The 208,188-nt window shown below is 37.2% G+C and overlaps 27 protein-coding genes across 41 annotated transcripts; 13 read left to right on the top strand and 14 right to left on the bottom strand.

The window, feature by feature from the left end:
- Window positions 1-6,867: 6,867 nt before the first annotated feature.
- On the top strand, window positions 6,868-11,865 carry LOC119992008 (myb family transcription factor PHL6-like). Of its 3 annotated transcripts, none has more exons than XM_038838585.1 (9): window positions 6,881-6,950; window positions 7,065-7,119; window positions 8,046-9,087; window positions 9,464-9,674; window positions 9,881-9,957; window positions 10,061-10,100; window positions 10,713-10,785; window positions 10,889-10,958; window positions 11,394-11,738. In XM_038838585.1, exons 3-9 carry the CDS (start codon window positions 8,497-8,499, stop codon window positions 11,736-11,738), a joined length of 1,407 nt encoding a protein of 468 aa, XP_038694513.1. In that variant the 5' UTR covers window positions 6,881-6,950; window positions 7,065-7,119; window positions 8,046-8,496. The 3 variants fall into 3 exon arrangements, with proteins under 3 accessions (XP_038694512.1, XP_038694513.1, XP_038694511.1); XM_038838583.1 differs by having other exon boundaries at window positions 6,889-6,920; window positions 7,008-7,119; XM_038838584.1 differs by having other exon boundaries at window positions 6,868-7,119; window positions 11,394-11,865.
- A 741-nt stretch (window positions 11,866-12,606) lies between these two features.
- On the top strand, window positions 12,607-31,213 carry LOC119992311 (probable phosphoinositide phosphatase SAC9). The gene is made up of 13 exons (XM_038839024.1): window positions 12,607-12,844; window positions 13,580-14,178; window positions 15,009-15,141; window positions 16,267-17,483; window positions 18,245-18,352; window positions 18,453-18,623; window positions 19,344-19,583; window positions 21,270-21,710; window positions 24,810-25,622; window positions 26,588-26,785; window positions 29,324-29,782; window positions 29,890-30,123; window positions 30,617-31,213. The coding sequence occupies exons 1-13, from the start codon at window positions 12,832-12,834 to the stop codon at window positions 30,896-30,898; spliced, it is 4,908 nt and encodes a 1,635-aa protein (XP_038694952.1). The 5' UTR covers window positions 12,607-12,831; the 3' UTR covers window positions 30,899-31,213.
- A 3,918-nt stretch (window positions 31,214-35,131) lies between these two features.
- LOC119992127 (coniferyl alcohol acyltransferase-like) lies at window positions 35,132-38,064 on the bottom strand. Its single transcript, XM_038838771.1, has 2 exons — window positions 37,533-38,064; window positions 35,132-36,223 (listed from the first exon to the last, which is right to left on the bottom strand). The coding sequence occupies exons 1-2, from the start codon at window positions 37,956-37,958 to the stop codon at window positions 35,246-35,248; spliced, it is 1,404 nt and encodes a 467-aa protein (XP_038694699.1). The 5' UTR covers window positions 37,959-38,064; the 3' UTR covers window positions 35,132-35,245.
- A 1,282-nt stretch (window positions 38,065-39,346) lies between these two features.
- On the bottom strand, window positions 39,347-47,866 carry LOC119991998 (protein HIGH CHLOROPHYLL FLUORESCENCE PHENOTYPE 173, chloroplastic-like). Of its 2 annotated transcripts, none has more exons than XM_038838569.1 (12): window positions 47,186-47,866; window positions 46,691-47,108; window positions 46,500-46,575; window positions 46,240-46,375; window positions 46,040-46,144; window positions 44,768-44,848; window positions 44,127-44,216; window positions 43,967-44,032; window positions 43,712-43,768; window positions 43,557-43,634; window positions 43,402-43,478; window positions 39,347-39,668 (listed from the first exon to the last, which is right to left on the bottom strand). In XM_038838569.1, exons 1-12 carry the CDS (start codon window positions 47,642-47,644, stop codon window positions 39,617-39,619), a joined length of 1,695 nt encoding a protein of 564 aa, XP_038694497.1. In that variant the 5' UTR covers window positions 47,645-47,866; the 3' UTR covers window positions 39,347-39,616. The 2 variants fall into 2 exon arrangements, with proteins under 2 accessions (XP_038694497.1, XP_038694499.1); XM_038838571.1 differs by lacking the exon at window positions 39,347-39,668 and adding an exon at window positions 42,884-43,341 and having other exon boundaries at window positions 43,431-43,478; window positions 47,186-47,863.
- A 329-nt stretch (window positions 47,867-48,195) lies between these two features.
- On the bottom strand, window positions 48,196-59,567 carry LOC119991999 (histone acetyltransferase HAC1-like). Of its 2 annotated transcripts, XM_038838572.1 has the most exons (17): window positions 59,200-59,567; window positions 58,664-58,950; window positions 57,438-57,552; window positions 56,887-57,190; window positions 56,307-56,792; window positions 54,350-56,157; window positions 53,285-53,581; window positions 52,908-53,186; window positions 52,202-52,330; window positions 51,850-52,050; window positions 51,598-51,740; window positions 51,173-51,485; window positions 50,781-50,920; window positions 50,342-50,420; window positions 49,841-50,233; window positions 49,010-49,227; window positions 48,196-48,879 (listed from the first exon to the last, which is right to left on the bottom strand). In XM_038838572.1, the coding sequence occupies exons 2-17, from the start codon at window positions 58,864-58,866 to the stop codon at window positions 48,768-48,770; spliced, it is 5,220 nt and encodes a 1,739-aa protein (XP_038694500.1). In that variant the 5' UTR covers window positions 58,867-58,950; window positions 59,200-59,567; the 3' UTR covers window positions 48,196-48,767. The 2 variants fall into 2 exon arrangements, with proteins under 2 accessions (XP_038694500.1, XP_038694501.1); XM_038838573.1 differs by lacking the exon at window positions 59,200-59,567 and having other exon boundaries at window positions 57,438-57,569; window positions 58,664-58,800.
- A 2,240-nt stretch (window positions 59,568-61,807) lies between these two features.
- Window positions 61,808-71,472, bottom strand: LOC119991952. Its single transcript, XM_038838514.1, has 12 exons — window positions 71,026-71,472; window positions 70,800-70,929; window positions 70,618-70,720; window positions 70,372-70,495; window positions 69,738-69,803; window positions 68,279-68,317; window positions 66,810-66,890; window positions 66,623-66,670; window positions 64,863-64,913; window positions 64,685-64,753; window positions 63,465-63,710; window positions 61,808-62,612 (listed from the first exon to the last, which is right to left on the bottom strand). Exons 1-12 carry the CDS (start codon window positions 71,179-71,181, stop codon window positions 62,361-62,363), a joined length of 1,365 nt encoding a protein of 454 aa, XP_038694442.1. The 5' UTR covers window positions 71,182-71,472; the 3' UTR covers window positions 61,808-62,360.
- A 505-nt stretch (window positions 71,473-71,977) lies between these two features.
- LOC119991385 (transcription elongation factor TFIIS-like) lies at window positions 71,978-73,123 on the bottom strand. Its single transcript, XM_038837747.1, has 2 exons — window positions 72,932-73,123; window positions 71,978-72,841 (listed from the first exon to the last, which is right to left on the bottom strand). Exons 1-2 carry the CDS (start codon window positions 73,121-73,123, stop codon window positions 71,978-71,980), a joined length of 1,056 nt encoding a protein of 351 aa, XP_038693675.1.
- A 681-nt stretch (window positions 73,124-73,804) lies between these two features.
- LOC119992137 (inositol oxygenase 1-like) lies at window positions 73,805-77,875 on the bottom strand. The gene is made up of 9 exons (XM_038838786.1): window positions 77,744-77,875; window positions 76,338-76,443; window positions 75,438-75,519; window positions 75,116-75,320; window positions 74,797-74,909; window positions 74,481-74,673; window positions 74,291-74,369; window positions 74,115-74,196; window positions 73,805-74,007 (listed from the first exon to the last, which is right to left on the bottom strand). Exons 1-9 carry the CDS (start codon window positions 77,766-77,768, stop codon window positions 73,981-73,983), a joined length of 912 nt encoding a protein of 303 aa, XP_038694714.1. The 5' UTR covers window positions 77,769-77,875; the 3' UTR covers window positions 73,805-73,980.
- Window positions 77,876-79,816: 1,941 nt separating this feature from the next.
- LOC119991071 (mitochondrial-processing peptidase subunit alpha-like) lies at window positions 79,817-85,615 on the top strand. The gene is made up of 13 exons (XM_038837261.1): window positions 79,817-79,967; window positions 80,792-81,031; window positions 81,142-81,438; window positions 81,517-81,684; window positions 81,855-82,022; window positions 82,128-82,208; window positions 82,427-82,493; window positions 82,690-82,787; window positions 83,624-83,696; window positions 83,796-83,866; window positions 84,089-84,138; window positions 84,997-85,109; window positions 85,190-85,615. The coding sequence occupies exons 1-13, from the start codon at window positions 79,929-79,931 to the stop codon at window positions 85,234-85,236; spliced, it is 1,512 nt and encodes a 503-aa protein (XP_038693189.1). The 5' UTR covers window positions 79,817-79,928; the 3' UTR covers window positions 85,237-85,615.
- A 650-nt stretch (window positions 85,616-86,265) lies between these two features.
- Window positions 86,266-91,712, top strand: LOC119991070 (pentatricopeptide repeat-containing protein At1g51965, mitochondrial). Of its 2 annotated transcripts, XR_005466128.1 has the most exons (3): window positions 86,266-87,076; window positions 88,529-90,689; window positions 91,363-91,712. XR_005466128.1 is itself a non-coding variant. In XM_038837259.1 (2 exons), exons 1-2 carry the CDS (start codon window positions 86,297-86,299, stop codon window positions 89,732-89,734), a joined length of 1,986 nt encoding a protein of 661 aa, XP_038693187.1. In that variant the 5' UTR covers window positions 86,266-86,296; the 3' UTR covers window positions 89,735-90,906. The 2 variants fall into 2 exon arrangements, 1 of the variants encoding a protein (XP_038693187.1); XM_038837259.1 differs by lacking the exon at window positions 91,363-91,712 and having other exon boundaries at window positions 88,529-90,906.
- A 3,645-nt stretch (window positions 91,713-95,357) lies between these two features.
- LOC119991072 (acid phosphatase 1-like) lies at window positions 95,358-97,329 on the top strand. The gene is made up of 3 exons (XM_038837262.1): window positions 95,358-96,109; window positions 96,454-96,663; window positions 97,038-97,329. The coding sequence occupies exons 1-3, from the start codon at window positions 95,709-95,711 to the stop codon at window positions 97,213-97,215; spliced, it is 789 nt and encodes a 262-aa protein (XP_038693190.1). The 5' UTR covers window positions 95,358-95,708; the 3' UTR covers window positions 97,216-97,329.
- A 762-nt stretch (window positions 97,330-98,091) lies between these two features.
- LOC119990621 (DNA-directed RNA polymerase III subunit RPC7-like) lies at window positions 98,092-103,188 on the top strand. 2 transcript variants are annotated; one of them, XM_038836624.1, is made up of 9 exons: window positions 98,092-98,310; window positions 98,571-98,710; window positions 98,946-99,084; window positions 99,820-99,942; window positions 100,067-100,117; window positions 101,572-101,618; window positions 101,841-102,053; window positions 102,672-102,726; window positions 102,864-103,188. In XM_038836624.1, the coding sequence occupies exons 2-9, from the start codon at window positions 98,618-98,620 to the stop codon at window positions 102,878-102,880; spliced, it is 738 nt and encodes a 245-aa protein (XP_038692552.1). In that variant the 5' UTR covers window positions 98,092-98,310; window positions 98,571-98,617; the 3' UTR covers window positions 102,881-103,188. The 2 variants fall into 2 exon arrangements, with proteins under 2 accessions (XP_038692552.1, XP_038692554.1); XM_038836626.1 differs by having other exon boundaries at window positions 98,095-98,310; window positions 101,841-101,951.
- Window positions 103,189-103,324: 136 nt separating this feature from the next.
- On the top strand, window positions 103,325-110,865 carry LOC119990620 (nuclear poly(A) polymerase 4-like). The gene is made up of 12 exons (XM_038836623.1): window positions 103,325-104,125; window positions 104,237-104,314; window positions 106,589-106,696; window positions 106,890-106,952; window positions 107,037-107,198; window positions 107,447-107,560; window positions 107,657-107,719; window positions 107,792-108,121; window positions 108,225-108,389; window positions 108,543-109,475; window positions 110,092-110,171; window positions 110,267-110,865. The coding sequence occupies exons 1-12, from the start codon at window positions 103,994-103,996 to the stop codon at window positions 110,289-110,291; spliced, it is 2,253 nt and encodes a 750-aa protein (XP_038692551.1). The 5' UTR covers window positions 103,325-103,993; the 3' UTR covers window positions 110,292-110,865.
- Window positions 110,866-111,214: 349 nt separating this feature from the next.
- Window positions 111,215-114,536, bottom strand: LOC119990533 (auxin-responsive protein IAA2-like). Its single transcript, XM_038836501.1, has 6 exons — window positions 113,917-114,536; window positions 113,258-113,804; window positions 112,485-112,762; window positions 112,099-112,246; window positions 111,666-111,730; window positions 111,215-111,548 (listed from the first exon to the last, which is right to left on the bottom strand). Exons 2-6 carry the CDS (start codon window positions 113,755-113,757, stop codon window positions 111,493-111,495), a joined length of 1,047 nt encoding a protein of 348 aa, XP_038692429.1. The 5' UTR covers window positions 113,758-113,804; window positions 113,917-114,536; the 3' UTR covers window positions 111,215-111,492.
- Window positions 114,537-118,283: 3,747 nt separating this feature from the next.
- On the bottom strand, window positions 118,284-125,877 carry LOC119990400 (ATP phosphoribosyltransferase 2, chloroplastic-like). The gene is made up of 11 exons (XM_038836290.1): window positions 125,517-125,877; window positions 125,022-125,081; window positions 123,442-123,555; window positions 122,758-122,823; window positions 122,562-122,669; window positions 122,368-122,451; window positions 121,283-121,384; window positions 121,005-121,115; window positions 120,844-120,924; window positions 119,920-120,039; window positions 118,284-118,674 (listed from the first exon to the last, which is right to left on the bottom strand). The coding sequence occupies exons 1-11, from the start codon at window positions 125,805-125,807 to the stop codon at window positions 118,579-118,581; spliced, it is 1,233 nt and encodes a 410-aa protein (XP_038692218.1). The 5' UTR covers window positions 125,808-125,877; the 3' UTR covers window positions 118,284-118,578.
- A 1,873-nt stretch (window positions 125,878-127,750) lies between these two features.
- Window positions 127,751-133,576, top strand: LOC119991687 (lysM domain receptor-like kinase 3). 2 transcript variants are annotated; one of them, XM_038838086.1, is made up of 11 exons: window positions 127,751-128,697; window positions 129,781-129,864; window positions 130,033-130,478; window positions 130,584-130,673; window positions 130,787-130,892; window positions 131,317-131,468; window positions 131,552-131,649; window positions 131,740-131,887; window positions 132,512-132,619; window positions 133,117-133,282; window positions 133,361-133,576. In XM_038838086.1, the coding sequence occupies exons 1-10, from the start codon at window positions 128,106-128,108 to the stop codon at window positions 133,279-133,281; spliced, it is 1,989 nt and encodes a 662-aa protein (XP_038694014.1). In that variant the 5' UTR covers window positions 127,751-128,105; the 3' UTR covers window position 133,282; window positions 133,361-133,576. The 2 variants fall into 2 exon arrangements, with proteins under 2 accessions (XP_038694014.1, XP_038694015.1); XM_038838087.1 differs by lacking the exon at window positions 133,361-133,576 and having other exon boundaries at window positions 130,036-130,478; window positions 133,117-133,354.
- Window positions 133,577-133,798: 222 nt separating this feature from the next.
- LOC119991688 lies at window positions 133,799-137,405 on the top strand. Of its 2 annotated transcripts, none has more exons than XM_038838088.1 (4): window positions 133,799-134,147; window positions 135,423-135,533; window positions 135,873-136,803; window positions 136,912-137,405. In XM_038838088.1, the coding sequence occupies exons 1-4, from the start codon at window positions 133,923-133,925 to the stop codon at window positions 137,169-137,171; spliced, it is 1,527 nt and encodes a 508-aa protein (XP_038694016.1). In that variant the 5' UTR covers window positions 133,799-133,922; the 3' UTR covers window positions 137,172-137,405. The 2 variants fall into 2 exon arrangements, with proteins under 2 accessions (XP_038694016.1, XP_038694017.1); XM_038838089.1 differs by having other exon boundaries at window positions 136,915-137,405.
- A 671-nt stretch (window positions 137,406-138,076) lies between these two features.
- On the top strand, window positions 138,077-151,016 carry LOC119991649 (MMS19 nucleotide excision repair protein homolog). 3 transcript variants are annotated; one of them, XM_038838029.1, is made up of 19 exons: window positions 138,077-138,225; window positions 138,637-138,699; window positions 138,817-138,871; window positions 139,205-139,302; window positions 140,873-141,031; window positions 141,174-141,233; window positions 142,073-142,261; window positions 143,000-143,053; window positions 143,308-143,394; window positions 143,505-144,222; window positions 145,571-145,950; window positions 146,437-146,510; window positions 147,046-147,151; window positions 147,326-148,221; window positions 148,876-148,951; window positions 149,107-149,218; window positions 149,752-149,828; window positions 150,364-150,444; window positions 150,653-151,016. In XM_038838029.1, exons 1-19 carry the CDS (start codon window positions 138,154-138,156, stop codon window positions 150,743-150,745), a joined length of 3,450 nt encoding a protein of 1,149 aa, XP_038693957.1. In that variant the 5' UTR covers window positions 138,077-138,153; the 3' UTR covers window positions 150,746-151,016. The 3 variants fall into 3 exon arrangements, with proteins under 3 accessions (XP_038693957.1, XP_038693958.1, XP_038693959.1); XM_038838030.1 differs by lacking the exon at window positions 142,073-142,261; XM_038838031.1 differs by lacking the exons at window positions 138,077-138,225; window positions 138,637-138,699 and having other exon boundaries at window positions 138,831-138,871; window positions 140,877-141,031.
- A 2,170-nt stretch (window positions 151,017-153,186) lies between these two features.
- LOC119991678 (protein PAF1 homolog) lies at window positions 153,187-157,941 on the bottom strand. The gene is made up of 12 exons (XM_038838073.1): window positions 156,663-157,941; window positions 156,057-156,125; window positions 155,605-155,712; window positions 155,332-155,512; window positions 155,168-155,244; window positions 154,970-155,089; window positions 154,437-154,542; window positions 154,062-154,148; window positions 153,864-153,932; window positions 153,709-153,777; window positions 153,435-153,578; window positions 153,187-153,346 (listed from the first exon to the last, which is right to left on the bottom strand). Exons 1-12 carry the CDS (start codon window positions 157,541-157,543, stop codon window positions 153,206-153,208), a joined length of 2,052 nt encoding a protein of 683 aa, XP_038694001.1. The 5' UTR covers window positions 157,544-157,941; the 3' UTR covers window positions 153,187-153,205.
- A 1,433-nt stretch (window positions 157,942-159,374) lies between these two features.
- On the bottom strand, window positions 159,375-165,257 carry LOC119992106 (NADP-dependent malic enzyme-like). 3 transcript variants are annotated; one of them, XM_038838732.1, is made up of 20 exons: window positions 165,014-165,255; window positions 164,216-164,487; window positions 163,783-163,903; window positions 163,595-163,669; window positions 163,176-163,327; window positions 162,924-163,029; window positions 162,704-162,769; window positions 162,213-162,308; window positions 162,044-162,115; window positions 161,840-161,923; window positions 161,655-161,753; window positions 161,254-161,301; window positions 161,089-161,142; window positions 160,891-160,989; window positions 160,662-160,751; window positions 160,487-160,564; window positions 160,261-160,335; window positions 160,076-160,166; window positions 159,838-159,966; window positions 159,375-159,730 (listed from the first exon to the last, which is right to left on the bottom strand). In XM_038838732.1, exons 1-20 carry the CDS (start codon window positions 165,041-165,043, stop codon window positions 159,642-159,644), a joined length of 1,926 nt encoding a protein of 641 aa, XP_038694660.1. In that variant the 5' UTR covers window positions 165,044-165,255; the 3' UTR covers window positions 159,375-159,641. The 3 variants fall into 3 exon arrangements, with proteins under 3 accessions (XP_038694660.1, XP_038694659.1, XP_038694661.1); XM_038838731.1 differs by having other exon boundaries at window positions 160,891-161,142; window positions 165,014-165,257; XM_038838733.1 differs by lacking the exon at window positions 165,014-165,255 and adding an exon at window positions 164,584-164,962 and having other exon boundaries at window positions 160,891-161,142.
- Window positions 165,258-170,634: 5,377 nt separating this feature from the next.
- LOC119992006 (agamous-like MADS-box protein AGL80) lies at window positions 170,635-171,733 on the top strand. Its single transcript, XM_038838581.1, has one exon. It carries the CDS (start codon window positions 170,813-170,815, stop codon window positions 171,581-171,583), a length of 771 nt encoding a protein of 256 aa, XP_038694509.1. The 5' UTR covers window positions 170,635-170,812; the 3' UTR covers window positions 171,584-171,733.
- Window positions 171,734-174,466: 2,733 nt separating this feature from the next.
- On the bottom strand, window positions 174,467-176,026 carry LOC119992005 (mitogen-activated protein kinase kinase 4-like). The gene has a single exon (XM_038838580.1). The coding sequence runs from the start codon at window positions 175,812-175,814 to the stop codon at window positions 174,801-174,803; it is 1,014 nt and encodes a 337-aa protein (XP_038694508.1). The 5' UTR covers window positions 175,815-176,026; the 3' UTR covers window positions 174,467-174,800.
- A 3,946-nt stretch (window positions 176,027-179,972) lies between these two features.
- Window positions 179,973-183,011, bottom strand: LOC119991930 (mitogen-activated protein kinase kinase 4-like). 2 transcript variants are annotated; one of them, XM_038838475.1, is made up of 2 exons: window positions 181,780-183,011; window positions 179,973-180,114 (listed from the first exon to the last, which is right to left on the bottom strand). In XM_038838475.1, the coding sequence occupies exon 1, from the start codon at window positions 182,791-182,793 to the stop codon at window positions 181,780-181,782; it is 1,014 nt and encodes a 337-aa protein (XP_038694403.1). In that variant the 5' UTR covers window positions 182,794-183,011; the 3' UTR covers window positions 179,973-180,114. The 2 variants fall into 2 exon arrangements, with proteins under 2 accessions (XP_038694403.1, XP_038694404.1); XM_038838476.1 differs by lacking the exon at window positions 179,973-180,114 and adding an exon at window positions 181,375-181,392.
- A 933-nt stretch (window positions 183,012-183,944) lies between these two features.
- On the top strand, window positions 183,945-187,803 carry LOC119991792 (protein SAWADEE HOMEODOMAIN HOMOLOG 1-like). Its single transcript, XM_038838255.1, has 9 exons — window positions 183,945-184,103; window positions 184,962-185,047; window positions 185,155-185,200; window positions 185,294-185,432; window positions 186,143-186,206; window positions 186,539-186,590; window positions 186,796-186,939; window positions 187,403-187,522; window positions 187,600-187,803. The coding sequence occupies exons 1-9, from the start codon at window positions 184,050-184,052 to the stop codon at window positions 187,642-187,644; spliced, it is 750 nt and encodes a 249-aa protein (XP_038694183.1). The 5' UTR covers window positions 183,945-184,049; the 3' UTR covers window positions 187,645-187,803.
- A 924-nt stretch (window positions 187,804-188,727) lies between these two features.
- Window positions 188,728-195,363, bottom strand: LOC119991791 (casein kinase 1-like protein HD16). Its single transcript, XM_038838254.1, has 17 exons — window positions 195,205-195,363; window positions 194,636-195,107; window positions 192,797-192,931; window positions 192,639-192,712; window positions 192,476-192,545; window positions 192,288-192,343; window positions 192,110-192,181; window positions 191,602-191,696; window positions 191,462-191,528; window positions 191,218-191,347; window positions 190,918-191,136; window positions 190,300-190,442; window positions 189,933-190,107; window positions 189,731-189,821; window positions 189,497-189,654; window positions 189,211-189,399; window positions 188,728-189,135 (listed from the first exon to the last, which is right to left on the bottom strand). Exons 2-17 carry the CDS (start codon window positions 194,984-194,986, stop codon window positions 189,076-189,078), a joined length of 2,085 nt encoding a protein of 694 aa, XP_038694182.1. The 5' UTR covers window positions 194,987-195,107; window positions 195,205-195,363; the 3' UTR covers window positions 188,728-189,075.
- Window positions 195,364-196,896: 1,533 nt separating this feature from the next.
- LOC119992318 lies at window positions 196,897-197,809 on the top strand. The gene has a single exon (XM_038839034.1). It carries the CDS (start codon window positions 196,960-196,962, stop codon window positions 197,506-197,508), a length of 549 nt encoding a protein of 182 aa, XP_038694962.1. The 5' UTR covers window positions 196,897-196,959; the 3' UTR covers window positions 197,509-197,809.
- Window positions 197,810-198,259: 450 nt separating this feature from the next.
- LOC119991331 (homeobox-leucine zipper protein ATHB-15-like) lies at window positions 198,260-207,619 on the bottom strand. Of its 2 annotated transcripts, none has more exons than XM_038837682.1 (18): window positions 206,582-207,619; window positions 205,995-206,115; window positions 205,669-205,769; window positions 205,475-205,565; window positions 204,897-204,992; window positions 204,700-204,813; window positions 204,523-204,606; window positions 204,201-204,356; window positions 204,019-204,093; window positions 203,752-203,858; window positions 203,474-203,666; window positions 202,370-202,555; window positions 202,165-202,245; window positions 201,099-201,233; window positions 200,677-201,002; window positions 199,748-199,853; window positions 199,156-199,305; window positions 198,260-198,706 (listed from the first exon to the last, which is right to left on the bottom strand). In XM_038837682.1, exons 1-18 carry the CDS (start codon window positions 206,794-206,796, stop codon window positions 198,560-198,562), a joined length of 2,484 nt encoding a protein of 827 aa, XP_038693610.1. In that variant the 5' UTR covers window positions 206,797-207,619; the 3' UTR covers window positions 198,260-198,559. The 2 variants fall into 2 exon arrangements, with proteins under 2 accessions (XP_038693610.1, XP_038693609.1); XM_038837681.1 differs by having other exon boundaries at window positions 205,956-206,115.
- Window positions 207,620-208,188: the final 569 nt, after the last annotated feature.

Here is a 208,188-nt window from a genome sequence, read left to right on the forward strand (position 1 = left end):
TGGGCCAGTCTTGTGGGCTACACAAATATAAAGGGCCACTCAATGCTCCATTCTTTCATTAATTATGGGGTAGCTTTAGTCACACCTCGGTTTTTTCTAAGAACACCCCAATCTAAGTTATCCATCCTTTGTAAAAATTAGGTGATGGGGTGTCTTCAGAAAAAACCGGGGTGTGACTAAAGCTACCCTTAATCATGTCATGAAAATGGATCCCGCCCGAGAAGCGTGCCCAAAGGGATATTTTGTCCGGCAAAGTTTTTGGCAAGGAAGCATTAAAGTATGCTTCATTCCACTCCATTCGACAGTCACTCTCCGGCAAAAAGACTTTGGAGAGAGAGAAAAGAGGAGAGTGGACCACTTCAACTTGCTAGCTCTTGCGGGGTGCGGGCAATGGCCGTTACAATCTCTACTAAGACACTCGACGATTCTCCGCATCCCTCTTTGCCTCCTTTTGCTTTAATAAAATCAAACCAACTTCCTCATTCCAAAAAGCCAGATGATTACGGATCCCACTACTAGTAAAATTCACTCTCAAACTAGTATTGAATATCAATGTTTAAATATAATTGTAAATCAACTCTTAATGTAACGACTAAAAGGGAGCCTGCTCTATCTAGAGATCGTGAGTTCAATTTCTTCCTCGAACTCGTATATAAAATTTTCATCCGCTTGCCTCACATGCGTGGTTGCAAGCAATTGGGCGGATTAATGAGTTTATTAGGTCGACACCTTGAAGAGTAGTACGTGTGAGTTTTCATGTAAGTTCTATTTTTTAGAATTTAGTGGACCGCAATAAACACTTTATAGTTTATACTAAAGAAACTTGAACTATTTAGGCACTAGTAAAGACCAGATCAAGCCCACAACTCTACTGGACCTTAACAAAGCCTATAAATGATGTATAGTACAAAGCCCAACCTTAGTTCTAATGTATCCGTTAGACAACGGATAGTTGTCTCAATCATAGCAGTTCTCTGTCAGTCTAAAGTCTGTCTCATTACAAGTCCTAATGGAGTTCTCTGTATATAATCCTGAGGCTGTTTCAATTGAAGCAGGTTAATGAAAATACTTTCTACACGATTCTTTATGGTATCGGAGCCAATGAGCTCCACCGAGCCAAGCTCCCTCTCCACCATGATTCCTTCATCCTCATCAACTCTTGCTACAACTGTTTCTCTACCTATCTCAGGCACCGCTCAAACTCTTACTGTTCACGCCATTTCTCCTATCCCAGTGAAACTCACTACTACAAATTTTGGTTCCTGGAGATTGCAATTTATTTCTTTACTGCGTGCATATGGACTGGTAGGATATGTGGATGGTTCCACCAAATGCCCACCCACTCCAGATCTTGAATCCACCGATCCATCCGCTGCCCATCTTCACTCCCTCTGGGTCAGTCAAGATCGATTTATCTTGCTTGCAATAGTTGCATCTATTGATGGTGCTGTTCTTCCACTAGTTGGTGATGTTGGAACCAGCGCTCGTGCGTGGAATAAGGTACACAATCTCTTTGCAAATACATCGAGATCTCGTGTTCTTCAACTTAAATCCCAACTCTCACGATGTCAAAAAGGCCAGAAAGCAATGGCAGACTACCTGCAAGAAGTTAAAGTCTTGGCAGATGAATTAGCTCTGGTATCACATCCAGTTGCTGATGATGACCTCACACTGTATGTACTTGATGGTCTTACTGAAGAATATGCTGGAATTGTTGGATCTGTACGTACTCGTGAAAACCCATTCACTTTTGAGGAACCAAAGGATGTCCTGCAAGCTCAAGAGAGTTTTCTTGCAAGACTTAACTCCACCCAGTCTGCCCACATGGCTACTGCTCATTTTCACCAACGTCAATCTACCAATTCCTCTCAAGGACGCGGTAACAGATCTCCGTGGCAAAATCATCGCCACAATACCAACTGGACTGGCAACCAACCTTCATTTAATCAGGCTGGGCGTGGTCGCGGACCACCACGGGTGGTTTGTCAACTCTGTGATAAACCTGGGCACCCTGCAAACAAATGTCGCAAACTAAAATATTATGCTAACACTGCAACTCCCTCTGCAAATTATGCATCTTCAAATGCTCCCTCAAGCAACCCCAGTGCTCCTAGTACCACAACTCAACAATGGTTGCTGGATTCTGGGGCCAGCCACAACATGACCGCTGATTTGGGCAATCTATCTTCTCATTCAGAGTATGCTGGCACGGATGAAGTCATCCTTGGTGATGGCATAGGTTTGCCTATCACCCATACTGGCACTACACAAATTTCCACTAGAACACACACTTTGTCTGTTGATAATGTCTTATATGTGCCATTGATTCACAAAAATTTACTTTCTATACATGAACTAACCAAACAAAATAATGTATATGTTGAATTTTTTCCTTTTCATTGTGTTATCAAGGATCAGGTTACAGGTCGTACCATAGCTTTGGGCAAATGCACTAATGGTCTGTACCATCTTGACTCCAACACCACTCACTGTTTTGCTACCTCTCTTCACTCTGCTGCTCCTAAACTCACCTTTGATGACTGGCATCAAAGACTCGGGCATCCCTCATCTTCCTTGTTACACACTCTTATTACATCTGCCAATCTTCCATGTAAAACTAAGCTTTCATCTTATTGTACTGAGTGTGCTATGAATAAAAGTCACAAACTCCCTTTTGGCTCATCTACTGTTTCTAGCTCTTCTCCTCTTCAAATTATTTTTAGTGATGTGTGGGGTCCAGCCCCTGTGCAATCTCTTGATGGTTTTACCTACTATGTTATCTTTGTAGATCATTTCACCCGATACACTTGGTTATATCCCATTAAACAAAAATCAGATGTTCATTCAGTCTTCATCCAATTCAAGACCATTGTGGAAAAACAATTTCAAACTTCTATTCGCACCTTATATACTGATAATGGCGGTGAATTTGTAAAGCTCAAATCTTTCCTTCTGGAAACCGGTATCAGCTGGTTCACCTCTCCCCCACATACTCCCCAACATGTCGCTATTGCTGAGCGCAAACACCGCCATCTCACTGAAATGGCCCGCACTCTATTACATTCTGCTAAACTTCCTTTTACATTCTGGACTTTTGCTTTTCAAACCTCAGCATATCTAATTAACAGGTTGCCTCTCTCCACCTCTGCCCCAGACACACCTTATCAACTTCTTTTTAATCAAGCACCAAATTACTTGAAGCTGCGTATTTTTGGTTGTGCTTGTTTCCCGTGGTTGCGGCCATACACGACTCATAAACTCCAACCCAGATCTCAGCAATGTGTCTTTGTGGGGTACTCTACTAATCAGAGTGCCTATAAATGCTATGACCCCATGACTCAAAAAAGTGTATCTCTCTCGTCATGTAACTTTCAATGAATCCTTCTTTCCATTCTCAACAATTCAGTCATCAATTTCTCCACCTTCTATTCCTTCTGATCCTACTCCCCCTGCCTCTCTCGTAGTTCTCTCTAATTCAGTACCGCCTCCATCACATCATTCTCCTCCACCAATTGCTAATCCTACCTCACCCATAGCTCCCTCCTCTACACCATCTGTACCAGTCCCTACTACTTCTTCCTCAGATAATACTCGTGTTCACTCTATGACTACACGGTCAATGAACCGAATATATAAACCCAAGAAACTGCATCTCACTTCTACTCATTCTCTCCCTTCTTCTCCTGAGCCAAGATCAGTTATTACTGCCCTTAAAGACTCAAATTGGAAATTGGCTATGGAGGAGGAATTCAATGCTCTTAAAAATCATTCCACTTGGACATTAGTTCCTCCTGAACCTCACCTCAAGCCTATTGGATCCAAATGGATCTTCCGTCTTAAAAGACATCCTGATGGTACCATTGCTCGCTACAAGGCTCGCCTCGTCGCTCAAGGATTTGCCCAACGTCCAGGGCTTGATTACCACAATACTTTCAGTCCTGTTATTAAACCTGCAACAATACGTATTGTACTTACCATTGCTGTTTCACAGGGCTGGCCACTTCATCATTTAGATGTTAACAATGCTTTTCTCAATAGTGTACTTCAGGAGACTGTCTATATGAAGCAACCGAAGGGGTTCGAAGATCCTTCTTACCCCAACTACATTTGTAAACTTCAAAAGTCTATCTACGGTCTCAAACAAGCTCCTAGGGCTTGGTATACAGCCTTGAGTAACTGTCTTCTTCGTCTGGGTTTTCAGAACTCACATGCAGACTCTTCCCTCTTTATACTTACTGAACCTAAAGCTATTATGTATGTGCTGATATATGTTGATGATTTAATAGTTACTAGTTCTAACTCATACACTCTTAACAGAGTTACCAAAGCCCTGTCTGAAGCTTTTTCTCTTAAGGAGCTCGGGGAGTTATCATATTTCCTTGGTGTGGAAGTTACTCCCACCTCCACTGGCCTACTACTGACTCAACAAAAATACATTCGCGATATCCTGGAACGCACTGACATGACTGATGCCAAATCCGTCAATACCCCTCTCCCATCTAAGTTCCACACCACAGCTACTGATGGCACACCTCTGGCTGATCCCAAACCTTTTCGTCATGTTGTAGGTAGTCTTCAATACTTAAGTATCACTCGTCCTGATATTAGTTTTGCTGTTAACAGGTTAGCTAAATTTATGAATGCTCCGACTGATGCTCACTGGACTCTCCTCAAAAGAGTCTTAAGGTATCTCAAAGGCACGGTCGACTTGGGTATTAACATTGTTAAACACTCTCCCCTTCATCTACAAGCTTATTCCGACTTGGATTGGGCAGGCCATCCCGATGACAGTTCTTCAACTACTGCTTATATTGTCTTTCTTGGTTCCACTCCTATCTCTTGGCGCTCTCAAAAGCAGCGATCCATTGCCCGCTCCTCCACGAAAGCAGAGTATCGAGCACTGGCATCAACGGCATCTGAGGTGATATGGTTGAAACATTTGCTTCAAGACCTTCGCTGGCATACTCCTGCAACTCCGATTATTTTTTGCGACAATCAAGGTGCTACAAATCTCAGCTTAAATCCTGTACTTCACTCCCGTATGAAGCACATTCGAGTGGATATACATTTTGTTCGCTCGCTGGTCAATCAAGGTTTAATTCATGTTCACAAAATCTCTACCGAAGCGCAACTTGCAGATCTATTGACAAAATCACTTCTTCGACCTCGTTTCACTTGGCTTCGCTCCAAGATAGGTGTCTCAGGAGTTCCACCTATCTTGCGGGGAGATAAAGACCAGATCAAGCCCACAACTCTACTGGACCTTAACAAAGCCTATAAATGATGTATAGTACAAAGCCCAACCTTAGTTCTAATGTATCCGTTAGACAACGGATAGTTGTCTCAATCATAGCAGTTCTCTGTCAGTCTAAAGTCTGTCTCATTACAAGTCCTAATGGAGTTCTCTGTATATAATCCTGAGGCTCTTTCAATTGAAGCAGGTTAATGAAAATACTTTCTACACGATTCTTTAACTAGTGTGAATGATGATTTCTTTTTGTTACTCTTAATGGGAAACATAGACAAAATCAAGTTGAACATATATTAGTTTAATTATAAGATGATACGTCACACAATTGCAAATAAAATCAACTTGTTTGATGATATTATGACAATCTAGACCACCATCACCACCACAAAAGTACGAGTGGGGTTATGCTAAAAATGTCAATGTCCCAAGCAAATGTTGATTGGACAACCAGTTAAATCATCACCAAGTGGAAATTTGCTTTAGACAATCATCAATCATGAAATCCAAATGACCAATGTTTAATTTAAATCCCAATGAAGCCAATAATTTCTTATTTGGCACACCTAAACAATGATTAGTGCTTACGTTTACATGTGGGGGTTAAATCTAGTTCTTCCATTCGTTTGGGCAAATAGATTCTTGTGTCTACTCATGCAACAATTCTTTGAACTATGAAAGAATCTTTGATATATGGTTTTCATCCATGCTCACAAAATATTAGAAAACATAATAGTTGCCTTAGATTTGCAATTTAAGATTTTGGAAATTCATATTAAGAACCACTTGACGGTAACCTAAATTCGATTCTAAGCTAGCACAACTATTTCTAAGTGGTTTGTGCCGAGTCTCGGTTCAACTAACCTATAAAGCGGGTTTGCGCGTGTCTAGTCCTACCCAAGTTTGAGCTCAGTAGAATGACGGACACAAAAAATCTCGCTTGAGATCAAAGTTCGAATCTAAACTGATGCAACTATTTATAAATGGTTTACGCCGGACCTATGCCCAATTAACATGTCGGATGAGTTTATGCGTGCCTAGCTCTACTCACAAAGTTACCACCACATAGGAAAGGATCTCAGGGTGAGTTTTTGTTATGTTTGTTTGTTTTTTTTTTTTTTAATCCAACCCGTTCTACTTATACGGATTTAGGTATAGTTCTATATTTGTTCAAGTGCAAATCGATTTGATAATAACCTCGCATACCTTTGTTATCCGTATTGAAGTGTTGCATACAGACAAAATATGTGGGTCTATACTTATATATTCGCATAGATATATTTAAAATTTAGTAAGAACTAACAAGAAATTTGAGACCCAAACAAACAAACCCATCCAACTTTCTATTAATATATCTTGCTATTCATACAATTCACGCAAACTAATAATTAATAATTTGTCTAAATCAAGTAATAAAAGTTCAGTCTCTTCATGTCTAAACAAGGGAAAAAAAAAAGTCAATCCAAGAAGGAATGTAGAGTTCGAGAAATAATGACGTGGAAACATAAAGCAGACCAGAATCACCTGCAATTGGTACGTGAACGACACTCGCCTTAGTAGCACGTACACAAAGTCCCTTTGGTCATCTTTAGCATAAAACAATGATCGACTCCCCACTCCCCCCCCCCGCAGCCAAGCGTCCGGATCCAGAGAAACCCAACAAATGCAAATGGTTCTTCGTTTTCTCCCTCTATCTATATATGTATGTCCTCTGTTTAAGATTTTGGTTATAATCCTATCTGTTTCTTTTTGTTACTAGTACTACTACTATGATTCCAACGTAGTAAAACATTCACTATAAACGAATTGTATATAGCCTCCTTGTTGACACAGAAGCTAAACAAGATTGATGTCTCTTTAGTCCCACCCAGGTCAGTCTTTTCCTTCTTTGTTGTTTCATTTTTATGATTTGTGCGTGCGTCTGTGCATTTATTTATTTATGTATCTGATTTTTTTCCCAACTTTAGCTTGGTGGGTTGTCTTTGCTGTATCTCTTTTTGTTTTTTGATGGGTTAATTTCTCAATTTTGCATTTTGATTTTTTTGGGTTGCATCTGGTTCGAATTGGTTATTTTCTATCTGGGTTTTCCTTTCATGTAATTTTCCCCCATTTTTGAAAGGGCTGATTTTGTATATATTGGCGTGATGGAGGTGCTTGGTGATAGTGAGGATGAATCTTATCTCTCAAAAACGTTGCTAATTGTTGAAAATTGAAATTTGGAGTCAGATTGAGGCCATCAAACAAACGTCTCTATGTGACCATTTTAGGGGGAAAAAGGAAGCTCCAGTGAAGAGTGAAAAAGTAGAATCTTCGTGGAATTATGTTAAAAATTCAAATGAAAATCTTGGGTTTGTTTTAGTTGACGTTGAAGGTGGAACATAGCAGAATATACCATCTTGAAATATGACCCAAATGGTAAAATTTTAAGTTTCTTACTTAACTTGTTAATGTTTATGAGCTGGCACGAGAGCACAGTAAGGTATTGGGCTGGACTATCACTTTCATTCCATCCTTCATGATTCAGAACGGCTTGTTGTAGAATTCTGATGAGAACCCATGGTTAGTCCTTGGCTCATGGTGAACTTAATCCTGTGAACTTTTAGCTTAGGCAAGCAAATTCTTCTCCGCTCTTTTTTTTTTCAAAAAATTTCTTGCCTTGTTGTCAAAAAGAATACCTAACTGATGATTATTAAGATGTATGTTTAGCTGGGACTAGATGGCGATGTCTTGTGCTTTTTTCATTAGATGACTAGATAGATATTTGTTGTAACTGATTTTGTTTTCTTCTTCTTGCCAGGTGAAACAAAATCGATCACTAAACGAATGGTTTGACTTAAGGGTATTGTGGAAGAGAAGATCATTCGCTGTGATGCATTGAGTTCTGTGTTGGCTCGTTGCCTCGAATTAGTTGCTAGTTTGTTAATCTATCTCTTCTATAAAACGAAGCAGTTACTCATTGATGAAACCCTCTTGGGAACTGAGGATTGCTGAAGCAGAAGTTTTATTATAAAAATGTAATCTTCGGCACTGAGCAAGAATTAAGGAGACCTTAGATGATTTTTTTGGGTGGATTTTACGCTTGACGAAAACATAGAACTTTGGTGCTGATGCTTTCTCTTTTTACACTAGTATATCTAAGGTCTACCCAATTCAAGTTTCCCATTTTCTATCGCTAAAGGTCTTCTGCAAGACTGTATCTTGCATATGCCAATTTGATTGGTGGATAAAGTATTTTTGTCATTGAAGACATGAATCACCAGAATATTGTATCTCCTCAGGGAGTTACGGAACCATACGATCCTTCACCGTCCCAAGTTCATAATTTCTTTAGAGTAGAATCTGAAGGTCTTTCTGGTGAATGTTCACCTTTGCTTCCATCTCCTTTCATAAGAAAAGAGCCTTTTTCTTCTCCTGATTATGTTCAACCGTCTATGTTCCAAACTCAATATTGTTTGAAACCTGAAAGGAGTGGTGACTTATCTCCTGCTTTGGTTCAACATCCTCGAAGCGTATTTTCGTGCTCTGAAACTCATCGAGGGTTTAGAAATATGCCATTTCTTCCACATCCTAGTACCAGCAACCAGTCCATTTCTTCTGCTGATTCAACGAAATCCCCTTCGCTTTTTAGTGGGGATTTTAGCAATCCATCTGATGAGACGAACTCTAAAGGTCCTGTGAAAGACTTTCTTAATATGCCTGGAGAGGATTCAGATGGTAGCTTTCATGGTTTAAATTCTCCAATCGATAATTTGACATTAGCAGAGCAATTGGAGCTACAGTTTTTGTCCGATGAACTTGACATTGCTTTCACCGACGATGGAGAAAATCCCAGGCTTGATGTAAGTATATTTCAGCAATTGATAAGTGCCTTTTGATTAGAATTAATCTTCTGAAAAAGCAGACACTGTTATTTTATTTTAAATTCGATTTACAGCATAAGCCTGAGAATGTGATTCTAAATGTGCTAGGAGCTGAAGATTACTTGATCACTCAAACTATTTTCTTCGGTTCTGGACTTTTGCCCCTTTGTGACAATCTTGAAGAATGGGACGTCTAAGATAATCTTATTTAATTCTAGTAATTGTTGTTGTTGAGTTTTTGCTGTATCTTGGGGCAACAATATCTAGGGGCGGTTTACATTTTATGCCTTATATCAATGCCATCTGAGACGGCTTTTTCATTTTCTACTTGTATTGATTACTGATTTTTATTCAGGAAATATATGAATTGCCTCATCAAGCATCGTCAAAACAAGCCGTTCGAAGAAAATGCTATCAAAATTATGTATCTGTCGCTCCACCTGTTGATGCTCTTTCAAGTCTCCCTTCTCCTGGGCCTGCTGCTCTGCCCAAACCAAGAATGAGATGGACACCTGAGCTTCATGTGCGCTTTGTGGAGGCTGTCAACAAGCTTGATGGGGCAGAAAGTAAGTTGCCGTACCTATTATATTACATAAGTGTTGTTACTTTCTTTTAGATGGCAGACCAGTTTTTATAAACGAGTTTGCAAGAGCACTGCATAAATTATGTTGACTAACTAATACGATTGTGAAATTTTTGAATAAGTACTTCTGAAAGATCTTAGCTTCTATTTTTTTTGTTATGAACCTTATTTATTTCCTTTGAAATGTAGAGGCTACTCCAAAGGGTGTATTGAAGCTTATGAATGTTGAAGGTTTGACAATCTATCATGTGAAAAGTCACTTACAGGTACTTCTTTTTCATTCATTAGATAAAATAAGTGCTCAATTAGCTGCTACTCCTTCTGAGCCTACAGCTTTGTGTTTACTTGTTCTTTGTTTTTTTTTTGAAGAAATACCGACTCGCCAAGTATATGCCAGAGAAGAAAGAAGGTAACACTAAATTAAAATTGATGGTTCGAATTCGCGAACCTCCTATATTTTCCTGAAATCACAATATGCTTGTTAATTTGCTGAAGATTTCCCCAACTATTAAAAGTTTGCTTTGCATTCGAATCCCAATAATAAGATTAAAAGGAAAACAGAAAGGAAAAAAATCATCTTCTGTGATTTTACACAGCATGAGTATTTTTCCAGAAGTCCAAAGCATGCAAAAAAAAATCTGATTTTATGGCACATGAAGTGGCCTTATAGTATCACTTTATTTTATTATTGTTTTCTCATTCCAGCCCCAAAATTTATTTGTATTTGATTTCTTTATCTTCATATCTGTCTCACCTATCAATCATGGATTCTCATATTGGCAGTAATGTTTTTGCCAGATTGCATATATAACATTTTTTTATTACCATTTAGATTCTATTTTTGGTTTGTAATTCACATATTTATTTTGATAATTCTCTGAAAAGTTTCAAGGACCATTAAGGCATGGAGCCTGATTGCAAAGACAATCATTTCGGGTGCAATGCCTGTGCAATGCTTTATTATAAAATTTGGTTCTGCTCTTACACAACTGTTGACATGCCGTGTCCATTTTTCCTACAGAGAAGAAGGCTTCTGGCTCTGAAGAAAATAAAGCAACTTCAAGAAACACTGAAACTGATGGATGGAGAAAAGGGTCAATCTTGCTTATGATTTTCTTTTCTGATTTCCATAAATGAAAATTTCCATTTATAAAAGTTCGAGCAGTAAATGATGCGTTCAGGTCTTTCTTGATTTAGGGGCGTTCAAATTGCTGAGGCTCTGCGCATGCAAATGGAAGTCCAGAAGCAGCTGCATGAACAGCTTGAGGTATTGACTTGTTTACTTGAGCTCATAAATGCAGGACCTTTGAGTTGCACTGCAACGTCTAACGTCACTCTTTCTGGATTAGATTTATATTCTTGAACAATAGTTGTTATTAGCTGGAGATGTAAATGTAGGTTATGTCCTTGATCCCACATTTGCTCAATCTCACCATTTTTTTTCCTATCCCAATATATGGTGTTGATTTTTCCTTATTTGTTGTGATTTACTGGTTGGTGGAGGAGGAAAATGATTAACTTTGTCATTTGTGCCTAAAATGATTTGCAGTTACGTATCACATACATATTGAATATCACTCTTTTTTCTTGTTCTATTTTTTTTTTTATCGATTATCATCTTGTCATTGTTGACTGCAAGGGGTTTCGGCTAATTAATGCTTTCATTTGTTTCTAATTTGTTGTTTCTATACATTCTGTGCAGTTGCAACGAGCTCTTCAGTTGCGCATTGAGGAACATGCCAGGTACTTGCAGAAGATCTTGGAAGAGCAGCATAAAGCTGGCAGTGCCTTAGTTCCGCCACAAAGCTCGCCTTCACTGACTAACACAAGTGAGGATTCTGGCCTTAGGCCGACTCTGCCATCGGCAAATCCTTCTCCCCAACAACCAGCTGACTCTAAAACCGACTCATATTCACCTTCGCCATTGAAGAATAAAGCTTTTGACAGCAGCAATTCTGAGTCACAAGCATGCCAGAAAAAGATTCGTCTTGAAGACAAGCCGGAATCTGATGAAGATGAGGCTGTAGTTGAAAATCCTGTGCAATAGTTATGGTTGTTGCTTTATCATCAATGGAAAATCCATGTAAATTGTAGTTCGTTGATTTGTATGTCTGACATTTTTGAAAGTTTTATGAAAACAGATTCAGCCTTTTCAATTTGACAATTAATTGTCCTGAACTCTGTGGATTCTGCAGCAACTTTGAAGCTGAACTGCGGTATCCTTTAGTTGGATTTCGCCATTGTATTGGTTTTCTGTAAGTAAGATGCTCCAGAGTTGTCAAATCTTTACATGTTTGATTAGTGCTTTTAAGTTTCAAGAACCCAAAAGAATGTAACACATAGAGGATGGAACCCATTAGAGAATCTCTCTCCAGAAGGAAAGCTCCCTGAAGAAAAGAACTTGGGCAAAGAGTATATGAGCAAGAGCAACGAGGTATTTCCCTCATAAAAAGGATACACTATAGAAGGTCCTTCACACTCCCGTATTTGAGGTGCCTATAGCAATCACCTATGACAACTAATCTGACCACTTGATATGTCAACAAAACCGAGCTAGTTTTGGACCTCATCAACAATTAAGAAATTTGAACTCCGAAAATAATAGTAATTATTTATAAATGCAATGTATAGGCTATACTATACAAAGAACACATCCTATATATATGACAAAAAACATGATCCTATTTCCTATATGAAGCTCCAAATAGAGCCTAAAACAGTTAACTATAATGTTTGAGACCCCAAAAATGTGACCTCATCTAATCCTCAAAATTTTTTTATAAGCTCATCTAACCCTCAATTAATATGGAGGGTTAGATGTTAAGTGGACGGTGTGTTTTACAATCAACGATTCAGGTTATTTTTGGAGATCTAATGGTTGATAATATGACGGCATACAAACGAGTGAACGACATTGTCACATTGACTTCGAACGGCACTGGTCCAGAGCCTCCTCGTCCGCGCTGCTGCGCAAAGAATAGCAGAAACAGCGTATCTCTATCTCTCATATATAAATACCTGATTTGTAATTGCTTCCAATCGCGAATCTGTGGAAGCTCAAATTCATCGATTGCCAATTTCCTTGTCGAGGACATTCGTCTAGCGTGTGGAGTTCTGGATCTCACACCTTGAGAGAGCGCATGGAATCACCCGGTTAGAGAACTTTTTGTATTTGTTTTAACGTTTTATTGTTTTGTTTTTGTTTTTGTTTTTGTTGAATATTCTCTCTTTTTTTATTAGTTTATCAATGTCGTAGTTGATCGATCCTCTTTTGAGATTCTAGATTTCGAGTTCCGAATTATCAATCTGATTGTTGCCACTCACAGCTGTACTGTATAGTCTGAATTATCATATGATCGGGGTAGTTTGATATTGGTGTTATGGTACCAAATTTCGGTTAGCCAAATTTTGGTAAGGTAGATAGGATCTTGGTTGATTTTGTCGAATTTTAGAATGAAAGAGCAAATTGAGCTCCGAAATGCTGTTTTTAAACCAGGCGGAATTCTTTTTTGTCAAATGAATTTTTCCTTCATATATGCCAGGAAATCTTAGCTACTTACACTTACAGGAATTTATAGTGCATTTCCGGACTGGGTTTTAGTTTTTTTTGATCGTGATAGAGTGAGGAACTCCCCTCTAGCTTAATGATCATATCACTCCTTCCCTCTTCTCTCCGTCTTTTATCAAATGATGATGCAACGAGAGAGTAGAAAAATGTACTCCTCTTAACCAACACTTACCCGTGTTAACGGGGAGGCATCATTTTACTTGATTTATCAGATGCAGTGATTGAAAAACATAATAAGAAAGAGATTATTAATCTAGTGATTCTGGTTTCCTTGTCCTATGCGTCCTGTTCATGTATTCATTTCTTGGTGTCTCTTACAGTTGGTGGTTCAAGAAAGACATCTGTTGTTGTTATAACATTAGATACTGGGGAAGGATATATTCTTGTTAGCTTGTCTTCCAGGAGTGACACTCAAGTAATATACATTGACCCAACAACTGGTGCACTTTGCTACACCGGGAAGCAGGGTTTTGATGTTTTCAAATCTGAAAAAGAGGCTTTCGATTATATTACAAATGGATCACGATGGTTGTGCAAGAGTACAACTGTTGCCAAAGCAATACTGGGTTATGCGGCTCTTGGAAGTTTTGGGTTACTTCTTGTTGCAACAAGGTTGAATCCTACCATTCCAGATTTGCCTGGTGGGGGTTGTGTGTATACAGTGAGTGAGTCTCAATGGATCAAATTATCACTTCAGAATCCTCAACCACAAGGAAAAGGGGAAGTAAAGAATATCCAAGAGTTGACTGAACTTGACATCGATGGAAAGCACTACTTTTGCGAGACGAGAGACATCACTCGCCCTTTTCCTAGCCGCATGCCCTTGGAAAATCCTGATGAAGAATTTGTCTGGAATGGATGGTTTTCGCAGCCTTTTAAGGATATTGGCCTTCCACAACATTGTGCCACTCTATTACAGGTTTTGCTTAATTATTGGCATCTTCATATTGGTGTTTGCAACTCTATTATCTGTGTATTTGGTTGTAAAAATCTGTAATGTATTCTTCCATGCCCATCAGGCAGGTGTATGCTTATTTGTAAATACACTCTAAACATTAAGGAAAACTTGCAAGGTTAGGTTTTGCCAATTTCAATCACTCATTTGAGAGTAGTAGTCCTAATGCAAATTTTGCACAAGATGTTATGATTCCACTACTCAAGTGGTAAAGATGGTGATGTGTCACAGTTTTTCTCTTTTAGCTTCCCATTTGATTTTTTTAACTGTCACCACTCCTCTGAAGGACTGTAATTCTATCTGATTGCTCTTTTGGCAGGGAATGTACCTTAATAAATGCTTGAATTAGATTGTAATTGCTTGTCTTCTTGATTTTATGAAGCATAATGACGAATAACACAAAAAGTATGGAATCATTGTGTGCTGGTCTTCTCCTCCTATATATGTTTTGTTGGTGTTTCTGAGAGAAGGAGCCATATATGTGTAATTGTACATATTTTTCCTCTTCATTTTTCGTGCTTATTATATGGACATTATTGAACAATGTTTGACATTGCCTTAAGTTCTTGTAGGGATAACAAACTACATCTCTGTGATACCCTTCTAGGCTTCACTTGCTTTAAATTTGTTATTTCATGAGCATGTAGTTCCTCAAAACTTATGAAGATGTTTGACGTAAATTTATTTTCAGTTGTGATTAGATCATCCATACTGCGCCTTCCACTTTTTTTTTTCCTTCATATGTTTAATAGAAAAGAAAAAAATTAACACATTGATATGATTTCTATGTTTAGGGGTTTGCAGAATGTCGAAGCTTTGGAAGTTCAGGTCAAGAAGAAGGGATTGTTGCTCTGACAGCTCGCCGTAGTAGGCTGCACCCGGGCACTCGATACTTGGCAAGAGGGTTAAATTCATGTTTCAGCACAGGTAATATAGCCTGTGACTCTCCATTAGAAATCATATTGCACTTTTCTTCCTGGAAATGTCATACCAATCACTTGCTCATGAGGAAAAAGATGAAACTTTTATGTTTTATGTTTTATGTTTTATAACTGAAGGATAAATTTTGAATTTTTGGTTCACTAGTAATGTTCCGTTTTCCTTATCTTTGCATGTTAATAAAAATGTCATTGTATATCAACAGCTGAAAATATTACGATGCAACCTTTGCACAAGTTCCTGCTTAGGTTAGCGGTTAGCCAATGAACGACTAAACTGCATCGCTCCAATAGATGAATAGAAATGCTTTATATAGAGCTATTTAGCAAATTGTAATGGGTGATGAAGAAAAAATATATAGAACCATAACAATGATTCCTCCTAGCTTCATTATTTTGATTCACACTATGCAAATTAATTTTTTTGCATACCTAGATCACTCTTTGATAAAAAAATCATGACATATACAGTACTAACTGGAGGTGTTTGGGTTGATAACTATTCTGTTCTTTTCCCATTCAAGCCATTTGGAAAAAAGTTTATTAATTGCATTAAGGTTCCTGTTAACCAAGTTATAGCTTTCTATATAATGGGACTTATAGTACTCTATTTGGTTTCCACATTTATCTTCCTGGTGCATGTTTGTCTAGAGAAAATATCTTGCAGGGGTAGTTGCCTTACTACTTTAAGTAGATGTCTGTGCTCGAAAATTCTGTCTGTCACTGTAGTTTTGGATAGTGAGTACCCCTTGGAAATTTATGCTTACTTTTGACATGTTCACATTAGCTGGATTTCAAATGCTTTTGGGTTATATAGTGGATGCGTCACATAGGTTTTTGATTTTGTTGAAATGCAGTAATGTCATTACTTAGTGACCTTAAATTGGTGTCTGTTGTTTTACTAATTTTTTGAAGATATGATAATCCTTTTGCACCCCTTGTCATCTGCATATAAAGATGTACTTCCTGAACTGTGCATTTCTTTTACTAACTATTTTATTCTTTATTTTTTTTGTGCTTTTAATTGTTTATATAAATATTCTTTGCCTTTCCAAAGATGTTCAATGTGTTTTATGGGATTTATGTCTAATTATATAAAATGTACATTTAACAGGCAATGAAGTAGAGTGTGAACAACTTGTATGGGTTCCCAAAAGAACAGGTAAAAGTGTTCCTTTTAATACATACATTTGGCGACGGGGCACGATACCAATTTGGTGGGGTGCAGAATTGAAAATCACTGCAGCAGAAGCAGAGATATATGTTTCGGATCGTGATCCTTATAAAGGAAGTGTGCAATACTATCAGAGGTTGAGTAACCGATATGATTCTCGAAGTTCAGATGTTGCTGCTGGAGAACATCAAAAGAAAAAGGCTTTTGTTCCAATACTGTGCATCAACTTACTTAGAAGTGGAGAAGGCAAGTCAGAATCCCTCTTGGTCCAGCATTTTGAGGAATCTTTGAACTATATCAGATCAACTGGACAACTTCCTTATACTCGGGTTCATTTAATAAATTATGACTGGCACGCTAGTATAAAATTAAAAGGTGAACAGCAAACAATTGAAGGACTATGGAAACTTCTAAAAACACCCACTATGGCTATTGGAATTTCTGAAGGTGATTATTTGCCTTCAAGGCAACAACTAGAGGATTGCAGGGGGGAAATAATCAGTAATAGCGGCATTGAAGGTGCCTTTTGCTTAAGATCACATCAAAATGGAGTGATACGTTTTAACTGTGCAGATTCTTTAGACAGGACCAATGCTGCTAGTTATTTTGGTTCCCTTCAAGTTTTTATGGAACAATGTAGGCGGTTGGCCATATCCCTTGATAGTGATATGGCATATAGTTACTCGTCAACAAGTAACTACAGTGCCTATATTGCACCATTGCCTCCTGGTTGGGAGAAAAAAATGGATGCTGTAACGGGAAAAACTTTCTACATTGACCATAATACCAGGAACACAACATGGATGCATCCTCAGCCAGATAAACCATGGAAGAGGTTTGACATGACTTTTGATGAGTTTAAGGGATCAACAATTTTATCGCCTGTTGCTCAGCTAGCTGATCTCTTTCTGCGTGCTGGTGATATTCATGCAACCCTTTATACTGGTTCTAAGGCTATGCATAGCCAAATTCTTAGTATATTCACCGAGGAGGCAGGGAAATTTAAACAATTCTCAGCAGCACAAAATATGAAAATCACTTTGCAGAGAAGGTATAAGAACGCTCTTGTGGATAGTTCTCGTCAGAAGCAGTTGGAGATGTTTCTAGGGATGAGGCTTTTTAAGCATCTCCCTTCAGTTCCCGTAAAACCTCTAAATGTATGCTACTCTCAGATCTTTCTATGTTAACGATAATAGCTCTCTTCTTTTTTTCCCGTGTCTTAAGCCTCTTTTTTGGCTCAGCGCATACCGTATTAATTGTTTAGCATTCCCTGGTTCATTTCTTAGAATATTAATTTTTTAAATTTTCATTGATTGTGTTTTCACTCATTGGTTTGAGTAATTTCTGTTTCAAAATCAATAAGTAGTTGGGTTAGTTCTGGATCAAAGGCTTAATTGTGAGTGGAGAGAGAGAGAGCTATGAACTTGTCTGTATCAGGCTTCTGAAAGTCGGAGCAGCTTTGGCTGTTCCTTTATGATGATGTGCATTGCAAGATGCTCATTTAGTGCACGATTGAAGATGCTTTTTAAAAGCCTCTTCTGAATGTTGAGCCATCCATCCAACAAAAGATCTGCATAATGTTCCAAAAGTTTTGGGTTTTGGCTATGGGTTTGAGGCTGCGTGTTGGCTTTCCTCTTTCGACAACATTTGCCTCTCTAACAAGCTCTTTGCAGTTACATATAGAGGGGCCTATTAATTTTACTGTAGATTGAGTGAGCTTCATTTTGGATTTTGTAAATTTTAGCTCAGATTACTAAACATAGAGTTGTTCTATGATGAGTTGTTCTTAACTTCTTACAAGAAGCATCTTAGGCTAGCGGTCAATTGTTTCTTAAAATGTTTGCTTTCAGTTGAGGAGTTTTGATTTTTGCTTCTAGAGTTGTCTATCTGCCATCTGAAAATATGTTGATTGTTTCAGGTATCTTCTCGACCGTCTGGTTTTCTTCTTAAGCCTGTTGCCAACATGTTTCCAAGTTCTAATGATGGATCCGGTCTTCTGAGTTTTAAAAGAAAAGACATTGTTTGGGTACTTACAATCTTTCTATAGTCTTTTAGATATAGGAGTATCATTTTGCAGCTGATAATTTATCGCAATGTAATAGTTTTCTTGTATTTTTCTTCTGCAGGTATTTCCACAAGCTGCAGATGTAATTGAACTGTTTATATATCTTAGCGAACCTTGTCATGCCTGTCAGCTTCTTCTCACAATATCACATGGGGCAGATGATTTAACTTATCCATCAACAGTTGACATAAGGACAGGACGCCACATAGACGGGCTTAAACTTGTTGTCGAGGTCTATTTCATCTACTGCATTGACATTTCCTAACATCTCTCTATTCCATTTTCTTAAACCCTTTTACATGCTACCACATGGTTCTCAAATAAGACAGTAGTATTCGACTTTTTTGTACCTCCAAAAATTCAGTGTTTAAAGGAATTAGTTTTGAAATGTTCATTGTGAAGTAGTTTGTAGTCCATAGAATTTCCACCAGTTGGCTGAAATTAAAAGACCCAGTGATTCATGACTGTTCAAACAATCCTACTGCGTCCAGTATGTAAGGCGCTGAAAATCAATTAATTTAAACTGGAAGATAAAAGCAGAACAATTTTTGTATTGCTGCCAAGATGGTATTATAATCTTTTATTCTGTCATGGGTACAGCTAAATCTGCAAATTAACGAAATTGAATTTGAGCATAGATTCAAGCTTGTCATTCTGCATTATTCAAGTGAGAGTGGTTGAGAACATTTGTGTTTCTGTCAACTTTTGTGTCAGAAGGGAGGGAAAGATGTCAAAATTTTAGATGAAAAGATTACTCTAGTTTTTCTTCACAGCCTCTTAACCAAGGAGGATATATAAAGTCTAATTAAAAGGGAGTAACTGCTTACGTCCTCCAATTAATGGAGTGGTTAGATAACTATGTATATGCCCTTGTGTGTATGTCGTGTCTTTGTTTGTACGCCGTCCCTGTGCTCATGCACATTTTCTGAATCTCCTTTTGTTTTTTTGACAGGCTGCTTCTATACCTCGATGTGCGAATGGGACAAACCTTTTGATCCCTTTACCCGGACCAGCTAGTTCTGAGGATATGGCAATCACTGGAGCTGGTGCAAGCCTTCATGCTCAAGATACATCAATGTTTTCATTGTTGTATGATTTTGAAGAGCTAGAGGGAGACATAGATTTTCTCACCCGTGTTGTGGCACTTACGTTTTATCCTTCAATAACTGGAAGTCCTATGACAATTGGTGAGGTAAAAGCAATTTTCTGAACTATGTTTTGTGACGAGCTAGTAATTTTGATTTCTATATCCATGATGATTGCGCAATGTATTATGCTATTACATACTATAATACCGTTCTTTGTTAGTGAATGCTTGTAAGACAACAATTGGATCAATTGTGTATTCCCATGTCCTAGACAGTCAAAGTCATTACAGGTATTAATCTTTAGGTGCCGCCAGAACACTTGGGTAAAACATTAAGGAGACTGTCAATTACTTGCCAAAACACTGTGGTTACTTGGGAATTGCAATTAGGGCATTTCTAGACTTGTAGCATCAAGTCTGATGTAAATCAACTCATAAATTCATAATTTTAAAAAGTATACGAATTCTTGTCATATAAGTTTTGAAGTATGAGGTTTATTATTGATTCCCCAAAAAAGGGGTTTTGAAGTTTCAAATAATTTTTGTAAAGGTATCAGTCTGCCAATCATAATGAAATAAAAACAAAATATACAAAATCCTGTCCATTTAATGTATGCCTTAATTGTTCTTATTGGCATGAGTTAGGGCACTCCACTGCAATCCCAAAAAACTGTGGTTGCATGGGAATTGTAATCAGAGCATTTCTAGACTTGTAGCATCAAGTATGGTGTATATCAACTCATAAATTCAGAATTTAAAAAGTACACAAATTCTTGCCATATATGTTTTGAAGTATGAAGTTTATTATTGATTCCCCAAAAATGGGGTTCTGAAGTTTCAAACAATTTTTGCATTGCCATATATGTTTTGAAGTATGAAGTTTATTATTGATTCCCCAAAAATGGGGTTCTGAAGTTTCGAACAATTTTTGCCGAGGTATCAGTATACCAATCATAATGAAAAAAAACCAAAATATACAAAACCCGGTCCTTTAAATGTTTGCCTCAACTTTTCCTATTGGAATTGAGGTAGGGCACTCCACTGCAATCCCTTAGGTTGCAGGTTAAAACTTTTGAAGGGGAAGCATTGATGCTACATTTAGCGAAAGTACTAAGAATAACAAAATAACAGGTATAAGTGAACTTGTTTAGGTGTGAGACTTGGTCAATGCAATCATGATTTCAACTGTGTAGGACCATATTTGCATGGTGGCTGTACCTTGATATGGAAGTGAGAGCAATGGATATAAATATCTTTTATGGAAGAAACAATTGTTACCATAAATACTTTGTTAACCCCGAACGCTGTTAATAGCACAGTGAAATGTGAACATAAAGTCGATGGTAAGTGGGCCTATGGAATTTGGTGTGTTGTCAATGTCATTATGGATTTATGGCCTAGTGACATCTTTCCTTGCTAATATGGTCAAATTTGCATGCATGTTTGTGAGTTTAAAATTTTGAAAAGTCTAATTCCAAGCTTTTTTGGGAAAGAATCAGATATATATCCTTCTTCGTTTGGAAAAAGGAAGAAGAAAGAAACTCACCACGACATTGGAGAACTAGTAAGGATTTGACTGGCGGTTGTCATGACATTTTATTTGTTGTCATGTCATTTTATTTTTATTCTTTGATTGTTATTTCTTTTTTGGAAGTTGGAGGGACGGATGTTCATAATCTTTCTCACCCTTTGTGAAGTTTACTCTCCATTATTTTGTCTCCTTATAGAACTTAAAAATGAGTCTCTCTCCTTAGCTTCTGCTGGATAATTTTATGTGTGAAATTGTGACAGATAGAGATCCTCGGTGTTTCTCTACCTTGGAGGGATATATTTGCAAACAAAGGCCCTGGTGCCAGATTGAATGACATCTTGAAAACAATTCAGGAAGATGTTAACCCTTTTTTGTCTAATTTAGACACAAATCCATTTTCTGGAACTGATAATACTGGGAACGAACCTCAATCACTGCAAAAAAGTGCTTCTGATAATCTCTGGACCGACCTTTTGTCGGGAGATGACATGTTGTTCCTACCTGCTTCTCAACCTGCGACTGAAAATGTAGCTTACAAAGGAAGTGACTTACTTGACTTCTTGGACCACGATGTTGCTGAGTATCATGTTGCGAACACTGATCATAAAATCTCTTGTTTGCAAGACAAGAACCAAAGGTCTTCAGGCGGCAGTGCTGAAAAGTACATAAATTGTCTAAAATCCCTTACAGGGCCCCAAATGGTATGTTACTGCTACTTTTATTTTTCTTTGAGCTGCTATATTACTGGTTGCTTCATCCTTGAGAAACCTTCTGCAAGTAGTTGGATATATTATTTTTGTAATAATTTTTTAATGTGTTGCCAACTTGATGCCTTGAGATGAGTGCTACATATGGGGAGGTGGTAGTTGATAATTCTGCTGCTTAGATTATATTCTGCAATTTTGCGCTCAAAATAAAATCTGTAATCTGCTTCCTTCTGATATCTATCTACCACTTTCTCTTCATCCTACGTTCAATGGCACACGACTCTTCATGATTTAGAATTTGGAGGTGAGTGAGAAGAGAATAAGCAGCAAATGGGTTTTGAAAGTAGAAAGTCCTTGTTATCCTTGGAGGGATCACTGATTTTTTTTCCCTACCTCCTTTTTCTCCTTCTTTTGACTTTACCCTTACAATATGGAAGTAATATGACCTCATCAAGCTTGAACGCAAATATTAATCACAGTCAGCTTGATACAAATGTCTGAAAGAAGTCCCGATTCTACGGCCTTTAAAAATATTTTCCTTACTGATTGGCATGTGTAACGTTACTGGACCAATATGCCTTTTCTCAATGATTGAAAATTTCCCTCTATGTGCTTGGTCTTCTCATGAAAGGTAGGATTTGAAGAAATATTCATAGAAAATTGGTTATTGAAGAACACCTAGTAGGTTTATTTTGAGAGAACCTCCTTTTCTTAATAAAGATTTACTACTCTGGTGGTTGGTCTCGTTTCAGCATTTTGCTGCATTTCTTCCATTTCACTGAATTAACTTCTTCAAAGATGCAATAACAAGAAATAGACATACTATCCATATGATGACCTGCCCAATAAGAGAACTGATGTAAATCCAGGCCCAAGCCCAGCAACAAGCGACCCTAACTAGCCACTAAAAAACCGGTTGTCCAATGTTAGGTTTGGCCCACTTATATACTGAAACTTGGAACCATAGACCACCGATGTGGTATTCCCACACTCGGTCCCACACTTGGTGTTCTACATCATTCTCACCCACTAAGGGAAGCACGACCTCGTGCTCCCAACCCTGGGCCAGGCACGCTGGGGCCCACACAGGACCGACCCAACGCCACACGCCCACACAGGACTCACGAAACTACAGGGCTGGGTTTTCGAAACCTGCTCTGATGTAAATCCAGGCCCAAGCCCAGCAACAAGCGACCCTAACTAGCCACTAGAAAACTGGTTGTCCAATGTTAGGTTTGACCCACTTATATACTGAAACTTGGAACCATAGACCACCGATGTGATATTCCCACACTCGGTGTTCTACATCAAGAACCCAGCCACATGCAATGAGTCAGATCTCAGATATTCTAAACATCGATTATTTTTTTCTTTTTAATATACTCATAACCCAGCAAGTAGTCTCCCAGCATTCTTGACCCTCTGAGTAAGAACCATTGTATCATCACTTATTCAATGAATAGGAATAGATATAATAAAAAAAAAAAAAAACACACTTGCCCTGTGATCAAAATAAGCATGAAGAGGAGTTTGAAAGATTTTTTGGAGTCCGGCCGCGAGGTCTGAATATTAAGTATGAATCATAGTTCTAATACTTCGTATTCTCCATTGCTTGTGTGAATAAGTCTTATGTTATAGAGTATATAACTTTGATCATGGGGATCAATTTCTAGTCGCATGCTTCATAATAATTATGTAAAGGTTCCGCATAATTTCCTTCAGATTGAGCTGACATCCATTATGCCATCATTTGAGTCAAAGAATCTCTGTTCCAGAACCAGTACGTGAAATTTTCATCTCTTACGGCTCCTCCCTTATGTGCAAATGAGAATAATATATAGACTCAAAAAAGTGTGAACCCTGTTGTTGCCGATACCTTCTTCTCCTTCTTCCATAACCCGAGCTCAGAGAAGGAAGAGATAAGAGGGTCCTATGGAAAATGTGGTCAGAAATCCATAATAGAGTCCGACACAACGACCTAATTGATTATCTTCAGTGAGAAGGATACTAGACTACCTAGTATAAAATATTTGAAAATGAAGTGTTCGTAATTTGATCACTTCGATGGTGAATTCTATGTCTGGTCCAGTTATCATTCAATTAGATGAATTTCCCAACTACCTCCTAGGACACTCTAATGGTTGGCCACAATCTTTTCTTAAATTCAGATGGTCTCACATGACTCTTGTTTCTTTAACAGGTCAGTGACATTTTTCTTTTGTGATAAAGGCAATCCTTTCTTTGACATAGCTATTTCAATGCCCAAAAAGTAGCAAAGTTTCCCAAGATGCTTGGTGTGGAAGTGCTTGATTAAGAAAGATATCATCTCGCAATACCTAAACTGTCACCAACACCAACAATGGCTGCAATGTTATCGATTTATACAGAAAGAATAAGAAGAATGACATTGGTCATGCCACACAAACAGAGATTGATAAATCACTGTCTGGCTCAATTTGCATGTAGATATTGATGTAACTTTGTTTTTTGAATGCAATGTAGGGATATCTTTGTTTGATTTAAAGAACCATGCTCTTGGAGACTTTCATTGCAAATAGACTTGATCAATTTGTAAAAATTATGAGACCCTCCCATAAGCAGCATATTTTTGAGTTGCTCCTTGTACCCATCTTCTTGTAGGTTGCTAGGGCACTGGGTTGCCTTAAATGTTCGATACATATCTTGTGTAAAAAAAGTTTCCGACACAGCACTGCAGTCTAATAGTTACTTTTGTTCTTTAGATACTCATGTGCCCAAGTGGGATCATCAACCAAAAAAACAGAGTTATGGAGATACAATTGCAGTTTATTATCTAGCTGATTTGCAGTCGTCCAGATTAATTGGTGCCACTTCTGCATTATGCCAAAAAAAAAAATACTACTTTGTGATGGATCTCTGTTGACCAAATTATTTAACTTATTATAATTGGGTACATGTCTACTTGTTTGTGAATAGATATGCATCCATGAATGGATCATTGTACTGTGTCATGTATATTCGAGACAGAGCAATAGAGAAATGCTTTCACATGTTGAATGGTGATCTCCTGAAATACGAAATTTTTCCCGATTGATTTAACTGCTACTTTTGCAGGGAAGAAAACTGCACCATGTGGAGGCTATGAAACTTGAAATTGAACGTTTAGAGTTGAACCTTTCTGCAGCTGAAAGAGATAGAGTGCTACTGTCAATTGGAATTGATCCTGCTAGTATAAATCCGAATGCTCTGCTTGCTGAATCACATGTGGGAAGATTAAGCAGAGTTGCAAACACCCTTGCATTATTAGGGCAAGCCTCCCTTGAAGACAAAATTGCAGCTGCTATTGGTATTGGAAGCATGGACGATAATGTGATAGATTTCTGGAATATTACTAGAATTGGGGTGAGCTGCTTAGGTGGCTTGTGTGAGGTGCAAGCAGAAACTAAATCATCTCAACTCGCCTCTGACTCTCTGTCTATGTTCTTGTGTACACAATGTAAAAGGAAGGTTTGTAAGGTTTGTTGTGCTGGGAGAGGAGCTCTTCTGCTCCCAAACTACAACTCAAGGGAGATGACATATTACAATGGTCTGCCGACTATGGGTGGATCAAGCCATGGCAGTCAAGCTGGCTATGCAAATCGCTCAGTAATACTTGATACTGTTATCTGTAAGAGATGCTGCAATGAGGTTGTCCTTGATGCATTGCTTTTGGACTATGTTAGAGTCTTGATTAGCTTGAGAAGAAGGAATAGGGCAGATGGTGCTGCACAAAAAGCTCTGGAACAGGTTATGGGATCTTACTTGAGAGAGAGTCTTTCTGGAAGAACTCCATTCTGTCATAGTCAGGAGGCAGTTAAAGTCCTTCAAAAATTACTTGGTGGAAAGGAATCGCTTGCTGAATTTCCATTTGCCAGCTTTCTAAACTCGGTATTGTCTTGACACAAATGTTTTTTGAGCATTAGGCATGTGTTATCCCATATCTGTTCTGTCATATTTTAGTTTTCTTTCTTTGCACATTTTTCACGGATGAGTTGGATTGACAAAAAATGATTTTTATATATATTTTTTGTGCACATTATTTTAGTTGACATTTCATCCTTGAATGTATCTTATAAACTCTTTTGTACTTGGTAAAGTAAGTTTGCTTCTAGTTTGCTCATTTTTCTCCACAATGAACAAGAGTAACATTTTAGGTTGCATCTAGACTCTTCAAACCGCTCTTTGTTGTTGTCCCTAATATTAGTGGAAGGTCTCAGACTGGCAGAAGTGACCAAGGAAGAGGAGTAGCTTAGTATTGTGACTCTATACTATTTCAATAAAGTTAGTAGCTAGTTCATCCAGCATATTGGAATGGATTCCAGCAATGCTGTGAATAAATAGAACAAGTTGTCAAAGATGAGACTTCATTTGAGTATTTTATTATACTTATATGTGTGTGTGTAATCGTGTGAAAAAAGTGGCACAAATGCACAATGCAATTTTCAATTGCTGTAGCACATATTGCTTACCTGGCTGAATTTTTTCCTCTAGAACGGTCAGGAGATTTCAGGTAGCTCTTCCCTGCATGGTTTCGATTTGGTTGGATATGTCTCTGGAATATCATGCCCTTCTTTCTGATTGTGACTTTTGGATATATTCTCTTTCATTTTTCTCCCCTATCACTGCTTTCCATGTTACAGCTACAGACAATTAGGAAGGCCAAATGGTGTCATGCATTTAGAATGTACTCTGTTATTATTTGCATTAGAGATAATGCCTTGGGATTTGAGGTCTGTAGCTTGTAGGGCTGTACTACCAGGGATGTGTAATTTGCGTTTTCATCTTTTTGCGTATAACTTACCAAATAAATTATTCTTTTCACCTTATACGTAACAATATGTATAAAATTGTAGGTTGAAACTGCTGTGGACTCAGCACCATTTTTGTCGTTGCTTGCTCCGTTGGATGCGGAATTGCGGTACTCTTACTGGAAAGCTCCTACAAACACCACATTTATTGAATTTGCTATTGTACTTGGTACTCTTTCTGATGTCAGTGGAGTTATCTTGCTTGTTAGTCCATGCGGCTATTCTGTTGCTGATGCTCCCAATGTGAGTAGATCTGTCTATATATGCAGTCTTTTGTGTTTGTGACTTTCATTAATGATCAGCTGTTACCCGTAATTGATCCCCATACTTCTGTAAACTATAAGTTTGCTTTGGTGTTACAATTCACCTTGTTCTTTTAACTATCGTTCACTGTTTTTACTATTAAAAGAATGAAAAGAAAACCTGTTTTTACACTTTTGCTAGCCATGGATATGGAACTTGAGGATAATGGATAACTTGGTCCTGTTACACAATTGATAAAATATAATGGTGGAGGGCATCATTTTGTTTTAATTATGTCGAGGCGCGACATTTATGACACTTTAGTAAATATGGACCCTCAGTTTGGCCAAGAAGAAAAAAGACACACTTGGCATGATTATAGATGCAGTTTGTTGTAAACCGTTATTACTTTAATGGGATGGAAGCTTTTTTAGATTTTTGATATACTTAAGCTTTGTTACTTTCCTGGTGTGTATCCATCCCATGATGTTATTCAAACTTCTTGTCCTGATTTTTAAGGTTTTTGTTCTACTTAAGCAATATTGATGTCATGGTATATCCATCCCGTATCAGATGTGAAGTTGTTTGTCCTTGTGTTTAGTGTTTACTACCACTGTAATATAGTGCTAAAAACTTCCCTTACGCTTTCTTTGTAGCTCCAACTTAACATTTTTATGTGGAAATATATATACTATTTATGGCAACAAAATGTCAAAATCCTTATCCTTTGTAAAAGGAGCACATCTAAGTTCGTTCCCAACATCTGGAGATTTTTTTACTTCCTGAGCAACCCTATTCAGTTTGCCTGCAATTCCTCATGGTTTTTCTTTGGCATGGACTTTTAAGCTGATGCAGCTTACATTTTTTTCTTTTTGATTGCAAAAAAGTAATATATTAGAGATGGGGGTCGAAGGTGGTGCCTCCCAAGTACATCGAGATGAGGTATTTTTAACGTCTTCTTGGAAGTTACAACTTACAAATATTATAATTACAAACTTAGAAAACCAAACTTTTTACGAAACCAAATATCTATGTTTTTCCTAATAGATGATTCGTCATTGTTCAAAGTCCTATTGCTTCTTTCCTTCCAAATCAGCTACCATGTAGCAAGAGGAATGAGAGTTCCAGCTTATCTTTTCTTTTCATCAGCTATTAAAAAGTCTCCATCCTAAATTCTTTTTCTGAACTGCACATCACCCACTGAACTTGTGGGCTCTGTATCGGCATGTGTGTATGGCTCTTGAGGGGGGTACAATGTCCACTATCCCACATTGGACAATGCTTGAGGGGAAGTATAGAATATAATAGGCCAAACTCTCAAACTGGTAACAACCGGTTTTTTTTGGAGTGGTGACACCAAATCCCATAAAAACTCCATAGTCAAAACGTGCTTCTACGAGAGCAATATTGGGATGGGTGACCTATTGGGAAGACAAAGCCGTGAGGGCCAGTTGGGCCCAAAGCGGACAAGGTATTACTAGACTTGAGTGGGCGGGCTGTTACAGAACTTGCATAATTTTGAAGGCAATCTCCCAGAGACTCCAAGACCAGCTACAATGGAGAAGAAGATGATTCACTGTTTTTTCCTTGTGTTTTGCAAAGATAATATGTATTGACAATGGTGCAGCTCTTGCAGAGGTTATCAATTGTTAAGATCTTACCCTAAGTGGCCATGCAAGCATAAAAAGCTACTTTACTGGGAGTTTTTGTTTTCCAAATACTTTTCCAAGGAAACTCATACTTTCCCTGTTTCCCAATCCATTATGTCTCTCCTTAGGACTTCATGGTAAGATTTGACGGTTAAAGATTTACCCTTGGAAGGATTCCACATGATTTTGTCAGGCAAGTCTAATTTTGTAGGGGACCCAAGAATTAAGCCCAATTTGGAAGTATCAAGTATGTATTTTCATACACTTTCCTGCCTCTTAAAAATTATATCTGATGTGGTTTTTCTCAGTGTATAATGGATATGGGCTTCTATATACTTTGTAATGGACATTAGTTCTGAACAAGTCTGCTTACGTTTTCTGCCTCACTAGCCACGTTATCACTATTAGATGAGAACAAGAAAGAGGAAAATTAATGCCCGAGACTACTAAGAATATGAGAGAATGTGCAGTATGCACTGCATTCTTGGTTCTGGAATGAGAGGTTAATACTTTTTTTTTTCTCTTCAGTTGGTGGTAGATCTAACTCTCCCCCTCCATGAATATGACAATCTTGCAGGATCACGTACATTCTTTTTTTCTTCTTTGTTAATTTTTTGTTGTGCGGCTGTGCTATTTCCTTCTCTCTGTCAGAACACTCATAACATAGGCCAAGTGCTACAATTTTTGTTTTTTTATTGTATGTTGAACTTTCAATTAGTCGCCATGGTACTCAGATTTTATTATTATATTCATTAGATTCTCCAGTATTTCACATATAGTTAAATTGTTGGTACATCTATATTTGTGTCTTAAAACATTCTGCTATGCGTTCTCATCAGTTCTGCAGTTTATGCTTTTATTCAACCTGTTCACTCCATTGACTGTACAGGTTCAAATCTGGGCTGGCAATAAAATAGACAAGGAAGAAAGATCGTGCGTGGGAAAATGGGATGTCAGCTCACTGCCCACATTCTCTTCAGAACTTTGTGGTCCAGAAAAGGTTAATGGCAAGGATAAAGTTCCTAGGCATGTTAAATTTTCCTTAAGAAATCCTGTTAGATGTCGCATCATTTGGATAACTCTACGTCTTCAACGTCCTGGTTCGAGTTCTGTCAATTTTGGGAAAGACTTTGATCTCTTGTCTCTAGATGAAAACCCTTTTGCAGAAGTTAATCGACGTGCCTCTTTCAGTGGATTATCTGAAAATGAACAATGTCTTCATGCCAGAAGAATTCTCGTAGTTGGAAGCTCCGTGAAAAAGGAAATAGGGCTTACACCAACACAAAGCTCTGACCAGATTGATTTGAACGGCTGGTTGGACAGTGCTCCCCAACTTAATAGATTCAAGGTATAACTTATGCTTTTATGTACTCTTAATTACATTGTCGTTGTCATTAGCATTTTGAATTTATGTGTTTGCTTTTCAAAGGATAATCCTGTTTTTCTTTCTTTTAGGTCCCAATTGAGGTTGAGAGGTTGTTAATGGACAATGAGCTTGCCGTGGAACAGTATTTGCTTCCTACTTCACCTTTGCTTGCTGGATTTCGTCTGGATGCTTTCGGTGCAATAAAGCCTCGAGTGACACATTCACCCTCTTCAGATGTGGATATTTGGGATACATCAGTTACGTATTTAGAGGACAGACAAATCTACCCGGCTGTGTTGTATATACAAGTGTCTGCACTACAGGTACTTATCAAACCTGCCTTAATTTTCTCCTGTTATAGTGAATTACCTAGCCAATGATGTAGTCAAGATCAGACAATGCTGTTTTATATTATGTATAAAAGATTGAAAAGTAGAAGAGAATGGAGCTTTGGGATGGTGGGTAGCATTGAGGGTTATCTCGGGTGCAAAAAATTGCGTGAAAAGTAAAACTCTGGGGGCTTTTAGTCACCCTGTTCAGCAGAAGAGTTTTGAATAATAAGTCAAATCCAGGACTAAACTCATCGTATATTCATAATGTTTCGCAATCTTTTATGTTCACCATTTATGTGTGGAGCAAAGGCCATATTCTACTGTATTAGTTAATCAAAAGCATCCTCTTATCCCTTAATTATTTATCACTCTTTTCACCATTGCAACAACTGTTAGATGAGACTTGCTGGGTTCTGTCATTCTACTTTCCAAATAAAAGTAATCTGTTCATATTGATCTTCTAAAGTTGTATTATTATATATAGGAATCGCACAAAATGGTAACTGTTGCGGAATATCGACTTCCCGAGGCTAAGGCGGGGACAATACTGTACTTTGATTTTCCTAGACCGATACAGACCCGGAGGGTAACATTCAAACTTCTTGGAGACGTTGCAGCATTCATAGATGACCCGGCTGAATCAGATGATTCTGGTGCTAGAGCTTCTGTCTTGGCATCAGGACTTTCCTTGTCAAATAGAATCAAATTGTACTATTATGCAGATCCTTATGAAATTGGAAAATGGGCTAGTTTGTCTGCTGTTTGAATGCCTCATTCTGGAGAGGAATGTGACTTGGCTTTATGCTTTACATATATTGTCTATGGTGGTCATTTATTTCATTATTCTGTTGTATTATAGAAAAACTGTAACAGGATAGTATTACTGTATCATCGATTTTGGGAAAGAAAAACAAAAATGCTCCCTCCCCTGCCACGGACTTCTTTGATCCATACTCTGAAACTCGGATCTTGAAAAGTGTATTTTGCTAGATTATGATTTTTGAGGGAGAATTGGAGTCCTTTCCATCCATTTTTTGGTAGCTTATCTTTTACGGAGGCAATAATACTCAGTTGTGGCTGCTTTTTTGTGTTGTTGAATTTCATATGTGAAAATGATTATTTTTGTGTTGTTGAATATGAAGTTTTGCATATGTTAATGTTACTTATTCCATGTAACTAAATCTAAACCACCAAATTGAATAGTGACTATAATTCTAATGAACAAACAATTCAGTGAGTGTACAATATACAATATATATATGAAAAATTATCTTATGCGCACTTAATTTGCTTTAAAATATGGATCACTTTTTTCACCCTTGATTTGAAACAAGGGAACCCAAAAGCATGAGTTCAACTTGTCATTTCACTCATCAACATCCTTAAAAAGTAATGTTTTTTTAAGTGCGTAAATTTGTGTGCATAAGAGAATTCCCTTATATTATGAATTCTCACATAAGGGTTTAATGTAAATGTATAAAATAAGGGTCTATGTTTACACCATTGATTTGAAACATATGGGACCCAAAGTAATGTACCCCAATTGTCATCTCATTTATCCACACCATTAAAAAGCAACCATTATTTTACACTCTTACATTAGACTCTTATGTGAGAATTCTCTTATATATATATATATAGAGAGAGATTCTCACATAATTATTTAATGTAAAGGTATAAAATAAGGGTCTATGTTTACACCATTGATTTGAAACATATGAGACCCAAAATAGTGGATCTCACTTGTTATCTCATTTATCCACACCATTAAAACCTAACTTTTATTTTACACTCTTACATTAAATCCTCAAGTGAGTATTCCTATATATATACATAGACTTATTTGCAAACAAACATGAGCATGAAACACAGCGTTTTATGTTCATACACGTGTGAGAATTTAAATGAAACACGTGACGAAAATTATACATGTCAAACTTTACACGTCATCTTGTAAAGCCCTAGCTGATCTACCTTCCTAGGATTGAAATGGTCCCAGCTTCCTTAGATAACTTTGAGCCATAATGGGTTAAAAGTAGGTTTAACACTTAGACAATAAATAACGAAATGTTCCTAAATAACCACCCTGTCCCGAAATAAATTCGAACAGACTAACAAACAACTTATGATTAAGGAGTGGATAAGCTAGGATTATAATATAAAATTAGAATAATATGCATTATGAATACATTATTATTGTATATAGCTAGCAGTTATTTTGGAAAGTTAATGAAGATGAGATGAGGGCATCAATGATGTCAAAGTCTAGGTTGATTTATTTTCTGGTATGATTGTGAACATTCAACAACAATAAAACAAAAAACAAAACAAAAACGAAGAAAAGAGAGCCCGCCTGCAGTCAAAAATAATATATATGTTTATATATATGTGTGAGTGTGTGTGTTTATAGAGTTCAAAAATAATTACCCTATCACATAGATTTTTATTTTTTAGTAAAAATTTTTCTTATTGACTGCAGTCACTTGCCGCATTTGTGGTCTCGTCCGGCCAAAGATTCCCGAGATCGATTTCGGGTGGGGGAAACCCTACTTTGGATCGTACCATTTCCCGTGGGGCCGGTAGCGCCAGCTGGATATGTGATGCAGATGCCGATTCCGACGGGGAACAGGGACTGGGTAGTGTACATGCACCTTAGTGAAGAGCAGCTGGAGTTGGTTGAGGCATCTCATTCTCATCTGTTCAAGCCATTGACTTATGATTATCTTAACAAGGTTGATGTTGCAAATTAGGTTGTGAAGATATTACAATATCATTGTGTGTCTTGTTCACTACGCCACGAATATATATATATATATATAGGAGAAGCTCCTATACGGGCGCCCGTAGTTTTTAAGCTCACGGGCGTCCTTTATTTGTCTCTTAGATGTGGGGTCCAAGTCAGTGGACCCCACACACAAGTCAAGAGTCAGACTCTTGACTTGTGCAAAAAAGTGGACTCCTGTAATACGGGCGTCCGCACTAGAACTTACTCTTAGAGACAATTTAAAATACCATGTGTTGGGGTATGCACATCAATTAGAGTATCCTATCAGTTAAGTATGAGAAAGTTAAAGTGGTTGATATACATAACTTAGTTTATATGTATTACCTTAATTAAGGTTTTACGTTTAGATGGATTCCAAAAATATATGTTAGCCCATAAGTACACTCGGGGATGCGTAAGCAAGCACGAGCTTTAAAACAAGAGTTTTGAGTTTCGAGTAATCGAAGCTCGGTGGTTCACACTCGAGGAGATTATGCGCTCGCGCGATGCTAGGGAATCACATGCGAGGGGGAGATTGCTACGTTTGCACAGCTAGGTATGCATGCATGCACACGGACAACCCAGGTAATTAAAAGAGTAAGTTATCACTAAACCACAAAAGCTACTCAATAAACTTATTTATCTTAGAGTTAATATTACATATATAGTCATTAGAAGCAACATCGTAGTTAAGGGTGTGGAGGAGTGAAAATCAACTTTTTATACTGGTATTGACTGACATTTCCACTAATTACACTCAACTAACACTAACTAAATCTCTCTTGCATGTAATTTGCACCTGACAATTTATTTTCCATATAAGTTATGTGTTCAATGGTCAACTTGCCAAATAGACGGGTTGATTGTCTAAAATCTATTCAAGTTATCTATTTGGCACAATTTTGAGCTTTTAGGTTATTAAATTGGAACGTTTTCACTGTCAGTGTGTAAATTGGAATATAGGCTATCTTTTGGTAACTAAATGTAATATTAAACCCGAAGAAAACTCTAAAAGTTAATTTGATTGAACTTTATTACTTTCAATATACTTGGCACCTAAGAATTTGAATTTGAACTAAATTTTATATTTTGTTGGCACATCCCTCACATCATGCGGACTCCCGACTAGTTTTTTTTAAATCCCTCAAGAGTTATATTTGCATTCAAATAAATATAATATTCCTCTGCTATAATCGAAAATATTAAATAAGATTATTGAGTGTGTGAGGAATAATTTTCTTTGGAGAATTTTTTTTAATTTTTTTTTAAGAAATTGAAATTACGCCAAAAACTCATTATTTTTTCCTAGGACTAACATAAACTTTACCAAACAATTAAAACACACTGCTCACAATTAAGGGAGTTATTTGAAATGAAAATTAAGTCATAAATCAACATAAATTTGAAGAACCCTATAACACATCAAGCTAAATTGAATACCAAATTATAAACATACGATAATGACAATAAATTATGGGATTATACAGGGGATAATATTTTCTGAATTAATTACTAAAAATAACTTTAATTTCTCACGTCATGCTTTGTGTGCTTGACCACAATGGGCTCTATTATCCAAAATTTGATCATAAGAAAAGAAAAATTAAAATTGGTTACTGATTTGGATTCGATGTCAGTACATGACAAATATGGTGTCATGTCAATACATATTATATATATATATATATTAGGTAGAACTTAAAAAAGATTTTATTGTCGTTTCATCAAAGAAAAATAATTAAAAGATTAGGTTGATCAAAGAAACAGTACTAATTGATATATGGCCTTATCGAACATTTTTTTATGGAGAGTTGTTGGTAGACTAACTTGCAATTGAAGTATTCAATATATATAGTAGAAAGATTAAATTTACTTGTATGTGACAATGATATTTTAATATTTCAGGATCTTTCCATTAAATTAAAAGTTCAAATAATCGTTGTCACGCGTTGATCTTTATTCAATTTACTCTGTTGTCAGGTGAAAATTGTGCGCGCGAATTTAATGATCCGAGTTTATATTCATATTCGATATCCAAAAGAACAAACTTATATGATATTGCCTTTCAGATTGTGTTGATCAAGATTATAAGTAATTGTAAAGCCAATATATAAAATAATTTTTTAAGTATTTTAAATAGTTAATATTATATTAGAGTATTGTAATGTTTTTGTAACTAGATAGAGGGCCCTTTGATTGGATGCCAACCTTCAAGGTGACACTACAATGAGAGAATAGAGTAAACAAGGTTATAATAATTGCAAATTAAGACAAAGTTAAAGGGCACACCATTATTTTATTACAAACCAAATTAATGAAAGTGATCACACTGATTAATTACGTACATACCTAACTTGAAGTAGAAACCACGTTAAGATACTCAGGAGTCAATGGCTTGAACACATTAGAAGCCTCAGTCTCAATCAACTCCAACTGCCCTTTGGAAAGATGCATATACACAATCCAATCACCATTCCTCCTCGGACCGGGCATGGGCATCACATATCCACACCTCCCGCCCCAAGGAAAGTGATATGATCCAAATATCGGTTCACCCCACCCGAAATCCATCTTCTCTACCGGGAATCGTTGACCCGATGAGACTACGAATGCGGGCCCATCATCATTTCGACTATTATATATCTTACACATGGCGGGTTCGGGTCGGTGGGCCTCCACCCAATCAATTAGATCCAAGAAATGATCTTTTGTCACTAAGGTTTCCAAGAATCCGTGGATCTCATCAGCTACCCAATTCAGTGGCTTGGAAATCAAGTCATTGACTCTTATGCTGCCATAGGGAATTGATAGTACATTCCCAAAATAGGTTTCCATTTTTGTTGCCTTATGGACACCATCATGCCCTAATCTTGTTCTTCCATCCACAACAACACCCATATTGGATACCTTATTAGAGGCAATTGTGTCCTTAGTGGCCGATTTGGCAACAATTTTCCACAATAGTGCACTAAATGACTCAAGCTTAGTCCTCTTGCACTCGTTGGAGCTAGCAAGCGATTGTAGGTCAATAAGGTCATTAGCTTTGATGTAGTATATGCGGCTCAAGAGATGGTCCGACGGACTAGGTTCCTCGGGAGGTGGCAATGTGGAGATGGGAATGTACATTTCGTCGAGCGATCGGTCGTATTCTCCGACAGGATATCTAGGGTTTAGTATTGATCTCCTGAAAGATGGTAATGTAGATATCGGTTTAGACTGAGCGATTTCCGCCCACGACACCAAGAACATATTAGCCGAGTGTGCATCCGATATGCGATGATCAAATGTGCACCCCACGACTAGGCCGCCACATTTCAGTTCCGTTACCTGCAACTCGCATCGAAGTTGAAGACCATTAATTTGGAATATAAAAGAAAATTGTTATAAATTAGATATTCTCGTGCGAGCACCGCGTAAATACAACTCAAACAATTCGAAGAAGTATTGTCTGTTCTGAGTATAATGCTCGCACGGATCTGGATACAAGTCTCAACAAAAATTGGAGGGATAATACTAATCGTGACTTGATAAAATCAGAAACATAAACTAATTGGTTTATGAAAGGTTTGGTAATATTACTGCATTATCATGTGTTGACTTGACATATATATATAAGACAATATAAGAAATATGGATACATCTATAACTCATTATCAGGGTTGACACCTGGCTTTTCTTGTTAATTCTACCACCTAACCCAATTTTCTTAGCAAAAACAGGTGGTGTTAGATCCCTTAATTGATTAAGCCTTCACCTTGTTAGGTTAATGATATGGACATATATATATAATAATGTTTATTTGCATTTCTACATAGATAGTTATTTTAACAATATATTTCCTTTTGTTTCTCTGTTGGCTTCCATGTTCATTAATAATTTAATATAATAAATGATGCAATAAGTTGTAAAATAAAAAGCTATATATACAAAAAAAACATAATTACCTAAGAAATAGACAGCTTTCTTAGGTTAGACTTTCACCAAACCAACTTATAAGACATGCCAGATAAGACAAACTATAATAATTTGAGCACAACATGTTTAGCACTTCAACTGGGGTATGTCATATGTGTTGTATTTGGTGGGATATAGAATATCTACAATGATTTTGCATTAAATGTCCTACAATGACTTTTTTTTTATAATTGGATTTTGAAATATTCTCCCCATCTTAATAACACATGGATGCTTATACTGGTGGTATAAATCGGATGCTCATGAGAGTATCTTATAAATCCAACGTCCCAAACAATTCGAAGATCAAGGTATTGTGTGCTAGTCTAGGCCCATACGATTTGTCTTTAAAAAGGCCCTCTTGATTGATCGGTGACTTACTCCTAATCAAGATGAAATATAAGTCTTTAACGACAACTAGAAAGATTTTCTTTTTAGCGAATTTGACTATTCTCGATGGTTATATTATAATGTATGGTTAAAATGAATTAATTCTCCCTAGCTAACCTTAATTTATGTTAAAAATTTGAACAAGGGCAAGTTGGAAAATTACAAAGAGGAGGAGATAATCAGAAAGGTCCAAGTTCTTTCAACAAGAGATGTTGACAAAACAACCGCAAAAAAGTTTAAACAATCAAAGAACAAGAGAGAAAGAGAGAGGAGGAGAGAGAGAGAAAATAACCTGGACAGCAAGCACCCCAAGTTTCTTCTTAGGAACAAGTTTACCTTCAACACTCTCATCAGGATTATAGAAATCAAGATTTTGAAGCTTCACATCAGCAAAGGCTTCAATAAACTCAACACCATTGTTGTTGCAAAGCAACTCAGGTTCACCCACAGAGTTCTCCACAACTTCACCACCAAAAGCATAGTAAGAAACAAGAGCTTGAGCCAAGGCTTTCTTTAGAATACCAACCATGGTGGTGGTGGTGGTGGAAATAGTTATTGGTTTCTTGTAGCACAAGAAGAGGCTCACGTCTAGTGGAGGGAGGAGCAAGTCAAGGTTGGAGAGTGGAAGCCAATGTTCTTGCATTGGAAGCATGGCTGCCACCATCTCTTTCTTCTTCACACTCACCATGAAGCCCTCATCTCCTCCGACAACCACCATGATGACTACTTAATTTCTTGATCGATGTGAAGATGTGTATGTATAGGTTTGATTTTATAAGGAGGACAAGTAAGCTAGTAGAGGTGGTTGATGGGTCTTGATGAAGGATATGATGAGTACATAAACTTATAGGCAAGTGGTGATAATGATAATCTGTCGTTGACTTTGTCATTTGTTTAATTTATGAATATTTATGATTTAACATAATTTTTCCTGTTAAGCTCAATAATCTATATATATATTGAACAAGTTTGGGGATATATATATATGAGAAATTCTCCTATGACGTTTTAAAATGAGGTCCTAACTTTTAGGGTTCAAAACTTTTTTAAAAATTTTGGGACAAAATATATTTGTATTTTGATCTGTCTTATGAACCCAACGACATATTTTTTGTTAGAAACAAAAAATAAATTCAACATGAAAAGTGCTTGATAATTCCGAATCGTTAGATATAAAACAAACAAATTTTTTTTTACACTTTTCTGGTTGCATTTGATTTTTGTTTCGAACAAAAAATATATCTTTGGGTTCATAAATATAGACATAAAGTCACGTAAACCAAAAATTTATGAATTGTGAATATTATCTACAATAATATAAAAAAATGTTTTCATTTTACCAAGACTTTGTGCTACAATTCTCTTGATCAGGTCCAGTATTTCATCCTACATGTACTATATATATATATATATATATATATATAAATATATATACACACACACATAAAGTCAGGTAGACCAAAAATTTATGAATTGTGAATATTATCTAGAATAATATAAAAAATGTTTTCATTTTACCAAGCCTTTGTGGGACTATTCTCTTGATCAGGTCCACTATTTCATCCTACATGTACTAGATGATCACTACGTGCGTGATCGTGAGGGTCACACCCATAATAATTAACTCCTTCAAATTAATAAATGCATTGTTAATTAAATTAGTTAGACATCATAATTAAACATAGGATTAACATAAAAGTGCCTGCAGGAGACTAATTAACTTGGTGGGTGAAATATCTGGAGAATTGTAAATGCAGGTTATATATAAATTATGATATACTGGATAGAATGGATAGAAATATAAACGGTGTAAGTATATTAATAGATAACGAATTAAAAGAAAATGTTGCAGAGATAAAAATAAAAGTCGATATATTGGCTCGTAAGTGGATAAATTGGTGCTATAGAAGGAGATAATTAATGGGACAAGTACTTACACTCCGTAAATAATAGGATTAGATGAAAATACCAAAAAATAATTTTGAGAGGAACTCGATGAAATTATTTAAGGGGAAATTCTAAAGTTGACATAACTCTACTCTATCAAAACATATGTCCCCTTGATCACTTTACATACTTTGTAAAGACATAACTCTACTCTATTTCGTCCACCACTACCTTATTAAAACATGTAGGATGTATGATGATTGGAGGAGAAACACTACAATACCTATGTACAAAAATAAATTAGAAGAGTGTATTCTAATGTTCATGTGCCCTTTTTCTATCTTAGGGTTTGAGAAACTATGATTTCTAATCCAAAAATACTACATCTTCAGCGTCGGGGGATCACTGGAGCGGCCAACATTCTATCTTTGGCTCTAGAATTGATGTTAACGTGCGTGGAAGCGCCCTAGGGGCGCTCGAGCGGCTTCATTAAGTCCATTGAATAGGCCTCGTTCGCACCACAATTCTTGCATGAGCTCTCCTACATTGGAACACAAGGAAATCACATAGAATCAACTCAATTCCATCAAAGAAATAGGAGAGAACTTAAAGAGAATTATTCACAATGGTGTGGTAAAAAATATGCATATCACAAAACCAACGTATTATATATAACGTACCCTCGGAATTAGTAAGATTAATATATAATTAAAAATGGCTAAATACAGTCATAAAGACGCGTTTGGTTGCTGGGGGATAAGGGATCAGGAATAATTGAGGTAATATCTTAGAAAATGGGTTGTGCTTGTTTGGGTCCAACACAAGTAATATATTTAATTTGATAAAAAAAAGTAATATATTTAATTTAATGGGTTTGGTTTGGTTTGAACAAGCCAAACCATGCTTATCTAAATACTCTGATTGTCCCCCAAAGTCCAAGTTTGTGCTGTGACTACATGGTTTTTATAAAAACCACTGGCGCAATACGACGACGCTTGCAAAAAGTTTATATTTTTTTTTGTTGAATTTATTGGCGAATAAATCAACATTTCTAGAGATTAATTGGTTTCCCTCTCCCCCCTCTCCTCCCCTCCCCTCTCTATCTAATATTTAATATTTGTATTTATAATAATAAATGTTTGGTGTAATGTTAAAATGAAAATATGGTTGGAATAATATTATAATAGAAATTCGTTAACAAAGATTCTTTTTCGTTAAAATAGGATAAAACCATGTACCCAAAATAAGATATACAGTTGGACTTGCTCTACGCCTTGATTTGGGCAGGCCGTGACATGGGCCATACAGAATCTTATATGGAAAGCTTTAGTCACATCCCGGTTTTTACTAAGTGTACCTCAATTTTGTTGATTTTGCTTTAACTATGTCTTTTTTGAAAGACATATGCTCTTTTTACACCTCACCCTCTCACCATCTCTTTCTTCTTCCTCATGAGAATCCACGGCCAATCATGGTGTCGTCGTCGTCCAAACACCAATTTGGTAACCACTACCACCAAATTGAAGCCCAAGCCACAACGAACTAAACCTGACCAACCCTGATAAATTTCATCCACCGTAATCGCCGAAATCACGTTCAAAGTCTATGGTCATCGCGAGAAAAGTCATCCGATTTGGAGAATCTGGCCACAGACACCACCTTTGGACTCCTCGTGGCAAGGCGCTTCCATCCACTCATTTTCCAGTCAAGGCATTGTCGGAAATTGACGACCCGAGTTTGATCCCAAACAAGACATTTTTGGACGATTTTGGTCTCGAATATCGACTCTGGGATAACTATGAGTCGAAATTTCACGTTTCCAACAAACTTCAACTCGAGAATGACCCCAATAGACGATAATATGACCGGCAATGGTAGATCTGATTACGGGTTGTGTTTGTAAAATGTCTCATATTTATGTAGTTTAAGTGTATTTATAAAAGTTTAAAGTTTTCATGGATTACTATTAATAAAGGGTGTATTTAGTAAAAATCAGAGTGTGACTAAAGCTCTCCATTTTATACATTATATGGTCATTTATTACATAAATTAATTATAGAGGTTTTTATCCATAAGGACCAAACTTAAAAGTTGTATTCCAACAAAGACAATCTGAAAAAACCTTTAGAAAAAAGGACAAAGTCTAACAATTTACCAAAATACCCTTCCTCTTTCCTCCTCCCTCCTCCCTCCTCCCTCTCCTCTCTTCTTATTCCTCTTTCTTCTTCCTTGCGCCACCATATTGGAAGTTGGTCGTCCGACCATCATTTTCAATGAACGAACTATCGAAATGAAGCTTTTGGTCAGCCCGATCAAAGCCCAGTCATCATCAATAGTAGAAAATCACTTGAGCCGCCGAAGAAGCTTTGTGAAATCACGGTCACCATTTGAAAAAGAACTAGATCCGACCAATAAGGCCAACACTGACGACCATCAACACCTCCAATCAACTCCACAGACTAAAGCGCATCATCTTTGAGGTTTTATTGCTTTTTCAAACTCTTTTTTTTTCCATCTGAAATCGGATCTAAATCTGTAGATATTATATATGTTTCGTATATGATATTATATCTGTTTCGTATCTGTCAATATTATATATGTTTTGTATCAATCAATATTCTTCTAAATCTAATATGAATATGCAGATCTTATATCTGTTTTGGATCTGTTATGATATGTTATAGATTTTGGTCATTTTGAAACAGATAACATTTTATTAAGGACAGATAATATTTTAACAAAACAGATAACATTATGACAGATATCAAATTAATCGAAACAGATAACATATCATCTGCAGTTTGTAGATCTCACATCAGAACAAAAAACTATGAAAATCACCATAGAAACTGTTTAAAATAATGATGTGATGACTGATCGAAGGAAAACAACAAGATCTATAAGTCTCGTGGTGAGTATGAGTAGATCTAGTTCGAAAACAACAAAAATCCGATTGAAAAATCATTAAAAAATGTCATAGAACTCTCAAATAAGCAACGAGGGGCGGAAACAAAGCTTCTGGCAGCGTAGACAAAGCTTCCGACGGAGATCCAAAATGAATAATGTGTAGAAGGCATGTGTCATGTTTGAAGATGAAGATAAGGGTATTTTAGACAATAAAACCATATATTTTGACTTTTTATCTTTCTTGTAATATTAGTTCAAACTATATGGACTTTATGGAATAAGACTTTTAAGAGTGTCCTTATTGGAACAAAACTTTCCAATGAGGGACTTATCCTTAATTTTCCCTTAATTATATAATGACAAATATAAAAATAAAGAAATTCTATCAGGACTGCAGGAGTCTTCCCTCCCTAGTCTACAAAAAAAAAAAGAATTAAAATAAGACTACAGGATTTGTGAAAGGATAACAAATCAAGAACTTACTCCTCAAAAGATATAATTTCTGACACAACTTTTCTGTTTAGCTGGAAGTTCTGCTTCATTAGCCAATGAATGAAGTTGCCATAATTATAACCTGAGAGATGAAAGTTACCCTAGAAGAAACAACTCCTCTTATGTGACCTCACCATGAACAATGAACTGTTCTGGTCAAATTCCACAATTATATTTTGATCGACATGGGATTCAAACTTCCATTCCACACACAAAGACAAATGATCATAAAAATTAATAAAATAAGTGTTTAGAAAACTTCCAAACCAACAAAGACATTCCAGTCAATAAAGACAAGTCTACACAGCCAGTTCTGGCAGAAACCTCTAATGATAAAAACACAATTAGTACTCAGCATTAGCCAAATTATGATTTCTCATGTGATGGATAAAATACCAGGAAAACTAATGATTTGCACACCGAGAAAAGGATGATAGTACATCTCAAAACACAAAGAATTGGGGTCGCTTTACATACATGTAAACTTATGAACAAGTGTCGGATACAGTCTTCTTTTTCTCGGGCAGGCAGTGGTCAGTTCCGTTCGTTGGACACCAAGAAAAGGATGATAGTACATCTCAAAACACAAAAAATTATGCAATTTATGGGTTGCTTTACAAAACATACATGTAAATTGATGAACAAGTATCGGACAGTCTTTTCTTTCTCAGGAGGGAGGGGGGTCAGTTCTGTTGGTTGGATATTCCCTCAAGAAGCATACGGTAAATTGCTAAAGAGGATGATCAGGTATTTTTCTCCAGAACAGAGAGTGCCGGTGTCAAGTAGTTATTTGCTTTATCAGGAAGATGTGCAACCTATGAGGAGAAAAAAATTCCTTTAAATCAACAAGTCATTGCAAGCCTAGAGAAGCATACCTGATTAGAAAAGTATCGATCCTCCTTACAAGTTCATAAAGCTCCTTCCCTTGGTCAGCAACGTACTCGTAGCAAACCTGGAAAAGATTATCATAATTACCTTACTTCTACATTACCCATATCCAACTTCAAAAACCAAACATAAGCTTACTCACATCAAAACTCTTGTTTCTTGCTGTTGAATCATGCAATGTTTTCACACAGATATCAGCCACATCTGCACAGCTGATGCCCTATAAAAAAAGAATAACGTTAAGACTTGATATGGTTCAATTAACAATTTGCTTTTGCATGTCAGCAGAACAATCACCTGAGTAATCCTATTTCCTTGATCAAATATGAGAGCACGCTGGCCACCAGGCTCTTCCTGCAAAAACGAAACAGGAGACTAATTTATTTTTGCCATGTTCAGCAACTCAAATGTGGTTAGCAGCTCAGAAAAGAGAGCTCTGCCTGATAAAATATCAGAAAAGGTTGATTTTTATGATGATATATCGGCATAATTAACGATAAAGTTCTTCATGTGCAGGCCGTATCATATGTACAGACCAGGACACAATATTACCTTCAAAGGACCAGGGCGAATGATCGTGTACCCAAGGCCTGACCTCCTAAGTGAATCTTCCCCAGCCTGGAAATGTTGAGCATATGGATGTCACGTAAAAGAAAGTATAAAGAATAAGCAAATATTCACTACATAAAATAAGACTGGAAGAAGTTCTAACCCTTTTGGCTTTCAGAACCTGCTCTCTTCTGGTAGGTTCTACTCCTAATCCTGTGCATGAGACTAAAACAAAGTCTGTTTCTTGACCAGTCTGTAAAACATTAATCATCATTCATTTAGAAGATTGCACAAAATATGGCGTATTTCCCATTTCCTACCAAAGTTGAAAGTCCATAGCTGAATCAGTTTTAGAAACTCATATGCATTAAGCATCACTAAATGGATCAACTAAGTCCTAATGAAGAGTAAAAAAGCTCTTGCCCCTCAGTCTCACTTATATATGTCAAATTGTCAACGACACGTAGAGGTTCAGATGCCGTGCCACACAAAGTAGGAGACTCCCATAAATATCACCAAAAATAAGACAAGCTCAACTATAGAGATCATTGTCTGACGTAAACATAATAAGACTTTAAGGGTGAGCCAAAATTACAGGTTCAACTCCTGAGAGGAGCCACTTTGTACAAAAAATCTGAAGGTTAGAGCTGTCAAAAAATGTACTCCTATGACCTAATCATAATTAAGCAATAGCCTTATTTTAAGTTTACAATATTATGCTTCTGTAATTAGTTCGATGAATTCTAGATGAAAATAAGCATACAGAATGTCGACAGCCAGGGCGCATTCAAAAAATGAACTTACCGGCAGGGCTTTAATATATTCGAAGATAAGCTTGAAGTTTCTAAGGTCTTGCTTCGCTCCTGCAGGTCCATCGAGAGTTCTCTGCAGCCAGAATAGGAATAGAATAAGCAGAGTTGGTCAAGAAAGGTACCATATTAAGAGGAAAACAAACTACAGAAATAGGTTGAAATTAACAAGGAGCTCTAGGCCAAGTGGTAGCCTACTTCGTAGGACTTGAACTAGGACCCCTCCCACGCTTATAATACTCTACAGTCACATTCAAGAAATTTCAACCTATATATATTTAAATAGTATTAAATACCGAAAAAGGCATATATATACTAACAAGAAAAAGAGAGAGCCCTCACCAATAGTAAAGCTAAAAGCTCTAAAAATGTTATGAAGGAAACTTGTTAAATGATCAACTTAACTGAAGAAATACAGTGACTCAAGAAGTTTTGAAAAATGAATCTCATTCCAAATGCACATATATAAAGCGGCGACAACAACAACAACAGCTATATCATCCCGAGATGAAGTAAGCTCAGTTAAGAGACTGACTGATGAACTACTCTTCCTAGAAAACAAAACATAGCCTGTATGGAGATGGACCATCAGCTAGATGGAACTGCAATGTGTTCAATTGATTCTTAATCCTGCGCAGCTTTGTAACAATAAAGGCTTACAGAAACTAAGGATTTGATTATCCATGCATAAGCCCAAAACTCCAATCTTGCGCACTGAGAATGATATCTGGGCCTTAAGAAATGTCCTCACACAAGAGTGCACTCACTTGTACACAAAAAAAAAAGGTTTAGACATGAGCAATAAGGCTAGGAAGTAGCGATGAAGCTAGTACATGATTTACTTAGTGCAAATAATAAGGAAAATATCTAAACTAAATGCACTGACCAAATCGATTATGGATGAAATAAACCAGAGGGAAGCATTACATAGATGCAACTTCTAAAGAGTACCCAAAGGGTTTAGTACAAACAGAATTCAAGAGATTAAAGACAACAAAAACGATAGAAAGTTTCTTGGAATTCCAGATTTTCATTGAAGTATAAAAAGGTAGTGTATATGTCAAAATAGACCATAATTGAAAACATGCACTCAAAACCAATATTTGGAGAAGGTGTTCACGGAACAGACTCAGCTATAGTCTGAAAGTCATCACAAAAATGAAATTAAATGCGGGTAAAGTTCCCTTAAGCTTTTAACAAGGTTAGACATTTGTCAAAATAATATAACTAATTTCATTGCAGGTTAGCAGTATAATCATGGACAAACCTGCCTTCGCGGCTCAAAGCGTATGGTCAGTGTATGTACAAGGAATGGATCTAATGGTGGATCTTCTGGTTTCACTGGACGAAAAGATGAAAATGGCACTCTGACCTGCCAATGATATATTGGAGGGGCACACCATTTCAATACTCCACAAAAGCTACCAAAATGAACCACCAACAGTTTTCCGTGGTAAAATCCCTTACCCTACAAAATCCAACTTTTGTGCTAATTCTCGCAAAATACAATTTGCTTTGTGTTGTATCTGCAGAAGGACCAGCTTCAAGAATCACAGCGTATGATCTTCCATTCCCACCAACGGAAAATACCAAACCTTCATATCTAACGATGCAAAGTTTCATTATTGAGAAAATTAATCTCACATCTTTCGGTAACATTTTCAACCAGAAGCAGTTTACTGTGGAAATAGGAGAGACCACGTACAACGTAATTTAGTATGGTGTACCTGTCAAGGGTGGAACCCAGAGAAAGCTGAAGCTTTTTCGACAGTTCAACATACCCTCCTCTGGTGAAGACATAGCCTATAAAAACATATAAATATATAATCAAAGTTTTAGTAAGCATAGATGATGAATATACAAAAACGTTTGAAATGTTAAACCTCTCAAAATCGGTTAAACAAAAGGTTCATCCTACCTGAGAAAACAGCTTCTCCATTGTCCGTGTACTCGAACTTGGCATCCATCCCTGCTTCGTACTTAGTAGCAAGCACATCTTGGAAGTAAGTACCCTGACGAACTTCCCACCCTTCCAGTGAATCAGCATTCTTAAACTTAGCCAGCAACAGCTTGCTCTTGCTGCTTTTACCCGCTCGTAGTTGAGCCAACCGATTGTTGTAGTCCTGAAACGCTTTAGACAGATTGTAAACCCCTTGATAATCGACCCTGTTAAGATCGGCAGTGACGGTAGAACGAGCAGTGGCGCAGTAAATAATCTTGTTGCAACCTTCCACGGCAGTCCTAAGCGTGGACTGATCACCCACATCCCCAACCACAATCTCCACCGACCTCGGCAACATGCCCACCACCTCCTGATCAGCCTTTCTAACCAGAGCCTAATCACCAGACCCAATTTGTTTTTAAAAATTATCGTGACATGAACAAAATCAAATTGATTGAGATTGAAATTAACCTTGACAGTGTAACCCCTGAGCATGAGCTTGCGAATGAGGATTCGACCAATGCGACTGGTGGCGCCAACGACGAGGACGGTTGTATTGGCAGCACCAGGAATCGCAAACTCACACATAGGTCCCTCTCTTATAAGCAATGCATCCAAGGACTCACTTTCATCGGTGCGACTCGTCCTGGAGATCTGACCTAGCCCAGAGAACTTCCTCCACACCTCGTCGAATATCTGCCGCGATTTCCGCCCGAGCCCTACCGGATTCACGTCATCCAGGCTAATCGAAGGCGGCTGCGTTTTGCTACTGCTATCGCTACCTCCATTGTCTCCGTCTCCGCTATTCCCCTTGGCAGCGACTAATCGGCGACGACGGTTAATGTGGCAATTGAAGAGGTGGTTTTGAGGCGTGAAAACTGTGCTGCGGAAACTGGCAGTGTTGGTTGCAGGGGTTATGGTTGTAGCCATATTGATGATTTTATACAAGTGCTTGACGAGATCATGGAAGTATAGAAAAGCTGATTGTGTAGAGAATTTGAATAAAGAGTGGATAATGAGGTATTCAGAGAAAGAGATGTGTGTCGTGAACCACAGAAAGCCCGAGAGAGGAAGACAGTGACTGCCAGTGGGACTTTCAAACCGCAAGATGAAGATGGAGAGCCAGGAGATTTGTCACGCTCCCTCGCTGTTTCCCTCCAGTTTCGTTGACACGTGTCATCTCTCTTACCAGAAAAATAAGAAATATTTATCATGAACTATATTTTTTATTTATTCTCTCTTTATTCCAGTTTACACAAAAAAAAAAAATATCGTTATAACTAGTTAATAAATCTAGAGTCACGTGCAATTTCATGAACCAATTGAGACTTGCACCAAGATCTAATACGTAAATGACATTCGCACACGCTAGAATGAGCAAAAATCCGTTGATAAACAACTTGGCTCAGGAAGGATCAGTTGGTCACATAAAAGACCCCCGCAACCCGAATCAGTTGGTAAATCTTTTGATGCAACTTGGCTCAAGTGGAAGGAAAAAAAGATAGAAATTACTGGAGTTCTTTAAAAACTACTTATTTCACATTTTCTTATACCAACACAACCTACAAAAAGGTGGGGGGAGTAAGGGAAAGAAAAAAAAATGGGGATTCGAAGCTAACCTCCTTCCCACATTTCTTTTGTGAGAAATACTTTCCGAGAAATTAGACCCAATTATAGTACAGTTTAACAAGATACATGAGGATATGAAATCAAAGAATCACCAAATCAGGCGATGGACTAACACACACCAGTTTGTACTCAAAATTCGCCACCCAAGAAACTGCTGTTGACGAAGTGAGCACGGTCCCGCGAATAAACTCCTTCGAGCTTTTCATCACAGGGATAGAGATGAATGAAAGAATCAACTCCTTCGAGCTTTTCATCACAGGGATAGAGATGAATGAAAGAATCGTTCCACCCTTTCTGAGCGGCAACTTGTCCTATCACTGCCTCCTTCGAGGCAGTGTCCCAGTGGAGCAGCGCAAAACTAATTTCTAATCTCCGTATCTTGAAGCTTTTCTTCAAAAGAAACATATTGTATTTACAATCAGTCTTAATCAGCATTGGCAACCTCTGCGGCTCTCTGTCTCATCATCTCCATCACAGCAGCCCTTCGGCGAGAATCCGACTGCTGCTGCAACCTCCTTAAATGTTCTTTTAGATCTCTGTTTAAATTCACAAACATTTAATAAAACTACTCATCATACTAGACAGCCAGCAGAAAAGATTAAAAAAAAGAAAAAAAGATAAGCAAGTGAACCCCTTGAAGATGAGAATGACAGCAGTGCATATTACCTGCAACGTGGCACATGGCATTCAGATTCTTTGCATGCCCTTGCATGAAGTTGCAATAGATACCACATTTTCTTACAAAGAACACATCCTCCAGATGCACGTATCCTGCATTGTATCCCATGCCGGAAGAGCCCCTTCACCTTACGACAATTTGGATATTGGCAATGTGGAGAACGACACACAGACGCATGCACCAGAAGATCAAGCATTTTCCTAAGCTGCAAATTTCACATAACCATTTCTGTTAGGAAAAATCATGCAGAGTATAAACTTTAAAACACAAATATCCATGAAATCTTTCCTCCAATACCACTTCTATGCATCAGCCAAGTAGTACAACTCTCCATATTCTTATTAAGTTGTATAACATCGCAAAGAACTTTTCATTTTCAATGACAACTTTTCGTTGAGAAATAGGAGAAGATGGTAAACCATCGAGAAAACATAACTTTAAAGAATAATAATAATGACCTTCAATTGAAACAGCAGAAGTCAGCAATCAGCATGAGATAAACACGATTATAAATTCAGGTGCACATGGAAAACATGGAAAATAGAAGAAATAAAATAAACACAGCAATCACATCTACAACGTGTACAACATTTTGTTTTGTTTCATCCATTCTTGCAACACACTGAAAAATAGGCAGTTATCAGAAGAGAGATAATCATCTATCCAATAATGTTTACTAGTATGTCCCCAAAGAATAGAAAAAGAAGTAATCAATTCCAGGGCATTGAAATGTTAAAAGAACTACTAATGACATGCAGTAACTTGGACAACAAACAAGCTAGAATAGACAAATAACAAAAATACACGATATATAGTACCTGTACAACACGCATCTGCCTAGCTTCTTTATTTTGAGCATCACGCTCAGCCATGGATGGATGATTTGTCAACTTATGAGGATGATCGATGCCTCCATCCTTTTGGTAACAAGCATTGCAGACGTCATAATCAGGGCAAACTTCACAGCGCCAACCTTGGCCAGTCTCAATGTCAAGATAGCATGCATTGCATGTCGTCACGAAAGCTGGAGCAGTTGGATTGTGAAGATGGTACAGGACCATCATTGATGAATGTTTAGCTCGCCGTAAGGTATCATACTGATAGTGGTTTCCTTGACAGAGACTTAGAAATGCCTGTCTGGTGTCAAAGAATTCACTTTCAAGAATCTCATCTTTATCTTTCGTATCAGCTAGTACATCAGCTATCTCCACCTGCATAATTCAATGGTGGAATATTTTCCAGTAAGAGACATAAAACAACCTTTAATACAGCAATGATCATATAGACTGGGTAACTAAATATATGGACTACCAACTTACTGGATAAAATGCATGTTTCTCCCTCTGATTGACAGGATGTCTCTCTCTTTCTTCACGCCTTTGTTCTATGTCATAACACCTGAGCCACAAGCAAATCAGACGCACCCAGGGGTCATTCAAGTTGAAAATAACTAGTTTAGTGGAAAGAGAACAGGATAACATAAACTCCTAATGAGATAATGGCACCAAGGAAGTAGGAAGTTGCAACCAAAGAAAACTACTGATTTTTTTAAGTATCTCATACCAACAATTTCACACAAACTTAAAGAGTATCTTTGCCTATTTCCGTATCCTAATTTAGCTTTCAGTTAATGGTTGGATATGACCAAGGTATGATTAGAATTACTCCAATTGAGCTCTCATAGCGAGCATTAGCACAAACAAACATCTGCAGTATGCGCACTTATAAAGATGCAGGTAAAGAATGAAGAATTCTTACTTCTCACATATCTGAAAGTTTTTGCACTGGTTGCAAACCCAACGAGTTCCAGATACCATAAGAAGACAACAATGATTACAGCAATGCTGCAAATGAACCATGATAAAATCTTCCTTCATGGGAGAAATAGTCTCGCCAAGCTAAGCAGAAAAGGAAACAAGACACAGAATTTGTAAGAGGTGAAATTCAAAAGAAAGAACATTAAATTCTTCAGTTCATGCAAACACAAAGGGAAATTAATAATAATAATAAACTCAAATCAGCAAATCAAAACATAACAGTAGTCCGAAGATCTGATAACAAGGATTGTACTTCACAAAACAATAATGTGACTAAAATTGATCAATAGAGAGGGGGGAACCCGTAATTCAAGAGGAATGGAAAGAATTTACCTTATGCATCAGTAGCAGATCCTTTGACGCATTTCCAGAAAGATCAGACTGACCTGATGCTTTTAGAGCCCTTTTTGTTATAGTTTTCTTGGTTGTCCCTTTTTTATTCTGTTTTCGGCCATCTTCTTCTTGATGCATCTGATAAATTAAATCCTCCGCAGCACCAGGCCAATAGTCACCGTCAAAATATGGTAGTCTAGCTGCTGTTACCTTAGCCTTACAGTCACCAGTAGATACAAAGAAATGGTCATATAGATTAGTGAGATCAACGACAATGTTTTCCTTTCCAGCTTTTCTTAACATTGCCAAGTACCTGAAATATAAAAATGGTGGTGCATCCCAAAGAGAAGAGTTAGAGAAGGTTCAGAAACTATTTGTAACAGAAAAGTAATTAAAATCTATTAGTTGACTGCTCTTTGGTTTACCATTCTCGGAGCTTATCAGATTTTGGTGTCTTCTGAATTTCAGGATGGCAATATAATATGTAATCTTCACCCTTTAAAGGGGGGCAAGCCCATATATAGCAACTAGTAAATCCCCGTTTCTTGCAGTACTCAAGGTATCCAATCTGGAAAGAGAGATAGACTTAGAGGTCAACAGCTCATTCTCATACTTTAAACTACATGTATCAGAAAAAGCGCATGCATAGTAAATAATATCTGAGAATCAGAACATACCAAAATTTCATGATATACAAAAGTACGGAGAGCCTCCCCAGTCACTGCTTTGATCTCAGGTCTAAAGTACTTGACAGAATCCAGATATGAAAGATAAACACGACGTTGATTTGGAAAAGCACATTCGGATCCAAATTCTTGAACATACATGCCAAACAGGCATACTTCCACACCTTCAATTTTCTGAAACAACAAAATTACCTGGAAGAAAACCCATCAGCTATTAGTCCAAAATGATCAGTTAGGCAAGGCTTAGCTGACTTATGCTATAGAATCCAAGAAGTTCAATATTACATATATACTACTACAGTGACTTATGTAACAAAAAGCTTCAACGATAATTTCTGTGCACCTTGGATTTATATGGGAACTCTGTTGGGTAATTCTCTTCTCGAAAAATTTCAAGGAATCGCTGCTTTACTTCCAGTTTTTTGTCAACCGATGAAACAACCCGAACCACAAGTGATTCTGCTCCAATAACCTGAAAACAATGAAAGTGTAACTTAGGTAAAAATCAGTGTGAAAATGTCCAAATTAATTGCACTACTCATTAAATTTCACAAGAAAGCACAAAATTAGAATTCCACCATAATGCCCAAGCATGCTAATTGGCATTTACTATAGAATTATAGATAAGAGAAACTAGCAGTGATGTCATAGTTAAATGTAATGTCTAAAGAAAATACTTTATAAGAACAGAAATTTCAAGCACTATGATAAAGAAATGGAATTGCTGAAGTAAACATATAGATGGCAAGGACTAAATTTCAAAAAACCAAGCTCGAGTTAAACCGTGAATTTACTTTGGCAAAATATTAAGAACAATTAGGCTACACCTAACACAAGACCAAAGCAGGGATTTCAGAAATTGAAATTATTTCAGTTATTAAATGACAATGGTCTGCTTCGGTCTCTAGAAATGTCTTTGAGATATGCTGAGTAGTACTGGTAGCTATCAGAGCATCCCTACTATAATAAGCTTCTATTAGTACAATCATAAATAGCACATATTCAATTATCACCCAAAATAGCAGAATATAAAAATGATGGCAAATCACCTCATCAAAACTTTTTCCTTCACGCCTTGCCCTCTCTTGTCGTTCTTGCTTCAGCCTTCTGAATAACCTCTGTTCTATTTGGTCACTAAGGATTGTTCTTGGTAAATCTTTTGCCCCAAGAACAGCACTCTGTGGTAAGGGCTTCCGCTCTCCTCTTTCAACCTCTGCTATATAGCAATTAGGACAGGTATATTCAGCTTGGTCACCATCATTCCTTCGGCCATTAAACAAAGCACATATTTGGTGCTGCCAAGCTTCACACTTATCACATTGAACCCACTACAAGAGCATTGAAAGTCAAAAAAATACTAGCAATTGTTTACAGAATAATCATAAAAAATAAATGTCAAATAGAAAAATGCTAGAATAAAGCCTACCCATTCTTCTGTCTCCTCATCATTTTTCTTCTTCTCGAGCTTTGCCTTTGGAATGGCAGTGCCATCCACAACAATAGCATCTCCACGAGCCTCATTATAGCATGGGATACAGAAATAATGCCGTGCATCACCAGCTCCCATTGTGTAGTACATTGCATTTCGTTTAATGCGTGCACCACACGGTGTGCAATAGGTAGGTGGTGGTTCAAAAGCAAGTTTCTCAACAGCACACAACTGACAAGAGTTCTCGCTCATAGAATGCTCCATGGCTTGATTCTTTTCAGCCTTCGCTTTACTCTGTCGAAAAAGAAAACAAGAAAAAAATTATTTAACATAACACTAGTGGTTACATAAACAAAACATGTTATTGTTCCTACAAGTTAGAAAGATTTTCTTCATACTTCCAAAAGCGTCGCTGCTTGTTTTGCTTGTACTTAATCTTTACCGATTCTACTACAAATCATATCATATACTAACTTATTAGAATTGAATTGGATTTAGACAGAGATCCTGAGAAGGGAAAGGTAGGTTTTACTCTGCAGGATAAAAGATCCAGGAACTAATAAGAAAACGTAAACATATACACAGAAGTAAATGAAGCATAAAAAGTAAACCACACCCTCGGCAAGAAGGGCCTCTTGAAAGCTAGAAAAAACTCCAGAATTGAATGATTTATAAAATCAAGAGCAGATACTGTTGAAAGGACATAATATAAATAAGGGGGGAAAGAGTTAAAGAATGACTCTATGGACTCAGGTGAGAACTAAATAATAAGTAGCCAAAGAAGTTCATCGAAGCAATAGTGATAAAGCAAAGTAAGTCATAATTAAAATACGAAACAAAATGAAGCAATAGCCATGACGAATCATAATAGAGAGAGAATGTTGAATTAAGGTAAATGCACACACGCTGACATAATATGGCATATGATGGGAACACGAATATGCGAACGAAGTAGTTTCACTTTCACGGAACATTAACTGCATGCATTACTGTCTTCAACCATCTACATCAAATTACGGAAACTAATAACCTCTAGAAAACACACATGTACATTAAACTCACCTGGCCAACCCACTGCCGAAGGCCTGTGATATGCTCCCTAACTTGCTCTGGAGTGAACAGTTCCATCAACGAAACTCCTTTTATTTTGGGCTTCCCAGATTTTGTTCCAGCAGCATTTTCAGCCGGCTGTGTGACATTTTCTTCAGTAGGTTGTTCAGTCTCTTTCTCCACTTTGATACCGTCTTGCTTATTAGCAATACCAGCAGGCTTATCACAAACAATAGGCTGAGTGTCAAGCCTCTTATTTCCAATATCAGGTGCATTTTCCTTCTTGATCTCACTGAAATGAGTATTCCCTTGACCAGAACCCACAGGAACTTCCATCTTCGCTTCCATTAACTCGGATTTGTCAGGTATATCACCATTCTGGTGATCTTGGCACTGAAGATCCTGTGATGGATGGGCTTCACTGATTGCTGGAGCTAATACCACAGGTTTTTCATTCTCAGATATAAGAGACTGGGAGGACTGCTCTATCTTCATGCGTTTGAAGGATGGAAGATGATCTTCTGATTTTTCAATAGTTGAAGGTGTTTGTGAAATTGGACTAGCTGTATTGTCTCCAGGATCATATGTTCTAGCACATCCATTAGAACTGGGGATGTTAGAATCAGTGCTCAAACGGGCACGTGCCATGAAACGTGTCTGGATATAATTCTTGACAGGAACACAAACCGGGCAAACAGGGTCCCTACAATGCTTATGATGATTAACCAATGTCTTGGTATGTTGGCAACGAGGATATTGACATTGAGATGAATTGCATCTGTCCAAGTGTCTCCACAATTTTTGCACAATAATGCAATGAAGTTCCATACATTTTCCTTCAGGCGCCGCACATCGACGAGCATGCCGCAAGAACAGAAGCCACCTCTGCATATTCCTAAACTGACGATCTCCACTGGAAAGTTTGAATGTGGCTCCACTGGAATTTGGGGGCATAGCTGGGATCCCAGAAGAACCCGTTTGACCAATAGCAGAATCTTCCGAAGATAAGTTATTACACTGAGCTTCGTCTTTCCCAGATATTCTCCGACGGAAATCCTCTTCGACAAGCTGATCATGTAACATGTTTCCTGGCATGTGACTCCTGTCAAGTGGAGTATGCCGTTGACCCTGCAGTAGGGGGTCTGATTGTGACACAACAGGAAGAGAGCTAAATTCAATTTGAGACTCTGAAACCAACTGATGTGGGTGCAACATTTGTTGCATTTGATGGGAGTCTTGCGATAGTGATGAGTGGATATCATGCTGGCCAGATGGAACAGAGAATTGTTGAGGATCCCTTAAGCGATCTTCAGCAGAATTTTGCTGGAATTGGTTCTGTAATGCAGAGAGTTGGAAATGCTCAGAGGATTGAGATTGCAGAACTCCATTCTGGTGCTCAAATCCAGGCTCATGCTTCACCTGACTGCTAAGATTCGATGGCAGCTGAGACTGGCCATAGGTATCATTATTTAATAAATGCTGCAGCTGCTGATTTCGCTGCTTTTGTTGTTGTTGTTGGACAAATTGCTGCTGTTGTTGAAATTGATGAGACTGCTGCTGAAACTGGTGGTGTTGATTAGATTGTAAGAGACCTGAAGACTGGAAACTCCTCTTTTCAGATGGATCAATGGGTTCATGTTTCACAGGTAAAGCCTGTTGTGCACCATGTAAATTTGACTGAGTACTCATCATGGAAGAGTTGGTTATGGACATAGACATTGAACCCAATTTCTGACTATTCATGGATCCAACAGATGTTACAGCACCATAGAAGTTTCCAGACCCAAAAGAATCAGTATTGCTCATTCCATATGCATCACCTGGCAAATTAAATGATTGTTGTGAGAAGATATCCATGTAAAGTTTCAGATTCAGGGAAAAAAAGAAGAAAAAAAAAAGAAAAAAAAAGAAAGAAGAAAGAAAGAAAATAAATGAAGGCAAAGCACTGATTAGATAGAAGAGAGAGGACCCTGCATTACTGCTCGCTGATGGTGATCAAATTGATGTTGCAAGGTTTTAGGTGAATTAGCATATTGCGTAGCGGCCGGATATCCCTCAGACATTCCAGATTCATTCACAAGTTGCATATTACCCCCAATCATCCCCAGCCCACTATTTAAAGCACCATTCGAAAACCCATAAGGTTTCTGCTGCAAGCCTGACCTAATACCACTACCCATTTGGCTTCCAATGTTCTGCAATATACGGCTATTTTGACTACCAACATACTGCTTTTGCTGCTGTGGCTGCGTGACCATTGTAGATTCAACAGTCGAAAACCCACCACCATTGTTAGAAGACTCCATATTCACATAAGACTGATTATTGTTGCTATTAAATCCAGGGGTGGGAATCATTTGGCTTGCCATTCTTTGCAAACCCACTGATGACATGTTTCCTCCAGAGCCGATGGAGAAATTGGCCGGCAATTGCTGACATCCATTCGCTAAAAATCCTGGAAAAAAATAGATTGTCTACCATGTGTCACAACTACAGGGTCACATTCAAAGAACAGCAAAAAATAAAAAATTTATTGCTCAAGTATTTACCATCAGATCTACTAAACGAGCCACCATGCATTCCACTAGTTTGCAACATGCTTCCAGAATTGACAGCCGTAGGTGGCATGCTATCGCTAACACTGGCAGCAATCATTGAAGTATCGCCAGCAGAGCTTACCATCAAATTCGAGTTTCCCGCATTTGACATTCCAGGGGTTGGTATCATAGTGCCAATTGAGGAGGAAGAGGAATTAACAAGCTGTGGATATCGCTGGTTATGGCTACTTGCATGTGGCCGTTTGATCAAAGTAGCCATACGGCTCTCTAACGTTTGAAGATTCAAATACTCTTCCTACAATGAAAATTTTATTGTTGAATATTAACATTAAAGAACATCGCACGAAAACAGGAGATTTTCTGGGATTAAAAAGAGATATCAAAAAACAACTTCAAAAATTGATGCAAAAGGGAATATTATAAACCAATTAACTTTCAAGTTAGTTCAATAAAAAATGTTAAGAAAATCGAAGAATTAAACTGAGAAGAAAATAAGAACCATGAAGAAGCATGTAAACTTAAGAAGAAAACAGAAAGTGAACCTTTGTAATAGCAGTTTTAAATAAGCCCTCCTCTATGTGTTTTGCAACATCTATAAACCTCTGCTTTTGTGTTTCATTAAAGGGCTGTGGCTGCCGACGTTCAAACATTTCAAATCTGCAAGCAAGTAGAAGCTAGAGGTCCAGTCATTGAAAGAGGAAAGTTGCACAAACTATAAACCGCAACTTATACATGATAGCATCGTTTTCTTTATGAGAAATAGCAACACATTTTCAACATAAGAATTGCTCTTCGTTGAATAACAAAGACAGGAACAACAGTTAGAAGATACAAATTTTACTATGGGAAGTAGGAAAGAGTGCAAAAATTTAGTGGAGAAAAATTAAAAAATATACAACGGAGAAGGAGAAGCATCATAATGGAATTAACGAAGACAAAAAAAAATACAGGGTTCTACTAGTGAAAACATCTAAACAGACTAAAATTCATCCAATTAACCTAAAGCACATGCTGTCAACCATTTGCAGTTGCCATCCACATGTGAACAAACAATTCACCATTAAACTTATAGCATATTCCTATCAAATAAATGATTGAATTGACATCCAGCTTCTACACACAAACACGACATCATCAGCCACAAAATTTTCATGTATTATTCAGCTTAAATAGGGTAACTTGGTTTCCATTAACAGCAGTTGACAAATAAACATATACATTTGAAATTAACAAGTAAATGCCTTAAAGAACAAAATACAGCAAACTAGGCACAATAAATCTTTTGGGAGAAGAGGGAGGAGAGAATACATTGTTAAAATAATGTGCATTCTGACTGTTAATTACTATCCCCTCTTAAAAAGTGAATGGCTATAAGTGTCTGGTATGCATGACTTGCAACTGCATGCAACAGAAACACACTCACAAAGATCGCACACGCAAACAACAAGGTCAAAATCCATTAGAAAGACAATAAGAAGAACAACAAATTGGTACCAGCTTACACTTTAGACAACAATGAAGTCATGACATAAATATCATCACAGTGTACATACTATTCAAGTTAAAACTTTCTAGAACTTTTTATTTCTAAAGTAGTTCAAAATTGCAAGAACTTATAAATATCATCACAGTGTACATAGTTCAAGTTCAAACTTTCTAGAACTTTTTCTTTTTAAAGTAGTTCAAACTTGCAAGAACTTACAAAATACAATCATGCTGCAAACAGAAACCTTTTCAGTGCAATCAACAAAAAGAGAAAATGTCTTACATCCTCTCTCTCATGCCTTCGCGGCCTCGGATGATCTCTGGGCTCATATTGTACAAATTATTTTGAGGACCTCCAACAGGAACACCCCCACGGCCACCACCAGCAAAATTCGGCATCTGGCCATTGACATTCTGCTGGGGAAGGCCAGGCTGATTGGTCACCTGGCCAGAGATCGGCCCCGACATATGCGCCTGCACATTCATGTTACCTTACTCTAAACTACTATCCCACTCATGCTTCTCCTACAACCTCAACAAGGATTCCCCACCACTTCACTTCTGGGTCCCCTGCACACATTTAAATTCAAACAAACATCAAATCAACTAACCCAAATTGCTACAAAATTAACCATCATCCATAACCAAATTGAACAAAACTAGCGTCGAATAACCAGAATGAAGCGCCCCAAATCCAAACCAATCAAAAAAGCAAACTAATTTCTGAGGGGGAATCACACAATAGCCACAAAATTAATCAATCACTCAATCAATTGCAAGAACCCTAACTCACGTTCCACAATCTAATCGAAATCGTACCTGAAAACCCTAGTGGAACTGTGAGAGAGAGAAAGCGAACAAGATTGAACAACCGCGATCGACGACGACGACAAGGACAAGGTCGGTGATTATCGACGAAGGTCCAAATCGGCACGTGCGTATTTAACACCAAAAAGAGGGCAAGAGATCCTCTCAATCGGAAGGGGACGATGGGGTATTTAACAAATTAGGAATTACTACAATTTAGAGAAAAATTAACAATTGTTGTTTCGAGCAAACAGAGGGAATACCGGAAAAGAATTGCCGGAGGGAGGCGTGTGTGCGTTGAATTTATTTTCTTGATTATCTTTATTTTTTAGGGATTTTTGGATTCCAGGATTCAATCGAGGGATTAATTTTCGTCAGAGTAAGAAGAAAAAACAGTGTACGTATGTTTGTAAGTATAATTGTTTGCTGCGTGTAAACGTCGTCGGATAAAGACGGTATGAATTATGAAAGAGAGAGAAGAGAAGAGATAACGGAGTTGCGTCTGTTTATATGATTTGACATTTTTGCCCCTCTATTTTGTTATTTATCTATATTATAGAAAATATTTTCCTTCACCTTATATGTCTATGACTTTATACCACAGCTCTCCCAGTTTCTTGTGATGTATAACGGTTAGCAGTCTTCTCTCTCGAAGTTATGAGTTGAATTCTTACTATCTCCCGAAGTTAATGAATTCAGTTCTTACTAAATTTGTATATAGGGATTCCTATGTCTTGAGCGTCAAACTCAAAAAATATGAATTTCCGAATAAGATAAAAAGAATATTATTTGTATCCCATTTTTTATTAAATATACCCCATTAATCCTTTAAAAATACATTAGAGTGGGGTGTACTTAATAAAAAATGAGGTGAAAATGATGTTCATCAAAATATAGAGGAAATGCAACTTTTGGCCACTGAAATATCTTACTAGGTTCAACTCAGTCATCAATTTTACAAACGTTTTAATTTGGATATTCAAATTTATAAACTGTTTCAAACTAGTCAGACGAGCAATTTTCGGGCAATCAACAATCCCAAGTGGCACAGTATAGTCAAAATCAATTAATTTATGCTGATGTGGCCTGACACCTATAATGACAATTGTAATCAAACCAAAACTGATGACTTTGTTCCATGTAACCCACGTGGGCTGGTTGACCACCCGTGCGACTAGTTTAAAACAGTTTAGAAATTTGAATATCCAAATTAAAACGTTTATAAAATAGATGACTGAGTTGAATCTGATCAAATATTTCAATGACCAAAAGTTGCATTTCCCCAAAAAAGAAAGCTCTTGGCCCTTCAACACCGGAGGGCCAAACCACGCCCGCTGCTCATTCACTAAGCCACATGTTCACATGTATTATGTATACGATGCGAGCACTATTGAGGTTAAATTGCATCATTATCATTCTAGAAGAGTTACGACTGAAGATTAATGCCCAAGTCGGGACACATTCTAACTATTCTGATGCATCAAGTCTTGCTGTATGTTGCAATTCCTCTGTTATAATGATAAATGACTAAAGCACAGTAAGTTTAATTCCTAATTCTTCCGATCAATCTGAACACATGCCGTTCGTTCGAAAGAGAGGCTGGCGGCCAGCAAAACCTCAGGGATCCAGCAACTAAATACACAAGTCCTTTATGAGCACCAATCTTCCAAACCAAAATACTTAAAGAAGGGAAAAAGAAGTCAAATGACCATGGATTGTGCAACTCAAAAGATGGTACAATGAAGGATAGGATAAACATCTGATATAAACCTGCGAATTGATGGATACACCACACCTTTGTAACACTAACAAATCATCCCAAAGAACAAATTCCTCAACAAATGCAGAATTTCATAGTGTGAGATATTAAATGAACTTGAGCAAGAAAATCATGCACAAGAACACAGGAAAAATTGACATAGCACAAAACAAAGTAACTGATTTTTTTCAATAAATTTGCTCCGAAGGTAAGTTACATAAAAATTTATAAACAATGGTGCAGAAATGCATATCAAGTCTGCATCTTCGTGTATTTTGTATAAGTAGCGTATGCAGTCTATTGCATATTTTCTCATCTTAACCATTATACAGCCTCATTATACGTCACAGCATTCGTAATTCATAGAAGCCCACATCTCAAAATTTTAAACCGTTTTCATCACAACACTCCATAACATAGGTCATTCTTCCTTCCTCAAGCTACACGTGTGCCAAGAAACTACGTTAAAGACTAGATCAAGGCAGTAACAAGTGCCACTCACGATCCTAAACCCTGAATAAACATCAAATTGCAGACTGACAATCTTTGAGAAGTTCCAATGACTCAATGAGTAATAGCGGTGAAAAAAAAGGTAATTTATACGTGATAAAAGTAGTTCTGCCATGCAACTAAAGAGGATAAGTCGCTGCTCCTCGTAGAATATTAGCAAATGGCCGGCATAAAAGCTGAAAATATCTATTTAACATGACTCAAACTTGCTAAACAATATAATATAACTCACCTTGAAAGAGAGAATGGCTATGTGGTTATCCTTTCTGCTTTCCACAAAAAGGGTACCAATGACCTGCTTCTTCAGTGACTCCGGAAGGAGTGCCTACACCTCATTAGTAGCTCAAATGCTTTTTTTTACCGGGAAGCCAATATCAGAGCAAATGTTATAGCATAGAGTGGAGCAAAGGATATCAACACTAACATATATCTAAATACATTCAAAATTTCAAGAATGATTTTTTTTTCTCGTAGTCGGATCAGGGACAAGCAAGATATACGTAGACCTTACCCACACATAATATGTGGAGAGATTATTCCCAGAAATTGAACATTGAACATATGACCTCATGGCTGCACCTCTGTAATTCTACTACTGCCCACATGTTCGCCTGTATACAATGATCCTTCCATAAAAGTAAATGCATGCAGGAGTGAAGGAGAGGGGGGCAAAAGAGGGGCCAGAGAACTTGCTTCTCAACAAACATTAACGTTCAGACGTAATAGGATACGTGAGGGTGCAGCTTCCAGCCATGGCCTAAAAATCCATGACTAGGCCAACAAAAATATTCACTACCCACCCAAAGTTTTGAATTGTCCCATGGTATTGCGAATCAATGCCAAGGTGAATCTTCCCCAAAGGGTTCATGTCAAACCTGGAGGCAGGAGAATACAATTAACCAATTCAACTGTAGGTGTAAGGACGGGCTCGTGGTGCTATGTAAACAGAGTTACCAGAATCAATAGGACTTTGCAAAAATGGATTCTGTCTATCAAATATTATACGCCCTCCTCGGCCAATTCGCCCATGAAATCTATAAGGTGGGGTAGAAGCACCATTCTTTGTTGAACAATCTAATGGCGGTACAATGCCTGCTGCTGCCATTTTTTCTGGAACCAGGGGTTTCGTGAACAACAAAACTGGTTCAAGAGGATCCTGCAACAACCAAAAGTAATATTTAGAAATACAAGTGGTATTCCACTGTAAGGAAAATGCAGCCATAAAAGTATAATGGTTTGATGCCTAGAGAATGTAGGGCCCATAATGGGTGCATGAATGAAATAAAAAATTACAAGAATACGAAAATCGGAAAAGATTGGGGTGATGTTTTCTTCCACTTGTAAAGGGAAAGGACAATGGAGTATTTAGTCTTGGCATGATGAATGATGTGAAACACTTTCTTCCGAAACACTGTTCTAAGATCTTTATTTGTTGGCTACGAGAAGTTTGCCTAGGCACTTTCTCGTTAAATCCTTACATATGGAGGTATGATGTGGAATGTTAACTTCACTAAAATTACCCCACGCATGTAATTAGAGAGGCACGCCCGGTTCTTTTAACTGTTGTTAGAGTGCATTTCAGATATTAAAGGCAAGATGGAAACCTGATAAATGTGATGGAATGAAGGAGCAAGTTTGCATGGGACTGAAAAACTAATGCATCTTCATAGTAGTTAGTGAGTACAAAAGGGCTTCATATGATTAGTTTTCTGCAGTTCTTGTTGGGTGAGCACCATATGATTAGTAATTCTTCACATTGGATGGCACACCTATGGTGCTCTTTAGTTTTCTTTTTATTTTTTTCAGAGGAAAAGGCAGAGTAGTTAGCTTTCTGAGACATTTCATCTGTGACCAAGTTGATAGGGAACCAATAAGGCTTCTACAAGTTATAGAAATCACTCGAAAAAATAGCTAATAGTAATCATATGTTTTGGATGGTTAATGGTTATAGGTTGGGGGAGAGAGCGAGGGAAGGAGTTTTCAATTTGGCACAATGAAACACTTTTACCAATTTATGGAGCCATCCATGAGGTGTATGCCGCCGCCTAAATTCTTGTTTCATGCCTCCTGCAGGAACCATGAGCAAGTTGGAATCCGTTAAAGGGGGATTGGAAGGTACAGCATGTCGCATGCGTGGACGACTGTTGGCCAGGTCATCTGAGTCCACATATTCATCCTCACTTGAGCCAAACTTGCAAGAAGCTGGAGGATATCCAGGAAAAGCCAAGCTATCCTCGAGGAGCTCAGTTTCATGCTAAACACATAAACAAAAGTCACACATCAATTAATAATAGATTTTCAATCAAAATAAACTTTAAACACATTCTTCACACCCAGACTGCCCACCCACACCATTGGTTGGGGGAGAAAAAGAAGTAACAATTAAAAGGGAGACAAAGAAAAGAAAAAGGATCAACCTGAAAAATATTGCTTGCCTTTCGATTTACCAAGTACATATTTTGCTACTTGTTTGATACAAGCCACCATCTCTCCTCAAATAGAGTTTGTTTCCCAACTAAACATCAATTTTCGTTCTTAAGTAATGTCTCCCTAAAAGCTATATACTTACCCCTTCTTGATTCCACCACCTAATTTATACTCCCATGCTACTCTACTTCTTCTAGGTCATTTCTTAAAGCATATTTCCACCACTACCATTCTATATTGTGCAGTTAGACTCTCCTCCAGAATCAATTTACAGTCCTTTCAAAGTCTTTTATAAATCTTTCACATAAGAATAAAATCTATCTAACTAGAGTCATGTCCACTCCTAAAAGTAATTAAACATGATTCTTCTTAAAACAAGTATAAGCTATACACAGGTCATAATACCACAAACTCTAAAATAGTTTCTCCAACCCCATTTATATCCCCAAACCCATACCTTCCATGTACAGTTGTACACTATCAAAGTTTACATTCTCTCCCTACAAGTGTATCTAGGTCTCCTCCTAAAAATATTTTCTTCCGACTTGGAATGCCTGAACAATCTCATCGGGGTCACTCCAAAATTGTATCTTGGTATTTTCATCTAATCCTATTTGCAAGGTGTAAGCACTTACAACATTAATAATCTCCTTCCCTGGCACGAATTTGGCCATTAAGATCCTATCGCCTTTTCTTTTTATCTCTACAACATCAACTTTTATTTCGCTATCTATTACTATACCTACAACATTTTTATTTCTATCCATTCCAGTGAACATCATACAGAACATAAAAAGTTACCTTGTACTTGATTTGGATCCTCTGGAGGCTAACTTCACTATCCATCACTTCTCTCTTTTTCTCTTCTCTCTGCATATAAGGCATAATTGGGCAGTGACAACACAAATAATCTATATTACGAAATACAGTTCTTATATGCCTATATAAATTTGACCCAATATGAAAGAAAAAAGAAAACCTTAATTAGAGCTTCAAGAATAGTCTTGGCTTGGTCAAGGTTGCGCCTGACCTGAAAATAGTCAACCACAAATGGAAGTGTCAACATTTTTAGTAACTATACAAAAAGTGATATGATGACTGCATATCTCTAAGACAACTGTAGAAAGTAAAAATAGACATGTTCGATGGAGATGTCACATGCATCCTGAGAAGAACACATCTAATATAGTTGAACAGGAACTGAAAGTGTTTGATTTGATATATCGAATATTGATGCAAGACCATAGTTATGCTAAGGAACAAGAAAAGTATGGAAACGAGACAAATAGTACCTAGGATTGAATAACAACTGAAATACCATATCAGATGAAAAAAGCTGCATCCAAAGAGTCTTAAAAGACATAAGGGCTACCATGCCTCTTCCAATCTCAAACCATTAATCCTAAGAAAAATCTATGTACTCATTAAAAGTCACAAACTACTCACATGACTTCTTTAAAAACACAATTACTAACCATGGACTGAAATAAAGGAATAAAGCTAATAGAAAATTTTAAAATAACTAAAAAAGGACATTCTGCTGCTACTTATGCTCCTGCATCAATTATCCATTTTGTGAACTGGTAATTATCCGTTTTATTATTATATTTATTAATGATTTGTTGATATAGCGTCAATGTATAATTTCAAGGAAATGAAATGAACATCATGGAAGTTTTGATCCCACTTTACTACGTAACATAACTAATAACCATGACCAATATAACCCTTGTCGCACACTGTAGGAAAACAAGAAGAAACGAGAGAGACTCAATTTTATACCCTTCAGCTTGAGGCATTAGTGGTCAAGTCAAAGAAATTGTTTTACAATGGTAAGTGGTAACAAACACTATTCGTTGTAAACTTAACATAATACCGCTACCTCCAGCTCTGATATTGTATTTACATCCATATAGTTGGTCAGAAATTTCCATTCTACAATAGGCAAATCTATCATTCACCACTCCAGTTGTCCATTGACAACTTTTCGTGCCTTATGACTCACGAGCCTTCTTTGAATTATCAGTCATTAAATATTCAAACACTTCACTGATGAATATTTACAGTCAAAAACATATGGGATGTTAAAAAGATCATGCATATTTTCTCCCACGGACTACTTTCATATTGAGACAGAGATGAGGTGCCCATGACCCCCAGAAACCACAATCCTTCGTATGTACAAATAAAGCATGATTTAACAATTGGGCTATACACACTGGAAATCACCACCTATCAATATGTGAAAAAACAGGACATTTTTTTGGGTTATCTTATTTCCGATCCCCCTGATATTTTTTATGTCTTATCATTTTTTTACATATGACATCAGCAGGATGAAAACAGCCAGACCAGTTGACCGAAAAGAAGTCGGCTCTTCCATTTGCTGGCCAATAGATCTCTAAAAGATGCTGCATGCCAAAACTTCAAATAAGAAAGACCTAGATGTATTTTCCTTAGGGAAATGAATAGTCAATATGGATAAAAAAAAATGGAAATTAAAACAATTATGACTTATAGGCACAGACAGTACAATACAAAAATGAATGGTACCAAAGTACCAAACGATAAACTATTACAGAGAAACAAGAAATGTTGTCTCATGGGCTCTTATGAATATGCAATAAAAACCAATATTAGCCAAAGTTCAGCTTGAGGATCCTCCATGGACATTAAATGCGCAAACAATCAGGTTTAGACTTTAGAGTAAGCACGTAATGGGTGTACAGAGGTCCTCACCTGGCGAAGCTTTTCAAATGACTGTACATTGTTTTCCCTCCTTTGCATCTGTACATAAGAACAAGAAGAGCTTAACATACCAATCAACAAGATATGTTAGGCTGAAAATTCTTGCAAATTTACCATCTTGGCAGCATCATTAGCCAGAACATGTAGTGGACTGTAAATGGAAAAGTCCACCACTTACCCGTCTTGTGTGTAGTCTATGGGCTTTCTCTCTTGGCCTAAACACGTTGTATGGGTTGGTATCATTAACCGGCGGAGGAGGCTGCACAAGGGGGGAAAAAGAAGGAATTTGAAGTCAGGCTTCCTAAAACCAGGTCCATAATATGCAGTTGAAGCAACTGTCTCATGCATGCGTGAATGCAAGAAAATATGGCATAGTTAAGGTCATGCAATAGGGTATTTCCACCAAGAATATTGTTTGTATACATTAAGAAAGACATTTTTGTGATGGCATTGACAACAGGTTCATTATGAAGCATCCCAAACTATGAAAACTTGTAAGGGACAATTCTAACATGAGGATTTTTGGCAACATTATTCGTTTTCCCTTATTAGACTGTTTTTTGAATTCCCTTTTAAGTAATATTGATTAGTCCACTTATTATATTTTTTGCCTCATTGATTTGTGTGTGATCAAAAGTCAAAACTGTCCCCCGCTCACCAGAATTTATTACTCTGCAACTGGTGACATACTGACATTCATCTATCATGATGAGGTCAAGAAAGCTCAGTGCTAATCATCAACGGTAATAGGTTCCATGCTACAACATGCAACTAGTGCTAAATCTTACTCTAAGAACAACATACAAAATCTCACTTTAATTGTATAAAAAAAGTAGACATGGAAGTTAAATAATGATATGACATGCATGCTTCAGTGACCCAAGTTTTAATGAAAAAGTGAGCCCTCCATCAAAACAATCCAAGTAGATGGAGCCGGAGACCACCTCCCTTTTGGCCTATGCCCTGAAAGCCACATTTGTGCAGTTACAAGACCTCAGCATGTAAGGCACGTGATTTAAATGGACAGCATAAGCTGTCACATCTACACTAAGGGTGTGTATTATATGCGTGTAAAGGGGGCGACAAATAGCAATAGCTGCTTTAAGGTTGTTTGTCACACGGGTGTAACTATTAAACCAAAGTAACAATTACCCCCAGATTGGTTTAAGGAAGATAAAGGTAAAATGGTGAAAGATTGTCACCTAGGATCAAGTAACCCTTAAAATGGGGGTAAATGAAGGGCTTAAACTTATTCTATGCATTACCACCTTTTTTACTCCACCAATTATCCTAGCAAAAGGTCAATTTTATGCATATCAACCGTAGCTTAGTCGTATAGATTAACATTTAATTTCATACTGAACACTGCTTATTCATTATAGATTGACAGTTACCTTTCATCCAAACAAAGTAAGCACCTGTTAAACCCAAAACCCCAACCTTCCAATAACAAACCGTCACTCCTGTAAGACTTAAATCTGTAAAATTTCATCATTTATAGCGTAACTCTCTCCAAAATGCCCTACGGTTGCCTCCACTTGAAAATAAGTGCTTGGCGGGAACATTAAAAAAAAAAGTGATTGGCGAGCAATGTATATATACATAATTCTATACAGCAGCAACTTCCCAGTATGACCAAATACTAACCTGCAAACGCCGCAAAATAGGCTTTTGCCACCTTTCACGCTGATCAAAAGAAAAAATGTATATATATGTGATATATCAAATAACATGCATAAAAAGTCATCCTATGACATGAAAAATTATACAAACTATTGGAACACAAAATCCTTGAGCAAACTAACAAGAGAAACTGTTACAACACTTATCAAAAACTATTTTCATTGTGAGGTGGAATAGTTTTTCATGTAAATCATTAACTCCTGTAAATAATACCTTTCGGGCATTAAGAAACATACTGTTCCAGCATTAAAAAAATACACATTCAATTGCAACATTATGCAATAAAGCCACACAAAAGAGTTGACTTACAGGACTTCCAATGAACACAAGTTTGAAAATATATTATCCAGACATGCATATAGACATATAAGAGCCTTGAATCTAAGTACACAAGGAACCAAAAGTCTGGAATGGTAATCATGTGTCTTCTGAGGAACTTCAACAACTACCTAACCTAAGTTTCTTTCCCATGTTCCCTAAAGATATCTAATTATTTAAGAAAGATTCAATTCTCGAACCCTTTCAAATAGACACATACTTTGCTACCAAAAATAAGCTCTTACTAAGATTTTTAGTAAGCGATACAGTCAGACTCAATTGTACAATCAATTAAAAGAAGTATCCAACTAGAAAAGGAGCTCAATACTAAACTCCTACTGCTGGACTTATTTTCTAAGTAAAACCAAGGTGTTTTATTTGTTCTTTTTTTTTTAATTGGAGCAAAGTAAATCTAACCTTTTAACTAAACATTTAGAGCAACATAACACAATCAACATGATTAAATTTATACTAACTTAACAGAGGTCACACCAAATTTATTCAGAAAATGATCTCACCAGCAACACAAATATGCCTACGCTTTAAATTTAAAAAGTGCATGTGTAACTAAGTGGGTGGCAAGATTAGTCCACAAGGCTATTAATTTTTTATTCTCAAGGTTTATTTTCTTTTTCCATCACATGCCCTGAAAAATAACTGGAGTGTTGTTTTACATCCTCGGTTGTATATAAGTATGTATCAACTCCATACCAAAAAAAAAAAGCATGCATCGACTCAAGCATGGCTATACTCCATATTTTGCATTCTACATTGCCAGTGTTTAAAAAATCTTATGCAATATCATAGGTGTATGGTACACATAACTCCACTAAACCAAGCTACACACTATACATTCAAGAGATTCATACTGTAATGGAATTAGGGAAGCATGTCTAATTTTTCTTGTTCGCTGAACATAATTCTTTTAAGCATCAGGAGAAAACAAGAAATAAATTACAAATATCTTCACATTACTTTTAAAAATATCAAAGTATGTACTATATAGTTTCAAACACAAATTCACATCATTCTTACAACCAAGGAAGTCAATGTTCTCATACTTTCATAAAACTTTCTTCAATATGCCATGTAATATAATCCATACCTTTTCTTTCCAATAGTTAAAAACAGACTGGAAAACTGCATATCGAATGGACTGAGCCTGGAGGGCCTAGCATTAAAAGGAAAAGAAGAAAATTAAGATTAATGCCGGACAGTGCATCTATACATCAAATGCTTAAGAGATAACATCTTCCAGGGAAAGCAACAAAATACACAGATAATGAAAAATAGAGTGTATTTCTACGATCTAAATGGAAAAGAATCAAAAAGATAATGTATTTGCATTTTTTAAATTCAAGAATCAAAACATATAACTTCAGAAAAGGCATCTAATAAAACAAAAACTAAAAAAACAGACGGCAAAAAATCCCTTCCAGGTATCATGAGCAGTGTCTATATGTTTCAACAACAAAGCAAGAGCACATTTCATCCTGCTTTCCAATTCGGCATTAAAGTTTACACTTTCTTAAATGCACTTTGTTCTAGCCAGGGGACACCGCCTCAAGCACAAAACACATCTATAAAGGCACAACAGTGACACCAAATATTTACCACTATTGCCACATCAAATTGTGGTAAAACATAAATGGGAGAACCAAGTGTAGGAGTAAAGGGTAAGAGTAAGAACTGGTACCAAAAAAATACACAAAGGTCAAACGGTCAAACCTAATACTCACCTCGACTGCCGCATCAAATTGCAGTAGAACGGGAATAGGTGAACCAATTGTAGGTGTTATAATTCCTGCTCTCTCGCGAGCCTTATGATCCAAGACCTCCAACTTGAAAATAAGATTCTCAAGCCTACATTACAAATATGGCAAAAAAATAAATATTAAGATACAGGGTCATTAACACATTATGACCGGAAAAGGAGAACACCTTAGTACTCAGTAGAGTCAAAATGAAAGGAAGAAAGCAATTACTTCTCAGGGTTAAGAATCTTCTTATCTTGGTTGAATTCATAAAGCCAATCGTCATCCTCATTGTCAAGGTCATACTCAACAAACTCTCCAATCTCAGCACGAGCTGCATGCAAGCAAGTATCTCAATTAAAAACAAGAGATAACAACAATGTGCAAGGAAAAAAAGTAGGAAAGGTTGGTACCTCCCCGTGCACGTAGATAAGAAGTAGGCTGAGAGAATGTGCGTGAATAGTCTCTCTCATAGGTATCCACCACCACATACTGAGGTGTTGGTATCTCGTTAGCCATTTTCTTGCTCGGAACATGATGTACCTATTACACCAAACAAACAGTTCCATTATTTCTAACCTAAAACAAGTTACAGAACAAAAAAAATATCACATAGCATTCAATTCAATGTTCAAATACCTCATTATCGGTCTCAGCAGCGGCAATACGGAGGAGGAAGTGTGAATTTCGGGTAGAAGTAGGAGTCTCATCGTCTTCAATGTCCTTCAATGACTTCACAATTGGCAGCTTCTTGTGTATGTCCAGAGGCCGTGGCCTGAACGACAGCCTACTCATTCTCTCTATCTCTCAAGTGACTGCTTCTAGTCTCATTCAATTTCGATGTATCTACCACTCCCCTGTTCGAATTCTAGGGTTTCGGTTGGTTGGAGAATTTGAATTAGGTTTCGTTCTCTCGAGTTCCCTCTTCTACCTCCCATACAAAAGGAGGTTATACGAAGCTGGGAAGCGAGATGAGAGAAATTCTGGGTTTGTTTTTCAGCTCAGTCGCTTGTTATGTCAGCGTGAGAGAGGTGGAAAAATCGAAGAGGGAAAGAGATGCTGATGTTCGATAACATGCTTCGAATGGCTCTCTGCTACTGCGCCTGCAAGAGCTGTTACTTGGGCCGGGCTCCTTGCATTACTCTTTGGGCCCAAATTCCTTATTGGCCCAAATCCACAAACCCCAAAATACACCAATAAACTTTGAAAATTTCAAATAGAACTCACAAATTATTGTATATTAACCAAGCACCCCCTCAGTTATCCCATTCCCATCAGCTGGTATGCCAATTATCCTAGTTACGGAGTTATACGGACGGGATCCAAATAATTTTGTGGGCTTCACATAATACATATAAAATTATGTACGTACAAGTCAATAGCCGATATTATCCCAGAATGTGATTTGCATGCATGGATACTGATAAAATAATGCCCCAAAATTGGTTTACAATGCATATACACAAATTTCTGAATGTTGTCATTCATTCACAATTTCAGTGAACAATTTACAGTGTCTAGTAATTCATAGTTAGTTAAGTTTGATCATATTGTATATAAGTCCCAACCATAAAACAGAACAGAACTTACTTCAGGGATCCATCTCTTGTGGTTCTTGATATTCAACTTCAATGTGTTTCTTTGAGAGAGCTTTCTTCCTAATCTGTTTGCTCTCTTTCTGCCTCTGATGACTTGCCATCTCCTCCGCGGTCATGCTCACCAGAGCCTCTGGTGAGACCTTTCCACGAAGAACCTTGCTCCTGAAATCAGGGTTCTTGGGATCCTTCAAATTGAACAATATGGATCTGTACTTGAGTTTGTTTGGGCCATTGAAGGAACCCATAGCCTTGAACATCACGGACTCGATCGTTGTTGCCAAGACACTTGGGTCGATTACAGTCGCTCCACTAGCCTCGGCAACAGCTTTATTATCGAGAGAATCCAGAACAAGTTTTCTCACTTTGTCCCGCGAGATATCGGTGTTGCGGGGACTGGTGAGCGATACCTTCTTATGAGCCGGAAACATCGTTGCAGCATCGCTCTTCTCCGCAATTGGCTTTCGAGGAAGCTTGAGACGGATGACAAGGCTTCCTCTGACGACGGTCTTGGTCTCTTTGGTGTCTTGATGATGATCAGAGAGACTTTTCTTCGATTCCTTATTGGCAGAGATTCTGTTATTCCACATCTGAACCACGGCCGAGGCTGCAGTGCGAATCTTGATGTTGGGATGCTTGGTAAGAGGGAAGAGCTTCCTGGTAAGCTGAATGGACTCAACAACAGTGGGTGTAGCCGGGAAGTCTTTGAGCTGTTTCAGAGCATCGATACATCGGAAAACCTCAGGACCACACGAGGAGACGTTGTTGATTGCAGAAGCAGCGGCAGCGGCGCTCCTCGCGACGTCAAACAAACGCAGCAACTCCCTTTCTGATGCAGGCGGACCCCACACCCTCAGAGGCTGGCGCACCAGCATGGGCCTGTGGGCTGTCAGTCTCAGAGACTAGCGCACTAGCATGGACCTAGCCCAACCTACACCAGGCCTGCAGACCATACACCCCAACCCATCTGGAATGCATTCCTGCAAACCTAAGTTGTTCATGTCAGGATTCGAACCCCTGACATGCTTTAGCGGCGAGAAGCCACCAACCATTAAGCATGCTAGTGCGCTAGCCTCTGAGACTGACAGCCCACAAGCCCATGCTGGTGGGCCAGCCTCTGAGGGTGTGGGGTCCGCCTGCATCACTTTCCATGGCGATAATCAGAGAATCGGATAATGCCAAACACAAAGAAAGAGGAAGAGAGCGTAATTGAAAGAAACAGAATAATGTGAGAAGTGAGTATGAGCATCATGTGTGTCAGTGTGTGTGTATATATATATATATATTGATCAGGAAATTAGGAATGCATATACATATCATATCAGCGTTGGAAATTAGGAATCCTCACTCAGTTTGGATTGCTAAGGCGGTGGGTATTGATCGTCGATTATTACCGTTACGAATTCAATTTGATTGGGAGATGAACCTTTTTTCTCTACTTGCTGCTTCCGGTCTCTGTTCCGATATCTGCCAAGCTTTCATTGGTTTGTTTTAAGTCCGACCCGGATAGGAAAGGATAACCCGGCCCGGTATGATTTACTTTAGGCAATTTTTCGGGTCAATTTTCCCAACTCAACCCAGATATCAATGATGTGTTAATCTTCAAAGGTACTATTCCCAATGGGGGGTTCTTGTTTCTCTTAAAATTCCAACCAGAAAATTAATATAACCCAATGATGGCCAAAGAAGAACTCCAACCCTTTGAATCAAAACTATCAGAAGATATTGCTTTTATAGTTTTTGTGGTTTTGATTGTGTTTTACTTTGAGTATTAGAAGATTCATGGGGAGAGATTAGATTTGCAGCAACAGTGTATTTGCTCATTGGCTCAGAAAATGCTAGAATACCTTTATTTAGAAGCCAATATATACAGAACTATATGATATATATCCACCACAAAGACATTACATTTATGTTATTTATGGTACAAGATTTAGAATATCTCCAAAAACCCTGTTCCATGCTTTATTAATGGATCAAACTGCAGAGCTCTCAAGGTTTACCACTTCAGTTTGTCTGGGAAGTACTGTGACAATACAATTTATGCAAAGTCAGGGATAAATATGCAAGAGATAGGTAAGGGAAGGAACAATATACTAAACCAGTGAAAAAAAATGAGTGATTAGAACTCACCTTGTCAATGAGGGAGAGATAGTATGGCTTAACCTTTTCAACATCAATTCTAACTTTACTTTTGCTATACAGATCATACTTACTGCAGAGCGAGAGAACGAGGAGAAATTAATCGAGCATGGATGAGAAGAAAAACGATGCTTTGAGTACGTAATTAGAGAAAGATTTAAGCATACTTGAAGATCTGGAGCCAGTTGAGGTTATGAAAATCATCATCGCTCATCAGATGCTTATATACCCCTGCCCTGTGTAATGCTGCAGTCCAGAGATGTTTCAATCAAAACCGATTAGTCACCGATAAATGCAGATATCTTCGCTTACTTACAAGTGTTAACATAAACAGAATTTATTGATGTTTTGACTGACCATAGAATGAATGGTATCTAATGATGAACATAGCCGCTGAAGGTAGTGTTGTGTGATTCTCCTTTGCTACCAGATACATGTAGTCGTCGTGCCCCCACGACAGCATGACATTGTTGAGTCCACATCCCGCTGAGTAAACTCCATATTTGGTGTTGTAAGAAGGATTGTTGAAGTCTGGATTCTCCTTAAAATACTGCAACATATTTCAGACAGTAATCAAGATCTCATGATGTTCATACACTCTGCTAACTAAGCATTGGATTGTATGGGATTAATTAAGTGTTATATATATATATACATATACATACATACATACCTTGTGATGAACAATAGATTCATCAAAAGCACACCCAACTGGATATGTGTCACCCACGACAGCCCATTGAGGTAGCCCTCCAAAGCTTGGAAGAAGCAGCACTTTTCCCAGGTCTTAACAAAAAAATAGCCATGTCAATAGTGAAAATGTTATTCAGTGTCATAATGACAGCAGAATGCACAGTTTGTTATAAATCGGATACTCGCGAGAGTATACAACTAGAAGAAGTATTGTCCGTTCTGAGCTTAAAGCCCGCACGATTTTCTCCTTAAAAGGTATGTATCTATGTATGTATATAAGTTGTGTATGTAGTATGTACCATGGATTAGGGCAGTCAAGTGAAGCCAATCTTCATTTGGGTAGTCTTTTCTAATGGCTTCAGCTGTCTGCAACAAGTGCTCAATCTGAGGTTCATCCAAGTCCGGATCACTTTCATCAACAACATTATTTAGTAGTTCACAACATTCCCATATACTCATTTCGATTCGGTCTAGCTTTCCATACTGTTCCCTCATCTTCTTCACCTGCAAATTATATATATACATATTAGTTCATCACATATTGTTTTTAATGAAGTGTAATTCAATTAGGTAAAATAAAAGGTTTAAGACATTATTGTTATGGAAACAGAGAAAACTCACAAACTGAAAAGTTTGGTTGATGTGATTGGTTCTGTAAAAGTTCTCCACTCCTGCTTGTCTTTGGCTCTCTGCATCATAATCCCTGTTTTGAATTTGCAGGTTAGATATCCCTTTTTTGGGAAATAAATAATTATTCATCAAAAATCAAAATTTATGTAAAATAATCTTCAAAGCTTCAACTTTTTGTTGTTCAAATAAATACAACCCTGATAAATAATTTGAGTTTGAACGGGGTAACATGGGCCCAAGATTCGGCTTAAAGTCAGCATGGGCCTCTACTAACGAATCAAAAGCCCAATCCAAATATGATGGGCCAAATTAACAAACTAATTTTTTTTTTTTTTATTGAAGTAATCACGTGTTCTTGGTTCCAAGTAAACCCTTAGGTGTTTGGAATCACCTCTCAACCTAACATATATGAGAGTAGGCTGTGGTTTCGATTCCTACCAAGCCCATATATGGCATTGTCATCCACTTTTCCGGTACATGTGGTTTGCAAACTATTTTTTTTTCACGTTAAGCCATGCCCGAGGGACATAAAGGCCACCACAGCGGATGAAAAACTATCCAAATCCCAAACCCCCTAGTGAGAATAGAACCCTGAAAAAAAAAACTTTAGGTATTTGGAGCACTCCAATCTTCCCATATACTAGAATATTAATGAGGAAATTAAAGTGGATTCATTCACCTGGGTAAATCAATTAACAAAGTAATAGGTCTATATTGCAAATTATTTTTTTTTTGAAAAACCATGGAGAATTACGTTTACGGTTGAAATCGAATCTTTGACACACATATGTGTAACCCATCCGATTGTCAACCAAGTCAACTCTTGTTGGTTGGTCTATATTGCATTTGATGAAACACAAATGTCATATATAATTTTATGGAAAACTCTACCTGAAAGTGTGGCCGAATGAATTGGCATGTGGCACCACAAAACCTAATTCAATTTCCTTCTCACTCCACTCCACATCATGGACCTTCTTTTCTTCTGCTTCCACTCCTGAAATTCAGGAGATAAAGTCAGTGGTAACTACCATATACAATGGGATTCGGGGACCACCACGGCTCCTCTCTTCTCGAGAATTCATACATCTTTTATCATCGGTGTATGAGCAATTATCCCTCGAGCATAAGTTTAAGGTCGGCCTCCATGGAAAAAATAAAATGGAGCACCTAACAATACGTCTTCACATACTAATAACTATGAGATCCCCTTTCAATATAGGGTTATGAAGGCCGAAGGGATCGTACCATACCATGTAAATATATAATCAAAATAATTAGTAGAAAAAAGTTGAATCCAAGAGATATATATAGAGAGAGAAAGAGTAAGGGGCGGAGTCAATAATTCATATAAGGGGGCCTAAAGGTTGATGGGGTTCGTTACCCCAAATTTATTTTTTAAAAACTATTTAATGAAAAATTACTCAATTTCTAATTGAGTATAGCAAAATCAAAGTCAAAAACAAAAGTATCACTGAATACGATCCACACTCTACACATATATTTGGTGATCCATATATGAATTCGACCTTCTAATCAAATTTTTGTCCATATATGTTAAAATTGAAAATTTGCAACAATATACTCAAATTATATATCAAATTATGAAGTGTGGACTTAACATATGGTATACTTTGTATTGATAAAATATATATTTAATAGTCTATTTTTTATAAATATATTAAATAGTCTTAAGTATAATATATAAGAAATGAAATTAAAATGTTCTCTCAAAAAATAAATGATAAACGAAAAACAAAACAACAAATTTTGAATACCTTATTATTTATGAATAAGAATAAGAGAGCCTTTTTTTTTAAAAAAAAAGACAAAATAATTATAAAATTAAAAAAAAATCAATTTTGAATACCTTATTCTTTATTGATAAGAGATATTTTTTTTTAAAAGACAGAATAATTATATAAAAAAAAAAAACATGATCAGCTTTCCAGGCGAAGCCATAAAAACACCTACCATCCTCAGACCATCAGGAAATTTTCTAAAATTAGTGTAGACTAGTTTATATATATAGTAAAAAATTGGCAAAATCCAGGGGGCACAGGTCCCCCCTATGGTCCCTCTGTAGCTCCGCCCTTCACAAATCAAAAACTACGAGAGATCGCCTCCTTTATTATGGGTCGCGGAGGGATCATACCATACCAATTACCATATAATCAAAATAAGTAGTAGTATTATGCAGTATATAGTACAAAAAAAGGTGAATCAAAGTAATTTATATAGTAATGAAAAAAAATGATAGAATTAATAAAAGAGTAAAAAATAATAATAAATTATACCACAATGATCGACGAGGATACTCATGCTGGCTAGTCCAAGATCTCAAGAAGATATATATATAGAGTAGTGAATATTGTAGTTTGCCATTGCCGATAGCATTTATATATATAGTCGGCCGGAGAGTCCTTCCCTGAGAATTCATAACTCCCAAGTCCTTCCTTGAAATTATTTATTTCTTTCTTTCAATCAATGGCGGAGACAAGGGGCCAAACTACGCTGTAGCTTCCTAATTTTTTTTTTTTAAAATTTTTTTTATATATACTTAAGCTTTTATATGTTTATACTTAGCTTTTTTTTATGGTACAATAAATATACTTAACCTAATATTAAGAAACAATACACTTTGTTAATATACTAACCTTAGTTATATATTTATATATTATTTTATTTTGTACGTGGTCTTTAATTAGTTTTCACTAATTTTAATATATATTTATTGTAAAAAAATTTTTGGGAATTAATTTTTTCCCAAACAAATCAATACACAATAGCACACTCCAAGATCAATTCATGGCTCCGCAATTGCTTTCAATCAGCCGGAGAGTCCTTCCCTGAGAATTCTCAACTCCCGAGTCCTTCCTTGAAATATAATCTTAGTCTTCGTGATTACATAGTAATAATTTTATTAAAGACAATTTTTGAACGACAAGAAAGAAAGAAAGAAGGGGAATCTCATCAAATCCCATGGAATTCTTTTAGGCATGCAACGTCTCTAATATCTTTTTGTCTCTTATATTTGTGGGTCCCATAATGATATAATATGTCTTCTTTTTTGTCATTGCTGAGTCAGCTAATCGCTGGACACTACCAATTGACAAAAAGTTTCCTTCTTCACGTGACCAAATGTGGGTCCAACTGACGTGGCTGCCAATCAATTCTCGTAGACTTTCTCCAACGAATAGTAATAATAATATTTGTTTCTATCAGGCAGGCAGTCTGTCGCTAATCCTACCGCCACACATCATCAAAAGAACCGACGGTCAGGATCATCACTAGTTGTTGCGTGTTTACGTGACGACCTCGTCTCTGACACGTGTTGGGTCTTTTGCACACGTGTTTCAATCTGTACACGGTCGACCGGCAGCTTTTGAATCTGGTACTTGTAATCCAATAGTTCACGTACAAGCTACAAGAGCATGCACAGTTGTATAAAATTGACCAAGCAAGATAAGCATTCCCCTGAAACTGATCGTTCGCTTCGCTGAGATCAAACTGTTCACGATCGGTTTTTTGACATAAATTTAATCGATTATTCCATCAGTTATTGGCTGTTTGATATCAGTTTTTCGATTAAAACAAATGGTTGGTTTGGTGATTGGTTTAATTTGACAATTTTTTTGATAGCCATAGGTGAGATGGTGAACTTATTTGCGCTAAGCGAAGTGTTTCTATTATTATAATTTACGAGATAAATCATTGCTCAACATATCTTGTACGAATGACATCCAACGTCATCTCTTCTCGCACCCATGCCATAAGTGTTTCTGTTATTACAATTTATGAGATAAACTCTTGCTCAGCTCAACCTATACGAATAACATTCTACGTTATCTTTCTGTATCATGCCTCGACTTAGGTCTCAAATGATTAATGGGGTTGTGAGATCTTACATTTGCCCGTTGGTGGATTTCACGTAACAAAAAAAAAAACAGTGACCTTAGTTAGTTTTGATCAAATGGGATTAAAAAAAATTCCAATTCATATACGATGTTTTTTCTAATAATTGTTTTAAGTTACGTTGATGCACAAAATTGGTGCAAATATGGGCCACCCATGCTGAAAGCACCGTGGGCCTATAATGACTGGGTATAAGGCCAGATTTAGACCCCGAGACCGCTTAATTGGTCAATTTATCGGCCCAGCTCGAAAGGTATGCAGACTTTTTATAGGTCGCATAAAATACCCATTTTTAGAGAGAACAGAACCGATTTTGAAGGGTTCTGATTAAGTATTTACTCTTTTGACGCGACATCATTAGATGACATTGTAGATCCTGGCTTCCTTAACATGAGTTTTGCCACAGACAATCATAAAAGTATAAACGACGCCGTTTATTAGCTTCTCTGTAGGCTACCTTCGCGCTGTCTTCTGTTTGACAAAATCAAACCTAGAAATATAAGAACAAGCAGCGAAGAACTCGAAAGGATCTCTAGGGTTTCACAGTGAATAGTACAGCCAATAACTATGTACAGGACTGCTGCTTCCCGCCTCAGGTCTCTCAAGGTCAGTGTACCCACTAATCAAAAACCCTAACTTTACATTTGCCTCTCGAAAAAAAAAAACCTGGTTAAAGGAATTGCAGTTTGAATGATTGGTAAAGGGAGCGTGATTTGTTACTGATTTACCTTTTATTCTAATCTAAGAACTCGAGCAATAGGCATGAAAAGTTCACTGTTTTCTCCCATGTCTGAAGTTTTCTTTGGGAAGTAAATGAGATTTTGATGAATGTTGTGAATGTAATTAGAGTACATATTGATGTTGTATACTAGTTTCTTTTTTTTTTCCCTGAAGATTTTTTATTTAGAGCAGAACTCAACATTGAAGCCAATCCGAAGCTACATAAATGGAGTATTTTTTTTTATTTTCTGAAATGAGTTTTTGATTCTCGGATCATGAACATGGTGAAATAAATTTAGGTTCTACAAATTGAGTCCTGTGTTGTTATATTTTGCAACTGGAATATTAGATCAAGGGATTCTATTTATTTTTCCTTTTAAATGTGGAAAGGTTCCTTGTTCTACTGGATGAATATGTGCTCTTTCTTTTGATTTGATTGATTGTTTGTGTAATTGTGTTTCCTCATCAGGCCGTTGGTTAATTTATCACAGCTCGAGTGATTATTTTGATGTTTGTAGATTCCTTATTTTCTTCGCATCCAAATATCCAATACATACCATCTACGTATATATGCAGGATGGTCGGGTTTTCTTTCCCCAACACCAAAAAAATCTTTGTATGTTATTAGTCTGAGAAAAGTGATTGCTTGTGTGATGAATTTCATGAGTAATCTGAATAAATGGATTTTACTTGATAAATTTTATGACTAGGGCCGTGTGAGTAATTTGGGGGCAGCTCGGTATGCAACATCAACTGCAGTTGCTTCAAGGCCAACTTCGTCAGGGTTCTTTAGTTGGCTGACTGGCGAACGTTCTAGTCCTCTTCCTCCTTTAGACAGGCCACTTGAAGGTGTTTCTTACCCGCCTCCACTACCTGACTATGTAGAACCAAGCAAGGTTCAGGTTGCAATGCTCCCAAATGGTGTTAGGATAGCCTCAGAGTCATCACCAGTACGTGTAGAATGCCATGAGCTCTTTTGCTTTCTTATATTAATTCCCATTGTGAAGTGATTTACTCTTATCACTCTGCTTATGAAGTTCTATTGTGTTTGGTTTATCAGAATCCCGTGGCTTCTATAGGGTTATATATTGATTGTGGTTCCATTTATGAGACACCAGTATCATGTGGTGCCACACACTTGCTGGAGAGAATGGCATTCAAGAGCACAAGAAATCGCAGCCACTTCCGGATAGTGAGGGAAGTAGAGGCAATTGGAGGTCATGTTGCAGCCTCAGCCTCGCGGGAGCAGATGGGTTACACTTTTGATGCACTTAAAACGTATGTTCCTGAAATGATAGAGTTGCTTGTTGACAGTGTGAGAAATCCTTTATTCTTGGACTGGGAGGTTAACGAGGAGGTAAATATTCCATCTTCCCTTTTATTTTTAGCATTCAATTATTAAATCCTAATTTGAGTTACTTATATGTTTGCACAGTTGCAAAAGGTGAAAGCTGAGATTGGAGAGCTTTTTAAAAATCCTCAAGGCTTGCTATTGGAGGCAGTTCACTCTGCTGCTTATACCGGTGCTTTGGCGAATCCTCTTTTGGCTCCCGAATCAGCCCTGAACAGATTGAATGCTTCAATTTTGGAGGAATTTGTTGCGGTATGACCAGGATTTTTTTGTCAATGCAGTTTCAATCTTATGCTGTTATATATACGTATATATACTGCTTGGTTTTCGATGTACTAAGCAGTATATTTCTAGTTTTTATCTGTGCACAGCATATCTTGTTTTTGTTAGATGATGTTTAATACTTTAATGTGAAAAATCAGGAGAATTATACTGCTCCTCGGATAGTCCTTGCTGCATCTGGTGTTGAATTTGAGGAGCTTAAATCTATGGCCGAGCCTCTTCTTTTGGACCTTCAACATGTTCCACGCCCTGAAGAACCAAAATCTGTCTATGTTGGAGGTGATTATCGTCAGCAGGCTGACTCAGAGGTGAACGGTTATAATTATTAATTACATCTGGTTGTTCCCTCCCTTTTTTTTGGTTGTATTCTCCTCTCAAGCTAATTTAACTTGTGTTTTTTTTTTTGAGCCCAGAACACACATGTTGCTCTTGCTTTCGAAGTTCCTGGGGGCTGGCATAACGAGAGAGAAGCTACCATCTTGACCGTTCTTCAGGTGCTGTGTGTGAATTTTGCTTATTGGTGTTTTATGTGTCGAATCATCTCTTTCTGATACATTCTTCTCGAAAGCTATGGGATTGCTTATTGATATTAATATTATTATTTTTTTTTTCTGATTTCTCATGTAAGCTCCATTTGTTGTGGCACCCTTTCTATTTTCTATGAGTATCATACGCGAGTGAATAGTGACTATGAATCCTAACAATTATGCAGATGCTTATGGGTGGAGGCGGCTCATTCTCTGCAGGTGGCCCTGGGAAAGGGATGCACTCACGACTCTGTAAGTTAAAGCACTTTTCTACTCTTTTGGTCACTCGATCTTTATTTCTGGTAGCGGTTGCTATTCTTTTTCATCATAAAATTGACACTCTTGTGTTTATTTTTCATTTATTGTTTATATGCTTCAGTTTTTTCATTTCTGTTATTCCAAATTCTTCTTTAACTGTGAAATTGTAACATCATGCATGTTAACGCAGATCTTCGTGTCTTAAACGAGTATCCCCATTTTCATTCGTTTTCTGCATTCAACAGCATCTTCAACAATACCGGATTGTTTGGCATCTATGCTAGCACTGTAAGGCCACATCAATTTCCTATGTAATTTTGTAATTTGTATCGGCCTGTTTGGAAGTCAATTAGAATATCTGAAAATGATGCTTGCAATTTGCAAATGTATGTACACTCGAGCAGTCGAGCTTAGATTACATTTAAGTGAATTGGTTTCATTACTCATCTAATTAGTATCTTAAGTTGACCATCATAGTGGTGGGGTGATGGTTTTAATCTGATATTTGCCAGTGTTTCTTGTATATGGTCTTTTCACTCTGTGCTGATAGTTATACGCCACTTTAATGAAGGACTAGATAGGATTAATCCCATTGATTGAAGATTGGTCAACAGAAATAGTTACAATAATGGTCTTTACTGTCATGATACCCAACATATGGTTGATGCAAGATATTGAATATTAGGTTTTCCATTTTAAAATGTTGTTAATACCTTTTGCGTTTATTGAAATATAGCAGAATCTTCTGATATTTAGACTATAGCAACAACATGGACAGAACCAATTCTTTATAGATGCTCACCAAAAAAAGAAAAGAAAAGAGGAAAATGAAAGGAATAAAGCTCATCCTCTGACTTGAAGTATGATATACAAAATCAATTCTTATAACCACTAAATTAATTGCTAGCTATGGATACCACCAACCATTAAATTAATTACTAGCTATAGATATGGTTATGTTTTTTTTATCTCTACTGTAAGCTGGGGAAAATAAATATTACCATTGTTTCTGTCCTATAATGCTGGAATGTCAGAAGTTGTTTTAGTAAGGGCCGGGAAGTGTTACTCTTATTGTCATCAGTGACATTACTCTAATCTTGTGGTTGTTCAATTTATTGATTCAGAGTTCCGGCTTTGTTCGGGAGGCAGTTGATATAGCAGCAAGAGAATTACTCTCAATTGCAACACCCGGAGAAGGTTTTCTCTAAATCTTTCTGATATATATTTTAATTTTCATTGCCTGAATTGCTTTCTGTAATAACTCCCGTTCTAAAGCCATCTCTTTTTTTGCGGCAGTTAAACTAGTACAACTTAATCGTGCCAAAGAGGCAACAAAAGCTGCCGTGTTGATGAATCTGGAATCTAGGGTAATCCCTTTCCTCTCTTAAACTGTTACACTTTCTCCCCTCCCTATCTGTTGTCTTTTTTTGTAAAACCGAAATGCAGTTTGAGTTTTGCATGTCTTCGCCTGTGGTTCTCTCCTTTTTTTCTCCCTCGTTCTAGTTGATGATGTTATCATGCATGCGGGTTCATTTTGTTTATCCTTTTGTTTCCTATTCCTTATAATTAGTGCGTGAGTGTTTTTGCAGATGATACTGGCAGAAGATATAGGGAGACAGATTTTAACATACGGAGACAGGTATATGCAAAATTTTGGACCTTTCTTCTGTGTCGAATTCTCATATTTTAAGTGTTTTTTACCTTCTAGTTTCTGTTGATTGAACATTCATCCTGGTATGGTATGGATGGCATATTAGCGTGCTTAGAAAAGAAGTGTCTATCAGTCTATGGTGAGATTGGAGTCTGCATATGGATCAAATATTCTACTGCATGGAGCTTTCTGTGTATTATGGAGTGATAAAGAGACAATCACAGAATCTTGTTTGCTTAATAACTTTACACATCAAGTTCTATGGTTGCTCATTATCGAAACCCAGATATTTTTGCAGCAATGTATTCAATCAAAACTGTTTGGAATATTTTTGAAGATTGTTGTATCCTGATTTCCTTTTTATGTCATGACATGTTCAAATTATTGACTGGTAAATGAAGGAACAAGAATAGGATACTGAAATTCCTGTGCTTGACAACCATATTTGAAAATTTTATTGGTCCTTTTCTTAATGATTGAAGTGGGTCTTCTTTACTCTTTCACCCTGGTATTCTATTGCATTTAAAACCGATGTCATAGTTCTTGTAACGATCTGAACTTACTCGTATTAGGACTAAGGAGTAGCTTATGTCTTTAAAAAGTCTCTGTCAATGACTCAATTCCCTTTAAAATCTCATGTTTTCATAATTTCTAGTTTTTTTGTTGACAAGTTGAGTGATTAATGGAGGACAAACAAAGGAAGGCCCCCTTTTCCCTGTATGATAAAAGTTTATTTCTTGTCTGCTTACGACTTTTAAATAGGTTGCTGTTACTTCAAATGTGATTTGTCCATTTGAAAATAAACGTAAATTTGTTCTCACTTCGTCTGTTCCCCCTCACTTTCAGGAAGCCGGTGGATCATTTCCTAAAGATCGTAGATGAGATCACTCTGAATGACATTTCAGCCATTGCACAACAGATAATTTCTACACCTCTATCAATGGCATCTTATGGGGATGGTAATATTTTCCTTGCAAGTCTTTCATCTTTGATTTAACCAACTCGGATCATGACTAGTATTTTTGGTTCTTCTTTGCAGTCACCAATGTTCCCAGCTATGAATCTGTAAGCAGGAAGTTTCACTGATAACGAAAGACACAATTCGATTCAATCCTGCGACTAGCCTCTAGTTTTAGACAAGTTCCTTCTTACAAGTCCGCTCTCTCTTTCTGACGGCTGTTCAATAAAAGTGGTTGTGGCGAGATTGACAGTATGGGAAAGTCCCGTTTAGGATTCGGTTTTGACTTCGGATTTGCCTGGTCACAGTTTATTCAAATATGGATGTAATACCCATCTCATGATGAACAAATCATGGGAAAGTTTTGCTAGTATCTTGTTCCTTCAGTCCTTTATTATTGATGGAATTTTGAAGGGTGAAGGAACTTTTCTCTGTTACTATCTGTTGTAATGACCATTTGTTCTTGACTTTTACATTGAAAAATAAAAGCCATTTGAATGTAGAGAAGAACCAACTGAGCAGGTAAAAGCTTCTCCTTTGAGTAAATACACTGTAATTTTTGTTAAATACAACTATTAATTTTTTATAATTTTTGGACAATAATGTCTTTTTATAAAATGATTAAAAAGAGAGTGTATTGAATTCTTTAGAGTTGTACATTTTCAATACACTCTCTTTTATGCTGAAATTTTGTATGACACGTCTGCTAAAATTTTCTAACACGGAATTCGGTCTCCTCTCGTCGAAAGGGAGCTGGTATGAGTAAATTTTTTTTTCTCATACCAATTATTTTGCAAATGCTAATTTCAGTTCTGTCAGGTCTGAATCCTCTAAATATTTTATAAAATATTTATTCTCCTTCTGGCTTGTTTTCTAATTTGGTTCGAAGAAATTTAAAATGCTTTGTTTTTTCGTCTTTACCTAAAACTCCCTGATTTGGTTAGTATTTGGAAAATTGACATATTTGTGATGTTTAGCAGTAGCAAATTATTAGACTGGTGAAAATATCAAAAAAAAAAGAGGAAATATTGTGGTGTATTTATAAAAATATTTACATTTTAAATTAATATTGTGGTGTATTCAATTTTAGAATTGTATTTAAAAAATATTACAGTATTTAACCGCCCCAAAAATATATGTTCATTTACTTCTGTAGTTCAATTCAGTTCAGTAAACACTGCCGCTATCATGAAGCACCACCACCGGCGAGTCGTATCCGCCACTTCCAGCGCGGTTTATTTGCTGAGTCGCCATTACGCCACCAAATACACGGCCAAGGTGACCTCAACATCTCCTACCGGTCGCACCCTTTCTGTCGAGGTCACCCCTCCCTCTCCCCTTCCTTTCGATAATCGCGGATACCCTCTCCCCCGTCGCCACCTCATCTGCAAAGCCTCTAACATCATCCTCCACAACCAATCCCTTCCCTCCGCCGCGTTGTCGCTTGATGACCGATTCCAGGACCTCTCCGATTACCTCTCTACCCTCTCCCTCTCCCTCACTCCAGATGAAGCGTCCGAAATACTCAAATCCCTGAAATGTCCTCGCCTGGCGCTCAAATTCTTCAAATTTTGTCCCTCCCTTTCCCCGAATTTCCGCCATACCCCTTTCACGTACAACCGTCTTCTACTAATCTTCTCCAAGTCCACGCTACCTTCTCGGTTCGATCTTGTCCGTTCGCTCACGGACGAGATGCTCAAGTCCGATGTGCGCGGCAATATATCCACCGTGCATCTCTTGATTGGGATTTTTGGAGACAGCGAGGATTTGGAGAGGTGTCTCGAGTTGGTCAAGAGGTGGGACCTGAGAATGAACTGCTACACTTACAAGTGCTTAATTCAAGCTTTTCTGCGTTCGCGGGATTCACAGAAGGCTTTGAATGCGTACATGGAGATGAGGAAGAAAGGTTACAAGTTGGACATTTTCGCATATAATATGCTTTTGGATGCTTTGGCCAAGGACGAGAAGGTTTGTTTTCTATGCTCTGCATTTAACTAGTTGGCTCTTTAATGAATGTGTTTTGCTGGTTCTTGTTTGTTTGTACGTGGGGATTATTCTGTATGCTTGTTTTTGCAATGTGGATGATAATTGAATGAGTTTAGAGCTGGCCGAGCTCTCCTGTGGGGATGTTGGGCTTGGGAATTCTCGGTTACCAAAAAAAAAGTGTTTGTGCAATGTGGTGAGCGTGAACTTTGGTATTGCCATTGTATGTGCCTATTCCTTGTATATTTGTCATTTGACTCCTGTCCTTTGTGTGTACAGCTATACTTGACTTTACAGTCTCACTGAGTCACTGTGTAAGAGTTTACTAAATGATGCATAGAATTATTTTTGCTTATTTACTAGGATCATGGGAATGTTGAAGTGGAGAACATTAGGTGATGTTAGTTTTCAATATATTGGCTCTTGGTGATGTTGGCCCCAGCAGCATAAATTTAATGTTCAGGAAATGTGCAACATATTCTCAAATGCTTGTTTTGAGGTCACATAAGGAAAATTTCAAATGAGCTTCAGCACAAAGTTCATGGATCAATAGTGGAAACTTTTTGTTGAGACGAACATGCCATGAACCTTAAAGTGTTCTTGAAATAATATTCCAAAAATTTAAATGAGATGCAAGATCTCTTAGGTTGCATTGAACAATCCCAAAGATTAGCAATCCCATTACTATTCTGTTTAGGATTATACTCAACATTTGGTGGGACTCGGGACGGAACTTCCTTTCCCATTGCAATACTTCTGAACTAAGAGTAACCTTGAAGAATTTTTTTATTTGCATTGCATATTGTTAAAAGTTTATGGAGGTAATTGAACTCTTGCATGGAAATTCATTAACAATCAAGTTATCTCTGCTATTTCTATATCCTTGTTTCTCCGTCTAGTCCATGTTTTGATTTTCAGTTAAGTTGTTTGAATTAAGTGTTCAGAGTCAAAATGTGACTATGAATAGAAGATCTAGGGAAAATTCATAGTTTAGGAAATTGCAGGAAGTTATGAGACGGAAAATGGTGAAGGCTGTTGTCTGATCTGATCTCCTGGATTTGATAGCTTAATGTCACTCTCTACTGAGATAGAAAATGATTGCAATTATCACAAATGGATAATGTAATTACTAAAAGAAAGTCTCACTAGAAAGACAAAGTTTTTGAAATTTTAATTCCCTCTAATTCAGATCTATATTCCTTCGTTTCTATGAATTGGCGTTCGAAATTCCCCTTATATTATAGCAACAACCAAATGGCATACAAAAGGTCATGTAATGGTTTCATGGCTGTTTAAGAATCTGCATCCTGGTGCTGAGGAGAATATTCAATACTATTGAAGTACAATAAAATTTATTCAAGCACCCTCATCAGATAATTTTCTTAGCACGCATTCAGTTCCATGGATCTGATAATCTGATCTGCAGAATTTTGACAGGTTGAACAGGCTTATAAGGTTTTTGAAGACATGAAACGAAAGCATTGTGAGCCTGATGAGTATACATACACAATTATGATCAGAATGACTGGGAAGACTGGTAAACCTGGTGAATCACTTGCACTGTTTGAGGAAATGATATCTAAGGGCTATTCTCCTAATGCAATTGCTTATAATACCATGATCCAAGTGCTCGCTAATGCCCGCATGGTTGATAAAGCAATGTTTCTCTTCTCCAAAATGGTGGAGAAAGATTGTCGACCCAATGAATTTACATATAGTGTCATCCTCAATGTTTTAGTTGCACAAGGGAAACTTCATAAGCTCGACGAGGTTGTGGAAATATCAAAGAAATACATGAATAAGTCGATATATGGGTATCTTGTGAGGACATTAAGTAAATTGGGTCATGCGAGTGAAGCACACCGGTTGTTTTGCAACATGTGGAAACTCCATGATAATGGGGATAGAGATGCATATATGTCTATGTTAGAGAGTCTATGCGATGCGGGTAAAACAGTAGAGGCTATGGACCTGCTTAGTAAGATTCAAGAAAAAGAAATAACTGCTGATATTATGATGTATAATGTGGTATTCTCTGCCCTAGGTAAGTTGAAGCAAGTATCTCATATTCATGATCTTTATCAGAAAATGAAACAAGATGGCCCTTCCCCTGACATATTCACTTACAATATTCTGATCTCAAGCTTCGGTAGGGCTGGAAACGTTGATGAGGCTATTAAAATTTTTGAAGAACTTGAGAATAGTGGATGTAATCCTGATATTATCTCTTACAATTCTTTGATCAATTGCCTAGGAAAGAATGGTAATCTTGATGAAGCTCACATGAGGTTTAGGGAGATGCAGGAAAAAGGATTGACTCCTGATGTTATCACCTATAGCACACTTATTGAGTGCTTTGGGAAGACAGAAAAACTTGAGATGGCTTGCAGGTTGTTTGATGAGATGCTTTCTGAAGGTTGCTTTCCTAACCTTGTAACATACAACATTCTCCTTGACTGTCTTGAGAGGAGTGGGAGAACAGCTGAAGCTGTAGATTTGTATTCTAAACTTAAACAACAGGGATTAACACCTGATTCAATCACATATACTGTCCTTGAGCGATTGCAAAGTGGTTCACATAAAAAGGTTAGAATACGAAGGCAGAATCCAATAACAGGTTGGGTTGTCAGTCCGTTAAGGTGATAAGTTTTATTACATTGCTTAAAAGGATATGCTGATTGATATAAATTTCTTCATATTGGTTAATTGTTCGAAACTGTCTTTTTCTATGACCACTTAAAGAGATCTTGTTCTGTTGTCTGTTGACAATGGAAAGACACTTCTTCTGTTTAGACTATTGGCACTATCATCTCATAATTTTTCACAAAGTTGTTGCATATCAAATGGATTTTGGGACCATAGGAAAGATTTATACTGCTTTCCAACCTGCTCTTTTTCTTGAAGACATTGTCAGCTGGGGCCTTTTTGTAGTCAAGATGTCAAGCTTCTGAAACGAAACGATACTTGGATCCTAAATTTAATACCACGCTTTGATGTGGGGCATTGATTATTATGGCACCGATACACTCTGTGTGCCACTGTTAAGAACCAGGCCTTATCAGCCACATTGGCAACAGAATGGGCATGTTAGCTTGTATTCTTCTCTTCTACAGAATGCATGCTCAAATTGGCTCTAAAATAGCTGGTGCACTAACAAGTTGACATGGAGTTGGTCCATGGCATTTTGAGCAAGGTTGGATAAATTTGAGATCATAAGGAAAAGGTTCGGAAGCTCTCCTTGCAAGTTCAGGTTAATTATTATGGAAGGAAAAAATTATAAGAATTTTCTTGTCACTTCAAAAATGCTTTCTTGGCACTCCCCCTACAAGGAAGGACTAGCTCTGATTCCATAGGCGACATGTCGGAGAATTTGGATGGAGAGAACCAAAAGATACCTTGGTGACATTAAGACATTTGGTGAAAATTATTGATAGTTGCTTTAATATTGTTATTGTTTGGATTTTGGGCAAATAAGTTTTTATATATACAAGAGCCTGTGCATCTCTATTATCTGTTGCTGGAACTACAAGAGCCTCTTTCGTATCTGCAACTACAACAGTGGATATGCTCCTCCAACGACTGATTCGCTTTCCCAGTGGTACTTTTACTGTTTTCCTTGATTCTTTTTGTGAGCCATATTTGAAATGGATCTCCAGAAACTTCGGTTTTACTGTTTTAGGGGCTTGATTTGGATGTATGAGCTATGTTTGTTTGGGGAAATTGAAGTTCTATTGAAGTACATCTGCCCCATTAAAGACATCTTGTTGCATGTTGTTATGTGTTTGTCTGTGAGTATTTGATGTTCTTTCATGCGTTCATGCCATTCTCCATGACAAAACGGAATCTGAACTCTGTATTCCATGCAAAACCTTTGTTAGTACTTTTCTTATCGTGTGTTTGTTTTGTTACTTAATATTTTGTTTATGGCAGTGATATTATGGTCTCAATCATTACATTACATTCACATGCTCTTTGATTGGTCAAATGAGACATTTAGGCTACTATACTTTCGAGCCAATACATGTGTGCTTAAACTGTATACGTGACACCATTCGGAATGTATGATTGTGTCACGAAGATGACCGTTAAAACCATACACATTACACATGAACTAGAAGCATAAGAAAATGTTTGGCAGTGGAAAATATTTACATATATTTTGGCATTCAAAAACACTTCCATATATTTTGGCCACACTCAAAACTTCACTTCTTTGGAAAAAGTTTTTAGTTCAAATAGAATTGAACCTAAATTTCTTTTGTGTGGATTAGGGGAAACATGAAACTATCTGCCTGTCTACAAGTCTTATATGAGATTATTAGATGCACTTACTAAGGGCAGCTCAATATTTTGGACATGAAGGCTGCGGTTGTAGGCGTGCATGTATCTATTTCATGCCCAGTGTGTACTGAGTGGTTCATGGATTTATAAGGGTGAGTTGGCAATTCATCTATAAGGCTGGTCTTTTATGTTGTGTAACCCAAGCTGCTGACAGCCCAACAGCTGGACAGCTGATGATGGTGCGCTAGAAAAAAAGCTTAATTATCAATTTAAACCATGGCGACTATGTAATTAATCATTAGAATTATTTACTTAAATGTAAAAAGTGCTTCTTATGTGACTCCATGTGTGTATTACTTTTTTTTTTGCCTACTTTTCTATTTCTTCTGCGTTTATTTACAAACCTAATAAGAGAGAGGTTGCTCACTTCTCATTCGTTGTTTCTGGTTGACTCAAAAGAGTTTGGCATTGCACTTCTTTATCCATTTCTGATTATTTTTTTTTTCATTTATGGTTGTTTTGCAAAAAGTTTGACATTGCATGTGTTTACCTGTTTCTGCTTTTTTTTCCCCATCTGTTTATGCTTTTTTTTATATTGTTTTATTGAAGAAACCAAAAACAGGTAAAACAAGTGTGTTAAACATGCAACCAAGTTGCTCTATACCTAGTGTTCCTCCTCCTAGGGCTAGGTCTTCCTTTACTCTAGATCATGGAGAGAATGTCCATAATTTTATTTTGTCGAGGGAGTATCTGAAGCTGGGTTAAGTACTAATAAGTGATGCTAAACTCAATTTGGGACTTCTGTAAATTACCTCATGGAGATTGGGTTCTTAACCATGGGGACAGGGGAACTATGGTGTTTCACTATTTTGAAGTGTTGTGCTTCTGAGTGTGCACATCTGCATTGTAAATTGGAAACTCATCATGTGTATGTCTTTAGAACAATAAAAGATATATCGAATGGCGTAGATGTGCACCATTAGAGTGTTAGGCACACAACTCTTAGGGAGTTGGCAAGGTGGTAAGCTGAAACTCTTGCCAAAGGCAAGAGGTCTTAGGTTCAGCTCTCACGTTCAACAAATTTCTTTAAAGCCGCCCCCATGGGCCGAAGGCCCTATAATTGTCTGGTGCTCGTGAGACGGGGGATTCACGTGCCCGAGGGCCTAGATTTATCAATTATCATGTAGAGGGGTCCAATGTGGCCATGTTTTGGATGGATTCCTCTTTACAAGAAGAAAATAATAAAAAGGGTGCGGCACACAGTGTACCATACCCACTCTTAACCCTAGTTACCATCATATTGAAGGAAATGGATGAGTGAATTCTGGAATGTTTCTCCGATTATGAAGTTGAAGATTTGGCAGCAATTGATTGTGTTTTATCGTTCCATTTTTCATTTGAAAATGATGCCTGACGCGCTAGCAGTTTGTGATCAGTTGCAATCTTATTTGAGAAAACTCTTTTTTTTTTTTTCTTCCTTTGTGGTGTTGTTCATCGTCATCAATTGTACATTCATTCATACACCATGGAACTGTGAAAATTGATATGCTGCTACTTGTCATTAGAGTCTTTAGCTTTGTTAAAGGTGGGAAGTAAGCAATGAAGCAACGTTTTGAGAGACTAACCTGTTCTAACTTATATTTTTTTACAGTGCCTGGTTATCATTCACTGTGATGTTAGCAATATCATGTTTAAAAGACCTGTACAAATGTGAAAACTAATGTCGACGCAGAGGCACATGATGGTGACTTTCTTTGCCACTTCATTTTTTCTGTTTTATCCCCTGGAACATATTATTAGTTTCTTTGCAGGTACTTCACGGGAAATGATAAACATGTATATGCATCTGTTTGTTATGGTGTCGCATACTCGCATTCAACATTTCATTTGTCATTGTAATTTTATTTTCTGTCCTTTTTCTCTAATTCCTTAGCTTTCATCCTTGATAATTTGCAGATTTGAGTTGTCCTTGTATTCAGTTATTCCTGGAAAATTGCTGGTTTGATCCCTGAATGATTTATATATATATATATATATATATATATATATATATATTCATGCATTTGCTTGTGCCCCTGGAACATATTAATTGTTCATTTGCAGGTACTTCACGGGAAAATGATAACATGTATGTGCATTTGTTTGTTTTGGTCTCGCATTCAACATGTCATGGGTCATTGTCATTTTTATTTTCTGTATTTTTCCCTAATTCCATAGCTGACTCATCCCTGATAATTTGCAGATTTGAGTTGTCCCTGTATTCAATGATTCATTGAAAATATCTGGTGTGTTCCCTGAATGCAATTGTATACATAATTTACACATACATTTGCTTGCACTCTCTGAACTCTGCAGGATTAATTTGTATTTTGAACCTTCAAAGCTGACACATGAATAGTATAGACTATAGAACATGCATGAAAAAAATTCTCTCCTTAAAAGCAGATGCCATATCTTTTTCACTACTTTGGCTTTGTACAGCAAGATTTTGTTGTCTAATTTTCAACACTGTGATGTCAACTTCCACCCTTGGTGCTGATGAACTTTTATTGTACCAATTAAGCGGCTATAAGTCTATGAAGGTTTTTTTTTTTTTTTTTTTTTTGCACAAAATCCTGGTTGAACACAAAGAGATAGAGACATTCACCACTGAAAGCTCACATATATATGGGCAAACAGTGAAAAAGATTTCATCTTTTTTGATTCTCTCTTTTGAAGACCCAAGATTTCAAACATCTTATGCTTATAGCCTTGTATTCAATTCCCAAGTCCGGTATTTTCTTACACTTTTAATGGCTTTACGGGAAAGACTGCGCATGTTTCCATTCATAATAGTCACTAAAGCGACATGATATAATAATTTTGTGGGTATCTAATCTTTTGCTTTCATCTTTTTCTTCTCATGTTTTTATTCATCCTTACCACACATTTGCCTTGCAATAAGTCAACTATTTGAGTGAGACCTTATATATATATGTTCAATGTATTTGTCCATCCCCACTTTCCCATTCCCACCATTTTTAAGGTTTGTAGATTTATGTGCTGCTATAGTTATTTTGGTTAAAATTCAACTATATGTCTTTGGTTTGTATGCCATGAGTTATTTGTGGTATATGTATAATAGTGTTTTAGTGTTGGACATTTATAGTGGTACATTTGCAGTAAACAACTGCTGGAAAACTTTTAAACTTAAAAGGGTTGGCGGAGTTGGTTCTTGGCATTCTATGAAACTCATGAGTACTAAGTTCGAAACCTCTCGCTAACACTTTGGGGCTACACCCCTGATAAAATGCTAGCGAGATATTCCGATATTGCGTAGGAAAATTTTTGAGCGTTAGGGTGCACTAGTAAAATGCTGGAAAACTTTTACAGTATAACATATAAAGTTGTAGACTGTGGAAAGTGAAAACATGTGACTACAGGAACTGTTAGAACTTGCGAGGCTCCCTTCATATTAAAACTTGGCAAACAATTTAAAAATCTGAAACTATGAACAATTATGGATTTGACACATTTGTAAAACAATTTCTTGTGAATGCTTTAAACGAGGAGATATAGTATTCCGATCCCCTCAAATTGGTTATCCCACCCTTAAATGATTAAATTGTATTTTTTAATATTATTTGATATTTGATTCTTTTGATTTGTGTGTGATTTGAAATTTGATTCTCATTTTAAAAATTAATTTTTTTCACACCATAATTGGTTTTTCCACTTCCATCAATTAATTAAAGTAAACTTATTATATCACATCAATGCGGATTAGCAAGTAGGAGTTGGCATCGGACCCGATTAACGAGTATGGATATGTATAGATATAATGTAATAAGTTTGTTTTAATTAATTGAAAGAGGTGTAAAAATTAATTTTTAAAATGAGAATCAAATGTCAAATCACATGTAATTCGAAAGAATTAAATATCAAATCATATATAAAATAAGATTAAAAAGAAAAAATCTAATTGGTATTGGTTGTTGAATTCTATGAACTTTTATGTAAAAAAAAAAATATCAATAAACTTTCTTATGGTTAGTTCTATCTTTTTTAACTGAAAATGTAAGTGATATTATCGTATTTTAGTTAAAAAAATTTTAAATATATTTAAATACCCAAAGTTAATGCATGGAGGGAGTTCTTTGGAGTAAGTCCATAGTTCAAGGGTTTGAAATTCAAATATGATAATTCAAGGTTCAATTTGTTTATTGTCAATAGTTCATGGGTAATCCTCTCTTGCATATAGTGGGCAAAAAAGTAATTTGGCACAGAAAAAAAAACTGAGTCTATCATTATCTATATATACATGGCAAGTTAGCCAGATTATACACAGGCATTCTAAATGGCAGCATTAGTACTACACTTGTTGCTCTCCTTGTTTCTTGCTACAATAGCAAATGTTGAACCTCATTCCCATGGCATCCACAACCAAATCCATCTCCTCCGCCCACAATCCGGGGCTGGCGGCAGCCCCGTCCCCGGCCTTTCCTGCCAGAGCTGGCGTTTAGGGGTTGAAACTCACAACATTATTGGGTGGGCGACGGTTCCACAAGAGTGTGAAGGTTATGTTGGACACTACATGTTAGGCCAACAGTACAGGAAAGACTCAAAAGCGGTGGCCGATGAGGCTATTCATTTTGCAGAAAGTCTGAAGCTGGCCAAGGACGGCAAGGACATTTGGGTTTTTGATGTTGATGAGACCACCCTCTCTAATCTGCCTTATTATGCTCAACATGGATTTGGGTACGTACCAACTTTCACCAAGCTTCTTTAAACATATATAATTTCACCCGCGAGTAAAAATCGCTCGTGCAACTAGGGTTTTCATTACAAACTTCGCGACGCTTTCATAACCAACAAATATCTAACGACGGGAAAACTCTCACCTGCGATTTTTTTGATATATATTTTCGTGGTTAAAATCGTAGGTAGATGTGTTATTTCTTGTAGTGATAGGTGACATTATGTGTGTATGATATCTTAAAAATATGTGTTTTTGTTCTTTAATTTTGTGGGTTTTAAAATTTAAATAATAAGCAAAAGCTATTTTGGAGAGAGATGGTGAAAAGTGGGAGATGGATTTTCAGGGTGGAGCCATACAATGCCAAGGTGTTTGACGAATGGGTAATTCAAGCCAAAGCAGTAGTATTGCCAGAAAGTCTGAGGTTGTACAGAAAACTTCTGTCTCTTGGAATCAAGCCTGTTTTTCTAACTGGAAGAACTGAAGACAAAAGGAATGTTACAACCACCAATCTGAAGAATGCTGGCTACCACACTTTGGAGATGCTTATACTCAAGTAAGCACCCCACCTAGCTATATTACATGATTCATCTTCATTTCTTTTTAACAAGGGGTTTCGAGGTTTTTCTGTTAATTATTTGGGATCTCGGTTGTATGCTTTTTTCTGTTTTTCATTTTTTTCAGGAAAACACAAAAACACGTTTCGTTGTCCATTTTAAAAAATATGAAATCAATAGAAAACAAGAAACTAACCAAACGGACTTTGGTATTTCCTGACGATCAAGTATTCCCAAAACGTGAAGGTTTCAAACTCTCGACCTAGTTCGGGGTAACCCTTTGGGGGTTTGATTTTTCATTTCAATATATGATTTTATTTACCATCCTCAAATCCATACTTTTTACTAATATTTTGACTGTTTTTGGAAGCAGGGGGTCGAATTATTCAGGGAAAACAGCAACGGAATACAAATCAAATGAGAGGAGAAATTTGGAGATGAAGGGATTTAGAATCGTTGGAAACAGTGGTGATCAATGGAGTGACTTATTGGGGACCAATGTAGGCAATCGAACATTCAAGTTACCCGATCCAATGTACTATATTAGCTAAGTTTAAAGTTTTAATTGTAATAAATGTAATAAACTCTTAAAAATCAATAGTCTCTAACAAGAAGACAAGGTGGCAAGGGCATTTTTAATAAAATTGTGTTTGAACTTTTAATGTCATCTCTCGACATGTTGACTGCTCGAGAGGGTTAAAAGTCTGCTCGAGTAACTGTATTGGAACGATTTTTAGACTTCCAATTAATAAGTTAAAATGTTTGAGCATTGGATGATCAAATTGGAATCGTCAAATATTTCAGTTAACAAAAGTTCTATTATTAATAACACCTTAAAAAATCAAAAAATAAGTGTGATGAATCATTTTGATTGTGAAATCACTTTACACTTAATAGTTCAATATCAATTGAATTAATAAAATAGTAGAATTTATCATAAGTTACAACATCACTTAATTACGAATAAGTAAAACATGTTTAATAAATTAAAACCAATAAGTTAAACTTGTCACTTTAGACTTATATTGGATGCACAAAGGACAAGTTTGTATGGTGTCTCTCGATGCGATATTCTGCACGATCTACACAATAGCCGGACCCAAAGAGTAATATGGACGACGAACCTTTGAACTTGAAAAAAAATAGGAAAAAGAGAAAATAAATTTAGTTAAAATTAGCGGGCCCGAAGATTTATTGCCCACAAATCTGCACGACCTACACGTCAGCAGCAAAACCCAAAGAGTAACGCGGACGACAAACCTCTGAACCTGAAAAAAAAAAAAAACAATAGGAAGAAAAATAGTTAAAATTAGTGGGCCCGAAGATTTATTATTGCCCACAAAGGCCCGGCAGATGCAGTCATGTGGGCGTTTGATTTGCTAGGCTTGGGCTTTCAGCTTGTCTTTTTAACAGTTTGCACTTCTGATGGACTAAGCCCATCTAAACAAGGCCGAACGCAGCCACTCTCGTGCCCTCCTGCCTCCGTCTCAACCGCCTTCCGCTTCCTTCAAATCTTCCTTCTTAAAAGACGGTCTGCATCTCTTCTCCGTCAAGTCAGCTTTCTACTTCTTTTCGACACACAGGAATTCTAACCCTAAATTGACACCAGGAAGAACAGTCGCTGTCCAGTCACAGATACATAACAGGTGTGTTCATACTCGTCTTCAATTTTGGGCGATTTGTTTACCATTCGGTTAATTCTCCGATTCATACGATTTTATGTGCACTATAAACCTACACGAAATCAAGAAATTCCGATTTGCGTCGGCGGATTTTAACGGCCATGTGTTTGAGTAAATCAAATAATCATCTGGAGTTGCATTGTGGATTAGCATTCTTGCTCTTATTGTTGATTCAGTTGCGAGTTCTTGCAAATAACGCGATGACTTTTAATTTGCTCAATCAGAAAGAAAAAAGAAAAACTTGTCAATTAAGGAAGAGTAAGTTCCATAAATGGCAGGGAGAGGATTCGGACGTGGAGGGAGGGGATTCGGACGTGGTATGGGCCATCCACGGGCACCCCAAAAACCTGTTGAGCTCTTCCCTGTGAGTCTACTTGTTTCTCGTACAAATCCATGGAATTGAATATTGGTTTACTATCTGATCGTGTTTAAATCATCATATCCTAGTTAACAATTGTGCTATCTGTAGTTAAATTGAAGCTGTCATTGTTTTGCATATCCGCATTTTGTTTCTGTAATTGCAGGAAGTTGAATTACCTGATATAAATTTCGTATTATAAACAACTTAGCCATTTATAATGGAACTTTTTCCATTGCAGAAGCTGGAAGTTGGGTTACCTGATAAAGAAGTCTTTGATATAGAGAGTAAGTCAGCAATTCAGTTGGTACTTGGCAGTGTAAGGCTACGAAATTATTGGAGCTCTTCTCCTTATTATCTCGAGGAGACTTCCTCAAAGGGTTAGTAACAAAGTAGTACCTCAAACTTCTTTTTTTTTTCTCTGTCATATTGTTTTTTATAGTGAAAGTATTCTAAGTGAATTTGGGGGACGGCACTCTGGCTCAACAGATATGTGACCTTTTTCCCTTTCAAAAATCCTTTTCCTCACAAGATTTGGGGCAGGCATGGTTGTATGCCAGTTAGAAGCCATGGACCCCTGCCAAAGAGGATGAGGTTCCATCGAACCACATGGTTTGGTCATAAGAGTATGTCTCTGTAAAGGACATAATTCATCTCTTGCTGATATTTTCTTGTAAATGGAGTAGAAAAGTTTTATTTATATTTAGTTAAAGTAGATTAAGTTTTTGTTAAAAAACATTTCATATGAGGATTATCTTTGAAAACGATGAAGTTATTTTTCTTTGGCAAAATTTTGATTTGTTTCAAGTGTACTGAGCCTATGTGCCTATGTTGCACATAGTGCTGGATGTGCGGCAATACAATGGTTTGGATATGCATAGCAGAGAGATGTTGGTGCTCCGGTTCAAAAGTCTAGACAATCCAGGAAGAGAATGCTAAAAAGAGGAGTATGCAGAAAATAGCATGGATGGAATCGATAAAAAAAAAATTGATACGGATGCTATAAGTATAAGATTAGAGGACATTTATTATTGAATACCTACCTGAGTTACTATATTATTAGTTTTGGATGACTATATTATTTAATTTTATTTTCTACATGAATGTGATGCCAGAGCAAAGCACGGACATAGAAAGATTTTGTGACCGGGGGAAACCAAAGACTACAGGAAAGCGTGATTCGATAACTCAATTCCTACAGCTTAATTCTCAGAATTTTCCCAGAGAACTTATTGGAGGTTTGCATGTTGATCAGCTTAGAGTTCTTGGTGTACTAAAGAGAATATATTTCATATTTAGTTTTCTTTTTAGCACTTACTAATGGTTTCAAAGTCTTATTTTCTGTGATAAAATAATTCTCAGGTTCAAACAGGGAACGACCTTCTAAAAGAGTACGGTGGAATCCAGACACAGGTTTTGAAACATTTTAATTTTGTTTCTTTTGCGTTCTTATATATTAAGGTGTTCTGATTGCTGGCATTTTTTTTCCGCAATTTGCGCTGTAACCTGTGCCATCTGCCAGCGCTTGTTTATTGGTCATACTAAATTAGAGACATGAAAATATCCTCTATACTAGGCCCAAACAATGTACTCTAGATTCAGCCAATGATCATGATTGAATGTGTGAATGGTATCTTTTGGCATTTCTCTAAAGTTTGCAATGTTCATTGTTGGTAAGTGGGAGAGGGTGATAATTTGACATTTTAATTTGCTCATATCACATACAGTTTAAAAGGATGATAGTTTCGTTTTTGTCTGGGCTGCATATCCTTTGGATATCCGTTATGTAACGTTGATGCATTCTTTTGGAAATACATAAAGAAGTACAAGCACCAGTCGTTGTGATTGAGTGAAATTCTTTGTGATCATGATGTAATTCTTTTAGTGCTGTTTCTGATCATTGTTGACTAATATAATAGCCCAGCCTTGGCCCAATGTGATGCAAGTATTAAGATGCAGAAATAAAACGCAGATACGAATGGATTCTGGAGTTATGCTTTACTTGCAAACTTACAGCCTTTTATAGCTGGTTTTAGGTCTCATATTATGTTCCTTTCAAGTTAAGAGAATTGTTGGGTCAGTTTATTGAGTTTTATTTGACATTTTAATTCTTAGAATTAGGGTATTCGCCAGAGTTTCCAGGTTTGCTGGAATTTCAAAATTAATGATTACAGGTACTCTTATTGGTCCTTAAGGAAATTTTTACAACGTCTAGTCCTAGTCAACTGGTCCAATTAGTTTCCGTAGGAGTCAAAGTATCTTACATTCAAACTTACAATGGAATTAGGACTACAAAGGAATTTGTAAAATAGATTTTTAAGGCCCTTTGTAAGCAGTTGTTTTTATTGATACTGAATTTTATTGATATTTTAACCCAAGAGACAATTAGTCTTGTTCCGTCCTTAACTCTACGTGGTCTACTTTTATTTGCTGTTTCTGTTATTGTGAACCTATCTTACCTTGCATCACAGTGGTAGATTTGTTTCATTGCAACTTAGGGTTTACATGTTCAAACCATGGAAGTAGTCTCTTTGCAATACGGAGATAAGGCTGCATAAAATTTTCCTTCTTGAAAGTTACTTCCACTGAAAGAACCTTGAGCATTGAGTGTTCTTTCCTTCTGCTGCTGTTGCTGCTTTTCTTTTTCTCCCAATATTTTGGTTACTGGCCTCAGCTTCTAGATTTTTTATCTTGACTTTTTATTGGAACATGTGACTGGCATTCTCCAAGTTCAAGTATCCCTAATTTGTTAAGTTGACTTTCTACCCCCACTACAACAATGAAATGACATCTTTGCTTTAGTGTTAGATGTGACTGTGTCATAGGCAACTGTGAATATCAAACTGATTTTGACGTCTGTGTGACAGACCTGCAGAAGTTGGATCTACTTGAACAAATGGAACAGAAGAATGAGGTGAAATTCTCAAACATTAGTAAACCTACCACCAACATTATTGTAGAGCAACATCTTATAGAAGTTTTATGGTCATCTTCCGTTGGCTATGAAATGAAAAAAAAAATTATTCAATTTATTGTTTTTTGGGATTTTTTCAAAATTTCTTTTCATAGGCGTTTAGGCTCTTCTCTTTTCCAACAGTTTCATGCCGAACTTTTTTTTCCCGGTACTTATCTACAGGGCCAAGAGAAAGGTGAAAAGGAGAAGAAAGAAGGTGAAGATGAAGGTGATGATGATGAAGATGCACAAGAAGCAGAGGAGGAATTCAGTGATGATGGAGATTATAATCAGGTTCCCACTGAAAACCTTGGATGTGTATTTCAGATGATGTTGCTCGAGTATCAAGCTATAACTTGGCAGTCAAAAACAGCATGGACTTTTTACATTATGGGAGCACGTCTTTATATATTATATGTGCTTCTTTTTGTGCATTATTTTTTTTTTAATTTAGTAGATGAGTATTAGCAAAATTTATGCATTAGGGAGTTCTCTAGAATGATCACAATTGTAAACATTGCTTCATGTCTGATGAACATGCAACTCAAAAGGGAACTTTTTCCACAAATAGCAACTTAAGAGGAGCACCACTATTTCAGATGGTCAAACTTTTCACCACCCTACCCTAAATGCAGAAGTTCCAACCCTGTAGGTTATTAAGCGGGGCTCCTGTATTTTACGTGAGGACTTATTTTCTTGTGTTCTTGTTCTCTCAACTCAAAAGATAGATTAGCATATTGTTATTTGGATGCCTCAGAGCTCTATGAAAGACTTGCCATTTTCAGGTCAATAAGCAACCTGTACTGAATATGTCTTTAGGTCTGTGACTTTAGCCTCTGAACATTGAAAGAGCTGCTTAGTTTTTGTTAAAGGGTTTATTTAATGATATCCTAAGCCTGATATTTTTGTTCCCATAAAGTTTATCCATTAAATAATAGAAGAAAACATTAAAAATAGAAAGCATGTTTTGTGTTTCTTGAAACAAACTGCCCTTAATGCTCTACTATCTTGCAGAATTTTGATTTCGATGATGACGAAGATGATTTCAACATGGATGATCGAGGTGATGGTATGAACTCTTGTTTTGCATATCAATTGTGCTTGCTGAACACGCAGTCCACAACTTCCTTTGCTAGCACATTGTGTTCTAAGATGTGCTTCTCACTTGGTGAATTAGAAATTCCTGATGGTGTCTTAATTTTGCAGATGAACCTTTTTATTGACATGTCAAGACTGTTCTCCAGTATTCCGAATGACTCGGTGCAAGTTTGCACATACGGAAATATTTTCGATGGTGGGTTTCTGCCATACAAGGAAATATGTTCTCTTCTTCCTCTTACCAGTTTTGAACTGAAGGATATTTCCCCATGACCCCCCCCCCCCCCTCATTGTAAATACAACCCAAGAATTCTAAGGGCAAAAAGTTTCAGACTTTGTCAAGAAGGTTCCATCAATCTATCATATCCTTTTTATTTTACCATGTGGATTGGTTTCAGTCCAGCAAATATAGGTTGGTCCAACCCTTTTGCTCCTTTTGGCTACACAGTTTTGATATTGATTTAATATTTGGCATGAGCCAGCCAGGTCTTATCATTTTTCATAAATTCTCTTGCCGTTTCCTGGGAAGTGTCTTTCTGACCATGTAGTATGCCACCAAATTGTTTGGTTCTCAAGGTTTTGACCAACCTCCCGACGAGAGATCCCTCATACCTTCCAACTCCATGGTGTCCTTTTAGTTGATAGAAAAGATCTCATTCGGATTCTCAGCAGCATTAGTTGATAGAGAAGATCGCAGGTGGGCCCGCCGGGACTGAGTCCACTACAACAGTAACGGGCCGGGCCGGGATTTCAACACCCACGCCTCACCCAGTCGTAGACTCGTAGGAAAGACGTTTACTTACGACAGACGTAATCCCAAATACGAATGGGATTTTTCACCGAAAAGCATGTGAAAAGAAACACAAACAAGCAGCCGGTACTGTACACCGAGTCACCGATCAGTCAAAAATTAAAAATATCCTCCCAAAAAATCCCTCTTTTCTCTCTTTAACGCGTCGACCGGACTTCGGGCTTTGGTCGTCTTTCTCCCAAAATATCCTCGCCTCGATTTCTTTCCTTCTCTTGTTTTGTTTTCTTAATTTGATTTACCAGATCTTTAGATTTTAGGTTTCAGGTTTGATAGGGTTACTGAATTCTTGATCTTGAATTGGGGGATTTTTTTTTTCGAGGTTCTTGGTCTTTCGTCCTGTGATCTTGTCAATTCAATAATTGTCTGCGTCTTCTTCCGATTTTAATTGAATTAGTTTTAGGAGGTTTGCTTTTGGTGGGTTGCTGAGATGGTTTGTCCAGAGGGATTGACTTGGGCGGCATCCTCGACGCCCGAGCCAAAGCAGCACGGCGTTACGAAGCCAATTTCCGTGGCGGGGCCTACAGATGTTGATATTCGTAGAAGCCGTGAGTTGGAGAAGGTGGGGTTGTGTGTTTTCTTTCGTTCTTTATTGAATTATTGAGAAATTTTCTGTTTTGGGTAAAATAGTTTTGGTAACGATATCTTGTCTTATATGTATTGTTTATGATAGTTCTTAGTGAATTCTGGTTTGTACGAGAGCAAGGAGGAGGCCGCAAAGAGGGAGGAGGTTCTCGGTAGACTTAGACAGGTAATTGGATGTTCTTGTTAATAGACGACGGTGTGATTTTCATATTCAAACTTTGAGTTTACTTGTGCTGGTGATCTGAAAGGATCCCTATTGTTCTGGGTCTGGCTTGTCACTGATTTCCAACTGGAGCTTCTGTGCATGTTCCCTTTCTAGATCACTCAAAAATACTCCATTCAATAGGTGAAATATAACTCATAAGGATGTTTGGGTTTGTTTCTATTGATAAGTATATTATTTCTAGATGTTATTTTGAACCTGTGAAAGTTCTAGTTTTCTACATCTTGCTGGAATTCAGTTCTCCCTGTTGTAGCAGGTTGGTTTGACTTTTTTATAATGAAGTTTATTTCTATTGATTGTTTATTGAAGTCATTGCCTCAAACCTCAAGCCCATCTTTTGATTGGCCTATTATTATGCCTCCTTTTGATGTTTTTGGGGAGTGTATCTTAAGATTCATGGATATTGATGAATGCAACACTTTTTATTGAATCTGAGCTGTTATGTCACTTCCGTTGAACATGATAGGACAATGTGGTCAGTTGTATGGTGATTCAAACTTTGATAACCTTAGGTGTTGTGATATAGCATGACTAGCACTGGGATCTTCAAGAAGTTTTTAATTTTTTTGAGTGAGTTGTGGATCTCTGTTTTTCTTTTTCTTTTTTGATGTAGTTCAGATGAAACCTAGTTATGTAGCTTTGATGGTTTTACCATCTGGTAAATTAGGTATATTTTAGTATTCTTGAAATAAGGGATAGTCACCTCGAATGCATTTTCCACGGAGACTTTCTAGCTCGTGCAGGACAAAGATTAAACCTTCATTTTGGGCAGTAAAAAAAAGACTGCTATTGATAGATGTGGCAATGAAAGGAGTCTGTAGTTTATTCACGTATGCATAATTTATCAGGTTGAGAAAATACGAGTTAATGTCAGCTCTATATAAAGGTAATTGCTGGAGTGTGTGAATGGGGCTGGGCTCCATATTGAGCTCATACTCACTCAAGCTTCAAAGATCTTTGGCTCGGACATGGCTCATGGGAAACAGTCTAGCAGTTGTTTAGGTTAGTTAATTAGAGCTCAAGCTCCAGGTTCAAAGATTGAGACTTGCATATGTAGTCAAGCCGAGCGTGGACCTTCTAACATATTTTAGATTTTGATTTTATTTGTACGGGGTGGGCTAGGTATTTCCAGCATGAATTAAAGACGCCCTGACTTTTTTTCTTACCTAAAGTCCTTAATTTCCAAAAAAGGTGAATCAGTGTATTTTTTATGTATAGATTTGTTATATTAATTAATAGTTTGGAAGGTCATCACTGCTATTTGGTAAGCTACTTAGCTTTGACTTTTCTTGTTTTTCTTCAATGACATCTGAGTTGTTGCTTTAATTACGACGTCAAATGATGGCACTCTTTTGTCTCTTTAAACTGTGTTTGTTGCAGTAAACTGTACTATTTAATTTTTTAGGTAAAATATACTTTGTCATGGAAAGACAGTGTTAGTTTCAATTCGGCACCTATTAAATTTTTTACTCTACTTGGTCACTAACTAATTTCGTTATTGTAGCCAGTTTACAAAATTGGCTGATTTCATTGTTTTGCAAAATGTCAAGTGTCTAAAACGGGCAATAAAATCAGTCGGTGATCCAATTGTAAATGACCCTTTCTTTCTGTGACTGAAACTATTCAACCGCTATTATTATCCTTCAGCAATATCGGATAAGGTTTGTAAAGTTGGCAGTCCATGAATTGAATCAGATAGAATTTTCTGTATTGAATGTTTTGCAGATATGAGGATTGAATTGTGTGGTCGTGGATGAAAAAACTTAGGTTTTTATCGGTAGGAGTGGATATGATTTTCAAAGTCAACCCTCCCTTTGTTACTTTTTACTATATACGTGACTCATGCTGGGAAATTTGAATTTGGAAATTAACCCTACATAGAACTTTGCATTAAGTGGTAGATACTAGATGGTAGCGGGAGGAGGGATGAGGTGTTTTAAACCAATTCGTCAAATGATTACAAACTGTCTTTTAGGACTTCTTTTTTAAATATTCCTTCTTTGTCTTTGCTTTCTTCGTCGAGTGTTGTGATGTAATTCAACATTTTTCTGTCGTCGTGCTATTAGCTATTTCATCGATTTTTTTTCCTTTCATCAATTTTCTAAATGAAGTTCAGTTTTGTATATCTGTTTTTATATTTCCATTGTGTTGATTGGCTGCTTCTTTTTTTTACTTACTTTTGGATTTTTATCATAACATTTCTCCTCTTTCTTTTAGATTGTAAAATGTTGGGTGCAGCAACTTACACGCTTGAGAGGATACACAGATCAAATGGTTGAAGATGCAAATGCTGTCATTTTTACCTTTGGCTCTTATCGACTTGGGGTGTGTATGAATATGTTTAGGGATTATGATTCTACTGTATTGTGAAGAGTCAGTTAGATCTTTTGCCTGCCAGCTGGAGTTATGTGCTATTACCAGTTGCCATTTATTTTACTCGCACATTAGTTTTAAATTTTCTTATTCTGTATTTCCTGTCAATATGAAAATATGCTCACGGCTATCATTTTCTTGATAGGTACATGGTCCTGGGGCTGACTTAGACACATTATGCATTGGGCCATCCTATGTGAATCGGGAGGTGAATACTAATTGGGTCAATTCGTTCGGTTGAAATTATGAATACATTGGTATCATTTGCGTCTAATTGTGGTTTCTCTGCCAGGAAGACTTCTTCTTTGTATTGCATGACATCCTGGCCGAAATGGAAGAAGTAACAGAACTACAACCAGTACCTGATGCTCACGTCCCTGTGATGAAATTTAAGTTTAATGGAATATCAATAGATCTCCTTTATGCAAGTATATCGCAGTTATTGGTTCCAGATGTAAGTACAAATTGCCTTGCTTCGATCTTTTGGGCAGAATTTTGGGGACAATTTAGATCGTAACATGTTTTACTTTATCACTGTTGTTTTGATTTCATTTGTGAGCATTTTCTTCAAGCTGTAGAAAGAACTTTCTGTAGTATATGATAGTTTTTTTTTCAGACCTTTGTTTGTTTGTTTGTTTGTTTTTTCATTCTCTGTACTCGAGCATGGTGATGATATTATTTTTGCTTACAAACTTTCAATAGGACTTGGATATCTCTGATTTGTCTGTCCTGTATGATGTCAATGAGCCCACTGTTCGAAGCCTTAATGGTTGCAGGGTTGCGGATCAAATTCTTAAGCTCATTCCTAATGTTGAGGTAACTTTTTATCAATGATTTGTCTTTAATTGATTTAATGTTGAGGTAACTTTCTAATTTGTCCCTACAACCAATCTTTTTTTCGATGTCTTGTAGAATTTTCGCACGACACTCCGATGTTTGAAGTTCTGGGCTAAGAGGCGCGGTGTTTATTCCAATGTAAGTGCGCATTTCTTCTTTCTTTTTTTTTTCCTGATAGTCGGGGTTCCTGATCTTATTAATGGTTTTCAGGTAACTGGATTTCTTGGTGGTGTGAACTGGGCTCTTCTTGTAGCTCGTGTGTGCCAGCTGTACCCTAATGCAGTTCCTAGTATGCTTGTTTCAAGATTTTTTAGGGTCTATACGCAATGGCGTTGGCCGAACCCTGTTATGCTATGTGAGATTGAGGAGGATGAACTTGGATTTTCAGTTTGGGATCCTCGTAAAAATCCTCGGGATCGAACTCATCACATGCCAATAATAACCCCTGCCTACCCTTGCATGAATTCTAGTTATAACGTTTCAACAAGTACCCTTCGGGTTATGATGGAGCAGTTTGAATATGGTAACAAGATTTGTGAGGTGAGAAACTAGACAAGATTTGATATTTAGAAATTGGGAGCAAACCATTAGAGTAATTATGGTTTATAACTGATGTTTGCCTTTTTATTTTGAAATATTCCAGGAGATAGAGCTGAATAAAGCCAAGTGGAGTGCTCTTTTTGAGCCGTACTTGTTCTTTGAAAGCTATAAAAATTATCTTCAGGTTGACATAGTTGCTGCTAACGTTGATGACTTGCGTGCTTGGAGAGGATGGGTAGAATCTCGGTTGAGGCAGCTGACTCTGATGGTAATATTTATGCCTTTAGGCATGCCTGTGATATAATGTTTTCAAGTAGTTGATTTCTGTAAGTTTACCGATTGTATTTAAAGAGGTAAAAATGACCGGAAAAAATTTGCTTATGTTGTTCTCATGTCTTGCTTTGTAATGCAATATTTGCAGATTGAGCGGGACACATATGGAAAGTTGCAGTGCCATCCTTACCCTCATGAGTATGTAGATTCATCCAAGCCATGTGCACATAGTGCCTTCTTTATGGGTTTGCAGAGGAAACAGGGGGAAATTGTTCAGGAAGGTCAGCAGTTTGATATTCGTGGCACAGTTGACGAATTTAGACATTCTGTAAATATGTACATGTTCTGGAAGCCTGGGATGGAAATCTATGTTTCCCATATACGTAGAAGGCAACTTCCTTCTTATGTCATCCCCGATGGTTTTAAACGATCCCGCCATCCTAGAGTCTCAGTGCAGCATCCATCTGTTAAACAATCTTCTGGGGATGGTTACTCAAGTCAGTCTGGGTCCTCTGAGAGAAGCCGTAAAAGGAAAAATGGTTCTGTTTTTTTAGATTTACAGCAAGATGTCTCAGATAAACGACAATCGACTAGCCCTCAGAGACTGGGCTCTGTTTCTCCTGAAATCAATATTCATAAGTCTGACAATGCGTCCTCGGACTGTTTGGCATCAAGCCTCATGGGAAGGGAAAAAATTGCTGAAGGTGATTATACATGTTGGGCTGATGGCATGAGTAGTGTGGTTGGATCAATTGGGGTGGAGGTGAGGCATAAGGCGGTTGATGGAGCATCTAACACAGATTTAACTAGCCGAGAGGGGAATGGTGAGAGTAGATGCTCCCCAAATTCCAGTACAGTCACATCCCTTGAAAGTGAGGATGGATTGTACTCAGTTTTTGGACGGATAGCTTCTGGTGGCAGTGAAGGTAGCAATGGAGGGATGGAGAGAAGCAGTGAAGGGAGTAATGGTGCAGGAGTGTCTCAAAGTGATTCCTGTGGTGCAGATTTCATCTCTCATTTACATCAAGAGTTTCTAGATGGAAATGGAGTATTGCATTGTGGATTGCAGGACAACATAAAGGTTTTTAATATACGTTACTTTCACTTTTATAATTCATTTTATGCCCCTTTTTTTATATAGGTAAGCAGGGTTGGGGTTTTGAACCCATGAACTCTTTTCAGGCATGGGCCTTAACATGGGAGGATTGGCCACTAGGCCAAACTTCATTCCCAATTTTATGCTTATTAGCCTTTTGCTTTTACTCTGTTGGTTTTCCTGCCAATGTTTTTATCTCTAGCATGTAATGTTAGATGATGCATTACCTAGTGTGCCATGAGGAAATGACCTGTGACAGTTGTTCCCTCCCTCCACCCACTCCAAAATGTGTCCTCCACGTCCATTGAATGGAACAGTTGATCTTCCCTCCTCCAACCCCAAAATTATTCCCACCACTTCTCCTTCGACCACTAGAGAAAAGAATATTCATGATAATTTTATGTCTTTACCGGGGACGTTTATACTCATACAAATTGGAGCTTGGATGGTGAAGGATTTTAATTATCTGTGTTGAAAGTGTCCGCATCCTAGCATTATTGTTTAAGTTGATGTTACACTTCTTTTTCCGATTACTGATTATTTTGACTGACCAATCTGCCTGACATTCCTTTTTGGTTTTTGTTTTATAAATATTGTAAAGACTAATGATGCACTTGCGATGGTGCTGAAACCCATGGCTGGAGTTGATCCAGAAGCTAATGCTCAGAAACCAGTGATGAGGCATGTTTTGAAAATGTTAGATTTTGGTGTTTGTGTTTTCTCGCACAATATTTTTCTTTATACTGCTTTTTCGTTTGCGTTTTATTGTATGGTAGGTTGCGTCTTGCATCAACAGCGTGAGAGGAAAAGTCGTCACAAGGAGATCTTATGTGGGACGACGCCTGCCTGTAAGGTTTGCTAAAAGCCAGCTTTTCGTTAAAGTGTATTTAATCGTTGGCTTTCGTTTCTTTCTTATGTTTCAGGCATTCTTCCCAATCTACCTTGTAGATTGGAAATCCAACTCCTCGTTCTGAATAGCTCTGAGGGTATAGCCTTGCCATGAAACATGTATCGGTTCTTCCCATATGGCGGATTTCGATATCGTGCATAAGTTATGCATTTATTCAACGCCTGGATGTGTTGGCTGGATGCTTTCTTAGCAGATAGTGATATCCTGGAAGGTGTTTTACTTTTTTCGTTTCCCTTTCGGGTGTTGAAGACATACTTAGTGTTCTTCAAATGAAGAGAAGGGGGGGGGGGGGGGGGGGGGTGTTCAATCTGCTATTTTTCTTAGGAAGTAGAAACTAGTCAAGCTTTGGATTTGTAGCTGTACATTTTCCTTCGTAGTTTTTTTTTTTTTTTCTTTGATAAAGCATTTTCCTTTGTAGTTATCAAACATTCAACCGCTATGAATTTTTTCTTTTGGGGACATAAATGTGCTAAAGAAATTGACTTCATGTACCAAAGAATAAACATAAAAAAAAAATACAATAAAAAAAAGAAAATATTGAATAGAAATTCAATCACTTTAAATATAATAATAACGGAATATTATCTTAAATATGATAAAGAATATATTAAATGATACTTTAAAAAAGCCAATAATGATAACTTTTGGCAACATTGTCATTAGGTTTTTTTTATTTTCAAAGTACTAAACGTCACTGTAAAAAAATGATGAAATGCTATTTTCGAAAAAAAAACAAAAATTGACCAAGTGCTAAGCACACATGATCCACCCCCGGAGACAAATCCAAACCATTGAAATAACCAATAAAGCTAAGTTTGGGGAACCAATTAAAGATGGGCTTATCACACTAAATACAAGTCAAAAGCATAAGACATTGCTTTAAGCATTGTTGCCAATTACATTTGAGCTGAAAGAGCATGTCAAAATAGACAAACTGGCAAAAAAAAGAGTACACAGGTTTGCCACAATATATATGTACTTCCCAAGTGCAAGAAGATCCATAATAATAACAATAGTAACAGAAACCCAAATTCAAAATTGAACAAAACTCTTTTCCTTCAACCTTCATTTCAACCCAAAATGTTCTCATTTTCATTTCAAGGCTGCTGAATCCATTTTAGTTCTCCTGTCTAGCTTTCCACTTGCAACTGGATTTTGAAAGGAAAAAAACCAGAAGCGCCAATTTAGAATTAGAGATTGTAAATATATGAGCTTTCAACTAATCAAGGTGATTGAGGCTCTTCATAATTGTGTAGGATACTCACGGCTTAAGGAAGAGACGTCAGAACTCTTCAAAACACGCAGCCTCTTCACCATAGACACAAACATGCTGCAAAACCACACAATGAAGAATTAGAGGATCACAATACTCGAGCAATATATTAGTAAATCACACAAGAATTGAATAACCAGGAATAGCAATATGCCTTGGTCAGGTTCTCAAAATGTATGACAGTTCTCGTAGTATAAAAGGGACCTTATGCATGATATAATACAAAGAAATAGAGGTGACAAGGGAACACTGTGCTTAATTAATCGATTAGGAATCTAATACCGTTTTTCCGGGCAAACTAAACGACAGAAAAGCGTATATGGGAGTTGTTTTCATAGGCTCAATTACCAAGTGCTGGAATATATAATTTGAGGTTAGGGGGGTTATTAAAAAAAGCATGAGATCCAGAGTGATAAGATGCTTACTGCCATGGGACATCCCCAACAAGCATCCTGTCTCCTTCATTATCCTCATAAACAAGAGTATATTCGCCGCTTCCTTCCAATATGCCAGTAATTGGTTTCTCTTCCTCCTCAGTGTTCATTATTCCAGTAGCAGAGGAGTCTTTTTGAGCTAAACAAAGAAGCATGAGACAAAATATAAGATAACCATATCTTTTTACAGGCCACATTAATATATTTATGTGGTAGATTAACTGTTACTAGATGACTAACTCTTCCTCCTCCTTTCAACTCCTGTTGTATTAGTAAGCCAGTCACCTTATTAAAACGAAGTATTATATCAATAATGAATGCGATTTATTGAGCGTGGAAATAGCGATTAGTAAAATTAGGATTAGTTAGACCACCACCTGCAAGAAGGCCTCCAAAGAGTTCATCAACAGCTTTTGAAAGTTTCTCATAGCTGTCATAGGCTTTGAGATCCACTTTCCTTCCAATTGGGATTCCATCCATGTTAATCTTCACAAACAGACCTTTGTTGCAACTTTCAACTTGTTTTTCACTGGCAATCTTCTTGCTTGGGACTCCATTTTGAGGATCAGGAGATGCTTTTGAAGAGCTGCTGCTTGCAAGATTTCTCCTAAATGAACGGATTGGAGGCCATCCCACAACTGGACCAGGGGCACTTCTGCTCATGAAAGACCATCAAAAGATTTATTCAGGTCATTAACAACAACCCCATCATATCCAAGTCCAAGCCATATTTATCATACAAGGGTAGAGTGGGATAGTGATTAACAGAAAGAGACAGACTTGCACCAAAAGGGAAAATGATGGGTTAATGTCAACTTTAAGCTTAAAGACAACATGAATGAGCATTTGCATTGCAGGAATAGAAAATACTGACTACACAGTAAAATCCTAAACCAAGAGGGGTAAAAAGATATTACACTTACAGATCAAGATGGGAATATGCTATTAAAAGTGCAAATGGGTCGACCATATCCATTAAATTACATAGTAGGAAACATAAATAAATGAAACAAACAATTATGCATGGACATGGACCACACAAACAACAACTAAGAATGTGATCCTGTGAATGAATATCCTGTGTCAGAAGGGAAAAGGAAAAAAACACACAAGTATGAGAGAGAAATTGAGAGGCCAAAAGCTGGAGTACCTTTTCTGGGAGCTGTTGGGCACAGCTGTATTTGCAGGTACTGGTGAAAAAGCCTTATTTTCTGCAGACTGCAATTCTACCACTTTGGTACAACAGGGCTGTGACTGTGAGGATTCCTTCACCATGACAGGCAAGCTTTGTTGGGTTGTAGATGGAAACTGAAGAAAAGAACCCTTTGTAGACCATGGAGATGACAAATTTTCAGAGGAAGAGAACTTATGTGTTAGGTTCCCATTGTTGTTGTTATTTGTCATGGAAGAGAAGTAGCCAAGAGAGAGATTAATTGACTTCTCATTCTCTCTTTCTTTGTTGCTGTTTCTTGAGGAATTCTTCCTGGACCAGTCTTGAACACCTGGGGGACCAAGCTTTAGTTCAAGGTTTTTCTCCTCAGAGGACCCATGGACTCGCTTTTCATCTCTCTTCACAAGCCACACCCTCTCTTTGGGAATCAAATCTATCAGATTAGGACAAGCTTTACCATTGTTTGAACAACAATCCATTTCTACTTCACTCAACAATAATGACTTTCTGCTTCTGCTTTCTATACCTGAAAAAGGCCACAATAATGGAGAATCTCAGTCTCGCGTACAACAATAGGAAATCACGTATAAAAAGAACCGAACACAGGAAGCTAAAAAGACTTAAGACTCGTCACTCACTTGCCAGTCCTCAACCAAAGAACAAAATCTTGAACACCCACATCTCTGAATCAGCAATAGAAGTCAAGATACAGATTCCAAATCAAAACCCAGAATGGAATAGGCGAGAAACTTGAGATCTTCACTCGAAATCCCAGAAACAGAAATCCGGACTACAATATATGAATAAACACCTTTGAAGGAAAAGAAACTCCCAAAAATACAAGAGCTCTAGCAACTCAAACTCACAAAGGCAAAAGGCATACAACAGATATATCTTGCTTTCATATTTGTTTCTAAGCACAGTCAATGGGTTCCTCTCTAATGAAGGACTTAGACTTCGTTCGTTATAAGATGTGAGGGAAACTAAAAAAGACAGTGGGGGCAGAAGTGAAGAAAGATGGGTGTAATAAAAGGGAACAAAAACCCTGAAAGGTTCGAGACCCCAAAAGCAGGAACCAGAGAGAACTGAGAATTCAGACTTCAGAGCATAATAACACACACGCAACCCCAACCTAAAATAATGTTTTAGGTTGTTCGGTTGAAGAAGCAAAGCGTGCTGTGCTGACCTCCATTAAAGAAAAAAGTGACCATCTTTCTCTCCAAGTCTACTCTACCCCTACAAAGAGTCACAGCTATAGCCATATTTTCACTATTATCACACTACCCAAAACATCCTCCTCCCTTTATTTAGACCAGTCTCTGTCCTAGAGAGAGAGAAAAACTTGATTAAACAGTTTAAACTAGTTAGAGAAATTTGACAGTGGACATTGAAAGTCATTTGATTTGTTAAATTAATTGAAAGTAGTGAGGGTTAGTAGAGATTCTGACCAATTGTTGGCTTTTGGGAGTCAAGAAAGAGATGGGATTTGATTATTTTTTGTTGAAATGTAGAGAGAGAAGAAGAAGAAAGTAGTGAGAGAGAGAGAGAGGGTTTGCTGTTTGCATTTGCATGATCCATATTTGCAGGGATTTTTTGCAATAAAAGCAAAGCATATGCGTTTCCCATGATTCTCTGTCTCTCTTTACCGTTCACACTTCACACAACCCAATGCGCGATGTGTGAGAGAATGAATTACCACCGTTGATCCTCAGGATTTGAGATTTTGATTCAACAAAATCTGACGACTGTTACCAGTTCCGTTTGTTTCTGTATGTATGTGATTACGGCTCCGTCCATCCGGATTTACAAAGAGAATGTTAACACGTGCGAGTGGCTCACCAAGTCACCAACCCAAACCAAACCAAACTTTACTTTTGCACCGCATATGACCAAAATGTCCTTCCCTCCCTGATGTCATTTTCAGTTTTCTGTTTTTATCTCGTTAGTTTTGTGCAACTTTCCTCTCTTAACTAACTTTTTGACTAAACTCTAAAATTATAGTATTTTTCTCATTTTATAGATATTGTTGTCTCTTGGTCACAGTCCTGCATGAATTTGTTTATTTATGGTTTTTATACTCATGAAAACACCTCTAGAACGGTCAGAGTGGCACAACAGATATACTATGCCCAAAAAAGATATTGTTTTTTTTAGACTTTAATTCACTGTGGATACATCAGATTTAGTCTTAAAATCTTATTGATACGCATATTTAATGTGAAAGAAGTTGAGTTTTATTTATAACAATTTAGTTAGGTTAATGACGTGAAATTTTTAATCTTGATGGGCTCCGTGGGAAACAAATGGAATCTGTCATTTTTGGTAGTAGTGAATAGAGTAATGATAGTGATCAATTATTCATTCTCCAAACACATGAACTAAATTGGACTCAAAACTAGTTTCTTTTTTTCCCACATGAGAATCTAGGGGCCAATCCATGGCTACATTTTTTCTCACATGTAACAACTATCATAGGCCTAGGAATACAATTTGAAAATGATGTTCATTTCTTTATACATATACATGCATATATATATATATATATTATATCGTCATAACAAAGCCATTCAAATATTACATTGTTTTCTCAGGTGGGGGGACGTCAACAATAGAATTATTTGTTTTGAGTGGGTGATTCTTTGACTCTTCATATTTGCCACCGTTTGCGGGGTATCATGGTCATTTCATATATCAAAGTTGACATCTTAACCACAAATAGAAGCAGTAGAGTTAAGTAACCTGATTATATGGTTAGCCTTGGATAGATAAGATAAGTAGCCTGCATGCGTTGAGCCCTGGCTTGGTCGGCTGGTCTGTACTGTCCACTGGGTTTTGGATACTGCGAAACGCAACCAATTTACCTTTTAGAATTTAGACACTCCTCACACGTGTCGGCCCATTTAACCACTTTGTGGGGCCCATGTGATCTCTTCTATTCCTTAACAACTGGGCCGCGTGTAAGACAGGCGCTCGCTGCTGTCGAGTGAGTGAATTGGGTAAAATACGATGCTATTTTTGCCTCCAACCATCCAACATGCTCGACCCTGAAGCCACGTTTTTTTTTTTTTTTTTGGGATTTAAGTTCAACATTTCCCCCACTTGCAATCTGGGCGCGTTCAAAACAAAATTGTAGCAATCCCATTATTATTTTTTGGAGTGGACACTATAATTGGCAATTATCAAAGGATAGATCTAAATCCAACGGTGCTGATTGAGTGAGAGGAACAGAAAATAAATGTGTAAGAATTGGGAAACAAGTCGTGAAGGCTTTCATTTCATGCGGTCCTCACTCCCTGTAGCTACTTCAACTGGTAAATGATTGCTTTGTCCTCTTATAATACATACATATATATATGTATGTATGTATGTATGTGTGTGTGTGTGGAGCTTAGTAGTTGCAACTCAGATGAGGCGCACCAAAGGTTCCAAGTCTTGTCACTTTGATTGGTTGATCCGCACCGTCTGATTGATGGTAATCGAACAATTGGAGTAAACATGAAGAATTTTGTTTTGGACCTTGCAGGCTTTTAAAAATAAAACACAAGGTGTAGTTGTTGTGAAAGATAAGGGCGTAACGAGCTTTGCATATGAGGTAACGAAACTTTAATACGAGAATTCGAGGATATCTGATGTGGATGCTCTTATAAGATACTATTCTAAGTTTAACTTTGGGGTTTGTGAGAAGACGACCCCAGAGGGCCCGCACACAGCTTTGGATACTCAATGAGCACACTTGGAGATACATATATTACTCTCTTGATTTTCTTCATTTCATTGAATGCATTTGCATCCATGAACTATCTCCTCTTCTTCTTTTATAGTAATATTTAGTTTTTACTTATCCCATGCGTCGGTATTGAATATGGGACCTAGGGATATGGTATTTATCTTAAAATTCTCTCTCTCTCTCTCTCTATATATATATATATATATATCTTATGGTTTAGGATGGTGAAGGCACCTCCTCCTTATCTCTATCCATTTCATGTGGTTTTTAGGACAACTTTGTGCCGCCCATGTTAGTTGTTGTTCAAAATATATGATCAATACGTACTAATATTGAGACCATTTAGCATCATGGACATTTAACATGTTTTGTATAGTTTTAAAAATCCAAGTACATATAAGAGCCAACGTATTTTAATCACCTCGGTTCGGCTGAGAGGTTGTTGGCCAATATACTTAATAATACTTTAACTTGAAAAAGGTCAAAAGAAAAAACTTCATTTCATATTTAAATTGGCATGGAAAAATACTTCTTTAAAAATAAATCTTGTGATAATATAAAAATAAATAAATAAAGCCTGCAACTGCATGCTTGGAGTATCTAAGTGTGAATTTATTATTGGCCGGTTGGCCCCCCAATATAAAATAGCAGCTCATGAATGACATAATTATAGTGTGCCAATTGATTACACATCATCAATGATAAATACATGTTGAAAACAAGAAAAGAAAAAGAGGATTGTGTGAGGCAAAGATGCCAAAAATATCTACCAATAACAAAAGGATGCCTAGTAAAGTTCCCTAAAAAGGAAGATTCCTCATCTTCCCTACAAAAATATAAAAAAAATAAATTATTTTCCTTGTTTAGTTTTTACATAAAAGTTAGGTTCTTTTAAGCTTTTTATGAAATATTAATGCTCCTTAATTATCTTCTAAAAAAGTGCTTGTTATCACTAACTAATCTTTCTTTTAATCAAAAGTGGCCCCTAATTAGGATTTTCTTTTCTTTTCTTCTCTCTCTTTTTCTAGAAGAGTACAGCAGACCAGGCCCAGGCCATCTCATACCTACATGCCAGAGAGAAAGGTCTGTACAAATATGGTAATTGATATTGAAAGTTTATGCAAATCAAATGGTGATTGATCTTCTCTATCTTTCTTGCAGAAACAAATATAGCAGGGAATTTCACTGCCAGAAACATGTGATGTAGATGGGTGTGTAAAGAATATGAACTATTGCAACAACTAGCTTTTAAGGTCTGGAATCATCCATAGAAGAAAATTCTCTGAAGAATATCTGAAAAAGTGTTCATTGAATTGCAGAATTGTGTCTTGACATGTCCTTCCCTTGCCTTCATTATATAGGCACACAAACTTTTTACCAGACTTAAGAAAACAACTAAAATAGTACAGCTTTCACAGTCGGACTAACAAGTTTACAATAGGATACTCCTAAATACAGAGAAAATGATTATAACAAAAACTTTCCGATGAACTCGAGAAATCCCAAGTAATCGGAAAAACACAGAGAGAGCCCTAATTTGAAAGAACAGTACAATCAAGATAATTGAACAAACCTAGTTCTCAAGTTTTGAGACAAGCTGAAGCCATCTTGGAGGCTCTTCATCAAAAATGTAGGTTAAAGGAGAAACTAGAACACCACTGCCTCCAATCTGCATAAAAAAAACACACACGCAAAGTAGAACATATTAAGCCCAATTAAAAGAGAACTAAACCAGCAGGAGTATTTTCTGAGGGAGGGTAGAATCCTTATTGAAAATGGAACTGATAAATGAAACTTCAAGGAAACAGTCTAGGAGAACATGACACCATTTTTCTAAGATATTCCATCTAATGTTACAATACTGGCACAAAAAGGTTTGATTTGAAAGATTTTGGCTTTTGGTTAGGGTTGGGGAAACACCACTGCTTGAGATACACGAATAAGAATGTTTATCTCAATTCTTTTAATTCTAACTGACAAAATATTGACAAAGGACAAATTTTACCATCATATACTACCATTGTAACCACACATCTTAGCCCAAAAATAGAAATTCAAAATTTTATTAGCATACATAGATGCACGACAAATGTAAACCCATCAGAAAATGAGATGGTAGACCTAAAAGTAAATTAATCAATGGTAAAAAAGCATAAGACTATGGCACCACAAGACTTGGCAGTTGAGGTCACAGGTTTTCCCTTCAAATCAATCAACAGTCTAAAGCCAAAAACAGTCGTGAGACATGAAAAAAAGTTCTCAATAGCACATTGAAAAACTTGTGTTTATGCATTACTAGGCAGAGAAGACTAGAAGAGCTTTTTAAGGGGTTGAAAGATCAGGCACTGAGATCAAATCACGAATTATCTTATGATAAGAACCAGGCCAGGTACGCGCCCATACACACAACCAACAGGCCCACACATTCCTTAACCAACCACACAAGCCCAACCACTACCCACATATGGGCTGGTTGTAACCAACAAGCCCAATAGGCCACTACCTAGAATACTTGTTGGCTGATTAAAGAAGGCATCTCCCCTCCTTATAAATAGATCACAACTCCCCTATCTAAGCAATGTGGGATATTCGTATCATCTTATTTTCAGGTTTTTCTTTCTATCAGCAGCGATATTCACATCAACCTCAGGAAGTTTATACACAGTTTACTGGCTGATTTTTGAGCTAGAAAGGGAGTCCTATAAGCTTGAAATATGATTCTGAATATGTGTATAAAAGTAAGAATGGTAAAATTGGAATAGTACACCTAGTATATATATGGTTTTGGAAACTTGAGCTATTAAGTGGCAGGAAAAAGTGCCTGCAAACATCATGATAATGCATGAACTTCTCCACTGCAAAACAAGTTTTTACAACCTCAGTACCACTATGAATATCACTAATCATGACTCACCTCTCTTAGTTGCTGAACAGAATCGTACAATGCCTTTTTGGGTACACATATGACTATTGCATAATAATCAACTGCAACCTTTCCATTGCGTTTGCAGAAGACTGGGCTTACTGTAGGGCCCTGAAAATTATTGTCAAAGATTTAGTGCAAACGAAGAGCAACAAAATGATGACCATGAATAATCTACAAGAATCGGTAACTTAAGTTGACAATATGCAGTTGTAAATAGTTAAAAGTAAGCCATAGAGCACAAACTAATAGACACCATTTGATTCAATAGCGGTTTAAACAATAGAAAGAAAAAGGTATATTCCACCATCCAGCTCACCACCAGGGAAATCCATTCTAGTCGACCTTAGCTATATGACGGCATAATTGGAAAGAAAGGAATCAAAAGGTTTTTGAAAGCATTGAGACTCTCATTCACATACAAAGATTTTAGCATTGTTTCGGAACTATAAGCTTCTGGATCTCAGTTTATTACAATCTAGAAACTAGTAACGTGCGAGAATCCCATATTGTAATCACAGAATAAGAAATTAAACAAGACAAGGAATGTAAGAACACCTGTGTGCTATGCCATTCCCCGATGGCTTGAACATGCAGTAAGAAATGAAGAGTTTAGGGATTTTAAAAATGAGTTAAAAATAAATTAACTTGACCTTAATCAGGATGCCTGGATCATTACAAAGCTGCTAAGGGATTTTGATTTTTGACCTGGTCCGGGCTGCATGGTTCATTACAAAACCACACAGGCCAGATGGTAAGAAATGGTCTGATCATTAACTCACATCGAGATTTAAAAGCATATTTTGTTGCATTTTATTTTAACATTATTAATGGTGGAAAATGATAGGGTAACAAGTAACAAGCCAGGTGCAAAAGTATAGTTCGGACTTTGAACATTTTTAATTTGAATCTCACCTGCAACCCAGATAATGATGGTTGACTTAGTACTTTCTCTGCCACTTCCTCTGCGCTACTACCTCTCATGTTTGCTGTTACCTGCTATGCGAACAATTCAAAATGAAAACGAAAGGAAGGATAGGTGGAGGATTTGAGGATTAGTGAAATTATATGCGCACCGTGAACTGACCACCTGCCCTCAAATGTGCCTCCAGTCTTTCGAGAATCTCACGGGTTGTAACCCTCACAGCTGTCCTGTTCAATGATCTCTTGCTTGCGACAAGAACAGCCTGAAGAAAATTCAGCTTGTAAGTTGTAAAGTAAGATCAAAAAAAAAAAACAGATAAAGGTTGAATGTAAAACCAGTATCCTAACACTTCGTCTCGTAGCATTCCCACATTCTCAAAATCAGAAATTCACAAGATTACATGGATCATCTATCAATTAGATAGCTTACCTGGCTTTCCAACACAACTCCGCCTTTAATTTCCTTCAAGTTGTTTTCTTTTAGTGTTGTACCACTACTCACAAGGTCCAAAATAGCATCAGCTGACCCCATCTAAATTAAGAGAAACAAAAATGATCATATGAGTACAAGAAGAGAAAGCATAAACATCATAATCCAATATATGGTCTCAAACCAAGAAGAGTACAATTATGGCATAGAAGTGGTAAAGCAACGGGAGGATTTTCTATTTTCTATTTTTCAATTTTCATTATTCTTGTGTTTTGCTCCTTGGTAAGAAGAATAAACCCAGCTGGACCCTTACCAATATGAGCTGAGAGCATGAGCACCATTATCCAAGATGCAAAGGCCTCAAACCAAGAAAAGAACGAGAATGGACAGAAAATAGTAATTCAATACCATGGTGTATTACATTTAATGCTTATTTTAGATGTGTCATAAGAATTGAACCCTATATGCACCCTCGCAAGATGCCATTATCCATAGCATTTCGGTATTCAGAAAATCTTTACATGTCCTCTTTCTTTACTTTTGAACAAAGCACAGAAGAAAACTTATAGAAGATCAACAGCTCCCGTACACATGGCTCGAGGAGGAGAAAAGAAAATGTTAGAAGCAAGCAAAAAAAGCCCCTGAAAACACAGTACTTAAGCATGGTTCAAATAAAGGCAGATACATCTAGCTAATTTTTTTATTATTTATTTTCAGTGGATTGGAATTCGAATGATGAATGAATCCTGACTGAACCCTGTCCGACCAGTGTTTGGACTGGCGGCCTTTCCAATTCACGTACAGGGCCAGATTTTAAAATATGTTTAAAGAGAGAAATCAAATATGCAAATGAAGAGAAATGAGGCGAACCTAAGAATATTTAAAAAAGAAAAAAATTGGAACTCTATTAGCTGAATTCGAGTACTATGTTCTCATTCTTCACAAGAATTCCAGGCTTCACATTATTCATATTGCATGACACGTACTTGTGCATATCTTTGAATTTCAGCAAGGGACAAGTAGCAAAGCAATTTCTGAAAATAAATATGCGCAAAATTTGATAGCAAAGAAGTCGTATGTCTCACCGCAGGCTGGGCCTCCAGTGCCCCATCAAAAGTGGAAAATGTCACATGCTTCAATCCATTTTCTTTCATAAATTTAGGACCTAGCTGTGAAACAAAAATTAATTCAAAGGATATCCATAAGACTTACAACTTACAAACCAAAACATCCACAAAGTGCCCAGGTATACGGTAAAGGGGAGAGAAACCCATCATACATAAGTGAATCCAGTAGCAACTCGAAGAGGTTTTTCTTCAGTCCACTGAGGCATTTGTGCTAGCTCACTAATCGAGTTTATATTTTCAAAAATTCCATATTGGGGAATCTGAAAAAACAATAGACATCTTTAGCCTACTAACATTAAAAGCTATGAAACAACATGAGTATATAATATGTGAAAAATAACAACTTACTGCAAGGGATAAATGGCAGTTACCATATTCAAGAGCATCATGAACAATGATAAGATCTTCATCCCCCTAGCAAAAATTAACTTCAGAAATTAATTCGCATGAGTAATAAGTGTTTTCTAAGCTGATTAAACCAATAAGTAACAAGAAGATTGTAAAGGAAATATGTTACAGTATAACTATAACACAACAAGACTGATCATCATGGCTGTAATCCAACCTTGTGATACAAAACACAACCAAAACTAATATTTTGTCAACAATTATATCTTAAGGTTCATAATCCAATATCTATTAATGAGTGAATATTCAAGTTAATTGAAAACATTGATGAATGCTCGGTAAACTCGATGGTCAAAGCTTTCACATATCCAGCGCTTGTTCATAGTTTTGGAGAGAGTAAAGGTACAAATTGTTTGACATCCAAAGCTAAATATCAAAATTAAAATTTTTTTTTATGAGCTGAAAAATCAACACCCTGAGCAACTAGGTACACATTAATTAATTACTCACAGAGGTGAAGCAGCTTAATGTTACTCATTGACGTCTAGAAAAACTACCTTTGCTTGTTCTATATCAACAACATCAAAAAATAAAGGAAACCAATGGAACAACCACAAATCTAAAAGAAAAATCAAATCCAATGAGACAACTCAAAAAAAGAAATTTCCCAATTTAATGGCTTACCTGTCCATATTCCCTGACTGTGTCAAAACCCACAATACCAAGATCTAAATCTCCAGATAACAATTGTCGTACAATGTCTTTTGGCCGCTGGAACCAGACTTCTAGAGAGGATAGCTGCAGAAGAATATGGGCATAAGAATATTATTTAGCAGTATCAGTACAGGTAGCATATATAAACAGCAGAATCTATGACTGCAAAAAAAACACACAGAATAAGGCAAGCATATAATCACATTGCAGCTTAGATCTACACCTGAACAGATAATACACGTTAGCTTTGTAATTAAGATTAGTGAAAAATCATGCTCCCTGGGTTTTTATTTTCTGATCAAGGGTGCAGAATAAGTAAGGACCAAAATTCCAAATTGATATACCAAAAATAGCTCAAAAATCTGCAACTAACAGCCAACAGAGAAATGATTGAGGATGAGCATTGCAACTAAACAAGCAGTGACATTATACTATTATAGTAAGGTCCACTATGACTTTGCAGAAAACCATACCACCAGTGCCTAGGTTGGCTAGAAAGAAATTGGAGAACTTTTCATGACAATGAAACCCCTGTTGATATTGTCTTAGACAATTGGCTCACCAATGTAAAGCTTTGGCTTTCTGGTTTCTGTACAAACTTCTTTGATTCTATCAGCCTAGCTAATATATAAATCTCATCTGGGTTGCACCTGCCTGGTACCCCTTTAATAAAATTTTCATCATTCCAAAAAAAAACAAAGAAAAAAAGTGAACAATAGAATAATATCAGTACTACAAGTATTATGAACAATAGAAGTAACCGATGATCGAGCTTGGCACGCACAGCAATTAGGTGATTCATTATGACTAGGCCATCAACAGTTCAAATAAGGCTGCTTAGTCTGACCCACCACTTCTGGATCACATTTTAGAAGTACTTCTACGGGAATATACAACCTCCTCAACTATTTCATTTCTTTGTATGCGAAGGATTTTATCAAGGAATAGTACTAAGTATCCATTACATCCAATAAGAAGTTTTCAGACATCAAAATTCAAGGAATGTCCCCAAAAAAAAAGAGTGGGGGAAAAAGTGTGTAGCCAACTATCCCATACACAACAGCTACCACACAAGATACACCCTCCCCTGAACTTAACATAACTTAGTAATTTGTTCAATAATTAAACACACTAAAAATCAGTTTTGAGATCAAAATGACACAGCCATTGTCTCCAAAATGAAGCCAACATTAACCATAGATAGTACAAACCACCAGCTAGTTGTAGCAATTTACCGTGTTTTGGAACTTGTTGATCTGTTGATTAACATTTGCAACAGAAACACATACAGGATTCAAAAAAATGAATAAAATAAAGAACACTTGCGCACAAGACTCCTGTAGTGGGTGGAGTTGGGGACATGTTAGATGTACGCAGAACATAACTCGCATAATATATGGAGAGGCTATTTCCATTAATTGAACCCGTAAACTCTAAGTTGCACCCTTGCAACTCTACCATTGGGCTACATGTTCGCCAATAGGATCCAAGAAACATGGAAAAATATCTCCTACATATTCTCTGAGAGAAGGAGAGAGATTAAAAGAAACCTGAGGGATTTGTGCAACATACTGCCGTGGATTGACCTTCCTGACAAACAATTGACAGTCCTGTGCATGGTAGAAAACAAATGTCAGTCTTGTTTTTGGAACAACAAGAAACAAAGGTCAGAATTTAAAAGACTGAAATGGAAAAAAACTACAGAAAATGACCAAGATTTATCTAACACTCAGCTCAATCAAACAAATTCTTCATTTGAATACGTTGTAAATTTGTTTAATTTGTGAAGCACAAGGCGTTCAATGGAAGAATTTCTTTAATTTGTTTCATTGAGCAAAAAATAATGTCACAAGTTGTGATAAGTGGAACGCAAAAAAAAAACTTCAATGGCGTCCAAATGAACTTGAACAGAACAAAATATGTAAACTTGAAAACGCATAACCTGAACATAATGTAATTCAATTCCCCTATTGTCCAATCTAATGAAAATCTCAACACATAATATAAAAAGTTACATTTCTTTCTATCATTTCTCTTTCACAAACCTTGAGAAGATCGAGAGTATCATCTGCCATTCGACCCTTGCTGGGCAACCCGAGACGAATCTCGGTCCTCTCCACAACTTTTCCATCCATTCTGCCATTGACGACGCTCACCTGAGACTGTTGCCCCGAGCAACAAGTGATAGTAGAGACAACAGGTTTAACAGAAACACAACCCGTAGAAAGAGTAGAAAACTTGGGAGAAGAGGAGTGAAAAGAAGAAGAAGAGGACGAGAGGAAGGAGAGAGCGGGAGAGGGAAAGGAAGAGCATCGAACGAGAAGAGAGGTCGACATGGTTGGCTCTCTGCCCGAAATAGCCGACGGAAGAAAGTGAAGTGAAGCAGCGAATCCAAAGGGAAAGATCTGAATATACTGCCGGGCTTTTATTTTAGTCCCAGTTAGAACCGGCCTGGGCCTTAAGAGACGGCCCACTTAAGGATTTCGCCGAACAAGGTTAAGCCCAAAGAATCCCGAAGCTCGACAACGACGGACAAAGATCAAGGGTAGGTGGGACCCCCATCTGAGGCGCATATATATTAGCTACTATGTTCCATCTGTATGAGATCAGATAATGGTCGACATAACTAAGCATGCATGTTGCGGGTACGACAATTCCAGTCTGGACATGATTGATTACTTACTACTTTACTAAAAAAAGGCAAATAAGATAAAGCCAAACTAATCTTAAGTAATGTCAAAGATCCCACATTTTTCCCTCATAGAGGAGAGTAATTTACAAGTAAAATTCAACTACCTCATATACGTATTCATTTTATGAACCTAAATAACAAATGACAATGATTCATGTAGAATAAATTTGTGCATATTCGTAGTCCAATCCGTGCTTGGTAACACAAATTGGACAATGTATTTAGACTGATAGCATTTAAAGTTCTCGACGCATAATCCATATGATTATTTTTGATTAATTCTTCATATATAAAATTAAATTTCCTTATACAATGATGCAACGTTCAAGCAAAAGTTCACACCATCTTATGTACGAATGTCACAATTCTTACAGCTAAAACTCACATGCACATGATGTGGTTGTGGACATGGGCCTACCAAGTCTTATATTATAAAGTTAAACTTGCTTAGATAGATATACGTCCACGGCAGGTTAATGTTACTCTTTGTTTTTTTAATCAAAATAAACTATTATTACTTATGCCCTCCAAATTATAGGTTAATTATTCTGGTAATATTGATTTATCTCTTGGCATGAATGTGACTTTTCATGGATTAGGAGCCGCTCTCAAATGAGTTACACTATTTCCCTCAAACCAATGTGTGGTCAGAAGTAGCATTACATTAGAATAAACGTGCCACATTAATGTTGATTGACCGAAAGTAGAAAAATATGCTTGATCAGTTATTGTTATTATGATAAGAGCAGTACAAAAAAAAGTGTCAAACAAAATCGATCGTTTGATTAGTTATTGTTAAATGTATATTAGTGAGGATCGACCGAAAAATTGACCAAAAAATAAAGTTAAATTTATGTCCAAAAAATCAATAAAGTTAAATTTATGTCCAAAAAATCGATAAAAACCGACCATAGACATCCCTAACTACCGTGAAGAATCCGATTGTAGTAAGACTGAAATGGTCACATATGTATCCAATAATTGCTCTATCAGCAGTAAGTGTCGGTAAATTTTGGTCAAAGTCAATAGTCAACGTAGTTTTTGACTTCGTCCGTGAGTACTTTTAATTAGGTATGATTTTGGTGGGACCAGTGGCAAACTGTCACTCTCGCATTCCAGCTTTTCGCAACTTGTGCCCCATCTTTTCCCAAACACCAACCGTTCATTACCAAAACCATGTAATTTGCATTTCCTAAAATACCCCTTTCTTTTTTTTTATTTTCTTGGAAAAATCCCATCACATAATCCATTGCCTTTTATGTTTGCACATTAAAAATCAGTGAACCCACTTAAACTAATTTATTGGGTCCAATAAAAAGATTAAAATAAAATAAATTTGCCCCATCACCATGGCTAATTAAAATTTGTTAAAATTTTAGCATTTTATCTAACCAAATGTTGTTTTCAAGTTGGAAAAAAATATGAGTGATTTGTGTACTCAGAATGTCCAAATAATACTCCAGATAAAGGAAGGATTAATTAAATATAATAAATCAAACAGGGGCAGTTTAGTCATATCAAGAATGACTCAAAAAATCTCCAGGTGGTTGGCCATTTAATCTCCTCTGGTGTTCCTTCCTCCTTATCCATCTCCCAGTCGCTTTCGCTCTTTACAGTGAACAGCGTAGCAATTACCAGAGATAGAAAGACAGACACAAAAACAAAATGCTCCATTTCTTCTTTTTTATTCTCTCCTTCAAACCCCCTTAGTCAGTGAAGTACTCTTCACTCCTCCATTTTCTTTCCTCATAAGCTTCTTCTTCTACACTTCTCTCTCAATCCTCCACTTAACTTATTAGCTACTTACTTGGATCTGTTTGAACCCAGAAAATTGAATTACTGGTCGGAACCCTCCACTAAATTCTGTTGGAATCTTCAATTTTTCTGCATTTGAATGTTTTACTTGTTGATTACATATACATCTCAGTCTTAGAATTAGCAAATGGGTTTTGTACGGACACAAATTTTGATTTTTGTGGGGATCTTCCTCTTTCACCTTGTGTGTTCATACCCAACACCACCCATGAACTGTACGGACACTACACGCCTGTGCACATCGTATTTGGCCTTCAGGCCTCAAGAGAACCAGACCCTTGCGGTGATCCAGAGCATGTTCGACGTATTGCCTGGTGATATCACTGTTGAAGGGAACAACCATGGCTATGTGTTTATCAAGAAAAATTGCTCGTGTTTGTCAACTACCAAGAACTATGCGACTAATACCACATTTACAGTTAAATCGAATGAGGGGAATGTGCATGATATGGTGTTGGGGGCCTATTATGGTCTTGCTATTGTGCCTAATACTGCAAGGAAGGCAAAGGTCGGTGCTGTGGTGTCATTGAGGCTGTTCTGTGGTTGTTCAAGCGGCCTGTGGAATTACTTGATGAGTTATGTGATGATGGAGGGGGACACTTTGGGGTCATTAGCAAGTCGATTTGGGGTCAGCATGGATATCATTGAGAAAGTCAATGGGATTTACAATCCTGATAATGTCACTGTGGGTGACCTGTACTATATACCCTTGAATTCAGGTGTGTTCTTGTCTTGGAAATTTGATCTTCTTTCTTAAAATTTTTAATTCTTTGTTGTGAAATAGATTTTGGAGTAGTTATTAGATACTTGAAACGGGCAGTAAAAAACCAATTCTTAAATTTTTTAAATAGCCCCAAATTCTTTTGGGATTAAGGCTTTATTGGATGTGTGTTTGGTTCATATAAAATCATAATGATTTCTTAGTAATTTGGTTCTGAAAATGTAGCCATAGCCGTAGTTTTGAGTGCAATTGCTGGAGATATGTCATTGGATCCCTTTCTTGACTTGTTATTTTCATTCTCTAGAATGAAGATGTAGAAGGTTTGGGTTTTGTGCTAAGACGTAGGGATGTAGTTCACTGACTATCATTGTAGAAGAACGAAATCTGGGATTCTAATATTGTTTTTAATCAAAATCGTGAGTATGAGATAGGCTTGCACATTAGTCATCATCATCCGAGTCTTTATTCCAAAAATTTGGGGTCAGCTACATAAGTGTATGACAAAATCAAAAGGAATCCACCACGTGTATTCGTTTCCGCCATTCATCTCTATCTAGGATCTTACTTTCATCAACTCCTTTTGAATCCACACCCTTTCGTACTACTTCATGCCATGTCTTTTTAGGTCTTACTCTTCGCCTCCTACTCGCTCCTATACAAATTCTCTCGATTTTTATGTCTCAATGCCCCACCATATATGTTATGATTTACAAAAATTTGTGGAACATGGCATCATCACAACAATTCATTCAGTCCATACTAAGAAAAGAACAAATAGTTCAGGATATTTCCTTTTTCAAGGGAGGAAGGAATATAGTTCATGAATCATGGATAATTAAATGACTTTAGAAATTTTAAGTGAAGCGTGGTCCTTCTTAAAGAATCTAACGTGATTATAAAAAGTTTAGTTCAAGAACTGGAGAATGAGATAGTGGTTGCTAACGTCTCATCCATGTTTCCCCTCCCTTTCTGTTTTGTGTCTTATGTCTTTAATATTGTTCCCCTTAATGTGACCTGTGGGTTGTAAGGGTTTCTTTCAGCTGTCATAACATTATGTTTCTTTTTATTATGTTACTTGTAGTTCCTGGTGAGCCTTATCCCGTGGAAATTGGCAGTCCCCCTGCACCTGGTCCTGCTCCTCCACCTTCTGTTGACAGTTTTTCAGGTATGGATTCATACACCTTACGTAGATGAAACATTAAACAGGGACAGGGTGTTTGAATTCTTTTGTTTTCCGCTTATCTATACTTCTATGTGTCTGAATCCTATAAAGCATTATATAGATGGTTCTTCTTTTGAAAAATGTGATGACCTAGGTGATATCTTTCTGCAGCAGATTATGTAAATCATAAAGCTCATGTGCCCTACGGATGGATCTTAGGAAGTTCAGGCTTTGCTCTTGCTTTTATCGTGTTAAGCGTGGCTCTTTGCATCTTCTTGAGGAGGTCATGCTGCTTCACTGAAGTCGAAAGAAAGCATGCGAAAGATCTTGATGGCAAGAGTTCACATAAGTTTCATATTCTTCCGAAGCCTAGTTTCTGTTGTGCTTCAGGGAGGTACATGTGCTGCAAGGCTGGGGATGTAAAGCAAACCAATGGGGACTCTAGCAACCATCAGATTACTATTCCCAAAGCTCTAGGTGCTGATGTGTTTGATATGGAGAAGCCTGTGGTTTTTACCTATGATGAAATTACTTTTGCAACTGATGAGTTCTCTGATTCGAGGCTCCTTGGTCATGGAACATATGGTTCTGTGTATTTTGGCCTCCTTCGTGACCAGGTCTGGACCCATCTAGTCAACTCAAGTAGTCAAGTCACATTTTGCAGACAATTCTCTGGAAATTTTCTTTATTGGATTTTACTAATATATATCATAATACTTCAGGAAGTTGCTATTAAAAGAATGACAGCCACAAAAACTAAAGAATTTATGTCAGAGATGAAAGTCATGTGTAAGGTTCATCATACAAATCTGGTAATGGTCCTTATACATTTGTGATTTGTCTCACTGATTATTATTTCAGTTTTTGACGTTTTCCCTCTAAAAAATCTGTGGCTTTGACTTCTTTTTGGTTTTATTTTGTCAAGGTAGAATTGATCGGCTATGCAGCTAGTGATGATGAACTTTTCCTCATCTGTGAATATGCACAGAAGGGCTCTCTTAAAAGTCACTTACACGATCCTCAGAACAAGGGTAAGATGACATATCAACATTCCACTGGCAGAATTTTATTTGGTACTATTTGAAATGATTGACTTGTCTGAGTTTCTATTTGAATTCTATCTTATGTTTCTACAGTGCGAAAATTATTTGCTTTAAGAAAATTCGGGAGTGTTTTTTGCTTTTTTCTGCTATTTGCTGTAATAATTTCATAGTAGAACACTATCAACGATTACAATGAATTCAGTACAATAAATTATAGAAAGCATGAAGGTTCTATTACTTTTGAGTTTCAAACAGTTCGTATATTATTTTCTCACACATTTGAGCATACATGTGCACACAGTGAATGGTTGAAGCTTTGGGACCTGATCATACTGTGTGGTGTTACCTTTGGTCCTTTGCGCCATGAGTATAAGTCACGATAATACATCTAAATTGTTTGGCTTTCTTGCAGGTCATACATCACTTTCGTGGATCATGAGGATTCAGATTGCACTTGATGCAGCTAGGGGTCTTGAATACATCCATGAACACACTAGAACTCATTATGTTCATCGAGATATCAAGACAAGCAATATCTTACTTGATGGTGCCTTCAGGGCTAAGGTTCTAATAATGTTTCTCATTGTTTTTGGTTAAGTAGTTTTGATATATTATTGCAGTCCACTAACTTCTTTATCTGCATTTAGATTTCAGATTTTGGTTTGGCAAAACTAGTTGGAAAAACTTGTGATGGAGAAGCATCAACAACTAAAGTTGTTGGCACATATGGTTATCTGGCTCCTGAGTAAGTAATTATTCTTCTATCTGGCTAATATTATTCTGAACAACTCTGGCTTAGTGGCTTCAATTGTTTCAAAGTTTGGTATTTTTGCAGATACTTGAGCAATGGCCTTGCTACAACTAAGAGTGATGTGTATGCATTTGGTGTAGTTCTCTTTGAAATTATATCTGGACGAGAGGCTATCATACGGACAGAGGGCATGACAATGAAAAATCCTGAAAGACGCTCACTGGCATCCATTGTAAGTTTAGCTGTTGTAAATACTTGGAGAAATAATATGTTGAGTACACAGATATACATGATCAATTTCGGTCAACGTAATTAAATCTTAGGTTCCGTGCTAAACAGACACATAAGTACTGGCCAACAATGTTGGCATTTGTGGAGAGCCCAGTGATTCTAGTGGGATTACTTATAGGGTGTGGATATGTCGTGAAATGACTATGTAAAAGAAAGTTATTTCCTTCTCCTATCTTGGGTTTTTACTTGCTTTAATTATGTTTGGACTTCGAAACCATGTTTGAAACGAAAAAATTATTTTAAATTTGGATGAGGGTGGCATGTCTACATAGAAACATGTTCGATGTGATACAGCTGCTGTAAAGCTGCATTGTCCTCCCCGGGTTATCTTAAGCATAAAATTGCACCCGATTGTTCAATCATTTGGTCTTGAGACACAGGAACAAACTTTGCTAGAAGAATCTTAACCTCTAAAATCGAAATTTGCTGCAACTGTTATGTTTCAGAAAGATCAATCAATTTTTAAAGTCGTGTCATTGTTGACTTGCCTCACTTATTGGTTGTTGCAACTTTTTTCCATGGCAAAGGGTTTGACCTGATGTTTATTCACAATGTTGAATCGTAGATGTTGGCAGCACTGAGGAGCACACCTGACTCCATGAGCATTTCGAGCATGAAAGATTACATTGACCCAAATATGATGGATTTATATCCCCATGATTGTTTATACAAGGTATTTTTACTTCTTTTGATCTTTGTGCAATTTTGAAAGGTTGCATTGTTTTTGGGCAAAAAGGATTTGTGATGATAAATAATCTGAAGGAAGAGGGCGGAACCAAGTACTTAAAACAATAATTGAGATTTTAGTTACATTGAACCTTCAACAGTTCAACCTGGACAGAAAAATGCCCTCCTATTCTTTTTGTGGGCTGCTGATAATAATAGAGCAGAATAAAATCGACTTTTTACGAAGATCTGATGAGCCATTCTATTTTGAAATCTTGCATATCAAGCTCTGTATATCCCTGCATGCATTTCATTTTCACCTATGATGCACTATGAGCTTGACAAATAATGCTTTATAGATCCTAGTTAGTGGCCGAAAAGAACATGTTTTACATAATTGATGCACGAAGAACTTCAGTGGATTTTGCGATTTTGTTTGAGTCAGGTTTGGTGAAGTAACTTACCTAATCATTTCTAATTGTTGATATTCACATCATTGAATAGATGAGTATGCTGGCAAAACAATGCGTGGACGATGACCCCATCCTTCGTCCAGACATGAAGCAAGTCGTGATTTCGTTGTCACAGATCCTTCTGTCGTCTGTCGAATGGGAAGCAACCCTTGCTGGGAACAGTATGGTCTTCAGTGGCCTTGTCCAAGGGAGATAGCGATGGTTGCAAACTCCTCAATCTCATTCCTTTCACATCCTTTTTTTTTTTTCTCATCATGTAATTGTATGCCTTCTTTTTTTTTTGGTGTTAGCCTTTCTGAATCTATTCTATTCTGAATCTATTCTTTAAGGAATCCTTTTCTTGCCTGGAAATATTTTAATGTACACGGCGAGGATATGGTCGTGGATAGGCGAGGTTGCAGTTTGTAATACTAGTAAAACCTTTTTTGAGAGTATACAGTTTGTACATCTTCTGTGGTTGCGAACTAATATGAAGTTCAATATTTGATTTTGATCACAACCACGAGTAGTTCGCACTTATGTGTATGGTATTTCGTAGAAGGTCTCGAGTTCGAGCCTTCCCGTGTGTGTGTGGGGTTTAGGGTTTATGCAGTCAGATTCAGGCTTCGTTGGGCCAGGCCCAGCGTATAAATGAAATGGAATCGGGCTGGGCCAGAGTCCAGCTAGGCCCATCATCTCGACATTCGAACAAAAATTTACCGAGAACACACTCAAACAGGAAACGATAGCCCGCTGCCCGCCTAGGGAAAAATTTTCAAATCGAAGAAGAGAGGAAGAGAAGGGGAAAAGCAAATTCAGAGAACAAGAGTGAAGAGAAGAGTAGTGGGATAAATAGAGATGCCAAGAACAGAATTTAAAGCGAAATCAGGGAGGAAGGCACTGAGGGATCTGTCGAACAATGGAGGAGGAAGTGGAAGATTGTCGAAATCCGTGAATGCGCAGAAGAAAGCCTCGGCGAAGGATATGGAAGATCGACGCGTCTCTCAAGAAACGCAGGACGACGACGGTCCTCTCGATCGGCTCATGCTCGTCCACTCCGATCTGTCATCTCTTCTACGTCAGGTACACCAGAAACACTGCCCAACGTAAACCTAGATACTGATACTAGAGATGTAGAATCTATGCAGTTCTCTCTCAATCTCTATGTATTCTTGTCGGTGGATCGGATTGTTATTTGAAATCTTTAAGTTTATTTTCTCTCTGATTTCATGTTACCTGGAGGTTGATTTACTATCCTTCTGATTTATACACTGCTTAATGAATTGTCTTTGGGGTGTGTGGTTGTTGAGAAGTGTTTGGAAAGAAGGAACGAGGTTAAAAACAAGTTTTTTTTTCCCCATGTTTGAGATGAACAGATTGAGTAACTGAATTCATTTTCTGCTATTCTATATGCAGTTAGCTGATTGAGAGTGAAAAAGAAGGATATGGAGATTAGTGGAGAATGTAGTTTTAGACGGAACAGAATGGTGAAAGGGAATTCGAGTAGTGTACTACTTGTAGTTTTCCTAATTGGGATTAAGACTTAGTTGTTGTTGTAATGAAGTGGACTTTTTGTTTTTCAAAATATGCTAGATGATGTAGAGTAAAATGCTCATAAATGCCAAGATGAGTCAATATGTGTGTGTTCATGTGATTACCAAAATTTTAGTAACAATGATTCAGCAATGCCAATCCTTGTGGTCTCCTAGGTGTATAATTGTGTCGGCATACCTACCCTGATTTATGTGAAGAACTCATGTTGTAGACTTGCAGCATCTCTCTCCATGAAAGAGTTAAAATAGTGTTTCTTCATTAGACATTTGAAATTAAGATTAAAGCAAGTGCAAATGACAATTATCCCTATATATCATGGGTGTGTGCTGTATTGTTTCTTAGGCTAGACCAGTGTGCTAGCTGTCTCTTGATGCTCTTCTTGATCTTGATATTAAATATCTGCAGAGTCAACTCTCTGACTGATTTGTCTTTTTCAGTTAATGGTTTACTGTGATTTGTGGCTTTTTGAAGATCAGAATACTCATCTGCATGCTTCCACTGGCTTTTTGTTGGTTTTCGATTTTTTAAAGCAGTAGCAAGTAAATGCATATGCTTGATTCTTTTTGTCCTCATACATTCATTGGCTGTAGATTAACACTGAATGATTGTATTTTCAATGGATTACTTTAAGGATAGCTGTTTTAGTCTAGGTTTCCTTTTATCTGTTTCCTATCCCCCCTCCGTTTCAATAGGAACTATGAAGCATACAGGGTAAGGGTTTGAAAGTCATCGAGTTTATTGCCAGAATTTCTTCTTACTTTTTTGGCAGATGATCTTTAATAACCCACTCTTTTTGAATGGCAGATTGATGAACTTGTCGTTCAAGCATTTAAACTCAAGGGTACAAGCAAAGAGAGAAGAAAAGAAATAGAATCTTTCTCAAATGTCATGTCTGATATGCTTTCCTCTTTAAAGGTTAGTCCTATCATTAACTTCTTAATGCCTTGTATTAAATTTTTTAGGATCGACCTCAATGAAGTGAGGAACAGAATCAGAATACATGATCTTAGGTTCAATGGATGACAATGTAAGAGGTGGATATGATAAAATAAATATTATAAGATTGAACTTAATCTTGCAGTTCACATATCTGCGCCTCATCCTGGGGATTAAAACAAACATTGACTGGACAGGAGTGCACAAAAAAATATGAAATCTCTTATACAGTATCGCTTACAAAGCAAGCCCAAGTGTATGCCACGTGAACATTATCTGTTATTTACTGATTCAAGATAATATGCCCTATAATTGCAGCCATGGGTACCCAGATTTCGGAAGCTATTCTCTAGTCCTTCTATGGAGAATGCAACTCAGTTGGGACAGTCTTTGGTCAAACTAATGTCTCCTGTGAAAGAAGTTGAAAGCAAGAAAGTTCACAGTCCAGAACCGTCCACCTTGGACTCATTAATATCCCCTTCTCCCCTTGTGTCCTGGCGCAATGACTGTCATATTGAAAGAGGGAGACAAATTTTTCAGCTCACACCTCTTCCTATATCAAAAGCTTTATCATCCAAGCATCTAGACTCTTCTAAATTGAAGTATGGAAAGAATAATTGTTATCCTGTTGTTGAACTGCCATCTTTTCTAAATATTCCTGAAGATGCAAATGATGATCTGCTTGAAGGAATGGCAGTGAAGACAAGTCCTGAAAAGCATCATCCTGTTGCAACTGAAAAGAAAAGTTCTTTACTATCTGTTTCTGTTTCAACGCCAATGTTCTCAAAGAAGAACCATCCTCTACTTGTTATGACTCCTTGTTTGAAAATGTCCCCTCCAAGATCTTGTCTATTGCTGGAACCCAAGATTGATTCTTCTTATCATGGCAATCAGAGGACTAGTAAATGCACACCCTTCAATTTTGTAAATCATTCAGAGATCCCAGAGTCCTCCAGCAGTGAAGGTTCAAAGGACCTGGCATTGAAGTATCCAGAGCTCCTGGGGATAAAAGAGACCTACAGATCAAGAATGGTGAAGAAAGAGGTAGAAGCATCGCCAAATTGGTTGTTCTCCCCTCCCAAGAGTTGTGTTTTATTAGAGCCACTTGACGAGAAATCACTGGACAATGTTGCCATAAGTAGCCGCTTGCCAATTGATTCTTGTGTCTCCAATCATCTAAGAACCTTGTCTATATCAACCGAAAATGTCCAAGGTGGTGCTCCTCAAACTAACAAATCATTTAATCAAGGTATTCTCCTTTTTTTATTATTATTTTATGCTAGTTTCCTTTTTCTATTATCAAGCTAATTCAGCTTAGGTATAGGGACAGAATTTGTTCATGGTTTCTTTTGTACAGCAGGAACTATTGGTGGAGCCACAGCACTAATAGAAAGTACTCCCACATGCAAAGAACCTGAAAGCACGTTCAGGACCGGAAAACGTCCAGGTGAGAATACATTAAAGAAAGAGCTTTGGACGAAGTTCGAAGCTGCATCCACTTATGGGCTTCGGTTCAATGCCACCACATGCCCTGAGACCGCTACGAAAGGATTTCTTGACAGGTTGGATGAGGTTTCTTGTGATGAGGAAAGTACAATGCCAGATGGTTTGAGATAACAGACATCCTCGTCTGAAACTGAAAGTTGTTGATATGGAAATGGTGTACTTTGTAATTTCTGGATGTTTAGGGCTGCTCAAGTGACCTTCTGTATCTGTAATGTTTCTGCACCTACAAAGATATACCCGTCCTCTGTTTGAGCTGCTTTTATCATCACAAACTTGCATTATAGATGTAATTTTGGTCATGTATGACGCTGCAATGTCTTAATGGCAAAAGTTTATATTATTCTTCTTCACCTTGCAACCACAATCAAATTATCAGGCATGGAAGAAAGGAGGAAACCATATATCCGGCATCGTCTTCCTCTCACCTTGTAAAAGGGATGGAGACTGAGATTCGGATAATAAAAAAAAACCACGGGAAAAGAACGTGCCTTTATATTACAAGCAGGTCTGTTCTTTGCAAAAGGATGAAGAATCCATAAGGCATCTCCTCTTGCAGTTGTTGGACAAGCAACTTAGGGACAATTGTAATGCCCTGTCCCAACAGGGGAATATTAAACTAAGTAACCTACCTCCACCATATTATAATCATGCAAAATCACAATAATCTCTACGACTATTCATTTATTTCAGAAAATTATACTATCTCCCCACTCAAATTCATAACTTCTTTAGTTAGGGAATAATATGGGTTCAAATGGGGAGGCAAGATAATTTTCTGAAATAAATACGTGAGGTGATGACATGGGTTCGACTTCAAAGAGCACCTCTAGTCCTGTTGTTACAAAAAGAGAAGAAAATCACAAAACTATAGAATTTTAAGACAATTGCCCACTAAAGTGGGGCGGAAAACAAATAAATGAATTAATAGGGGTTATTGCAAATTAGCGGGGTCGAATCACAAATAGCAAACTTTCACCGACCTTGTTCCGTCACTTCTTTAAAGTTTCTAAACCGCCCATACTTGTACACTATACCCTCTCTCAATTTTCAAGCTCCTTAAGCCCTAAGCGCACAGTCTTCCAATCCAGAAGCAATGGTAGAACAGAGTCAGTTCACCCGACACATTGAATTGTTCATCGACTCGTCCTGCTCCGTGATGCAACAGGTTCAAGCTCTCTAATTCTATGTCCTTACTCACTGTTTTCTTTCCACTTCTGCGTTTATTGGCTCTTATTCCTGTTTCCGGTTGCTTCTTAGAGACGTTGAAATATAAAACTTATGTATGAACCTGAATTGTGTTTTTTCCGTTTGGAAAGGGAAACACAAATTATGTAATTGAACCTAAAACTTAATGCATGTCAGCTTGATTCTTATGCTTATGAATCCATCGATGGTGAGTGTGCTTTCTTGCAGAAGTATTTGAAGCTGAATTTAGTAGTTATTCTATAGCTATGTAGCAAACACCGCTGTATGCGTGTGCAATGGTATTAGTTTAACAAAAATAGTTGCTTTTCGTCAAAATTTGAATTATGTTCTAATAAATATCTGTTATTCCCTCTTATGGGTGTGACTGCAGACTGCAAGTGTGGATGCAATTGCCTTACTCTTGAAGAATAATGTGTTAACGTTGGAAGCACTGGTATATCTCATTCAATTGTAAAATTGTATATTTGTTTTTTTCAGCTTGCTTAATGTTTTGGGCATATATAGATTTTCAGGCCATGTCTCTCACTTTCCTTCTGTCTGTAAAATTTAGGTTAAAGAGTTGGGAATGCATTTGACCACGACAGACAACATAATTCGTGCTAGAGGTATGTAGTTTTCCTAAGAGGGATTCTTTTGGATTTTTTTCATTATAGTACTTGGTTAGGCTGCAGTGCCAAATAAAGAAGAAAAGGGCTATGGTGTAGAATAACTCTGTTGATTTGATTATACGATTCTATTATAATACTGTCATATACTTGTGCTCATTACTGCTGTATTTTGTAAATAAGAAAGAGGCATCTTGCTTGATATTGTTGCTCTTGCTCTTGCTCCTGCTGCTGCTTCTTATTTTAGTAGCGTTTCCTGCTTCTGTTGTTATTTTAAAGAAACAAAAATGAAAATGATGCTGAGATATTCTTGGAAATGATATCCTCCCTTAGGTATCCTTCTTCTTGGGGAAGTGCTTATCCATCTTTCATCGAAGCTACTGGACAATGCCACTATACATAACTTGATAACATTTTTCACTGATAGATTGGTAAGTTTGGAAATTTATTTCAATGACATTGTTTGTTTATTAGAAGTGTTGATTTGTAGTCTTTTATTCTCACATGAGCTATGAGATCTTATAGATGTTGTTTTAACTTTAAATTATTGTCTTCTTTCATTTTCTCGCTCCCTATTACTACTCTTCACCCTTAATGTGCTTCCTTCTTTCCTTCTTTCCCAGGCTCCAGTATTATTTGGATGTGCATGTGTATGTTCGAGAAGTTATCAATATATATATATATATATATATATATATATTATATGCATAACAATAACAACAAGAGTGGTTTACAAAAGGAAAATTCAAATGTCAAAGCTGTCACACCTCGGAAGTTGTTTGGACCAGTATTACACGATCCTTGCCTTTACCCTTTAACTGCACTTCAATTGTGCATTTAGGGATACAGTTTATTTGAGCACTTGTTTCCTAAACTTTATCCTACTCATCTTATTTTTGTTATATCCAGTGATTTAACCTTCAAATCTCAAGAATTTTAGAAACAGTAAAGGAAACACTTAATTGTGCATGTAGTAAATCACAATTTGTTTCCTACACTTTGTCCTACTCATCTTATTTTTACTATAACCAACTTATCCAGTGATTTAATCTTCAAATATCAAGATTTTAGGATTAAAGAAAACACTTAAAGGAAATAAAGAAACAGAGAATAAGGTTGAAACCTTAGACCTAATAATCTGCATAGTGTTGCCTCAAGCTCACCAATCCTTGCCTGATCATGATATTAGTTCTGACTTTTGAAGTTTTCTACATACTGATTGTTCGTTGTTATAATTTTACTGAATAGAAAAGTGGTAGAAATATTGGTTCCCATAGTACATAAGATAAGATTGAATTGGAAACCAAAGGTACAATGAAAGTAATACCAAATAAAAGGTAAAGGTAAACAACTCCTATGCAAAAGGATCTCGCAAGGGGCTGGGTAGGGGCGGAAATAGACAGTAGGTACGCAAACCTTATTCCCACATGATAAGATAATATATGGGGGGGCTATTTCTAGGAATAAGTTTTACTGTCAAAGCAACTCATAAGAATTTTTTTTTTGTAGAAGAAAATAAATTTACTGGAGAAAAAGGCATACCAACTAAGCTGAATGCCCTTGTACTAGAAACCTTGCAAAGTTACATGATCTGCCCCTTGCCTATCACACTCTCTTGAGTAACTTTATTTGTGCAGTATGCATGTGCCAGCAATATTGATCACAAATTCTGGTAATTTTAACCAAACTGTTGAAGTCTGAGTGTTCTAAAAAGTGGCTTAAGATTGCTTCAGGTTCTTTCGTACTTGCGGTATTTACCTTGGAGCTTTTCTGTGTGCTAGAATGCTATTAGAGTCTGGTGACATATGTTACAGGGAAGGAGTTTGAAGCTCGAAACTTGGATGGAAATTTTGTTAATATGGCCGACATGTTGATAATGTAGCCTTGCACCCTTGCCACATTTATTGCATTATAACCCCTTTTTCCAATTTACATAGTAATGAATTTTATCATGCAATTAAATACATCAAGAATAAGTAGATGATATTGTACTTAAATCAGGCAGATTGGAAAGCTTTGCGTGGCGCACTCGTTGGCTGTTTGGCTTTGATGCAAAGGGAGAGTATTGCAGGTATGGTCTCTGAGAGTGATGCAAAGGCTCTTGGACAATCTTATTTACAGAACCTTCAGGTGCAGTCTTTGGGACAACACGACAGGAAGGTATAATTGGTTACACATCCGAGGGTGACACTGTCAAGCTTGACAATTTACTGCAAATACCTCAAAAGTGAAAACAACTATGCCATTATTTTTATGCCAATTTCTTGATTAGATTTCAGCTTTTTACTTGTTATTTTTGCAGCTTTGCTATGAACTGTTACAATGCCTATTAGAATCCTATCCTGATGCTGCTGCCTCTCTGGTATTATCTTTACTCTTTCCTTCAACTTAACATTTCAATTTCTAATTTCTTTCAATCATTTGTTCTAGTAAATTTGTGAATAGTATAGGAATTATGTGGGGAGTCTTATGGAAGTCTAAAATAATATTATGCTAAATGCTTTTGCGTCAATGTGAGATATTGGCCAAAGGATTATAGTGTCAGTGAGTTCTACACGATTACTAGACTAGTAAAAGTTTTTTTCGTCCATTTAGATGATTGAAAGCTTATAGTTATGCCATCAAAAGTACTGAAGTAGTTTCCATAGTCATTTTGTGGTTGCACTTTCATATTTTAATATGATTTTCCCTGGAAGCTGAAGGACTTGGATTAAAATGATTTTTTTTGGATAAGCAATAATTAGTAAGGTAAAAAGAGGATTATTATTACACTGAACATACATTGGTGAGTAAAAAAAATTTTGAAAAGGAAAAGGAAGGGAAACAGTAGACAAATAAACTTTGCTGTGGCGTCCAAAGGTTAGCACTTTCCAAAATAATAAGCTAGTATCTGAAGTCTAATAGATTGTTATGCTTTTGCTAAACGAATGCCTAAATTATAAGCTGCTTTTCAGTCAAATTGATGATATCCATTAAGAAGTTGCAGTGTTGGGGACATTAGGCAATCAATAACTTCAGTCCACTGTGATTTTACTTGAGTCTGCAAAAGCTCTCTCTCTCAGACACACACACAATGAGACGCGCACCCCAATGAAATATCTTTTAAGATATTTCATGGTGTCCTTTTCCTTTTCAACTGATGCTCCCATCGTATTTAATATTTCTGTTGTGAATATTAGCTGTCTTCATTTTTCTGTTCAGGGTGATGACCTCCTTTATGGAATCTGTGAAGCTATTGATGGAGAAAAGGATCCTCAATGCTTAATGCTAGGTTTTCACCTTGTTGAAGTTCTTCCACAATTATTTCCTGATTCATCTGGATTGCTTGAAAATTTTTCTAGCAGCCTTTTTGAGGTCTTGGGGAGTTACTTTCCCATTCATTTTACCCATGTAAGCTTAATGTGCATGCGTCATGCTTGGTTCACCTTTGACTTTCATATTGCAAAAAATGTTATCCTTTTTTTTAGCAGACAAAATAAATAAAATTAAGTTTTGAAACTAAACTGCACTATATAGCAAAAAAATGTTAGCCGTATTCTGTGTATAGATGCTTTATGAAGCCTTCCCTTGGCAATGGAAAGTAATGCACAGTATTGAGGGTTTTAGTTTGCTTGGATATTTGAGAAGCTGCTAAGATTTGTTCACTTTTCTTTCCCTCTCTATCAATTGATCCTTAGAAAAGGGCCTTCATGACAATGTTAAGTCCTGTTCTCTGCCTCGTTTACTCGTATACTTGATTGGTAGCTGATTTGAACGCTATTTAGAAGCTGGTTGGATATTTAGAACTTAATTAGCTGGTGGGAGTTTGGGGAACTATACATTTGAATGTCGATTTTACTCCTATGTTTTTGAGGATTCTCTTTCAATGCTTTTGAATCCTTGTGTAAGTTAATGGTAATACTGAATAAAGTAATGCATTGAAGTTCTCTTACTTTTGCATCTATTAACGGTATGAAGAACTGAAACTTATTAGCTGAGTCCAGATGTATTGCCCTTGTCCTTTATTTCTCTCTCTCTTTTTTCAACCAAGGGTGTATAATATTCTAATCATTTTATCCATTCTTTTCCTACACTTGGTCATGCATGTTACTGATCTACGATGTGTTATTTATTTCGTTAATTTACAAGCCAAAATCCGAGGATGCTTGTCTGAAGAGGGATGATCTCTCAAATGCACTAATGGTAAGTAATTATACATATATCATTTTTTTCCCCTGAAACCTCTACTACTTTATTTTTGGATATCACCTTTTTTTCCTTCAAATGAACTAATAATATAATTCCCCGCCCCCACTACCCAGGACCCAAAAAAAGACTATCAAGTCTTTTAATTTACATTTAGTACACTGGTCTAATGAGAATTTTCAATATGTGCCGTTTTCTTCCGCAGCATTTAACTTGGGTCATGACCTTTCTTTTCTTCTTTTCTTTGGCAGTTGGCATTTTCTTCAACCCCCCTTTTTGAGCCATTTTCTGTTCCCTTGCTTCTTGAGAAACTTTCTTCCTCTCTCCCGTCAGCAAAGGTTTGTGAAAACTAAAAATGATTAATGCGGTGATTTACCTTTTTATTTACATAGATGTGTCTTTTTCTGAGTTATCCAACCAGTTGAATGCTTACTTTTTAACCTTGCAGGTTGATTCTCTGAAGTATCTCAGTAATTGCACACTGAAGTATGGAGGAGACAGAATGGCAAAACATGCTGGATCTATTTGGTCTTCACTAAAAGATGCAATATCTTCTTCGCTGCAAGTTTCTGGTCTTTCCTTTGTTGCAGAAGCACTCAATGATCAAGGCTCTCAGGAAAATGAGATTACAAGGGAAGCCCTAAAACTTCTTGAGAAGGTTGTCATGCAAAATACTGATGTCTACTTCAGTTTGCTTGCCAGTGATGAAGATGTGAAAATGATTTTCAACGTGATTTCACATTGTAAGAAATACAGTGAAATCCCCCTGCAAAGCAAACAGAGACTACATGCTGTTGCTCTTATTCTTTCTGCTTTTACTAAGGCTTCTGTTGCCTCCTGCAATAGAATATTTGAAAGTTACTTCCCTTGCCTGATGGATAATCTGGGGCTTTCAGTGGAAAACTCATATGTGGCCTACAAGTCAAATGAGAACTGTGTGGTTCCTGAAAATCTTAATTTTGGAGCTCTTTATCTCATCATTGAACTTCTTGGGGCATGCAGAGATCTGATTACAAGTTCTGGAGAGCTCGTATTGGAAACTACTTATGTACATGAAAAATGGGGCTACTTGCTTCAAAGCTTTTCTATTTCTTTAAGCAAGATGGTCAGTTCTATTTTGGCAACTACTGATGGCCATACTCAGGAGGCATATATTTATCTTGGAGGTATACTTTTGTTTTGTATGCAAATACGTGGTTCAGTGGTAAAGTTGCGGGGTGCAACCTAGAGGTCACAGATTCCAATTCCTAGAAACAGCATATCCACATATTATGTGGGGGTAAGGTCTGCGTACATCTTGAAAGTCTCCGAACCCTCCCAATGTAGGAGCCTTGTGCACAAGAGTTTATTTATTTTATCATTTTGCTTGTCAGTTTATAATTGGCTGCTGTAGTACAGATTTAATTATCTGCCTGGGGATGTTTTTATAGAGGGTGGGGACTGGAAAATCAAAATATAGGATTGTAGATTAGCACTGTTCCGTATCAGCAAATCCAATTCAAGGTACCGTCGTAGTGAAATTTAAGATAGAAAAAGAGGGGAGGGAAGAATAGTCTAGGTGGATGAGCCTCTAAACTTACGAACTGGAAACTTTGATCGTTGAATTCATTCATTTTTTTAAGAAAAGAAAAGCTTAATTATTGAACCAAAATATTACATAAAATGACTATTGGGTTGTGGCTGGGATTTCATGAATTAGGGAACATCTTTCTGCACTCAAAGAGGAACTTCTGATGAGGCCTAGTATCTCAGTACTTCACTGATTTTGGAAGATTTAACCCACATTTGCGTCCTGGAAGAATTAAATGGAGGAACTTCAAAACATTCTTTCATTAAAAATGAATGGTTCTACATCTTCCTTTCTTGGTAAAGTAGCACTTATTATGTAGACAAAGATGTTGTAATTGATGTTAGATATTATCTCTTGTAGATTACTGGCTGTGTTTTCAGGAAGCACTTCCAATGTGCCATTCTAAATAAATTCCTTTGCCATTCCAAAAACATAAGATAAAAAATCTAATTATATTCAATGTCAAGATAGAATGATACAAATCTTTCAATCTGTTCCTCTATACCTTCCCCAAAGTGCCAATCTACTACTCAGAGAAGATAGAACGATGCAAATCTTTCAGTTTGTTCCTCTGTACCTTCCCCAAAGTGCCGATCTACTTACTCAGAACATTGTAATGCTGTGTTACCCTTTCTTAGCCCTGCTTTGTTTCAGTGTAATTCTTTACTGCCATGTGACACTGGAGAGATCCAGTCAAAGTCATTGATTAACCTGAGCGCCATTCTTTGGAACTTAATTGAACTAAAGTAACTCCCTATCAAATGTATTTTCCTTTATTTTTGTTGATGAAACGATGAATTGAATTATCTTGTCCAGAAATGATTCATATCAAAATTTTGTTCACCAATGTTGTTTTTTCTGATCTCCTTTCCTTACCTTGCAAATTAGAGTTAATCATCAGAGAATTCCAATCACCTTGTTTTCATTTGTGTGCCGATTTGCAGTGAGAGGTTTGCAGATTCTGGCTATGTATCCTGGAGAATGTTCATTAGTGTCGAAATCCACATTTGAGAGTATTTTGATGACATTCATATCAATTGTCTCCATGGATTTGAGCAAAACATTGTTGTGGAAACTGGCTCTGAAGTCGCTAGTACATATTGCCTCTTTCCTCAATAGATGGCATGAGTCTGAGAAGGCACAGATCTATACAAGTGTTGTTGTTGATAAGATCGTCTCCTTGGTTTATCTTGATGACTTTAGTATGCCGGTTCCTCTCAAATTGGAAGCCATCTCTGACGTTGGCACATCTGGGCTGAACTATATGCTGAAAATTGTTGAAGGATTGGGTGAAGCTATATGTGCCAAGCTACAGAGGGTCTATGTACGTTGTAGTAATATTTTTATTTAACTTAATAAATACCAATTCATTGAGAAAATGGTGTGTCACCATAAGTAGGCGGGATATATTCAAGAGATGCCTGAGGTTAACATTATATATGATTTAGGGTACCTTTATATCCTGTAGACGGTATAACTTTCATGTTCTAATCCGTCATGAGATGTCCTATCCTGTAGATGATTTTACACCTATAATCCCTCTAGAGATGAGTATTTATATACGATGTTTGTGCGTCAAATTCTGTAAGAAACATCTCTGGATTATTCAACAGTTAGTCTAAAATGTGATAAACATGGGTTTTCGGGACATTTCATGACATACAGTGTTCAGGACATTTCATGGGTTTTCTCTTCTATTTTATTTTATTTTGAAAATATTCATTTTCTGTTGGCCTTGTTCTTTATCTAAATTGTTTCAAAATCATCCTGACATAATTGTATTTCTACCTCATTTTTTTTGTTTCCCTAGGGGGACGGAGATACCAAGTCAGCTGTAATCATTGTTCAGCTCCTTGAGTGCTTCTCTGACAAGTTGCTTCCATGGTATACATTTCTACCTTTAAATTTAATCGTATTACATTAATTAAATTTAATGTAATAGTTCATATTGTCTTGTTTGATGACAGAATTCCTTTCAATACCATCTTAACCTCATAAAGTGGTCAATAGACAAACTGTTTACAATCAGCAAACCAATCTCTCAATGATATTCACACTCAGTTTATGCTGCATATTTGCAAGCTGCCTTTTGAAGATTCTATTTTTTCTCCCACAGTTCTACAATTGAAAATTCACTTAGATGCCATAGAAGCAGATTTTCTAATGGAGTTTCTTATTCACATCGAATGATCCCTTGATTTGGGGAGATCAGATGAGACGTTCCATCATTTTTCGTACTTTGAAAACCTATATTATCTCAATCAGCAATAGAGCTTTATTTGATAGTTCATGTGAGGGCAGTTCCCGCACTCCCCTCACCTCTTTTTTTTCTCCCCCTTATTTTCTCTTTACGGTGGATTGCCATTTGGCATAATTTGTTGCAACCTCTGTTAACACAAAACCTATTGAATGGTCTCAGGATGCAAGAAAATGGAGGTTGCGAAGAATCCATATTGAGATTTGTTGTATGTATTTGGAAGCAAATAGAAAACTGTGTGGCTTTGAGTGTTGGGATCCATGAAAAAGTAAGTAAAGTGGAATTTTCACTGATCTTATTACCGTTGCTGGTCTTCTTATTACCTTTCACCCAACATTTATTTAAGTCTTTGACATTGTTTTGAGATTCCTGGCTTGGCATCAGTAACCAATGAAAAAAATTTACTTCAAGAGTAGCGGTGTTTTTATTTGTTTAAGCGCAGGGCCTTCTTGTCTCAATCACAAAGGCAATGAAGCTTGCTGTTGGGTGTTGTTCTGCAGAGAGCCAAACCATAATAGTTGAGAAAGCTTACAATGTAATATCAGCCAGAAGTTGTTTTCCATATAATGAATCTACATTCTGCATTCCAATGGAACTGGAAGGGTTACAACTTACTCAAGAGATGGGAAACTTTGCCGGCAGAGATGGATGGATTTTATCATTATTCGCATCAGTAATTATAGCACTTCATCCTCAAGTGCACATACCAAATTTAAAAGCTTTGTTTCGTATGTTCATGATTGCGCTCCTCAAGGGTCACATTCCAGCTGCTCAGGCTTTGGGGTCAATTGTTAATAAATTTGGCCAGAAATCCAATGGAATGGAGATTTCTGGCGATTGTACATTGGAAGAAGCAATGGAGATAATTTTCTGCACTAGTTTTCATCGTTCCCATGAAAATGGTCCTGTAAACCGATGTGATCAAGTGAGCAATGGTAATGATGTGGGCCTTACTGGTCTATGCCTTGGTGCTGCAAACAATACTATGCTCCAGATTCATTCCATTGTTGGGTTGGCATGGATTGGAAAAGGTTTGCTTATGCGGGGTCATGAAAAAGTGATTGACATAACCAAGGTCTTAGTAGAGTCCTTACAATCACATGGCAGAACAGATATCTTGCCATTAAAACAAGTATCCTCAGATAACGGTTTGGACCATGATTCCTGTGTGATGAAATGTGCAGCGGATGCTTTTCAAATTTTTATGAGTGACTCTGAGCATTGTTTGAACAGGAAATTTCATGCAATAATACGACCACTTTATAAGCAACGGTTTTCCTCCACAATAATGCCCATTCTTCAGTCTTTAATCCTGAAATCGGACGTGTCATCGTCAAGGTACATTCTCCTCTTTACCAATTATGAGTAGTCTTAGGTTCCATAAGACTTACTGCCTCCCACCTTTCTATTTGAGATGTCTAAGGTATTGTCTACATCTTCTGTGCTTGAAACTGCTGTCTGGCGCAATCAACAAAAGGGGTAATTCTGATGGACTGATGGGTACTAAATCTATTATGTTCTAGTAAAATGTTACATTGTTACCAACTCCAATAATAGATGGAAAAAATTGGTTCAAGGCTCGGCATAATTTTTATGCTGCAAAGGCAGTATTACCGCTGCTGCTACTATTATTACCACCACCACAACCCAATTGAACTTTGTTGTCGTGGTATTTTGTGAAATCTTTTTAGTTCAGTTCACAAGGAAAAAGTGTCAGCCTGGTGGCCATCTCTAACAGCAGTCTTATATATAAAACTAAGTTATGTGCTGTAATGAGCAAAAATACCAAGTCACATGACCTTATGTAATCATGATTTGAAGCGGAGATTGACACTGCATATCCAGTCCTCTAAAACAGTTGAGTTAAACCGGTGTGCCTAACAGAAAATTTTTGGATTAGACAAAATGATTTAATGTGCAATTTTTTTAGAGGGAAATTGGTTAGTGTAGTTTTATAATTGATGAGATACTAAAGCTGCTACGTGTTTCCAGATTGTTGCTGTATCGTGCTTTTGCGCATGTCATATCCAATACTCCACTAATTGTGATCTTAAGTGATGCAAAGAAGGTGAGTTTATGGATATTTCCAAGCTTCATTAACTGATGCGATATTGTTTACTTACATGTAAAATTGAAGTGATTGAATTCAAGCTTTTCATTACATTTGGGATTATCTAAAATATTCCTTATTTATTGCGAGCAACTAACATTTTACGTTTGCAGCTAATTCCGATGTTACTGGATGGCTTAACCGTGTTAAGCAAGGATAGCGTGGATAAAGATATCGTCTATAGTCTCCTGCTTGTCTTGTCTGGAGTATTGACAGATAGTAATGGTAGGCTTCCTAGAAGTACATGTATTTGTTCTCCTCTTTTCTGTAAAAAATTTTCTGGCACATATGCATTGTGGGACTTACCATTTTGGCTTCAAGGTGTTGTTCGTGTCAACCTATTTATGCTGCCATGTGATTTTTAAATATTTCCAAGTATTTTTAAAAAGTCAGTTTTACCCTTGTTTGGATTTCTAAAGCCAACAATTGACCATTCTCACGGGAATGGGAATGACCATTCATGGGTGGGAATGGCCATTGCCACCAACAAGGGAATGACAATTCCTATTACAATACTTCTGAAACCAACCAAACATAGGATTGGTAATAAAATGGTAATGCTCATTGCCATTCCTTGTTCAAAGGGTGTACCAAACGTTATATAAAGTTTCTTCTGTTTCCCCCCTTTTCTTTTTGCTGAGTTTTGGTGTGTGATTATGTTATTTTTCCCATCCATTGTTAGACTTTGGTCTATTTTCCAGCGGTTCCTCGCTGAACCTTTAATTGTGCATATTTACTTATCTGTTTTATGCATGCAGGACAAGAAGCTGCTATTGAGAATGCTCGTATTATCATTAATGGCCTCACCAGGCTTATCGATTATCCTCATATGATGGTACTGTTACTACTGTATTTCTGTTGCTTATCTGTTCAGCTCATTCTTGCATGTAAATTGACATTTTACTTTTATTTTTGTCAATGAAATGTTGGTGGAATTAGGCCAGTGTAATTCTTTTTGCCTCTTCATCATAAATATACTTCTCCCATAGCTTCAGTCTATAATTGTTGCTAATAATAATCATTAGTAGCCATTTAAATACTGCCAAAAAGATGAGCCAGGAAATGTAGAAACTTAAATTAAAGAGGAGAATAACACAACTGTACAGTGGCCATCATATTGGCAACCTGTAGCTTGTGTCTTCGAAATTGTTTTCAAAATTTTGGGATTTAAATTCGCATAATAGTTGTTTTTGTCATGGACTCATGGGTAATTTGAATTGAAAGTCAGGAGGAACATTTTGTTTTGTAATTTGACTGCCATATCTTTGTAATTCTACCTTTTTCTCATTGTACATGTAATCACAGTTCTGGGTTTTGGTGGTTATACTTTTGTTATCCATAATCATATATCTTTTTCTTTGCATGTTCAGTTTGTTCGAGAGACGGCTATTCAGTGTCTTGTTGCCTTGTCTGGGCTGCCTCATGCTAGGATTTATCCTATGCGAATGCAGGTTTGTTGATGTGTTAAACCAGATCATCCTAGGAATTCTGTGTGATCACATACACTGATTATTTGCTTAGATGGAAAGTCATTGTATGTTTCTACAGACATGTCTATCAGATAGATGTAGCTGTTGAAGATCTTCTATCGGTTGTTTAAGCTGTTCTGAATTGGTGCAAAATCTGTCTCTCTAATTGTTTATGGCTTGTGGCTTTCAGGTGCTACAGGCTTTATCGAAATCTCTTGATGATCCAAAGAGGTTCGTCCGTCAAGAAGCTGTTAGATGCCGGCGTGCATGGTCAATGCTTTAGATTTGTGCTCCTATAGCTTCGTCAAAGCAGAGTACACTTGGTGATGTTTCATTTTGTTTTCTTGCCCTGAACCTTCGAAACTGCAACCAGAATTCTGAATTTCTTAAGGAGGTTTCTTCCAATATTAGCTCTGAAAAAAGCCCAGAATTTATGGGTTTTTTCTCTGCAAAATCATGACCCCAGATGTATATTTGGAAATGCTGAGTGAATTCTAACGTTTTGTAGATATTTATGAAGTGATTTATGTTGTACATACGCGAGTTCAGAACAACAAAATTTCACTGGAGTGAGGAAATCGAGATAAAATAATTATCTTTCAAATTAATTGAGAGTGAAATAAAAGATGCATTTTGGGTGGATGAAGTATTATTATATAACAGACGATTGACCGACACATTTTACTAAGGTCCCCAAAACTGTCTGCATGGCATGAATCCCAAACCCTAGCAGGAAAAATGAAATAATTCTAAACGGTAGTACTACACATCCCTAAAATATACATCCCTAAACTTACATAACTCGGTGGCATGCCACCTACACATGATGACAAAGTAATTTTAAAAAAATTTGAATAGTTTACCTGCAAAAGAAAAACTAGAATAAAAACAAAATAAAAATTTTAAAAACTATTTCTCTCTCCATCTCTCTCTTACCTCTCTTCCCATCCCCTCATTCTCTCTCTACTCTCTCCATCTCTCCCCCTCTTCCTCAATATCCATGGCATCAGCGACCTTCTACTCAAGATTCATGGCATCAACATTGTGACTCGGGTTTCCATCAATGGCCTCCTTCTCAAGCTCTTCCTTTCAATTCGGGTTTCCACCTATTTTTCTCCATCCCTTGTGTTAATGGCGTCCACCAGCAAATCTGAGCCTCCAACGATGCTGTCTAGGGAGATCTGGAGACCTACCAAGAAGAAGAAAAGGCGATGATGTTTCTTGTTCAACATCTTCATCTTCAACATCCAAGATCTACAAGATCGCTTACTAATTCTTGTTGTTTCATCCATTCATGTTGTTGATTTGACCTTATTTTAATGATTGAAGGATACAGAGCCTTATTACATTATTCTGAAAGGGAATGGTGTCTTATTACACTGTCCAATCTGGACAGTGTAAAAAAGGTTTTGAGTTCATTTGTTTGCGTTTTAGTTTCATAGAAAATGAATTGAAATTATTTTAGATGGAATTTTTATGGGATTTTATGCTCTAACTCATTGTTACACATTGAATTGAATTAATTACGCTGTCAATATAATTAGTTACATTGTCCAATGGACAACGTAATAAAAAACTGTATCAATTTAAGCCAAAGCATCCCAATAGGATATTGTCTTATTACATTGTCTAGTTGCAAACAACATGACTAATAATCATTTTCCAAAAGACATATCGCACTAAGACACTTTCTTTATTTTGGACAACGCAAACAAACCTTACAGTGGCTTATTACATTGTCAAAATAATTAGTTACACTGTCAGTGTAATTAATTACAATGTCAATGTAATAAGCCACTGGTGCTTCCTTCGTCCTTTTCCAGATTTCAAACATAAAATCTGCGTTTTTCATGGTTACTTAGTTCTTAAAAGTTCACCTATTTTCTGAACATTCTAAAAATCATTTGTTGTGGACGCTCCAACCGGCATATTGCTACTTCTTGATCATCAACTTCCAGGGTGTTCTCCACATGTTCACTCCCCCTGAAAACAATGTCTTTCACACTAATCACCAACATGAAACCTTAAACGAACCTCACAAAATTTAAAGAAATCGATGCTCTATTTTTTTCTTGGAGAAGAAAGAAAAAAGAAAGAGGGAGAAGATGGAGAAGAGAGAGAAAAGAAAGAGGGAGAAGTTGGTGAAAAGAGAAGAAAGAGATATTAAAAAAATCCCTAGATGAATAGAAAGAGAATGGACGAATACACTAGGAGTAAACGACAAAAAAATTCATAGATGAGAGAGAAATGGGAATTCTAGAATTAATTATATCTTTTATTTAATTGGTTATTTAATTGGATATCTATGTGGCATGCTGAGTTGTACAGCCACATAGATTAGGGAAGTTTAGGGATGGGAAAATTAGGGACACGTATCATTTTCGAATTCTAAAACAAGCTTAATATCTAATGAACAAGAAAAAAATACAGTTCCTAGATATCTTTGCATCCTCATTTTATTTTTTTACAGCATCATCCAAATCAGTAATTCCCAATCACCCACCGCCACCAGCTACAGCATTGAGAAGCCCCTCCTCCCTCTTTATCTTTTGATACTACGAGTCTGATTCTGCTGCATAAAGCATAATCCATACTTCACGTTTAAGCTGCAATCTAAATCTAATGCCCAGGAGACGCAATAGGGCTGACATTCTCCTAAATTAGGACATTTTCTGCTCCAGTGTACTGATCAACATCTTCACTTTCCATAAGCTTTTTGAGTTCAAATGTGCTTCAATGAGAATCACTCCGAAAGGTCATCTTCTGCTCCACTGTACTGATCAACATCTTCACTTTCCATAACCTTTTGAATTCTTCCATGGCCACCCTCCATTACCTTTCTTAACTTTGAACGAGATGTACTTCCCTTTGAATTTGAGTATACCTGGAAGCACCACCAAATTAAAACTACATAAGATGACAAAATCCAGCATTGTATTATTGCAAACTTTGCGATTTTTTCACGACCATACCCCAGAATCCTTGTCTTCGATTACAGCAGCAATTGCTCTCCGCCTCACAGTTACTTGTGAAGGAACAAGAAAATGTTCAACCTCATCTTTGGATCTTCCCTCACTGGCTTTCTTCTTTCTCAGATTGAACTTTGTGGGGAGAGGCTGCATGATTACAAGAAGTGTGTTGTAGGAGCACAAAGATATGTCTGGGCACTATCCCAGCAACAAGCCAAAAAAAAAGGGGGGCAAATAAAAGAATGTTCAAGCACAGTATGGAGAAAGACTAGGTTACCACATAGCGAGCTTCACCATCATCCATTGAAACTAAATATGATGTCGGTTCCTCTGTTTCATGTTGTATCTGTTCAGGTAAAACACCAGCAACACTTTCACTAAAAAATTGAATCAACAGTTTGCTGATCTTTTAAAATAAATAGAGTCACTTACATTGCAATGATACTCCCGAATCCAATTATATTGGATGTCTTCACTTTCATCATACATATCCTTCCCTAGCTGTCACCATAATACAATAAATGAAAAATTAAATCACCGTATAAATTAATAAACGAGTATGACAGGGACACCAACTTATAAACTGCAATGCCTACAAATGATTATGAACTCAACCCAAGGTATATCTACCTCATTCGGAGAAGGAACCATGTAAGCCAGAAATTTCCCTGGGTTGGCTGGATCAGAGCCTGTTACAGCATAAGTTTTCATAATTGCCTGCAACCAACAACATGATAGATTTAATATACATTGCACTATTTCATCATTAGACCCTTAAAAAAAATTCGCTTGATGTGAGATAAAGAGGCACAACTCATATACTGCCCCAACTGATTTTCAGATTTGCACTCAATATAATTCATACTCCAAATAACATATACCACTAGACTTGACAAAAGTCACTTGGTTCTATGACCATATTATACCTATGTCCATGTAAATATATTTTCCTAGACGATCGCTTCTGTGACAATCACACATTCACAGATTCAATATATCACTCACCCTTGATTCATGGGCATCACGAACAGATTGGTCCAACTTTCTGTACATTTCCGAATCAGCAGTAGGAGCGCTATCAAACCCAGCAACTATAAAATGATCATCATACCTGATGATAGTCGGACTAGCCATTAGTTAATACATCAGAATGCAATAAAATCATGAAAGACAAAAATTTGTAAATTGTAATTCAATGTTTTAAATCACAATTAACCTGCTAGGAATTCATACTCATCTAGTCATCTGTCATTAGTATATATATCCTGAATTAATAATATTACACAGGAAAAAAATGGATACGTCCAAAAGAAGTGCGTACACACATATGTAAGTAAAATTTTCCCTCTGGAGACATACAAATCATGATTTTATCAAAGAAGTCTGTATATTTGGCAGCTATATCAAACATCAGCAATATAAGCTCGCAGAATGAACTAACGTAGTGACATACATGAACATCCAATAGAGAGTCTTACGTGAAAATTAATGCCCAGGCAATGAAGCGGTAAATATAAAAGCAATAAATAGCATCCTACCGCTCAAAATCAGGCAACAGAGGCAGAACCTCAACAGGTTTTAAATTTTTATTATCTGCATGAACAGGGAGTAACTTTGCTGCCTCAAATGATGCCTCAATTTCCTTGATTTGTTTTTCCCTGAAAACATCATTACGCCTTTAGCAAATGAAATGAAAAAGAAATTTTTTTCACATGGACGAGTCAGAAAAATGTAACCTTTTGTTACGGTTCTCCAAAACGCTCCGACCTCCCTTCATTTCTCGCAATTCCCTTGCTTGTTTTTCAGTTAAAGACTGCAAATGTAAATGACATAGTTATGACACAGTTCAATAATTGAATCAAAAGAAAAGCAACTGAGGAACACCATATTAATCCACTACCTGTTTTGTTGATTCTGCGCTGAAAGATGATATATACTGTGTTTTAACAAGCCACGAAACACCTTCATCAGTAGGTCGTTCCTTTTTTCTTATGCCTTCTTTTTTCACAGGCGTAACTGATTCATCGTCGCACAACAATTCCTCATCCTCTGCGGCAAGAGGAGGTCTAACGCTAGGACGACTAGTCAACAAAGACGGAAAAATAAAGAATAAGGAAAAGAAGATGATGATCTTTTTCAAAAAGAAAAAGATTTAAGCCTTGAGAGATGATACTTGTATACTCTAAGATCAAGCAAATCAAGAGGTATCCCAAGGTCTTGCTCAACAAAAAGTTTGGGCTTATAATTTTTCTCCAAAGATGTGATTGTGTATTTTGTAAACCTGCAAAAAAAATGGCAGATGTGAGAAGAAAAAACAAACTTATGCTATATGATTAGAATTAGATAATGATATCTGAGCAAAGAAAAAAGACAAAATGCAGATTAGAAAGATACTAAGTATTTTATGAGCAAACCTTCAACTTCAAGCCTTTAGAAAACAATTTAAAAGTATGAAGACATAGTTTCAGTGAAAGATTTCTTTCACACTAAAGCTGACTAACATATGCAACATGCATGTAGCAACACATCCTAATAAAAAAAGGATGCAGCAACACATCCTAATAAAAAACACATGCAGCAACACATAAATTAGATTAGAAAATCGAAAAAGTTAAAATGACATACCGATCTTTATCCTTCTTCAGAGACATAAGCTTTGGCTGCGCCATTGGATCAGGAAGTTCATTTCGAAATCTTCAAAAGGAAAATATGCCAACAACAGGTACCCATATTAGGATACAAAACTTAGCAAAAAGAAGGGCATTTCTGACTAAAGAACACCTCGCTGCCAATGCATCATGTTTACAAATACTTCAACCACATATCTTGGTTTAAAATAAAAAGAACATAGAAAATGAAACACAAAGGACATCCTCTTTGATCTCTTAAAAGAAAGCTCTACTTCTGCTGCCGGGAGTAAGCACATCTAAATGCATTACCAATGGACTAATGATGCTACCGGCAGTGCTGCTAAAGGACCAGCAAGCTCACATGGGCATCCTCCTGCGGTGATAGACTACGTTATGGAGAAAATATCTGGTTCAACCTCAAAAGAGCCTTAAGCACATAAAACTTTCGAAACTGTCTCCATCAATTCCATATTGAACAACTCTTCCCTAGTCCAATGGAAATAAAACAAAATTCCATTCCTTTAACACTTGGAACTCTACTAGAACAAATTCAAGTAAACAAATGAAACATAGAAACCAGAATTGATGTCAACATACTCACTTCAACTTGCACAAAAATGTCGTTGGCTTTTTCAATCTATTCTCGATCCTCTCGCCACTTAAGAAAGAAGTTACCCTCCTGTCCCCCATTCTTGACCCCACAGCTGATCCAGGTCCCTTGCCAAGGGACATCGTCTGGGTCTTCTGTAGAATAGTGTTCTGAGACTCTTTAAACTGCTGCCTACTCCTTTCCTCTTGCCTTTGCTTCTCGTACTCCCTCTTCTTCCTCAATCTCCTTTCCTCCTCTGTCTCCATCCGTCCTGCAAGTCCATTTGACTTCTTTGCGGTTGGAGGAACAGGAACTCCCGGCTTCTGCTGTTGTTTTGAGCCCATCCCATGCTCACGTCCTTTATCGCGGAAATTTGATCCCCTATCTAGGACACTCTCTTTAGGAGGAGGAGGAGGTGGAGAACTAGGTGGAGGTGGTGGTGGGATTGAAGAGCTTGGGGGCGGGGATGAAGGGGGCGGGGGAGGTTGCAAAGCCTGTGCTGGCTGATTGCCATACTGTGAGTAGTACATAGGAGGCTGTTGCTGTGGTTGCTTTGAATTCTGCGGTGGTTGTGCTGGAGGTGGTGGAGGAGGAGGTGGGTATGAGGAATCCGGTGGAGGCGGTGGAGGTGGAGCAGTATAGGCATATTGAGGAGGAGGGGGAGGCTGTTGGTGTTGGGGTCTCGAGGGAGGGTAATGGTAATTGGAAGGCACTTGAGAGTAACTTTGAGGAAAAGAAGGAGCTTGTGCTGGTTGTGGAGGGGCTATTCGGGGGTAGTTTTGATTGTACTGAGTTGGCCTCTGTTGTTGCTGCTGCTGCGGGGGAGGAAGAGGGTTTTTGGTAGGTGGCGGAGCAAACGAGGATTGTGGAGGGAACGGCCTATACGAGGCCATGACTGAAAATTATTAGAACGAAACAGATCAAACTCGAAACCCTAAAATCGATCAACTACAAAAAAGAAAACACTCTCTGCTTCTTGACTTCTCCACAATTACACAGCCGAAACCCTGACAGTATATGTATATATCTACGTATATACGCAAAAAAACAGCGACCGAAAACTTAAAATCGCAAAATTCAATCGACAATCTACCTCTTGTGTAGTTCTCAATCAACTCAACTTGAAGAAAAAATCGAAATGCCAAAAACGAGAGGGATTCAATTCAGAGGCCAGTTGGCCATCGAATCCCGGTGAGAAACTTTAGAAACCCCAACTCCGATTACAAATATCGGAGAGAGGAGTGTCTTGCATGCGAGAGGGAGAGGGAGAGGGAGAGGGAGAGGGAGAGGGATTTGGTTTTTGTCTATGGTCTTCCACATATATAAACAACTCCGGTGAAGCTTCCACGATTTGTTTTTTGGTCAGACCCAAACATTCACCCGCTGCTTTTGGCTTTAATTTTGATTCACATCACATCTTCTAATCTTAGACATTAGCCGCCTGCCTTTCAATTGTTGTGCTGCACTGCTGCCAATTGTGTAACTTTTGTTTTTTAGGTATAAACGGTCGATTTTTTGACAAAAATTTAATTGATCGTTATGGACGTTATTTCAGTTATTTGGTCGATTCCCACTAAATTCTTCCTGATCGGTCGGTTAATCGTTCATTTTAATTTTAGGTAATTTTTTAACATTTCTAAATTTCTCGTGTGAACTCAACGCATGTTTGGATAATGTCGATGTTTTAAAGAGTTAAATGACAAGGGTTAAGAGGGATTTCACTTGCTTGGATTTTAAGAAGGAAAATTCTCAAATATAGCATTTTATAACCCCAATTTAGAGGTTTCGGAATTATTAAATCATCCATAAAAATGTTTTCACTAATTTTAACTTGGGTATCTTTGTGAATGACAATCTCTTAACCATCCTTCATTCTTATTAACTCTACCTCATATCTAATTAAGGGTGAAAAATCTTGGATTTCCTTGTTAGAAAAACACACAACTTACATACGCAAGACAACCTATCTTACATACATATGCAAATTAGGCAAAGGATCAAAATGTAGAAAGATCTTTTACAACAAGAATAAACGAGTAGGCAGATAAGAATGTTCATATCAAATTTCATAACAACCGAAGTAATATCACTGTTTTCATAATAACAAGATTTCTCTTATGCTTTTCTACAACTTTTTTGTCAAGATCTCATACTTTCGCCTATAAATATCATTTCTTCCCTTTCAACAATAGATCACATAGTACATACAAATCTTCTCAATATATCTAAATTCTTCCAAAAGTGCATATCTAGAAAGAAAAAAAAAAAAAAACTTAACCATTTAACAAAAAAAAAAAAAAAAAAAAACCAACCATATTACTTGTTTTGAAGACATTTAAATATCATAATTGATAAATTAAATTTCACACATTATAAATCTGTTTGATTTTCAATTATAACAATGAAATTTTTTTAAGTTTCAATCATGATAAATCAAATTCGACATGTAAAAATGTTTATATGAAATATCATAACCAATAGAATACAAATGATCCCTTTATAATTGAAAAAAGAAGGGAGCATTAGAATGAATTTGATAGTACTGTCAATACACTAATTAGTTCACTTGAGTTTGGGCTGGGCTTCATTGTTTGTGGATAATGTTACCATTACCAAGCCCAGCCAATGACATACTCAAACTAAGCCAGTAAGCTGTGAGAAATATGGGCTGAACAACCACACACACAGAGACAGACAGGCCCAGGTAGTAACTAAGAAAGACCATTCTCAACAACAATTTTAAATTTCATTTCATGTGAAGTTTCAAGCCAACCACAACAACCACCACCACCACCACCACCATCACCACCAATTTCCTTCCAATATTTTGACTTCAATATAGTTCAACAACCGCTAACGTCCACCAAGATTTCTTCTCACCCACACAAATAGCTTGCAGGAATGGATAGAAGAAAGCAGGGGAAAAAATAAATAATAATAATAAGTCGGTTTCAATTTTTAAATTAAGCAACAGTACTACTTATAACCCATTCATCTATAGTTTCTATAGGAAGGGCTGTACATGCAGCTTTCTGCATGCTTCACCAGATCTTTCGGTTGAGGTAGGCGCGTAGCCAAGCCTGTTAAAAAGACACAATTACACGGGAATATGTAAAAATGTAACCAAAAAAAAAACATTGGATACGATGATAGAGACGTGAACAAGAATCGTTGTAATATTACTCACCAAGCTCGTAAGCTTTAGCAGCTACTTTTGCAGCAATCTGAGCTGAGATCTTCCTGATGTTCTTAAATGGCGGGTAAATGAGACCCTTTTCAAAGTTCTCCTCTGTCACCTGAGCTGCCAAAGCTTCCGCTGTGATGATGAAACAGAAAAGATTATCAGAGGATGATCGAGACACAGGAAAGAAAGGCGACTATATGGATGCATATATTGGATCATGGATAATATTGGGTGCACTTACATGCCGCCAGAAGCATGTCGTCGTGAACACGAATAGTACCAGACATAATCAGACCCAGACCAATCCCAGGGAAAATGTAAGCATTATTTGCCTGGATCAGAAGTAAACATTAGGGGTGAAATCAGTCCTCAAATGTGTAATTGCTATATCTTTGATATGGTACGTCAAATATTCAGAGTTCAGACCTGGCCAGGGACAAAAAGTTTCCCATCATATTCAACAGGCGGAAAGGGGCTCCCACTAGCAAAAATGGCACGACCCTGCAAGCAACAAAGACAAAGAATAACAAAATCAGCCATAGTTGATGGCAGGCAGTCCAATGAATCAACCGATGAGGGGAAAAATTAGAGGGTGTTGATGTGATATTTTTATGATCATAAACAGGAGATGCATGTCCCAGTTTCCTATGACCTGACTCCACGTATATGCTTCTTCAGCGGTACATTCAGATTGTGAAGTTGGGTTGGAAAGTGAAAGAATAATAGGTTTCTGCAAACAAGTTCAGCCAGACATGACAACAGTTAGCTTATTGTTATTTAGTTAGCAACATATATATCCATTAAGCAGAAAAACACGCACTAAATACCTCATTGAAGGAAGCCATAGCCTCAACAACTTCTTTAGTAAATGTTTGTCCAACTCCGGATGTTCCAATTAACACTGTCGGCTTGATATCCTGTCAAAGAAGATACGTTGCTCAATATTAGTCTTCCTCTTCTATTCCTATTCTTTATTTCTATTTGTCGATTTTTCTTTTTTCAGCATAGAAAAAGGGGGAGGGGGAATGGAGAGAGTGAGGGAGCAAGGAATCACACATTAACAGCATCCAGAAGAGTCTTCACAGGTTCATGATCATGTGCCCATGGTTTCTTGAAATGTTGGAGTGATTCCATGCGTGATTTGACTATCAATCCCTGCAAAGCAAAAAATACATTCAAACTTGAACACTTACAAAATAGAAAGAGAGGAGGGTGGCGAGGGAAAAGTAAGGAGCAGGACCAAGCTATTTTTACCTTTGAGTCTACAAGCCAAATATTCTTCTGAGTTTCTTCCAAAGGCATATTGGTCTGTATAAAGAATCAGAATGTTTTATAACATCAGAATAAATGTAAGCGGTGATACGTATATACAATCTATAAAAAGTAAATAACTCCCACGGTAAAAAATAAAAATATAACCTGTTTAGAAATCTCAAGGGCTATAAGTTTCGCAATTCCAGTGCCAGCCTGTAAATCAGTGAATGGCAGACATGAGGAAAAAATCATATAAACAATGGAGCAATTTGATCAATTCAAGGAATAGGAGGAGTGGCAAAAGGCAATGCATTTAAGATCCAGGAAAAGTACGCTTTTTAGAGGTGTGCTATTTTTCTTGTACATGGATGACTCTGAGAGAAAAGGTTAACGCACACAAATTCGTGGAATTGCATTTACTACAAAACTCATAATAAGAATAAATGCTAAACATTGTTCTACATTTACTGAATTTTACTGTTGCAAGTGAATCTCCTCCCCCCTTGTTTGTGGAAAAATAAACTAGCAGAATCAGGGCTTAAAATGCAGGGTATTAACAAACTCACTTCTCCAGCACCAAGGAATAAGAATCTGTGATCAGCTAAGGTCCCTCCAACTTGTTTTAGTGCTGCAACAAGCCCTGCAAGGACCACGGATGCAGTGCCCTAGAATAAAGAAATTGGCTCAAGTGTTAGAAATATTTACATTCATTCAAATCACGCCATATATTAAATAACCGAAGTCACATCACCTGAATATCATCATTGAATACAAGATGAGTTGTACTGTATTTTGCCAGTAGATCAAAAGCATTGTGGTTTGCAAAGTCTTCAAACTACAATTTAAACAAGTAAATTTTGAGAACAATACATAAGTTAAATAAAAGTTGATATATATCAAGTCTTTCAACCCAGACCAATCACCAACTTTAATCTTCTCCTGTGAGCACACCTACCTGGATAAGGACTTTCTCCCCGTAATTTTGCTTCACTGCAGTCATGAACTCATCTAGAAGTTCAGCATATTCCTTCAATTAGGAAGAGCAAACCCACATCATTATTTTTTAGAGAGAGAGAGAGAGAGAGAGAGACCACGCCACAAGGAAAACTCATAATCATAACCACCTGTCCAGTGGCCCTCCTTTGCCTGAGCCCTATGTAGAATTCGTCTTCCAACAGCTTTTCATTGTTTGTTCCCACATCAATGGTTATGGGCAAGCACTGAAATAATGAGCAAGTTTTCAATTATTTTCATCAAAATGACCACAAGTAGTATGGGCAAATATGAAAATTAGCACAGCTTTTCATGGTCCAGATTAATCAAAATTGTGTCTCTTACCAATGGGATAAGTCATTAATTTACCTATAAAGCCCATAAAGCGCTAAAATCATTAGTTCACTCCATTAAAAATGAAGACAGCAGACCCTGATTTGAAGGGATGTAGTCCGATACTTTATGAAGATAAATTACAGTTAAAAAGGCCTTATAGAGGAGCCAAACCAAACTTCCAACCTAGACTTAGCTGAATGATAAAAGATATTGCTCATTAATAGCAAGATATAGTGTTCAAATACATGCTATTTTCGACTCTGCCATGTTATCAAAAAATACTTACTGCTGAAGGACGAACTCCCCCTAGTGCGGTATATAGAGAAAGTTTCCCAACAGGTATCCCCATCCCCTGAGAACATAAAGTTTCAGAAAGGGAGTGAGAGAGACTACAATTGGAAAAGAGTAAAAAATTAGCGCCATCACACAATTTGGAGGCAGGATAATTACAAATTTACAACTACTTTCAACAAGGATTCTGAATAGGGTATGCAGATAGGGATTACCTGACAGCCAAGATCCCCTAGACCCAATATCCGCTCTCCATCAGTGACAACAATAACTTCAATATTCTTCTCTGGCCAGTTCCTCAGTACCTCAAGAATCCTCCCCCTGCAAAAGATAGCTCATCATTCTTCCAACCAATAGGAAGAGCGTATTCGACATCGAGTGTGCCATTGGCAGTAGATTGCATTTGATGAAAAGCGGCCATTAACACAAGGAACTAGGAATGGGTGTAATTGAAGTATTGAACGCACTTTTCATTCAAACTGATAAAAAGGCCCTGGGGGCGTCTAAAGATGCTCCCATATTTCTGGCAAGCTTCACCAACCGTCGGAGTGTAAACAACAGGGAGTAACTCTTCAACATTGTCAATGAGAAGTTTGTAGAACAGCTTTTCATTCATTTCCTGAAGAACATGACATTGCAATGTGAAACCATTAATACTAATCTTTTCTTAAGATTAAAAATTATGGTGTCTATAATTATTCTTCAACTCCAGTTATATCGCACAAATTTCTATAGAAGAACCTTCAACAACTTGATAGTGGTAGGAATTCAAACAGCAACTATGCACTTGATTCATGCAAGCTATGATTTCAAATCAAGTTTACAACAATGTGGCACGATTCAAATTAGTAAAGACATAAATTACAAACAAAAACCAAGTAGCTACCTGAAGATCCATCATAGCCATGTACTTTTGCAGTGGAACTTCATACTGGCGCATATTGTGCATCATCTTTTTCACCTGGTATGTGGAATGGCAACACTGTGTTAGATTCCGATGCAACTAGCAGACTGCACACCTAAATCGTAAAACAATATTTAAGAGAGTCAAATTATTGAGTACAGGATAAAGACCTGCAGGTCCTGAGAAACGACTACTGGTGGAAGAAGACCACGCAGGAAGTGAGAATCTCTCTCTTTAATGGCGAAGGCTAGTCCTTTGTTGTGGTGTGGATCTCGCAACAAAGAGTAACCACTGCAGCACAAGAAACATATAATCGCATATCCATCCTATAACAACTTCTTTTTAACTGTTGATCTGAACAATCATCCATATGATATACTACTGATCTAATTATCTTTATTTATTTTATATTTCCTGATTTTAATTTACAATTCACCTAAAATAGTAAAATCTCTCTATCAGATTAAAGAGGATCGTTTTTTTTTTTATTGTTCAATACTATATCTTAACAAAATCAAGTTATATCAGCAAAACCCAGAAACCCAAATATAAAATTCTGGAAAAAAAAGAATAAAATTATCAAAAGAAAACACTGAATCATACCTAGCAACAGAGATCGACCAAGGGGTGACTAACTGGTCCTCGGTGGCAGTGTCTTCACCATATACGTCCTGGACCCCACCAGACACAGTGGATTTGGGGTCCATGTCAAGAACGGTAGAACCCTCCCTCGTCTCCTGCAGTGTGCTCTCCATCACAACGCTGCCGTTTCTTTCCCTATTGGGGTTCAAAGCCACAACTTTCACCGGAGTTGAATGGGCTATCCCCTGCCTCCCAGAGAAGGCATTACACGAACCATAAATGCCCGAGCTGGTCTGTTTACCAAAATACAGAGACTTGTTAATACTGAAATCAAAATAAATTGAAGAAACTAGAGGATTTTAAATCAAATATTGACAGAAAAAGAATACCCGAAATTAAAGCTGATTGGGATCTAAGGATAACAAGTTATTGAAAAAAAAAATCCAAAGCTTGTTTGATCTTGAATGTGATCTTCGAACAACAAGATTTTTACCAAAACTTAAAAATTGAAAATCGTATTTCGACCTGAATAAGCTCGGGAATGCAAACCAGTCAAAAATTACAAGAAAAAAGAAGAAGAAAGCTTGGTGATTTCAATACGATGAATGTACAAAAATGGCCACATCCAAAACAGAAAAGAAAAGAAATTCAATCGGATCTCCATATCCAGAACCACCCAGATCAAACTAGCCACAAGAGCAAATCAGCACAACAGTCGAAAAATAAGGGAATAAATCGGTGAATACAATCAGAAATAAATTAGTGTGAAGTGGGCGTCCTTGGAATTGTGAGTAGAGTAATGGGTTTGGCTTAAATTACCAGAAAACTGCTTCTACTCAACGAGATCATGGCGAAAGAAATGCAAGGAGACAGAATCTTTCGCTGTTAAAACAAAAACCGAAGAAGAGATGGAGAGGAAAATCGAGAGAGAGTCTTCAGGGTTATATAGAAGCTCTTTCCTTTTCTTCACTCTCTCTTCTCCTCTCTCTCTTCTTCTGACACGAAGTTGGGCGGAAAGAGAGAGAAGAGGGAGGAGAGAGAAGGTCCGTAAGATTGGAATGCCAGAGTTTTAAAACGTGTCTTCGATTCTTTGTTTTCTCTCTCTAGTTTCTCTCTCTATCTCTGAAATGACATCTGTGACACTGATCTTTCTGTCCAATCCCCACGGTGTCCCCTACAACAAAACTTGGTGTTCGGTGTTCCCCATATTGGGTGGGTTCTCCGTATATCGCAGGTTGGGCTATGAGATCAACGGTTACCATGGATTCGTCTTCGGACTCCGCAATTCATTTAGAATGTAATAATCCACAATTTTAATTTAATGGTTTGTGTGGTATGACGACACATTACATTATATTTTTGTTTTTTAATTTTTAAAATTTATCTTATTTTTTCTCCATCATTAAATGTGAATTATAGACTTTAGATAATTGTAAAACCTGAAATCCGATTACTATCCGCATAGGGTGACTAAAAAAAATTACCAAATGGGAGAGTTAATAGTACTAATTTAGTAATTTATCAAAGAGCCAACTCCCTTGTGGTTGTATTATGTATGTACACATTTTATGTTTTGGCTATAGAAAAAATCATTTATTTTAAAAAGCTATATTCTAAACCTTAATTTTATTTTAAGTCATTCTCTCATTAACTCTACATTCTATCTAGATAAAGGTGAGTAAATGTACTCCCCTCATTTAACTCTCTCCCTTAAGATCTAATTAACTCTTCAATTTTTAATCCAAACAAAGCCTAATAGATGGGTGAGGAAGTTTTAACAATATTTAACCTAAGGGAAGGACATGTTGGATTCTAATATATGAGGTGGGTGTTACCTGAAATTTATCGAGAAACTTATAGAGAATCGGAAGATCAAAAAACCCTAAATTTACAAACGATGATTGTACAACCAAAGAAAAATAAACCAAATTCTACCACAATGTTCCAAAATCTAATTATTTGGATTAATTAGATCCTACTTTTCTAGACAAACTTATTTAACACACCTATGATTCTTATTTCCAATTTAAATTGAGAAAAATCAAAAATTAGAAGGCCTTGCTAATATTTGTGATTCTCCTCATTTTGGTTAGCTGTAATATGATGCTCATAAAGGATGTGCCTCAACATCCAACAAGGGACCTATGCCAATTAATAAATACAATAGTAGTAGAAAAGGATTGATTGTGGAGGAACACAAGCTTATATAAGAAGTGCACAAACCCATTACAAGACCATGCACATTATCCTTATATGGCCTTAGATTGTCATTCTTTGTGATTTGCATCAAGGGTTTGTCATTGTTGAAGAAACCCACATCAAATTCTCCTTCAAGAGATTCAATTTTTTTTGGTGCTTATGTAAATATCAAATATGGTGGGTTTTCCCCCCTTAGTGTTTGAGAAAGACAAGAAATATATGTTCCCAATAGTTGGGATTGATTCAAAGATGGTGGGTTGCTCAAAAGACAATAAAATGAACAACCACCAAACAAAAATGAGCCAACTTTGAAAACATCAAACATATTACACCAGCACTATTTGTTTGTTTTTCTTGTCCTTATCATGGAAGTTTTTAGTGATAAGTAATAATGGTTAGTCCACATATTTTTTTTCCTCTAGTGTTGTTACTTCCAATAACTTTTGTCATTGTTATCATCATCAATGGTGTTTTTATTATCAGAGATAGATGTGCCTAATAATTCGAGTTAGAGAGGGGTAGGTGGCAGGCCAATTTGTGATGGTTATAACAAGGGTAGTTGAAATTAAATTGAAAGTTTGGTTTTTGTTGTTGTTAGTAGCTTCAATTCATTAATTTGGGGTAGGCGATGCATTAAAGGCATCATGACTTCGAGAAAACTCCCTAATTCTATGTCCTTTATTTTGAGTGTCACAGAATGAGTCGGTTTTGAGAGTGTGTTGTGTTTTCACCTTCTCCGATGAGGTAAGATGAGTGAAATTATGATGAATTGTGGTTATTAAAAAATGTTTGGCGCATCATTAAAAATGTTGGTGTGAGGTGATGGTAAAATTCGATATTTTGTATTGATATCAATTAATTTTTGATGAATTTATTTATATAAAAATATAAGTGGAATAATGAAATTGATTGAGGGCAAAATTGAAATGAAAAATCTCGTATTTTGGTGTTGAAAATATGATCAATTGCGTTACATCGGAGTGGAAAGCAGTTCCATCTCCAAATTTACTAATTCAAACATTTTTTTTGTCAGTAGTACGCGATGCGTTCTATCTAAAAGCGATGTATTTGACAGATGCAAAATACATTGTCAAATTCAATATGTGTTTGCTTCTCTCGAGTTTACCATGAAAGGAGAGTATAGTGGAAGAAGTACTATACAACTTGTCTTACTTTTTTGATGACCATAATTTGGGAAAAAAAAAAAAAAGGTTTTGTTCTTCAATTATTTAAAGAGCCATAAAATTGCAAATTTCATACGTCATCAAAATCAAAGATTCATTCCTAAATTTGTAGGATTAGGCTTGCTTTTTCAAGAAAAGACAAGATTTTGGAAAATCTATAATATTTTTTTTTTAAAAGAAAGAAAGTTAGTTTTTAAACATGTATTTTATGAAAATATATAAAGGAATATATCATCAAAACCTTGGACCCACTTCAGGAAAACGTGGAAACAATACTTCAAATAACCACACAAAAAAAGAAGAAACAATATGATGGAGTTCTTTCCTTCAAAGCATAAAATTGGATATCATTTGTTTAGTGTTGTGCAAAATCTCATAACCCACAACTATATATATGCACCAAGTAGATGATTTGCAAGTGGAGAAATTCACCAAATACAATGATTCAAATTCTCAAAAGCTGTACAATATGTGTTCTCTCAAAACGACGCCTCTCTCAATTGAGTTCTAAAAACCGACACAAAATCTATTTATACCAATTGGGCCGAAGTGCAGATCTGCGACATCTGTCTGGATAGAAAATAATTTGTCAGAAATTCAACACATACCTCTATTTGTCTGGACATAATATATCAGATGTCAATACCAGATACCAGCAACTGCAAAAACAAGCCAAAACTCCACTCATACAATAAACTATTCTTATACAATTGAAAAGGAGCAATTATCCCCATTAATGGATTGAGATATATATATATATATATATGAATTTTTCAATGCACACTTAAAATACGCATCATTTTTTAATTGTGTGGATTAGTGAAATGATAAGTGTGACCCATTGTTTTGAATTTCATATATTTCAAATCAATGGTGAAAACATAGGTACGTATTTTAAATACGCAATTTAAATGTGTATAGAAGAATTCATATATCTAAAGACACATACAGTAGTCACAGTAACAGAAGAAGGAACACATGGAGCTGGTTATGATGGCTCAAACGTGTTGTTGATAGCTGCATGACTCACGTTGGTAACACTCAAAGTCCACATGCTTTGCCTTTTTATTTCTTTCACGACTGAAAAAGACCTCTCACTTCTAGGGGTGTCCACGATCAGGAACCGATCCGTAACCGTGATTATTCGATTTTCAGTTACGGTTATTATTATAACCGAAAAAATATTAATATATATTATATACTATATTATATTATATATATATATAAATACATGTATATGTATATGTATATATATATATGTTACATATTGAAATTGTTAAGACGTCATGGGAGGCCAAGTAGTATTTGTAAAACTCTGATTATGTCTCTATAAAAACTTATAAATTAAGATATTAATCATTACACAAATTATAAATTAAGATTGATTAATTGAAACTCATGGTTACTATCATTTTAACCGTGATAAGATAATATATTTATTATCATTATCATGAGTTTTTATCAAACTTTATTAAATGGAGTAGGAGTCGATCATGGGCTATTTTCTCTCTCTATTTAAGATTTATTTATACTTCTTCAATTTCTTCAAAACCAAACCGATCCGAAAAATATGGTTATTTCGGTTTGGTTATCCGAACATTTATGGTCCGGTTATGGATTCTAAAATATCATAACCTAATCAATTCGGACATTTTGGTTTCGATTAAAACCCGAATCGAAAACCGAATAGACATCCCTACTCACTTCTATAACTCCAACACAATCATGAAAGGCTAAAGGGGGAATTGCCTAAGCACTAGGGTTAATGGGTTATGAGGAACCGGGATTGTAACCAGACCCAAGGCCTGGCACGGCCCATTTGGCTAGCTTGTCGGCCCAAGCATTAGAATGCTCGTTGACTTACCAGTTGAATCTATCTATGATCAATCACATCACCATAAGTTTTCTCACATAGGGAAGTATTTCCAAAACTCCTACATTTCACCTCATCCAATTATTAAAAATGTTCGACAAATTCAAATAGCCCAAAATCATTATTAAATGTAACCATATAGGTGATAATTTTGGGGTGAATCTCCAATCGTATGGACTTAGAAAATCTTGAGATCGATTCTCATTAGAAGCAATACCCTTATGGCCACGTGCTGAGTTTTGACCCAACTTATCCTGAAGTTAGGTGAGGAACTTTTGTGTCCGTAGGCCTGATGTTCTGAGTTTGGACTCATATCGGATACTCAAAGATCAAACTTGTATGACATCATTCTCAATCACCAAAAAAAATCATTTTTGAAATCAATGTAATTAAGAATGGTCAGGTAAAACATATCGAGTCTTGTTGAAAAGAGTTTTACGTGCTGATTTTAAATATCTAATTTTTTTTCGAAATTTAACAATTATTTTGAGAGAAAATGTTTTGAAATTTCATTTTAAGAAAAAAATAAAAAAAAAAACCTGCGATGTCATATGCATGTTGTCAACTCTACGCTAGAGAATAATTGAACTAATTGTTTTGAACAAAATAAAGGTATTTTTGTAAAAAAAAACTACACATGATTCTCTTTACATGTCATCAAACCTAGTCAGCATGTCACGTGTTTTATGTAAAGCTATGAACATATTATCTATGGACGTGTAACACTACCGCTATTTAATTTTCTCCTGGGGGGAGAGTTAGGGGAACCAAGGGTCGAAGGTCCATTGTTTCTCATCACAAAAAAATATATAACTTCATAAAAATATACTAAAAGGCATGGAAACATGCCACTCAAACATGAAATTATGAATTAGGCACGAATAATACGGTGTTTCAGGATCACTGAATATTTTCTTTGATTTATTTTGTGTTCCTAAGACCGCTGCATTCTTTCTCAGATATGACGAATGCATCAAATTTATTTTCTTACCCCATATTACATTCTTTATATAATTTCTCTCAGATTTCAAATTCATAAACTAATTCATGAATTTGATTGGGCACCACTCCAAATTAGGTTGTCTACAGCACCAATACCCACATATGGATGGTTTTTTTTACCATCCTCAAACCTGTATTGAATTGGGTATTTTCTGGCAATGGATTTTGTGATTTGTCATACTTATTTGACTACCCATTTAGGATTTCCTATTAGGGTTTATTACTTAATAGTGGAAAAGGATGAATATGGACACTATACATTCCTATCTTTCTCATAGGATCTATATATAGGATTTCATAGGAATCATTCAATCTCTGAAACACTCCTGAATTCCTTATTCACTCCATTTGTTTACCAATATGACAAGGAAGAAGGTGAATCTTGCTTATATTACCAACGATTCGGCCCGAAAGGCGACGTTCAAGAAGAGAAAGAAGGGATTGATCAAAAAGGTTAGTGAGTTAAGCACTTTATGTGGAATTGATGCTGCTGCTATTGTTTACAGTCCTTATGACTCGCAACCCGAGGTGTGGCCCTCACCCGGCGGTGTCCAGCATGTTATATCGCAATTCAGGAGGATGCCGGAGATGGAGCAGAGCAAAAAGATGGTTAATCAAGAGAGCTTCATCCGCCAGAGGATCGCCAAGGCGACCGAGCAGCTCAAGAAGCAGAGGAAAGATAATCGAGAGAAGGAAATCACTCACGTCATGTTCCAAGGCCTAACTGGACAATCCCTAAACGGCTTGAACATTTTAGACCTTAATGATCTAAACTGGCTCATTGAACAGAATCTCAAGGACATCAACAAGGCTTTTGAGTCTGATCACTCTCCTCCAGTCACTGCTGCACCAGCACCAGAACCTATTGCTGCTCCTGCACCGGCAGTTATGGCCAGCGCGACTACAGATTTTGGGGAAAATTTTGTAGATCAAAAGCCAATGACAACATTAGGGCATGATCAAATGAACATGCAGAAGCTACCATGGTCTATGGACATGGTGAATCCTCAAGATCAAACGGGGACAGGGATGGGTACGGGGACGTGGTTTTCTGATGAGATGATGGCACCATTGCCTGCAGATAACGTCCCTCGCAATGCTTTCTGGGCATATAATGGTTTCTTTCCTTGAGAAAGAAAAAGAAAAGAGAATTATGTCAATGCCATTGCTGCTACATGCAGTAGTCCTAGCCCTAGTCCTAGTTGTTCCTATCTTCATCTTCTAGTAGTCCTTTTTTCTCCCATCAATCAAACACAAGTCATGTTTGTTTAAGTTATTATTTCAATAATCTCTGAATAATATAATTATGTCTCTGTATCTTTAGATATTGTTGCATGGTGCAATATATGTTTTGGAATAAAATAAAATAAAATAAAAATTGTTCCATATATAGCTATATACATACAAATGAAAATGTATATGAAAATTACCAATGAGAGGTCGCTCGATTGGCAATTGACGTATACGAAAATTACCAACGAGAGGTTGCTCAGTTGACAATTGACATATGTGAAAATTACCATGGAGAGATTGCTCGGTTGGCAATTGACTGGGTTAAACGTGTGTGCCAAAGATTCAATCCAATGAGAAGCATATTTCTCTACGACATTTTCAAAAAGGAAATTAATTAAAAAATTTCTCAAATAGAAAAATACCCCGACCTAAACCCAATAAAAAATTCTACCCGACCCAGAATCTAAATCCGGATTCATCGGATATATATCAAAATCTGGATCCGTTAATGCATATCCAGATTATCTTCGATATGGTTATATAATTAAATTCTTACTGTAACATACAAAATACATAGACAAATTAAGAATAAATATATGTGGCAATATTATAAGATTTTCTATATTACAAAGGTAAACAATCTAGGTTTAGGATCATTATTTGTACGGAATTAAATAAATATGTAATTTTAATTTATAATTAATCAAATACAATAATATAATTGCATAAATAATAATAATAATAATAATAATAATATATAATATAATATAAGCACAGGTCAACAGCAGTACTAAACCTACATTGGTGTTTTTTTTGAAATATTACTGAAAAATATGCTTCTTATTGGAATCGAACCTTACGCACGCCTAACTTAGTCAATTGTCAACCGAGCCACCTCTCGTTGTTGCTTGTGCAATACCCGGAAAGAAAAACCCAACACCACCACCATAAACACAAAGAAAGCTTCCAATAACATGAAACAAAACTCAAGCATCCACCTCAGAGATCAACCAAACACTTGATCCATCTAAGTAAATGTGCCAGACAAAAGAACAACCATGCTAATAACCCACAAAAAAGTCTCAAACATCAATCAGAAGGAAATCCATGAAGAAAATATACAGACATAAAAGACTACATGAAGGTTGATTTCAGACAGAACCCTATCATAACATGATAACACTACTACATATAGAAATAGTAGGGGCCAAAATAGTAATCGTAATTCCAGACATTAAAAAACAGCAAATTACACCAATTCCAACAAATTGTCCATGAAAGAGGAATCCTTCACCTCCAAAAAGCACACAGCAATGATAAAATATACGTATATAATCAGACTGAAGAGTAGCATTATACTAGAGAGGCTTTCCTGATCCGTATACAACCCAACAAGAAAGGAATACATATGATAACAGATCTTCAGATCAACAATAGTCGCAACCATTTCACACATGCATCCCAGGTTTAAGATAATAGAATGAAATCAGTAAACTAAAAATGGAAAACTAGGGATGGGTAAAGCAGATAGGATCGATTTTCCACAGATTAAGTTCAAATTTTTCTGCCGACCAAAGCTTTCTAATTTATCGTTTCTATTGTATTTAACTGAACAATTGAAAAAAACAAAAACTGTTTTTCAGATAGCCATTCTCCATGAGACGAATTAAAGCTAAATATACTACAATCTTTAACTTCAATTACATTGACAAAATGATGTTGAAAAGGCAACCATTATAACTGATGGACAAATCTTAATATTTGACAAGGCTCAATCCCTCATAATTTCTACACTCCGACCTTAAACAAACTATATATCCAATCAATCCCTCCCCACACCTCATCAACTCATCGCAGCAAATCAAAGCACCGCAACCAAAAAGATAATACAAAACATAGAGGGACAAGGTTCATCTTATGCATAAATAAAAGTAACCCAGACAAAGCACTTTTTCATGTCATATTTAGGCACGTCATATTTAGGAACGTGACCAAGATAAACAAACTATGACTCCAAGTGAAATAGTAATACACATGAATATTCTGCTTTCACATATTCAAAGAAAAGTAACCCACCGAATTGAAATACCGAACTCTATTCAAACTATACATCTGCCACAAGCCCCATGAAAACAAAGTGCCCTAAACAGCCCAAAACCAAATGCTTGGAGAATGAGATGTAACAGAATGAAATATGGCAATATGAATGCTATTCCTATAATAGCCCAAAACCAAATGCTGACAACACTAAGCATATAAAGATGATCATAATTACTCAATGAGAAAAAATTCACTGTTGTTTGCTGGTAGAAGAAACTAAAGTGCGCCGCACTCCATTGATAGAAGAGCTAATAACTTTCGTAGGATATATGAAAAAAAAAGAAGCATGGGAATGATGAGATTGTCAATACTTTCGATCAACCATGTGAAAAAACCCATAACAACATAAAATTTCATTGCCAAATATAGAAGCAACCCAATAAAACCACTATAGAAACACATAACAGGGAGGGAGCTGACATGCAAAGTTTCTTCTTTCTCTCTACAAGATGATAGATAGAGAGAATCTCTCTATCTTACCCATGATAAGCTAAGCATGTAATTGATTCAAACTTCAAATCTTCCTAAAAATGATACCCAACCAGAACAACAATTATCCAGAAATGGTAAATAAAATGCTACCCAAAAGTCTTTCCCATAATCAATCTTCAAAAGTCAAAACCATCACTTGTACAAAACCAAAAAGAAAAAAAATTCTGTCATAAAAACAAAAAACAGTTCTTTTCCCTCACAGGCGAATATTATCATCAATCACAGATTGATTTTATTTGAACCTTGGAATAGCCAACCAGAACAACAATTAACCACAAATGGAATAAAAGTTCTATCCAATGGACGGTTTATAGTTTATATCCCGTAACCAATCTTTGAAACAGAAGTAAAAAATGATGCATTAAGCTTGTCATCAAAAACAGTAGTTCTCTTTTTTCCTATTCTGGTTAACATTATCATTAAAGAGATTTGATCCGAACCTTGAAACATTAAGCACATCTTCCTCATTTTCCCCTAAAAATAAAATACAACCCATCATATCAAAAATCAAAAACAATACTACCTAGGAAGAGAGTGGGCGAGGAGGAGGCAATAATTGGTGTAAACTCTGGCTTTGTCCTCCTCCAATCCTCACCACGAACGGATGCTGCAATAACTGATTTGCGGTCCATCTCCTTCCTGGCTCTATCTGCAAGCAACAAGCTATGAACTCCCTGAACTCCCTGGAAGCAGTAGCCGGTGCCTCCGGTGGTCTTGACATGCATATGGCACACATCAAACTGGCCCAATCCCCACCTCTCGGCACCGCGAACGGGAACCTACCCAAGAAGAACTCCAATATGCTGACCCCCAAACTCCATATGTCCCCAGCACAACCATCGTATTGTCCATGGTTCAAGTCGGTGTTGATTCTTTCCGGGCTCATGTAGGCTATGGTGCCCACCGATGAATTGCAAGGGTCCATGGTTTGCGCGAGAATCGTGCTAACCCCGAAATCGGCAATCTTAACATTCTTGCGAGAGTTGATGAGAAGGTTAGAGGGCTTGATGTCACGGTGAACAATCTTTCGCCCATGAAGATAAGCGATTCCACTAAGAACCTGGCGGGCGATGTTGGCAAGGCGAGGCTCGTGTGAGATGTGCGTAGCCTCAAGAGATCCACCATCCATGAACTCGAGAAGAACCTGGATCTCCCCGTTGTGGTCGAACATGTCATGGCACTTGACAACATTAGGATGATCTACGTCACGGAGGATCTCGATCTCGCGACGCATCTGGCGGCGAACGGAGTCTTCGTGATTCCCGTAAATCACCTTGAGAGCATAAAGACGACCACTCGGGCGGTGGACCACCTTGTAGACGGTTCCCCCACTTCCGCTACCGATTCGGTTGACCCGGTCCAAATCCGTGAAGCTGAGTTGTTGAGGAGGCAGAGGAAGTGGCACAGCCAGAGTTGGATTGCGTTGTGGTAAAGGTAGAGTTAACCCCGGACGCCTACGTGGCCCGTTCCTACTAGCCGTGGCAGCCGCCATGGAGGACGAAGGACCCGGTGGTGGTAGGGGTTGGTTCGATCCCATGAACTCGTCGCGTACACTTCCACTTGGGGTTTTCGTTTACTTTTTTGGTTTGAAAGAATCAAAGAAGTAGTACTACTAATCCACAAGGGGTAGTCGTTGAATCGGAATGTCCGGCAGGGTGTGTGAAGAATCCATGGAAAGTGAGAAGCAACATTTTCAGATTCCGAGAAAGTTATTGGAAACCAAACAAAATCAAATAGTCGGGGATCGGAGTCGGACCCCCCTTCTTCTTCATTTATCAAATATTTCTTCGTTTATTTTTTTCTCTTGAATATTAAGATATGAAATTCACGCGCGACGCTTAAAAGTGCATACACTGACCAACTACAGCTAGGCGTCTGGCAGGTATGATAATAAGAAGATTTGACGAACGTGGTCCTGCGAGTGGGGTTTGTATATTGGGGACTCATCCCTGTAATTCTTAGTAAATAAATTAAAATAATATTTTCCAGTAAGATGATTTTGCTACCTTAAACATTCCAAACTTCAATTTTATTTCTTGCTCAATTTTCAATGTAAAAGACTTCAATGTATGTTAGAATCCCACATCATAAGATGTGAGGATGTAATACCCATTAATAAGGGCAAGCTGATCCCTTACTTGTTAATTAGGTTTTTTCCCTAACTTAGTGAGTTGAGTTTAATCTATTTGCACGACCCAAAACGAATAATATAATTGATTATACGGGGATTAGAATTTACAACTATGTATGCAAAGTATGATCAAAATTGAACCAATGACATTTTTATTTAGTAGAGTGAGTATCCAAGTTATCATCTAATACTAATTGATGATTATAGACCTAGTTTGGTAAAGGTTTTTGAAAGTAGCAGATATGCTAAAAGAAATTGTGGTAGTAGAAATGTTGGATAATTTTAGTAGCAGATATGCTGTCTAAATGGTTTGTAGTGTTTAGTTTAACTTTTGTTGATCACATTTATGGTGTGTAACATTCTGTAACAAATTACGTGCAATGGTATTATACATTTTGGTAGTAATATATGTAAAGCAATGAAAAGATAAATAATAATTAATTTCTAAAATAAAGATAATTAATTAAAATTAAAGATATATAATTATCATAAAATATTTTAATGTCTAAACATAATGATTATTTGAAGAATAATTAAATTGTTTTCTAATAATTTTCTAATGAACAATAATTAAAAAAAAATTTAAAAATTCTTCCCACAAGCACATCTTTGTGGGTTTCGTTAACGCCATGGAACAAAGAGATGTTTGGCGGCTAGTTTGCACTGGAAGTTCCCCAAGAAGTGGTTGAGATTCAGGTATCTCTCTCACAATCTTTCAATTTCATATTTTGCTTTTTCATTATGTACAATATTGAAATCCACAATATGAAGTATGGGTATAAAGAGAGAAGGACAAAGAGATGGTCAATCCCCATTGTCGAGACAGTCGATCCCCACCATTGTCAATACCGTTAGACGAAGAAGAAGTGTCGGGGAGGAAGTGCAGGAAGTCCGGTAGAGATGCAGTCTCTCTCCGATGGATAATGGTATCTGGAGGGTAGTTGAAGATGAGGGTATTTACGGGAGCACAATAAAAAGCTAAGGGTATATTTGGAAAAAATCATAAAATGCTCTCAAAGTGGTCCCTCTCAATAGCATTTTCAAATGACTATAAATTACTTTGAATATTGTCTCGGAATTCCAACCCGAAAATGCTCGTTTGGTAGCCACTTAACATTTATACTAAATATTAGCATAAATACTCGTGAAAAATGTTTACCAAACGGACCCTATATGAATGAAGTTAGCTAGTGACATACAAGGATGTAGATTTGTAGTGCTCAACAAAGTCCAGTTCAAGCCGGAGTTCAGTGGCTACTAAGCTTACTTCCAACATCCGTGTTGCTGGATTATACTTCTCTGAAATTCATGGGAATAGCCTACAATGAATGATCAAAATGATTATGTAGTTAATGCACTATTGACTATTGTTACCAACACTAATAGATTATAATTCACCTGACCACTTCTCTTCATCGTGGACGGGAGAGGCTCCTATTCTTGAAGAAATTGGAGAACATAACAATGCGATGCCGGGGAAGAGTAAAAAAAAAAAAATCACTGTAGAAAACCCACAAAAAATTATTCCTTTTTTTTTTTTTTTGTCTTTCCTAATAAATCAGTGGTATACTGGCATTGGACGAGTAAAAGAATTGCTGTAGGTCTCTTCCCAACACAAAAGCCTCGTGGAAGTCGCTCCCTAGTCCCTCCTATGTCGTCGTGTTTCATTTGATCAGTCTCTTCACTTCGCAGACATGGATGGGTCGGACTCCAAAGATTCCAGCGCCTCCGAGTTTAGCAGTGCTGAGGTATTTATAAATTCTGCTGTGTTTTTTTATGGCACAAATACAAGAAGAACCAAACACACGACATGCCTTTATACTTTTTTTTTTTGTTTTTGTTGCTGAATTGTTTGACGAAATGCCTTTATACTTTCTCCTCCACTTATGGACTACATTTGATCTCTCTCTTTTATTTCTGTATGTCGTTAAATGGGTTTTTGGGTTCTCTGTGATGGAATGCCTTTTGTGATGAATTGATGGTTGGGTTTACATTTGCGACCTTAATTGTTTTCTACTTTGTTATCTTTGATGCCCTACAAAATTAGATTTTTTGCTCAAGCATTTGGTGTTAGAAAATGGTATAAATGATGTGAAATGCCCCAACGGAACATGTTAGTGACAAAGTAACAAATTATAACATGATATCGAGCATAAGGTCTTGGGCTTCCACAATTTATAAAATCTTATTTCTTTCAATTTTACACATATTAGGTATCTATTGAAAAGTTGAGCCATATGTTTGAGTCTTGTCCCTTAACAGGCTTTGAATTTTCACGTGTTGGGCTGTTGGATTATCCAGCCCACACGTGTATTGAGTGTTAGAATATATTATCAATGATATGAAATGTCCCAACCCAACAAATTAAATTATTGGGTTGAACGACAAAAGTAACAAATTATAAGATTTGTATTTTTTTTTGAGATAGTTGCCAATAGTTGCGCCTCCCTCTTGTTAGCTGATAGGGATTTTGTTCCTTCATATACAGATTACTTTAGCCCTTTCTGGTACCCTTTATATCACATTCTCTTTTGTATTGACAACATCAAAACTGACAAAATGTTTTTTTTTCTTCTTTTAATTGTTCAATAGATAGTTGAGATGGAAAACATATACAAGGAACTACGAGAAAAGACTCCAAATCCAGAGATTTGACTATGGGCCTCACAGAGTAAAGACTGGGAGCTTGACCATGGCAACTGAAGGAGAATGACAGAAAGAGGAGGAAACGGTAGGATCAACGGGGATGTGTATAGATTAGGGTTTTTGATGTTTTTTTGGGGTATACTTAAGAGATGATGTGCAACTAAGGTTCATCTTATGTTAATGCCATTGCTGCTACATACAGTAGTCCTAGCCCTAGCCCTAGTTGTTCCTATCTTCATCTTGTAGTAGTCCTTTTTTCTCCCATCAATCAAACACAAGTCATGTTTGTTTTAAGTTCTTATTTGAATAATCTCTGAATAATATATTTATGTCTCTGTATCTTTAGATATTGTTGCATGGTGCAATATATGTTTTGGAATAAAATAAAAATTGTTCCATACATAGCTATATACATAAAAATGAAAATGTATATGAAAATTACCAACAAGAGATTGCTCGGTTGACAATCAACAGGTTGAGTAAGATATATATGTGCCAAAAGATTCAATTATAATAAGAAACATATTTTTCTGCGACATTTAAAAAAAAAAAATTTGTATATGGAAATTAATTAACAAATTTCTCAGATGGGAGAATATCCGGACCTAAACCCAATAAAAAAATTATACCCGACCCAAAATCTAAATCCGGATTCATCGGATATATATCAAAATCTGGATCCCTTGATGCATATCCAGATTAGCCTCGATGTGGTTATATCAATTAAATTCTTACTATAACATACAAAATAGATATAGACAAATTAAGAATAATATATGTGCCAATATTATAAGATTTTCTAAATTACAAAAGTAAACAATCTAGGTTTAGGACCAATAGTAGCACGGAATTAAATAAATATTAATCAAATATAATAATATAATTGCATAAAAAGTAATTATAATTATAATATTGTGTTTTTAGACAGACATACTTACCAAAAAAAAAAAGTATTTAGACACACATCTACAGCAGTACCAAACCTTAACTCATTGGAATCGAACCTTGGATACACATATGCCTAACCCAGTCAATTATCAACCGAGCCAACCCACAATACCTAGAAAGAAAAACCCAACACCACCATCACAAAGAAAGCTTCCAAAAACATGAAACAAAAACTCAAGCATCCACCTCAGAGATCAACCAAACACTTGATCCATCTAAGCAAATGTGCCAGAAAAAAAAACACCCATGCTAACCCACAAAAAAGTCTCAAACATCAAGCAGAAGGAAATCCATGAAGAAAATATACAGACATAAAAGACTACATGAAGGCTGATTTCAGACAGAACCTATAATAACATGATATCACTACTACATATAGAAATCATAGGGGCCAAAATATTAATCGTAATTCCAGACATTTTAAAACAGCAAATTACACCAAGTCCAACAAATTGTCCATGAAAGAGGAATCCATCATCACCTCCAAGAAGCACACAGCAATGATAAAATATACGTATATAATCAGACTGAAGAGTAGCATCATACTAGAGGGGCTTTCCTGATCCGTATATGTCAACCCAACAACAAAGGAAAGATATATGATAACAGATCTTCATATCAACAATAGTCGCAACCATTATGCATCACAGGTTTAAAATAATAGAATGAAATCAGGAAACTAAAAATGAAAAACTAGGGATGGGTAAAGCAGATAGGATCGAGAAATACGATGACTGAAGGAGAATGGACGAGTCTTCTCTTTAGGTGGGTAAGAGTCCAATGGAGAGTGGGGAAAATGACTGCTGGTCCTTCAGAAAGCATTTTCCACGGATTAAGTTCAAAATTTTCTGCCCACAAATGCTTTCTAATTTATCGTTTCTATTTTATTTAACTGAACAATGGAAAACAAAAAAAAACTGTTTTCCAGGCAGCCATTCTCCATGATATGATCAAAGCTAAATATACATTAACAAAATGATGTTGAAAAGGCAAACATGATAACTGATGGACAGGTCTTAATATTTGACATTGCTCAATCCATCATAATTTCTACACTTCTACCCTAAACAACTATATATCCATTATCCAATCAGTCCCTTCCCCACACCTCATCGGAGCAAATCAAAGCACCAGCAACCAAAAAGATGACGCAAAACATAGATGGACAAGGTTCATTTTATTCGTAAATAAAAGTAAACCAGACAAAGCACTTTTTCATGTCATATTTAGGAACATGATCCAAAATAAACAACCTATGACTCCAAGTGAAACAGTAATACACATGAATATTCTGCTTTCACATATTCAAAGAAATGTAACTCACCGAATTGAAATCCACAACTGTATTCAAACTATACATCTGCCACAAGCCCCATGAAAACAAAGTGCCCTAAACAGCCCAAAACCAAATGCTTGGAGGATGAGATGTAACATAATGAAAAATGGCAATATGAATGCTATTCCTATAATAGCCCAAACCCAAATGCTGACAACACTACGCATATAAAGATGATCATAATTACAACATAAAATTTCATTGCAAAATATAGAAGCAGCCCACTAAAACCACTATGCTGCTATAGAAACACATAAGGGGAGGGAGATGACATGCAAAGTTTCTTCTTTAGATAGAGAGAATCTTACCCATGATAAGCTAAGCATGTAACTGATTAAAACTTCAAATCTTCCTAAAAATGATACCCAACCAGAACAACAATTATCCAGAAGGGGTAAATAAAATGCTATCCAACATATCAAAAATCAAAGACGATACTACCTAGGAAGAGAGTGGGCGAGGAGGAGGCAATAATTGGTGTAAACTCTGGCTTTGTCCTCCTCCAATCCTCACCACGAACGGATGCTGCAATAACTGATTTGCGGTCCATCTCCTTCCTGGCTCTATCTGCAAGCAACAAGCTATGAACTCCCTGAACTCCCTGGAAGCAGTAGCCGGTGCCTCCGGTGGTCTTGACATGCATATGGCACACATCAAACTGGCCCAATCCCCACCTCTCGGCACCGCGAACGGGAACCTACCCAAGAAGAACTCCAATATGCTGACCCCCAAACTCCATATGTCCCCAGCACAACCATCGTATTGTCCTTGGTTCAAGTCGGTGTTGATTCTTTCCGGGCTCATGTAGGCTATGGTGCCCACCGATGAATTGCAAGGGTCCATGGTTTGCGCGAGAATCGTGCTAACCCCGAAATCGGCAATCTTAACATTCTTGCGAGAGTTGATGAGAAGGTTAGACGGCTTGATGTCACGGTGAACAATCTTTCGCCCATGAAGATAAGCGATTCCACTAAGAACCTGGCGGGCGATGTTGGCAAGGTGAGGCTCGTGTGAGATGTGCGTAGCCTCAAGAGATCCACCATCCATGAACTCGAGAAGAACCTGGATCTCCCCGTTGTGGTCGAACATGTCATGGCACTTGACAACATTAGGATGATCTACGTCACGGAGGATCTCGATCTCGCGACGCATCTGGCGGCGAACGGAGTCTTCGTGATTCCCGTAAATCACCTTGAGAGCATAAAGACGACCACTCGGGCGGTGGACCACCTTGTAGACGGTTCCCCCACTTCCGCTACCGATTCGGTTGACCCGGTCCAAATCCGTGAAGCTGAGTTGTTGAGGAGGCAGAGGAAGTGGCACAGCCAGAGTTGGATTGCGTTGTGGTAAAGGTAGAGTTAACCCCGGACGCCTACGTGGCCCGTTCCTACTAGCCGTGGCAGCCGCCATGGAGGACGAAGGACCCGGTGGTGGTAGGGGTTGGTTCGATCCCATGAACTCGTCACGAACACTTCCCCTTGGGGTTTTCGTTTACTTTTTTGGTTTGAAAGAATCAAAGAAGTAGTACTACTAATCCACAAGGGGTAGTCGTTGAATCGGAGTGTCCGGCAGGGTGTGTGAAGAATCCATGGAAAGTGAGAAGCAACATTCTCAGATTCCCAGAAAGTTCTTGGAAACCAAACAAAATCAAATAGTCGGGGATCGGAGTCGGAACCCCCCTTCTTCATTTATCAAATATTTCTTCGTTTATTTTTTTTCTCTTCAATATTAAGATATGGAATTCACGCGCGGTGCTTAAGAGTGCATTACACTGACAAATTAGAGCTAGGCGTCTGGCAGGAACGATTATAGGAAGAATTTGACAAACGTGGTACCTGCGAGTGGGGTTTGTATATTGCGACTCAGCAGTGTAATTCTTAGTAAATAAATTTTTTTTCCCTACCTTAAACATTCCAAACTTCAAATTTATTTCTCGCTCAAATTTCAATTTGAAAGACTTCAATGTAAGCAAAGTACGGTCAAAATGGATAGACAACGGCCATATCAATGATAAGTCATTCGAGAACCGATTGGACTATTTCCACGGACATTCCTACCTTCTACTAATGGTTTTTATTTTATTCTTTTTTGATCCGAACTTATAATATCTTTATTTGAGAGCGTGAGTATTCAAGTTATCATTTAAAACTAATCAGTCATATGAATAAGATTTGCTCTTGACATACTTGAATTCCCAAAATTTATGTATGATTGTTTGACTTATTGATACAAGGATGTAGATTTGTAGTCAAGTTCAAGCCGGAGTTCAACCGCTACTGAGCTCACTCCCAATATTCATGTTGCTGGATTATACTTGTCCGGAATTCTTAGGACTCTAGGAATAGCCTACAATGAATGATCAAAATGGTCATACAATTAATGCACTATTGTTACCAACACCAATAGATTATAATTCACTTCACCACCTCTCTTTATCGAGGGTGGGAGAGGCTCCCATTCTTTAAGAAATTGGAGAACATAACAATGCAAAGCTGAGGAAGAGTAAAAAATCAGTGTAGAAAACCCACTAAATTTTTTATTTTTTTTGTCTTTCCTAATATCAGTGGCATACTGGCATTGGACGAGTAAAAGAATTACTGTAGAAAACCCACTAAGACGTCTCTTCCCAACACAAAAGCCTCGTGGAAGTCGCTCCCTAGTCCCTCCTATCTCGTCGTGTTTCATTTGATCAGTCTCTTCACTTCGCAGACATGGATGGGTCGGAGTCCAAAGATTCCAGCGCCTCCGAGTTTAGCCTTGCTGAGGTATTTATAAGTATTGTTGTTTTTTTATGGCACAAATACAAGAAGAACCAAACACACGACATGCCTTCATACTTTTTTTCTTTTCTTTTTTTTGTTTCTGAATGGTATGAAGACATGCCTTCATACTTTCTCGTCCACTTATGGACTACATTTGGACTTTCTCTTTAATTCCTTGTGTGGTTAAAAGGGTTTTTGGGTTTTCTGTGATGGAATGCTTTTTGTCATGAATTGATGGTTGGGTTTACATTTGCTACCTTAATTGTTTTCTAGTTTGTTATCTTTGATGCCCCACAAAATTAGATTATCGTTCAAGCATTTGGTGTCATTTGTTGTTAGAATATGATATAAATGATGCAAAATGCCCCCATGGAACAAGTTAATGACGAAGTAACAAATTATTAGATGGTATCGGAGTATGAGGTCTTGGTTTCCACAATTTATAAAATCGTATTTCTTTGAATTCTTTCACATATTTGGTATCCATTGAGAAGTTGAGTCATATGTTTGGGCATTGTCCCTTAAAGGGCTTTGAATTTCCACATGTTGGGCCGTTGGATTGTCCAACCCACACTTGTGTGGAGTGTTAGAATTTGTTATAAAGAGATGAAATGCCCCAACCCAACAAGTTAAGTTATTGGGTTGAATGGCAAAGTAACAAATTATAAGATTTGTATTTTTTTTTGAGATAGTCGCCAATAGTTGCGCATCCGTCTTGTTAGCTGACAGGGAGTTTGTTCCTTCATATACAGTCATACAGATTACTTTAGCTCTTTCGGGTACCTTTATATCACATTCTCATTTGTATGTACAATATCAAAACTGAAAAATGTTTTTTTTCTTCTTTCCATTGTTCAATAGATAGTTGAGATGGAAAACATATACAAGGATATAGGAGAAAATACTCCAAATCCAGAGATTTGCCAGGGGATTGCCAACAGTTTTAAGTAAATCCCTTTCGACCATATCTTGCAATAACTTTAGTTCAATAAAATTATTTACTACACTCTAATACACATTATGTGCCTTGTTGGACAACTTTTGTGTTTTGCAGTTTCTCAGCAGATCGTACATGGAAACCGGCTATTAGGTGGCAAGAGGTTATCTTTTTTTTTATTTTTAACTCTGCCATATTTGATGGATTTGTTTATTTTTATCCTATTATAGTTATTCCATGGCACTCTGTGTTCTAGGTGCAAAGTTGGTTCCAAGATAAGCAAAATGAGACAGGTGCCAAACAAAAGGACTCGACGATGGCCCTCAGAGTATTTGTTGATCGATCTCATGCAAAGATATCTGGATATATACCTGAAAGTTCACTAAAGCGAAGAGGTATTTCTATAAATACTCACGAGCAGAGTTGTTGGTTGAACTGTATTTGTTTAGTGTGGATATATTGTGAGTTGCTTGTTTACTCGGTGAACATTGAGAAAATTTACCAATGGAGAACACATAGTATGGCTTGTTTTTGCTACATTTGACGTTTAATACGATGCTTTTTTACTGTACTATGCTCGAGATAACTGGTGAAATTTCACTTATGATGCTAGACGTATGGTTCTTCCCTCAATGTTCTGTATGCTGTTATAACTTTAGCCATCATCATCATCTAAGACGTAATCCAACTATTTGGGGTTGGCTATGTGAATCCTTAACGAAAATTATTTGGAGTCAGCTATGTGTGGATTCTCTTGTGCAATTCAATGTGTCATAAACATAAGTTCTCGGCTAATCCTATCTTGTCATGTCCCTTTTTATTACCTTCGATCCATGGCTTCTTGGCCTCCCTCTTCTCTTCTTCACACGACGTCTTTATTCTCTCCACTTGTCATATTTGAGCGCTCACATCTCTTGGCCATACATGCCCATACTATCTTAACTGATTTTCTCTCATCTTATTTAGTGGTCAGAAGACCCGTTGCTAAGTGTCAAATGGCCTCGTTTGTTGTTTTGTCTTTCTTTGTATTACCTAACATTCAGCAAAACATTCCCATCTGTGCTAATATCACTTTTACCATGTTTGGATATCAATTTTTACACAGGCGTAAAGGCCTCGGAACTTTCAGAGTTGGCTTTTGAAGCTAAATCAGCAAGAGATAATGCATGGTGAGATTGGATTTATTAATCAAGGAATGCATGAGTTCATACTAAACTGCTACATCTTTATACTATGAATTCGACAACTATCCCTGATAGTTGTCTTAATTCTGGATATTTCCTTTGTTATTAGAAATTAAAGTTATCATGGAAATGATCCTTACTTACAGTAATTAAGTAATGTAATATGGATGTGCACTAGATGTTTCAAAATCTTAGAAAGTTTTTTTAATGTCAGAGTTGTGACAAACCAAATTTAATATCAGCACATGTGGCATTCTCTTTCTCAGCATGCTAAGAAGATTAACACCACTAATAGCTTGTATATCTTCGGCTTTCAGGTATGACGTTGCTGCTTTTCTAACGTATAGGGTTATGTGTTCCGGAGAACTTGTAAGCTTCTAGTACATTGATTATAAACTTGATCTTGGGTCTTATGCATGCGCTGCTGAAGTTGTACACAAGATATCACGGTTGTCATTTTCTTTGCTCTTCCTTACGGGTTTCGATTAAAACATGTGATATTCTTGTAGAAAGATCGATTATCGTCTAGAATACCGACCTATTTTTAGCTGTTGAATTTTGTTATGTTTTACAGGAAGTGCGTGTGAGATTTTCTGGGTTCAGTAACGCGGATGATGAGTGGGTGAATGTGAAAAGAGCAGTGCGTGAGAGATCTATTCCCTTGGAGCCTTCAGAATGCCGCAGGGTCAAGGTTGGAGATCTGGTTCTGTGCTTCCAGGTACTTCTTTTAATTTCTTTTGTAAATAAGTGTCGTCAACCTTTTAACATGAACCATCCTTGGTCTAGGTTTCAAAGAGAGAGCATGCTTTACTTTGCATCCCCATAGTCTGTAGGTGGTTCTATCATTCTTCCAGTACTTTGCCATTATGGTCCATGTAAACACTCATATGGGAAGGTGTTGCATCCCTTGAAAGCTTGTTGTTGAGGCGAAATACGGTTGAGGCTGTGATCTTCGCCCAACTAAGGTATTGGAGGCGGGATCATTTCCTGAAATAAAACACGTGCAGGCCCAGCTCCAAAGAGTACAATACCTTAGTTGGGTGTACATCAAGGCCTCGACCATATTTCGCCCCAACATAGGCATCATATGGGAAGGTGTTGCATTACTTGAAAGTTTGCCTCAAAGCTCAATTAGAAATTGGTATTCCTCGGGTTTTGACTTGTATTAGCTGATTTTTCAGGAAAGGCCAGAGCAAGCAGTCTACTGTGATGCGTATGTTATGGAAATCCGAAGGCATTCACACGACATAAGCGGCTGCAAATGCATCTTTGTGGTTCGCTATGACCATGATAACACCAAGGTAAACTTTGTAGTCCACTCTGTGTGTGTTTACCAAGCAACTAACTGTATGATCATTGTCTTTCCCTATTATATCAGGAAAAAGTTCATTTGGAGAGGATATGTTGCAGGCCGACCTCATAAACTTAAAATCCCAATCAACGCCGCTATGGAGAGCTGTTTCCATAAGCTGTATGTATAGTAGTAGCAGAATCAGTAGAAGTTTGTTAAAACTCAGTGCTGCTTTTAAAGATGATCTAGACTGACATGCGTTGAAATATCCATTAATTTAGTCACATATTACTAATCCCCTGTGATTGCACCATTCCAGGGCAGAACGGAAAGGTAAATGTCATGGTCCTTGTGGTTTGCCAAAACAACCTGGAACTGGAATCACGAATTTCTCTCTTCCCTTGAACCGAGACTTCCCATCTTGGGTGTGGGAATCAAAATTCTGGCAGGGCAGACTCATATTTTTGAAGGAAAGATGATTATGTGTTTCTGGGAAGCAATAGCTCAGTAGCTCAGTGGGTTATCTCGCTGTTAGGCATTCTGTATGTGTTGGGGGTGTATTTTCCCAATGGTACCCGCATAATGGGCTTGCCTTCCCGGTGAGGCTTATGTGTATGGGTTCGACCCAGTCTTTAACTATCACCACAAGAATGGAATGGTGCACCTTTTGACTAGCCCACTCAATTGCCAGAAGGGTCCACTCGGACATTCTGAGCCAGGTCATTAAAAAGTGTTTCTAGGAAAAGCTCTGTTGGGTCGTTCTGCATGCGTTGCTGCTTCTAACCACAATGAGTGGATATGAGTGACGAGCCACCGTTCTTGATGGTCACAATCAGAATGTAAGATTTCTGGCCGTGCTGAATCCTTGCTTTGCACGATCAACATTTAGGGACTAGAGTCTTGCTGCATTTGGAAAATATTGCAAGCCCTCCAATCCAAATATCCAATGAATTACAAGAGTTGTGATTCTGATCATTCCAGAGGATGCCACAGTTTGGTCTTTCTTTCCAATTAAACGTTCTCACACTTTCATATTCATTCTTGCACATCAGACGCTTTCCAACTAATATATTCCAATCCCAACTCCTTGTACCAGACATCAAAGTTTCATTCCCTATACCTGTTCAAGTAATTGATTGAAAGACGTAAAAAAAAGTGCTCAAGTGACCATAAAAACACATAACTGAATGCATCACCTGCAACTGCAAACAAGAATTTAGAATTCAAAATATTTAAATAAAACAACATTCAAATTTACCAAAAGAAAGAAGGGGGGTAAGGAAGGGGGGAATAAGTACTCTCTTCGATACTATACATTGTTAGCAAGAAGCCCATTTATTCATTGGGCTTTAATTGATAATGCACATACCTAATTGATAGGCGCAGCAAAGTCTTTTATACCTTGACTATATTAAAAGCCTGTACTAATCAAAATTTCTCTTAAACTAGATAAACAGCAGCCATTTAACAAATCCCATGGTTTTCAGCATCTCAAACAGCAAAGTTTGAGAGGGTGACTGACCAGTAATGGTCGATGGTGTCGGGACTCGGTACATGGCAGGCTCATGACACTGTTCGTCCATAACATACTGATGCAATGTATAGATTCTTTGCCCACTTATCCTGCAAAAGCAAATGACATTTAGATTCCGAAAACTAAAGAAATGATTAAGAAGTCCAAAGATGTGCCTTGTCTACCTTCACATGGGTGCTAGGAAAAGCAGTTGTTCGAAGCGTTTCCTGTGTTTCATCTGAAAGTTTCCTTCTGGGTACGCTAAGAACTAAAGCTGCCTGGTCCCATGTTGCTGCAGTTGCTGTGATACGATATCCAGAATCCCACCGCCGATGAACACCTTCACTAGGGTAAAGGAAATCGAGTTCCACTACCTGCAATCAATACCAAAGGGTCAGATCTCAATTATGCATGTCGTGTAGTGTATCTAAGAATTTTATTGGCTTTAGTTATTATCAAATCCAAGCTGACCTGGTCTGAAAATCCAGCACCACGAGACATAACAATTCCCCATCGACTGCCTGAGGTGGCCATTGAAGTAACATAGAAGCCCTCCCTCCACTTTTTGCTAATCCACTTGTAAGGAAATGAATCACTGACTTTATATGACTGCTGCAAGTACTGTGTACCTGGACTCAACAACAAAGTCGGTAAAAAAAATGTTCTTTTTCGAATAAAAAAAGTTTTATGATAGTATATACTAACCCTTAGACATCACAACTAATGAGCTCCCATTAGTAGCTCCTGCTACTGCACTGATATAATAATTCTTTTCCCACTGCTCCATTATCCATTCCTTCACAATGCCATACAAGAAGAAATTAGTAAATTCCTTGATGCAAATAATGAAAGTTCTGAGAATTTAAATAAATATACAAAGGTATTATAAGGAATGCGAGCCACATACCTTGTGTAGAAAATAGGGAGAGAGTTCATACACTTGTGAAGTGAAACCAGTTCCAGCATCCATAATAAGGGCCCACAGATTTTGACAACAAGCTACACTGCTGATAAGTAACCCATCCTCATTTCCTTTCTCTATGTGCTGTGCAAGCCTTGCATCAGCAACGTTATAGTGGTACCTGTATAGTATGATGAAACCAATTGCTCATCCTCAAGTAATATTTAAGGTTAAAGCAAAGCAATCATATCAAAGCGAGATCGGAAAATATATAGATAAAACAGAGAACAAAAGAAGAATAAAGCAACTTAACATACAAGGAATCAACAAGAAATCTAGCACACAGAAAACTTCAAACGAATGCTTAAAGTACCTTTGCTTCATAGGTCGACGTGCATTGTAGACACTAATCCATTGGGTTGCTGGCATGCCCATACGAACTTTCTTTTTTGGTTGTTCGTCTTCTTCCTCCTCTGTTGTTATCCGGCCTCTTTTATGACCAACCGGATAAATAAGCTTCACCAATATAGAGTAAAATCAGACTCTTTTTTTTCCCTTTTATTGAAGGATGTGGAACCTCCCCAAGGTTGGGCCTCATCGGACCCACCTTACAGAGAAACCACCGATACTAGCAACCATCCACGAGCCACTTGTATCAGTATGATCCAAGTTGTGCTGGGCAGATTCAAACCCAAGACCTCTGAGTTTTCTGCTGGTCCCAATGTACCCTCCCCTTACCACTGGACTACCCTTTTTCAGGAGACACATCTACAATTTGATTCGTGATAAATATATCTTTCCATGTTTCAACTAAATTCTATATCTGTTTCCTAAAATGGAGTTCATATAGGTATTATTGAAGCCACCGCAGAAAAAGCTTTTCTACAGTACTTCAACGTTCCAGAACAAGATGAATTTGAGCTCAAAACCAAAGGACTGATAATGAAAGGAGAAAAAAAGTAAACTCAAGAAAGGAAAAAAAACCCCATACCTTTTGAGCACCTTCTGTATTAATCGGCCTGATCTCTGGATTTGGACCAATTATCCCATCAAAAAGAGAGATGTATTTTGCATAATTAGGTAATTCATCAAACTTCAAGTTGACAACATATTCAACAAATTGTCTAAAAGGCAGTGGACAATAGGAACACAGACTCTCAGGGGATGTAGCCATCTTCTTCTTGCAGACGAGGAACCCCTTGTTCTCCCCCTACCAGTACCAGAACGTTTAAAGTTTATAACAAGTCCAATTTGATAAAGGACACCATTAAATTGATAAAAGTACACCAACCTGATAACCTTGCCAAGGTAAACGACCTCTGAGAAGAAAAATAAGTGTATATGCCAGAGATTCTAGATCATCTCTCCTGCTACCAGTTCTACCAAGGTGGGCATGCACACTAGCATAACGCACAGTTCCCCTGTTAAAAAAAGAAAAAGAACACTCATGAGGCAAGAAGAAACCAGCTCAATTGACAAATCAGGGCAAAATATCACAATAAAATTTCACAAACAAATAATAGCGCAGGATGTACCTGAAAACATCAGGCCTCTGGTCATAATCAACATGCAGACCACTTGAAGTATCTCGCCATTTAGTCGCTGTGTCACCCAAAATACGTTAAAAAAATTAAGCCACAAATGGGGGGAAGGGAAAATTAATACGGTGTCTTACCTAATCCAAGATCAACAAGGAACAGCCTTTTTTCATCAGGAGTTCCTGGAGTACCAAGCAAAAAATTTTCAGGCTTCACATCTCCATGTACATACCTGCCAAAAAAGGGGAAAATAAGATATGTCATTTAAAGGTTTAATTACTGAACATGCATCGGGCAAAGGACATTCATCTTAAGCAATCGGATGATGATGAAGATAATAATAAACTTAAAGTGTAAGATTAACACAACATGACCCCGTAAAATGGCAGTTTCCTTGCATTATAGAAATTAGGGGAGCAGATAAATAGGCCGCCAGTTAAAAACCGGGGATAAAGTTCATATTTCCTAATCAAATCCTTATTAGTGTAAAAATTAAATATTCCAGGATGTAATCCATAAATAGGCGGATAAATAATCAATCCATGAGATCTTTTAAAAAAAATGGGAAAATAGTAATTGTTTTGGACCTAAACAACTCCATCTTATAAAAACAGTTACAGTGCTTTATGTTAGAAGAATTCTCACCCTTTGGAGTGCATCTTCTCCAATATAGAAATTGCTTCAATGGCAATGCAAGCAACCATTTCCGTTGACATTCTGCCATTTACACGACGAGTTAGCATAGGCAACTGAAAACCATGGAACGATAAATGAAAAGAACGAATATAATGAATTAATAGAAACCAATTTTCATTTAGCTCACGTGTTAGAGTTGTTATTCCAAACATCCCACAAGCTTGGACCCAGCATATCCATAACCTGTAGACATCAGAATATTCAGCCGTCATTATCCAACAATAAGCCAAAGGTAAAAAGGGACTAGAAAACAAGGTAAAAAATCATTGCTACAACTTTACCAAATTCAACCAGCAAAAAAAAAATACTGCATACCATTACATAATAGTCACCTTGCCGACCCTTGTAGTGTACTCTTGGTACACCATGACTGCCGCCAAGAGTGCTGTACAAGTGACAAAGATAAGTTATAAATTCAAAAATATAATTGAAAAGCTATGGAAAAATTAAAATGAAAGGACAAATTAATCATTCTCACTTGTAAACTTGCCACTCGTAAGGTGGTCCATAGTTACATCCTTTGCTAGTTCTATGCTCAAATTTTAAGGCCACCTAAAATATGAAATTCGATCAATGTCAATGAAACGAAAAACTATATACACCCACACACACGAGCGCACTTAGATAACTGCTTACCTCCAGTGCTCCGGAGCCAGTCGATCCATCATTTGCATTTGCTGGAGTCATACGCCGACCAACATAAACTTGTCCAAAGCCGCCCTTGCCCAACTTTCGTTCTATTTTGTACATTGGGGAATTCCCAACTCGAACCTGCAGCAATGCAACTGAAGAATTTTATACATTTTCATGGGAATCAAACACCCAAAACCAAAAAAATCAAATATAAAGAATATAAAAACAAAAAGGACACAGATCACATTTGCTTAGCTGAAAGTATGAAGACCTGACTCAGAAGATATTATCCTACCATGTCCTTAAACAAGCTAGATTTTGTGCACTTCAAAGGTAGGAGGTATCATGATTACTTCTTTATAAACTGTCCATTAAGTATTTAAGTTACAGAATAGAAAAGCAGCCAGGCAACTAATACAATACACTAAGCAGCTTAATTGTGACACTGGTTAATAGTAATCAATCATAAGGAGCGTTGATAAGAAACATATAAAAGAAAGTAAATCAGAAATAAAAAGCCAATTCCAAAAAAATTATCTAACTGTCTACAGAATTCAATGAGGAGCATGACATCTGAATTTCTACCCACGAGCAGCAGTTTCCAAAACTGCAGCTAGAGAATAGCGAGCCACTATGAAAGAAGCAACTAATAAGAAAATCACTCAATGTGAAAGACAGCAAACACCGATGATCAACGCCCACTGGCCCACATATTAAACTTTTAGGTGTAGAAGGGACAAAATTGGTGGAACAGTTAATTTTAGGGAGCCCATATATATAATTATGGAAATCAAAACATGTCTGTCTCCTATTTCTCTCTCTCTCTCTCTAGAGAGGATATCAGAATCATGAAATCATTACACAAAAATGAGCACTCCGTCGAATAGATTGATAAGGTCAATACTCCATAAGGTCAACACATATTTGAATCTACCATCGATCTTGAAGGAAAACAAAGCGAAACCTTTTTAGATTCCAAATCAAGCTAACACTTTATAGCTAATGGCTTTATACGAGCAGCCAGATCAAACAAATAAATTATCCAAACACTTCAGACAGTCCCAAACCTTATATATCATCCCTCTAGAAGAAACAGAATCAACGCGTTATAAAGTTTCTAAAACAGTTCAAACTTGAATTACTAGCGAGAGATCAGACAATCTGGAATCAACCTACTTCAATATGTTGATGCGAAAAAAAGGTAAGAATCAACTCCAAGCAACAACCAAACTGAAAACACAACACAACACAAACAGTTTTCTGGAAGTAAATGATTGCATCATCAGTAACACAAAAACCATCAGTTACCATAACATATTTATATTTCCCCTCTTAATTTGTAGGAATAAATACTTACGAGACCCAATATTCCTCCAACAATCCCAACCCAGCAGACAAAAATTGAGATACAATAACAGTACAAAGATGTATATCACCAGCAAAGACAGCAATAATAAAACCGCATCCATGAAACCACAATTATCACCCAATAAAACAAAAAATGTTTGGAAGGGCGTAAGCAGGGACAAAAGGCTAGGAAGTTTTATCCAATTAATTCCAATTTCTGTGATGTGGATGCTATGGCTGGAAAGGAATAACAGAGTGTTCAAAAGCAAAGAATCCTCCATAGACACTTTCTTAGTCACCTGGTTTGATTGCCTTAGGTTCTGGGGCACTTCCTTTTCTGGGAACATTTTTGATCATATGTTTATCCCCCCCTTCTAATTTGTTTGGGTTGCACCCCCTTGGTGCTTGAATAAAACTTTTTTTCATTCAAAAAAAAAATAAAACAAAAAATAACAAACTTTGTTGGTGAAACGATTGAGGGAAAAAAGCACAAACCGTCTCAGGGATCGGTGCAGTGCTTCCCTCATCCTCACCAGCATTCCCCTTCTCAACGCTCTTCCCTCCACCATTCATCTTCTTTTCACCAAATTCTTCCTTTTCCACCACCCTCACCCCTTCCTCCAATCCCTTATTCCCCTCCCCCTTTGCCTCAGGTGCTGCGACAACTACAATCTGATCAGCCGCCTGGGGCTGCTTATTGTTATTTTCGTTGCTTGTATTGTTTTTCCCTGCTGCAGCCGCGCGCCGCCTCCTTGTCCTTGTCGCAATCGCCTCACCTTCCTCTACTGGATTCGGCTTTGCTGCTGCCGCCCGTCCACCGCGCACTCTACTACGCAGTACCGGCATCGTTCATCCTCCAAGTATCATCAAGATAGCACCTTTTTAAACACCTCTCAACCAAGAACAATCAAAAAGCCCAATCCGAGAACGAACTATCAATCAAGACTCCCCTACAAAGATGCGAAACCTAGCAATCAAGGAAGAGAAAAGAAAAAACTCAAATTAACCCCAAAAGTGTAAGAAAAATCCGGTGATATTAAACAAGGCGATAAAAATAAATGTACCAACTAGTATTGAAATCGCAACGCCAGAGAAAGATCAAATCGGTAAAATTAGGGTTCCGATTAGGGATCTATTGCGAGGCAGACAATCTAAAGAGAGAAGCAATAGACAGATAGAATGAATGTTAAGTACTTACACAGAGACGAGCAAGAGGAGAAAGAGATAAATAATTTTTAATATTATATTAACTCTTGGATGAATCTTGACCGTCCAAAGGAAGAGAATGAAGGGTTAGATGTTAGATTAAGGGGCGTATTAGGAGAAAATTACAGAAAGATGATCAATATAAAATATTATATTTAGACGGCGACAGATTTTTAAGGTTTTCATGGGCTCCTTCATGGGCTTTGGACCCATAAAGTCCAATACTCTCGGATTCATACAAACTGTCCAGTGTCCAGTCCAATAGTCCATAATAAAAGTCCAGAGGCCAATAGTCCAATAGATTTGCAGGCCCAAACTAAGACCCAGCCCATATACTGCCCAAAAAGTTGGAAGATCTTTTTCTAGTATTCACATGCTTGTACATTGAGAGTCACGGGAGAGTTAAAACTTAAAAGTTGGGAATATACATATATATATATATATCAGAGCATGAACCATGAAGGTACCCAGTTGAGAGTAATCCATGACTGTTAAGTCAGTTTCTTTTGCATGAACAGTTAGGGAAGTTATGGTTTTCTAGAGTTCACTAAAACCAATGATGGCTGATAAAGCCTACACGTGAAGCCAATTGGGGGAGGGAGGGTATGTATGGTCGTCTGCAAATGATGTATACGTCCTAATCCTTATCGTTCATGCGTTTGTTTGTTTACTACACAAAGTTATCTTGAGCTCTTGTAGTATATATGGTTAGAGTGACCATACACGTGAATACGCAAAACTTTGTTACCCTTTTGAGCCACAAATTATTGTAAAAATAATCATTAGGAAAAAAATTGACCACCCCATTCTGTCAAAGACTTGTAATGTAATATTGAATTGGTATAACCGAACTGAGAACTAGACAAGTAAAGATTCAACCCCTCACACAAATGACATGTTTCTTGAGCCTAAATACTTCGGAGACAACCCAGGAGAGTAAGTCCATACAAGCCTCGTGCAAAACAGTTAATATCATTTTGATGTGTTTGTGTTGAATTTCTAGCACCATTGTGAATACACAAACTTTGTCACTTTTTTAAGCCACAAATCATTGCATAAAGAAGGATTAAGAACATAGTGGTATTCGCACACGCTGAACCGAAACTCATCTCGTAAATCGTAATAATGGAAACACTCATGTGGATTGCCATAACCCAATTGAGTTGTATATAAAGAAAAGTTCAACTCCTCTCATACAAATGATATGTTTTCTAAGTCTAAATGCTTCAGAGACGGCCCATGAAAATAAATCTAGTTGCAAAGACCCTATCCAAGTATCCAACATGAAGAGCCAACTACACCACAAACCACTGGTATTCATTTTTATGACGTCGTCTGAGAAGGATATTGCATGGTCCCCTATTAAGCCCAATACTTAATTGCTTTGCCTTTCCATATCACCATTAATTCACAACTAAATTGACAAGTGACATCTGAATCTCCACCATCCACAACATAAAAACTTCATTGCTCTTGAGATTCTAAGTACTCTGCAAAACAACCATTATAAATAGGCCCCAATGTACAGTGCAAACAATTCATTCATCAACTGCATATAACTTGTAACAACAATATCAAGGCTCTCTCTCACTCTATCTTGACAGCAATCAACTATGGCACCACATGGAGATGCCATGGGCGGGACATTCAACTTCTCTAGGCCTCCGAGACTCTCCAACGACAGCCTCCAACGATCAATATCCGACATCTCATTCGAATTGAGCAAAGAAGCAATAGACTTGAAGCAACTCCCACCAATATCCGAGGTTGAAGACGCAAAGTGCGAGTGTTGTGGCATGGTAGAGGAGTGTACGCCTGAGTACATAGACCGCGTCCGCGACAAGTATTCGGGGAAGTGGGTGTGCGGGCTGTGTGCCGAGGCAGTGAAGGAGGAGATGAAGAAGAATGGAGGGAAATCAAAGGAGGAAGCATTGAGTGTTCATATGAGTGCTTGTTCTAAGTTTAACAAGTTTGGGAGGGCTTATCCTGTGTTGGTACAAGCTGAGGCAATGAGAGAGATGTTGAAGAAGAACAAGAGAAGGGCTAATTCAACTAGTCCTAGGGAGGTTCAAGGAGGACAAAAGAAGGGTGCCATTGCTAGGAGTTCAAGTTGCATTCCTGCCATTACTAGGGACATGATTGATCTCACTTTGGCTAATTGACTAAGTCCCATGTCTACTAATTAACCTTGCATGGTTTTTCATGGCCTCTCAACCTTCTTGCTCACCTTTCAAAGGTTTTTTGGGTTGGTACAAATAAGGGGCATTTTTTTTTCCTTTCCTAAGTTAATTTCTTTTTGGGTGGGTTCCCTTCTTCCTCTTTTGCTCTCCATGGGGGTTTTATGGGAGGTTACTTGGGTGCATCTCCTTTTAATTACTACGTATGCCTAATTAGTGATGGTAGAAGCTAATCTCTTACTTATTCTTCATCACTAATGTTTGTAACAAGGTTTAATGGTTGGATAGAGAGTTCTTTTAACAATAAGTTGGTTTTCACTTTGTATCCAGCATCATGTAGTAAATATATGTATCTTAAAGAGTTATTGTTTTAATAAAATAATAGTATGTTCTTCCCCTTCAGGCCTTCAATGTCAATCTTTTGATCCCAACAACTAACTATACCAATTATCCCAACTTCTGAGTTGTACGGACAAAATTTCATGTGTATTATATGAAACTCAAGAATTCACTTGGATTCTATGCATCCAATTGAGATACCAACTGCTAAGATTTTTATTACTTCCGATCTTTTCCTTCCCAGCAAACAAACATAGTTCATAATCTGTGCGAAACCACCTATATTACATCATAGCCAAAATATTAGCAGCTTTAGCAAACACAACTTTCAGATGAATGATACTAATATGCACACTAGGATCACCCCAGTGATCATTGGAATCAGTGTGATCCAAAATCAAATCAAGCCTAATCCATGTTCCATTACTAATCTTCATCAAGCATAAGATTCAGAAGTCAAGCTCCATCACTATCAGACTCAAGCCAACACTCAGAAAGTTTAGTCCAATAGAGAGTACAATACGTCCAAGAATTTTTCAAATACGGCAACGACAGGCCTACAGGCTATATAAGTATTCAGTTATAGTAAAGTACATAAGTTTCCCATATCCAAAACATTAACAAAACCATAAAATATAACGAGTATGACTACTCTTTGGTCTTCATAATGCCATAATACCTAGGTGCAAATGGAAAATCAGACGAACGACCAGTTCACGAAAGTGAAGCAGATGCAATGAGCGCTTTCTTCATCATTTAAAACCTTCCAAGCGACCACTTTCTCAAATGAGATCTGTCTGCCCATGCTTGACAAACAGATACCACCTTGAAGGCAAGCAAAACCCTACCAGAGAGAGAATAAAATATCGCTAAAAAATGACGCAAATAAACCTGTTACCTCTATATTATCTCAGATTTCTGCTGTTACCCTTAGATTGAAAGTAGACTACACCAGTTCACCAAACGCAGATCAGATAACTCTAATGATAGTAACCTACAGCACTAATATTTGTGACCATTATCTCCTTAGAGTCTATGATGCATCATCTTTTTTTGGTCAAAATAAAATAAAAAGATTTATATATCAACAAATATAGCATCATAGTATTTGACAAATTATGTACTATGTTTCCATCACTTGTATGATAGAAGAGTCGTATACAGTTTCATGCCTGCTGTGGCTCTCTCTTACCATAATGCTTCAGTTTAGAATTCCATTTGAATATGGAATGAAAAGACACTATTTTAAGCGAAAATTCGTCTTATTCCGTCAACAAGCAGAAAGTTGCATACCTGTTGCATTATCTGAGGGAATTCAGAGCAGAGGGTCTTACATCCATGATCATCGAATATCTTTTCCAAAGTAATATCTTGCAGGGAAACCAATGTCGTCTCGAGCATGTCAAGACCCGCCTGATTTGCAAAAGTGAAAACTGGCAATGCCTGACCAAACCACAGCAATTTAATACCGTTGCAGAAATATAGAGGTCAAACTAGACACACATGCTTCCATTTTATGTATAAATGAATAGGCAAAGCCTCATAATTGTGAACACTCACAAAACTTCCAATTTTTAGAACAAAGACTCAGCATTTGTTAAATATGAGGACATGAGGAAAGTCCAAGTAAAGCCTGCCTTGGAGATGCAGCAAAACACTGTTTTTTTGAAAGGAAAAAAAAACAGAAAGTATAACAAGATAATCTCTGTAATTATGATATTTTAAAAAAATAAATAAATAATGAGAACCTTAATTTATTTTCAAAAGAAGACGCAATAGGAAAATCCTATCAATTGAATTTTCAATTATTCAAAACTTTTTTCCCAATATTACAGGGCTTTAAAATGGCAAGATGAAAAGGGATGAATGACTAGCTCATGCACACCTTCAGAGAGCAGCACATGATGGCATCTGAGTGATGCCACAGAGATTTAAGGATAACATCGCCTCCTTCACTGCTGGATTTCAGTAGCTCCACACCCAAGAAGCACCTGCAAAAAAAAAAAATTTACCCCTCCGATCATATGATCCAATAGAACAACAGTTTTCCTACATATACATCAGTTACAGGAACAGGTTACAGCATGCATATTCAAAGGCAAAAATGAATAAGGTATTATACCTGGCCTTCTTGCATTTGAAGACTAAACTGAAGTGTTGATAAGACACAACAAGCCATGGCCCATAAATGATTGGCAATTACTCAACACTGGTACACTGATCTATCCACAATTTTCAGGGTTGTAAAACAAGTGCCTACATGTTGATGTCCAGTTTATCAAACCATAAATATGGGCTCGGAGACTTATCGCCACCCACATTCCAAACAAAGAACCCCAGAAGCATGCTATGAATGGCAGTTGTTCATTCAACCTACGATATATAACGTGCTTTCAATCCATATTATGGATTCTGAAGGAGAATATACATTTAAATGAGGCAAGGAAATCATAACACACCCCAGTTTACATATTGGAAGCTACCTACAGCTCATCTATACGATATACCTGGTACAGATTTGGGGTGTTGTGTAGGGGAGAAGGATTGTTTGGATAAAAAATATAGAATATTCATACAACATATCGACCTGCGTAAAAGTACACTTGAAGTCTCAGACACACAAGATTTTCCGGAAGAATAAAAAAATAAGTTTGCAATAGAAGTGTACTACAAATATTGCAGACGTAGAATTTAAGTCTGATTCGACGTTTCTGACAACAACATGTGGCATATTGATCCAAATCACCTACCATTACAACATATAGCTCAATTCATACAAAATTAGATCACATCTGAAAGTTACCAGAGACACACCTATAACTTTGGCAGATCCAACGAGCAAGTGTCTGTGCTTCAGGAGTACCCAATGGTGCACGAAGACCAGCATATGAACCCAAATGAGAAGGAGAGAGAGCCAATGCCACTCTCTGAACTGAGGATATAATGCTGCGGACATATTGCCTAGCCATGGACGATACGTGCTCTTGCATATGGCTCTCAAATGCAAATTCAAATGCAATTGTCATAACAGATCTCATAGAGGCAGAATTTGCAGAGTATTCATTCGCTGCTTTGCTTCCAGCAACCCCAATCTCAAGAGCAGAAGCAAGGTCTAGGGTGCGATTTGGACTGGATGCTTCCTGCACAATTTTCAGGTGCATAAATTAAGAAACTAAAGCAAAAAGGCAGGGAAAACGAGCAGAATACATTAGCGAGCATAAAATTAAGATGCTAACCTTGCCAGAGTCGAGTGGAATGATGCGAAAACCAGAAGGCAGCAGCGGTGCATCATCAGCAAAAGAAGTATCGATTGGAGCAAATATTAGTTCAGCACAAGCACCAACAGCATTCTCATCCATTCCACTGCAGAGCTATCAGAACAGCATAACAGGGAACTAAGCAATAGCCCAAAGACAATTACAGAAGAAATACTTGGTAACATACAAGATTTGTCCGTGGCATTTCAATAATACAGATAGATGCCCAACTTTACTTGCCAAATTAATCAGGGCTACTGCTAACATTTAAGTTATAATGTCAAGTCTTTCATACATCTACCGATGTCATAAAGTTAAAACAATAATTAAGGCACCTATCTCAACCACAAACACAGCAACAAAATTCTCACAGAATAAGTGCCTCCAACTGTCAACAAAAGTCCATTCCATGATTGAGCAAGTGGCAAGACCACAGCCCCCATACAACACACTTGTCATATCTGCGAAGGGAAAAATGACTAATGCTTCTAAAGCTGAACATAGAACATAGTAGCACCCATAATCAGAAATGGAGAAAGAAGATAGATTTATGCAATATTATTCTGATAATCAAATTTGAGTACTACAAAGTTGCACAGTTCCAAATAAAAGAAAAAAACCAGAGAGCCAATTCATAATTCTCTATAAACTCATAATTTGTTATCACTTATCACTTTCATGTCCCTTTTGTTCTTGCTGACAGAATTTCGTGTTCCATTCTCATCAACCCAGCACATGAGGTCTATCCTAATTATCAAAATTTTGAGATTGACCCTCCAGGATTGTCATAGACGCTCATTCTTAAAGCATATCTTGCAATTCCAATAGAAATTCTCCTTACGATAGAAAAGAAATATGAATAAACACAGAATCCTCAATGTTGCATCACTGAGTAGACTTTTATGGATTTCTTTACCTTTAAATGTTTAGACCAATCAAATTTATTAGTCTTTCATTGGAGACCGCAGCAGCAATCTCATTAGACAGTTACAAAGTCGAGCATCAACCAATAGGAAATATAAAAGATAAAAAGAACAATACTCACTTGCAATAGAAACATATCTCTGGGCATAATTATATCTTCAGGAGTATGGCCAATGCCCTCCAACTTGATCACCTCCAAAAACTGCTAAGCAAAGAGATAAAAACATCAATGACACAAGGATTAAGTCAACTGAAACTAGTTGACCTTGCTCCATATCGTATTAAACTTTTCAAACGATACAGGAAATAGATAATGTTTCACTTGCCTCTTCATGTTCAATAGTGTGAGCCAGAGGAAGTATTACTTGACCCCCAAAACTTCCAACTCGAGATCCAGATAAGCTACAGGGTCCAACTTTGACAGCTGCGGCTGCGTAAGCATCAAGATTGTTGTCCGCCCATTCTGACCTATGTTCACGCAAGAACCTAAGAAGAATTGTAGGAGGCACATTCTGAAGAAAAAAATAGTTCGGAGAAACACACAAAAAAAGCCAAATGTTATTATAATTCTCAGATTTTAAGGAGAAAGTACAAAACATTGAATTTTGATTGAAATAATTCCAACCATCTGCAGACAGAAAAAAGCTAATAAGTAGCCGCAGCGGCACAGCTAAAAAAATGAAAATGACATGAACAAGAACAGCGCTTCCAAGTTTTCCAGTGTTACAAATGTCACCATCTAGAACAAAGTCTATATACACCTCTGAAAATTATGGGACTCTCTTTGGCAATGAACAAGTATTTGGAGAAGGAACAAACGGATACATTATTATTTTTCATAACACAAAGAGGATACTCTGGAGAGTCATAGATTTTGAGCCCCTTCGCTACTTACTAGAGAAATAAGTATACGCAGAATTGGATGTTCACCGCAGAAATTTCTTGATAATGGTTTAACACTCGCCTTTTGTTTTAAAGTTGTAGTAGCCTAATTTGGTCCAACCACATTCCAAGTTCCACTAAATAATTACAAGTGTCCAAAGTTAATAAAACCTTGTGCATATTCCAATTACATATTTGTACTTGAGAATTTAAAATTTTCTACAATCTGTAGACTTGAATAACACAATTTAGTGTTCTTGGGCGAGGGACCACCCGTGTGCCAGTTCATAAAATTTCGGGCAATGGAAAAACTGACAACAGATTGCAAGAAGAAAAAAAGGTATAATTTACAGATTTGTTCATCCTTTCGATTCACTACAGAAAAGCAAAAAAATGAAAAGAAAAACAGCAAATGCTCTACCCAACAATTGAGCAGCACTTGTGATCATGAGAAAGATCAATCACCACCGAACAGAGGGAATGTAGTAACAGTTAAGTGATAGAGTTTCGTCAGTTGCCGTATCAAAGAAGATATTCGATATCCTAACCTGTAAGAGCATTGAAGCTTTAGCACACAAGACTGTGTTGCTGATGGCAGGAAATCCATTACCAAAGGAAAGGTTTAAACCAATTAACTTGTCAGGAGACGAATTAACAAGGATAGTTACGTCATCCATTCCATCATTTCCAATGGTTGACCATCCCTCATCAGTAAAGCCGTTGAGAGCCTCATTAAAGCCCCTGCAAGTAATAATACATCGAACCCTAAGTAAGTGGTCCGCATTAAAAACAGAATGCCACTATGTCCAACGAATCAGGCACAAACCTGCTCAGCCGCTGGCTCAGTGCTCGAAGAGCTGCTGGTCTTCTGCTCCATCCAGTAATATTTGTTTGAGAAACCTCCTGACTTATCTGCCTCAGCTGGCGCAAAGCCTGAGTGAAGACGAGAAAGGCATTTAAAAATTGGTCTGCTCTAGTTTAATTATTTTGCAATAGGACCATGATATGTAAGTAGGTAAATTAATCTCTCAAAACACTTTACAAATGCCCAAAGCAGAACTACAATTAAATAAGACAAAAGTACAGAACTCACAGCCATTGTTGTCTTCTGAGCAAGCACAGTAGATGATTCATACAGGGGGCGCAACACTTCAGGGACACTCCATGGCTGATAAATATAAGGGACGTGGAAAGTCAATATATGTTTGGATGAATTAGGCATTTTAGCTTTATAAACAAGAAACGCAAACAATGATCATAAAGGGACAAACTTGCCTCCAAGTCCATATGATCAACTATACGTATGATTGAACCACCCCCTTCACAAGGTCGAATCAGGTATCCACTTGGCAGCATTTCAGCTCGAACAAAATGCTGCACGGGTGGCATGCTCAAACCATTTTGGGTGTTTTTAAGTGATCTTTCACAGACCTGAGAATTTCATTTAGTCATGAGAACAGCAAAAACAAAGGAAAAAAGAAGCTAGGAATGAGAAAGAAATAACATATGCATACGTGGTTAACACTTAACATAGCAATACAGCCAGAAAAGAAAGTTCGCGACACAATGAATAACGTCACAATTCTTAAATACATACCACTAGGCTGCCATCTTCTAGAACTGAAGTATAGCGCAACAACCAGAAGTCACGAGCAGGTGCCAATGTTGTTGGTGCATATAGCTATATCACCAAGGTAATTAAATACTCATTTCATAATCTTACATGATGGAGTAGGTAAATAGGTATAACAAGCACATAATTAACAAAACTCACCTGCATGTACAGCAGCTCAACGGTTCCACCGTTTGCTGTGGGAAGAACATTGAGGACATCCACAGCTCGGCAGTCACGCAACCATGAAGGCCTATCCTTGAGGATTTCGACAACCTGGAAAATATATAATCAATTACTAAATCTAATAAATTCAACTACAATGGAAACACAGACAGGCAGAAATCACATGCACGTACCCTTGTAGGATCTAAACCCACCAGGCCACAGGCTCGTGCTGCCACTCCAGTGCAACCATGAGAAATAGCAACGATTCCAATGGAATCCGGACCAGGCTGTGCATTGATGGAAAGCAGTCACAAAGAAGAAACAGAAGGAAAGGTTGTTCAATCCATTACACCAGTGATTTAACTAAAACATGTAGAGCAATAGAAGGTGCAGTGCATTTCCCCACCCGCTTGTCTCTTGTGTCACATGAATACAGGACTAACAATCAGGAATCTAGAATGTATCAAAGTTCATTAGGGCTGTCATGGGTTGCAGGCTTGCAGTCCATTGGTGTCTTTTTCAATCAAACTTATTTTGCAACAAAACTTATTTTTCAGTAGTGTAGGACATGTTAAATGGGTTATTTTCACACCCCTGAGAAGCTTTTTCATTGTTCTTCAGTTATAAAGCAATACTAATTGCTTTTATTGTTTTCCATCTACTCTTTCCTCCATGGTTTTATGCGTGAAGAGCAGAATTACCTAAAAAGTCATGTGTAAGCCTGTGTGCGTGTGTGCCAGAGAAGAAAGAGAGAGATGCGAAGAGACACCTTCATTCCAGGCATTTGGACCCACTCCACAGCAGTTCCAGTGGCCTTTGAAAGAAACTCTGTTAAAGTCTCTTCAGCAATCGACAAAAGCCTGGAAAATAAATGAAGCATGAATTCAAGATTCCACAATACCACAAGCACACACAGCACAAAGTCCAATGACAGAGAGACCCAACAAAAACATGCCCACTAACCCTGCAGGACTAGCATCCCTTGGCGGATGCTGATGTGTTGCATGGTGTTGACCACTCGTCACCATAGATTCACAACTTGCATCTTTGGTTGCAAGTGTTGCCTGGAAAGAAAGCCCCCAACAAAATTCAGTGCCAGATTAAGGGGAAAAAGATAAGCACGATGCATTCTTGGAATTTCCGATTTCGTTACACAAAAAGATGAATTGGTGACACTAATTTCAAGTATACTGTGTTGCTTATCTTTCTTACAGTTTCCAATCAAACAAACAGGCTACTATAAGACTTACACTCTGGGTATGTTGGCGAAAATATCCATTCTCACATACCAACTGCGACACCTGCTTTTGCAACCTATCATTCTCCTCCATCAAAAGCTTGTTCATAGCCGTCACCTTCCTATTCACAGCTTGGAGGCGTGAAGATTCCTTCCTCTGCTTCTCTCGGCATCTGAAACCAAAATAAAAATACAGTGCATTCTTGTAAGACTCTTTCTTCTAAAAGTTTCATAGAACTAAAACCATCACAGGAGCTAAGTTCACAATTTTAATAACAATGGAAAAATTCCATTTTTTCAGTTTTCTCGGCAACAAATACAGGTTAAGTTTATCTTACGAAGAAAACAAAGAAATTTAGCTAAATTGGCATGACTTGAAAAATATAGCGCAGACGGGAAGATTATATGGCACAATTATGTGTCTTTACTGCTATTTCTTTATGAAGGGGGAAAAAACCTCAGAAACAGTTAACAATTTTGTTAAAGAAAAAGTCAAGCAAAAATGAAATTTCGTCCGTCCCTATCTTCTTTTTCTATTGATCATGACTAGAGAGCCAATACATCTTATCTGGTAAAACGAAAAAACTAAGCCCAAATCAAAGTCTTTAATATTTGATCAAACTTCTTAAAATGGCATACCGTCTGTTCTGGAACCAGACTTTGATTTGTTTGGGCTCGATGTTTGAGAGAATTAGGGTCTCCCTGATGAGCTGTTTACGGCGAATGGAGCTGGGCTTTGGGCACTCATGGTAAAGCCTCTCAAGGGCTTCGACCTGCTCAGGCGTGTATCGGACATACTTGCCGTTGTCCATGTTTCCTAGCTTACCACCATCCTTGCAGGACATTGCCATCATGCGAACTCTCTCTTCTTCACGCAACCACAAATTTCAAGCGCATAGCCCTAATATACTATTTCAGCTAGAAAACAAGTACTTTGAGGAGCTTCAAGAACAAACAGTAGATAGAGATGGTATTTCCCTTAAAATCAGAAGCTCCTAATGGTCTTTAGGCATTCCGGAGAGAGAACACTGAACGCAACAAGAAACCTAAACGCTGTAGCCGAATCTTAAATCACTTCGTAGTTTCTGCTCTTCCTTCACCACACTATGAGGAACTTCGCAGAGCCTAAAAAAAAAGAGCAAGCAGAGAATTTTGCGATGGATCTTTTGTTTTTTTATATTAGACTAAAAGTTGAACGCAAGGACAAAGATTACCTGACAACTGACAGAGATGCTCTGATTAGGGAAACCCTAATCCCTCCTCTTTGTCCGCTACGAGGAAACCCTAAACACAATGACGAATAAAATCTTTCAAAATCAAAGCTCCACCCAACCGAGCGCAAATCTCCCCACCACCACCCCCCACGCCCTCCCGTCCACTAAAAATCTCTCAGTTACCGCCGTATAACCAGCTGAAACGGCGGCGAGTCACCGGTCCAAGCTTCCTCGCCAATAGCTCCCAATCTCTGAAACATTGGATTATTGTTTGTTGAGGATTGCGGGAGACTCTCCCGCAAGACTGATTCGAGGATTTCAAATCTAGGAGAGGAACTTTCTCGACGGAAGGAAAGGTGGAGGAGAAATCATCAAATCATTACGATTTTGTTTGTTTGTTTGTTCGGATTGTTTCATCTTTTGAGTGTTTTCCATCATTGTGTGTAGGATTATTTTCATTGGTTCGTCACTTTCGGCTCCCATAATGTTTCCTAGCTCGTCTACTGTGCAAGGGGAAATGGTTTTTTTTATTATTTTCTTTTTAGTGGAATTATTTAATGACTAAACTACCCTCAGTCCGGCGCTCCACTTTATGCCTTACGAAGGATGGTAAGATTGTAAATGAGAGATGATAGGAGGGACAATGATGAGAAATAATGCGCGAAGCAGAAGCTCATAGTAAAATACATGAAGGCATGGGAGAGAGGGTGGGTTTGCGTGGGGCAAAGAGTACCCCATGATGAGGTTTTTGCATGCTTCTGAACCCTCAAAATTTAAAAATAAAAAATAATAATAAAATGTCTTTTTTTTATTGAAATAAATAAATTCGTATGTATACTCCCTCCCTTCCGGCCTCACACACTATTATAAGAATCCACTCTCGAATCGCGACAATAATTTTTGAAGGTTGAATTGGTTAGGGGTTGATTAGCATATTTTTTGATAATTTAATTTATTTAAAAATTTCCATTTAATTATATATGATGGTGTGGTTTTTATACCAACTATCAAATATATCAACAAAAATAATTA

The sequence above is a fragment of the Tripterygium wilfordii genome, chromosome 22 (assembly GCF_013401445.1).
Source record: "Tripterygium wilfordii isolate XIE 37 chromosome 22, ASM1340144v1, whole genome shotgun sequence".
Classification (NCBI taxonomy): Eukaryota; Viridiplantae; Streptophyta; class Magnoliopsida; order Celastrales; family Celastraceae; genus Tripterygium; species Tripterygium wilfordii.

Excerpts from the sequence above, each read along its gene's own strand:
- LOC119992008 (XM_038838584.1), top strand. The coding sequence starts at position 8,497 with ATGAATCACCAGAATATTGTATCTCCTCAGGGAGTTACGGAACCATAC. Across the intron at positions 9,088-9,463 it reads GAGAAAATCCCAGGCTTGAT|GAAATATATGAATTGCCTCA; the intron begins GTAAGTATATTT and ends ATTTTTATTCAG. Across the intron at positions 10,959-11,393 it reads AGCTGCATGAACAGCTTGAG|TTGCAACGAGCTCTTCAGTT; the intron begins GTATTGACTTGT and ends CATTCTGTGCAG.
- LOC119992311 (XM_038839024.1), top strand. Across the intron at positions 21,711-24,809 it reads CCCTTACAGGGCCCCAAATG|GGAAGAAAACTGCACCATGT; the intron begins GTATGTTACTGC and ends CTACTTTTGCAG. Across the intron at positions 26,786-29,323 it reads CTGTTGCTGATGCTCCCAAT|GTTCAAATCTGGGCTGGCAA; the intron begins GTGAGTAGATCT and ends TTGACTGTACAG.
- LOC119992127 (XM_038838771.1), bottom strand. The coding sequence starts at position 37,958 with ATGGTGGTTGTCGGAGGAGATGAGGGCTTCATGGTGAGTGTGAAGAAG. Across the intron at positions 36,224-37,532 it reads TTGGGGTGCTTGCTGTCCAG|GTAACGGAACTGAAATGTGG; the intron begins GTTATTTTCTCT and ends TGCGAGTTGCAG.
- LOC119991998 (XM_038838569.1), bottom strand. The coding sequence starts at position 47,644 with ATGGCTACAACCATAACCCCTGCAACCAACACTGCCAGTTTCCGCAGC. Across the intron at positions 47,109-47,185 it reads TCAGGGGTTACACTGTCAAG|GCTCTGGTTAGAAAGGCTGA; the intron begins GTTAATTTCAAT and ends TCTGGTGATTAG. Across the intron at positions 43,635-43,711 it reads AAGGAAATAGGATTACTCAG|GGCATCAGCTGTGCAGATGT; the intron begins GTGATTGTTCTG and ends CTTTTTTTATAG.
- LOC119991999 (XM_038838572.1), bottom strand. The coding sequence starts at position 58,866 with ATGAATGTGCAGGCGCATATGTCGGGGCCGATCTCTGGCCAGGTGACC. Across the intron at positions 56,793-56,886 it reads CTCGTTTAGTAGATCTGATG|GATTTTTAGCGAATGGATGT; the intron begins GTAAATACTTGA and ends ATTTTTTTCCAG. Across the intron at positions 51,741-51,849 it reads TTGTATATCATGAAATTTTG|ATTGGATACCTTGAGTACTG; the intron begins GTATGTTCTGAT and ends CTCTCTTTCCAG.
- LOC119991952 (XM_038838514.1), bottom strand. The coding sequence starts at position 71,181 with ATGAGTAGGCTGTCGTTCAGGCCACGGCCTCTGGACATACACAAGAAG. Across the intron at positions 68,318-69,737 it reads TTAACTATTGGAAAGAAAAG|CGTGAAAGGTGGCAAAAGCC; the intron begins GTATGGATTATA and ends TCTTTTGATCAG. Across the intron at positions 64,754-64,862 it reads TTCTTGAAGCTCTAATTAAG|AGAGAAGAGAAAAAGAGAGA; the intron begins GTTTTCTTTTTT and ends CCTTATATGCAG.
- LOC119991385 (XM_038837747.1), bottom strand. The coding sequence starts at position 73,123 with ATGCAGGCGGACCCCACACCCTCAGAGGCTGGCCCACCAGCATGGGCT. Across the intron at positions 72,842-72,931 it reads CAGATGGGTTGGGGTGTATG|CCTCTGAGGGTGTGGGGTCC; the intron begins GTCTGCAGGCCT and ends CTGGTGCGCCAG.
- LOC119992137 (XM_038838786.1), bottom strand. The coding sequence starts at position 77,768 with ATGAGTATCCTCGTCGATCATTGTG. Across the intron at positions 74,674-74,796 it reads AATCTATTGTTCATCACAAG|TATTTTAAGGAGAATCCAGA; the intron begins GTATGTATGTAT and ends AATATGTTGCAG. Across the intron at positions 74,370-74,480 it reads TAGATACCATTCATTCTATG|CATTACACAGGGCAGGGGTA; the intron begins GTCAGTCAAAAC and ends TCTGGACTGCAG.
- LOC119991071 (XM_038837261.1), top strand. The coding sequence starts at position 79,929 with ATGTACAGGACTGCTGCTTCCCGCCTCAGGTCTCTCAAG. Across the intron at positions 82,209-82,426 it reads CCATCTTGACCGTTCTTCAG|ATGCTTATGGGTGGAGGCGG; the intron begins GTGCTGTGTGTG and ends ACAATTATGCAG. Across the intron at positions 83,867-84,088 it reads TGATGAATCTGGAATCTAGG|ATGATACTGGCAGAAGATAT; the intron begins GTAATCCCTTTC and ends GTGTTTTTGCAG.
- LOC119991070 (XM_038837259.1), top strand. The coding sequence starts at position 86,297 with ATGAAGCACCACCACCGGCGAGTCGTATCCGCCACTTCCAGCGCGGTT. Across the intron at positions 87,077-88,528 it reads CTTTGGCCAAGGACGAGAAG|GTTGAACAGGCTTATAAGGT; the intron begins GTTTGTTTTCTA and ends GAATTTTGACAG.
- LOC119991072 (XM_038837262.1), top strand. The coding sequence starts at position 95,709 with ATGGCAGCATTAGTACTACACTTGTTGCTCTCCTTGTTTCTTGCTACA. Across the intron at positions 96,110-96,453 it reads TATGCTCAACATGGATTTGG|GGTGGAGCCATACAATGCCA; the intron begins GTACGTACCAAC and ends ATGGATTTTCAG. Across the intron at positions 96,664-97,037 it reads TTGGAGATGCTTATACTCAA|GGGGTCGAATTATTCAGGGA; the intron begins GTAAGCACCCCA and ends TTTTGGAAGCAG.
- LOC119990621 (XM_038836624.1), top strand. The coding sequence starts at position 98,618 with ATGGCAGGGAGAGGATTCGGACGTGGAGGGAGGGGATTCGGACGTGGT. Across the intron at positions 99,085-99,819 it reads CGAGGAGACTTCCTCAAAGG|AGCAAAGCACGGACATAGAA; the intron begins GTTAGTAACAAA and ends ATGTGATGCCAG. Across the intron at positions 100,118-101,571 it reads ACGGTGGAATCCAGACACAG|ACCTGCAGAAGTTGGATCTA; the intron begins GTTTTGAAACAT and ends TCTGTGTGACAG.
- LOC119990620 (XM_038836623.1), top strand. The coding sequence starts at position 103,994 with ATGGTTTGTCCAGAGGGATTGACTTGGGCGGCATCCTCGACGCCCGAG. Across the intron at positions 107,720-107,791 it reads GGCGCGGTGTTTATTCCAAT|GTAACTGGATTTCTTGGTGG; the intron begins GTAAGTGCGCAT and ends AATGGTTTTCAG. Across the intron at positions 108,390-108,542 it reads TGAGGCAGCTGACTCTGATG|ATTGAGCGGGACACATATGG; the intron begins GTAATATTTATG and ends CAATATTTGCAG.
- LOC119990533 (XM_038836501.1), bottom strand. The coding sequence starts at position 113,757 with ATGGATTGTTGTTCAAACAATGGTAAAGCTTGTCCTAATCTGATAGAT. Across the intron at positions 112,763-113,257 it reads CCCAACAGCTCCCAGAAAAG|AAGTGCCCCTGGTCCAGTTG; the intron begins GTACTCCAGCTT and ends TTTCATGAGCAG. Across the intron at positions 111,731-112,098 it reads GTTGGGGATGTCCCATGGCA|CATGTTTGTGTCTATGGTGA; the intron begins GTAAGCATCTTA and ends GTGGTTTTGCAG.
- LOC119990400 (XM_038836290.1), bottom strand. The coding sequence starts at position 125,807 with ATGTCGACCTCTCTTCTCGTTCGATGCTCTTCCTTTCCCTCTCCCGCT. Across the intron at positions 125,082-125,516 it reads ATACTCTCGATCTTCTCAAG|GACTGTCAATTGTTTGTCAG; the intron begins GTTTGTGAAAGA and ends TACCATGCACAG. Across the intron at positions 118,675-119,919 it reads CTGTTCAGCAACTAAGAGAG|ATTGGAGGCAGTGGTGTTCT; the intron begins GTGAGTCATGAT and ends TTTTTTATGCAG.
- LOC119991687 (XM_038838086.1), top strand. The coding sequence starts at position 128,106 with ATGGGTTTTGTACGGACACAAATTTTGATTTTTGTGGGGATCTTCCTC. Across the intron at positions 130,893-131,316 it reads ACACGATCCTCAGAACAAGG|GTCATACATCACTTTCGTGG; the intron begins GTAAGATGACAT and ends GCTTTCTTGCAG. Across the intron at positions 131,469-131,551 it reads ATGGTGCCTTCAGGGCTAAG|ATTTCAGATTTTGGTTTGGC; the intron begins GTTCTAATAATG and ends ATCTGCATTTAG.
- LOC119991688 (XM_038838088.1), top strand. The coding sequence starts at position 133,923 with ATGCCAAGAACAGAATTTAAAGCGAAATCAGGGAGGAAGGCACTGAGG. Across the intron at positions 135,534-135,872 it reads ATATGCTTTCCTCTTTAAAG|CCATGGGTACCCAGATTTCG; the intron begins GTTAGTCCTATC and ends CTATAATTGCAG. Across the intron at positions 136,804-136,911 it reads TAACAAATCATTTAATCAAG|CAGGAACTATTGGTGGAGCC; the intron begins GTATTCTCCTTT and ends TCTTTTGTACAG.
- LOC119991649 (XM_038838029.1), top strand. The coding sequence starts at position 138,154 with ATGGTAGAACAGAGTCAGTTCACCCGACACATTGAATTGTTCATCGAC. Across the intron at positions 139,303-140,872 it reads CATTTTTCACTGATAGATTG|GCAGATTGGAAAGCTTTGCG; the intron begins GTAAGTTTGGAA and ends TACTTAAATCAG. Across the intron at positions 146,511-147,045 it reads TCTGACAAGTTGCTTCCATG|GATGCAAGAAAATGGAGGTT; the intron begins GTATACATTTCT and ends GAATGGTCTCAG.
- LOC119991678 (XM_038838073.1), bottom strand. The coding sequence starts at position 157,543 with ATGGCCTCGTATAGGCCGTTCCCTCCACAATCCTCGTTTGCTCCGCCA. Across the intron at positions 156,126-156,662 it reads ACATTTTTGTGCAAGTTGAA|ATTTCGAAATGAACTTCCTG; the intron begins GTGAGTATGTTG and ends TTCCTTTTGAAG. Across the intron at positions 153,347-153,434 it reads TCGAAGACAAGGATTCTGGG|GTATACTCAAATTCAAAGGG; the intron begins GTATGGTCGTGA and ends TGGTGCTTCCAG.
- LOC119992106 (XM_038838731.1), bottom strand. The coding sequence starts at position 165,043 with ATGATCTCGTTGAGTAGAAGCAGTTTTCTG. Across the intron at positions 160,336-160,486 it reads AAGCATATACGTGGAGTCAG|GGTCGTGCCATTTTTGCTAG; the intron begins GTCATAGGAAAC and ends TGTTGCTTGCAG. Across the intron at positions 160,167-160,260 it reads AACTTTTTGTCCCTGGCCAG|GCAAATAATGCTTACATTTT; the intron begins GTCTGAACTCTG and ends CTTCTGATCCAG.
- LOC119992006 (XM_038838581.1), top strand. The coding sequence starts at position 170,813 with ATGACAAGGAAGAAGGTGAATCTTGCTTATATTACCAACGATTCGGCC.
- LOC119992005 (XM_038838580.1), bottom strand. The coding sequence starts at position 175,814 with ATGGGATCGAACCAACCCCTACCACCACCGGGTCCTTCGTCCTCCATG.
- LOC119991930 (XM_038838475.1), bottom strand. The coding sequence starts at position 182,793 with ATGGGATCGAACCAACCCCTACCACCACCGGGTCCTTCGTCCTCCATG.
- LOC119991792 (XM_038838255.1), top strand. The coding sequence starts at position 184,050 with ATGGATGGGTCGGAGTCCAAAGATTCCAGCGCCTCCGAGTTTAGCCTT. Across the intron at positions 184,104-184,961 it reads CCGAGTTTAGCCTTGCTGAG|ATAGTTGAGATGGAAAACAT; the intron begins GTATTTATAAGT and ends ATTGTTCAATAG. Across the intron at positions 187,523-187,599 it reads ATGACCATGATAACACCAAG|GAAAAAGTTCATTTGGAGAG; the intron begins GTAAACTTTGTA and ends CTATTATATCAG.
- LOC119991791 (XM_038838254.1), bottom strand. The coding sequence starts at position 194,986 with ATGCCGGTACTGCGTAGTAGAGTGCGCGGTGGACGGGCGGCAGCAGCA. Across the intron at positions 192,932-194,635 it reads CTGCACCGATCCCTGAGACG|GTTCGAGTTGGGAATTCCCC; the intron begins GTTTGTGCTTTT and ends GCATTGCTGCAG. Across the intron at positions 191,348-191,461 it reads CAGAGGCCTGATGTTTTCAG|GGGAACTGTGCGTTATGCTA; the intron begins GTACATCCTGCG and ends TTTTTTTAACAG.
- LOC119992318 (XM_038839034.1), top strand. The coding sequence starts at position 196,960 with ATGGCACCACATGGAGATGCCATGGGCGGGACATTCAACTTCTCTAGG.
- LOC119991331 (XM_038837681.1), bottom strand. The coding sequence starts at position 206,796 with ATGATGGCAATGTCCTGCAAGGATGGTGGTAAGCTAGGAAACATGGAC. Across the intron at positions 204,357-204,522 it reads TAGAAGATGGCAGCCTAGTG|GTCTGTGAAAGATCACTTAA; the intron begins GTATGTATTTAA and ends TGAAATTCTCAG. Across the intron at positions 202,246-202,369 it reads ACACTATTGAACATGAAGAG|TTTTTGGAGGTGATCAAGTT; the intron begins GCAAGTGAAACA and ends TTTGCTTAGCAG.